Here is a 240,423-nt window from a genome sequence, read left to right as displayed (position 1 = left end):
TAAAAAATTGAATGAAGTGAGACTATCATTTCTAGAAAAACAACAGACTATATTTTTTGCTCATAATGAAACTTGTTTTTAAGACAAAATTAAAATTTTGGAAAACTTTTATACACCACTTTGATTTAGTGGCTTCCTAATACTTTTAGGATGAGATAGTGGTGATGTTAACAAATGCAGTTTTTTGGGGACCATATAAGGAAATGTGACAACATTTAGAGGTTTGGAAAACTCAGTGAACTAATACTTTTTTAAAATATATTGTATTGATTATGCTATTACAGCTGTCCCATTACCCCCCTCCATCCTCCTCCACCCTGCACACCCTCTCCCACCCATATTCCCCCCTCTAGTTCATGTCCATGTGTCATAAGTTCTTTAGCTTCTACATTTCCCATACTATTCTTGCCCTTCCCATCTATTTTCTACTTACCATCTATGCTACTTATTCTCTGTACCTTTCCCCCTCTTTCCTCCTCCCACTCACCAGTTGCTAACCCTCCATGTGATCTCCATTTCTGTGGTTCTCTCCCTTTTCTAGTTGTTTGCTTAGTTTCTTTTTGTTTTTGTTTTAGGTATGGTTGTTAATAATTGTGAGTTTGCTGTCATTTTACTGTTCATGGTTTTTATCTTCTTTTTCTTAGATAAGTCTCTTTAACATTTCATATAATAAGGGCTTGGTAATGATGAACTCCTTTAACTTGACCTTATCTGAGAAGCACTTTATCTGCCCTTCCATTCTAAATGAAAGCTTTGCTGGATAGAGCAATCTGAGATGTAGGTCCTTGTCTTTCATGACGTGGAATACTTCTTTCCAGCCACTTGTTGCTTGTAAGGTCTCTTTTGAGAAATCAGCTGACAGTCTGATGGGAATTCCTTTGTAGATTACTGTCTCCTTATCTCTTGCTGCTTCTAGAAATCTCTCCTTCATTTTTACCTTGGCTAATGTAATTATGATGTGCCTTGGTGTGTTCCTCCTTGGGTCCAATTTCTTTGGGACTCTCTGAGCTTCCTGGACTTCCTGGAAGTCTATTTCCTTTGCCAGATTGGGGAAGTTCTCCTTTACTATTTGTTCAAATAACTTTTCCACTGGTTGCTCTTCCTCTTCTCCTTCTGGTACCCCTATAATTTGGATGATGGAACATTTCAAGATGTCCTGAAGGTTCCTAAGCCTCTCCTCAGTTTTTTGAATTCTTGTTTTTTCATTCTTTTTTGACCGTATATTGTTTTCTGCCTTCTGGTCCACTCCATTGATGTGAGACCCAGCTTCCATTCCATCACTATTGATTCCCTGTGCATTTTCTTTAATTTCTCTTAGTGTAGCCTTCATTTTTTCATCTAATTTGTGACCAAAAGCAACCAATTCTGTGAGCATCCTGATCACCAGTGCTTTGAACTATGCATCTGATAGGTTGTCTATCTCTTGGCTGCTTAAAAGTATTGCTTGTGGAGCTTTCAATGTGTTTGAGTCATCTTTTGTTTTGGGGGGGTGTGGTCTGGTCACACCTGTCACATGGTGAGGGGTGGAGGCTCAGGTGTTCACCAGGGTGGGACACCCCAGTCACTGGCTTGTGATGCTGTATGTGAGGGCAGGGTCCGAGAGGGAACAATGGTATTTGCTCCACTTTCTGTGGGACCTCAGTCCCTTCCACTGCTTCCCCCGAGCACACTGGGCCCCTCTGGTGCCAATTCCCATGTGGATGGGCTTGAGCACCCCGTGGGACTTTCCAACGACCTCCCCTGTGAGGCTGGGAGTCTCTCCCTATGCCTCAATCCCCACAGTTGTTTTCAATCAGTGCCCCAAGGCTCTATTTCCCAGCGCTGGGATCCTGGGTTGCGTGCAGTGCCTTGCTTTACAATTGCTGCCTCACTGGGTCTGCAGGTTGCCCCTTTTGGCCTGGGTCTGCCAGCTGCTACTTGCACATCCAAGGTCCGCCCTCTTTGGTCTTGCGCACCTTGGATGCCTTATACACTTGGTCCCAATGCTCTTTGCTCTTCACGCCGTGACCCACGCATGGCTGCCTGACTCCTCCCCTCCTACCAATCTGGATGAATGTGTCTATTTTAACTTCTTGGATGTCCGATTTCCATACAGTTCAATTTTCTGTTAGTTCTGGTTGTTATTCTGTTTCTAAGTTGTTGTTGTCCCTATCTTGGTTGTGCGAGGAGGCACAGTGTGTCCACCTATGCCTTTATCTTGGCTGGAAGTCCTAATACTTTTTTAAATGAACAGTATTACAAAATCATGTGTAGGTAAAAAATTCATTCAAAGTTCAAGAGTTCAGTGGAGTTTAACGTAATAGAGTTCAAAAAGTATATTGATATAGTATCTAATTTCACATGGCAATGACCATTTAAGAAACTACCACTTGCCAAATTTGAGTATAGTATCAAAGCAGAATATCCACAATTATTTGAAAACACTAACAAAAATGCAACTGTGCATATATCTGTGGGATTATTGTGCTTTATATATTTCAACCAGAACAGCATACCACACCAGATTGAATGCAAAAACAAGATGAGAGTTTGGTTTTCCTATAAGCCAAAATTTAAATTTATTTGCAAAAATATAAAACCGTGCCACTCTTCTCACAATTTTCTGGCTTTGCAAAATTGTTATTTTTAAAATGTGTTAATATGTAATGTATTTATGAGTATTTTAAAATAAATACATATAATCAAATGTTCCAATTTTAATTTTAAATTGGGAAAATATTGGTAGATATAACCCACAGAAATCAAAGTTCTTTGAGTGTGCTTATTTGTTTTTAAGAATGTAAAGAGATCCTGAGCCCCAAAACTTGGAGAACCGCTTGGAGATCCTAAGCAGAAATTCTCACTTCTGCAAATTCCCTGTGAACCAGGAGATGGTACAGCAGAGTCTGCCACGATCTGTCATAACAAAAGCAAAAGAATGCTCTTCATATTAGGATGAGAAAACTCTTACCACTAAGTGTGATATCATCAAAGAAATGTGCTAGGTACACATGCAAGCTATTGACCTTAAATGGACAAGCCAGATACTACTCCAGAAAAATGGGTTTCTTTGGGAATAAGAAAGAATGCCAAAATGGGACAGGCTCCTTTCCTACTCTGGGACAAGCAGTTTATGGTCTTCTGGCAGGGAAAGACTTACCCCTTGCCTCTTGAAACTTCATTCCCAGAGCTTCCCTAGAGTTAAGGGATAGGATTCCCTAATGGTGAATTATACCCATAGGAACCTTCTTTTATAGACCAAAGTTGGGGCCCAGAAAAAGTGTTGTAAACAAAGAGTCCATTGGAGGAAACAGAGAGTCCAAAGAGTAATGGCTTTTCATTGGCTGAGTTGTAAACAGTCTTTCATTGGCAGAGTGGTAGCCTGGCAAGAACATCCTCTTCCCATTCCTGGAGTAGTGGAGTAGACAACTTCCTGTTGTTGATGGAAAGCACCTCTCTTCATTCTTGTTTTTTAATCTTAATAAAGCCCACAAAAACAATTAGGAAAATAACAACTGGGTCATTATGACAGACTATAATAACAACATTTGCAACCCCTAAATGGGACAAAGAATATAGAGATAATGTTTCAGCTCTTTCTTCCTGAATCCTCATCCTCCCTTTCCCTCCTGGGAATATGTCTCTTTCTTGCTCCATTTGGCACAAACCAGCCAAGAAATCCCCAGCCCTGGCTCCATTGTGCACATGATGGGAAAGCTCCCAGTCAGTTGGTGTCTGGAAATTGGGGCACGTTCAAAATTGTAAACCTATACTCTTATGGCTGCTGGGCCGCACGCTGAGGGAGGCCTCTCTTGATCTCCTTGCCTATGCCAATCAGCCTCCTCCGAATTCTTAGGGCACAGTTCACTTCCTTCACCACCTTTTGCTCATCCGATTTGCTTGTGTGCTTAGTGAATGGGAAGCCTGGCCTTGCTTTGTGCCTTAAGTTCTGTGAAGTCAAGGTTGACATCTTTTCTTCATCCTAACTCTTTTCCAGCTGGACCTAGAACAATGAAGTTCTGAAATGGGGGGATGGAGCTCTGACTAGGTAGCAAGCTCCCATCCCTGCCTGTCTGGAGACAACTGAATGCCATGATCCCAAAGCTGACACTCCAAGTGCACAGCAGACAGCTGCCACAAATGTAATGCTAACCCAACTGGATATCAGCTGACGCCAGCTCAGCAGAATCACTCCTAGGCTGCTTTTCTACTCCGGGACAAGCAGTTTATGGTCTCTTGGCTGGTAAAGACCCACCCCATTTGCCTCCTGAAACTTCATTCCCAGAGCTTCCCTAGACTTTAATGGATAGGATTCCCTGCTTTGCAGGAAAACCTTTCACTCAGGGCTTAATCTTGATTTCTAATAGTGTCTACCTTTTATTTACTAATTTCAAATTCCTTTAAATGACTTAAAAGGCGCTGCATAACCCTACCACTACTCCTTCTTCAATCTCAATTCTAAAAATTCCCCCCAGTGCCCAGGATTTTCTCCAGCATAATACAATACTTCTTTCAGTTCCTGGAGCCAACATACTCTTTCTCTTTCATGAGTCCCCACAAGCCATTTCTTCAGCCCCTAAAACTTGTACCATCCTCCCTATTTACCCTCAGGTTTTGTGGTTAAACATCATGTCTTCTGGGATGCCTTCCCAGACATTGGACACCTGGTCTAGGTCCAGCTTCCCTGCTGGGTACTCCGCAACATCTTGTTCTTGCCTTTGACACTGATGAGCACAGATCTGAAAAACAACTACTGTGAGACATGCTTGAAAAGTCACCTAAAGGCACCCATACCCATTCATAACTCTCATGTCTGCCTCTGCTCCAGGAGGTGAAAAAGTCCAGGGACCTGCTTTTGACTAGAGGCAGGGTGGGGAGTGGGGGGAGGGAGGGTGTTTGTTTTTGCAGCTAATGGCAGTCAGTGACCCAGTTGTGGCAAATGAGAGAGACATAAGGAAAAAATTGCTGGGCCACTTCTGAGAAAGCCCCTGCCTTCCTAGTAAAACAGATGGGCATGGCTTGCTCTTCCAGCATCCTCCAACCCCCTGCCCTGGCTGGAGATGTGATTCCTGAGGCTGCAGAGACATCTCTCAACCATGAGGTGGCGTGTTAACATGACATTAAGTCCTTCAACTGCTCTGACTGCCTCTTCTATTTCTGCTTATGTGAAATAATTGCCTCCATCACTTATGTTAGTTAGCTATCTGTTGCTTGCAATAGAGAGCATTCCATGCTGATACATGACCTCACACCTCTTGGAACAAGCAGGTGATGATCCTCAAAGGATGGGTATTCTAATACGTGAGCCGCACAATTCTGATTGGGTGAAGGCGATTTCTCTTCAGTCACCTTCCACATCTTAGTTCAGAACAGCTCCTACAGGACCCCTCACAGGTGATATGCATGTGGATAATAAAGACTTATTATAGATTCAGGGAGGCTAAATTCGATATTTGCATTCAACAAAGAGTGCCCTGAGTGTCCTGCATGGTCCTCTTGCCATTTTACCCCAAAAGATCCAAGAGTTGACTGTGCTAAGCAGAGGTGGCCCCCAAGAGTGTGTGCTGCTGTTTATAGTGTCACAACCTTCATGTGATGAACCAGAGTGACATTCTGAGTGGTTAAAAATTGGGGAATAATCCTTTTAATCCTCTTATAATTGCTACTGAATCATAAATTAATCGAACTAAGGGCCACTTAGTAATAGTGGCATTTTTTTTTCAGGTCAGTCAGTTGACTAGCACTGGCACTACATGCATCATATAGATGTTTGACAGAGTCATTGTTTCTCTAGGGACAGCTGTATACCTGCTCCACCCTTCCCCAGGGATTAAGCGCCTTGGGCTTTCTGCTTCTTGTGCCAAAGCAACAATTGTAGATAATGAATAGCCCCAATTACTTTTCCATTAACTGCTGGAATTTGGCAGTTGCCCCAGAAATACTCAGGAAGTTCATTCAAAATTTAAAACCACAGATAACACATGAAGGCAGCTCTAGCTTTGCCCAGCTCAGCCCTATGTATATGTTAATTCCTACCAATTAAGTCCAGTACTAAGAACTAACAAATAGGTACAATGGAGTGATAATATAAAGGTTCCTACTCTGAGTGCAAGAGTCTATGCACAGTCTTCACTGTCTTGATTCCTTCTTCATCACTACAGTGCAGGGTGAGTGGGCTTAGTAAGGTTTCTCAGCTTTACATGTCTTATCTCTAACTGATCACTCTTTAATAAGATCTCATGAGTCCTAGATTTAATATGTTTTTCTAGACCTCTCAAAAATTCTACAGAAATTCAATTAAAACAATTGTTGAGCAACATGGAGTAAATACAGGTTCTATTTGTGAGGGAGAAGGCAGTGGCTTAGGAATTTCATTTGCAGTCTCCTACTCCTGAGAACCAGAGATTTTCTCAAATTGAAGCTCTTGGATTGAGCTTCTGCTCAGTCTCTAACTTCCATAGGCATGTGCTTTCAGATGCTGGCCACATTATTGAGCTACCACTATTAAAATGTTGAAAATTGCCCTGGCTGGTGTAGCTCAGTGGATTGAGTGCAGGTTGCAAACCAAAGCATCGCACGTTCGACTCCCAGTCAGGGCACATGCAGAGCCAGGGTCCCCAGCAACCACACATTGATGTTTCTCTCTCTCACTTTTTCTCCCTCCCTTCCCTCTCTAGAAATAAATAAATAAAATCTTTTTTAAAATGTTGAAAATTGTTCTAGTTGGTGCCAGCAAGCACTGATCAAATAACTCGCCAGCTGGAAGAGCTATTGTAGCATTATCTCCTTGCTGATCCATCCTAGTTAGCCTTTCAGAAATTTCAGTCTAATCACACTCTAGCAGTTAAGCCACTGAGACCCAGCACTTCCAATTTCTTTAAGGAGAGGTGTTGAGGTTCTTCCTGTAAAATGAACATTGGTCTCTTAAGAACAATCTGTATAACCACTGAATTTCAAACCTCCTGTTTTCCCAGCCACCTCAGTCAGAGCCCCAGGAGCCACAGAGAATGGACACCAGACTAATCAACCTGTCTAAACCTACTATGTCAGCTCCAGGAGAAAACTTGGCTCTTGGGCACCTGGGTCATTTCCCCACTTGCTCCTAATGACCTCAGCCTTCTAAGGCATGGTATGTCCCCCGCTCCACATAGACAAGTAAAGGTGGATCCCTACTCAGCAGAGTCCTGAGAACTTTGTGCAGTTGGCTCTCCTTGGGGGCAAGGACACTTACTTCCTGAAGGCTTATAGATCTGCTGTCACATTACTGGGGGGGAATTAACTACTAATGCATAAAACTGCTAATGCATAAAACATGTGCTTCATATCTAGAGATAAATACAATATAGAGATTACTAAACACCAATTTTCTTCTTAGGAACACTTAGATTTTGGAGCAGCCTAATAAAGAATTCACATTGCAGAGATAAAGGAGTAGTATACCAAAATTAGGGTGGAAATAAACATCAAAAGTTTTGTTAAGGGGTATAAGAAAAAACCATTGGTGAAATGGATGTCTTAACAACATGTGGCTAGTTATTGATTCTATGGTCCTCATGAAGCTTTGAATGAAAAGTCAGATAACCCAGCAGCCAAATGCTGTTGGCAGTGCTCGAGAATCCCTCAACTTCCAGAAGTCTTGGTGGAATGGCCTAACCACCAGGGTAGAAGAACACATTTCTTCTAAAGAGTGACTCTGTCATGCAAGGTATCTCTAGAGCACACTGTGAGGCACTGCCCATAGCCCTTTTCGGGACTTCTTTTTTTTAAATATATTTTATTGATTATGCTATTACAGTTGTCCCACTTTCCCCCTTCACTCCCCTCTACCCTGTACACCCTCTCCCACCCATATTCCCCCCTTTAGTTCATGTCCATGTGTCATAAGTTCTTTAGCTTCTACATTTCCCATACTATTCTTACCCTCCCACTGTCTATTTTCTATCTACCATCTATGCTACTTATTCTCTGTACCTTTTCTCCCTCTCTCCTTCTCCCACTCCCCAGTTGCTACCCTCCATGTGATCTCCATTTCTGTGGTTCTCTCCCTTTTCTAGTTGTTTGCTTAGTTTCTTTTTGTTTTTGTTTTAGGTATGGTTGTTAATAATTGTGAGTTTGCTGTCATTTTACTGTTCATGGTTTTTATCTTTTTCTTAGATAAGTCTCTTTAACATTTCATATAATAAGGGCTTGGTAATGATGAACTCCTTTAACTTGACCTTATCTGAGAAGCACTTTATCTGTCCTTCCATTCTAAATGAAAGCTTTGCTGGATAGAGCAATCTGAGATGTAGGTCCTTGTCTTTCATGACTTGGAATACTTCTTTCCAGCCACTTGTTGCTTGTAAGGTCTCTTTTGAGAAATCAGCTGACAGTCTGATGGGAATTCCTCTGTAGATTACTGTCTCCTTATCTCTTGCTGCTTCTAGAAGTCTCTCCTTCATTTTTACCTTGACTAATGTAATTATGATGTGCCTTGGTGTGTTCCTCCTTGGGTCCCACTTCTTTGGGACTCTCTGAGCTTCCTGGACTTCCTGGAAGTCTATTTCCTTTGCCAGATTGGGGAAGTTCTCCTTTACTATTTGTTCAAATAACTTTTCCACTTGTTGCTCTTCCTCTTCTCCTTCTGGTACCCCTATAATTTGTTTAAAGATATCCTGGAGGTTCCTAAGCTTCTCTTCATTTTTTTTGAATTCTTATTTCTCTATCTTTTCTGTTTGCTCCTTTCTTCCTTCCAGCTCCCTCTATTGTTTTAAGTCCCAGTTTCCTTCCCATCACTATTGGTTCCCTGTGCATTTTCCTTCATTTCTCTTACCGTAGCCTTCATTTTTTTTCATCTAATTTGTGACCAAAATCAACCAATTCTGTGAGCATCCTGATCACCAGTTCTTTGAACTGTACATCTGATAGGTTGGCTATCTCTTGGTCACTTAAAAGTATTGGCTGTGGGGCTTTGATGTGTACTTCAATTTGAGCCATTTGGTTGAGGGTGGGGGGGGGGGGTCTGGTTGCACCTGCTATGTAGTAAGGAGTGGAGCCTTAGGTATTCTCCAGGGCAGGGCAACCCAGTCTCTTGGATATGACGTTGTATGTGGGGGCAGCATCTGAGAGGGAACAATGGTGCTTGCTCTGCTCTGTGTCAGATTTTAGTCCCTTCTGCCACTTCCCCCAAGCTAACTGGGCTTTCTGGTGCTGATTCCCTTGTGGGTGGTCTTGTGTATGTTCTAGGACCCCGTGGGTCCCTCCAACACACTCTCCTGTGAGTCTGGGAGTCTCTCCCAACACCTCAACTTCCACAGCTGTTTTCAATCAGTGTTCTGAGGTTCTATTTCCTGGTGCTGGGACCCTGGGTTTCACGGTCTGTCTCACTGCTCAATTTCACCTGCTTTATCTGCCAGCAAATGTAGCCTGGACAGCCAGGCACCTTGCTCGCAGTGCTTCGCTTCACAGTCACTGCCTTGCTGGGTCTGCCAGCTGCCTGTGTGCTCCAGATGCCTTACACACCCTGGATGCCTTATGTACCCGGTCCCACTGCTCTTTATGCTGACCCCTCACCCCCTGGCTGCCCAACTCTGCTCCTCCTACCAGTCTGGATGAATGTGTATATTTTAACTCCTTGGTTTTCCAACTTCCATACAGTTCAGTTTTCTGTCAGATCTAGTAGTTATCTTGTTTCTAAATTGTTGCTGACCTTATTTTGGCTGTGCATGGAGGCACAGTGTGTCTTCCTATGCCTCCATCTTGGCCAGAAATCTCAGGACTTCTTTTTCCAGGTATTGGAGTGGAGCCAGCAGAGCCCTGCCTGGCCAGCCTTCCTTTAGAACAGCTTCAATGGAAGAGCACCACCTTGCCCACCATCACACCTTCTTCCACAAGGGCAGTCCTCATTCAATAACTGGGAGGTGTTAGTGCATAAATTCATGGCTCCCTCCTCTCAGCTTGGGATGCTGAAGAGCCCATACCCGCTCTGGAGAAACTATGTGACTGCCTCTTAGCCCAACCTATTATCTCTCTGCTCAATCCTGCTTTCATTGGCTCCAAGAACATCCCCTCATGAACACCCAGCATGAAAATCTCCATATCGAACTCTGCTTCCCAGGGAAACTAACCTGCTGAAGTTGAGTCAGTAGTGGACTCTTGGCACTGGTCCACCTAAATGATGGTTAGGACCCCTCCTTAAGAGACAGAGACAAATGGGTTCTGGTACAAAGTAGCAGAGGATTTGTTAAAACTTTTCTTTATGGGAATATCTTTAATTACAAATAAAAATTTTATTCAAGTTTTCTATTTCTTCTTGAGTCAATTTTGGTAATTTTTTTCTATAGGAATCTGTCCATTTTACTTAAGTTCTGAAATATATTAGCATAGAGTTGTTCACAGTATTTTACTTTCCTTTGAAGGTCTTCAGGCTCTGTGGTTATATGCCCTTGTTCACACCCAGTACTGGTGATTTATGTCTACTCTCTCTTCTTAATCCATCTACCTTGCAGTTTATTGATCTTATAGAGTTTTAAAAATTAAAATGCTTTTTGGTTTCAAACGCTTTTTGACTTTTCCCCCAGTTGTTGGTTTTCTGTTTTTGATTTATATTCTTCTCCTTATTTCTTTTTATTTCTAGTTTAAGATGGGAGGTTAGATCACAATGTTAGATCTTTCTTTTTTCTAATATAAACATTTTAAAGCAACAGTTTTTCCTCCAAGCACTGCTTTAGTTGCACACTAACATTTTTGATGTATTGAGTTTTCATTTTCATTCAGTTATAATTATCTTATAATTTCCTTTATGATTTCTTTTTGGACCCATGCGTTATTTAGAGGCATGTTGTTTAATTTCTAAATATTAGGGATCTTTCAGATATCTTTCTCTTACTGATTTTTAATTTCACTTCACTGTGATGTGAGTCTGTACTCTATTTGATATTAATCCTTTTAAATTTCCTAAGGCTTGCTTTATGTCTTGTCTTGGTGACACTTCCATCCATACTTGAAAATAATGTAAATTTTGGAAGTTTGGGGGTTAAGTTAGTTGAGAGAAATGATGTCTAATTTTATGTGTCAATTTAGCTGGGCCATGGTGCCCAGGTATTTGATCAAACATTATTCTGGATGTGTTCTGTGATGTGATTTTTCAATGAGATTAACATTTAAAATGATGGACTTCAAAGCAAATTACCCTCCATAATGTGGATGGGACTCATCCAATCAGTTGAAGGCCTAAATAGAACAAAGACTAACCTCCCCAAGCAAGAAGGAATTCTGTGAACAGAGTGCCCTTGGACTTGAGCTGCAACTTCTCCCTGAGTCCTCAGCAGATCACCCCACCCTTCAGAGTTTAGATGTTCCAGCCTTCCACATTCCTCCATCTCTCTCTCTCAGTTCTGTTTCTCTGGAGAACCCTGATTAATACAAGAGTAGTGTTCAGTTCTTCTATGAACTTGATAATTTTTTGTTGACTTGTTTTGTCAATCACTAAGACAGTTGATATCTTCAACTACCATATAGATAGTCTATTTCTTTCAGTGATGTCATTTTGCTGTACTAATTTTCAAGCTCTATGAAACCCATTTAGAATTATTATGTTCACTTGATCATTTTCCAGTTTTTTAAAGATTTTATTTATTTATTTCTATAGAGAGGGGAAGGGAGAGATAAAGAGAGGGAGAAAATCATCAATGTGTGGTTGCCTCTCATGCACCCCCCACTGGGGACGTGGCTAGCAACCCAGGCAAATGCCCTGACTGGGAATCAAACCAGCAACCCTGTGGTTTGCAGGCCAGCACTCAATCCACTGAGCCACACCAACCAGGGCCATTTTCTATTTTTAATATAGCCATTCCAGTATTTTTCATTAGTCTTTGCCTAGTATTTCATTTCTTATCCTTTTACCTTTATATTATATGTATCTTTATAGTTAAGTTAGGTTTCTTGTAGCCAAAATATATTTGGTCTTCCTATTTTATCCAGTCTGACAATCTATGCCTTTTAGTGGAGTGTTTAGACCACTTATTTTAAATTCTAATCATTAATAGAATTTGTTTTAAGTTTGTCATCTTACTATTTGCTTTCTATATCATATCTATATTTTGTTCTTCCTTTCCTGCCTTGTTTCAGGTAGAGTAAGCTTTAGGATTTTTAAAAGAAAACCTCCAGTATTGGCTTATTAGCTATTTACTTCTTTGTTTTATTGTTTTAGCAGTTCCTCTAAGGTTTAATATGCATCCCTAACTAATCACAGTCTACCTTCACATAATATTATATCACTTCAGTTATAATGTGAAACTCACAACAGCGTGCTTCCCTCTTCTCTTTCTCTTGTGCCATTGTTGTCATGCTTTCTACAATGTTCTCAACTGAACAGTGCATTACATTATTGTTATTTTCTATTGCACTTTAAAGAAAATTTATTTTTTAATCTTTTTTTAAAGATTTTATTTATTTATTTTTTAGAGATAGAAGGGAGGGAGCTAGAGAGAGAGAGAGAAACATCAATGTGCGGTTGCTGGGGGTCATGGCCTGCAACCCAGGCATGTGCCCTGACTGGGAATCGAATGTGCGACACCGGTTCGCAGCCTGCGCTCAATCCACTGAGCTACACCAGCCAGGGTAAGAAAATTTATTTTTTATTGATTTCAGCAAGAAGCAGACAGACAGACAGACAGACATCATTTGTTGCTCCACTTATTTCTGATTCATTTTGTTTGATTCCTCTATATGCTCTGACAGGGGACTGAACCCACAACCTTGGCATATGGGGATGGCTTTCTAACCAATTGAGCCACCCGACCAGGGCTTAAAGAAATTTTTTAAAATAACAAGAATCTTTTACATGTAGCCATTTATTTACCATTTCCAATCATCTTTATTCCTTTGTATATGTCCAAGTTTCTATCTGATATCATTTTCCCTTTGCTTAATATACTTCCTTTAACATTTTTGATAGTGCAGGGCCACAGGAAACAAGTTCTTTCTTCTTTTGTTTGCCTGGAAAAGTCTATTTTGTCTTCATGTTTCATCAATATTTTTGCTAGATAAAGAATATCTAGCAAAGGGTAAAGGAAGGCAAATATATGGTGACAGAAGATGATTCGACTTTGAGTGGTAGACACACAGCACAATATACAGATCATGTATCATAGAAATCTACACTTGAAATAAATATAATCTTATTAACCAATTGCACCCCAATAAATTTAATTAAAAGCAATAAAATAAAAACCACAGTTACTAATGTTGACAACCCTGAATCCCTCTAAGAAATAAGCACCTGCAAAAAACAACAAGAATAGCTTGATGCTTACATTTTTCTTTCTCAAAAGTTTAAAGGTGGTTCAGTTGTCTTTGAAATAACTGAAAGTGGAAGTCTGTGAAAGCAGAAAACAGTTGTATTTACTATCACAACCCTTGCCGCAGCCCCAGCTGAAACCTTGACTACAGCATTGTGAGAGCCTCCAAGCCAGAGGTGCTGGCTAAACAGCACCTACACTCACGACCACACAGAAACTGTGAGCTAACAGACATGAGATATACACCCCACTAAGTTTTGGGGGTAATTTGTTATGCAACAACAGATATCTAATTCAGAGTATATCCTAAAAACTTCCACAGGTCAAAAATTAGTTACATGCAAAGCACCAAGAAAGAAGAATTGAACATCTCAATAGTGGCTTCAAATTGTGAGGGTAGAATTTCAATATACAATTTGGATCGGCCAAATTAGTAATCGAATATCCTGGTAAAATAGATTATCAGACATATAGAAAGTGAAAAAAATATATGTACCCCCTTCTCAGGAAGTTCCTGAAAGATGTGTTCCACCAAAACAAGAGATTAAACCAGGCAAGAGAAAGTCATGGAACTCAAGAAAAAGTGGATCCAAACTAGGGGAGAGGCAGAGAATTCCAAGAATAAAAGTAAAGACAAACCTCAAGATGGTAGCGACCATCCACTTTGGAACAGGAGAGTCACAGATGTATATGCTAGGATAGGAGATAAATGCCCAAATACATAGCTTAAAAATTTGAAAACGATTGCCTCTGGATAACAAAACTAGATGACAAAGGGAGATGATGGTGGTCAGAGTGGCTCATATCTCACTAACCTTCAGGGAAATTCTCACACCCACCATTTTCCCAGAGGTAATTTGTATAGTGGATCACATAATCGATGTGCCCATGGGAAGATCTTGCTTCATGCAGAACAGGCCTAAGAGTTCAAACACTGTTAGTAGGTTTCCATCTCTCTTCTACCAGATCTTTACTCTGCTTTATTCTGCATTCACTTCTTTCTTGGGTAAGCACTCTGCTAAAGGTACTGTTTCTTCATTGCTCTAGAAAATTCCTGCAACTGAAAAGCACTGAGCCAATCATCATGACCAAGAAAAATAGAATCAAACAATTAGCTAGCCTAGAAACCCTAAAAAATGAAAAGCACTCCCTTAACTACTGGAACTTGTGGAGAAGTAAATATCCAAAACGACAAAAATGTGCTCACACTCTAAGTGGGCCAGACTGGCCTGCTGAATTTAAACTTATGGCCAAATATAGTTACCCATGACATTGATAGTTTATTGATTGGGGAATATAAACATGGAAGACAGGGTGCAGGTTAATTACACAAGAAACAAACCAAAGAGTAGTGTGAGTTAAAAGCACTGCAAACATGTAATTGAACAAGGGACAATACAACCTAAAATCCAAAGCCATTCAAAATGGAGACATAGTAATTTAACATCTTCAAGTATGTTTCCTTGACCCTGCTTCTTCTCACCCTAGCTGTTGTTATTCAAAGTTGGAGTCATGATTCTACTTCACCTGGATCAACACTATTAGTGTTAACACTATTCCTTTGGCTAAAAAAAATGACACAAGTTACAGGATGTCTACTATCTTCTATGGGGTCATCTGGGACAAATTATTGTGGTAGCCACCACCCCCTTCCTTGGGTTGGGCAGAATGTGAGACCAATATGGACCCAAGTTATTAATAACATCTAGCAGATAATTGCACATTGTTTGTAGTTGAGAGCTGGGTCATATGGAATTACTGTCAGTTGTGGTAGGGACCAAGCTGTTTTTTTTTCCGTAACTGGTAACTTAATGGTTTTTAAAATGATGTCAATGATAATTGAGATATATAAACCCAAAATCAGCCTCCAGTTGTTTTGATTCATGAACATAAAAATTATATAGTAGTGATCTAATAAATACAAAAGCCTAAATCAAATGTTTCTGTGAGTAACAGAACATAGAAGCGTTCATGGGTGTCCTGAGTTGAGGATCCAGGGAATCTTTAGATGAAGATTCTACTTGTCCCTCCCAGAAGCACCTGCAGCTACCACATGGACATGTACCCCTTCCCACACACTTCATTGTTTCACAGAAGACCTTTGTACAAACACATGAATAATTCTGAGAAATGTTCTGAGTTACTCAAGTAATGGGTTTCTGAAGTTGCTAAATTTAATTCCTTGTAGTTGTTCCACCAAAAGGTGATTAAAAGAGCAAGCAAAACTTGAAGATTCTAACACCAGGAAGTTAAGTCACTGACCAGTGTGTGTGTGCTCCTCTAACCCTTATTTCTGGATATAGATTACAAGTAAATGATAGTCCTTAAGTTTGAGACCATGATCTTTATTTCTATAAAAATTTGGCATGGTTAGCAAAATTTGTTGCAACTAGGAGCCTGAATTCAGCAAAAGAGTCTGCAGAATGAGTCACAAGACATTTGTAAACCTCTTTTCTTCCCTTCCTCACTTGTCCTCTGCTGTCCAGAATTACCATATTTGGACTCTAGTACCAAACCTTGTTGAGTTCAGCATCTTCTAGTCTTAGGTAGGAATCATATATTAAATCTTTTCTTCTAGCCTCTGTTTCTCTCTCCTCTCTCTCTCTCTCTCTCTTACACACACACACCCTCCTTATATTTTTCCTGTAACAGTCAATAAAATAATTTTTCCTCCCCAGGCTAGATTAGTGTAGCATGGGCACCACTGTGTTTAAATGTTACAAGGCATTTCCAGCTTTCCTCAGTTGGTACTGCATCATTACAGTGAATGGTCTGTAAAGTCTGCTATACATACACTTGAGATGGACAAAAAATTTTAATTTCCCTTTTGTGATCCTGGGACCATGATATTCTAAAACATCTCATGGATAACCAGGGAAATCACCATGCCAACCAGATTGGTTCATGGTAAGCGTGAAAAGATGAGCTGACAAGTTGCCAAGAAAGGGGCTAAAACCTCATGGAAGAGAAGCACTCTAGAAGATTATCTCTCAATTTCCTGCCTAGCAGTGACCCATTGAGACTGTACCCATCTCCCCATCTCAACAAGAGCTAAAGAGCTTCTAATACTTGTGTTCCTTCTCCTCCAGAGTCACCTAAGATCACCTTATGTGGAGTTTCAACAAATTTCCTGATGTTTCATTTCTAAAGATGCAGGCCAGGGATGCCAAAAACTTCATTGTAAAATGTTTCTTACTCTCACATAAGATAAAGCCTTACAGCATCAGCACTGAAATCCTCAAGCTGCTAAGGAGCTACGACCTAAAAATAATTAAAATATCTTTTGTCTATTAAAGGTAAAAAGAACATTTGAGTATTTTAGAATAGACAAAAATGAAGTATCTCCTCATATAAGTCTAAACTTCAGAAGGCCAGTTGAGAAAGGAACTTTTTATATTTCAAATTTTACAAGTGTTAGTCTAATAAGAGGCTTTGAGAGGACATATTATATAATTTATATAGATATATGAAAAGATCTTACAGATATATTTTAGAAGTCTATTAAGAGGCATTGAGTAAGGCAATTTTTTAATCAATGAAAAGAGAATTGCCATGGCCAGTGTGGCTCAGTTGGTTGGAGTGTTGTCCCATAGATGGAAGGGTTGCAGGTTTGATTTCTGGTCAGGGCACATACCCAGGTTGCAGGTTTGGTCCCTGGCAGGGACACGTACAAGAAGGCAATCTATTGGTGTTTCTCTCACCTCTCTCTCTCTCTCTCTCTCTCTCTCTCTCTCTCTCTGTCTCGCTCTCTCACTCTCCCTCTTCATCTATCTTTAAAAAGCAATAAAAAAATGTCCTCAGGTCAGGGTTATATATATATATATATTATATATATACATATACATATATATAATATATATATGTATATAATATAATATATATATTTTTTAAAAGAGAATTGTTTACATTTTTATATATATATATATATACTCTATGATTCATCTATTTATCTACCTACAAATGTATTCATCCAACCATCTAAACACATACACACACACATGCAAATGTATAAGTAATTCTTTATTTTTTTTTTTACAGATTAAAAAAATGGCCTTAGTTCCAAAAAGCACTTGGGGTATTGTGTCAAAAATGACCTGCTTGGAAGTTTCTATGGTTTCTGTTGCTTCTATCACATATACAACTTTGTATTTACTCCTTTGGTGAATGTATATATGTACAGTTGACCCTTGAACAACCTGAGTCCACTTACATGTAGCTTTTTTTCAACAAATACCTATACTATTTTTCAACCTGAAGTTGGCAGTCTGCAGATGCAGAGGGATGACTGTATGCATTGATCTGGGTGATTTTATACAAAGGACTTGAGCATCCACAGATTTTGCTCTCCACACAGGAGCTCTGGAACCAATCCGGTGCAGATACCCAGGGATGACTAAGTTAAAAGTTACCTGCAGATTTTTAACTGTACAGGAATGGGTGTCTCTAACCCCCATGCAGTTCAAGGGTCAACTGCATTTGTATTATTAAGCTAAATTAAGCTAAAATTACAAGAATGGGTTTTAAGCAAATTTATCTATTTTTATAAACATAGTCTTGAGGTCAAAAATAAATATAACTTATTCAAAGTCTTCTGAAAAAGTGGGATTCTACCCTATAATTAAAAATTAGGATAAAAATAACTATTATGTACAAAGTGACATCGAAATTTTGACCTGAGTAGAAGACTCACACAAAAATCTTTAAAGCTTTAACTGAATGACCATAAAAATGCATCTCTTGGATCACTGAATCCAGAAAGTATTATCGTCCAGTGGCCCCAGCGCTGCACTCTGAAATTCATCATGACGTGTTCACTGAAGCTATGCTTCCCAGAGCTGCTACCAATCAGTGAGTGTATACAGCATGAACACTAAAGCCAGCAATTCCTAGGAAGCATGAGGCCCTTCTAATGCACAACTTTGACTTGAGGCCTCTCACCAGCCATACGGAACCTTTTTAGATTTATACTGCAGGCTGACTCTTCCACCCAGCCTTCCTTCCTTCCCCTCTGTCCTTCACAAGCGTGAGGCCTGTGTATCTCAGTCTGACATCTTTCCAGCTGTCCCCAGCTCCTTCCTCATTTCCCCTCAGAGATGTCTTCTCTAGTAAAGCTCTTGCACTTCTAATCGTGTCTTGCAACCTGCTTTTCAGCAGCAGATACTACATACCTCCTTAAAGTCTTCCAGGAGAAAAATTAATGATTTTGGCACTGAATTGTGATAAAACCAACTTAGAGAATCATTTTGGATTTATACATTCTAATCTTTGGTATAATGTAATATTAACTTGGTAGAAAAATGTTATATAGTATAATAAGAAACTAAAAAGAGAATAAATTTTAAAGGCTTTAATATTATAATTTACTAAATTAAATTTTAATGGAATACTTGAACCTATGTAAGTTCTAATACTACCAGCAATTGAATGGAAGATGGAATTCGGTTGCCCAGGCATACCTTGTGCATATGAGTCTTATGCATATGATACTTCATTTGATCATTAAATATGGATTGGATGATGGCTATGAAACTTCCACACAGAACTTGGGAAATTCATTTGCTTGATTTCCCTTTACATTCCCCAGCCCCAGCTCTTAAGATAGACTAACCAATGTGTTTTCTACCATCCTCCAGGGTTTGAATATCACTAAAGCAAAAAACTCTTCTGGGCTGAAAGCCATTATCTTCTAAGAAAATGCCCAGTTGCCCAGTTATTTATGCTGATAACCTCCCAGAAGTAAAAACAAGTTAAATTAATCATATGTAATATAACAAAGCCTCAAAGAATGAGCTATTATGAATGAATTCACAAGAAAATAGTTGAACTACATATCCTTAGTGACATTCAGTATAAAGATAAAAATAATTGCAAGAAATCTTCAACATTATTTAATAATTTTGTCAGATAAAAGAAGTCATATTAATTTTGTTTGGAATCAAGATTTTAAGTATAGGAGAAAGGAGGGGTAAATTATAAAACTGAACTGTTTGAACTAGGAAATGTAATGTTAGATGTGAATCAGAAATGTCAACATGAACCTGTCCTTTTGAAAAGGAAAAAAAGTATATGTTTTCCAATGCTGTCAGCTAAAATGAGCTAGGGACAAGGGCTTCAATAATGAACCTAATGTGTAAACTTCTCTATTATGATTTCTAATGCCATTTTCCCAGGACACCCTGAAGAAATGGCTGATTCCATGTCTCTGTTAGGGTTATGGGCCGGGGGGCAACTCACTATACCTGGAGACAGGGAATCAAATTAATGGGACTATGTCAAAAAGAACACAAGTGTTGTAAAAAACAATAATTATTGCACTTGGTTAAGCCAGATTGAATCTATGGAAAGCCATGAGTCCATAATGGTACACAGGAGAAAAATAGCCATGAAGTTGAGTAAAGATGGTGAATTGAATAGACTATATTACTTTTGAATCCTTTTTCAAATATGTTGTTTTGATTCACTCTATCAGTAGAAAGGTAAAATTCAGTAAACATTAAATACATAATTAAAAAGCATTTTCTGGCTCTGGCCAGTGTGACTCAGTGCATTGAGTGCCAGCCTTCAAGGCAAAGGGTCACTGGTTTGAGTTCCACTCAGGGCACATGCCTGGATTGTGGACCTGGTCCCCAGTAGGGGGCACATGAGAGGCAACCACACATTGATGTTTCTCTGCCTCTCTCCCTCCCTTCCCATCTAAACATAAATAAATGAAATCTTGAAAAAAAAAGGCATTTTCTGGCTTAAGGGAGGATTCCAGTAGAATGATTCCATAAATTGTGAACATAAGTTGGACAAAGTTGTTCAAGAAAGCTAATTTCAATCAGATACAATTTCAAATTTCCATGGGCATTTTATGGTCTTAAAAAATGAATAATTGCAAGATACCATTTAGCCTACAGGTCTTTAAAAGCAGTTTCAAAGGCATTTCCCTGTCAAAATCCTGTCAAGTTAAAAGGTAGAGAAATTAGAAGTTAAATGTTACTGAAGTAAACACATAGATATTTATGTATCTTAAGAGTCAAAATACAAAATTCAAGTGATCCAAGATAACAGCAACCAACCTCCATGAATGGACAAAAGAATTACAAAAGCAACTTTCAAAAATGCAATATAATATTATTAACTATAATTTTCACTCTGTACATTATATTTCCATGACTTATTTATTTTATAAGTTTTTACCTTTTGACCCCTTTCCCCAATTCTGCCCACTCTGCCCTCCAGCCCCTGCCTCTGATAACCATCAATCTGTTCTCTGTATCTATAAGCTTGGTTTTGTTTGGTTCTTAGATTTCATGTATAACTAAGATCATATGGTATTCATCCTTGTCTTTCTACTTATTTCACTTAGCATAATGCCCTCAAGTTCCATACATGTTGTTGCAAATGGCAAGATTTCATTCTTTTTCATAGCCAGATAATATTCTACTGCTATATGTACCACTTCTTCTTTCATAATTTGTTGCTCATCTAAATAATATTCACTTCCATACTTAATTTTTAAATCTTTTTCTTGAAGAGGGTCCCCCAATTTGTAGAACTTTGGGCCCCAAAATACTTGGCTCACGCCCTAACCATATTATGTTACAAAAGCTAAAGTAGCTGTAATGACATGGAAACAAGTACATTATCTATTGCAAAGTATAAAATTCAAATTTCAAAATAATATCTACATATAATTTTAAGTAAAAAAAATGTTTTGCAAGTCTTTGTATCTAGTAAAGTACTTGTATTCATTTTTACCTTAGTCTTTCAGTTCTAAAAAAAAGCAAATGTGAACTTTCGACCTTAGTTCATGCTTGTAAATAGTAATAAAACACTTCAAAGACTCCAATTCTCTTACTTCCTCACATTTTAACATTCTGAAATTGGGTTGTAACCTGAGACCACGGGGGAAACACTGTCCCCCGGTGACGCAGTGGTCACTGAGTGCGCATGCGCTGACGTAGGGTAGCGCTTCGAGGTAGTAAGGATATCGATTTTAAAGGCATTTTTAAAATGTCTTCCAAGAGGTTACGTGATGGTTCTGAACTGAAAGGAAGGGAAAATAAAAATCTGTATGCAGAAGCAAGGAAACAAAGCAGCCTGGCACACATTTGACATTAGGCAGCACAACACCTTGGGGCTGAGAGTCCCCTCCACTTGCTTGTCAGTAACCCCGAAACTGCTAGCCCAAGGCTCGCGCCACCGTGCTCCGGTTCCCCACGAGACGAGACGCGTTCAGACTCCAGGGCCAGAAAGGCCTCGGGAGCCGTGCGTCGTGCAGGGGAGGCAACGAGTCGCCAGTCCGATGCCACAACAGAAGCCGCTCAACTCCAGTGATCTGGGGATTCTCGGGCAGGGAAAGCCCCTCTTGAACAAGGCTGGCGAGGGGCGGCGCTCTGGCCCCCAGCGCTGCCCTGGATCCCTGGCGCGGGGCCTGGCGAGGAGCGCTGACGCCCTTTACGTAGTCGCTAACCCTCGGCGTGCACCCAGAGATTCCCTCCCACAATGACTGCCCCTGAATCTCTGATTGAAATAAAATTCCGTTAGTTATTAATTCTGATATCTATTGCCACATCTTGTGGCAAATATGCTGCTGTTTGCCTGAAACTGAAGCATCTCTCAGTAAGAGCAGAAAGAGAATGCAAAGACTAAGAACCAGAGCCCTTTGCCCCTCAGTAGGTGCTCACAGCACAGTCTTCTCTCCTTTGTTTCGTTTGCAGTTCTTGAGTAGACTACCTATTCTGTTATCAGCAAATTTTAGTCCTTGTCATTCTTTGGGGGTGACAAGCTTATTGTATTTGACCAGATTAGTGTTAACCCTACACATGTTTAGTATTTAATATGCTTTTATATCTCTAACCTCAAGTAAAATTAAAGTGCACGAAGAAAATACTCAAACTTCAAATTGGTGTAGCTTATAATAAAGTGCGTTGCCTCAGCCCTGATAGAGTACACTTTAAACCCATACTCTCTAACAACTCTTATTGGTATAAATCCATGTACATTTTTATGAGTTTTATATATAATAATTAACATGTAGGTATTACTCCTCAGGCCCTGATCTAAGTATATGGAACTCTGTTAATCCTGACAACAATACTGAGGTAGGCATATTTTCCTTACCTAGCAGATGAGGAAACTGAGGAACAGTAAGAAACTCAGGCCTTCTGGGCCCAAAAGCTGTTTCAAAAATGCACATTCAGTTAAATACTCTTGTGCAGATTGGTAGTTGACAGTTCTAATGAACTTGGGATTTGTAACTGTACAGAGTACCATATTTTCATTAGTACCTTATATTTTATGTAAATGATAAAATTAAACTTTGAAAAATGAATTATTTATGCTATTATCTTAAAAACAGATTGTATGGTAATAATCACATCATTTTGCTTTATGTTTAATATCAAGGAGGTTAAGGCACTCTATTGCTCTTATTTGGCTAATATTCACAGCACTCCTAATATCACAGTACAGTTTCAGAGCCCTAAATTACAATCTCAACTATGTGATGATTAATGAATAAATTTTGCAATATGTACTTATCACAAAATATAATTTTATTTCTTTCATATTTTACTCTATTCACTGTCATCCTTTTATATTTTTGGTTTGCTACAATTCACATAAGTGCATTTCTACTAAAATATTTAATAGTTTACTGTTTTTTATTTTTCCTATTATTATTCTGGACAGGGCTCCCCAAATTTTATTCCAATAGAAAAGTTTACCTTAATAATGATCATTCTAATTTCTTAAGTGAAAAGATTAAGGCTTAAACAGGATAAATATTACACGAAACACCACATACTGAGTCAGACAGCTAATATAGAATAGAAAGCCGATCCTAGGGCTCAACAGACTTCAAAAGGGCTTGTGTTTATTAATATCTTTTCACAACCAATATATTTCAGAAGCATAGATATATCATCATAAAAATGTGGTTACATGTCACCTATATGCTCCAAGTACAATAATTCAAAATAAAATCTACCATTTGATTTTTTTAAAATGTAGATCCCAATATTATCCTGTGTTTTTAATGAACAAGGTAATATTATTGGTCTTTTTTCCAAAGATGTGGAATGAAAATTAATTTTTATTATAAAATTTAGAAAGGGAAAACCCATGGTTGGACAGCAAGAACCTGAATGTAACTTCAGCATCGGGTTTTCCATATTATATACAGGCACTAGTGAATCTGTATCAATTTTATTTCTTCAGACTTTTTCCTTTCAGAGGATTCTCTCATATTTGTTATCATTTGAAGCCGTGATTGTCGATCTGAATCATTTTTGTTCTTCTTTCCTCCCCCAAAAGCTGTTTCAAAACTTCTGCAACTCATTTGCTATGGAGTTGAATGATTCTGTTTGGATCGATTACTTTAAGGATACATTTTTTTATCCATATATGAAGGTTGCACCTAATTATCCCTGTAATCAGATAAAAACATCAGTTTTTCATATTTCAAGCCTTTATGCCAATAACTCCTGGAAGTGATTTATGCAGCTGGAGAATAACATGGACAGTCATCATAGCCTGCAATGTGTGAAATAATTTCATTGCACTGTTGTTGTCTTTTTAGTCTGATAACTGATAATGTTCAGCAAATGATACTTGGAGGAAAAACACTCTTTCTAATATAATTAAGAAATAGTGTAAAAGAGGGGTGTATCCAGGGGCAGCTCAGTGCTGTTTATCTGAGAGCTTGTTGTAAGAATTCACTTCAAATGTTGAAGAGAAATGCTTTCATCTGAAACATATTGCTGTGCTCCCTTCAGATTGTCTTCTCCCATCTGATAGAAACCCTTGCTGAGTAACAGCACAGATGCGGCTCATCTGGGGAAAATGAAGGAAGAGAAAAATGGTGGGGTGGAGCAAAGGAGCAGGCAGGCAGTCATGCTCCCAAACTCATGGGGTTTTTTTCGTTTTGTTTTGGGTTTTTTTTCCTTTTCACTTACCTAAGCCACTCTGGATCCACTTTGAAGAGGCCATGCCCTCACCTCTCCCGAGGTGCAGTTACCTACCGGGTGAATTTTCTCCCTCTGTGGACTCGAGGCCCTGCAGTAGCCCCTTGGTGCTCCCAGGTAGGTCAGGGAGGCTCTTTCCTGGGGCCACTCCTCCCAGGGCCCCACGACTGCCACCTCGGCTAGCCTGGTGCTCCATTGACTGGGAACAGGTGTGCTTGCTACAGAGGTTGGGAGCTGGGGGCTTCGGCTCAGTGTACAAGGCAACTTACCATGGTGTGCTGGTGGCCATAAAGCAAGTGAACAGGTGCACCAAGAACCGACTGGCATCCCAGCGCAGTTTCTGGGCTGAGCTCAACATAGCAAGGCTTCGCCATGACAACATCGTGGGAGTTGTGGCTGCCAGCACCCACACGCCTGTGAGCTTTAATAGTTTAGGCACCATAATCATGGAGTTTGGTGGCAATGTCACTTTACACCAAGTCATATACGGTGCTACCAGCTGCCCTGAAGAAGAGGAGAAAGTGGAGCCTCACTGCTGTGCTGGACAGCAATTAAATTTGCCCAAGTGTCTGAAGTATGCCCTGGATGTTGTGAATGGACTGAATTTCCTTCACTCACAAAGCATTGTGCACTTGGACCTGAAGCCGGCTAACATTCTGATCAGTGAACAGGATGTCTGCAAAATTGCTGACTTTGGTTGTTCTGAGAAGCTGGAAGATCTCCTGTGCTTCCAGACTCCTTCTTACCACCTAGGCGGCACATACACCCACCAAGCCCCAGAGCTCCTGAAAGGAGAGAACATAACGCCCAAAGCTGATATATATTCTTTTGCAATCACTGTCTGGCAAATGGTTACCAAGGAGCTGCCTTACTTGGGGGAGCATCACTATGTGCTCTATGCTGTAGTGGCCTATAATCTTCGACCATCTCTGTCAGCTGCTGTCTTCACTGACTCCATCCTTGGGAAAAGACTTGAGAAGATTATCCAGTGCTGCTGGAGGGCCAGTGCTTCACAGAGGCCAAGTGCAGAACTTCTTCTAGATGAAATTAACTCTTTGAAAACTGAATTTGGCTGACTCTAACTAAGCCTGTATCAAGATAAGCTTTTGTCTTTTATTTCTATTTATTTTTAAAGAAGTGAAAACATAAAAAAATTATTTGTCGGACATATTTTTAGAAAATAAAGTTGCTAAAAACTTCTGTAGTCTCAATGCTTTTTCTAAGAGCTACAAATCTAATAGTCATCTTGGTGTTAGCAACTAAACTTATTCCTTTATAGAGTTATATGCTCTGCTTTCTCAGCTAGTGGACTGATTTTAACACTTCCATAGCATTGTATTTATTCAAATTTGTTATTGACAAAACCAATTTGTCCAAAACAAAACTGAATTGTAAAATGCCAAAATTTTCCATAAATTCTCCATTACCACCACCTAAATTTAAACTATTAATAGCTTGCTTCTTCCCATACCAAATACTAAGTAAAAACTGTTTTTGAAAAAGATTAAAATTTTCCTGCCCCCCATTTCTTATTTGTGATAACTTTCATACATAAAATCCATAAGCTGAAGTAAATTTATTTTTAAAGGAATAATATCTTAAATGATTTTTGTGCTGTTTTGAACTTATGCATGCCATGAGTAGAAAATTTTTGTTTTAATACTTCTAAACTGCCTCTTTTGCCTATAATTTGGGCTCAGAAGTAGATGACAAAACAAAGAAAGATTGTGTGATGCGAGAAAAAATGGTAACCTTGAGGAATAGTATAACTTAACACATAGATGAAGGAGAGCAGACAAGCAGAACAGATTGTCCATACGGGTACATAAGACGTAAAAGAATGAGGTGGCTAGATCTTGTCATGAGGACAATGTTGACGTTCACTTAGCAACAGCAGTTTCTGTGAGTGGTGGAGGACAAGGCCATTACAGTCAACAGAGTATGGCAAGGGCTTGATGTAGAAGTTGTACTTGGACTATTAAGGATGAAGAAAGAAGCCAGAACCATAAAAGGGGTAAGATACTCAAAAAATGTTTGTAAATTTTTTATTCATTTTAGGATGAAGGAAGTGAGTTAATTTGTGAATGCAATAAGAGGAGACAAAAATTACTGATAAAGTTTAAAAGCGTGTGGAAGAAATGAATAATAGGTGAGGAAAGAGATTTTAGCCTTGGAGAGAGAGAGCATCCCTCTAAGACATGAGCAAAGGAGTGTGGGACAAGTGTCATTATACGTAAGTTTTTAAGTAGGAAAAGTTCATGTCTGTGAACTTTTATTTTTTTATTAAGGATGTTTGAGGATAGGTCATCTACAGAGTGAAATAATGGTTTAGAACTGTTCTTGAGGGAAGCAAAAGAAAACTGTCCATAACTATGTAAAATATTGGTACAGTGTTGCCAGCTCTGTCCAAGTAGCTTGGGGAACAAACCACCCGTATACTGATAAATAATTCCTTCCTCTTTTTACTGTAGTAACAGTAGTCCATGTTAGCAAGTTTAAGATGTAGTAGATAAAAAAAATTACAATGGAGTAGTTTGTTCCACCAAGTGTGTTAATGAGCTTCTAACCATGCTGAATACTTCATTAACACTGTCAGTGAGCTACATGGGGGTCCCCTATTAAAGCATTATGGTCCAGAATTCACTTTCAGAATGAACACAGCCACGGCTTAGATTGAAATTTCTTCCCTTACCCTGGAAACTGTAGAGTGACAAAGAGAACAAAGAGGGAGGGACCTTGTGAAGTCCATAATCCGTGGCAGTAAGAGACAGAAAATGTACAAACTCCAAAATGTATGCAGTGGTGCCTAGTGACCGGTTAGAGAATGCAGAAAGTGCAGAAAGAAGTAGGGGAGATAGCTCAGGTGAGTGCCAAGGGACCTATCAAGGGCAGATCCCAGAAAGACTTGGCAAAAATAGATACCCCGAAAAACAGGCGCCCACTGTGAAGTGCAAATGTTGAGGAAGAAACTTCTAGGAACACGGCTGAAATCAAGCTGAGCCGAGCCCACAAGGGTTGGCTGCAAAAGAAGCAACAGAATGTGAACAGGATCTAGTCACCACAGAGCAGGGAAAGGAGCAGCAAAATATCCCTCCTGAACGTGCGAGGGTCCCCCTGGGGGTGGGATCAGGTAATGCAAGACAGTCCACAGAAGCCTCCTGAGCCCCGTTTCCAGGAGAGAGGTGGACGAGAAACTGAGAGGAAGGAAACAAATATGGCCTTTAGGATCACAGAGAAAGGAAGTCTGAGTTGTAGGATGACAGCCCTGATGCGAAGTAGAATACTCCCGTGTATTACTTTGTCTATCAGAGCTGAGAGTCGTAGGAAATTATTTAAACTTAACAAATCAAGCCAGAGGTAAAAGCATATTTAGCAGTTCAAAGATAAATATTAATACTATTAACTTAAATTGGGGCAGAGGATTTGAGAGAGAAAGGAATCCAAGTTGTCAACGTTATTGTTTGTAGAAGTAAGCTAATAGATATAGTGTCCAGGATTAATGAAATTATATACATGTAAATAATAAAGCAAAACTACAACAAATACTCAAAATCAGAACCACTAAAAACAAAAAGGCAAAGGACTAAGTACAAAATGAAAAACAATAAAACTATAAGCAAAATAATAAAAAGGTCACATTTAAGAACAAATATATCTGTCGTATCAATAAAAGTGAATGGCTTCACTTACCTATTCAAAGAAAGTATCTGTAGGATATACTCCTTTTTTAAAAGCAGGGACAAAGTTATACCAGGTAAAAGCAAAACAAAAGTAGGAATCACAATTTTATCATAAGATAAAACAAAATTGAAGGCAAGGAGGGATACTTAATAGTGTGAAAGAATATAATTCACAATAACAAAATAAAAGTTAGGAATAACTGTGAACCAAATACCACAGCAGCAATTTTCACAGACCAGAAACAACAAGCACTATAAGCACAAATAGAAACACTATTTGTAGGATACTTATTTACTTCTCTCCAGAATGGGTTAGATAGGCACAAAATGAGGTTGAGGTACAAGACTTTGGCTTAATTAGTAGAATGTATCTGAGCATTACATAGACATTCAGGACCCTAAAAAATAAACATAACTTCTTTTAAGAACTTATAGAAAATTAATCTACACATTGAAGAAAGCCTAAAATCAGGAGAGAAATACAAAATTGAAATTTTAACAAAATTAAGGAAGATACCACTTTTCCCTAGAAAATTTAAAACTGTTAAGCAACTATGTGTCAAAAAGAAAATGCTAATTATCAAAACTGCAGGAAATCTAGAGAGCAATGAAAGTGAAAACACTTATATTAGAACCCAGGGGATAATAATAGAATCAAAGAAAATTCATGGTCTCAAGTAGTAATATGACTGAAAAAGAGTAAATAAAAGCAAGTGAATTAACACAGAGGCCCCACCAAGATCAAGACTAGATACCCTGCTCATGTATAAAAGGTCCTGGCACACTCAATGTGCATCCTGTGACAAATTTCCACATGAATTTCCAAGCCCAGCAGACCTATGACGGGACAGACACAGACAATCATCGACCCCTCCCTCAGTGTTAAATGCTGCAGCTATAGAGCCGGGTGTGTCTCTTTTCTGTGTGGTCTGATGAAGCTTCTGGGCCACTCCTCAGAATGTTTTTAAATGCATAAAATAAAATACTCAGGATTACAGAAGAAACAAAAAAAGTAACTTAAGCATATGAATCAATGCTAGGAAAAGAAACAAAAAATACACTTGGAAAGATTATTAGAAAATGGGAATTAAAGCATACTTAATGAGTTTAAAAAAGGTAGAACAAGTAAATAAATAAACAAATGATTATGTAAATAGCTAGGCTAAAAATCAACAAAAGAGATAAATCTCCAGTTGACTTAAGAGAAATAAAAGCACATATACACAAAATTAGAAATAAAGGGAGAATAATGATATAACAGGAATTTTTTACTTTTAAGAGAAAACTTTGCATATCTCTATAGAAATAAATTTGAATACCTAGAAAAATATATAGCATTCTAGAAAACTATAATTTACCCAAACTGACCTCAATGAAGATAGCAAATCTAAACAGACAAATTTTTATGGAAGAAAGAGAGGGTTGTCCAACCCCTCCCCTCCACACTAGCTTATACCAAATGTTAGAGACCAGGAAATCTGGATGCTCTTTAAATTAGAAGGAAAACTTCCAAATTACTTTTAAGAATAACTTTTCCCGAAGCCTAATAAAGAAAGATTACTTTAGAAAAGAAACTACAGGCCAATCTTATTTATGTTTATCAGTGTAAAGATTCTAAATAACATTAGTAAACAGAATCCAACAGCTAATTCAAAATTTTAATTTTCTAATCATGTGGGTTTATTCTAATAGACAAGGATGGTTCAATATTAGGAAATCTATTAATTTAATTCACCATAATAATTAGTCAAAAGAAAAAATAAAAAGGATATGTACTGAGAAGACATTTGACAAAATTGAACATTCATTCCCAGTTTTTAAAAAGACTAAAAGAGCTGAATCAATGAATACTTTCTTATCATTATTTTTTTAAACACATACATAACCAATGTTAATTGATTTGTTTTTATAAGTGTGTCATGGTTAAATGTTAACCTTAAGGGAAGCTAGGTTAAAGTTACATAAGAATTCTCTGCACTATCATTGCAAGTTTTCTATATTTCTAAAATTGTTTCAAAATAAAAAGTTAAAAAAATTATAAAACACACACAAACACATTTCAGCCCATCAGACATCATTGTAACAGAGAGTGACTGGAAGCATTTGCATTGAGTCAGGAATAATATAAGAATGCCCGTGCAGCCACTGCTATTTAACATTTCACTGGTCAATGAGTTCAAAGAGAAAAAAATTTGTGTTGCAAAGAGAGAGAAAATTAATATTCTTTGCAGATTCTTTTTTCAGGATATATAACTAAGAAAATAGATAATTAATTTCAAAAATAATGAGAAGATTGTATAAGATATCAAGATATAAAATTAACATGAAATCAATAAATTTCAAATATGTAAACAAAAACCAGTTAGAATTTATAAGAAAGAGGATTCCTTTTATAGTACCAATGATAAGGAGAATATATTCTCTCTGACAGGGCCACAGCCAGCATGGCTGGTAACACAATAGCCAGAACATGGGGCACTTGACCAGTGTGGGAAGGATATTAGCTGTATACATGAGGGTTGAACAAATAAATATATTGAGGATAATAAGAGCCAAAGTTTCATAAATATTGGAGGAGGCTATAAATACAGAAAGGAAAGGAGTCTAGAATAAACCCTATAGTGTTAAAATGAAACAAGAGGTATCAGTGTGAAGTCAGTTTTTAATAGAGATAGATGGATAGAGAGAGAGAGGAGACAGAAAAGTGTGTGTGTGTGTGTGTGCATGTACATGTATTTCCTAGGTCTGTCCTGGGGTTTAAAATAATGACATTCTGGAGCAGAGTTCGCACCAGATTTGTTTCTGAATTCTGACTTTTTAATTTCTGAATTTTTAATTATCCACAACATCAGGAAACCAGAGCTTCTTGGAGAAAGGCTGATTCCAGAGCAGGGAAAGCACAAAATGAAAACCCAGAACATCTTATGCCCCAAATAAGGAAGTACTCCAAGAGTGAGGGGGCAATGACAGAAGGACAGGGGAACTAACTTGCTGGATCTCCCATCAGCCAAACCTCACACTATTTGAGTATTAAAATATTTAACAATAGCAAATAAAATAGGAACAAATAGTCATAGTGAATGAGAAAGAAATCTATAGTTATACAAATAATTAAATAAATAAGGGAGAAAGGAAAGCTCTATCCTCACAATAGAATGCCAACTAATACAAATTGCTAATAAGTACAAAATATGTATTTAATTATTCCTTATAGTGCAGAAGTCTTGATGACATTATCTTACAAGTGATGTAGCTAGATACAAGCTATTGTAAGTTAACATCACCAGTAATGGGACAAATTGACATCATTTGCCTCCTGAAAAAATTCACTGAGAAAAACATAGCACCATTTCTGTGGAATCTATAAAGATACTTAATCTGACTCAAATAATGATGAAACAACCTACAAACCCCAATTGGCCTGTGTACTTCAAGCTATCAAGGTCATGAAAGACAAGGAAAGATTGAAGAACTATACCTTATAGAATGACATGACAACCCAGTGCAACACATAATCCTGAATTAGATCATAGGTCTATAAGAGACATCACTAGGACAACTGGCAACATTTGAGCAAGATCTCTGGATTAGATGACAGTATTATATAAATTTCTTGCTTTTAATAGTTATACTGCAGTGTTATTGGAGTGTGTGTTTGTTTTTAGGGAATATTCACTGAAAGGCTAAAATGATAATGAGTCCATGTCTGTAACTTACTTTCAACTGGTTAAGAAAAAAAATAATTATAAGTATATGTAGAGAGAATGATAAGGTAAATTTAACAACTTTAACAACTGATCAATTTAACAATTGGGGAATCTTTCTTACTAATAAAGAGAAGTTGAGACATCTTTCTATCATCCCCATAACTTTTCTGTAAGTTTGAAATTATTTCAAAATAAAAATATTAAAATAAAAGGAAAATAGGCATAAGTTTAATAAAATGTACAAAATCTTTATTGGGAAAATTTTGTAACATTCTTAAAAATTATATAAGAAGACTCAAATAAAAAGACACCATATAGATGACCATTTTCCTAAATTACCTTATAGATTAAAAACAACTCCAATTAAATATATATTAATTACTATCTTCACTGCTCAGAAAAATCCTCATCATTATTGCTAAAATTTGAGTATTATATACCAGGAACTGTGAAATGTTTTGTATGGCTGTCAAATTAAGTCCTCAAAATTACTCTAATATATTTACTATTAGTATTTCCTTTTTAAATATGAGACAGGCACAGAGAGATTAAGAATTTGCCGAGAGTCACATAACAAAGTGATAGGTCTAGAACCCACGTCCTTAACCATTCCACTCTACCACCTGTGATAATGGTGATGGAAGGGAATGTCCTACTCTTAGCTTCATTATTTCAAATGTTTAAACAATATTTCATCTAGTTCATAAAAATCAATTAAAAAATTACTATTGAAGGCAATAGTATAATTAAGGATGACTTAAAAAAGGAAGCAGAAAAGGTATCTGAGAAATATAATGTGATGCCCTATGCAGATAAGTCTGATCATAAAATAATTCTTGTCCATGTGTTCACACATTCAGCAAGTACATATTTCATCACGTAATATCTTCTCAGTGCCATGAGGGATACAGTGGGAGAAAGCAACAGCACAGACATAGATCCAACACTTGATATTATATTCTAGTTGAAGAAGCCATGCAATACAAAAATTTAAGAATTTTGTGAATACTGGTTTCATTATTAGTATATTAAATACATTTCCAAAATTAAAATTGCCTGACAGTCTTGGAAAATGTTGGAGCTTCCAATGAATAATGAAGGACAAAACACACTCATGTATCTGTTCTTCCTAATCTCTATATATGACAGATGAATTTTTTAAAGCATTAATTCACAAGAACAAAGAGGAGAGAGAAAATTGTAGGAACAAAATTTTGAAAGCTGAGAAATTCAGTATGCCTTAGAATGCTTAAGCCAGGAGTAGGGGAACCTGAGATGCAACCTGAGTTTTACCACAGAATGCTCAACAGTTTTAGCATTGACTATTTAAGTTCACAGAATCTGACAACCAAGCTAATACCCTCTAGGCAGGGAAATATAAACACTCCAAGAAAATAAACCTCAAGATATTGATAATGGAAGTTCCCCAGTAAAACAACCAGAATAACCTACAGTGGAGCTTTCTTTCTTAAGGGTCCATTCACATGTGCAGAGTTACCAATTAGCTTTTTATTGCCCTACTATTAAGTAGGAGCATACAACCCAATTTATTCCCAAAGAAAGTCTTTAATATGAAGAGAAAGATCACAAACAATCTTAACTATCCTCAGAGACATATAAAAGGAGCTATTGGCTACATGAAAATAAAGAAGGTTCTTTTATTTTTAAAAAACTAGAAGAGAGTAAAGAGCTTTTGGAAGTTAAAACTCTAATAATATACCTGAGAAATTCATTAGAAAAATGATAGTCATAAATAAGTAGGAGAAAAGTAATTTAAAGAAAGCAAGACAACTGGAGGATCAGCCTGAGAAGTCTAATATCAAATAATAAAAGTTCCAGAAAGAGAAGATATGGAAAACAGGAGAAAATTATCGACAAACAATTTAGGAAACAAAACTTTCCAGACTGTAAAGATGTCGTGTTCACTGCCCAGAGAACAAATAAAAACAAATGAAAGAAGGCACATTACCAAGAATTTTTAGAATATTAGGGGCAATAAGAGAAACGCAAAAGCTTCCAAAATTAAAAAACTAAATAAACAAACAAACAAAAAAGATCACATACAAACGATAAGAATCCTAAAAGGCAATAGACACTATTATTTCCAAAATTCTGAGGGAAAGTCAGTTCCAACTTAGAATTCTATACTCAGCCAAACTATCAGTTGAATGTACACACTGACTAAAGACCTCTCAAGACAGGCAAGGTCTCAAAAATTTATCCCTATGCACTCTATCTCAGGAAACTATTTGAGGGGGTATTTCACCAAAGCAAGTGTAAGAAACGATGGTATCCAGGAAATAGACACAACTCAACAGAGAAGCAAAGGGAATCTCCAAGGATGATGGTGACTGAAGATACAAGCTATCAATTATGGAGGTCTAAGGACTCAAAGAAGACAAAACTAAAGAATACTTGTGTTTTGATGGATTGAAATAATATTTCACAATTTGAGGAGAATATGGGATTAATTTAATGATGAGTACAGAAAAAAAAAACAAACAAAGGAAATGAAACAAAAATGTACTAACTTTAGGAGACCCAAAAAGTTGAGCAGCACAAAAAAAGCACACAGTGTATAACAAATGGTTGGGTTCAAAAGAGCCTCATATAGATAGCTCAAACAAGGTGACACTGCGTGCCGATCCAACCAAAGGCACAACAGAACCATGATGGAAGGATGAACGAAAAGGAATTGTGACTGTAGGTGCTGGGGATCTAAGTGAAATAAAAGTAAATCCCAGTCTTCCAAAGAGAAAAGTTGATAGATAACATCTTAAACTAAAAGAATCAAGAAGCATCCACATAAGTACATTATTTAGTGGTACAGGCTTAGATACCAAAACTAACGGCAAGAGGGAGCTGCAAGTGGTTGCAAGATTATAAGGGTTGCTTTGGTGTCCTTGAGGCTCTTTGGGGCAATAATTCCAGTGCAACTATTTGAGTCTTTAACTGCTGTTCATATATAATTTATGCAAATTAAAACTAAATTTAAAAAATAAAAAGATGAACATGAGTGTGTGGATGGGTCTCAGGAGAAGGTGGATGATAGGGGCATATTTTAATGGACTTTTTCTATGAAATGAATTTTAAGAAATAATGTCAAAGTGATTAAACTAAATGTTATTTTTTATTACTTTGATACATATGAATCAAATCACTACATGAAATCCATACTTTCTTTAAAATGGAGCAGTAAAATAGTACAGCTTCCCTCAAGAGAGAAAAAGCCTTAAAAAAGGAAACAAGCCACCCATTCAGCTAGGGAGAGTAGAAGCAGCCGGAGAAGGACTGAGCTAAAGCTGGACGACTTCCTGAACACAGCTGAATGGGGCATCAGATTACAAAGAGGGAAAACCTAAAGGTCTGTGGAATAATAGAGTGCAGCCAGAAGGAATTTAAAGGGAAAGGAGAAAAAAAATTGACAGAATGAATAGTAGCAGCCAATGCCAGAAGCAAGTCCCCTTACAGAGGAATCAAGTCACAAAATTTCCCTGACTTCAGAACTGGAAGTAGATTTTCCCCCTTTAAGGAATGGTGAATCATGTTAGAACACATTGTGCAGTTAGTCTGACCAAACATTTGTCAAACATTGAGTAATATTTAAGTCCTTAAGAAATTTAGATTCTGCCACAATATGAAGAATACAGGACATCTGAAGATGTCCTGCTGTCCATCTTTTGGCCATTCAGTTACTCATTAGAATTTCCACAAAGGTGTTAGGAAAGAAAAAGATGGAGAGACATTCAATAGTTTATTTTTCTATTTTATAACAGTTCCGCTATCCAGATGTGAAGACTACTTTTAGATATAATTTATTTCTCCCTACCCTCTCCATTTACAGATTCCTCCTTAAGCAATAAAAAATCAGTTTTAAAGAGTTGTGGTTTTTTGACTCTTTAATGAGGGTCCCAGAGTTAGACCTGTAGTGGGAACTCACAACTTCAGGTATCAGTGAAGGTGGTGGGAGTGCCTGACTGGGATTTTATTTAAACCAAGCCTCAAAGACTTCATCACTAGAGGATCACTAACAAGTTGGGCTGATAGTTGACCCCCAGCCACAATCCCTCTGCCTCTCTTAATCAAAAAGACTTTTTTTCAAAGCAACCAGGAAATAATGGCTTCTCCTTAACTGAGAAGGAGTTGTTCCAATGAAAAAGAAATGTATCCTGAAGTGAACGTCAGGCCAAGTAGCCTAGGCTACCTTAGCGACTGAAGGAGAAATCTTTTCAGGTGCCTTCCAGGAAAAATCACCACTGGGGTGGGTGGAGGGTTGTAGAAACGACTGAAATCAGAACAACTGAAATGAAAGAGGTGCAAGGGGGCTAACATCTTCATTAGCCTTTCCCCTGATTCTGCAAATGTGTTAAGAGGTCTCCAGTTGGCAACAGGGGCAGCAGCCACTGGGGAGATGTCACGACACTAGCAAGGGGACAGGCAGTTAGCGACTCTGGGCAGAGGGAAGGAGGAGAGAACCCATCTCCCCTCACTGCAGCATGGGGTGCTGTCCCCTGAAGAAAGAAAGGCTGTGTTCAGTGATTCTTCTGTCTGGGAAAGTTAAGGAAACCAGAGTGAGTATGTCCTTCTTCCTGTTTTTCAGAAACATTTAGCCTACCACCAACAGTTCTACTGAAACTATATGTTTTTTAATATAAATACCTTACATACCACATACCAAAATCATTTCCAGATGGATTAAAGAGTGCCTGTAAAACTGGAAGAAAATTGATTTGAAAGGTTAATACAAATTAGGAGGAAGAAGGAATTTCTAAGCTTTTATAAAAGCAGTGAAAAAACTATAAAGAAGAGTGCCATATTTTATTATATAAAAAGTATTAATTTCTGGATATTAAAATTAAATAAATAAAATACAGACAATGGGCTGAGAAGAATTAGTTCAAACTGTGACCAAAAACAGGTTGATTTTTTTCTACAAAGAGCACATACAAATAAAAATGAAAAATCATCATACCTTAATAGAGAAATGGGCAAAAATCTTGACAAGTCAATTCATGATAAGGAAAATGCACATAGGAAACAAATTAGAAAATAAGGAAATGTCACCTCATGAGTACGTGAAGAACTACAAATTAAAAATAGGGGGTCTTAAAACTACACACATGCACAAGATTCTCAGTGCTAATGAAGCTGTGGCAAAATAGACCTTCCAGATATTGCTGGTGACAGAACAGATTACTGCAACTTTTTGGAAAGCAATTGCTGTTTGGCAATGTATATTAAGAACCTCAAAATAATTATATTCACTGACTCGGTATTTATGTTTCTGGAAATCTAATCCTAGGAAACACTACAAAATAAACATTTTATTAACAGAATGTTCACTAAGAGCCATTTATTCTGGAGAAAAATTTGAAACACTTCAAAAATTTGAAATGTTCAAAAACGGTTATCTTTTGGCTAGACTGAAAATTTTATTCAACAGACATCCTTGGTTTAAAAAAAAAAAAGGGAAAGGGTGGGGTTCAACATTTCATCACACACAACAGGGGGCAAATCCCTATCCAAAGACTCAGAGCACCTTCTGAGGCATCACTGCTAGATCCAAAGACAGAAAGGAGCTGAGGTTTAAAACTTTTTTAGGTCAACAATTTGTTCTTAAAACACACAGAGAAAAACACTGAAAACAAAGTTTTGTTTGTCTGGAACTGGTTTTCTGGGGGAGGGAGGGGCAGAGACTGTGGATGTCTCTTTTCTTTATTTTCTAAAACATCTTAGTTTCTAATTTCTAAAAATTCTTTATAATATAAATCACTTCCATTTCTATACATTAACAATGAACAATTTGAAAAGGAAATTAACAAAACAATTCCATTTACAATAGCATCAAAAAGAATAAAATACTGCCCTGATTGGTGTGGCTCAGTGGGTTGGGCATTGTCCTGCAAACCAAAAGGTCACCAGTTCAATTTCCAGTCAGGGCACATCCAGTCCTGCCTGGGTTTCAGGCCAGGTCCCCAGCTGGGGACATGTGCAAGAGGCAACCAACCAGTGTTTCTTTCCTTCTCTTTCTCCCTCCTTCCCCCTTTTTCTAGAAAAAGAAATAAAATCCTTTTTTATAAAAAGAGAATATAATACTTAAGAATACATCTAACCAAGGAGGTGAGAAACTTGTACTGAAAAGTACCAAAAATGCCAACAGAAATTAAAGAAGGCACAAAAAAATGGAAAGACATCTCATGGTCACAGATTGGAAAACTTTAATATTGTTAAGAATATTCAAACTACCCAAGGTGATCTAAAATTCAACCAAATCCCAATGGCAATTTTTCCAAAATAGAAAAATTCATTCTAAAATTCATATAGAATTTCAAGGGACCCTGAGTAGCCAAAACAATTTTGAAAAAGAAAAACAATGTTCAAGGCCTCATACTTTCTGATTCAAAATCTATTACAAAGTCACTGTAATCAAACAGTGTGGTACTGGTATAAAGACAGACAAATAGACCAACTGAACAGAATAGAGATCCCAGAAATAAACACTCACATGTATGGTCAAATGATTTTCAACAAGCATGCCAAAACCACTCAATGGGGAAAGGACAGTGTCTTCAACAAACAGTTCTGGGAAAACGAAATATCCACATGCAAGAAAATAAAGTTAGATCCTTATCTTATATGATATGCAAAAATTAACTCAAAATGGATTAAAGACCTAAACATAAGATCTGAAGCTATAAAAACCCTAGAAGAAAAAATAAGAGAGAAGCTTCATGATACTGGACTTGGCAATGACTTCTTGGATATGACACTAAAGGCACAGCCAACAAAAGCAAAAATGGACAATGGCACTCAAATTTAAAAATATGTACATATCAAAGGAAGCAAAGGAAGCAAGGCAATTTGAGGGTGGATAGGAAAGCATCCTCAGGGAACAGGAGAAAATATTTGCAAGTCATACATCTGATAATGGGTTAATATCCAGAATATATAGAAAACTCCTACACCTCAATGACTAAAGATAAATAATCTGATTAGAAAATGAGCACAGAACTTTAACATACTTTTCCCACGAAGAAGATATATTAACAGCCAACAAGCATATAAAAAAGATGCTTAATATCACTGATCATTAGAGAACTGCAAATTAAATACGAAACAAGGCATCACCTACCATCCCCATTAGGATGAATACCATAAAAACATAAGTGTTGATGAGAATGTGGAGAAATTGGAACATTTTTACGCTGTTGATAAGATTGTAAAATGGTGTAGCCTTTATGGAGAATAGTATAGAGGGTCCTTAAAATTCCATTCCATCACTCACTTTAGTGAAACAATTTTATGAGCAAATAAAGTTAACTGTCCTTGGATAGGTATGAAATGCCCAACTGAAAAATGGTCTTTGACCTTGTAACACATATTAGTAGCTCAATAAAATGTCTGACCTCAATTCAAGTGCAACATATAAAGCCTTTCTATGTCATGCTGTTTAACATAATATGACTTGACACCTCTCAGATATAGTACTGCTACTAATGATCAAGACAAAAGTGAACCTATGCATATGACATCAATAGTAAAGATAAATGGCATAGTGGCTAAGAGTACGGAGTCTAGAGTTAGACTGCCTGGGTTCAAACACTGCCTTTTCCTATGACCTTGAGCTGTTTATCTAACTTCAGCTTCCTCATATTGAAAGCATGAACGACAGTACTTACCTCCCAGGGTTGATGTTCAAATCAAACAAATCAACACTAGGCAAAACCACACGGCTTTGGGTGCTCCCTTTGCCACACAGCTTAAGAAGTTGGAAAGCAAGATGTAGCAGCAATGCAGAGTTCTCTCTTAGCAGTTTGGAAGAATGCAGAAGAGACACTGAGGAAAGGACAGGGGTAAAAGGACTCTTGCTGGTGGGCCTTGAGAAGGTGCCACGCAGGTTTTGGATTGAGAACTGGAGATCGCAGTGGTGACACAGCTGATGGTGCTAGGAACCATGGGAGGCCTGCCAGCTGAGGACAGATTACTGGAAAGAGCCCAGGGCTACCTCAGCCATGGACTTCTGTTTCTTTTCCTGAAATACAGGCATATACCTATGACCTCATTACCTGAGTGATTGGTTGCAATATAGACCTCACTTAAGGAGCCCTTCTTCATCATTGCCCCCTGAGACTCAATGGTTTGGCTGAACTAAGTGTTTGGGTTGGTGAAGGGTTGGGGCGATCTGTGGGCTTAGCTTTAGAACCGATCTTCCCTTTTCTGTCCCAATGGCTTGGCAGAAAGGGCCCAGAAATCTGAAAGGGGGGAAATCCTAAAATATTCCCCTCAGCCCAAGCTAAGTATAGTAGGCCAAAAGGGTTTTGGATAGGCATAGCATGCCTTGCACACCTTCCTCCAGACAAGCTATTCTTTACCTAAGTCCCTGCCTTCATCATTTAGTAGTTATGATTTAATTGTGTCTTCTAACTTTCTTTCCAAATCTGTTACCTGCAGAATATGACAAGGATGCCAACTGTCCAGTAATGCCTTTGGACATCAAGCCTGCAACTTCCCAGCAATAGCCAACTGACCTGGATTCTGTAAGGTCCTTCTCCTTATGGGAAGGATGCCCTCTATGCTGCCCTGCATTCTTTCAGATAACCCCTGACCCAAGGGTATGTAGGATGACATCCATGTCCAGCCAGAAGTAGCTACAAAAAGATGAGACCTTTGCCCATTATCCTTCATGTGATTATAAAGGGGCTGTGTATCTGAAAGAGAAGATTTGTAACAGGGTGCAGCCAGGGGGCCCCCCCAAAGAGGGATTTGTAATGGGGTCCAGAATTCAGGGTGTCCAGGAAATATTAAAAATATAAGATATCCTCACCCCCACAAGTCTGAACTCGGAGATGGGACACATGGAGCAGACCATTGAGTTATTTTGCACATCAACAGTTTTGCAAATAACCCCTAGAACAGTCATTTCACATATCTATAATTTTGACTGGTTTCACATATATGTTAAGTGGCTGTGGCTGTGCTTTGAGCCAGGGAGATAGGAGTGACTTCCACCCAAGTTATAAGTGGGAAGCAACTCTCCCTGGTTATATTGCCTGCTTGAGAGCTTGCAGATGATTCACTTCACACCACAGGCTGCACCTGCCTAGACTTACTATGGCCCAGAAAAGCTGGAAAAATATGGGAATGCTAGCAGGTGCAACCAACTGTGGGAGGAGTCAGAAATGGGGATGCAGAAGAAGATTGGCACTGGGATTTAAATCCAGGCATGGCAGCCAAGCAAAGGGGGAACCACACAGCTTTGGGTGCTCCCTTTGGGAGATGGGAGTTGGAAAAGCTTAGGAAGTTGGAAAGAAAGATGTAGCAGTGATGCAGAGCTGTCTATTAGTTGTTTGGAAAAATGCAAAAGAGTTGCCGCAGGAAGGAAAGGGGTGAAAGGACTCTTGCTGGTAGGCCATGAGAAGGTGCCACATGGTTTTGGATGAAGACCTGGAGATTGCAGTGGTGACACAGCTGATGGTTCTGGGAACCGCAGGAGGCCTGCCAGTGGATCAGGAATTACTGGGGCTACCTGAGCCATGGACTTCTATTTTTTTCCCTGAGATATGGCACCCCAGAATGGGCAAAGGGCAGGGCAGGGGGGAGGAGGACGGACTGTGTGTGTTTGTGGGTATTTTAAGGGACTTTGGGATTTTGGTGAAGACATTAAGTCATAACTCTAAGTCTGTATAACTTTTGAATAAATAGTTCCTTTCCCTTTCACCAAACAAACAAAAACCAACACTATACAGATAATGTACTTCCAATAATGCTGGCTACTGTCATATGCCTAGTACTGTTCTAAGTCCTCACATGTAACCCTAGTAAACTACAAGGAATTGCCTTCACATCTCACTCTTTTACCAATGTTACATGGGTAATCACAAGAAAAAGTTTTAAACTGTCTGGTTTTTCTTAATTTCAGACTTCAACATTTTAACATTAATGTATTTAGATAAAAAATTCAACAAATAAAAGTGTCTACACAGACTTATCCACATTTATTTGACATTTTATCTTTATAATTTTATTCATAAATGTGCACATGTGCACCCTAAATTAGTTTTTCACTGCTGCTAATTTCCTTTTGGAATTAGCACAATGACACTGTCATTGCGGCAAAACACCAGTAGGTGGCTGTCCACAGAAAGACACAAATAACTGCAGTAAAAGTCTTTACAAGACAATTTTAAAAGAACTACAAAAACGAATAAAGGAAGCTTATGGCTAGAGATAGTTAAAACATAAAGTTTGTAATGGTCTTAAAAATATTTTTAAATTTTAAAAAGAAACAAATGTTTTACTCTATTTTTCACAGTACAATTTTCATTATACTGCTGGAAGAAGTATCTATTTGGGTATAACCGTCCCACAGGGCAATTTACTTGACGCCAAAGTATTTAAAATATGCCTCTTCTTTGATTAAGCTTCCAGAGAATAGTATATCTAGCATGGGATCTAAGGCATTAAAAATGAGCTAAAAGATTCATCTACAGCAGTGGTTCACATGGTGGGGGCTGCGGGGGGGGGGGTGAATTTTAGAGACCTGTTTGATTGTCACAACTGGAGGGGAGAGGTTGCTACAGGCATCTAGAGGGTGAAGGCCAGAAATGCCATTAACATGCTACAATGCACAGGATAGCCCCCTGCAAAACAGGAATCAGCTTGCCCAAAATGTCAGTTGTGCTGAGACACAGAAACCCTGGTCTAGAAGCATGTGCTTCATGGTACTGTTTGCAAGAGTGAAAAATGGAAAAACACCTTTAATGTCTAAAAATAGAGGACTAATTATATACATATGAAAGACCCATTCATACAATGCAGCCATTAAAGGGGATGTTGCAGAAGTATATTTATTGTAACAACCTATTTTGTGAATAAAGCAGCTTACCAAACTGTGTATAGAATATAAGCTATTTATTTATTCATTTTTAAACCTCACCTGAAGATATGTTTATTGATCTTTAGAGAGAGTGGAAGAATGAGAGAGAGAGAAACATTGATTCATTGCCTCCTGTAAACACCCCCACCAGAGCTCAAACCCGCAACCCAGGCATGTGCCCTGACCTGACCAGGAATCAAACCCGCAACCCTGTGGTGTGCAGGATGAAGCTCCAACTAACTGATCCACCTAGCCAGGGCTATAATCCCACTTTTTAGAGAGATATACGCACATCTGAAGATGTAAACAGTAGCTTTTCTCTGAACGGTGGCTTTATATTTTCTTCTTTTGTCCTTACTGTTAAATTCTACATTTTCTTCAATGAATATCTTCTAATATTAAAATATTACAAATTAAATTAAAATTTGGGGACTGTAGCAACAGTTAACTTTCAAGAGATAAATAAACAAAATGTTTAAAACTGAACTGTATCAACTTAAAAATAGTGAAGTTTTTCATTATATTTGTCTCATATTATCTTAACCAGCTATTTCCTTAGTTCCAGTCACATCAACAATTTTTCCCATGCATGCCTGACCACATTATGCCTTTTGTGTATACTGAAATTCTTTTTCTATGGTTAAGGAAGTTAATTTGTTCACCATTTCCTCAAGTACTAGAAGGGGAATGCAAGCCTAAAAATAGATGTACCAGACCTGTTACTGAAACAAATTGCCAATGTACTTCTCAAGCACTCCATCACTGAATTTCTGATTGTCCTTCAAGTATAGTAAAACGTGGATGCTGCTGTAAACTGTCTGAAAATGCACAGCCATTTTTGGTACTAATACAATGGTGGTTGGTCACATCCCAGGGAGATTAGAAAATTGCACTTTTGTTTGTTGATAACAACACTGCTAAATTAAAGCCCCAAATCATGAAGTCTCATTTCAGTTACAGCTAGTAAAGCAAGAATGCAGGGTTTTAGATTTTCTGTTGTAAATTCTACTAATATAGCATTTATAGCCATTGGATGACCTTCTTTTCATAATTTTTTTAATCTTCACCCAAGGATATATTTATTGATTTTAGAGAGAGGAAGGAAGAGACAGGGAGTGGGGAGAGGGAGAGAGAGAAAGAAACACTGGTTAGTTGCCTCCTGTATGCAAGGGATAGAATCTGAAACCTAGGTAAGTGCCCTGACAAGGGATCAAAACTGTAACTGTTTGGTGTACAGTGTGATGCTCCAGCCAACTGAACCAGGGCAACTGATGACATTTTAAAATAACTCGATTGGACAATACCTAAATATTCACATATAAATGAATTGTTAAAGGGCAGCAAGATCAAGTATATATTCTTTGCAAGGCAAAAACCAGTTGCCACCAAGTAAGTCAATACTATTATTTGATAAGAGTTTCAAATATAATTTCCTTCCAAGGAACTGAGGAGAGAGATTCAAGAAAGAGCCTTAATTAGAGGGGTCAGAAATCTGTCATTCACCAATTCCTTGTGTCTGAGCAATAGCTCTTCTGCACTCAGAGGTTCATATGTAATAAAATGAGGTTATTTACTCTTCCTTCTGCCCTGTATTTTGTTCTATTTAACCAGCCCTCTGTGTTTAGGTATATGTGTCGCCAGCTACACTCTCTCCCATGGCAGACTACCTAGGTCAGTTGACTACTCTTGGTTTTTCCACTGTTGTCCCATATTTGGTTATGGATAGACACACAGTATTGGGAAAATCTTGAAGGGTCCTATTCAACATTACTTTATTGGAAGAGAGAAGAGATCATATGTTTTAGAATTATATAGATAGTCTGGGTGTCCATGCTGGGCTCCGAGGTGTATAACATGCCCCAAGATATAATCCCTGAGGCCTGACATTTTGCCCTCACTTTCTGTGGAGAGGAGAATCCAGGATTAAGTGCTTTCTAGAAACAGATACAAGGGCTTCTAAAAGTCTGGGAAGCCAGAGCTGAATATCACGAAAGGATATTTTAGACTATGAAAAATAACTACCTATTAATTTTAAAAAATAGCATGCCCAGGTTATCAGAATCATTTTTCCTAAAACCAACGTGAATTAAACTCAGAAAAATGACCCACTTGCTCAAAGAACGAGTGACTCGGTTTGCATAGGAAGTAAATTTTGCACTGTAAAAACCACAGGAATCATTTTGACTCTAAAGAAGCCGAAGGTAAGCTCACTAGACAGAGGAGCTTCTCAGATTTTAGGCCAGGTCGCATTCTCCCAGTCGTCTTTGCTAGATGGCCAGCCGAGGAGCCTGGAAACTGCGCTTGCCGGACCCCTATTTAAAGGGTTCTGACTCCGCCAGACCGACAGGAGGCGCCGGAACCCGAGCCTTTCCCCGCCAACTCCCGGGGACCGCCAGCCTCGGCTCGCGCAGCCGCATTTAGATCCTCCAGAGCCAATGAAGCAATTCCTCTTCCGGGGCATCAGGGAGAGACACTGGGGACCCGGATGCAGACGCAAGCGCAGCTATATAAGAGCCACGCTGGCCACGCGCCTTTCTTTTTGAGGAAGTCACAGTTGCATTTGCACCTCGGTGCTTTTCAGCCCACTCCTGTTCCTGGCTCACCGCTGTTCGCTCTCGTTGAGGAACAAGTCGGTCAGGAAGCCGCGTCGCAGCCATGGTGAGGCGGAGCGCGGCGCCGCGTTTGTGTGGCGGTGGCGGGAATTGGTCCCGAGTCTCGCTGTCTTCTGGGGATGGATGCTGGGATGGGGGAGGCGGTGAGTAAGAGCCTCACTTGTCTGGGAGCTCCTGAAATGGCGGAAGAACCTGGGAAGGTTTTGGTAATGCGTGTCTGCAGAGTAGACTGACGTTTCTAAAATGCAGGTGTTTTTCTTACTTATGCAATAGGCATTTAAAGATACCGGAAAGACACCCGTGGAACCAGAGGTGGCGATTCACCGAATTAGAATTACTCTAACCAGCCGGAACGTAAAGTCTTTGGAGAAGGGTCAGTACCGTAGTTTCAGGAGGTGAGAAAGTTGGGCCGAAAGAGCGACGAGTCTGTACAAGATTGACTCACGGAGAAGTGCCAAGTTGCTTGCCCTGGAAAGAACGATCCACGTTTGGTGGTTTTTTTTTTTTAACTATCATTTATATTGTAGTTGGCGATGAGGAGATTACTACTTGTTGAATTACTGTGATAGTTTTTATACGCTATTCTGAGCCAGCAGTTAAAATTTATTAAGTTGACTTCGGTTGTTTTGAATGAACTAAAAGATAATTTTGTTTCTTTGTAGTGTGTGCTGATTTGATCAGAGGCGCAAAGGAAAAGAATCTCAAAGTGAAAGGACCAGTTCGAATGCCTACCAAGGTAAAGTAAATCTGCGCGGCAGGAAGTAGTAGCTGTAAGGGTTGTTGTATAAGTCTGAATGTTTACTTTTTATAAGAGGCTTGGCTGCTGTAAGTTTTATGTGCTGGTACTAACAATACAAACCCAAATAAAGATTGTTGGTAGACATTGGTCCATATTAAGTAAGCAAGTTTTAAGACTCAAAGGTTGAAGCTTTTTTGCTGCTGCTGCTTTAGTGTGGTATGTGTTCTACAGCCATGAGCTGCAAGGGTGGCTGAGTGAAAATAGACTTGCTGTTACAAATTGTTAGTGTCTGCAGACTTATGTGAAGCATAATGATGCCCTGGGAAATTTTCAGATGGAGTGTTTAAGAATAATAGTTATCCAGATGTCCTAGAGATGATCATAAAACCATAACTGCTTGGTTTCCTCTGTCTTTTGTTGCAGACACTGAGAATCACTACAAGAAAAACTCCCTGCGGGGAGGGTTCTAAGACTTGGGATCGATTTCAGATGAGGATCCACAAGCGACTCATTGACTTGCACAGCCCTTCTGAGATTGTTAAGCAGATTACTTCCATCAGTATTGAGCCAGGAGTTGAGGTTGAAGTCACCATTGCAGATGCCTAAGTCATTCTTTTTAATAAATTGACTATCAGTTGTTAAACTTTGTTGACTTTTATTTGTGATACTGGCAGATTTTAGGACTGTAGAGTTGTACTGTGGATTTATTCTACTTTCCAAGTAGACTGTCAGAATTAGATGGGTGTGCTATGGTGGTCTACCCTGTTTTCATTTTCATTATTTTTCCTAGAGTCAGCTAAACCAGTTTACACTTGGAATCATGGACAGTTGAATTTTGTTTATATGAACTTTGGGACTGAAAAATATAATAAAAGTCAAACCTCTGTTGGCATAATAATAGGTGGCATTGTTTAGCTATTAGACTCTACATGCTTTATTTTCTTGAAATCCTGTTATCATTGTGTAGATCCAGAAACTGGCTTCAGTACTTAACTTGGCCAATGTCCTAGAGCTTGATAGTAGCGTAGCAGAGATTTAAATGAGTTTGTAGGACAAGAAGCGATTTCTTGCTGTTCTGTTAAAAGTATTTAAAATCTTGTTAGAATTTATAATAGGGTATCTTTCTAAATATATTTTCCGTTTTCTGTATTTCTTTTTATTGGAGAAAATCTTGAGAAATATTTCTGATAATGTATATAAATGGTTTTACAAATACTCCCTTGAGAAAATGCTCTCACATTTGCTACTCTGAATTAGATTTGAAATCTGTGTCTTTTCTAGAGAGGAAGGGAGAAAGAAACATTAGCGGTTATACCCATACATGTCCTGATTGGGGATGGAACCCCCAATCTCGGTATGTGCCCTGACCAGGAATCAAACCTGCAGCCTGTGGGTGTATGGGAGGATGTTCCATCCAACTAAGCCACCTGGCCAGGGCCTAAAAATTTTTTAGATGCATATTTGAATTACATAATAAATTTTTTAAGGGTAGCCAGTTACAATAGCATTGTACCAAATACTTGAATTAGCTTGGGAAATAGTAATAACTAAAGATTTCATTGGTATGGTTCAGTAAACAGGGCTTTAAACATAGCAGGTCAAGAATTACACAATATTAGATATCTGAGGCCAGCAGTGATCATTATTTCATAAGGAGGTTGGGGGTTTTTGGTTTAATTCCAGAAGAGGTGAAGGAATTCTTAATCAAAAGGCAGTGAGACTACTAATGTGTCTAGCCCAATTTTGAGCATAAAGATTCCAAAGTAAGCACCTGGTAAAGTGTGGCCCCCAGACAAGTACCTACAGGCTTATTTTAAAGAACAAAGTTAATGGCAACAGAAGTCTTTGGAATTCGGTCAGTTTTCCTGAAAATTTGTGGAAAAACCAAATAAATGCTGTGAAAACATTAAAGCCAGTTACCACTAAAGAATAGGTTACTGTGAAAATGCTTTAGTAAATCAAGATACTGAACAGCTTTACTGCTTTCATACAGTTCTGATTTTTAACTGATAATTGCTGAAGTGACTGCATCAGTGATTGCAAATTTTTCTACTCATAGTTGGGGTTGTATTTCAAGGCAATGCTTAGCCTGTAATATAGCACTTAAAATGTTGGGAGCAGCTATTTTCAATTTTTTTTTCAATTTCATTTTTAGAGAGGGAAGGGAGGGAGAAAGAAACATCAATGTGCAGTTGCTGGGTGCTGTGGCCTGCAACCCAGGCATGTGCCCTGACTGGGAATCGAACCTGCAACACTTTTGTTCACAGCCCACACTCAATCCACTGAGCTATGCCAGCTAGGGCTCAATTTCTTAAATGTGAGTAATACATACTTGGAAATAAAAGCCCTGCAGGACTTTTTAATATTGTTAGCTATGAACTAAAGACAGGTTCAACAGAGTTGTAATGCTAGCAATGATTCTGCGTGTTGGGCCAGCTTGTCTGGATTAGGGAGGTACAGGAAGGTTGGAATAGAAGGCCTCTATCCTTAACCTTACTCCTTTTGGACTCAGTACTGCTGTTTTAGAAATGAGCAAAGCATAAGGAAACACTGCCACGGCTGTGCTTGGCTGGATCAGATTTCTTCACTTGACATCACTGTGAATGCAGGCTGTGCAGATGTGAACTGGCAAGGGCATGTAGAAGTAGTTCTTGGCCATGCAGTCAGATCTGTACCAAACTTAGTTATTTGCACATGTGGGGTTGATAAGATATTTAACTTCCCTGAGCCTTAGTTCTCATGCAAGATGGTACTTATGTATTTCAAGGGCATATAAAACTTCATTTGTGTCTGGGACTCGAGGTGTACAGTGTTTTATAAAGAGTACAGTAGTGTAAAGTAACCATAGGCCTTCACATCTCACCACTCCCTGACTCAACCCAGAGCAACTTGTAATCCTGTAAGCTTTATGAATATACCATTTGTATCTGTCACTCTGTATTTTTACTGTCCCTTTTCTGTTTTGAAACAAATAGCTAGCCATTGTTTTACAATTGCCTACAATGTACAGTGCAGTAACATGTTCTACAGGCTTGTAGCCTAGGAGCAACAGGCTATATTGTTTAGGTTAGGTGTGTAGTAGGTACACTGTAAGTGCACTGTGCTGTTTGTACTAAGACAAAATCTCCTAATGACCCATTTCTCAAGGTATCCCTGTCCTTAAGTGTAGCGTGACTTCCTTTTTCAGGTTTTGTGTCCTTAGATCCAAGTACATGTCTTGTAAGCATCATATAATTGGAATTTTTTTTTAATCAGTTCAATCTATGTCTTCATTGGGGAGTTTAATTCATTTACAGCCACAACTACAATGAACAATAGCTACAAATCCATGCCACCATAACGTTTTAAAAAATTTTTTAAACATACAATTTAACATCTTTTTAGGTGTATTTAGTTCAGTACTGTGCACACTGTTGGGAAGCAGATCTCCAGAAACTTAATCGTGCAAAACAAACATCTATTAATGGGCCCTGACAGGTGTGGCTCAGTGGATTGAGTGCCATACTGTGAACCAAAGGGTCGCTGGTTCAATTTCCAGTTAGGACACATGCCTCAGTTGCCCGCCAGGTCCCCAGTAGCGGGGCTCAAGAGGCAACCACACATTAATGTTTCTCTCCCTCTCTTCCCCCTCTCTAAAAATAAATACAATTAAAAAATGTATTAATAGACATTTAAGTTCCATTGTCTTGGCAATTGTGAATAGTGCTACTATGAACATAAGTCTGCAAACCTCTTCAAGAGCCAAAAGCCTATTTTCTGTTCTTTGGGATAAGTTTCCAGAAGTGGGATTGCTAGATCATACTGTCCACCTTCACTTCCTACTTAGGCTGGCCTCCCTGCTTTCACTTTTGCCTCCATGCTGAGCTCATTATCTTTTTTCATGGGTGCTAAAATCTTAAATATTTAAATCAGATCATGCCATTTTTTCCTTTTACACGTATTTAATAAAGGCTTCCTATTTTCTGCTTAGGGTGTATAGAACAAGAAAGTCACTCCCTTACGACAATAACAAAAGCTGAGCAAATCTCAAGTTTATGATTTTTTTGTGAGCTCCTCAGGGAGCTGAGGTCTTAAAGTGGCCAACTAGCCTAAAATCTCAGGAGAGGCAGGCGCCTTCTGAGAGGACACAAGTGTTTACTAAGTTGGGGCAGCTGCTAAGGAGAATCAAAGGTTTCTCGTCCTTTGTTGTTGGGAACCGCCCTACCTGGTTTCAGAAGCTGTAACCCCCCATGGCTAAGGCTGAGTGGGAGACCTTGGGAATATAAACCACTAAAGAGACAAAGCTTATTTCCCTGGCAGGGGCTCTGTCTCTGCTCATTTTACTTCACCCTGCCTGGCCCCCAATGCTTGATCAGTTAGCCAATGATGCGTAAGAGTCCCCAAACGGAGGAATGACCTAAGACAAGCATGATGTTGGGGGCCCCAGGGAAGGACTTGGGGGTGCTATAGAAAAAGGGCAATGGACCCTCACTCCTCAGCTTTGACATAGCCTGGGTCCTCATTGTCTGCAAGAAGTCTCCTAATCTCTTGGCTGCCTTACTTCTGCCTGACTTAAACCTGAAACAATGCTGGAGGTGGGTGCCCCTGGGCAGGAATGGGCGGGTTGTGATGAAGCCTAAGAAAATGCATAAAATCCTGTAAAACCTACTTTGCTAATACCCTCCATTTAAATGATAAGGGTCCAAGCAGGAAGTGAGTTTCTTTTCCCAAGTTTTATGGCACCTTAACTCTCTGACCCTGACTCAGAATAAACTCAAAGTTCTTTGGACGTTATCTACTGTTTAATCATTTCTGCCTGACAGTGGTTGATGAGCTTTATTCCTGTGCAAATTGAACCTAATAAAAGTTTGTCAAGGCAAGGGTGAGCAGGGCGCTCTCCTCCTGAGAGGGTGGCCAAGGCACTCCAAGGCTTTTTCTCCTCTTGAGAGAGAAGCTGTGCTGACCCTTTTCCTCCACAGGACTCGGTAGTCTGTGTGAGTTTGTCTCATGTCTCATCCACAACACCTTGGAACCCAAGAGCTGGGATCTGCTTCACTTTGTGATTTTTAAGCTTCAGAGACAACAAGTAATGTTGCACTCTGAAAAATAGTTCTATGGGCAACTAAAGTTGAATCCTTTAATTTCTAAAGCTTTTTATCCTTTCTCAATGGAACTCTTCCAAGATGTGCTATCCTTACCCCTGCTTTATTAAATAGAGTATACACCACTTACTAGGACTTTATAGGATAGAGGATCTCTTTTGAACCTCAACTGTTACACTGTGCTAGAAGACCATCATGTTCTCATGTGTCATGGCTCCATAAGAGGACCTTAAATTAATTTAAAGAGATGCTGCTCTAGCTAGTCATTTTCTTCCTCTGGGAAAGCCCTAAAGGATGTCTTCCTATGTAAAGCTCCTATATAATGCCCAGTAGAAGAGCTACTCTTTGTAAAGAACAAGGCAGAAGCCCAATTATCCTAGCCTGAGATAAAAGGTACCAGACCAAGAAGTAGTGGACTGGAGAGGAATCCACATAGGTCTCTGCTAGGTCTTGTACACATGTGGTTGTTTTGGGAATTAGGATGGGAAAAGTTCTATTGCTACAAGAAGTTTTCAGAAGGTAGAATCTACTATGCAGAGTGAGGCAAAAGTGGGTTTGCAATTATAAGTGCTCAAAACAGTTTACTCTTGTACTATTTATTAATTATTGTATTATTTTCCATAAGAACAACAGTAAACCTACTTTTGTCCCTCCTTGTATTTGCAAACAGTTTGAACGGGAGGAAGGAGGGTAAACAGAGCGATGTGCTTTTCGAGCATTGGATAGCTGACGGACGTTTCTAGAGAACACTAGAGGAGGTTTAGAGGGGTGCTTTGACACAGTTGAAGTGGCTGTGTGACATTCTCATGGAGGTACTGGGTAGATGGCTGGATAAAATGGATATAGAACCCTGCCAGTGTGGCTCAGTAGGTTGGGCGTCATCCCGTAAAGCAAAGAGTCGCTGGTTCAATTCCTGCTTAGGGCACATGCCTGGGTCCTGGGCCAGATCCCCAGTTGGTGTGCCTTTTAGTTCTCCCGGAACACCAGTCCCTAACCACTGCTCCTACACCATATTAGTGTCAGCTATGCAAACATGCACACTTCTCAGTAAGAAGTAGGGTCTTAAGCAGGATTCAGAGAGGAGTGGCCCTTCCAGTAATTTATTTTCATCAACTACTGACATGTACTTCTGAGGGGGAAATGAGAACTCCATGAATTTCATTCAATTCCAAGGAGACAGTGCCAGAGGAAAATTATTTGTAAATATAGCACAGAATTTGTTGCTAAGTTTGTCAACTGCATAGTCTTGCACAAACACCTGAATCACAGTGAAAAGAGAAGCTGCTATAAGAAGCAGAAGAAAAATCTCTGTGAGATATTAAGAACAAAGGGAAGTCTTGTCTTCTAAACCAGATAACAATTAGGAGTGAGGCATGTATTCCTTCATACAGCTACCTTAGTGGCAAGTGGGTCCTCTCCATGTTGGAGCCTCTGATGGCAACAGCAGAGATCTCATGTTAAGTATTTTTACTCTGTTTTTTACAGAAGAGTATTACCAAGTGATGACCCATGAAATCCATGAATGAAGGGGAAGATGTGCTACAAAGATTCTGATAAATACATTTTGACAGAATGAAAGTCAAAATATTTGTTGATAATTTATATACATATAATATTACATATACACAAATGTATATGCATATATAATACACACATACATATATGATGTAATAAAGAACATATTATACATGTTATCTATATAAACATCTGCACAATGTGGATTTGAAAGGACACCAGACTTGGTACGGGAAGATGTAAGTTCCTATTCCTATTCTTTTCTATTTGTCCTTGAGCAAGTTATCTGACCTCTCTGGGATTTAGATACCTGCTGTGTAAAGGTTTAGACTAAATGATCTCAGAACTCCCTTTCAGCTTTGAAATTCCTAAATTCTATGATTACATTGAAGAGAAATAGTTTTTCCATGATTCTAAATGGATGTGGTGCTAACTTCCCCCTATGGCTAGAAAACATAATTAGTAGAAATGATGTTTTACTCCATAATTACAAGAGAGCTTCCTTTTGTTTTAATTCTGACTACAGATCTCAGAATATTGGCATACATAGCTTTGGAGAAGTATTAGGATTTTTTATTTTAAAATGGTTAGAGCACAGAGTTTAGTAACAATAAAACAAGTTTTTTGTTGGAAAGGAGTTCTAGTGAATAACAGATAATAACTTATTTTTAAATACATGTACACAGTATTGAAAAATCCAAGGAGATGCACAAAACTATAGAGGTAATTTTTAAAAATCAGAGTGAAGAGAAAAGAAGAGTTAGTTTAAACTAACCTCCTAGCTTTTATTGCACTTAATGATATGAATGTGATTATTAGTAGCTGCTGCCCATACATTCCAATTTGCCTGGGAAAGTCCTGGTTTGTATCTGTTTCCTGCATGTAAATAACGAGAGCTCTTCCTTTTACACTCAGAAATGCCCTGGTTTAGATGCTAAATAATTAGGTCACCCTACTGTCAGTAGATTTCTTTTTGCTTTGATTAATTACTAAAGTCACTTCAAAGATACTCTTCATGTGGTTCTCAAATGTTTTATCTCTTCAGATGGGCCTATGAAAATCAGTGGTGGCCAGAAAGTAGATATTCCTCTTTCCTTTTCATTTCCCAGCTGAAACATTAAGAGGCAATGGTGACCCAAATTGCTGATGTCATAGTGGGTTCTGCTCTGACATGTCAAGAGGTTGGAAGTTATTATTCTTGTGACAAGAGAAGGCTGGAAGGACTGAAAATCAAAAACTTTTCTTGTACCTATCAGAGAACTGTGGTCACAGGACAATCTGCCCCCATTCCCCACCCCAAATCTAGAGAACTGGTCACAACCAGAAAGATACCAGGAGCAGAAGCTGCTATGTCGAGCTTTTTGGAATACTGAACCAATAAGTTTGACAAATTGGCCATGGCCAGCTAGCTCACTTGGTTACAGTGTCATCCCAATACACCAAGATTGTGGGTTCGATCCCCAGTCAGGGCAACACAAGAAGCAATCAGTGAATGCATAAGTTGAACAACAAAGTAATGTTTCTCTCTGTCTCTGTCTCTGTCTCTCTTCCTCTCTCTCTGAAATCAATTAAAAATATATATAAACATTAAAAAGTAATTATTTTGACAAATTGCTGGAGGCTGCTTGCGGACTAGCATTAGAGTGAAAAACTGGAGGCTACAGTCAGGGTGTAGGTATACACCCTGTAGGTATACAAATCTGTGAAAGTATGGGCAAGGAGATGCACAAAACTATACTTTCACAGATTTTCCTCAGGGGACCCCACCAGGTTCTCAGAAGGATTCCAAAAACTCCCTGAGTGAAATGTCAGGGGTAGAGAAAGAATAGCCTGTGAAACACTCTGAGACTTGTAACAAAAGCCTGATGTCCAAGGAAAAGGACTGAGGAGGCAATTCTGAAACATTGTCCCATCTGAGGAAGAGAACTCTGCTCCACTTCAGCCAGCTTCAGCCTTGCAGTCTCACCTAAGTAAAATTAAGTAAGTAAACTTATAGTCAACAGGGGAGGGGATTTTGAGGGAAAATTTTGAGATGCTGAAGCCAGGAAAAGAGTGGGAGCAATAAGGAGGGAAAGCTATACCAGGAGAGAAGAGACAAAAACACTTTATACATATATTTGAGAGAGAGAGAGAGAAACAGCAGTTTGTTGTTCTGCTTATTTATGCATTCTTTGGTTGATCCTTGTATGTGCCCTGACCAGGGATGGAACCTGCAACCTTGGCATATCAGGACGACTCTCTAACCAACTGAGCTACACAGCCAGGGTGTGGGACAGAAACATTCCCGACCCAGGTCCTGAGATGAGACAACTGAAATACTGAGACTTGATTAGAAAATTACAGAATTCCCTCTTCCCCATGACCTACTATTACATCAACACTAATAATAAAGGTGGATTAGAGCTGAGAGACTTTCAAGATACAGCAGTTCAGAGAAGCCTCAAAATCAAGGGAGGAGGAAAAGATAAACCTGGTGTTTCAATGCTGGAATTTGAAGCCTGTGATACTTACAACTGCAACAAACACTAAACACAGTGCAACTCCAAGCCAGAGTAACACAAATCCTTACCAAAATTACCTATTTACCTCAGTTTGTATTACCTGATAAAACATACTCAGATTTCAAATAAAATTTCAAAGTATGCCAAAGGCAATAAAAACACAGACATTGGAGGCAAAGCCACCATCAGAACTAGAGTCACATGACACTAATAATGAAATTATCAGAAAGGTAATTAGAAATACCTATGATGAAAATGGGAAAGGGTCTCATGGAAAAAGTAGATAGCATTCATGAACATGGATAATGTAAACAAAGAGATGGAAACTCTAAAAAAGAATCAAAAGCAACTATTAGAAGTCAACATAGTAAGAAAGAATGTCTTTGATGGGCTCATCCAGGAACTAGACACAGCAGAGGAAATACGGTAATCTGTGAGTTTGCTGATAGGTCAATAGAAATTTCTCATATTAAAATTTAAAGAGAAGAAAAACAGAACATCTAAGAACTAGGGAGCATTATAAAAGTTGTAACAGGTACATGATTGGAATTCCAGAAAGAAAATGTAGAGAGAATGGAGAAGAAATGTTTGCAGTAATATCTGGTAATTTTTCAAAATTATTGACAGACACTAAACTATGAATCCAAGAATCTTAGAGAACGTCATGTAAGCTAAGTACCTAAAAATCTACAGCTAGGGCTGGTTTGAACTGTAGGAAAGTCAAGATGAGAAAGCTGAAAGAATCCAAAGGTGGGATGTGGCCAGTTGGGGGGACAACTTGCCTATAGAGCAGGGGTGTCAAACTCATTTTCACTGGGGACCACATCAGCCTCACATTTGCCTTCAAAGGGCCGAATGTAATTTTAGGACTATATAAATGTAACTACTTAACTAGGGGCAAGGAGCTTGGTGCTGCCACTGGGTAGAAACAAGGTGCCAGGCTGAATAAAACAAGGTGGAGGGCAGGATTTGGCCCTCGGGCCTTGTGTTTGCCACCTCTGCTATAGAGGAACAAGGATAAGAATTACAGCAACCATGTCCTTGGAAAGCATACAAGGAAGAAGAGTGGAATAATATCTTTTTGGTGTTGAAAGAAAAACTGCATCCAACAAAATTATCCTTCAGAAATTAAGGAGAAATACAGACTTTTCCAGATAAAAAAAAATTGAGGGAACTTCATTGCCAACAGTCCATATGCTGGAAGATTAGAAAAAACTCTTCAGGCAGAAAGAAAGTGATATGGTCAGAAACTCAGATCTACCTAAAGAAAGATTTAGGAGAAGGAATAAATGAAGGTAAATCAATTCTTTTCTGTCTTATTTTTAACTGATCTAAAAGATAACTGTTTAAGACTCATAGATATAGAGATCAGACCGACAGTTGCCAGAGGGGAGGGGGCCTGGGGGGCTGGGTGAAAGAGGTGAAGGGATTAAGAAGTACAAATCGGTAGTCACAAAACAGTCACAAGGATGTAAAGTACAGCGTAGGGAATGTAGCCAGTAATGTTGTAATAACTGTGCATGGTGCCGTGTGGGCACTAACTGTACTGGGGGCCTGATGGGGAATGTATTTACTTTCACATTGAAACAGCTTCACCATGTACATGAGCAATGATTCAGATAGAGAACCAAAATAGAGTTCAGGGCTCTTTTTTCCTGTGATGCACTGAAACACTGACTTAAGTCAGGGATGGGAACCAGGTTAAGCAGGTGCCAAAGAAGAAATATTCTCTTTATGTGGAAGCCAAATATAGAGGAAAGTTTTATGTCTTAGACCTCAGGGGTGCCCCAGTCCTCCCCACAAACAACCATCCCTTTTCTATTAGGGTGAGATGGAAGAGGCTAAACATTTTACATAGTGAACTATAGGAAATGACATCATTTAGTCTATGTACGTGGACACTAACCTTTGCAATTAATTATACTTCCCATTAAAAATTAGCATTAACAAATGTCTTGACTTCCTACTCCTTTCCTCCTCGTGTACAAATGCCTTTAACTTTTTCAGACATCTCTTGTCTTAGCCAGCTTACCATGACTGTCTTTGTGATTCTGGAAGTGACTGGTTAGGCTAATCTTGGACACCCTTTTTTTCTACAATTACCCAGAAAAAAGTTCAACCTTCCACAAGTTGGACCTAAACATTCTTTCATTCATTGGTGAATGCCATTGAATTGGTTTGGCCAACACATAGTAGTGCATCTGAGCATGCCTGGTAAACTGTTAGCTTTTCCATTCTCTTTAAGAAGGGTAAGCTCTTCTACTTTTACTTTTATAAAAAGACTCCTTTTCATTTCCATGCCAGCTCCTCCTTTCTCAAAAACAGGGGAAATGTTTATAATTTTGTGTGTGTGTGTTTTTTTTATTGACAACATGGTACTTAACACAGTACCTGACATAGCTTAGATGAGAAATATTGATTTCTATCCCTTTCCTTAGGGGATATTAAAACAAAGACAAAAAACAAAATTCTTGCTTTTGCATTTTCTCTATTGACACCCTCTTGGAAGAAGGTACACCTGGAAGAATTTGAGCAATCTTATTTTATCAAGGGCCCTTCTTTTTCCTTCTCTCTAGGCCTTCATGTAGTCCCCCCGGTTGCATCCATCTCAGCCCAAGGGGGATTTACCCTTTTTTGAGGACCAGCCAGAGGCTGTGACTTTGGGGCCTGTCATTGGTTGAGCCTGGCTTCTGGCCTGCCTGCCAAGGTGCTCTCCTTCAGATGACATCACCCTTCTCTTCAGCTCTCAAAGGCCCCTCATGGATTTAATCTTAAGGAAAAAATTTCCTCCCACTTTCTTCACACAGGAAGTCTTTTAAAAAATACTTTTTGAAGAGAATTTAAGTTGATACAGGATTAGGGGAAAATCAAACATGTAAACCCAACCTGTGTGCGCTGGGATTTTATTCCAATCCCCACCACACACACACTCCACTCTAAAACCTTATCATCGTTTTCAGCACCTCTTTCTACCACTGAGAGACACCTGCATCCAGACGGAGTTTCCTGCGCCCGCACCACTCTCCCCTTTCTCTCCCTGTAGCTGGCTGGGAAGGAAGATCTTGAAAGGCAGAGTGAAGAGTTGTCCAAGTTACACTCTGATAGTCCTGGAAAGTCTTCTAGCTCCTCCTTTCTAACGAATATGCAAGACACCCACCCCTCTCTACCCTCTGGTGCACAGTAAAGGTCCAATACTGACTTGGCAAGACAGCTGTCAACAGGACTGGAGAGCTTTTGCAGCCACACAGGTGGAGTTGCCAGGACCCTGATGACTACTGAGGGCAGCCGACCCTCCTCTGAAAACAAAGCAAAAAATCTTTGTGCCATGTTATTTTATTTATGTGACATTTTTACTATGATGACAGAAGGTAGATCAGCAGTTTTCTGGGGGCAGGACTGGGTGCAGAGGTGCAAAGGGCCAGGAGGGAGCATTTTAGTATGATGACAATGTAGTACATTTGATCGTGGTGGTGGTTAGGTGACAGGATAGACATGCCAAAACTCATCAAATTGTACATTTGAAATTACACCTCAACAATTAGCTGCTGTATAAATAAGTAGTGTAAAACACTGTCTCTTAAAACAGGTCAGAGAGTCAAGGGTGCCAACTGAATCAGCTCCCTCTATTCCTTTCCGCACACACCTACCCAGGCTGTCCTTCATATAAATCCGGGGTCAGGAGGTCCTGGACACTGACGGAAGAGAAAGAGTCCTGTTGGGAACCACCCTGCCTGGTATCAGAAGCTGTAACCCCTGCCAAGGCTACGGCTGAGGGAATGACCTTGGACTGTAAGCCAGCAAGGAGACAAAAACTTATCTCCCTGGCAGGAGCACAGCTTCTGCTCCTTTTACTTCACCCTGCCTGGCCCCCAATGCTTGGTTGGTTAGCCAATGACCGGTAAGATTTCCCAAGGGTGGAATGACCTAAGACAGGCACGATCACGTGGGAGGCCCCCAAGGAAGGACTTTGGGGGCTACAGCAGAAGGGGGTGATGGACCCTCGCCCCTCGGCTTTGACACAGCCTGAGCCCTCATTTTCTGCGAGAAAATCTCCTAATCTCTTGGCTGCCTTACTTCCTTTGCTCCACCTAAGCCTGAAACAATGACAGGGTGGTGCCACCCTGTGCTGGAAAGGGTGGGTTCCCTGGGTGATCAGGCCTAAGAAAGAATATGTAAAGTCCTGTGAAACCTGCTTTGTTTAGAATGCTCCCAGTTGAATGATAAGGGTCCAAGGAAGAAGTAAGTTTGTTCCTCAAAGTTTTACAGCTCTTTGACCCTGACTCAAAATAGGCCTTCAGACTTCCTTGTTATCTATTGTTTGGTCCTTACTTCCTAGCAATGAGTAATGAGCTTTACCTGAATTCTTATGCAAACAAAACCAATAAAAAGCCTCTCCAGCCGGGTAACAGGGCGCGCTCCCCACTAGAGAGAGTGGCCATTCCATTCCTACTTCCCCACAGGACCTGGTTGTTTCTGTGTATGTTTTTCTCTTGTGTTGATGAGCCATCTGCAGCGTTCCACGGTCACTGCCGGTCGGTGATCGCGTCAGAGTCCCACTGAGGGGGACTGGTTGCTTTACTTATTTTCTCACTCTTTCTTCCCTTGAAGCTCCATGGGTATTGTGGAGTGTGAGAGCAGTAAATTGTAATAATGAAATAAATCTGGGATCGAGTTCTGCTCTCTCCTCCTTCTACCTGGGCCTGCTTGAGAACCAAGGGAAATTGTACCAAACCACCCTGATTCGGTTTCCCCATGGCCTTCTGAACCCAGGTACTATATAGCAAGCCTTCTCTTTGCTGTTTTCCTGGGAATAGGGGGCATGGCACCCTGCCCTGGCACTGCCTGGCCCCTTGCAGGGAGTGGTGGCAACAGACCAGCCCTCAGGACCCACTTTGCCCTCTCCACCCACCCTGCCTGTGTCTTTGAGAATGCCTCTTCAGTTCTTCAGAAGGTCCCAGAGCTTACTTACAGCACAATATATCTTTGTTTGGCTTTATTAATCCCAGGGGCTCGGGAATGGTATGAAATTTATTACAGCAAATTTAACTGCAACTTTGAAGAGATTCCTGAGGGAGATTTTTTTTCTTTTTACATGAAAATTTAATAAAATAGCCCTTGGTCATTAATCTGCTTGGGTGGTTGGTAGGGAATGTGTTCACACCTGCAGTGGCGCATACTCCAGCCCTCATTCAAAATTATAAATCTTTGTGACCTCAACTTACCTACCAATGGCACTGAAAATCATTATATTGTTTTAAATCTACTCAACCCTAGGGGGTATCTTTATAATTAGTTATGCATGAAGTTTTGCGAAGTCGATGGACAGTTCCTGAAGTTACTATAGAACAATCACGAACATGCTGAGGACTTGTATTAAAATGGAAAGCCTACTTCACTTAACAAACAAGGAAATGCTTTCATTGTCTATAATTTTCACTTATTTTTAAATCAACTTATAACCACGGTGAAAGGGCATCCTTCAAAGAAAATTCCACTAAATCCACCATCCCTTTGGTATTGAAAGTGAGGAGGAGGTGTCTCTGCTGAAACCGCACACTCAGGAGAATGCGAAGAGAGAGCAGGACCCCACAAGGGTTTCTATTTGTTGACTCAGGATTTGGACACTAGAGAATTCTGTTTTAGAGAATAAAAAGCCCAAAGGAGAGGCCAGTGGTAGCTGCCATTGAGAAGAAAGCCTCCTTGGGACCCTCTGCAAAAGGCAGCTGGCCTGGGTCCCAGGTGGTCCAAGGTGCAGGAGAGGAGAAAAGTGCCCCCTGTGTTAGGCCTGAGGGCTCTTATTTGCCTGGTGGGAGAGGGGGAAATCATATTGTTACAGTCTACAGGGGGTTCCTCCGCACCTATCTGGGTTCGTTTTGCCCACCACCTGAGGAAAGATGTCTCTTAATACCAGAGATCAGTGAAAAGGAAAGGAATTTATTGTTCATTTGAAATAATATAAACTAAAGTTTCCCGCAAATGCACACAGTCCTCCCAGCACCCTCCATGTGGCAAATGACAGTACTTCCAAAGCCTTGTGGTCCTGACTGTCACCTAAGCCTCATGGTCCCAACCAAGACACCAAAGCTGCATGGTCCTAAACAGACGTGTGGTCCCCCCAAAAGAGACCCCCAATGGCTTCTGTGCCTCTGTTAAAATCCCAGTGCTAATCTTCCTCGGCAGCCCCATTTCTGGCTCCTCTCACAATTGGCCACAGCTGCCCGCATTCTGGGCAGATGTGGAGCCAATTATCTCCAAGCTCTTCGGGACCCTATTTCAAATCCCTATTTGGGGCTCCCCTCTTGGCTGCACCCTGTTACAATATTTCACTTGGTGGGAACCCACCTGGAATATGCCTGTTGAATGTTTTTTTTTTTAAGGATTTTATTTATTTTTTAGAGAGAGGGAAAGGGAGAGGGGAAGGGAGGAAGAAAGGGAGAGGGGAAGGGAGGAAGAAAGGGAGAGAAACTTTGATGTGTGAGAGAAACATCCATCAGTTGCCTCTCTCACACCCCCAGCTGGGGACTAGTCTGGCAACCCAAGCCTGTGCCCTGACTGGGAATTGAACTGCCAGCCTTTCAGTTCTCAGGCTTGCACTCTGTCCACTGAGCCAAACCATCCAGGACTGCAATATGCCTACTGAATGTGCAGCATTTACTTGTAAGTATTCTTAATGTCATTTTCTGAGACATGAAAATAAAATCATTTTTGAGTGGCTGTTCCGTGTCAGATACTATATCAAACATCTTCACACATAGTAGCTCATTCACTCCCGATTATAGCCTTGTGGGGGAATGGCAGTACCCTCAGTTTGGTTTAATGAAATCCAGTAACAACAGCTGTCACTTCTGCTGTCCACAAATGGTAGTGTAGAGTCCCACAGAGCTTATAGGTCACTGCCCGAGGGCCAGCTCCCATGCCTCATCCTGACGGGCACTCTCTCCTGGCTCTTGGCTGGCTCTCCTCTGCTGTCTAGGAGATGAATTTTATCCTCCTCACCCAAGAATCCACCATTCCTCATTCTGGCACAGCCCAAGGCCATTTCTTCCCAACACCACTAAGACTCCCTCCCTCTTCTCTCGAGTCCTGCCTGTGGCTTGGTTTTCCCCTTTTGTTAGGGGCTGGTGGTGGAGGCAGCTCCTCCCCATTGGGCTTTGTCCCAGGTACACCTGCCGCTTTGCACACCTTGGAGGCACTTTCCCATTCTTTCAAAATACCAATCCCCTTGATGCTAAGAGATTTTAAGATGGTTGGAAACCCTTAAATCTGTGAAAACTACCATAGTACAGAACATTTATGATACAGACTAAAAAAGAAATGTTCCACATCACAAGCTTTTATTAGACTGTTAACATTAGCTCCAATCTTTTCTTTTAAAAAAATATTTTCTTTTTTTTTTAGAGAGAGAGGGGAGGGAGAAAGAGAGGGAGAGAAACATTGGTGTGTGAGAGAATCCACCAGTTACCTCTCACATGTCCCGAACCAGGGACTGGCCCACAACCCAAGCATGTGCCCTGACTGGAAACCGAACCAGTCACCTTTTAGTTCATAGGCCAGCACTCAATCCACTGAGCCACACCAGCCAGAGCCTGATCTTTTCTTTATAATGTTCTAGAATTTGAGAAGAAAAATATTAAACCCTCAGGATCACAAAACCTGTATAGCCATAAAATACAAATCTGCCTGTCTTTGGTCATCGTTAAACTCCAGCCCTTGTAAGGTCTTCTTTTCTTCTAAGGTCTGGGATGCCGCACAGCATCTTCTGACACAGCCAGTGTTGTCTCTGTTGAACATTTGCTCCACGTGCATTCCTTGGCCTGCTTCCCCTCAGAAAGGTAAGGAATGCAGCTGAAGGGTGATGGCGGTTCTGATAAGTTACACAAGAGGCAAACATTCTGGAAGGACTTAAAATAATCATGCACCAGCATAAGTTGGCAGGAGAAAGACCCTTGTCCCCAGGACTTCTCAGGCCTCTGCCCAACTGCTCTTCTGGGGTCGCCTGTTTCTCGTGCACATTGTCCGCAGTCATGGCCCCATTCCTTACCCTGCCCAGAGCTTCACTGTCAGACGTGTGTGAATTGCTGCTTCTTGTTTCCATTTAGATTCCCAGTGCAGACCAGAGCCATTGTCAAATAAGACTGTTGACTCCACCCCAAACTCTTACTGTCTGCTTCAGGGTCATCACTTCCATAGAGAGCTTGGCTTTCTGTTCATTTCTCCCATCAGGAAAAGTACTTAGCTTTCTCTTTCTGCACCAAGGGAAAGCCAGTTAGCTTTGTTTGTTTCATCATGGAAGTGTTGCCATTGATGGGAAGAGGCCTGAAGAACAGCAAATCATGGCTGACCTGGGACTGCTGGACTGTGCAGAGGCATCTGGCTTGCACCACTTTGCAGTCCTGAGTCCAGGAGACAGCTGCCCAGAGCAGAAGTTGCACTGAGAGCGGGGAGGGAGGTATATGCTTCCAGGTAAAAAGGGGAGACAGCTCCCAGTCATCACCATGTTTGTCTGTCAGAATCAATGTCCAAATTCCTGTACTGTAGTGTATTACCGCATAGTTCTCTTAGACTAAACTTTTCAGAAAAAACATTCTACAACTCTTTGCTATGTATTTTACATTTCAGAACATTTTTCTGTGGTCTCCTGTCACTGGTGTTTTGCTTTGTTTTATTTAGTACCTAGACAGTTTTTAATATTTTGGGGGCAAAGACATCAACTAATAAAATGGGGCAAATTGTCAGCAGACACATCATACCTCAGATATCATCATTTACATTGGACAATAAGTTGCTGGGTTTCAGGAAAACTTTTAAACCTCAAACCTAAGAGAAGTTTTTATGTGAAAAAAATGACACACAAAAACTAAGATCAATTATAACCTGCAAAAAATGTTATTGGAGCCTTTAAATTCTCTACCCACCAAATCTCAGTGAAATCTGAAAAACAAAAATCTATCTAACCTGGAAGATGACTTGTTAATACAAGGCATGCCTCTTAACCAAGGCATGATAGAAATAATTGCTTCAAGGACCTTTCTTAATATGTTTGTGTGGTCAGAAGAGGGCAAAGGGTCATTCAAATGACAGTGTGGTGGATATATTGTAAGATTCCCTGTAGATGCCTGAAACCATGGATAGTATGAACCCCACAGGTGCTATGTTTTTCCTTATGCATACATAGATATGATTAGGTACAGTTTATAAATCAGGCACTGTAAGAGATTAACAATAATAACTAATAATAATATAGAACACATATAACAATATGGTGTACATAAAATGGTTATGTGGATGTCCTCTCTCCCTGGCTCCCCAGTAGTTTTTATATTTTTCAGTCCAAATGTAGTCCTGAATCTGTGTAACCATCCCTCATGTGCGGTAAATGGATTGATTCATGTCACTTAGTGTAGGGAACTCTTTGCTGAAGTCTTTGTTAGAGGCTCAATGATTTCTGGCCCAACATGGTGTCATCAGTCAGAACACGGTTTCTGTTCACGTCTCCTACCCACAAACTTAGTGCCTTTTCCATTTTAACTAAGCACTTCACACACACCATAAACAAAACTTTTGCAGTTTGAGATGCGACAGCAGAAGTAGCATGAATTTCTTTTCCCTTCTTCACCAATAGAAAATTCATTCTGACGGTAGATCTTAGCAACTCAGCACACAGTTTTTTCTTTATTAAGTTGAGAACTTTCACCCTTCTATTCTACTTAAAGGAAGCAGTTTGCAACTTCTCTTTTGCAAAGCCAAAATGCTGGCATCACTGCTCTTGCACTTTGGGGCCATTATTAAGTAAAATAAGGAAGACTTGCACACAGGCACTGCCATAGCTGGACAGTCAATCTGATAGCTGAGTTGGGTGCTGAGTGGCTGTCAGACAGAGAGCATTTGTAGAGCGGAGACACTGGACAAAGGGCTAAGTCACAACCAGGCCTGGACTTAGCAAGATGACACGGAATTTCAACCTGCTACCTTAGGACTGTAAGCAATTTAAAATGTATGAATTGTTTATTTTTGGAATTTTTCATGTATTTTCAGACTTTTCATGTATTTTCAGTTGACTGTGGATAACTGAAACCAAAAAGCAAAACCACAGAAAAGCAGGGGCTACTATAATAACTAAAGTGGGATTTCCCCCCACCTATTCTACATGCCAATTACAGAAGAAATTTGGAAGGAAAAGTAACTTTTTGCCATTTATATTGTAGGCAAACTACTACTTTGGTTATTTGCAATTGGAAGCTCCAGTTATTTCAGCTGTGTTTCATTTTATGGCATATTTTGAAGTCATGCTGGTTCAAAAACAATAAATATATTGAATAATCATTTGATTTTTTTCACTTGAGTCATGTTAGACCTAAATTGAACTCATACTTTCCTCTTTTACTGTTTGTTCTTAATAAAGGTGTAAGTTTTTAAATAACAATGTGATGTTAAAATAAGTATAAACTTATTAAGCAAGGGAATTTTATATGTGTTGGGTTAAAATTAAATAACTCAACATTAACTTATAGCTTTATAGTTTCTGGAACTGACACTTGGAATTGAGATCTGCTGGGGTTTTTTATTTTTTGAGATCTGTTTTATAAGGTGTTTTTTTGTAACTTTAAAAAAGTGAATATATTATTACACTTTTGTATGGGGTTGGCCAAGACATTTTTGTGTTTTTTTCCATAAAATAAAAGACGCATTTTTTTATTTTCACCAATAACTTTATTGATGTGGCTATTTTGATTATGTTGGCTATTTCCCACATGGTATAAATATTGATTGTTCTCAATTAATATCTTGATTTGATAGCTATCAACTTCAATTGGTCTCCCCAACCATGGAGCATCGTCCAGTGACAGATCTCCAGCATGAAACTTCACAAACCACTTTTGACATGTTTGGCCAGTCACAGCACTTGCTCCATACACAGAGCAAATCTTTGTGTGCATGTGTGTTTCAGTGGCATTTCTGCACCCTTCTTGAAATAATAAAGCATAATATGCCAAAAATGTAACTTATTTTCTTCCATCTTAAATATTAAAATGGCTACACAAAAATTCACCATTTCAATAAGTTTTCTTTTTAATGTACGCTGATATGACAGCTGTCACAATACAATCTAACAAAATTGTTTAGAATGAAGTTAACTAAGTGCTACTAGAGTCATCTTACAGAAAAAAACAAAATGAATTTTTTGGCCATCTCAATGAGTGTGTGTTTTTGATAAAATATCTTTTGTGCACATTAGTTTTGGACTGAATTTTTCAACATAAAGTAGGTATTTTATAAACAAAGATTCTAGGCTGAAGTTGTGAATGAAACCAAGTTACTTCCACTTGATTAAGTAATTTGAGATTATGAGTACTTTCTTGGGATTGAGGGAGATATTTTTCCATTTCATTGTCTTTTTGTTGTTGTTTTTTCAGTTTTGAAATAGATTTTAGGGTAAAAGTATAGAGGGTAAAAGAGAGGGAACCAAAACCACCATTGGTTCATTTATGTGAGAGAACACTAGATGGCGCTGTTCCCTGAGGGATTTGAGCAGAATTGACTATCAAGTGTCTTTTTGTCTTTTGCTAAGGAGTTTTAGATTTACATAAAAATTTCAAAGATAGTACAGCAAGTTCCCATTTTCCCTGCATCCAGTTTCCCCTGTTATTAACATCCCACATTAGCGCAGTACATTCATCACAACTAATGAATTGATATTGTTGTCATTATTAATTAAAGTTCACACTTCCCTAGCTTTCACCTAATGTCCATTTGCTGGTCCAGGTGATCCCATCCAGATTACCACTTCACATTTACCCGTATGTCTCCTTAGGTTGCTCTTGGCTGTGGCAGTTTCTCAGACTGTCTTTGCTTTTGATGAACTTGGTGGTGTTGAGGGTTACTGGTTGGTATATTGGAAGATACCCCTCCATTGGAAAGTATATAGATATTTTTCTAATGAGCAGACTGGGGTTATGGCTTCTGGGGAGGAAGACCGCAGAGGTAAAGTGCCATTTCATCGTGTCACATCAAGGGTACCCACTATCGATACGATGAATCACTGTTGATGTTGATTTGATCACCTGGCTGAGATAGCGCTTGCTAGGTTTCTCCCCTCTTTCTCCACTGGCCTTTACGGAAGAAAGCCACTCTGCACAGTGGACACTTCAGGAGTGGGGTGTCACGCTTCACTTCTCTGAAGGCGAGGTATCTATATAAATTATTTGAAATTCCTCTGCATGGGAAAATGTTCCCCTTGCCTCCGTTTATTTATGAGTTAAACTATTTATACCAGTGTGGATTCACAAATATTTATTTCATAATCTGAGTTATAATCCAATATTATTTTACTTATTTTGTTACTCAAATTGTTCCAGCTTTGACCTTTGGGAACACTTTCAGTTGGCTCCTGGGTTACTTTGACATAGCCCCATCATTGTGGTGATTTTTTAAAGAAACTTGTTCACTTTATAATTGATTTTGTTCAGTCTACAACTAGAATTTAGCTCCATTATTCTGTAAGCATTATTCTTTTCCATTATTAAAGTAATATGTAGTAATAAAATTGAAAGGTAGGTGAAAGCAAAAAGAAAAAAAAGCCCAATTCAATTTTTGTTAAAATTTGAGTGTGTTCACCTGCAGTGTTTTCTTTTTTCTTTCTTTATTTTTATTTCTGTCATACTTTTTGACATTAAAAAAATAGTTCTAAAAATTTACCATCTTCTTCTGGCAAGATGGAGGAATAGGTGGACGCACCTTACCTCCTCGCACAACCAAGAATAGAACAACAATAATTTACAGATATAATATCACTCAGAACTGTCAGAGGATTTATCTGAATGGAAGTCGGACAGCCAAGAAGTTGAAGTAGACCCGTACATCCAGACTGGTAGGGGACAACGAGCCGGGTGGGCACGGGGCTGGTGCGGGTCGGCGGCGCACGGAGGTCAGGGGAAATTTGGCGCAAAATCGATGCGACAGCCATCTGGGGTGCAAGAACACAGTGGTGATCCCTGAGTACGCAAGCAGCAGCTGGAGGAATCAGTGGGGCAGCGATTGTGGACCAGGGCAGAGCTCGCAGCTCAGGAGCCCAGGGAAGTGTCTGAGCCCAGGAGAACGGAACTGTCACCATTGTTCCCTCCCATCCCCGCTCCCGCCCCTGCCCCCACATATAACGTCACAATCTAGTGACTGGGGTGCCCAGCCCCCATGAACACCTAAGGCTCTGCCCCCAACCGTAACATAAGCAACCAGACTGGGAAAAAAAAAATAATAGGAGAGACAGGGAAAGACAGAAGACATGTTTCCAGCAGAACAGATCAGTCCCCCAGGACTCATCCTTTTGAGTGACCAAGAAATAGCCAATCTATCAGATGCACAGTTCAAAACACTGGTGATCAGAAAGCTCACGGAATTGGTTGACTTTGGGCGCAATTTAGATGAAAGGATGTAGGTTACCATAAAAGAGATGCAGGAAGATACTCGGAGGAGAGCCAATAGTGAGAGGAAGGAATCTGAGTCTCAAAACAATACAGTGGACCAGAAGGAAGATAGAATCAACCAAGCAGGAAAGCATGATGAAATAAGAATTCAAAAAATCGAAGAAAAGCTTAAGAGCATCAAGGACACCTTTAAACGTTCCAACATCCAAATTATAGGGGTACCAGAAGGGGAGGAGCAACAAGTGGAAAAGTTATTTGAACAAATAATAAAGGAGAACTTCCCCAAACTGGCAAAGGGAACAGTCTTCCAAGAAATCCAAGAAGCTCAGAGAGCCCCAAAGAAGTTAGACCCAAGAAGAAACACAGCAAGGCACATCATAATTACATTAGCCAAGGTAAAAACAAAGGAGAGAATCCTAGAAGCAGCAAGAGATAAGGGGACAGTAACCTACAAAGGAGTTCCCATCAGACTGTCAGCTGATTTCTCCAAAGAGACCTTACAGGCAAGAAGGGGCTGGAAAGAAATATTCCAAGTCATGAAAGACAAGGACCTACATTCCAGATTGCTCTACCCAGCAAAGCTCTCATTTAGAATGGAAGGGAAGATAAAGTGCTTTTCAGATAAGGTCAAGTTAAAGGAGTTCATCATCACCAAGCCCTTATTTTATGAAATGCTAAAGGGACTTATCTAAGAAAAGAAGATAAAGAAACGACATGTATAATAAAAGGACTGCAAACTCACAATTATTAACAACCACACCTAAAGCAAAACCAAAAGAAACTAAGTAAACAACTAGAACAGGAACAGAACCACAGAAATGGAGGGCACATGGAGGGGTAGCAGCAGGGGAGTGGGAGGAGGAGAGAGGGGGAAAAGGTATAGAGAATAAGTAGAATAGAATGTAGGTTGAAAATAGATAGGGGGAGGACAAGAATAGTATGGGAAATGTAGAAGCTAAAGAACTCACAAGTATGACACATGGAGATGAACTAAAGGGGGGGAATGTGGGTGGGAGAGGGGGTACAGGGTGGAGGGGAGTGAAGGGGGAAATGGGACAACTGTAATAGCATAATCAATAAAATATATTTTAAAAAAATAGTTCTAATTATTCTTTGTAAATAACTTTATATTCTGATTGTTTCTATTTAACAATACATCATGGATATTTTCCCACTTTATTACATATATATCACTTAAAATGTTCTACATAGTTCAATTATCCTTTCTTTTATAACTGAATAAAATTGGCTCATAAATATCTTTATGAGCATAATTCTGGACACATATCAGATCTTTAATAGATAGTTACTGTATAACTTAGCTATTTAGAGAGTTCCAATATTTTTGAATTATAAATAATGATGAAATGAGTACATTGGACCCTACAAATTATTTAAGAATTTTACATTATTTCACATATTTAATATTTCTAGAAGTTGATTAGGTCTGATAGTAGCATCAATATATATTTTAAAGATTTTATTTATGTATTTTTAGAGAGAGGGCAAGGGAGAGAGAAAAAGGGAGAGAAGCATCAATGTGTGGTTGCCTTTCCTATGCCCCCAGCAGGGGACCTGGCCTGCACCCCAGGCATGTGCCCTGGCTGGGAATCGAACCAGCGAGTCACTCAATTCACTGAGCCACACCAGCCAGACATAGCATCAGTATTTTGAAAGGTTTTGAGTCATAATGAGATTTTACAAAACTGGGCAAATTGTATGAGGCCAACCCAAGGAAAGAAAGGGAAAGATTGTCCAGACCATGCAAATACGCCAGGTGTCCCTGGTTGAGAATCTAAACAAAGTGAGCTGATTAATGAGAAATAAGGTTTTTCATAGAAATGATTTCTAACACAGAGCCTGGAGGTTGCCCCTTCTTGGCATGTCTTCTTCCTGCTATGCTGAGAAGTGGGAAAGTTATGCAGCCAGTTTTATTCAGTTTAGTTCAAGGAAGAAGAAGAAGAGGAGAATCCATATTCTGGGCTCCCATACATGAGTAGAACAGTGAGAATTACATTTTCTTCCCAAGATCTCTGCTTCATTACACTACTATTCTGTCCAAATAAATGTTCATTAAAAAGTTCACACACATGCCTGAAAACACCCAAAGTTAGACTCCTGCATTTGATAGGAGATAGTACAATAAAAGAATGAAAAGAGATTTCTTTCTGTCATTTAAAAAAGTTTAAAAAATAATTTATCTCTCCAAGTACAGAGAGTCTGGTTTTATATTACTTAGTATAATAACATGGGAGTTTCATGTGGGGCTTTACCTTCAGATGCTAAAGCTTGTATGCATCGCTGAATGCTGGTTTGGGGAAGCGTGTCTGGGGAAGGGGACCATCAGCCCCAGACCCTCAGCATGGAGCCTGAGGAGTTTTTGCTTCTCCCTCTGCTTCAGGCTTGGCATCTCCCAGAGAGAAGTCCCTAACTTTTTAGTCCACGGATCTCACCCCAGAAGTTTGCATATGTGTGAGTTTATCCCTTAAAGCAATTCTTTGTTACATTATTGACTTATAAGGATAAAAGTATGTATTCTATGTAAGTCTTGTAATACAAAGATTAATCTGATTTTTAAGTATTTCATACTCTCTTTTTCTTTAGTTTCTACCACAGACTCAACAGCTGTTTGGAAAATAGTTTGTGTTGTTTTTTATTTTATGCTGTTGACAGATGAGAAGCTGCTATTCAGAAAGCTAAATAATACCAAAAATTACTGTGGGATGTGTGTGCAGGGTGGGGTGATGTTTGCATTGGAAAGTGCTCTGTCTCCTGAAATAATTTTGTGTTAAAAAATGAGAAAGTTCAGCATACTTACATATCCCTTGGAATAGTGCTGTACTGGAGGATGATCGCTACTGATAATAATTGCTGTATGTGTATCCATGTGTGCCTGAAAACACATATGCTCATCGTGTTTTTCCATTGTAAGAATCACAGATCACCCTGCTATCACCAGGGCAGAGCTCCACCCAGGTTCAGTTCTTCCCCTGGCACCCGCTGGTAGCCTTAGGGAGATGATGGCAGCCCCCTGGGTCAGGTCCAGTGAGGTACTTGCTCAGGGTGCCTGCTGAGTATGGGAAGAATGCTGCTCCTGACAACTGATGTTCTTCCCTTCCAGTCCCCTCCCTTTCCCTCTGGTCTCTTCTTCTTTTCTCTGGGTTTTGGTCCTTATTTTAAGCCCCAACCCAGCAGCCAATTGGAGGCCATGCCTTGCACACACCTCTATGCACTGTATTCCCATCTCAGTAAACTTGGCTTCACCACACAATTTGTGTGGAGGCAATGATTTGAATGACAGTCTTTTCCACTTATTGTGACCAACATAGTCCTTTGTAGGCTGGGATGTACCTTTAAATCATTTTCTTGGTTGAAACTCAGTAGCCTTGGCCACCCAACAAAGTAGGTCTGGAGCAGACCTACGCCAAGAGGTTCCATGGCCTCCAGCTGGGCTGGCAGGAGCAGAGCCCAGCCAGGGCCAGACCCAGGATGTTGGATGTAGCTGCAGAAGGGGCCGAGGTGGGCTGGCTTCGATGTTTGTTCCAGGAAAACAGGGATGTCATTTCTGTGTTCTACACAGTTGGTGCAGTTTGATGTCTTCTGGTTGCCACTTGTGTTAATAATCTTTATTTTCTGAGAGAGTATTATGGCTGAATTGCATCCTCCACAAATTCATATGTTGAAGTTCTACCCCCCAGAAACTCAGAATGTGATTCAGGGTCTTTACAAAGGTAATTAAGTTAAAATGAGATCATTAGGGTGGGGTCTAATGTGATATGACTGGTGTCGTTATAAGAAGAGGAAATATGGACACAAATGAGGAGGGAAAACCTTGTGAAGACACAGGGAGAAGGCAGCCATCTACAAACCAAGGAGAGGCCTCAGAAGGATCCAACTCTGCCAGCACCTTGATCTCAGACTAAGACCGGAAGAGTCCAAGTTCGTGCTGCCTGTCACCTACCAGGACAGGGACTGAATCTTTATGGGCGCTTTATTCAGATGGCCGGTAATCTGAGAAGACGGCAGGTTATACACCTTCACAGACTCTCTTAAATTCCATTTTAAACCCACTCTTTTTATAAGGAGAAGAAAAGTATAGGTAAGGGGTTTGGAATTCAGGGAAAAAGTTGATCAGATAAAAGGTGCAGCATTCTCTCAGGTGTGCCCCAGGGTGCCTGGACTACATGGCCCAGATACCATCTTGAATTGCTTGCAGACCTCCTGAGTCACAAAGGTCTCCTGGAGTCAGGGTGGGTCATACCTTCAGTTTCTGGAACAATAGCTTTTTACATGCATTGATTACTAGGCTTATGAGCTATTACCTGAAACTTAAATTTTCTAACTCTTGAGCTCCCCAACAAAACTTTTAGCCTCCACAATAATGAGAAATAAAATTCTGTTGTTTAAGACACCAGACTCTGTTTGCATTCTTCTTTCCCCCACCCCACCTTCTGGGTGCTGGGGATGAGATACCAGCTGGGTGGGATTGTTACAGGGTGCAGCCAAGAGGGGGGACCCCAAATGGGCATTTGAAATGGGGTCCAGAACTTAAGGTGTCCGGGAGATTTTAAGATGTTTTCACCCCCACCTCCAAGGTGTGGGTTGGGGAAAGGGACAAATGGAGCAGGGCCTTTGAGAGCTGTTTTGCATAGCAACAGCCTTGTAGCTAACCTCTGGTGTGGTCATATAACATATCTATAGCCTTTGGCTGGTCGCTTAGATATGTTAAATAGCTGTGGCCATGCTCTGAGCCAGGGGAATGGAAGTAACTACCCCACCAAGACATAACTGGGGGGCAGGTCCCCCGAGTTACAGCGCCTGCGTGGGAGCTTGGAGAAGATTGGCTCCATGACATGGGGCCACACCTGCCCAAACTCATGATGGCAGCCCAGTAAAGTTGGAAGGGTATGAGTTCTGGCATGTGCAGCCGAGTGTGGGAGGAGTAAGAAATGGGGCTGCAGAGAAAGACTGGCTCAGGGATTTGAACCCAGATGCAGCAGCCATTGAGGGGGAGAGAACCACACAGCTTTAGCAGAGTGAAGACTCCTGCAGCCCTGCAAGAGAGAATCACCATGCGGCTTTAGCAGAGAACCACCACTCAGCTTTGGCAGAGTGGCAACCCCGCCCCCCACCCCCGCACCTTGCAGCCATTGTGCAGGAGGAGAACCACGTGGCCTTGACAGAGTGGAGACTCCCGCAACCCTGAGAGAGAGAACCATGTGGCTTTGGCAGAGTGGGGACTCCTGTGGCCCTGGGAGAGAGGACCACGTGCTTTTGCCAGAATGGGGACCCCTGCAGCTTTAGAAGGGGGAACCACCACCTGGTTTTAGCAGAGATCCCAGCGACTCAGCTGAGGGTGCTGGGAACCCAGGGAGGTCTCCCAGTCGAGATGGAGTACTAACTGGGAATAACCAGAGGACTGCCTGAGCCATGGACTTCTATTTCCTTTCCTGAGATACAGTACTCTGGACTGGGCAAAGGAGGAAGGAAGGAAGGACTATGTCTCTTTGTGGGTGTTTTAAGGGACTTTGGGATTTTGGTGAAGACATTAGGTCACTACTTTAAGTCTGTATAGCATTAAATAAACGTTTCCTTTCCTTTTCACGAATCTCTGGCATTGAGAGACGTCTTTCCTCTGGCAGTGGACATGACGGACCTGGGGCTTCTTTTTCAATAAAAGTATATCGTCCCAGGCCCCCCTTGTTTGTTCTGTAACAGGATTGCTGCCCTTGAGGAGAGATTGTGGCAAAACCCTTCCCTGCTCTGCCTTATTTTTATCCGCTTTCACATCTTGTTACCTCGACGCTGTGTCTTTATGAACATCGGGGGCCTTGCCCACTGTGGAAGAATAGTCCCTCCCAGGGTTGGCCAATGGCTGGAGATTGTAAATGACTCCCCTGTAAATGCACCTTTCATATGTTCATGTGCAAATCAACCTTCTAGAGCCCCCCAACCCCACCCCAATCTGCTCTCACACTCAGGGCCACTGTTCCCACTCCCCAATCACCCCTGGGGCCAGGTACCAGACAACAAGAATCACCCCACTCCCCAGAGCCTGGTGACATTATTCACACTGGCTATTCCCGAGTCTGCTCAGCTGGACTTGACTCCCTTCAGAAGCCACAGTGGAGGCTCTCAGCCACATTTTTCCAGTGTTCTCTCTGTCTAACAGGCCACAACACTTCCCCAAGTGGCCCTGCCTGGCGTGGAGTGCTCTGTCTACACAAACTGTAACAAACTGTCTTTTCAGTGGCAGTGCCCTCATCTGTTGGCCCCACTGTATTCGAGAAATAATGAAATCTACATTTTAAAACATTGCTACCCAGCCTCACCCTCCTCCATGACACACCATCTTTCTGCCTCAGCAGCAACTCTCCTTTGTCATTTTTGCTGGCCCAGCTCTCTTCTTCCTGATGGCAGATAATCCCTATAATTCTGTTTTCCACTATTTTCTCTTTTATCAGTCACTCCTATAATTTCACCCATCTGCTGCATTAATTGACTGTGAATGGTGTAACAAAGTACCAACACGTGGGTGGTTCAAACAACAGTTTATTGTTTCACAGTTCTGGAGGCTAGAAGCCCAAGATCAAGGTGTTGGTGGGGTTGGTTGCTTCTGGGAGCTGTGAGGGAATGAAGCTCCAGGCCTCCCTCTGTGGCTTGGAGGTGGCCGACTTCTTTCTGGGTCTCCTCACATAATCTTCCCTCTATGTGTGTTCTATCTCCTTTCATGCTATTCCTTTTGTTAGGGCACCAGTTATGCTGTATTAAGGGCATGATGTTGTCTTAGTGTAACTGTATCTGCAACAACAATCCTGTTTACAAAGAAGATCACATTCTGAGATACTGGGAGTTAGGACTTCAACATACCATTTTGGGAGGACATAATTCAACCCATAACTACCAACTCCAAAGTCTGATTCCTTAGTTGAGTTTCTCAGGGTTATCATTTGAGTGCTTAAGTAAAAAACCACTGATAGGGGAGGTTGTTTAAAAAACAAACACACAAGCAGATTTTGGTACCCCAGCCCAAACCTAGAGACACCCAGTCTCTGGCTGTCAGGCAAGACCCTCTGCGTATCTGCAGCTGCAGTGTCTCCCACAGCAGGCGCGGGTGTGGTCTGGGGCTTCTCTCCCCTCTGCTGCGACTACCGTCATGGCCTCCTGTTGGGTTTCCTGTCCTCATTCTGCTTGCTGATTGGACTTCATAATGTGCTTTTCTGATATTGCATTTAATTTGACATCTTTTAAATGTTTATTTTATTTTTTTTAAATATTTTATTTATTTATTTTTAGAGAGGGAAGGGAGGGAGAGAGAGAGAGAGAGAGAGAGAGAGAGAAACATCAGTGTGCGGTTGCTGGGGGTCATGGCCTGCAACCCAGGCATGTACCCTGGCTGGGAATCGAACCTGCGACACTTTGGTTCGCAGCCCACGCTCAATCCACTGAGCTACGCCAGCCAGGTAAATGTTTATTTTTTTTAACTTTTTATTTATTTATTTTGAGAGAGAGAGAGAGAGAGAGAGAGAAAGAGAGAAACATCAATGTATGGTTTCTCATGTGCTCCCTCCTGCAGACCTGGCTCACAACCCAGGCACGTGTCCTGAACCAGCAACCCTTTGTTTTACAGGGTGGCACTCAATCCACTGAACCACACCAGCCAGGGCTAGTTTAACATCTTGATCAACAAAGATCTTTTTTTTTAAAATCCTCCCCTGAGGATATATATATATTATTTTTTAAGATTTTATTTATTTATTTTTAGAAAGGGAAGGGAGGGAGATAGAGAGAGAGAGAGAAACATCAATGTGCAGTTGCTGGGGGTCATGGCCTGCAACCCAGGCACGTACCCTGACTGAGAATCGAACCTACAACACTTTGGCTCACAGCCCATGCTCAATCCACTGAGCTACGCCAGCCAGGGCGATATATATTTTTTAATTGGAGAGAGGTGGGGGGTGGGGAAACACCGACGTGAGACAGAAACATCCATCTGTTGCTCCCATATGTGCCCAACAGGGGATCAAACCTGCAATCTAGATATGTGCCCTGACTGGGAATCAAACCTTCGACATTTCTGGTGTATAGAATGATGCTCTCACCAACTGAATTACCCGGTCAGGGTGGTGAACACCTTGATTTTATGTCTTTATTTCATAAACACACTGACTTAATTGTTTATGTGGCTTATAACAGAACATTACTGCATTTATTCCTCATAACAACCCTGTAAGGCAAGTGCTGTTCTCACCCTCAGTTTGCAGATGAGCATGTAAGCAGGGCCTGAGCTGGAAGCCAGGCATAGGTGCTCCCCTGACCATGAGGGGTGGGGATGCTCTGTGCTGTGCTCCTTTGGGTGAGACTTTCTCACATGTGAGCTGCCACCAGCATGGTCTGGTAAAGTCCACACTTCTCACCAGGATTCACATTTTCTTCAGGGGCTGGCCTGCTCCTGGTTCACTGGGTTCCCCTGCTCAGAGCTCCTGAAGGTCTAATGGATCTCAAAGGGTGGTCCAGGGCCAGGAAGGTCAGCCACCATTCCCTGGCCCCTCCCCAGACCTTCACCCCAGAACCAGACACTCTGGGGGTGTCCGGGGGGGGCAGTGTTCTGTTATAAGAAGCCTTCCAGGTGATTCTGGTACACACTCAAGTTTGAGAAGTGCACCCTAATTCCAATAGTCTGGCAGGCTCTGTCCTCTGGCTTCTCTGCCCATGATTCCTGTGGCGCTGCGTCCTTTCTCTGAACCTCCTCCCTGCAGTCTCCTTTTCACTGCCAGCGCCCTTTCCTCTTCCAAAGCCAGTCCCTAATGCTGCTTATTGATGAAGACTGTTCTTGTCATTAGCTCTGTGATCTGCCCTCAGAATGATCTTCACACTCTGTACCTATTTTTCCCTTATAACACTGTCCTTGCTTTACCTGTATAATCACTGTACTTGTCCCTGAAAGCAGGCAATTTGAGACTAAATGCCCATGTCACTCACACGTCCAGATCACAGTTTCTGTATTCAGGGAGACATTCAATGAACCACGGTATTGAATGACTACTATTAACCCACGGATCACCTTGTTTAAGGTTAAGTACATTAACATTAACATTAACAAAAAGGAGATTGAAAGTGATGACCTACTTTGAAAAAAAATGCCTTATAAAGAAGGATTCAAAATATAATTCTTTGACAGAGCAAATGTTTTAAAGTAACTTCATTTATCTTTCCCATCAAAACATGTGCTGCGTCTCCCACAAATTGCCCAAAGACTTTCTCTCTGACACGACATGCTCCCGATTCTCTCACGTACACCCCATCGCCCACATCAAAGTGACTTTCCCACGGTAGTAAAGGTTTGAGAATCTGCCATCAAGCATTCAGCATTGAATGTAATGCTCCCACATGGTCTGACTTTCATGTTATGAAAGAGCATCTTTTTGTGTGTGGCCTTTTTTGAGCTCTGAATGTAGACAATGTCTGCACCCTCAGCTATTGTAGCCTCCACAGCACACGGGCACCTCTTGCAGTCACCTGAAATCACTATTTTCCTCAGCTTGTATCAGAGCTCCCTGAGGTGCATGTGATCACAGATTATATTAATGACTGATCACATTGTTTTAAAGAGACACATAATTATTTTGCCTCTTGGAACATGTCTGCATAATATGGGGTTACTGTCGTCCATTTGAATCAGATTCACCACTGACACTAAAAGGTCTTGCACATTCTTCAAGGTATCTGGCCACAGGTCCCTCCCCTCACCCACAATTCCAAAGCCCAGAAACCTCTGAAAACCATTTTAGAACTCATTTGGTGGCAAAATCTGATCTGAAGCTATTTATAGGCTATGTTTATCTCACTTAGTATGAATGAGTTCCAGCATTTCTCTGCAGCAATGTTTAATCTGACTAAAAGTTTTTCCTCCAGTGTTCACTGAGGTTTTACCACCAAATATTTGGTATATTCATTGTATTAACCTTCTAAGTTAAACACACACACATGCACACAGAAGTGAAATCAAGACCTCATCTGATCCCAAGGGTAGCAAGATTGAGGTCCAAGCCTGGTGTAAGTGTAATAAAAGGGATTTTGATCCAAGCCTAGAATAAGTGTAATAAAAAAATTCACATTGTTTTGTTGCTCTGTGGCATGCATCTACTTTTAGTGCTGGAAATAAAGCCATCTTTGATAATAGAAGTTCCGTGTTGACATTGCACATCGGTCAATCCAGGTTATTTCTGATAACTTTTCAAGGACCTACAGATGGTCGCCAAGACTGCCCCTATTGTTTCCATATTTAAAGGATGTACCCAAGATTACAAGTGACTGCCTTGGGAATTCCAAGACATTTTTGATACTCACTTCTACCTGAATGAAGTGTTCAGATTCCTAAGAGCACAAAAAATCAACTTGGAAAGATTTCCCCCATAGAGCTTTCAGATGAGAACTTTCTGGGCTAAAATTGTGTTAGTTGAATACATCTTCATATTAGGAAATGGAGCATAAATGTTATCAAAACATTGTATTCAAATGTGCATTCTGTATAAATTGTTTTTTTTTCAAGTGTGGTGAGTTGAATTCTTGCATGACTTTTTTTTTCTAAAAATAAAATTACTTAGAAGAAATTTCCCCTCACATGTTTGTGGATTCCAGTGGAGCATTTTATAAGTAATTCTTTTGCCCACTTAGAATACCTAATGAAGTCAGGGAGATTCCACTACAAAGGTATTTCATTTGCTTTGTTTTAGAAGGAAATAATATGAAACAAATCTATTCCTTCTGTGGCTTAAATGCACCTGATTTTTTAGCTGTGAAATAGTGATAGAACCTGTCATACCTTCAAGGGTTGATATGTGAGTTAGAGGTAATTTTATAAAATGCCAAACCACAAAAGGGAGCACTGAGGAAGTGATGGGTGTGTATCTCTGTGTATTTCTAATCACCATTTCCATCAGGAAGAATGGTAAGGCTCATCTTCACTTAGTCTGAAAACTTCAGGTATTCACAATGTAGGAGAGGAGACAGAGAACCAAAGTTTCCATTCCACCAGGCAGAAGTAGAAAATGGTGTTACTAAGGGGAGAGATGGCTGGTGTGAATGTAAAAACTACACTGGCTGTGGGACTTGGCAGTATAATCATAAGGGCTGGGGAGATGAGCTATAGGATGAACATTTGTTTTAACTCAGCTGCTGGTGTTTCAGAACTAGTGCTGTTAGCAGCTACTGTCCCAGATATAGTTTGTTTGAGTGAAGGGAAAGATAAAAAGCCATCACCACAGGCAAAACTGGAAATGAGTTTGTATTTACATCTCAGTGCCCTTGACCTATCCTGCTGTGTAAGTAAATAAACATGGTCCCTCCTTCTGTTAACCTCTTGTGCACTCTTGGGACAGGGGATAAGGCTTCTGGGGTACAGAACCTCCCCTAAAAGAAGCGGACAGTGTGCTTCTCTAGTGGGATTCTGGCAGAATCTGGGGAGGCCTGCTTAGTTGGCACTAAGGGTCCTTTTCTAGTAAAGACACCAGTGTTAAGCCTCTAAATTTTACTTGAGGTTCAGTAAGAAAAGAAAAGGACAAAACATTTTTCCCTCTTTCTCCTCTATTCCTCCCTTGGAAAACCAACCCACCTGAGGAAAGAGAAGGTTGGTCTTCTTTTGAGAAGATAAGTTTGCAAAAGGAGTCAAAGCAGAGGAGTGGCTCTCAAGCCTGAGAACACAATATAGTCACTGCGGAAGCTTTTCACATATAGGAACATACGTCTCTCTCTGCAGAACAGCAGAGTCAGGATCTTGGGGAGCTGGCATTCTCTCAGTTCTCAACAATGGTCTGAGTTGTGATGATGTGAACCATGCTGCATACCACTGGAGACCCTAAGATTATACAAAAACTACTCAGCCCCTCATTTTGCCCATCAGCCATGAGGAGGGTGGAATCCCACTGCCAAAGGAGGGGACTGTGGGTGCTGTCCACCCAATGCTCCGTGGCCCCAGCTGCTGGAGACCACATACTTGACTGGGAGGGGAAGTTGAATGGAAAATGGCAAAAGGAAATAGAATCGAGAAAAGAAAAACCAAACGAAGATATATTTAGTAATTTTCTAGACTTCTTTTTGTTTCAGGAATTCTTTACATCTTCTCTGCACATGTTGCATCATGTATGAATCGGAAAGAAATTTGAACAAGTGGAGGCACATAGAAAACTTACCACTGCCAATCAAGTGACTAGCTGTGAAGACATTGTGATAATAATCTATCTTTGTGAGCATGGCACTTGTGAATCAAGACTTTTAGAATATTTCAGAAGGGATGGTAAAAGATCACACAGGAAAAAGACAAAATTTAGGGAAGAGTAGAATATTTTATCCCTCCCCCTAGGCACCCAATGCCTATCCAACACTGGGCTTGTAGTGTGCCTGCTCAGCCTGCTTGAAAACAAATCCCATTTGGCCCTGTAAAGGGGTGTTCAGGCGTCTAGACCATTGACTCAGTTCTCCAATCTGGAAATGCTTGAAGGATGGAGGCAGAACTTGTACAAGTCTTTTAAACCATGTAACCATATGGAATCACCTTTCATCCCCCGCCTCCCTGCCCCGCCAACTGGTACTCAGTTTTATGTTGACAATAGTTGAAATGCTAAACACAAGTAAAAAGTTTGAAATGTTATTGGGCCAGGTGTATTAAAATAAAATCAAAAAATAGAAATATTAGGTATATACATGACAGCATAAGTGAAATAAACACGTGGTAAAGCATTTTTCCATTCAGATCTTACAGAAGTAGGAAACATTTAGTAAACAAAATCGCTTGTATCTCTTGCTACAGTGGCTCTTCAGAGCCTCCTCAGTTGCTTATTTTCCTTTCCATCCTGTATAAATAGACTCACACACTTCTTAGGCCATTTAGAAAAGACTGCTGAATCACAAAATAGCCCCCAAAATATGGCATTTTACTTTGAGTACAACTAAAATTAATATTTGATGATTAAAATAATGTTCAAATCATTTGAAGCAATAAAGAAAATGTTTATATTTTATAAGGCTCTACATAGATTAGAATCTTATTCTTTTCCCAGCTACATTGTCAAGGAAAGTCGGTATATAGGAAATTGTGGAGTTGAAAAGCCAGACTGTTTAAAAATTAAGGTATTCTGTCATTCTTAAGGTAGAGCAGTTTCTGAGGCTCTTCTCCCTTTCCTGAGAGGTCTGTGCAAGTCCGGGCAGTCAGTGAGGTCCACGTCACTTAACACAGCAGCTCTGCATCGCTCACAAATGACACATTTACAGGAAAGAGACCACAAAAGTATAGTTGCTTCCTCCCTGGGGGTGCTGGGCAGTCTCCACAGAAGGAAATGTTTAACAGATAGATTTCAGGTGGAGGGACAATCACTGAAATCTGGGAAAGACATTTTCAAGCTTCTGACTTCACCTGCAAAATCTAACAGGTTAGATTAGTATTTTTTAAACAAATAAGCCAAAGCACAGAGAAAATATGAAGAAGGGCCATGATGAGTATCTGGTTATTTTACTTTTATAAATGAGTTTAGGCCTACTATTGGAGATTTACTGAAATGGCCTCTGAACCTTTGAATCACACATCCAGTTGTAAACAAGAGGCCGGAATGGGTGTATTTTGGGTAGAACAGGTGTTTTTTCCTCAGAAGGCTGTATTCAGATGTTGGTATAGCCAAGCAAGACGGCCAGCTGGAAGAAGGCTGAGGGGCAGAGTTGTGGGCATCCTTTGGTGAGAAGATTCTCTTCCACGTACAGAGTGTTTCTTACTGAGAAATTTAGCCTCATTTCAGGAAGCAGGGATGATAGATGATCTTAACACACAAAAACTAGCGCAACCAGTAGTTGTTATTGTTTCTTCTTTAATGAGGCAGCTGTCCCTGGGAAGGGCTATGGGTCTTGCTGCAATCTAAGGCTGCTGCTGATACTGGCCTTCTGTGGCAGTGTAGAAATCATCCAGGACGCTCTGCAGGTAATCAAACGTTGGCCTCTCTTCTGCCTTTTCTTTCCAGCACATCTTCATGATTTCATAGAGCTCCTCTGGGCAGTTCTCCATGCGAGGCATCCTGTAGCCCTGAGACAGTGCGGTCATCACATCGGCATTAGTTCTCCCTAAAGCAAAAAAGAAAAAAAAATGCCCTAGTTAGCAACCTGACTGAGGGGTAAGCAATGCACTGGTTTTGCTGCCCACATCCTGCATCCATTAGTAGATAATGGATGAAGGATAAAGGGTGAATGCTGAAATAATTTTAGGAGTGTATAAATGTAATTACTCCTTAATTGTTAAGGAGTTGAAATTGTATTTGGCCCTTTGGAGGCAACCTCGAGGCTGATACGGTCCCTGGTGAAAATGAGTTTGACACCCCTGCTCTAGAGGCTGCTATGGGCTGAATCATGGCCCCAGCAAATTCATATATTGAGGTTCTGGCCCCAGTACTTCAGAATGTGGCTGTATTTAGAAGTAAGTCCTTTAAAGGGGTCATCAAATGAAAATGAGGCCTTTAGGGTGGGCCCAACCCAACCTGACTGGTGTTCTTACAAGAAGAGAACAGGACACAGAGTGACCCGGGACGCGTGTGCACAGAGGAAAGGCCGTGTGAGGACACAGTGAGATGTCCACCTCCGAGCCAAGGAGAAGCCTCGGGGGAAAGCAGCCCTGCCCACACCTTGATCCCAGACCTCTGGCCTCCAAACCTGTGAGCACATCATTTCTGTCATTTGAGCCACTCAGTCTGTGGCATTTTGTTATGGACACCCTAAGAAACTGATATGAAGGCTGAGAACATTTCTATAAGCAACTAAATAATATAAATTTCAGTACAAAAGGGATCAAGACAGCATTTAGTTTGCCAAAGGGAAGTAGGCAAATGTGGTGAGCAGAAGACAAAGCAAGTTCTTTCACGACAAAAGGATGTTGGATGTGACTGACCTTGTGAATGGACTACTGAAGCCCAGCCCCAACCCTCAATCTCAATTTCTTTTGTAGTATTTTTTTTAGCTTCTATCTGTAATACATCATCAAAATCATACGTGCATACATGATCTTATACTAATATTTTTAAAAATCAGCTCTTGGTTATAAATTTACTTAAAGAAGTCAGGATTCTTGAATCAACTAAGCCAACTGATTATGTCCCAATTATTAAATTGTCTGTCCTCAGCACAGGCAAGAGTCAAAGCTCACACTGACTCTAGGATGTGTGTGTCCTCAATACCCCGTGAGGGAATGAGGTGCTGTTGTCCCTACAGAGCGCTGTGAGAGGACTGCCCATGGAGGATGGCTTTAATATGGTCAAATGTCTCACAGTAGTTCAGATGCTGAACTTCCAATCTTTGTTACTGAATTAGTTTTAAGAAAAAAGAAGATGATTTTAATAACATTTTCCTCCATTATTGAAATGGGGCAGAGAAAAGAGCTAATGTAGCGGTTTTAGCAGCACTCACTCACATCTGCACGTTTTGCCTATTCTGTGCATACCTTACTCTGCAGAGATAGGAATTTATCCAGAGAGGAGCTGTATTCCATCCAGAATATTTTCAAGCAAAATATGTGCACTGTTTGCCCTGGCCAGGTAGCTCAGTTGGTTAAAGCATTGTCCCAATATGCCAAGGTTACAGGTTCAATCCCCAGTCAGGGCACATACAAGAATCAACAAATAAATACATAAATAAGTGGAACAATGCTTCTCCCTCTCTCTCCCAACCCCCCCCCCCTCAAACCAATAAATAGACAACTAAAAAAAAGAATATGTACACTATCTGGCATATGTGGAACGCCATTGAAAACAATTTCCTTTCCATAGCTATCTTCTTTCCATAGCCATAGATTTACCACTAGTGGTCACTAGAAAGACTCTAAAAGAAAGCTAGAAAGCTTAGGAAAAATGTCTTTTACCAGCTTTGGAAAAGAACCTTCTTTTGAATTTACTCTCTAAGCAGTGTTTTTCAGTTTATGGGTCACCGCTCATCTAGGATTAACAAATTCATTTTTTAGGGAGCTACCAGTATTTAAAAAAATTAACAATAAAAAAAAGTCAGAAGGCACTATACATGTAAAAGTTAATGTGGCTTATGAAAATTTTGTTTTATATATGGAGGTTTCTGTATATTTCTTAACATGGGTTATGATCGGTGACCTCTGAACTCTGTGCTTAACTATCCTTTCTTCTTCTGAGGACACAGTGACTGAAAGGCTCTGCCTGGATTTAAACCTCTGAAAGAAGACATGATTGTTTCTGCGTGGAAAGCACCCTTGGTTTTAAAATGGAAAGATCTGAGCAAACTTTCTAATTGTTAAGATCTCTTGAAAGTTATTAGAAAGTTATTTAGATGGTGAATTATTTTTTCTCATGTCAATTTCTGAAATACCATCTTCAAATATTTGTGTAACTCGAATGTTCTAACTCGAAGACTTCATTTGATTCTCATTGCTTGGAGCCATGGGGCTCATTTGCATCACTTTATTTATTTGGGGTTGGGATCTCCATAAAATTTGTGGCTTTGGCATTGCCTTGACTCTCGAAACTAGCCAAGTTCACTTAAATAACTTTCAGAAGAAACCTCTGTGTTTATTTCTGCATGGGGGCTGGGTGTGGGTCTGAGATTCTGGTGGGGGGACTAATATGCAGGATGATAGAAACGGCAGCTGGACCTGTGAACTTGGTTAGGAATATCTTTCACTTCCTTCTTGGAGAACCTCCAATGGCATAAAAGGTCAGAATGTGCCCATGGGAGATAAACCTTTCTAGGGCCCCTTAACCCCAGTGCAGACTTTTCTTCCTTGTTCTCGTATGCTCCTAATGATGAAGAACTCTCGAGATGCAGAAAAAGGCCAGGCTCGTTCCATTCTGCCTGGGGAATTTAATTTGATAAGAAAAACAAAAGGAAGAAAATCTAGAGTCTATCTTTTAATGTAAAAATAAACCAATGGACAAAATAAGACTATTAAATAAGTCTTAGATTAAAGTCTAAGATTAAAGCTGGTATTTGCTAATTTGTCTGTTGTTAGGTCAAAAGCAGCAAACACCCATTGGCTGGTGATCTTAAATACAAGCACGTTCACAGTCCATCCTTCATTCTTTCAACAAGCATCTATTGAGTACTTACTATGGGTATTAGCACTAAGCTCTGAGAGATACAAGAATGACGATGACAGAGACTTGTCCTCAAGTGACACACAGCCTGGTGGGGGGGATGCCCCCAGGACAGAGAGTGGGTGAGAGGGAGTGGGAAGTAACCTCTGGAGTGGGTAGGAGTTAGCAAAGACTAAAGGTTGGTGAAGGAACACAGGAAGGAGGAAAATGAAGCACAGCAGAGATTAGAAACGAACAAGGTGTTTGTGACAGGAGATGAGAGCCCAGAAGCTCCAGGAACTATGACAATCATAAAGACAAAGGGCCCTCAATGAGTGTGAGAGGAAGGAAGTACCAGCAACCACGGGACCACAGTCTCCTACCCAACAATACTTCCAAAGGGGCAAATTAGTTTTTTTCTGAGCATCCTGTGGCCAGTGTGAGCATTTGCTGCAGGGTGAGTTTCCTGGTCCCGAGTCACCAGGGACACTGAGATGTTGCACATAGCTGGTAAGAAATAGCCAGGAAAGACATGATGCTTCATAAAACTTCATCATTTTCAAATCTCCTTTCTCTTTATAAAAGCAAAGCAAAACAAAACCCAAACCACAAAGATCCCCTCTCATTTTTTAAGAAAATTCAAATGTAAATACTATTATAGTTTTGCTTTTAAGATAGTGAAGTAAAGGTCTTTGCCTCATCTTCTTATTTTCCTCCTTAATTCACCCCCTCCAAAAACAGAACAAGAAACAGAAACTTTAAGTCTGTCCTTGATGAAGATGGGAGACACTTGTCAACCAGAAGCAGCAGAAGTCCGAGCCAAGAGGAGGAAAGTGAAACTACAGCACCTGCAAGAAAGGGACGGGCAAGATGTGTCCTCACACCGATTGCCCCTGGGAGGCTCCACATAATTACCACATGTGCAGAGGCGAGGTGGGTGGCTGCAGACGGGACTGTACCTATAAAGCCCACCTAGCAGGTGTGCCAGGGTAATGGCGGAGAAACTGAAGGCACGCCAAGCCCAGTGGAGGTGGGGGTAAAGTGTGGGATGGAAGACCCAGAGTGAGGAGAAATGCTGAACATAAAAATGTGAGACACATTTCACACCTCACAACTTGGATGACCCCTGAGGACATTGTGTTTAGTGAAGTCAACCAGACACAGGAGGACATGTACAGTATGGTTCCACTGAACAGGAGGTACCTAAAGTAGTCAAATTCATAGAGACAGAAAGTAAAATACAGGTTGCCAGGGGCTGAAGGGTTGGGGAAATGGAGAGTTAGTGTTAACACAGGGATGTCAAATCATTTTCACTGGTGACCACATCAGCCTTGCGGTTGCCTTCAAAGGACCGAAATAATTTTAGGGCTGTATAAATGTAACTTCTCCTTAACTGTTAAAGGAGTTAAAATTGTATTGGGCCCTTTGAAGGCAACCGCAAGGCTGATGTGGCCACCGGCAAAAATGAGTTTGACACCCCTGGTTAATGGGTACAGTCACAGTTTGGGAAGATGAAATAGTCCTGGAAATGGTGGTGATGGCTGCACAACATTGTGAATGTACTTAATTTAATGCCACTGAACTGTACACTTAAAAGTGGTTAAGACGGCAAATTTTATTCTATGTATATTTTACCATAAAAAAAGGACACAACTGCCCGCTCCCCAGTAAGCCTCCAGGATGTGGACATCCTGGTTCATATCCTGCAGGCAGGTCCTGGAAGATTTTCTTCTGATGGAGCTCAATGGTCCCAGAGAACAGTCCTGCAGCCTGTGAGGGTCCTGATAAGTAAGGCTGGTGGTCCAGAGACCCTTGTCCTCTTGAGATTATCTCACCAAAAGAAGGGGAAAAGGTAGGGAAGGAAAGAATGACAGGGACAGAAAGAGCAGACATGAGACTCAGAGAATCACTCCAGGAAGTCTACCATCTTGCTAGCAGGTGATTCAGAAATAGAATAAAAAGTGGAAAGGGAGATGCAATCAGTGGAAATTTCCCAGAATTTATGGCTATAAGTTTCCAAATAGAAAGGACAAAACAAGGACCCAGCATAACACAAAAATGACAAAGTACCACACCAAAGTATAGAAATTTCAGGGATTATAAGAGATCCTGGGTTCTTCCACAGCAGAAATGAGATCCTAGACTGAGGACAGAGTCAGAGGCCACCAACCACTTCAGAACGTGGATTCAGGGGAAGAATTTGTTTAAAGTTCTAGGTCAAGAGGTTTTGAGTTATAGCATTCATAACATAAGAAAATTAGATAATTGTACTTACTTAGCTACTTAATTTTATTTAGGTCATGAGCCTCTCAAGAAAAATCCCTATTTGGGAATGTATTCTATCTTCTAAGTAGGAATTAGAAGCAGAATAATAACATCAACACCTCAAATTTTTATGAGGACAAACTCCAGAACAGTACAGCAGCAACTGTGGTAAATGACCTTAGCTCATTCATTCAGTGCTCACTCACCAAGGAGAACAAAAAAATGCTTGAAGAAAACAATTCCTTGTGGCTTTGAGTTTGTGGGGGCTAAAACCTTCAAAACACAAAAATTTTTTGAAATGGACTGATAGTAATTGGACACAAAGGATTTTTGAGATTTGCCCAAAATATAATTAATAGGTACAAAGTCTTTTTTTAATTGCAAACTCCCAATTTATGTGAGAAACCGATGCTTTCTTTTTAAAAAATTTAATTGTTTTATTGTTCAAGTACAGTTGTCTGCATTTACCCCCACCTCCCTCCCCTGATTCCATCCCCCTTTGGTTTTGTCCATGAGTCCCTTATAGTTGTTCCTGAAAACCCTTTCCCCCTTCCCCCCAATTATCTTCTCCCACCTCCCTTCTGGTTACTGTCAGATTGTTCTTAATTTCAATATCTTTGGTTATATTTTGCCTGCTTGTTTGACTAGGTTCCACTTAAAGGTGAGATCATATGGTATTTATCTTTCACCGCCCAGCTTACTTCACTTAGCATTATGCTCTCCAGTTTCATCCATGCTGTTGCAAAGGGTAGGAGCTCCTTTCTTTCTGCTGCATAGAATTCCATTGTGTAAATGTACCATAGTTTTTTTGATCCATTGATTTGCTGATGGGCACCTAGGTTGCTTCCAGCACTTGGCTATTGTCAATTGTGCTGCTATAAACATTGAGGTGCATAGGTTCTTATGAATTGGTGTTTCAGGATTCTCAGGATATAATCCCAGCAGTGGAATTGCTGGGTCAAAAGGCAGTTCCATTTTTAGTTTTCTGAGGAAATTCCACACTGTCTTCCACAGTGGCTGCACCAGTCTGCATTCCCACCAATAGTGCACTAGGGTTCCCTCATCCTCTCCAACACTTGTTGTTTGTTGATTTGTTTATGATGGCCATTCTCAACTGTGTGAAGGTATCTCATTGTGGTTTTAATTTGCATCTCTCTAATGTCTAGTGATGCTGAGCATCTTTTCATATGTCTCTGGGACCTCTGTATGTCCTCCTTGGAGAAGTGTTTGTTCAGGTCTTCTGCCCATTTTTAATTGGGTTGTTTGTCTTCCTGGAGTGGAGTCATGTGAGTTCTTTATATATTTTGGAGATCAAACCCTTGTCGGAGGTATCATTGGCAAATATGTTTTCACATATAGTTGGTTCTCTTTTCATTGTAGTGCAGTTTTCTTTAGTTGTGCAGAAGCTTTTTATTTTGATGAGGTCCCATTTGTTTATTCTTTCCTTTATGTCCCTTGCTCTAGGGGACATATCAGTGAAAATATTGCTGTGTGAAATATCTGAGATTTTCCTGCCTATGTTTTCCTCTAGGACTTTTATGGTGTCACAACTTTTATTTAAGTCTTTTATCCACCTTGAATTTATTTTTGTGTATGGTGTAAGTTGGTGACCTAGTTTCATTTTTTTGCATGTAGCTCTCCAAGTCTCCCAATAACATTTGTTGAAGAGGCTATTTTTACTCCATTTTATGCTGCTGCCCCTTTGGTATAGAGCCTTTTTCTAAAAAATATGTTAGAGAAAAGTCTTTTTCCTGCATTATATTCCAATGTGCACAGAAATTCATGGTATTAGCTATGCCTGCTCAAACTATCTATCTCAGTGAATAGGATGCAAATAGGAAATGACACACCTACACTACACTCACTCCTACACATTTAGTATTTGACTACTAGAAGTTTAATCAGTAACTTTATTGACAGAATTATATCATTTATTCTCTCTCATATTTCCAAAATGCTGTTCTATTATGGCTGGGGAATAGCAATAAAAGACACACCTTTCACCATAAGCCTCTTTCTATCTTTTGAACTCAGAACCATGTGACCATATTTGTATTTAATAAGTAAAATTAGGGAAAAAATTTACTTAAGAAATAATACTGCAATATTTAGAACTATGAACAGCAAATATCAGTAGGAGCCTGTGAGGAGCATCTGCAAGCGGAAGCCCAGAAGTGTTTTACACTGATTCTTTGTGTGCATATATTACTTAGGCAAGTATTAAAATATTTAACAAAAACATAACTGCAAAATATTGGAAACTTCAAAAATTTTTGAAGAAAATTAATAAACCTATTATCTCACTGCCCAAAGATAGTAATATTTTGATGTATTACAGCCTTTTTAGTTTTTATTTTCCTCTAAAAATATGTTTATATGTAGCTTTCTTACTTCTTTTTCTCCCCTCCTTTATTTTATCCCCTTTTATTTTTCAAAGTCAGACATATCTTTTAAACCATTTTTAAACAGTTAATATATTCAACACTTTTCCAGGTAAAGAAAATATTCTCAAGCAGTTTTTTAACAGTGATGGAAATGGCATGTTCTGGCAATGTTTACCAATTTTCTGCTATCTGTGAGTCGAATCCTTTGAGATTTAAGTTCACTGGATTGTTCGATCTGTTCACATTTCCTGATGGTAGAGCCTCTGTTAACATGCAAGTGTTGTGATTGGCAACATCTTTGGTCCAGAACTCCGGAAGGCATCACATTCCAGTCCTTACAAAGCACGAGCTAACTGGGGAAGAGACTAGTCAGTGCTTTCTGGTTGGTCCTGTTGTATTTGTGTGTGTGTGTGTGTGTGTGTGAGATTCTCACCATTTTTCTACTGATTCTTTTATATTTTTTATGATTTTTCACCACAAATATTTTCAAATCCAGGCATGGAGCACAGTAGGCAAGAATGTGAGGTCTTGGGAGGCACACAGGCCTGGGGTTAGAGGCTGCTCTGCCAGGAGCTAGTGACACAGTCCTGAGCAAGAGTCTCCTCCGAGCCTCAGGGCCCCATCTGCATGTCATCGTGGAGCATGTCACACAACATCATTTTATGAGTTGATATGTCATTTGACCAGGTATCATATTATATATATGATCTGAACATACAATCTTTCTCCATAGATACATATAGATATAAATTATTGGTACACAGATATAATGTCAGACATCAGGGTGGATCAAGAAATATTTTCCCTACTTTACAGTAGGTGTTGTTCATTCATTTCAGTGTCTAGGGCAGAGTGGCAGTAAGAACATAAAATGTTGGCACAAAGGAGATCTCAAGGGACAGTCAGCTCCACTGTGCAGGAACGGCCTACATGTTCTCCCTCCCAGCTGGGGCCACTCCCAATTTCTGTGTCTCATTCCTACACAACAGTGAGGGTAATCAAAAGCAGGAAGGCTGCGTCACCACTTCGTCCAAAGACTTCCATGGCTTCTGTCTCATGTGAAATAAAATGTGAAGCTCTCCCGTGGCTTCTGAGGCCTTTCTATCCACTCCATCCCCAACTCCATGGCCCCTCTACCGCTCTCACCTCCAACTTCCTATCCACAGCATGGAGACAATTAAATGTTCTCGGACTGTCATTAGTTCATTAATTCATTCAACCTCCGAGGCCCAAACATCATGGCTCCTGCTCCTGTTGGGGATCCCATGCACTGGCTGTTTCCCCTGTGGGACACTCAGCCCGGGACAGCCCCACCGCTCCCTCACTCACGTCACATCACGTCAGGACTTCCTTGCGGGATCACTGTGTAAAACCAGTAGCTCTCACCTCACTCACTAAGGATAGGGATGGGGATGGTGGGGGGGATGGGGATGGGATGGGGGGCGGGGGTGGGGTGCGCTAATCCCTAGACCATTTCACACACTCTCTATAGAGCACTTCATCCACAGACTATTTGATTATCACTAGTCTCTCCCTACCAAAATATTAGCTCTGAAGAGCAGAATAACAGCACGTGGAGAGTGACTGGCACCCTCTGTTTTTTTTTTTTTTTTCTAATGAGGTAATGAGGTAACCATTAAGAATTTAATTTAAATTCACCTTATCAATCAACTGTGTTAAAAGCCAAACGTTAAAAGAATGTGAAGGGTTTGGGAGAAATCCCTCTCTTGTAATTTCCACTCCAGATACCAGGGCAGGGAGGGCTGGTGGAATCTGGCTCCAGGGCCTCAGCTGTCAGGATTCTGGAGACACTGAGTGCTGTCCTCACTTCTAGTCAAAGCTCTGAAGGACTTTTCACAGATAAAGAGGTGGTTTCTTCTTGAACAGGCAGGGACTCCAAAATACTTTATACAAACCTCTGTTTCAGAATGAACCAAAAAGCATTGAAAATCCCCATTTCTATGTCTGTGCTCTCCATCAGGTGCTCAGTTTAGCAGGAGCACCTATGTCTAATCCTCTAATCCATCCTCATATTCACACACCCACGATGGTGCCAGGCACAGTCTAGGCATGAAGTTAGTGGTGGAATGAATTAGTGAAGAAAAAGAATATGCTCTCAATCAAGTGAGAGGGCAGAGAAGAGGCTAAGAATATGTTACAACACTCTCCACTAAAGATAGTCAAAATTGAATTCTAGCACAAAAGGGTTATTTCTGTTTTAGAAATGAGCTTATTACTTTTTTTTAACGTGTTTGACTTTTTTCTCACATGCACCACTTGCATGGAAATAGGTAGTAAATAAAGGGTACCTGGGTAGGGAATTTTCCCATAGGTGACGATTTCATACAGGAGAATTCCAAAGGACCACACATCAGACTTAATAGTGAAACATCCAAAGTTGATTGCTTCTGGCGCTGTCCACTTGATGGGGAATTTAGCACCTAGCAGAGAAGACACAGGAGTCTTACTTGTGCCTCTGAGTTGACAGAAAAATGTCATGGCCCTGTGATCCTCTTTTGAGAAAATTATGATTATTTATTTTGAATAGGCAACACATAGTACAAAGCAGAGATGATACAAAATGTTATACTTAAAATGCTTGCCTGCCTCCCTGTTTCCCTTTTGGGCATTTCCCTGTTAAGTCAAGTTTCTCGTGTCATCTCCCGGAGATACCCTAACCGGCCCACCTTAAATGTAAATGTACATGACGTGGGCTGTAAGGCATTTATTCTTAGCTTGTCCATTTGTCCCTCAACACCAGCGCCCAAGCATGTAGAGGGTGGGCAGCAAACACAAGGCCCCCAGGCCAAATCCGGCCCTCTACCTTGTTTTATCCAGCCTGGCACCTTGTTTCTACCCTACAGCAGCTCTGAGCTCTCGCTTAACTGTTAAGGAGTAGTTACATTTATACAGTCCTAAAATTACATTCGGCCCTTTGAAGGCAACTGCAAGGCTGATGTGGTCCCTGGCGAAAAGGAGTTTGACACCCCTGATGTATAGGGTGGGGCAAAGGTAAGTTTCCAGTTGTGAGTATGCAAAGCACAGTTATTCTTGTATTATTATTTCTTAATTCTTATATTATTTTCCATACGAACTGTAACCCTACTTTTGCCACACCCTGTATTTATCTTTAGTGTTCACATTTTCTCTCATTAACCCACACTATGTTTATGTGGAATATCAGTATCTCTTGATCAGCCCCACCAAAAGGAACATCAGATGGTACTGAACACTTGAATGTTCCCTACTTTCATCCGAAGGAGCCAACCAGACATTATTACACTTTAGGAATCGGGTAGGATGATGATCTGCCTATAGTGAGACAGTGGTGATACTAGGTTTCTCATTAGGAGCTGGGGAGGGTAAGGGACACATAGCCCTTAGGTCATGGGAGAAGCAAACCTGGCCCAAGGAACTCCAGGATCCCCTTGAGGAAAGTAGGGACTCAGGCACAGGCTGTCACTCCTACATGCTGGAAAAGCTAGGTGTTTCCACCAACAACTTAAAAATTTTTTTAACAGATTTGCCTTTATTATGTCTTTGCTTCAGAATTTTTTGTGGTGTCAGCCAAAATCAGAAATCAGAATAAGAACAAAAAGGACAGAAGAAAGCTTCACAGAGCAGCTATTGTGTGCAGCACACTCACTGTGGCATATTCCAGCATGAAACTCCCTGCCCTTTAGGCAGCAGTGGAGGAGGGTGGGAGGGGCTGTAGGTAGGGTTTGACTCAGATTTTGCTGATTCCTGCTTGATGTGACCCCTAGCAAATCATGCACTGTTTTTGTGCTTCTTGGCACCTCCATCTATAAAATGAGGAAAGAACGGAACCTCCCCAGGTTGCTGTCAGGGTTAAGTGGTTTTTCCTGTGTGCTTGGCACAGTGTAAATACCAATGGAGGTACATTACATTACTGTTTACTTTTAGACCACGAGCTCTCTGCACTAAGCCACCTGTCTCATTCATGAGAACAGTTATTTTTGTGATACTCAAGGCTTGTTGAATTCAACAAAACCAATGGAATACATTCCAGCTCATGTATTACGAAGCTAGATCTCCTGGGTTTGGATCCTGGTTCTACCACTTACTGTGGGACCTTGGAAGCTGCTGAACCTCTGTTTCCTCACCAGTGAGGTAGGAATCATCATCATTATCATCATTGTACAGGGTTAAAGATAAATGAGATAATGTATGAAAAGCACGTAGAATAGGGCCTGCCACGCTGCAAATGCTCACTACATTTTTGCTATTTTTTTAACTGCTTTTCCTCAAACTGTTCTCCTGCACCTACCTTTTTGTTGAGGGTAATTAAGATCACGGATAAGTAATAACCCATCTGAGAGAACGTAGGATTGAAGCAGGAGGAGAACCACTTTAAGTATGATGGAGACAATAAATGCTACACAAATCAAAGTGATATTTCAATGTGTTTGTCACTTCTGTAAGTCCTATGGGCACCTTCCGGAAATAACGCACATGTAGTTAAAAGGAAAATAATCCTTGTTTAATAATTCTTAGGAATGTCAAGAAAATGCTCAGCTCTTTAAAGCACTGCAAAAGTATTCACTCATCTTTCGTGAGGGAGACCTTCAGAATCTTCAGATTGTAAGCGTCATGCATGAGTCGGGAGCAGGAAAGGCCCCTGCAGCCCAGACGTGCCTCAATGTGGAGCAATGTGCCACCAACCAGATTTATGCCTCTCTGTGCATTTTTTAAAAAAAATGTTATGTATTGATTTTAGAGAGAGAAGGAGGGAGACAGGGCCTGGGGGGCAGCGGGGACAGAGAGAGAAACATCGATTTGTTGTTCCTCTTAGTTATGTATTCATTGGTTGTTTCTTGTATGTGCCCTGACTGGGGATCAACCCAAAACCTTGGTGTATGGGGACCAACTGAGCTACCCAGCCAGGGCCTCTCTGTGCATTCTTGATTCACATTTATAATATGAAATGTGGGAAAGTAAAGGAGTGTATTTTTGTAGCACTATATTTACTTCTATGTGTATAATAATTTCTGTTTTATTTTGTAATTAAAAGGCCAGAATATAGAATATGAAATTATTATTACAAATATTTTCTCTATACAGTAAAAAAGTATACTTAATTATTTGGGTGAGAAGCTTTAACATAAAATATAAACAAAGAATCTTGACTTTACCAAACTCTTTGTGTTTTGCTTTACTTACTTAAAATACAAATGATAGTATTTGTAAATGTTATAAAAGTATCATGTGGAATTAATGAAGAGATTAATTTTTTGAACAAATATTAGAGTAGAACCACAAACAGCAACTACGGCACATTTAGAATATTTTACCAAGCCCTGGCTGGCATAGCTCAGTGGATTGAGCTTGGGCTGTGAACCAAAGTGTCGCAGGTTCCATTCCCAGTCAGGGTACATGTCTGGGTTGCAGGCCATGACTCCCAGCAACCGCACATTGATGTTTCTCTCTCTCTCTTTCTCCCTCCCTTCCCTCTCTAAAAAATAAATAAATAAAAATAAAATCTTAAAAAAATATCTCTTTAAAAAAAGAATATTTTAGCAAATGAGTTATTTTTTAAAAATGACTATTGTTATTGCTTTGTTGAAAAAAGACAAAAATAAAATTAAATCACAACAAAACACTTAATGATCACCAGGGGAACACACCTTCCCTTGCTGTGTACTCGTTGTCTTCAATCACTCGAGCAAGGCCAAAATCTGCGATTTTGCACATGAGTGACTCAGAGACCAGGACATTAGCTGCTCGCAGGTCTCGGTGAATGTAGTTCTTCCTCTCGATGTACGCCATTCCCTCTGCGATCTGAAAATAGAAAATTGTTGCTTTCAGTTCAGGGTAGGCTATGCAGAGGGCCATCAAGGAAAATCCAAAAACCTGATGAGTTCCTAAAATCCTTTCATGTATGTTATTCTGATCATTCAAGTTTTAAAAACAGTGGGTAAATGACAATTGCCATTTTGAATCTTTTCTAAACTAACTGCCCCCAAATCTGAAATGATGGTAATCACGACTCAACATGATCTTTTAAATAGCTACATCTCAACATTTTCTAATGTGTGGAGAATCTTTTTAAGGCCCTACTAAATTCTTATAGGTAGGAATACAGATGTCATTATCCCAGTTTTCCAAATGAGAAAACAGCTGGAGAAAGTAATGCGCTAATACAAAGAAGTTACTAGGGTATCAAGAACAGGACATCCTTGGTCGGCAGCATCCTCCCAGTCCAGTTAATCAACAGCCCTGGGTTCTCCCAGCTCTCCCTGAACAGCCCCTCCAGGATGACAAGAAAGATTCACTCTGACAGCAAAGCATGATGGCAGGAAAGAATTCAAGATTTAAACAAAACAATAAAATAGGGGAGGTGAAACTACTATTCATTACTTACTAGAAAATTGGGATTTTAAGGAAAACAGTATCTGAATATTAAGATAAGTATCTAAAAGGAAGGAAGAGGCAAAGGTAGGAGGGAGGGAGGGAGGGAGGGAGGGGTCAGCTCAAGTAGCTGTGTCTGGTGAGCAGTTACAGGGAAGCTGTGACCAGGATTATGTCACAGGAATGAATGTATTTTGCTAAATTCTACCCTGAATTCCAGGTGGCCCAGCATGGAGGGCCTGACTATCCCCACTTACCTGCAAACATCCCTCCTTATGACCCAATTCGAACCCCAGGTTCAGCCAGGCCATGTTGCTTAGCAAAGGTTTAGCTCCTAATGACTGGGTCCACTTCTCTTTGACCTCTTCCTGGAACACCTTTCCCCACTCTCCACTAATCCCTCAGCTCACCTTCTGCTCAGAGGGCCTTCTTTTAATTCCTTCTGGGTACTATAATTTCTCTTCACTCTACGCCTGCCCACAGTGGTCAGTTAGCACAAAAACCATTTGCACCTACTGGTCACAGTCTTGTCGTTGTTCTAATGCTGTTTAATGTGCTTATAGTTGTCATGTTTTCTGAACAGTGAACACCTCCAGGACAGAAGCCATGCCCTCTGTTTTTTCTGTTCTCACTGGTATCTATTAGAACCTTCAACCTTCTCACCAAACACATTCTCAAGCAAAGAAAGTTCTTTGGAAAGTGAGCTGGGTTTTTAATGCTACCAGAATACCATGTTGTTGGCACCCGGCTGCAGGAATTTGACAGAGTATATTTTTTTGTGGCCACAAGATCACTTGTATAATAATTTGTGTGCACTGGGTTAGTCTCAAAGTCCTGTCAGCCCAGAAGTTTGAGTCTGACCAACACCAAGGAATACTGTACTGAACAGAGAAAATCACAAATCAGAAAGAACAAAAGAGGTCTAACCTTTTTCTTTAGTAGAAATGACAATGTAATAATGTTCAGTTCTATAACCAAGAACAATGCGGGCAGCACTTCAGCAGCGCGTAAAGTGAAGGAGACCAGGCTAAGTGACGCCTGCAGGGTGAACTCGGAGGCTAGACATGGCCTGCACAGCTCAGGCAGCCCCCGCTTCCATAATAGTGTGGGCTCCTGCATCCCTCAAAGGTAACACTTTAATCCGTTGTACAAGTCCAACCAGGTCTAAACTCCTTGACTCAGCTGTGACTTGGCCCCTGTTGTGCCCTCCTGCCTCCTCACAGTGACCGTGTCCTCTCCTGTACCCCAGCTTCCACACCTGCCTCTCCTTGGCACATATGCACCCTGCCCCTTTTGCCTGGACAATTCACTCTGTAGGTCTCAGCTGAGAGGTCACTTCCTTTAAAAAGCCTGGCCTGACTCACTTCATTTGATGTGTGTGGTCCCAGTGCTCCCTGCTCCTCACCTGTTTACCTGTCTATGATCATGGCAGGAATGGAACCCCTTAGGTGTACAAGTATAAGGTATGCACATTTCTGTTCTTGGACACTTAGGTAACATTTCAATAATTATATACAACCTGGGCCAGGAACCCGAATGAGCCAAAGTTGGCTGTAGTCCCAATATCAGCCTGAGACTGCAGTTGATGGTAGGAGTCAGGAACCTGTGCCGAACACACTCCTCTAAGGATGCTGACTGACCCACGCAGATGTGTGCTAGTGGCCCTGAAAGAGTCCCTAAGACATGGTACCAAGGACCCACATCTCTCTCATTCTTGGTGATGGGTTTGAATGATCAGCTTGTTAAGAAATGCATTCTGGAAACTTGTGGTAAGGTTTCAATCATGCCTACCCCAGCTCTGCATTTACACAAATCCGAATGCATTTTAAAAAGTGGTTCTCTAAAACAGCAGACTTGCAACAAGCCCAGTTTATTTTGGCTTTATTTTCCACATCAGAGTGCTTTAGGGAGCTCATATTCCAAACAATAATAACAGTACTCACCAAGATCAAGATTCAAAACACTATCATTCACCAAATTGAACAAATAATAGTTGTGGGAACAAAATAAAACCTTTCAGATGTGACTTGCTTTTGAGGTTATAAAAGACTAGAGCTCTTCTTATATAAAAATTATTCTTGCCCTGGTCAATATATATTATTCTTTCTTGGTTTCTTTTCTTTTTTTTAACTTAATCCTTTTTTTTTTTGGTTGTATTTATTTTGGTTAAAGTGTATCTGGTTCTATTTGGTAATAGCAGGAAGAAATCAGAGATCACTCTGGCTAATGGAATGCAAGACCAATGTTCCCCCCTTAGAATGAATACCTTCTTCCCCCAGGCCACTTAGTCTTAACAGTTGTCAGCACTGCAGACAGAGCTGTCCCACATAGGCCTCACACCAAGGCTCAGTATCCGTAAGGACCCTGGAGAGGGAAGTGCTCGCCTCCCACTTCTTACTGTTCCATAGCTCAGAAAGGCTGAGTCATGAGGTAGTTATATGGAGTTGCTCAGGTCTAGTGAGGAAAGAATCTGAGGTTCAGGATACTGTTTTGTGCTCACAGATATTTTACTATGAGGATAATGATAGACAGGCAGATGATTTATAGGCAAGGAAACAGATAGGCATTAATAACCACTATGTCTCCCACTACTAATTGAGTACTTATTAAGTACCAGCCACTATATTACTTTTTTTTTTACATGCAATGCATGTTTTATCTAAATACCAAATATACCAGGTTAAGTTTTATTTCTATTGTACAGATGCAATGAGGCTTGGAACCTGCTGAAAGCCACAGGGTGAAGGAGAGAGCCAGAGGGACATCAGGTACACCTGACCTTGATGTCCACACTCTCACTGCCACATTCCGGAACAGCACATCAGCAAGGAGCTCATTATTGGATGACTAACTAGGGGCTCCAGGAACTCTAATTTTTCAATGAAGAGAACACTGTTTTACTGAGAAGACAGAAAAATCCTTTTGAAGGCTCCTCCCAGAATTCATTGTTAAGCCCAAATTTCGCCCCGCAGAGAACTCCCCCGAGGCAGAGGTCAGGGTGTCCACCTCAGGAGGCACCTGCAAGCATGGCTGTGTTCTCTCTCTAGAACAGTGTGTCTCAACCTTTTAAAATTAGTGTCCCCGAAGGAGAAACATTTAAGTTTTAATTAAAGTTAATTTATTCATAATAGGAGAGACTAAATACAAAGAAATAAGATTTTGTCAAGTAGGTTTGAGCTTTGGAGAACCACAAACTACTATAATATCCTTTGAGATTTCTTCAGCTCCCAGGGACCAATTTTCACTCCCTGGAGACAATCTTGCCCACATTTTGAGTGCTTGGTCTACACGATGCTAAATCAAACTAAGAAGATTTAAAGCCAGTTTTGCCTCAAAAAGAGGGAAATGAGATGGATGATGAAATATGCTTGGCCTGGATGAGGTTAACACTCTTGTCAGAATGAAAACAAGTAGGCTAAGATACTGTTTCACCCAAGGAGCCCCACGTGTTCTTAAAAAAGCAGTAACTTCCATTCCCTTTGGGAATCTAAGGTGCTAAACGTAAATTACTATTCCAGAGTCATACCACAGGTTAGTTCAATGGTTTGGAAGTGATTTTAACTTTCCCTTTATACATGCAATGGTAAAAAAAAAGTTTTAGCCCTTATGCCGGTAGTAACTTTGGCTGCCTACCTGGGGAGCTTTTAAAAAATATCATGTCCTCACCCTAAACCAATAAACCCAAACTTGTAGGAGAGGGGCCTCCTCAGATGATTCTCACATACAGCCCAAGTGGATACCTGCTCTGGGCCCTTGCAACACTAAGTGTGGTCCTCAGACCAGAAGCAGCCTTGACACCATCTGGGAGTTTGTGGAGGTACAGCGTTTTGAACGCTAACCCTGACTTATTCCATCAGAATCTGACTTTCAACAAGGTCTCTGAGTGATCTGTATGCACATTAGAGTTTGAGAAGCACTACACTAGATCATATACTTTAAAACTTCAGCTATTTCGGATTTAAAGTTCTAGAGAGATTGAAACAAAACCTTGATCTCAACACGTGCCTGTAAACCACCTCACCAGAGGACTCCTATTCTCCGAATGCCTGGGAAAGGAAGTCCCAGTGCAACTTAGCTTAAGAGAAGGAGCAAAATGTGCTCAGCCGCAGTGAGAGCTGAGGCCAGGAGACGGCGGGGACACGTGAGCACCAGGCAACGTATGGGGCCAGATGACAGAGGTGCCGGGAACGCCTTAACATTTTGGCCAAAGTCCAAGTCCATCAGCAGCTCAGAATATGTGTCTCTTGGGCTTCTGTCTTTCCTGTAACTTAGTGAGAGTGACTCCTCTGGTCCCACAGCTTGGAAGCAAGGGGACCTCGGTGCCTCTCCCTCTCATGGGTGTCCAACCTTTGGGTGTCTCTGGGCCACACTGGAAGAGGAAGAGTTGTCTTGGGCTACATACACATCTAATACATTGCAACACGTAATCACACACACACAAAAATATCTCATAATGTTTTAAGTAAATTTATGATTTTGTGTTGGGCTGTATTCACAGCCATCCTTGGCCACATGCGGCCCACGGACCAAAGGTTGGACACCCCTGCCATGGCCTTGGGGTTGGGCCAATACTTAGAGGGCTTGGGAGACTGATTTAACCTTCAGGTTTTAAATCACCTGAGGGGATTTTCTTCATCTTGGGTCATGTCAGCATCACGATGCCAGGCCTGGTGATGTACGGACATGAGAAAACCTCGACTTTCTTTCTAAACCACCTGCTGACGCTAAAGAAGTAGGTAAAAATGTGTCATCTTCAGGTGCTAGTGTCTTTAACTTTGCATTAGAGGGTTTGTGTGTGAAGCTACTGGAAATTTGAAGTAAAAGGCACCTCATTACCTAAAATGAGAATAATCATATAAGGAGATAAGGGGAGCTATGTTTTCATACTCCTGGTGAAAAGTGAACTGATTTAGGTTAGATACGCTTTTCATTTCTTGTGCTCCTCAGCCCAAACAGCAAGGCGAACATATATTTCTTAGTTCCTCTTTTTGTACCTTCGGTGGAAATACATGATGACAACATTTTCCCTTTGATGTTCCTCCGCGTGTGTGTGTATGTTGCTGACCTGGCAGGACAGAGAGATACCACTAGGTAAGGCATCCCAGCCTGAGCCAGTGACCCAGAAGGGTTCTGGTGAAATTCCAGGTATCTAGTACCCAAAGAAAGCTCCAGGCACAGAGAAGATATGAAAAAATGATCTTTCTGGAGTTAAAGGGCTCTCTAATCTTATCAGGGATAAACAGACTCCCAGTCTCACTCCACGCAAGTCTTGCAGAGAGGTCTTTCAAAGGTGCTGGGAGAAGAAACAGAGCTGTCCTCCAGGTGTCAGTAATCAGTTCTCCATGTCAGAGAACCAACGGGGCTAGAAACACACGTGCAACCAGAGGGAAGTACAGTATTACCGAATGTCTGACCCCACATGGGTAGGCCTGCCTCTCCCACTGCTGGTGTGAAATAGGAAGTGTCAACCCTCCCCTCAGATGTACCCTCTAGGGCTCACAGCCAACTAGAAAAAGGCACCACTTCCTACAGAGGAAGGTGACCCAGCCACCTTGGCTGGAAGGTGAACTGATCGGGGACGGATTTTAGTCCCTCATCAGAATCTCAGGGGGCCATTATGGACACACAGTACATGGTATTGTCACCAGTGTGTGTCTCTTTTTCAGTATATGCATGATTTTATACACATACAATACATACAAACCTGTGGAAAGTTTTCAGAACTCCAACATTTTGTAAAGCATTACTGCATCTGCTACCTCTGCTCATCACTTCTCACACACACACACACACACGCTTACAACAGGGACAGGGTGTGTACAGAACACAGAATCTAGAGTCCCATTTACTTTGCAAATATTTTTTGGTGGGGGGCACGAGGTCAAAAACATTAAGTCAAACCAAAGTTTTTAGAAGCATTTGAGTTGAGAATGTCATTTAAATTCCCTCCCCAACATCAATGTTTAAGTAGAAAGTCTGTGTTCCTACTCCCAAAATCAGTGGTAAATGTTGGGAGGAGCCTCACCAGACTGTCTTCACACGCCTCCGCCTGGATTGCTAGGAGGAAGGCAGCACAGGTCCCTCCTAGTCAATGAACTATAGCTTCGCGCCTACACTTTTATTGAGAAGTGAGTTACCAGTGACAACCTGGGGGCAGCTCCCAGTACAGTTATGCCTTGGGCAGGAAATACCTAATTATAGCCCTTGGATATATATAAGATAGACTTATTTTATATGGAATACAACTCTAGAGAAAAAAGTCCTCATTAGGTTTTAAATATCTAGGCAGAGTTCAAATAATACCACTTATAAATGACTTGTGTTGCTAGTGAAGACTGCAGAGGTCACCCATCGGCTCCCATTCTTCTCAGAAGCCCAAACCCAAGCCTGTCGACCCCAGCACCCGTGCAGTGCCTGCAGCTTCCAGAAGGCTCCCTTCCATCCGGACACTCAGGCTCTGAGCCACCAGTAGCCTTCCACCCCAGGCACATGCGCTTGGGAAGGTGTACTCAGCACACTGAGGGCTGGTTTCACTGAGGAACTTGAGTGAATGCCTTGCACAAATAAAATGTTTGTGCAGATGGCCTTGCTGTGACAATGTTGCTTTAAGTGTTCTTGTGTTCATCCTAATGGCTATCACTTTCCTGAGACACTGACAAGGGACAGGTTATCTTGCTTAGTGAGTTACTTTTTCTTTTCATGAGAAGAAACTCATACTTGAGTCAGATGATGGAGGGACTAAAGGAATGAAAGGAACCTAACAGAGGGGACTCAGTGTGATCTCTCAAGCACAGCTAAAATCCGCCCCAGGAAATTCCAGCCTAAATGAGAAACTAGAACTGAAAACTCAACCTGTCTAGAATTGGCTGGCTGGAAAACATTTGTCATCTAGACAAGCAGTGAGAGAAATCAAACGAGAAACCCGCCAAAAGGCAGGAAAGAATAAAAATGTGTTTCTTGTTCATTTACCTATCCTATGAGGCATTGTTCATCTCCTTCTCTAGATGTGTATTTCCTTCTTATAATTGGGAAAACCAGAATTCAAATAATTAATTACTTTTAAAAGCTCCAGGAAGCCTATGAAAGAATAATAATAGTGATATTAATAAATTGGAACTGAATAAATGAGTTGCAATTAGGTGAAACCTAGAGTCTCTCTGAAGGGTCCCTCATCACAGGGAGTCCCTGGGCTCAGTCCCAAACGGACCAAAAAGGCCACTGAGTGACAACAGAAAAATAGAATGTGAAGAAAACAGGGAGTTTTAAAAGAAAGTTCAAGAAAGAACATGTCTCCTCTGTACTCCAAATATTTGTTTTATAGCCTGACAGTTTTTATATTAGCACTTTCCTATCTATTTACTACTCATTTATATTCACACTTCCTCCCTATACTCTAATCCATCATTTGGATGAAGGAAAGAATGCGAGAGCTCATTCCAAGGTATGTTTTGGGGTCCAAATTTCTTAAGTAATTTTTTTTAGCTTCCCTGGGTTATTATAATATTCTTTGTCATTCCTCTTTTCCAAGCAAAACAGCTAAGAAATAATGAAGTTTACTACTTTGATGATGATGGTAATGACGAGAGCTTCCATGTATTGGCTGCTTGCTCTCCCCAGGCACCTTGCTAGGCATTTATAATGCTTAAAACAAACCTATGAAGTAACCAGTAGAAAGATTGTGTTGGCCAAAGAGTATGTTTAGTTTTTTTTGCATACAATGGCTCTAGTAGCACTTAGCTGTTTTTAACTTCATTCAAAACAATTTTGTTAGATTGTATTATGACAGCTGTCATATCAGCGTGTATTAAAAAAAAGCTTATCAAAACTGGTGAATTTTTGTGCAGCCATTTTAATACTGAAGATGGAAAAAATATGCAATGTTTTCAGCATATTATGTTTCATTATTTCAAGAAAGGTAAAAGAGCAACTGAAATGCAAAATAAGATTTGCGTAGTGTATGGAGAAGATGCTGTGACTGACTGATCTTGTCAAAAGTGGTTTGCGAAGTTCCTTGATATTACTGACAATTTGGCCAAATAATTCTTTGCTGTGGGGCTGTCTTATGCACTGAAAGATATTTAGCAGCACTCCTGGCTTCTACCCACCAGAAGTCAATAGCAGAAGATAGCCAAAATACTGAAAATATCCAAATCAATAAAGTTATTGGTAAAAATTTTAAAAATGTGTTTTATTTTATGAAAAACAAAAACAAAAACAAAACCTAACTAAATGGGCTTTTTGGCCAACCCAATAGTAAAGATGAGAAAGGTGCATTTTGGAAAACTTAAAATTTTTCCTAGACAGACTTGGATTTAAATCCAAGTGATGGTCCCACCACTTATGCCTTTAATCATTCATCCATACTGGCTTCTTCCTTTAAAAAGAGAAACAAACAGTGGTATGTTCACAAGTTGATGTCAGGGAAAAGAGGAGTAGGAAAACTAGGTAATATAAAAAGTGGCCAAGTTAAAGTCTGCTGTCTGTCATGACTTCATAGCTCAAAGATGAGGGCAGAATTCAGCATATACACACTTAGGGCTGGTGAGGTTTCTGTGAGTGGTCACAATTTAACCAACAGCATGCAAGGACCCCACAGTGCCTCATGGGGACATGATTTCCACACAGACAGCTTCACTGAATAGTCATATTTCAGTCAGTAAATTTCCATGCATCAGATTCACCTTCTTTAGCAGAAAAGGAAGAAAAATTTATCAACTAATTCCCATAGACTTTCTCTCACAAAACTTATTGGACCACTTCACACCCATTATTAATGGCTATTATAAAAACAAACAAAAAACTGAAAATAACAAGTGTTGGTGAGGATATGGAGGCACATTGTAGAAACCCTGTGCACTGTTGGTGGAGATGTAAAGTGTTGTAGCTGCTATGGAAAACAGGGTATCCCATACAAAATTAAGCATAGATTTCATATGGCCCATCATTTCCACTTCTTAATATAAACCCCCCAAAATTGAAAGCAAGTACTTACATAATATCTAACAGACATTTGTACACACCTCTTCATAGAAACATTATTCATAATAGCCAAAAGGTGGAAACAACCCAATCATTGATGGATGATTAGATAAACAAAATGTGCTATATACATGCAATGGAATATTATTTATCCATAAAAAGAAATGAAATTTTGGCACAAGCTGCAACATGCATATATTGAGGACATATACTAAGTAAAATAAGCAAGTCAAAAAAAGATAAATACTGTATAATCCCACTCAAATGAGGTACTTAGAGTAGTTAAAATTATAGAGACAGAAAGTAGAATAGTAGTTGCTAAGGGGTAGTGGGAGGGAGATTGGGGAGTTGATTAATGGGTACAGAGTTTCAGTTTGCAAGATGAAGAGTTCTGGAGATGGATGGTGGTGATGATTGCATAAAAACATGAATGTCCTGAATGCCACTGAACTGTACACTGAAAAATGGTAAATTTTATGTTATGTATATTTTATCACTATTAAAAAATACAACTTCCCTGGAAGCTTCCAACTGTAGGAAAGCAGGAGCAGTACCCAGCAAAGGCTCCATGCTGTAGGAAGAGTGGCCGGCACTCATCTCCCACACCCATGTGATGCTCATCTCCTATACCACCCGCTGGTGGGGGCACACTGGATGGGACTGCCGAAAACACACCTGAGCAGGACCAGGCCAAACTGAGGAGTGGTCACTTCCCATATCACTTCCTCCCTGGCAGGCTGCTCATCAATCCAACCTCAAATAAACCTGGCCATGATGTGCATGCATAACTAGGGATTAGCAGGAAGTAGAAAGATTACCAATGATGCTTCAGAAAATAGTTGGACAGTTGTGACTATAAGTCAGAGACTTTAGAATGAGTCAACATGGGGTTACATAAAATGGTGGAAAGTTTCTTTTCAAAATCTGAAGTTAAAAAAAAAAAAGATGAGCTTTTGCCCTGGCTGGTGTAGCTCAGTGGATTGAGCGCGGGCTGCGAACCAAAGTGTCCCAGGTTCGATTCCCAGCCAGGGTACATTCCTGGGTTGCAGGCCATATCCCCCAGCAACCGCACATTGATGTTTCTCTCTCTCTCTCTCTCTCCCCCTCCCTTCTCTCCCTAAAAATAAATAAATAAAAATCTTAAAAAAAATACAATCAAAATCTGAAGTTTTCCACTCTATAAAATGGATATGATAATAGTATCAACCTGGTAATATGCTGATTAGATTGAAAAGGAGAATACAAGTGTGTTCAATGCAAGACAGATATTTTACTGTTATTAATGTTAATTATTCTACTATTAGTAAGACCAAAATTCTGACTTGATTCAATAATGGTGAAATAATAAAGAGTAGAACTGATCTTTTAGAGCCAAAGACAGTTGGTGGGAAGCTGCCCACAGGCACACAAGTGCAGCCCAGGCATGCTGTCTCCCTTTTGCTGGGTGGCTGCCATCAACCCTGGGAGAAGCTGAGTTCCACACTCTGCTTCCGCTTGAGGGGCTAGGCTTCCTTGCACCCACTGCCTCAGGGTGAAAAGGGATGGTCTGTCAATGATCCACTCTTTTCCCATTCATGAAAGAGACTTTCCACTTCTGTAAACCCAGGATGGGGCAGGAAATAAATGACACTGTGGGATTAGAAATCTCCTTTTCTTACTATCCCTTCTTCTACCCCAATTTCACTGATATTACTATGATCTAGATGATCTACACCTTGATCTGTGGCTAATGAGCCATGCTCATCACTTTGAAAAGAAAAGAAGAAAGCAAAAAATTCTCAACTTATCTCTTTTATAGAGGAAATAAGAGAAAAGCCAATTGCTCTTATTTCCATGCTTTTGTGGGAGGGCAGGAGGTATGAGTGCCTCTGAGGTGGAATGTGAACTGACCCAATACACCCCAAACACCTCAAATTGAGAAATAATTCACTCTACACAAATGTCGAATTTTGTTCAGTGAAAACAAGCTGCAAATGTTATTCATACTCTGATCTTGTTATCTGGTGACTGGGGTGGGGTGACACGGGTAGATCTGCAGTAAGAAAATTAGGTGAAATAAGTAAAGGTTCACCCACAGACGTGTTTTGAATTTTTATTTATATTAGTGAAAAACTGGAGGCTCTCCAAATGTTTATCTACAAGGGAATGTTAAGGAAATCATAATACAGTCATAGAAATAGAATATTATAGTGCAATAGGTACATACATGTTTATGGAGAGTTTTTAATAAAATGAAAAACTGTAATAGCTTGACACATGTGAAACAGCACATATAATGCAAACCTAGTGTGTAATGAAAAGAATAATTAAAAAGGATGGATGGGATGAACTAATAGGAAAAAAATGGGCAAAAGGTTTAAAGAAAGAGTTCTCAGAAAAATAAACTGCAAACAATGAGTAAATACAGGATAAGATGTATAATCTCATCTCTATTGAAAAAACACAAGTTAACAGCAATAAAATACTCAATTTTACCTATCAGCCTGGTTTAGAGAGTGTTAGTAAGACCCAGTTTGGGCAAGGGGAAGCAAAAGGTACTCTCAGTTTTAGAAATAACTCAAAATATAAACTGTATACATACTTTTGGTAAAGTAGATCTACAACCTTGAATTCATCCTTCAATCATACTTGCCACAAGTACATAAATATATATGTCACCAAACACTGTTTGCTACAGTAAAAACAAAACAAAAAACACAAAAGCAACATCAATTCAATATATGAATAGTTAAATAAATCATAGAACATCTATATAAGAGAATACTAAGCAGCTAATAGAATGAAAAGGAAAACATGGTACTCACCTATTCCTACAACCACACCAAAATTACAACTAAATTATAGAACCATCATGATTCAGAACTTCCAGAAACTAGGCTGATGAAAGTCCTACAACTATGGAATTAAAGAAGAAAGCACATTGAGACTAGCAGGTGAGGCAAAGACATGGAACAGGCTGGTCCCACACCCATGTGTGGTGTAGAAAAATCGAGAGGGATATCTCAGCTTCAGAGGACACCCACTGAGGAGCATGGGACTCCAACCTCGCATAAGGACACCCTGACCAGAGTTCCAGTGCCAAAAACAGAAGTTCCCATAACTTCTGGCTATAAAAAGCAGCTGGGATTAAGACTGAGGAAGATGGAAACTTCTGGAGTCCCAGGCAGTTCCTCTTAAATGGCACACACATGAATTTACTTGCATTTACTTCCTCTGAGCTTCAGCACTGGGACAAAAGCTTGAGATGTACCAAAGACAAAAAGGAGGAACTGAATTATCTGGCATCAGGGTGAGGGCTGGAGGGGCAGCTTTCTCCCAGACTGAAGTGCTGGAAGAGGCCTTGGTTCCTTTGCTGAGCCCATCCTCCACAAAGCCAGCATGCGGGCACTGTATCTGAGACACTATCAACCTGGTTCACACTGTGTGCCCCACCCTGGTGATTCTCTGAGGCCACTTACCACCCAACTTTTGCACCAACTCAAGATGCTTCCAATGGATTTTCCACATGAATAGCTTGTCTTGGCTCATGCTTCATATTTTCCTAAATTTTCTCAAACAAGCAGCACCTGACCTCATTGAGCCCCATACCTGTCTTCTCACTAAGTGTCCCCAAGTCTAGCACAAACAGTGGCAGGCCTTAGTTCACAACTTGGCCTTGCCTGGGCACCTCTGAACACAAGTAGCAGCCATCTATAGATCACTTTGCAGCTTATACCAGGTATCCCCATGCAGGGCACAGGTGGTGGCTGACCTTAGCTTTCACCTCCCAGGTGGCCCCAGAGCCAGCACGCCCAGTGGACAGCTTCAAGCCACCTCAAAGCACCACCACTCAACTATTTCCACAAGTGAAACACTCAAGGGGCAGACCCAGTGGGCACCAGAGCCCTGCTCAAGGTAGTCCTGCTCTGTGGAGTGGGTCACTGCACAGCTGATCCTCCAAGGTGGTTGGAGGTCAGTGGTAAGTGGTCATACCCAGTCCTTGCATCTGAATGACCTGGGTAAAGCCCTCTCATTGATGTGTCAACAGAAATCAAGGCTCAACTATAAGAGGAAGTGATAGGGGAACTTAGAAGTTAAAGATTTTAGCTTCAGTCATAGTTGATAGGTTTAATTGATTAATGCATGTGGAAAGTTGTTATTCCAGGAACCGGATTGCATGGCATACATGACTCCAAGAGGTCAACAAGCAACTCAACCTTTGTTCTCCATGGGGTATGCAAGTGATGGAGATGGTATCTCAGCCACGGTGTTCCAAGGAGGGAAGTCTCTGACTCAGATAAAGAATTACTGATCAGCAGATAAAGCAATACTAGAAAAATTGCCACCAGACTGCAACTGTTATCTGATTAACTTTTTTCCAAACCCCTTACATGCCCTTTCCTTCTCCCTATAAAAAAGGTCAGCTTGAGATGAGATGTTAAGATATATTTTGAGGGTACATACCCCAACACCTTCTCAGATCACCAGAATCTGAATAAAGCACTCATAAAGATTCATACTGTCTCTACTTACTGGTTTGGGTAGTGACAAGGAGCATAAATGCTAACTTTTGCAGTTTCAGAAGGTGTACAGCCCACATGGGGGTACACCTCAAGTACTCAGCTTAGGTGATAAGGGAGGCTGTGCCACTGTAACCTACAGGACACCTATTACATTAGGACACACTACCAAGACAGAGAGTCATATCAGCCCTACCTAATATATAGAAACAAACACAGGGAGGCTGTCAAAGTGAGGAGACAAAGAAAGATGGCCCAAATGAAAGAACAGATCAAAACTCCAGAAAAAGAGTTAAATGAAATGAAGATAAGCAACCTATCAGATGCAGAGCTCAGAATACTGGTTATAAGGATGCTGAAAGAACTTAGTGAGGACCTCAACAGCTTAAAAAAGATCCAGTTGGAAACAAAGGATAGAACTAATGTTCTAAATAAAGAACAATTCACAGGGAACCAAAAGTAGAGTGGATGAAGCTGAGAATCAAATCAATGATTTGGAACATAAGGAATCAAAAAACCTTCAATCAGAACAGCAAGAAGAAAAAAGAATCCGAGAAAAACCGAGGATAGTTTAAGCAAACTCTGGGACAAGTTTAAGCATACCAACATTCACATAATGGCATGGGGGGTGCTGGAAGGAGAAGAGAGAAAGCAAGGAATTGAAAACTTATTTGAAAAAAATAATAACAGAAAACTTCTCTAATTTGGTGAAGGAAGTAGACATTGAACTCTACGAAGCACGGAGAGTGCCAAACAAGATGAACCCCAAAAGGCCCATCCAAGACACATCACAATTAAAATGTCAAGGTTAAAGGCCAAAAGAGAATCTTAAAAGCAGCAGGAGAAAAGCAGTTAGTTACCTACAAGGGAGCTCCCATAAGACTGTCAGCTGATTTCTCTATAGAATCTTTGCAGGCCAGAAGAAAGTGGCAGGAAATATTCAAAGTGATGAAAAGCAAGGACCTACATCCAAGATTATTCTACCCAGCAAAGCTCTCATTTAGAATTGTAGGAGAGATGAAGAACTTCCCAGACAAGAAAACACTAAAGGAGTTCATCAACAAACCAGTATTATATATAATGTTAAAGGGTCTTCTTTAAGAAGAAGTACAAGACCAAAAATATGAAAAATAAAAAGGCAATAAATACATATTTACCAACAATTGAACATAGAGAAAAAAATAAATGAACAAGCAGAACATAAACAGAACTGTAGATACAGAGAACATTTTGATGGTTGCCAAATGGGAGGGGGACTGAAAAGATGGGCAAAAAAGGTGAAGGGATTAAGACATACAAATTGGTTATTACAGAATAGTCATGGGGAGGTAGCGTACAGCATAGGAAATACAGTCAATAATAGTCTAGTAATTATGTATGGTGTCAGATGGGTATAAGATTTATTGGGATGAACGCTTATTAAGTTATATAATGTCTAACCAGTGGGGTTACATCTGAAACTAATAAATTAATGTACATCAACTATAATTGGAAATAAAAAATAAAACAATGAGAAGGATCATTCTGTACTGATATGAAAACATAATCAAGACATATTAAGCTATAAAGTTGAAACATGATATATATTATAAATCTGTGATGGGGGAGGCCATAATCTATGCTGATGTTTGGAAGAATCCATTAGAATTGTTCAGATTGGGACCAAGTCACAGCATAAAGTTTTAGTTTTTAAGTTATGATATAGTGTGACTTTTTAAAAATATCCACTATCAATGCTAATGCTTTCAAATAACATTAGAGAGAGAAGATGGTGGTCAAATAAGTGGGAGCTGAGTCCACTTGCTCTTGCCCCAAACTCGGATACCTGGCTGACCTTCTGAAAAATAAACTGAACATTCAATGGAATCCTGGAGGATATGAAGTTTGGAAGCCAAGGAGTACAGAAAATGCTTCACAATGGGTGGTGAGGAGATTTTATAGGCTGAAGGGGAAATACCCTGTGTGTGGTGCCTGTAGCTGGGAGAGCTTGGTCAGAGGTCATAGCTTTGTGGCTCCCTCCCCTCCCAGGGCAGACAGCCCCCAGACCTGGGCTGAGAGTGACTTGGATACAGAAAGTTGGGGAGATCCTGGCTATACACACACACAGAGCAGAACACCTACAGCTTGCAGGGGCAGATGCCAACTGGGAGGGTGTCAGAGAGAGAGAGAGAGAGGGAATCTATTTGCACCTGGTTGGGCAGAGGGGGCAGGCTGCTGTCAGACATTACTGTGAGAGACTTTTGGCTTTTTGGAGAGGTGGTGTGTGAGGAAAGCCAGAAAATGACTCCGTGCTGTGGTGGGAGTGCCCAGAGAGACTTTTTAAAAGGGAAGCTGAGGAATGCTGGGCAGGGACCCTGCGCACAGCTGCCCTGCTAGCAGGAGGAAAGGATTATGGGCATGGTTTGCTCCCAGTGAGTGCAGCTGGGCAGAGAGATCAGAAAAGTGCACAGTGAGGGGATTTCTCAGCCCCAGCCTGGCACAGATGGCAGGCCAGAGGCTGTGCAGAATGGAGAGCTTGGGACTGTGTCTGCTTTGAGGGTAGCGGGCTTGGTACTGTATGGGTGGGTGTGGAGCACCTGAGATTATTTACAGCCAGACAGAGCCCTCTTCCCTGGCTCAGGAAGGGAAGGATGCACCCAGCACCCCTCACACCCCCCCAGGATCACAAGCACCACCAATGGGGAAGCTGTGCAAAAGAGGCAGGACAGGACAGGCTCAAGAACCCCCTGCAGGGAGCATATCTGCAAAAGAAAGACAGAAGAGAAATGCCTAAAAGGCCTATTTTGAAGTTCTCTTAGGAAGACAAAATATACTGGTTCCTAGGGTCCTACTCCACTGAGGCCAACAAAACAGGGAGACCAGAAATCGGTGCAGCAAGGGGGAATGAGGGCCCCATCCAGCCTCAGTTCACACACAGAGCTGCCATCAGCACTAAGGAGGAAATAGCTGACCCTCTTACACAGATTGGCTCCTCCCTTGAAACAAACAGCTAGTTCATCAGAAACTATACATTATTGGAAATAAGCTGGGGCAGACCAAGATGGGTGGTACACGGGGAACGGGAACACACCCACAATTTTCCCAAAGGACTGAATAGTGCCTCTTAGGGGAGACCCAGGAGTCCCACCCTCCTGATAGCAACAGAAACCTCCTTCAGAGGTGGGTGAAGGTGGTACATGCAGTGCTGCCAGAAGCTGGACGACCCACCCCCAGGACCTCCAGCTGCTAAGAAGCCAGAGGAGGATCAAGAAAGAGAAGACAGAAGGCAAACACCAAACTCTGCTGAGACAAATTCCACCTCTCTTCAGAATTTGCATTATTTTTACTTTTTTTTCACATAGCCTTTTAATGCCTATTCCTTTGCTTCAATTGTATTCCAACTAATTCAGTATCCTTTGTCTTTTATTTTTTTCATTTAGATTTCTATAATATTTTTTATTTTATATTTTATTTATTTTATAGCTCTTATTTATTTATTTTTTAGAGAGAGGGGAAGAGAAGGAGAGAAACAGGGAGGGAGAGAGAATTGGCTGCCTCTCACTCATTCCCAACTGGGGACCTGGCCTGTAGCCCAGCATATGCTCTGACAGGGAATTGAACTGGCAAGCTTTCAATTTGCAGGCCAGTACAATCCATTGAGCCACACCAGCCATAGCGTATTTTATTTTTATTTCAAATCTCACATTGTACCGTTCCTTTGTCTTACTCCATTTTGCCTTCTTTTCCTTTCTAATTTTCATTGTAAATGTTATTTTCCCCCATGCTATGCCTTGTTCCTATTCCTTACTCTTACTATTTCTCCTTCCTCTATCTCAAAATTATTCTTCCTTCCTTTAGTCAGCTCACATTCTCTTCCCCCTTCTTGTATTATTCTTATTCTCTTTCCATCTTTATAAATTGTAGCTTGTTTGGCATGGATATTATGGTTATTGCTATTCAATTGTATTCCTATTTGTTCACTACTTTTTTTTATTTCAAATCTCATAGGTTACACTCCCCCTATCTTACCGCATTTTGCATTTACTCCTGCCCTTGTTTATTTGAGCTTGGAATTGTATTTTTTTTCCCCTTTCTTAACCTGGATTCTATTCCTTACTCTTACTATTTCTCCTCCCTGTATCTTCTCAAAATCATTTTTCTTTACTGTAGACATCTCATATTCTCTTTTCTCTTTCATATAATATTCTCTTTCCATCTTTATTAATCTTTGCTCAGTGGTCATTGTTATTGACCCTGTATTGTTTTTTTCTGCAATTTTGTTCCCTTTGTTTCACTATTTTAAAATTTTATTTCAAACCTCATCATCCTCTTCCCTTTTCTTATTCCATTTGCCATCACCCTTCCCAGTATTACTTACATTTTGCATTTTATTTTCTCCTGTTCTTTGCTTTGTTTCTATTCCCTACTCTTATTATTTCTCCTCCCCTTTCCTGCTCAAAATCATCTCTCTCCTTTGGTCATTTCATATTCCTTTTTTCCTATCTTATAATATTCTTAATCTGTCTCCATCTTTATTAATCTTTGCTGAATTGCTGTGGATATGGCTGATGTGATGGGGGCTATTTTTGCTGGCATGGATTTGGTTTTCTGGGTAGTACTGTTTGTTAACCAGCACCTGTACAACAGCATGCAAGACATGGTGGGGGTTGTGACTCCCACTCAGCCAGCTGGAGGGGAGAACCCACCAACAAATGAGCCATCAGTAATCAAAGCTCAAGTACAACATGAGAGCCTACATAAACTGAATAAAGGGCAACCCTACATCGGGAGATCAAAGAGACAGCACCACTAAGTCCCAAAGAACTCCTGCTACAGAAGTCCACCCCATGAAGACAGGCAGGCAAAGCAGAGCAACCTGAGATGCAGAAACAAAAAAAGAGAGTCACCTAAAAAAACAAGGAAATATCCCCAATCAAAAGGAAAATCCTCAGAAAAAGAGCTACATGAAATTGAGGCAATCTATCAGACATACAATTCAAAATAATGGTTATAAGGATGCTCAAGGAACTCAGTGAGTACTACAAGGAACTTTATGGGAGTTATAGTGAACTTACTGGGAACTAAGAGCATGAAAAGGGACATAGAAACTATGAACAAGAATCAGGGAGAAATTAAGAATACAAAATCTGAAATGAAAAATATACTAGAAGGAATTTACAGCAGGCTAGATGAAGCATAGGACCAGATCAGTGAGCTAGAAGGTAGAAAAAAATACCCAGTCAGAGGAACAAAATCAAAAAAGATTAAAAAAGAATGAGAATAATTTAAGGGAGCTTCAGGACAACATGAAACATAACAATATTCCCATCACAGAAATATCAGAAGAAGAAAATCAACAAGGGGTAGAAATACTATTTGAAAAATTAATGACAGAAAATTTCCCTTTCATGGTGAGAGAAAAATAACACAAGTTCAGAAAGCACAGAGGGTCCCAATCAAGATGAATCCAAAGAGGCCTATTACAAGATACATCATAACTAAAATGGCAAATTTTAAAGACAAAGAGAGAATCTTAAAGGCAGCAAGGGGAAAACAGTTAGTAACATACAAGGGAGCTACAAAAGACTATCAGCTGATTTCTCAACAGAAACACTACAAGCCAGAAGGAAATGGCATAAAATATTCGAGGTAATGAAAAGTGAGGACTTGCAACCAAGACTACTATACCCAGCAAGGCTCTTGTTTAAAATGGAAGGCAAAATAAAAAGCTTCCTAGACAAATGAAGGCTAAGAGTACATCTCCACCAAGCCAGCATGGCAAGAGATGCTAAAGAAAGTTTTATAAAAAGGAGAAGGGAGAGAGAGGGAGGAGAGAAGAAGAGAGAGAGGAAAGAGAGAGAGGGGGGGGAGAGAGAGAGGGAAAGAGAGAGAGAGGGAGAGAGAGGGACAAACACAGGCACAAGAAAAAAATGGCAAAGAATAAATACCTATAAATAATAACCTTAAACATAAATGGATTACATGTTCCAATCAAAAGACATAGGGTAGCTGATGGATAAGAAAACATGCTGTCTACAAGAGACATACCTCAGAACAAAAGATCTACAGAGTTTGAAAGTGAAGGGATGGAAAAAAAATACTCCAAACAAATGGACACGAAAAGAAAGCGGGGGTAAAAATACTTGTATCAGACAAAATAGATTTCAAAAATAAAAAGGGACACAGAAGGGGTCACTACATAATACTTAAGGGGATAGTCCAACAGGGAGATATAACCCTTATAAACATATATGTACCCAACATAGGAACACCTAAATATATAAGAAAAATCTTAGAGGACTTCAAGAAAATTATAAACAACAACACAGCCATCATAGGGGATTTTAGCACCTCACTGTCAACCATGGATAGATCTTCCAAAGAATCGACAAGAATACTGTGGCACTGAATGACACCCTAGATCAAATGGACTTAATTGATATATGTTGGGAGCCACCCTGCCTGGTTTCAGGTGCTGTAACCCCCCCATGGCTAAGACTGAGTAAGTGACCTTAGGACCATAAGCCACTAAGGAGACAAAGCTTATCTCCCTGGCAGGAGCGCCGCTTCTGCTCCTTTTTCCATATCTGGCCCCCAGTGCTTGATCAGTTAGCCAATGACGGGTAAGATTCCCTAAGGGGGGAACGACCTAAGACAGGCATGATCACGTGGAGGCCCCAGGGAAGGACTTGGGGGGCTATGGAGAAAGGGGGTGATGGACCCTCACCCCTCGGCTTTGACAAAGCCTGAGTCCTCATTCTGCCTGTGAGAAGTCTCCTAATTTCTTGGCTATCTTGCCTCCTCTGCATGACTTAAGCCTGAAACAATGACAGAGGGAGGTGCAGCCCTGTGCTGGAAATGGCAGGTTTCCCCAAGTGATCAGGCCTGAGAAAGAATACATACACTCCTGTGAAACTTGCTTCACTAAGAATTCTCTCAATTAAATGATAAAGGTCCGAGTAGGAAATGAGTATGTTTCCCAAAGTTTTGTAGCCCTTTAGCTAACAGACCCTGACTCAGAATAAGCCCTCGTAGTTCTTTGTGTGCTATCTGTTGTTTGATCCTTATTGCCTGACAATGATTAATGAACTTTACCTTTATTCCTATGCAAATTAAAAGCCAATAAAAACCAGTGAAGGCAAGGATCGGCACTCTCCCCTCTTGAGAGAGTTACCGGGCCGCTCTGAGGCACCCTCCCCTTGAGAGGGTAGCCGTGCTGTCCCTTTTCCTCCACAGGAGTCAGTAGTCCATGTGAATGTCTCATTTCATCCATAATGACATGGACACTGTGGGCCGGTGTCCACGACAGATATATACAGAACCTTCCACCCCAAAGAAGCAAAATAGATTCTTTTCAAGTGCACATGGAATATTCAAAGATAAACCAAGTGATAAGACACAAAACAAGACTCAATAAATTAAAAATAAACTGAAATCCTATCAAGCATGTGCTCAGATCACTTTGGATTGAAACTAGAAACCAACCTCAAAGAAAAAACTCAAAAACATTAAAATGTGTAGAGACTAAATAACATGTTATTAAATAATGAATGGATCAACAATGAGACCCAGGAAGAAATAAAAAATATCTGGAAACAATGTAAATGAATGTACAACAACTCAAAACATATGGAACACAGTGAAGGCAGTACTGAGAGGGAAGTTCATAGCAATACAGGCCTACCTAAAGAAGACAGAAAAATCTCAAATAAACAACCTAATCTTACATCTAAAAGAACTAGAGGTACAACAACAAACAAAGCCTGGAGTGAGTAGAAGGAAGGAAATAATCAAGATCAGAGCAGAATTAAATAACACAGAGACTAAAAGAACAATTAAAAGGATTGATAAATTCAAGAGCTGGTTCTTTGAAAAGATAAATGAAATTGACAAACCTTTAGCCAGACTCATCAGGAAAAAAAGAGAGGACCCAAATACATAAAATCAGAAATGAAAGAGAAATTACAACTGATAGAAATAACAAGGGGTTATAAGAAATTACTATGAACCAACTATATGCCAAGAAACTGGAAATCTGGGGTAACTGGAAAAATTTCTAGAATCATATAATCTTCCAAAACTGAATCAAGAAGAAGCAGAAAGCCTGAAAAGACCAATAACTAGTGAAATTGAAACAGTAATCAAAATCTCCTGGCACACAAAAGCCCTGGACTGGATGGCTTCACAGGTGAATTTCACCAAACATTTAAGGAAGAATTAACTCCTATCCTTCTCAAACTATTCCAAAAAATTCAAGAAGAGGGAAGACTCCCAAACTCTTTTTATGAGGCCAGTATCATCCTAATTCTAAAACCAGGCAAAGACACAAAAAGGAAAGAAAACTAAAGGCCAACATCTCTCATGAACACAGATGCTAAAATCCTCAACAAAATCTTGGCAATCTGGATTCAGAAATACATTAAAAAGATTATATACCATGATCAAGTGGGATTCATCCCAGGACACAAGGATAGCACAATATTCACAAATCAATAAATATAATACACCACATAAACAAAAAGAAGGACAAAAATCACATGATTATATCAATAGATGCTGAAAAAGCATTTGATAAAATCCAGCACCCCTTTATGATAAAAACACTCAGCAAAGTGGGACTAGAGGGAGAATACCTCAACATAATAAAAGCCATATACAAGAAACCCATAGCCAGTATCATACTCAATAGGCAAAAACTAAAAGCTGTCCCCTTAAGATCAGGAATAAAACAAGGTTGTCTACTTTCACCACTCTTATTCAACATAGTATTGGAAGTTCTAGCCACAGAAATCAGACAAGAAAAAGAAATAAAAGGCATCCAAATTGGAAAGGAGGAAGTAAAACTGTCATTATTTGTGACCACATGATAGTGTACATAGAAAACCCTATAGTCTCCACCAAAACACTACTTGATCTAATAATTGAATTTGGCAAAACAGTGAGATACAAAGTCAATATTCAGAAATTGATGGCACTTTTGTACACTAACAATGAAATATCAGAAAGATAAACTAGGAAGACAATCCCATTTACTATAGCAACAAGAAAAATAAAATACCTAGGAATAAATTTAACCAAGGAGGTAAAAGACCTGTACTCTGAAAACTATGGAACACAGAAGAGAGTAATTAAGGAAGATACAAATAAATGGAAGCATATACTTTTTTCATGGAGTGGAAGAATTAACATCATTAAAATATCCATACCACCCAAAGCAATCTATAAATGGAATGTAATCCCTATCAAAACCAATGGCATATTTCACAGATTTAGAACAAATATCTCAAAATTATACAGAGCCAAAAAGACCAAGAATAGACTCAGCAGTCTTGAGAAAGAAGAACAAAGTAGGAGGGATCACAATACTCAATAACAAACTATACTACAAAGCCACTGTAATCAAAAACAGTCTGGTATTGGTATAAGAATAGATATATAGATCAATGGAACATAATAGAGAACCCAAAATTAAACCCAAGTCTCCATGGTCAATTAATATTTGACAAAAGGGGCACGAGCGTAAAATGGAGTAAAGATAGACTGGTTATTTAAAAAAATGATGTTGGGAGAACTGGACTGGTACATGCAAAGAAATGAAACTAGATCACCAACTCACACCATACACTAGAATAAACTCAAAATGTATTAAAAGACTTAAATGTAACTCATGACACCATAAAAGTCCTGGAGGAAAATAGCAACATTTTTGCCAATATATCAACTAGGACAAGGGGAAAAAGGAAAAAATAAACAAACGGGACTACATCAAATAAAAAGCTTTTGCACGGCTGAAGAAATCATCATCAAAACAGAAAGGTTAACTAACCTCATGGAAGAACATATTTGCCCATGATACATCAGATAAAGGTTTGACCTCTAAAATATATAAAGAACTCATGATAACACCAGGAAGACAAACAATCCAATTAAACATGGGCAAAGGGCCTGAAAAGACACTTCTCTAAGGAGGATACACACATGGTCCATATATATATGAAAAGATGCTCAATATCACTAGCCATTAGAGAGATGCAAATTAAAACCACAATGAGATATCACCTCACACCTGTCAGAACGGCTATCATCAATAAATCAACAAGTAAGAAATGCTGGCGAGGATGTAGAGAAAAGGGAACCCTAATGTACTGTTGATGGGAATGCAGACTAGTATAGTCTCTGTGGGAAACACTATCGAATATCCTCAAAAACCTAAAAATGGAACTGCCTTTTGACCCAGCGATTTCCCTGCTGGGAATATACCTCAAGACTTCCAAATCACCACTTGAAAAGAATTTATGCATCCCTATGTTCATGGCAGCGCTATGTACAATACCCAAGTGCTGGAGACAACCTGAGTGCCCATCAGTCAATGAGTGGATTAAAAAACTGTGGAACATTTACACAATGGAATACTGTGCAGCAGAAAGAAAGAAGGAACCATTTACTGCCTTTTGTGACAGCATGAATGGGACTGGAGAATATTATGCTACATGAATTAAGCCAGTCAGTAAAAGACAAATACCATATGATTTTACCTATAAGGAGAATCTAATGAACAAAATAGAACCACAGGTATGGAAACATGAAACAAACTGAAAGTAACCAGAGGGGAGGGGGAGGGGGATAAAGAAGAAGGGACTAGACAAAGAATGTATGAATGACACGCACACACGGGAATTGACTATGGGAGTGGGGGAGGGGATGGGAGGAGGAGAGCAAAGGGGGGAAAGTTGAGACAACTGTAATAGAACAATAAAATATGATTAAAAATATGGAAAATCATTAGAAAAAATAAAATAAAAACAAATATAGCATAAGAACAGAAAAAAATGTTTGTAAAAGTTGCCTTTGGAATCATAGGCTATGAGTGCTATTTGTCAATAATTCTTTAATAAACACCCACTGATTTCTAGTAAGAAAAAAGAAACACTATTTAAAAAAGTAAAATCTGACACAAATTTACATTTTCCCAGAGTATGAATACTTGTTTTTTGAACATGACTTCAAACTTTGAAAGACTTCTAGGATTATTATATTGTAACATGTAAGTATATATTCACATTTACAGAATCATATCAATACATATGTATGTCACAGTAAGTTAAAAGAAAACAGCTGGGGGTGTTAAGTTAGGGTTCTGGTCATTTATAGTTTCACTAGGATGCTACACTCGGAGGACACTCACACTTTGAAAGACAGAAAGTCAATGTACTTCTGAGGCAGGGTCTTCCATTAGTCTATGAAGACTGTCATTCATTCGTCCATCCATTGACACAGTTTGCCTGCCTGCTAGGCACCCAGCTCTGTTAGGTACAGCAGGCAAGCAAACATAGCTCTGCCCTGTGCAGTTCACTTTCTAATGGGTGAGACAGAAAACAAACACCAGCAAACAGATATATACATCAGAGAGCTAAGATGTGAAGAAAATATATATCAGGCATATGCACTGTATTTCATTAGGTGGAAAGGATTCCTTCATGAGACCCGATCTCTCAAAACAATTCCTGACTTACTTATCCTGGGACAAACTTTAAAGGAAGCCTGTAATGAGATCAGATAAATTCCAAATATACCCGAAACTGACTTGCTGTAATCTTTATTTATATTTCAACCCCTTTTGAAATGAGTTTTCAAAATCACCCATATTTGTGAATGGAGCTTGTGAAGGTTGCTGTCTGTGGCTGCTCGTGCATTTTCCTTTTCCTAAGGATATGGAGGCAGAGGAGGGGGTGGGGGATGCTGGAAATGGCTGAATCAAGAAACAGGCACCATCATGACACCATTTGCTCACCAAGTAGGACTCTTCTGTGCCTAATGATTTGGGGAATGACTACTGGCCTTTACCCATGTGCAGCAGTAGGAAAGTGCAATAGCTCCCTGGCCATGACAGCTTTAGGATGAGGAATGGCAGCCTTTCTTTTGAAGATGTATGACCTGGGAAGATGGTCACTCACTCGGTTCAGCACATTCTCAATGGCAGTGCTTCCCAGACTCATCCAAGTTCTCAGAACACCTGTAGCCTGGGCCCTACTCCTTAATTACTAATATCCAGGAGAGGAAGTCACAAATCTGGACTTTGAGCAAGCCAAGGTGGATCTTATGAAACCCTGCAACACAGATTTTTATGCAAATAAGAGAATAAAAACTTTATGAAAAGATGAAACTTTGAAAGACAAGTATGATGAGACTAACAGTGCAGGTGAATGGCCGCTACAGGGTTTTCAGGTTGTACTGAGAGAGGTCAAGGGTATCTGCAGGACTGAGATGGGGAGAGGGTGTTGATCTGGCTTATGTTTAAAAAGCAGCACTCTGTGCTGTGTCACAAGTGGGCTCTGGAGGAAGGAAGAGCTGAGGCACAAGGCAAGTTAGGCAGCTACTAGTTAATTCATCCTGAGAGGGAGAATTCACCTCAGTTCAGAGTGATAGTGGAGGACTTAGGAATGTGAATCTATTTTCAAAGTAGAATCAACCAGATTTGCTGAAGGATTGGATATGTAATATAAAAGAGAGAGAGTCAATTCTACTTCTTTCTTTTTTTCCTACTTCTTCAGACAATAGGGTAAGCTTTGTGTAGAAAAATAAACACAGAGTAAGGGGAAGAAGAAATGTATCGGGAAAATAGTCATGGTTAAATACATCTGAATAGTGACTCAGAAGACATTAAAAAACACGTGTTTTTTAAATTACTCATTCAGAGCTGTATGAAGCAGAGAATAAAGAATTTGATGTTTTAAAGATTATAGGTAGGTCCCACTGTGTCATTCAACAAACATTTATTGAGTACCTACTATATACTAGGCACTGTGTTTTACTAGGCGTTTGTGCTGATAGTCCAAAGGTACACAAGAACTCACCAAAACATTCAAACAGCAATAGTACAATGAAAGAAATAGAAGGTCATCACAGGGAAGCACAGAGTGAGCGGGGTGTGGATAGAATTATTTTGGGGGGAATGGTCAGGGGAGACATCCTTGAGCAGGAGGTGGGGCGAGGCCTGGAGCAAGGGGTTAGTTGCCAGGAGTGGGCTGGGGAGAGACACTAAGATAGGAAAGAGCCCCATGGGCTCCAGATCTAAAGGCCGGATGCTAGGGAGTTGTGCCCACTGGCATCAGGGGTTTTTACGAGTGTGATGGAATCTGCTGAAGGTGTCCAGCTGTGATGCAAAATAATCCAATTTGTGAGGGACCTCCTGCAGCTACATTCACAGACTCAGAGAATAGAATGGTGGTTGCCAGGAGCTGGGGGAGAAGGGTAGGGGGAGCTAGCTTCAATTTGGGAAGCTGAAGAAGTTTGGGTGGTGATGGTTGTCTAAAAATATGAATGTACAATACTTACTGCTACTGATCTGCACAGTGAAAAATGGTAAATTCTATGCCATGTATATTTGACCATAATAAAAAAATGCAAAAATAAATGTATCCAATTGGCTCTTTCAACTCTGTGGAGCATAGAATGAGAAAGCCCAACAGGAAAGAGAGAGGTAAGAGCAGTGTTGCTTGCTAGGTGAAATACAAACAGAACACTTCTATTAAAAAATTAGTAGCGGCATACCCAAAATTCAAATATAACTGGGTGCCCTGAATTTCTACTTGCCCAATTCAGCAACACCAGGTAAGAGGCAACTGCAATTGTCCAGGTGGGGGATGATGAGCAGGAGGCAGATTTATTTTGGAAGGAGGAAAGCAATGATTGCTTACAAGCTGTGGGGCAGAGGGTGAAAACATGAGAGAACCAAGGGTGCCCCTGGAGAAGGAGTGCTGGGGGAAGTGATTGTCCAGGGAGATCTGGCTGGGAAGAGCCTGTGGACCCACTGACTGGGGACCTGGGCCTCTGGAGCAGACAGCTGCCCCTGCCCCAGTGGTTCTTGCAGCCACGTGTGGCAGGGGCTCTGGGGAGCTGGAGGTTGGTGCCAGCACCTCCCAGGAAGGGGTCTGGGTGTGAGGAAGGGGTGAGGCCGAGTGGTGGCACCTGTGGCAGGAACTCCTCTGGGGCCTTCTACTGACCCCGCAGTCCCTTCAATCGGTGGGTTACTTGGTCCCGCAGGCACGACCTGAGGATGGCTGTGGAGGCGGAGATGAAGTGCCTTAGATCAGGCACCAGGGAGGCCAGAAAGGCAATTTCCCAGCTGGGAACTCTGACTCAGGTCTCTGCTCTGCTGGTAGGGGCCGTGAACCTACTGTAACAACAACCGGGAAAATGCATTCCACATGTCCAACTGCCCTCAGATAGACTGAAGACAACAAACTGCTATTAAGTTGAGGACAGAGGCTACTTTGGTGACTGAATTTAAAAGTTATTATACTGTATTTTATGAAACCCCAATGAGCAATGCAGCATAAATGTGTTAAAGTATGTGTTCCAAGTATGGGGGATACAAACTGTTTCTACAGAAGACCACAAAGCCATATTATAAAAAAGATATTTAGAAGTCACTCTTTAAGTAACTCTATTTCATCTTTTTCCTTCATAGAAACAATCATTATGAACCTGCTTTTAAAAATGACTATACATTCCATTTAAGTAATGACAGAAACAAGTTGTTTCAAGAGTGTGGCTAGAAGTGGCTGGGAATGGCTGGGAGGACAGGAAGGAGAAAGAAGGAAGAAGAGGTTGGAGAAGAGCCACCAGGCTTAGAAAGCAGCTGTGGAGACAAAGAAAAGGATTCAGGAATTGGGAGCCGGACAGGAGACCAGGGACAGGGAAGGGGAACATGCTGAATTTGGGTCCCACCTAAACCACTACAGTGCGAACAGGTCAGCTGAGTTCTCCAACACCCTCCTTGTCGCAAAATCTAATGGCAGTTTGTCTGAACAGGTCCTGCCTCTTCCTTCAAGCACTGCCTCCCAGGACCATGCTCCAGTGTCTCCAGCCTAGCTTTTGCTCTTGTTTCTCTCTGCCTGCTCCCCAGGGCACTGCCGCCTTCTCACAGTTTCTGGTATCTCATCAAACCAAACCCCCACTAAAGTGACTGTCCACAGAGCCTTCCTCCCAGAATTCTCTTCAGCTCACATCCCTCCTTCAAGTCCAGACCCCTATATTAAAACATCTGACCACCTAAAACATCTTGACCTGGGCGTTCACGATGCCTCACACCAGCACAATAAAACTGATTCCATCCCTCAACATCCCCCTCCCAAACCCCATGCTCGTGACGCCAATCACTCCCTTATTCAATCCAAACACCTAGTGAGCGTCTTTCTTCACTTTCTGTTTCTACACACTTACCATGGGGAGTGCTAACCTCCCTTGGCTTTATCCTCTCCCCTCAGGACCCCTGGAGTCACTTTCCTCCCTCCTTGTCCTGTTTGTACACTGTGGCCAGGGCAATCTTTACGGCACAGACCTCATCAGATCACATTCTTGCTTAGCTGTTCAATCGCTCCCCATTATTCTCAGGAAAAAGGAGCAAACTCCAGGCCAGCAACCTGCCACCATTCACAGCTTCAGCCACACACCTTCTTCATGGGCAACACTGGAAAGCAACTTGGTTGAGAGATTTAATTCTCTCCAGACCAAGGTGCTCCTGAGCTTTGGGATGTGGTGTGAGGTGCAAGGACTGACCTGCGTACTGAGAAATCTAACTTTAAATTGAAAAATCTGAGAATGAATCATGTCTGTTTCAGGGTGTATCCTTTAAAGATGAACTCTGGACTGGAACACAGGCCCTCTTGTTCCTTTTCCATCCCACCTTTCCTAGTCTCAAGTTTTGAAAACAAAACAACAAAGAAAAACCCGGCAACAAAACAGAAATCGTAGGAGCGGAAAAGCAGAGCCCTGCGGTTCTCCAACAGCCTTGGTGTGTGTGTGTGGGTGCGGTGGGGAGGTGCAAATAACTGTCACAGTAAATACAGACAGCACCCAGTGACTGCTCAAAGATAAAACAAAATTCTAAGAGTAAAACTGTAAGTCCTGTAAGACTATTTGCTGAGTATAACCACTTTTTGCTTTTCTCAATTACATTTTTTTCTGTTATACAAAACAGTGAACTCTTTGTCCTACACAGCTTAAGTTCACAATACTTCCAGTTTCCTTAATGTCCACATCTGCCTCTTTGTGCCTCCATTCCTATTCTTTCTATGGACCCCCATTTGCACCCCACCTTGTAACCGTCTTCTGTGTCCTTATGCACCAAATTCCTTCAAAGATTTCTCCCTACTCCTCCTGGGTAGGAGCCTCCAACTCCTTCCTGGGTTTGCAGGGCTAACCCTGGTTCTTAAGGTCTCCTCCTCCAGGAAGCCTACCCTCTTGCTGCTATCCCACCCTGGTAGGTTCCATCTTGCTCCACATGCTCTGAAAAGAGCCTGAAATATCCATCCCGGACAGCCCTTGCTTGTTACTTATTGACCTCCTGTACCTGCCACATGCTCCTTGAGGCAGCCCTGTGTTTGCTCGTCCCATCCCTGGCTCATGCCTGGCTGTGCTTAGTACATATTTGTGGATGAAAAAGAGAGAGGCATGCCTAGAGGGTGAGAGGAACACAGTGAAAGCAAGCCAGGCACTTAAGAGAAAGACACTGGACTTTATACTCTGCTGCTCCTTTTCAAGTGCTTTCATTTCTGTTTTTAAATTGTGAGGGCTGGTCAAGATCTCTGCCTGATTCTAAAGGACTTCAATTCAATTTTAGCCTTTAAGGATTCCATGATGACTACCTCAAGAGGGAATTATTTAGTGATTTACAGTAGTGCTGACCAGAGGTGGCCACCCTGGACAAAATACTATCCAGGTAAGAGGCAGTAGTAGCACTGACCTAAAGTGTCACCACCTCCTCTTTATATTAGCTTAAGGCTTCTTATTGCTGCCAGAGAGTTTCCCAGTCAATGTTGAAACAAGAATAACTTCTTTCTTATTTGCTATTTTAAACAATCAGTCATGGTTCCTCTGCTTAAATATGCTAAACACTCCCCACCAATACCTAATCCCCCAAAAAACTGAGTTCCTGTTTTATACTATTTTTAAATGACAGTTTCCTATTTTTTTCAACTTTTGTATATGGAAACTGCATGTGATCTAGTATTGCAATTCTGATAGTAACTCTAGTTTCATATATCCGTTTTGCAAGTTTTCATGACCAAAGTTAAAGCCTCAGATATAAAACTTACTACTTGAAAAATATAGAGCTCTTCCTGACACCTGGGTACTGCATTCATGTGATACATTTTATATTCCCTTAGTTAAAAGAATGTCAAAGTTTTATTTCAATGTCATCTGAACACACTCAAAATCATTGATTATAACTTTTGGGAGATGATCCACAAAGATTCTGAGTAGAAGGGGAGTTTCCTTGTCACCTCAGAGCCGAGGCTGTGGGAGACCTAACCTGTCCCCTCGTTTCTCAGACGAGGATACAAGGCCCATGAACTGCTTTTCCCTGGCAAAGCAGGTGTTCAGACTCTCAACCCAGTACTTTCTCCACTATTAACATCATCAGATACTTCATACAAAATGACAGGGATATTTCTCACTCTGTAGAAAGAGAAAATCACTACATCTACATTTCAGATTGAGAATGGCTCCCCAGCTATGAGTCTTTAAAGATGTACACTGGGGGCCATCACATCTTGATGGCCGTATGGCCCCTTCAGCCAGGCTAGTGTCTGGCTCAGATGGAATTAATTATCTCTTCAGTGCTGGCCATCTGTCTGGAGGTGGCTCTCATGCTTGAAAGAAATGGGAACACGGGGCCTCAATATAGAGTCAGGCATGAGAACCCCACTTAAAGAGGTGAGATTAACCATGAAGTGGGGAGGGGGTCTAGCCTGGCTTTCCTGGATGAAATGCAAACCAAGTCTGTCACCTGAGGCTTCCACTGGCCACTGAATATGATTTAGCCTCTCAATGTCATTCTTCCTCCAGTTTCCGTAAATTAACTGTGGTGACACTATCAACCGGGGTTAATATTAATAAGAGTTTTGAAAATAAAGTTGTTGTCTTATTATTCGGGGGTGGAGTGGAGGACAGCCTCAAGCTGCAAATGAAAATGTAACTTATCTTTTAGCTTCTTTACAAAGAGACAAAGTGAGGAGATACACATCTGATGGTATTGCCAAATACTCAAGAAACTTCCTCAGAGTATCCACCCTTCCAGACATTTCAGACCTGATTTACCACACGCAGAGTGAAGGGTCCCAACCTGGAATTATATTACCAGGAATTTCTAATCTTCATGCTGTTTTCTCAGTTAGTAGATACTATAATGAGGAAGTACTCAAAAAGCTCTGACATCAACGGCCTTCCTACTCCCTAAAGTTGAGAATTATATGGAGGTGGACTGAGGTTTCCCTACCTTCCTTGTCATTTCATCAATTTCTAACTTAAATGTGGCTTAACATTTAATACTAGAGGACAAACTATATCTTGAGTATAATTACTATGCAATATGTCTTGGCAATAGAGACTTTTTCTTGGGAATAAGCCTGAAGATACTGTTAATTCTGATAAGCAAAATTCATAAAGGGAGAAAACTACATGTCAGCATAGCGCCAGATGCAAAATGACCATGAGAGCAACTCTGATCATGGAATGACTGTGGGGTGCAGAAGAAGGAACCCATTAGCTGAAGTCAGAAGACCCAGGATCAAGTCCAGCTATTCTACCCACCAGCTCTATAACCTTGGACAAATCCCCGGTCATGTTCTCATTTGTAAAATGTATTAAATAACAACACAAGTACTTTCAAGGTGGTGGGATTCAAATTAGACACTGGAAGTAGAAGCGTTTTATCAACTAGAAGGAGTTCAAGAAATCTTTCCTGCTGCCATGACTGTGACAACCTTGGTTTTTCAGTTTTTACTGCAGTTTTACTCATATATAACAGTCCATTTAATTTTTGGTAAATTTTGCACTTCAGGGATGTTGCCACTAAAGAGCAAGAAAAGTTTTGATTCACTTGGCCTGAATTACAAGATAATTTATCTGACCTTCATATTGTAACTGTGAATTTCTCACTTCATTTTCCTCTCAGTTTTACAAGTTTACAATTTTGTTTCAGTTTCTGCTGAAGGAAATTCCCAGAGTTCAACCTCTTCTCTTTCCAAGTTCATTTCTTCTCATGCCAGGCAAAAGCTCAAAGGGAATTACGTACAAAGTCTCTCTGCTCTGAAAATATCAAACTTCCTTTGCAAAGGGATAACTTTCCTAGTTCAGCACAAAAAGCTCAAAATTTTTCATTTAATACAAGAAGAAAAGCAATGGGTAAAGCTGCCTTAGTTGGAAAGGTGAGTGGGCTGATGGGTTGGGATTACACTTGGGCCCTTAAGTGTCTTTTAGAACTCAGCCTGAGACAGGAAGTGATGGTGAGGCTATCTTATGCACTCACCCCACTTCCTGTTTCAATTGGCATTCAGGGAGAACAGTGAGGGGAAAGTAGAGCATGGGGAAGTAGGTCATTGGGAGAGGGAAGAAGAGGCCAGATGACAGACTGTGGCAAAAGCCCCAATGCTGCGCCTTACCCCTGTTCCCTTATTCTTCTAGTGCTGGCGCTGGGGTTATGTAAACTGGTTTGTTTCTATTCTCCATCTTCCACTGTGAAAAACTGATGAATTGAACTATATCCTTTGTGAACACTGCATTTCCCAACTCTTTGATGCAACTGATGTGATTGACAATGCTAATGGAACAAAGTATAAACACATTATTAGCCTACTAATAGTTTAGAGTTCAAATGCCAACTGGATTTATCTAATACTACTTCTGCTTTATTTCCACTCTAAACAGTTAAGTGGAGAAAGAGTATAGGAAAGGCTATATTATTCAGTATCTGGGCACCATGTATTTTTTTTATCACTTTGGGCCGGCTTTATTAATATTTACTACTATGGAAAAGTGACAGTCTTAACTAGTGGAACATAATGGAGAGAAGTAGAAACAATTCAGTAATGACAGTCTTTGTATGGGGAAATCCTTTTAGAGAGGTACATGAAGAAGGAGGAGGGGTATTGTGCAGTCATAAAGGGAATTGACAATACGTATCATAGCAGGACTGGTCACTGTGTGTGGTTAACAGAAAGCAGAGGTGTGAGGCATGTGCTTTCGAGGGCCCCTTGTGTTATCAGTGCTCCAACAAAAAAAGCCACAAGCTAATGAAGCAGGTGATAATTAAGGGTGAGGCATCAGGTGGTCCCATGAGCTCCACCTTGAGGGGAAGGCTGGGTGAGGTTTGCACCATGAATAAAGATGAAATCAAACGGAGATGGTATTTTGTTGTAAAGAAAATGCATTTAGGACTTCTGGCCAAGATGGAGGCATAGATGGATGCACCGTACCTCCACGGACAACCAGAATAGGGACAACAACAATTTAGAAATGGAATAACATCCAGAAATGACAGAAAATTGATCTGAATGGAAGTTGGACAACCAAGAAGCTGAATTAGACTCGTGCATCCAGACCAGTAGGAGGGGTGGAGACGAGCAGCCAGGCGTGGGTCTCGGAGAGCAGAGAGCAGAGAGAGTTGGGCCCGTAAGGCATCCGGGGCACGCAAGACCGCAGTGGGTGGACCCTGAGTGCACAGGAGGCAGCTGGCAGACCCCAGTCCAGGGGTGGCAACCAGCAACTGGCAGACCCAGTGAGGTGGCGATTGTAAAGCAAGGCAGTGCGTGCAACCCAGGATCACAGTGCTGGGAAATAGAGCCTCGGGACACTGACTGAGGTCACCTGTGGGAGTTGAGGCGCATGGAGAGACACCCAGCCTCTCAGGGGAGGTCGTTGGAGGATCCCACGGCATGCACAAGCCCACCTACATGGGAATTGGCACCAGAGGGGTCCAGTTTGCTTGGGAGAAGCAGCAGAGGGGACTGAGGTCCCACAAAGAAAAGAGCAACCACCATTGTTCCCTCTCAACCCCGCCCCCACATACAACATCACAACCCAGTGACTGGGGTGCCCTGCCCTGGTGAACACCTAAGGCTCCTCACCTTAATGTAACAGGTGCGACCAGACCAAAAAAAAAAGAGAGAGAGAGAGAGAGATGGCTCAAACAGAAGAACAAATCAAAGCCCCAGAACCCATCATTTTAAGCTACTGAGAGATAGCCAACCTATCAGATGCACAGTTCAAAACACTGGTAACATCAAAGCCCCAGAACCCATCATTTTAATCGACCGAGAGATAGCCAACCTATCAGATGCACAGTTCAAAACATCAGGATGCTCACAGAATTGGTTGATTTTGGTTGCAAATTAGATGAACAAATGCAGGCTACGATAAGAGAAATGAAGGAAAATGCATAGGGAACCAATAGTGATGGGAAGGAAACTGGGACTCAAAACAATAGAGTGGACCAGAAGGAAGAAAGAAACAACCCAACAGGAAAGAATGGAGAAATAAGAATTCAAAAAAATGAGGAGAAGCTTAGAAACCTCCAGGGCATCTTTAAACGTTCCAACATCCGAATTATAGGGATACCAGAAGAAGAAGAAGAAGAAGAAGAGCAACAGATTGAAAACTTATTTGAACAAATAATAAAGGAGAACTTCCCCATTCTGGCAAAGGAAATACACTTCCAGGAAGTCCAGGAAGCTCAGAGAGTCCCAAAGAAGTTGGACCCAAGAAGGAACACACCCAGGCACATCATAATTACATTAGCCAAGGTGAAAATGAAGGAGAGAATCCTAGAGGCAGCAAGAGATAAGGTGACAGTCACCTACAAAGGAGTTCCCATCAGACTGTCAGCCAGTTTCTCAAAAGAGACCTTACAGGCAACAGGGGCTGGAAAGAAGCATTCCAAATCATCCAAGGTTGCTCTATCCAGCAAAGTTTTCATTTAGAATGGAAGGGCAGATAAAGTGCTTCTCAGATAAGGTCAAGTTGAAGGAATTCATGATCACCAAGCCCTTATTTTATGAAATGTTAAAGAGACTTATCTAAGAAAAGAAGATTAAAAAAACATGTATAGTAAAATGATAACAAACTCACAATTATTAACAACCACATCTAAAACAAAACCAAAAGAAACTAAGCAAACAACTAGAACAGGAACAGAACCACAGAAAGGGAGATCACATGGAGGGTTAGCAACAGGGGAGTGGGAGGAGGACAGAGGGGGAAAAGGTACAGAGAATAAGTAGCATAAATGGTAGGTAGAAAATAGACAGGAGGAAGGCAAGAATAGTTTGGGAACTGTAGAAGCTAAAGAACTTATGACACATGGACATGAACTAGAAGCGGGGAATGTGGGTGGGAGAGAGTGTACAGGGTGGAGGGGAGTGAAGGGGGGAAATGGGACAACTGTAATAGCATAATCAATAAAATATATTTAAAAAAAAGAAAGAAAGAAAAAGAAAATGCATTTAGTGCTGAACCCCCCTGCTTAGGAGCTTCCTGGATGCTGCTGACTGCTGACTCTCCTACTGACACCTAACTTTCCATGCACCTAAACTAGGTGTTCCACCAATTCTAACCAGTCATCACTACTGGGAAACCCCGAGGCAGATAAAAACAGGAGCTCATCTAGCATGAGCAGGACTCTGTACACTGACTCAGATGGAGACCAGCGGTAGTGGCCTTGACTGCTCCTGGCCCCTCCTGAAACCTACAACTTGAAAGTCACAGTCAATGCCTGTCTTTGTGATAATTTACTTTGCAAGTTACAAAGTCTTAGAAATCAATTTCCCCTCACCCCAGTTCTTTTCTAAATTAGAAAAAGTTACCTTTTGTAGTATCAGTAGTCATTTACAAAGTTAAAGAATAGATATAGAAGCCTTTAGTTAAAACCTGAACTATGTCAAGATGTGTTTTGAGATAAGCTATGCAAAATCTAATACAAAATACCCATGTGACAAAATAAAGTCCTTTTCCAGTATACTACACACCCCAATTTGCATGACCTCTACCCTACAGAACTGTAGGCACGGATCAGACCCCTGGGCACACTGGACAGTCTATGGCCACTCAGGCCTCCAGGACACGTGTCCCACTTTTCTATATTCTTGTCAGCCTCTTTCCCTTCCTGAGGAGCAGGTCTGACAGACTTTGCTACACTCCTCAAGTCTCTCATCCAATAGGGGATGCCCAAGTCACCACCCCAGGCAGAGGGCCTCCACTGTGTCAAGGGTGACAAGTTAACCAGACTTCTGCTTTCCCTGTATCTACACAGGATCGAGAGCCGTACCCATCCAAGTTGTGTTTCCTCTTACTGCAGAGCAATGGTTTTCACACTGTGGTCCGGGGACCCCTGGTTCCCTGGAGCCTCTGAGGGCCAGCTTAGAGTGAGAGGAGGTTAAGAAGTCAGGGCTGCTGGACCCTTTCCTTCCTCCAGTTCCACCATAGCAATTTTGCTTCTTTTCATATTAGATACTGGAGTTCCAGATGACATTTGAATTTCCTATGGAATCTACTAAACTCAAGTTCTGGGTGATGAGATAAGGGCTGACTGTGTGGAATGACTTCATCATACATCTTTACTGGAATGAGGGGAACTGTCAGCCCCAAGGTGTCCTCAGCTTCCACCAACAGGCTCTGAAGTGCTTATGTCCAGCTCATTTGATTAGACCCTCGACATCTCCCTAAAGCAAGCACTCCCATTCCCATTTAGTAGATGAATAAACTAACCGAAAGAGGGAAAGCACTTTCTGAAAGTGGCATGGCTACTCAGTCGCACAGCCACGACACACACTCCAGTCTTAAGATGTGGAACTCCAGCTCTGCCCACAACACTCTATTGCAGGGTATGTGTTAATCCCACCTTACTCGAATGTACTCATTCTTTCCTTTGATCTCATCTCCCAAGAAGGCTATATCAATTCCCCAACTAAAACAGGGTCTGAGAGAAAAAAATGGGAATAAGAAAAACAAAGATCATAAAGATCTTTCCTGCCCTTTCCTACAACTTCTAGAAATCTCCATGATACTTTGGGTTTTATGGTACTTGGCCTTCTGGTGGCCAATACTGAGAAACAAGCAAATTACTGAACATGACTGATGAGTACAATGAAACTATTAAAAGTCAGTGGCTGGCATCATTCAAATGTACATTTCCTTGTTATTACCAAGAACATTGCTAGGTTTCTGGGTAACTTCCCTATGCTCTTAAGTACACTTCAGAAAACGTGATTCCAGTATGAACAAATTTGCAACCTCTCGGCTAGCTCCAGAAATATTGTAAATGAATGTATCTCAGGATCCTAAAGGCATGTCCAACGAGAAGAACTGAAAGTGGATGAAGTAGAAAAGGGATATTGTTCCTCTGTTCTCAGGAACATTGAGGACAGAAAAGTACCAGTACCTCAGATTAGCAATTTAAATAACATATATGCATCATTTAGAAGGTTCTGAGCTTACACTGCATGAAATCGCTTCCCCTAAAGGCAGCACAAAGTGACCAATTCAGCTGCACTGTTTCTATAACTTATTCAGAAATAAATATAGTATAAGGAGACTCATTGGTATTAAGGAAGGTGACATGGAAAGTCAAAAGAACACATGAATACGCATTCTGTGTAAAACACCAGGCTGACTCCAAGGGGGTGTGCACATAACCACTTCTGGGAAACAGTCAACCACAGAGCCTTGTCCCGGAACAACACTTTCCCCTTGAATTTGAACCAGGAATGATCTTTGCAAATTTACAGATAGACTGGCTTTTTCATACTTCACCTGAGCAGAAAAGTCAATTAGCTTTGGAAGCAGTACTTTGCCCCCTTCATCGCTCTTCAGGAAATCCAGCAAACTGCCTGTTGATAGAGGAAGAACGAATCAGTGTATTTCAAACACAAAAGAAAACAAAACCAAATAAAAATCAAATGATCATTACCATTGGGGGAAACCCCACAAAATGACTGCTTTTCAATTTCATGTTGTTATAGTGCCTTTTCCTGAGCTTTATTGAACCCCGTCCCCTCTAACCTGTTACCTTTGACCTGATTTGAAATGCACATATGCTCCAGGTAAGAAAGGGTGACGGTGTCTGAGAGCAAGGCATTTCAGAGCACTTTGTACCTGCCACCAAGATACACTCACTGTAGCCCTCGGATGCTCAGAGCTTCTCTGAGACAGAAACAGCAAGCCCTCGCAGCAGGCTTTCCCTTTGCAGCTACCCCTCCAGGCTGGCTCCTACCAGTGTCCAGCAAAAGCACAGAACTTGGCACATGCCAAAGGTACACAGTGAGTAACTGATGAACAAGCTGTGCTTGGAAAAAAGTTAGACCTACCTAAAAGGCCATGTGCCCACAGAAACACTCTCCTGCTTCTTATGGCTTCATCTCTAAAGCAAGACCTGCCTTTTCCCCTAGAACTTAAACTGGCAACCTGAGGGCAAGCTACTTACCCTGTAAAGTGGGCATGTCCTAGTAGCTTCAGCAGAGTCCTTGCGAGGACAGATTAAAGCATGGGCCATGGTACTTGGAAGATACTGAGTGCTCAGTAAGCGTTCTGCTACCTCATCACAACATAGAACAGTGGTACTTAGCCCTCAGGTTGCTGAAAGGATTAAGTGAGATTGCCCAGGAAAGGCACTGAGAGAAGTGCTACGTAGTAAGTGCTCAATAAATGTTAGGCATTATTATCAGGAGAAACTCATATTTGCATTTATGACTAATAACACTGCAACTTAGTTCATTTAACTCATATTTACTGAACTCTTGCAAAGTATATAATCCTGAGACTGGTTTCTGCAATGTAGCAAGCTGAGCCAAAGAGACTATCTTCTTTTCTTTCTTTTTTTTTTTTTTTTAAGAATGTCCTTTTGGGGAAGGGCTCTGAGTCACTAATATTTTGAAGTATTAACATTTTTTAAGAAAATGTAATATTCAACTTTCTAACCTAGTCAGCTCTAATAACACACTGTGATCATTATGCATGAGACAATGGTTAATTCTGGATTACTGTACATGTTTCTTTTCTTTCTTCATTTCTGCTGATTTTTGAAGATCACTTGGCAGTTCATTAGTGTTTATACTGAATTGGAAGAAAGAGGATGGAGATTCAAACCCTTTTGTCTGACAGTGAGAGCCACAGGGGAAAATGTGATTTCTTGAACCTCTTTTTCATTCTCTATGATTACATAGGAATTCAATCTTGACAAGTTTTTAAAATGTTCACATTTTAAAGTGACACCCTGAACATTTAGACAAGGCTAAAAAGGAAAGCAAACTATTTTTAGGATTGTGAGAACTCATATTTTAAACATACAATAATAGAAATACTCTTATTTAATATAAGTATTTATTTATCTGATAAATATTTATTGGAGGCCTAGTAGGTATTGGGTCCTGTTTTTGGGACTCATCTAAATATGGAGATGAAGGCAGTGAAAATAGGAAGACTATCTATTAATGTTATCTATTAACTTTATAACATGGATTGTTTATGAGGGTATGGTTTATGAAAATCCTTTGTTTTCCCATATTTTCTGATTTCTTTTGTTGGTGCGCATGTTGCTTTACAGTTAAAATTATCTGAGTATTCTCTGAACATTTAGACACTTTCCTTTTTGAGGGTTAAGTCCCCTGACAGCCCCAGGCTGCGGGCGCCTCACCTTTGGCCATGTACTCTGTGATGATGTAGATGGGCTCCTCTCTGGTGACCACGGCATACAGCCTCACCAGCTTGTCGTGCTGAAGGGTCTTCATGAGGTTCGCCTCCTCCAGGAAGGCCTGCACAGACATGGTACCTGGTTTCAGGGTTTTTACAGCCACTTTCGTGCTGTTGTGATAGTAACCTAGGAAGACAAAGGGAGGGCATGCTCTATCAAACTGAAAATCCAAAGTCTTCATGCAGAATTAGAAGAAAACTTAGTTACAGATAGAAAAAACTTACATATTACTCTAGATAGTGTTAACATTAGTGCAGGCTGAGTGAAGGGTACATGGGAATTAATCTGTAACATCTTTACAAAATTATCTAAAATTATTTCAGTCAAAAAGTTTTTATAAAGCAATAGTTTTTTAAAATTCTAAGTGTACTCCATCATGGGGACTAAGACTTTCCTCTAATTAATAAAACGTTCTTTATCCAAGATTTTTTTTAAAACCACACCACAGCTCTCTATTTTTATACACGTGCATGTACACACACATGCACACACGCACACAGAAAACAGTCTAGAAGAAAATACACCAAATACTGGCCATCCAATGGTGCAATCATGGGTGACTTTAATTTTATTTACCCTACTTTAACTATTTAACCAATATTCTATGCTGGGTATGTCTTACTCAGAAAAAAAGCTTTGCACTAAAAAATTATTTATATACACTAACTTAAAAGTACAATGTATTACAGTCAAGCATTTCCCAAAGTTTTCAGAGAGAACTGGACTTTGGGGATTCTCCGAGAACCAAGGGCTCTGTGCTCAATGTCTGGGAACCACAGCCTGCCACACCCCTTCCCACACCTGGAAGTCGCAGCAGATGCATTGTGATCCCTTCAGTGAAGAAATCTGTCTGCCTCGGCTAACCTCAGCATTTCCCACACTTTCTTGAACACAGAACACTTTTTCATGTACCTTTTCACACTCCATGGAACACATTTCTGGAAATACTGGCTCCTTAATACAATTCCCCCAAGGTATCATTTTTCTGTCTTTTAAAAAAAATTATTTTATTGTTGTTCAATTACAGTTGTCTGCATTTATCCCCCACTCTCCCCCACCCCAGCCATCCTCACCTTCCTCCCCTGCTTCCACTCCCTCTTGGTTTTGTCCATGTGTCCTTCATAGTTGTTCCTGAAAACCCTTCTCCCCTTTCCCCCATTATGCCCTCCCACCTCCCCTCTGGTTACTGTCAGATCTTTCTTAATTTCAGTGTCTCCGGTGTCACTTTTCTGGGACCTGTCTCAGGTATGTGCTTAATTCTGAGCATGATTTCCCTCTGGAAAAGCCTTTTCTGTTTCCACATTTCTCTCAGAAATGCGAACAAAAACCACCACCAACAACCACCACCACAAAATGGTGAGGAGGCAGTGGCAGCTGGTTACCAATAGGAATCTCCCTGTAGGTTACCACTCTCTGGTGTGTTAGTTTTAGAGCCTGCCCTAAGACAAGCACAACTCTAAGATTGGTGATGTATAGTGTCTAGTCCCCTTTTTGAGGTCATGTAATTATCTGTATATGTACAGCAAAGAGAGATGGCCGGAGTCAAACGCTCAGTGAAAAATCAACAATGATAATCAGTGGTTACATTTGGGGTGGCTTTTACTTTCTTTCTTTTCTTTTTTTTAAATATTTTGATTAAATGTGTAAATGAATACAGTAGTTCCCTCTCACCCATGCTTTGCCTTCTGCAGTTTTGGTTACCCACAGTCAACCATGGTCCAAAAAAGTTAAATAGAAAATTCCAGAAATAAACAACTCATAACCCCTAAAGTATGCATTGTTCTAGTAGCCTGATGAAGTCTTGCACCATCCCCCTCGATTCCCTTGTTCAGTGTATCCACACTGTAGATGCTTCCTGCCATCTTGGTTATCAGATGGACTGTTCCAACATGGCAGTGCTTGTGTTCAAATAACCCTTATTTTACTTAGTAGCCCAAAAACACAGGAGTAGTGATGCTAGCAATTCAGACATGCCAAAGATGTGATGCAAAGCCCTTCCTTTGATTGAAAAGGTGTGATGTATAGGAAAAAACGGTATATGCAGATTTTGGTATTATCTTAGGTTTCTGGCATCCACTGAGGGTCTTGGAATGTATCCCGTCTGGATAAGGGAGACTTACTGTGTGTGTCCCCTCCTTTATTTTTTACAAAAGAAATAACTTTTTATAAGAAAAGAAATTATGTTTCTATTTCCACACCTTCAAGTTGGCAAGAACAAGTATTACATTACAGCTGTAAACCCTAGTTAAATAATTTTTCTTCTGATCTCCCTGTTAAGACTTTTCCTTTTATATTCCACTTTGACTCATATTTACTAGGAGTTTGCAATGCTCTACAGAAAAATAAAGAATGCAGTATATAAAATAAAATAAATGTAAGAACACACAAATGAGACTGTAATAGAAAGCTCACAAAATACTGTCCTATGTTATTTTTGAAAGCCACAACCTACACAAAGCAGTGAAGTCATGAAAATATACATTGATTTTCCTCTTAAATGAATAATTACAAATACATTGAGGCAGGACAGTAAGTAGCTAGGAAAATTCCTTGGCAAGTAGAGTGGGGAAACTGAGAAAGATAGCAGAAGAAGTTGGATGAGCAATTTACAGCCAACATAGAAGGTCATCTCTGTATAGATAACATCTAGGCCTCAGATGTATTTTGGCTCCAGGCCTGCAAAAGCAGCATAACCAGCTGAGTGAAGCCAGGGCCAGCTGCAATGACAAATGACCCCCTGCCCTGGCACTGACCAATCAATGGAGACCATGACCCTAAAAGGGCACACCTAGAAAAGCTGATGTACATTCTATCAATTGATATCACTCCTAAGACCTCCCCTAAACTCACAGCTTTTAAAAACCCTCAAAACAAAGGGCCCAGCATGGCTGTGCCTTTCCTTTCCTTCTCTTCTTCCCCCATGGGCATGTATTTTCTAAACTCTAAGGGTCCCCATGAGACTTGCACCCAGGGGAGCAGGCTAAGCCCCTGAACCTGTCTCCAAGCCCCTTTTCTCTGACTTTTCAGTGAGCTAGATAAGCCCTGCCTCATCTCCTGTTGCTGTTTCTATCCTAAGAACTATCCTAGTTCCTTGTCTCACTGCCCTCAACTTTACCAAACACACTGTCAAAATCACCTTTACTCTGTTGTGAAATCTTTCCTGCATGAAGCTAAGGACTGGCCCTAGGCAGACCTGCTCTGGGCTGGTCCCCTTTCTCGTAGCAATATGACCTTTCCTATGGCTCTTAAGAGTAAATTTAAAGTAAAGTTCACCAACGAAAGTCCTTTAACATTACATTTAAACCAAGGATATTCCATTATAGAACTGTTTAAAAGTTTATAAATTGGTCCTTGTACATGAATATATCTGTGGTAAAGCATAGCGCAAAAATAATTCTCTTTGATACATGTAACTGACAAAGGACTGGAAAGGACTAGTGTCCAGAATATATAAATAATTCCTACAAATCACAAAGAAAAATGAAAAGATAGGCAAAGGCTTGGATGAGCATTTCAAAAATAAAAAACCCAAATGACTAATAAATATGTGAAAGGAACTCAATCTTATCACTAATCACAAAAATTCAAATAAAGCCATTGGGAGAAACCACAATACAACTGGGCAACAATTTGGAGTGCTGGTGAGCACATAGAGAAACTGGGGCAGCTCCCCTAGGCCCCTTTTTGTGCTCCTTTTGAGCATCACTGAAATTCAGCTGTAAAATTTCTGCCTTTAACAATATCCCCCAGGGGCTCGTGAAGAATGCTGACAGAGCAGCCTCCAAGTGGACTTATCTGGAGCAAGCCCCAGCCCCTCCTGCCACACCCGGGTGGTCCTCGGGAGGCTCTGATACTTTGCTGTTGAGTCTAAACTGGGACAAGTGCTTGGGAAACTCAGTTGGCAGTACTTAACCGACTGGAAGATGCAGACTCCTGTGAACCAGGAAATCCACTCCTGGTCACCCCAAAGAAACTCATGCCTTCATGCAGCAGTCCGGAAATGTTCACAGCAGCATTGCTCACAGTAGCCAAAACCTGAGAATACCTCCATTCCATCAGTAAATAGTAAGCTCAAGGGACAAACAGCCATACGTCTTGAACATAAATTCAAAACAATACTATACAGTAATGAGGATGAATGAATTGTAGCCACACCCCAAAACATGAATGAATCTCACAAACATAATGTTAAAAGAGGCAAGATACAATAAAAGAGTGCATTTTGTATAATTCATTTACATAAAATTCAAAAACAGGCACAACTAACCTTGGTTGTTTGGGGATGCAGAGACTAAAATGGCAGAACTCTAAAGAAAAGCCAGGTCACTGTCACAAAGGTCAGAAGAGCAGCTGCCTGTAGGGCGCAGGCGTGGCTGCGACTGCAAAGGCTAAGCGGGGACTTCTGGGTGCCAGGAAGTTTCCCCTGTGGGATCTCAGTGGTCAGCACACAGGGTTTCATTTTGTAATTATCTGTGATACTAAAAAGTTGTGTAGTGTGCACTTTTCTGCCTGCTTGTTACATTACACAACAATAAAAGTGAAAGAAACAAAATTCCTCTCCTTCAGTCATCATAAAAGCAATGGAATTCATTCAGATTTTATGCAACACAAAATTATGGGTAAAGAATAAAGAAAAATGCTTTCCACGGGTAGGAGGGAAGGTTATCAGGAAATACTGCAGCTGCTAAAGATATTTAAGATGCTGATGAGGAGTTTGACGCCAACAGTGAATAAAACAGCTGTGTCAAACAGCCCCAGAACGGCGGTGCTGCCACTTAACATTAGTTAGTGTGTGACATTTAGACTGTAGGGGGGTTTTCAGCGTGATTTGTATTCAGTATGCAGGTTCAGTTCACCTAGTCGTGGAGCTTTGGGTTGGCATTAAAGATGAAAAATGTCTTAAAAAGTCTTTTGAAAGCAATAAAGATTTTCTTATGGAGTCCCTCTTTGTCACTGTTAAAGAACACTGGTGTGACAATCGGAGAAAGCTCACGTTGTGCGAGAGTGACTAACGCACTGAAGAGAAACTTGGGAGGGTGGTTTTTAAAAAGATGTGGGCAGTTGACTTGGGAAGTTAGCTGGTGATTAATATCAATGCAGTTGGCTCACATGAAAATGTATCAAGCAAAATTCAGTTCACAGCAAGTTTACTTTCAGACCAAAACAAGTTTACTTTCAGACCAAAACAACTTTACTTTCCAAAGTCTTTTCATAGACCAAAGGTAACAGGAAACATCACCCCTATCTTCACTGCTCAGTCAGTTCCCTCAGAATCCAACAACCCACTGAGAAAAACGTCACCAGGCCAGATGTCAAGAGGATCACACCAGCAAGCGGAAACAGCTTGAGGGAGAAACTCCTCATTCTTTTATCCCCAATCCCTCCTCCCTTGCACCCTACAGAGCAGGTCACTTCCTAATATTTGTTCAATGATTTTCAGACCAAAAATATTCAGTCCATAATACGTGACTGGTAGTTTATGAACCATTCTTTTTGCTTTGCAAAAGTATCAGCTTGGTTAATGGTGATAAAAAATTTAATTTGTTCTTTTTCTGTGAATGAGAAAAACTAACCTGCTACCCTTGAGAAATACAAAGTAAATTCTGGCAGCTCTAAATTGCACAGACCTTGCTACTGCACCAGCCCTTGGACAGCATGAGACCCGCAAACACACATGCGAGAGGGGGCATCTTTTAACCTCTGTTTTACAGCAGAACATCACCAATCACTATTCTTTTGGTTTTATTTCCAGCATTCCTCTGCTAAATGCATTCAACATATTAACATTCTTTCAATAGCTAAGGAGGAGATTCCTGACTGACAGCTAAATTCACAGGCCCATATCTACAGAAGACCCCAGTTCAAAATTTTCTATTTTTTCCTGTTGTCTTCTTTCTCTCTTTCTTTTCCTCCCTCCTCTTCCCGCCCCCTCCCCTCCCCCCTTTTCTTTTCTTTATTTAATACAAGACTAGAAGGAGTAAAGCACAATTAAAAGGCAAACAACTACCAACATCAATATCCTGGCAGCAATAGTGTACTACAATTTTGCGAAATGTTACTATTCGGAGATAGTAGATAAAAGTTATATGGGATCTCTTTGTATTACTTCTTTTATATATATGATAGGTTTCTGAAATACAACTTATATACCATACCATTTACCCATTTAAAGTATACAATTCATTGGGTTTTGTATTTTCAGAGTTGTGGAACCGACACCATAATCAATGATTGAAAAATTTTCAAGCCCTGGCTGGCCTAGCTCAGTGGATTGAGCGCGGGCTGGGAACCAAAGTGTCCCAGGTTCGATTCCCAGCCAGGGTACATGACTGGGTTACAGGCCATAACCCCCAGCAACTGCACATTGATGTCTCTGTCTCTCTCTCTCTCTCCCTTCCTCTCTAAAAATAAATAAATAAAATCTTAAAAAAAAAGGAAAAAGAAAAATTTTCATCATCCTCCTAAAGAAACCAGTACTCATTAACAGTAGCTGTCCCTGTGCTCCCATCTCCCACCTGAGGCAGCCACTCACCTTCTTGGTCTCTACAGATTTGCCTATGCCGACATTTCATACAAATGAAATAATAAAACGTGTGGTCTTTTGTGTCTGACTTCTTTCACTTTAACACAGTGTTTTCCTTGTTCACCCACTTTGTAGCATGTGTCAATATTTTATTTCTTTTTATTGCCAAATAATATTCCGTTGTATGGTTACACCACACTTTGTTTATCAGTTCACCAATTGATGCATGTTTGGGTTATTTACACTCTTCAACTGTTATGAATAATGCCGCTATGAACATTTGCATAAACGTGTTTTTGTGAAGACATTTTTATTTGTTACTTCTTACAACTGCAAATGAATCTATAATTACCTCAAAATAAAAGCTTAATTTAAAAAACCAAGAAACAACTTGTGTTGAGTGGGAAAATCCTGGGTAATTTCTTCCCTCTATTTCATAGCCTCTGGTCTAATGTCATCATACTCTCTTTATAATAAAATTGAATATATAATGATAATAAGGATTCTTTGAATGAAATTGACTGGACTAAGTGCTCACCTGTACCACCTCATTTGATCCTACACTGTTCCTACAAGCCCGGTTCTTTTATAACCCTGTTTCAGATGAGCCTCTGCTGCCACTCTCTTTTAAAACATTGTTACCAAATTAAACAAATAACCCAATTGAAAATAGGCAAAGGGCTTGACTAGACATTTCTCCCAAGAAAATATACAAATGGATAACAAACATATGAAAAGATGTTCAACATCACTAATCATTAGTAAATGCAAATCAAACCACAAGAGACATTACTTCAAACCAATTAGGTTGGCCACTACAAAACAGAAACAAAAACAAAAGGAAAAAAAAACAGCAGAAAACACCAAGTGCTAGCAATGATGTGGAGAAACTGAAACCCTCATGCATTGTTGGTAGGAATGTAAACTGGTGCAGCCACTGAGGAAAACAATATGGAGGTTCCTCAAAAAATTTAAACAGAATTGGCAAATGATCTAGCAATTCCACTTGTATGTATATGAGAGGTCTGTCCAGAAGGTAGCCAGCCATGTAATATGAAAAATAAAGATATTTATTGAAGAAGATGCAAGATATAAGAAACACTATATATAAGATAATGCTGCCTCAGTCCCCATCAAAGTAGGCGCCTTTGGACCTCACACAGTTCTCCCAATCACCATCAGCTGCCCCATCGTATTTTCCTGAATCTCATCAATGGTCTGAAATCTCTCCCCTTTCAAAGGTGATTTTAATATTGGGAAAAGCCAGAATTGCAGGGCACCAAGTCTGGGCTGTAAGGGGGATGGGTCACCTGGGTGATTTGATGTTTCACCACAAAACTCTGCAGGAGAATGTCATGCATGAACAGGCCTGTTGTCGTGATAAAGCTGCCAATCACCAGTTGCCCATAGCTGTAGCCTTCTGAATCATCCAAATAGTTTCCCCAGAGGAATGTTCCAGCTTAACCCAAAACTGATGCAGACTCATTGCTCTACTCCCTCAATCATTTTGAGTGCCATGGCTGCACAGTACACATGCTCACTCAATGGCATCTACCACCCCCACTTGACTAGTACAGTGAAGTTGTCATTGTTCACGCATGTGCATTCCAGTCCACTCTTCTTGGCTGCCAGAGTACATAGATGTTGCACAAACCCTTTTTGTTAGCAATGGCTGGACTTTTTGGACAGACCTCGTACATCCAAAAGAATTAAAAGCAGGCTCTCAAATATAAATAAAGATATTTGTGCACTCATGTTCACAGCAGTATTATTCACAACTGCCACAAAGTGAAGCAACCCAAGTGTCCATTGATGGATGAAAAGATAAAATATGTTGTATATACTCAATGGAATACTACTAAGCCCTAACAGGGATAGAAATTCTGACACATGCTACAACATGGATGAAAATGGAAGACATTACACTAAATAAAATAAGCCAGTCTCACACACAAAAAAGACAACCACTGTATGAGTCCACTTATGTAAGGTACCTAGAGTAGTCACGCTTATAGAGACAAAAAGTAGAATAGTGGTTGATAAGGGCTGGGAAGAGTTGTTTTTTAAAAAATACAGAGTCTCAGTTTTTCAAGATGAAGAGCCCTGGAAGTTGGTTATACAATGTGAATGTCCATGACAGAAGTGAACTGTGCACTGAATTATGTTATGTGTATTTACCACAAGAAAACATTATTAACAAATCTATTCAAATAATAAATTTTCACAAGATATTTACCCACTTTTGAATAGTTTAAATAAGAAGTACCACTCTGGAGAAAACAATAGCATATTTTCCAATGCCCTATTCTTTTCTTTTCTAAACCTCAATTTCTCCCAGGCACCAACTAGGTACATGCTAAAGAAAAGTCCTATACAACTAGTGTGACTATTTAGCATGTGGCCCAGTGGAAGCCTATGAACTGGAAAAGGTGAGAAATGGGCAGGAGGATTTTGTGTATCTAGAATTTGAAGCAAAGAGGATTTCTCAATCCCAGACAGGACCAATGTGTTGGAGCTCAAGGTGACAATTTCAGCTCAGGCTTGAGCCACTCATGACAGAACTAGCACCATGCTGTGATCCGGTGTATTCAGGCATATGCCCCCCACTGCCACCTTGCACTTGACTTACTGCCAGCTCATACTCTTCTCACTGTCTTTAGAATGGACGTGTTGGGCTGGCAAATGGCACTGCGAGCACCACCAGCATACAGCTGATAAAGAGGTTACTCACTAGGAATCCATCAAGAAAATTTTAAGAAAATATAGGAGGACTATCATAATCTCTTTCTCTCAAAGTGATAACTCCAAGACCAGCAGATCCTATCTCTCATCTCTTGGGAAAAATAGCATTCAATCCAACATCTTTATCATGGCTTCACAGCTGAACACTAGGAGGCTGGAGCAAAACTCCAAACCATCACTTCATATGCAGGGCTGCTACTGTAGGGTGGATGAGTACACCCCAGTTAAACTCCTCCTACTTTTCCCTTCATGACAAATATGCAATTCTTTTGCTAATAAATATCCATGGGAAGGTTTAGCTGGATTATTTATAGTTTGCATTAATAATTAAAATTGGAGAAAATCCATTGCCATATAGCTTCCAAAGGCTATAGTCAAACAAGGTAAAATGAAAGTAATAATAAAAATAGAGTACACAGAGCCAGACTCCATAGCAAACCCTTCAGCTATATGATCTCATTCTTCTTTTCAATGAGAGATGAGAGAGTTGTTTGCTCATTTCACTGATGAGGAAACTGAGGCTAGGGAGGTCAAATTAACTTGTAGATAGCATGCTTAGTAAACAAGTGAGTCTGGTCTCTGGGATGCTGGAGCAGCTAGCTGGTTTCTCCATTGCCTTGAATGACTTGGACAAATTGCTTGACTGTCTCAGTGTCCTCATTCATCCAATGTTGACAATAATTTATATCTGACAGTGTTATTGTGATGAGTACATGAGATAATTGATGAAAATATTCCTAGAAATGGGTCTGTGGACACCATATAGCTGGGACATTCTTTTCTTTCCTGTGTTCTTCCCTCTCCACATCTTCTTGTCTCCTCCCCACTCAAAGGTAAATGCAGAGAGGAAAGCACAGTCAGATGGACTCAGAGGCCTGGAGGACAATTAAATGTAATCATGAACATGTATTTTCCTGCCAATAAAGAGACAAGGCTGGAAAGTGGAGGCTGGGAAGAGAAGGCAGAGTCCCTGGTTACCAGAGGGGCCAGTGGGGTTGGAAGAGACACGGTCTGGGGAGTGTGAGAGGAGGACAGGGGCACGTGCAGCTTTTTAGAGAAGTCATGACTTTCCAGAGGGAAGAGAATTCAAAATGAGAAGATAATGCTGAAACTATTTCAGGGAAGTTCTTTTGCAGTGCAGAATATTTACATAAGCTTAATCTCCCCATAGCCTTATTAATTAATTATAAGAGGGAATGAGAAAATAGCATTTACAATGCAGAAGTCTAGTGGGCATCCTTCAAATTAAGGAGATGAAGGGTTAAGCAAAAAGAGAAAGAGAGAGAGAGAGAAAGAGAGAGAGAGAGAGAAGACTTATAGACACAGACAGCAATGTGGTGACTGCCAGAGGGAAAGATGGGGGAGGGGAGGTAGAGGAGGGTATAGGGGGATAAATGGTGATGTACACCTGAGATCTACATAATTTTATTAACCAATGTCATCCAATAAATTCAACAAAAAAAGAAAAACAACCCCCCTCGAAATCAGCCATAATGGGACCGACTAATATGCCAGGTGCACCAAGGACACAGCATCTCTTAGAACTATTCATGCAAAGGTACAACCTGAGTCACAAAATGAGTGACCTGTGTTCTACAAAATGTCAGTGTCATGAAATATAAAAATGAGCTAAGGGACTGGATGTTCCGGATTAAAGGATACTGAAGACATGCCAAGTAAATGCAAATACATGATCTTAGCTACAAGGACATTATTGGAACGATTAGGGAAATTCGAATACAGACTCTGTATTAGACAATAGGATGATTCAGTGTTGAATTCCCTGAGTGTGATCGCTGTATACTGTAAGGTAATGGCTCTGTTCTTAGGAGACACATGCTTAAGTATTTAGGGGACAAGCATCAACATGTCTGCAACTTACTCTCAAGCGATTCAACAACAATAAAATATGTATGTGTATGTATGTGTATATGTATAAAAAGATAAAGCAAATGTATTAAAATATTAACCGGTGAATCTAGGTGAAGGGCATAGACTATTTATTATACTATTCCTGACCTTATGCTGTGAACTTGAAAAAAATTATTAAGAAATAAACACAAATACCTAGGGAAAAAAGAGAAGGTAGCACTTTTAAAAAAATAAGCAGATAACAGCTTGTTGGTTCCTTAAAAAGCTAAATGTAGAATTTCCATTTAACAATTTCCATTTCCATATACATTCCTAAAGAATGTACACATGCAGGAGAAAGGAAAACATTTGTGGACACAGCAATGTGTGCATGAATGTTCATAGCAGCATTCTTCATAACAGCCAAAAGGTGGAAAATCCCAAATGTCCACCAACAGATAAATGAACTGTGATATATCCATACAATGGAATATTATTCAGCCTTACATCAGAATGAAATTCTGAGCCATGGTACAACATGGATGAACCTTGAGGACATAATACTAAGTGAAATAAACCAGTTACAAAAGGATAAATACTATATGATTCTACCTATGTGAGCTGCTCAGAGTAGTCAAATTTATGGAGACAGAAAGTAAAATGGTGGTTGCAGGAGCTGGTGGGAGGGAGAAACAGGGAATGACTGCTCAGTGGCTACCGTGTGGACTTTGAGGGTTATGAGAACATTCTGGAGCTTGATCGAGGTGATGGTTGCACAACAATGTGAATGTAGAAAATGTCTCTGAATTATTTACTTTAACATAATTGATTTTATGTTGCATGAATTTTACCTCAATGAAAAAGAACAGAGCAGATGGAGGAAGGAGGATAATATTATGACTTCAGCAACAGAGTGGAAGAGATCACACCTAGAGTGAGTGCTCACGCCCACGAATCTGCTTATTGGAATGGAAATAGAGTGCCACTGGTACTGAAATATGCCAACCAAATGAATGTGAGGTGCATAATTCTCATTTACCTGAATTCTGTAAACATGTTCACAAATACTTACAGTGCAGTAGGGATTAACTATACGCTGGGTCATTATCTGCTATATTTGAAAGCACCTTGACTAAAGCAGCGCCAATAGGAGAAAGTAGGCAAAGCTGGGATTTCAAGGGCCAAGATTTTAGAGGAAAAACCTCTTCCTCGTAGACCCCAAGATGGGGAAGTGAAATGCCCACGTGGCATTTCAGCAGACGGGATGAGTCTAGTTTCAGATCAACAGGGGCTAGACAGTTTTTTTTTAAAATATTTTATTTATTTATTTTTAGAGAGGGGAAGAGAAAGAGAAAGAGAGAGAGAAACACTGATGCTCGAGAGAAACATCAATCAGCCGCCTCTTGCACATGCCCCACCAGGGACCTGGCCCACAATCCAGACATGTGCCCTGACCCAGTATCGAACCAGCAATACTTGGCCTTGCAGACGACGCCCAACCAACTAAGCCACCACCAGTAAGGATGGGGCTGGGCAGTTTTTAAAAGTTCTCCACTCCTTCTCTTTAGAAATCATGTTTGCTGTCACACACATGAAGCTGGGACAGAAAAGAGTGATGGTATAAGACTTGTAGGACCTCACACATTATCTTTTCCAGATGTAACTGCATTTTCAATTAGAACCATGAAGAATACATAATGCTTTAAAAAGAGAGGGCTATTTTTTTATCACAAAAGAAATTCATACGCACTGTAAAAACTTTAGAAAAGGTAGATGGGCAAAAGAATCCCCTGTAAAAAGCCACTACCAGGATTTTGCCAGCCTGAGAAGGCTATACTTAACTGTAAGGAATGACTCATTAATGATGGCACTTTGGCTATCTTTAAAAACTTTCTTGGTGAGAAATTACAATAAATGTGGGGCTTCCTTAAGCCCACTAGAAAGGATGGCCCCAAACCAAGTGTACCTTCCCCTGAGATAGAAGCAAATTTTCAGTAGTTAAAACATGAAGTGATGCTCCTGGCACAGTTTAGTGATTGGCTAAGAAAAATGACAGAAATCAGCTCAAACCCTTGTTTCTCCTGCCATTGCCTCCAGAGTGATCTCCAGCTCCAGGACCACACACTTACCCATCCAGACTTCCCCAAACTGCCCAGCACCAAGCCTCTTCACCAACTTGATGGACTCTCGTGGGATCTCCCAGGCGTCTTTATCCCACGGCTTTTGTGGTTTGGGACTAATACAAGCCTTCTCCAATCTTCTGCACAAGCCATCTGACTGCTCTAATTTGAAAGAGAAAATGAATGTTAAAAAACAATCATACTTTGTATTTCACCAGTATCTATGGGGAAGCTTCAACTATTGGTCTTATAGTTTCCAACTTGCCACAGTCATGGCCCTAAAATGCTTATAGGGGTATCTTTTTTATAATCATGACTTTTGAAATTTTTAAATGAAAGACAATTTAAAACATATTTGATTTTATTTGTTAGCACTGTTAATGTATTAAAATAATAACAACATAACAAACAGATAAACAAAGGCTGACATATTGTCACATTTAATAAAATGCAATTTCAAATTGCTGAGCCCAAGTAGTGAGTGCATCATGGCCAAATGGCAGGGACTTGGTCCTGTCCCCCTCACCCCAGAACATGGCAAGCACTCACCACACAGGCCAGAGGAGCAAGTAAGTGATGAGATAACAGAGAGGGAGGGTGGATTCCACAAAAGTGGGGGTGCCTCGCTCCCTCCATCTTTTGGGACCTAAGCAAGGCTATAATGTGTGTTCCCCTTGAGCAGGTTGTAGAAATAACCCATAACAATAGCTAGCTGCCCGCTACAACCAACTTCCATTACACAGAGAATGAACCTAAAGGTTGGTCATGGGTTCAGCCTAACAGGACTGGAGAGTGGCATTGGTGACACAGGACCAAGAACCTGCTGCTGCTCAATATTTTGGTGTTGCTGCTATTTGAGTCCTTTTACCAAGAGTATGCATTACTGTTATGCATGCAAACATCTGCCAAGTCTGAATTTGTCTTCCAGGTAGTTAAAGACATGTTGTAAAAATATGTATTATATAAAATAGTATTCATTTTTCTCTTCATAATTCTGAAATATCAATTGTTAAACATCAGGGATTAGGTGAAAAGGGCTGGAATGATTATTCACAAGGATCAAATCTAACTTTGAACGTTTATTTAATTATAGATGAATTTGTAATCAATTATAGAACATGGCTCTCCAACTTTATCCAAAAGAAATGTAATGTATAAAAAAATTTCAATATAAAAATGTGTTTGATACCATATATTTACCATAATAAACATATTTGTCTCATCTGACCTTCAGTCTTTACTTACTTTGGTAATGCTTAATCATGTCACTGATACAAGGAAAGGTGATTCTTGGAGAGATGTAATAACCCCCATTGTCCAGACTTCTAATTTTGTAGTGCTTAATAATATCACCGTGCACAGGGTCATAATCTCTGACAGAAAGAGAGTAGCTTCCTGCAAGGGAAAAAGTACAAGTCAAGATTATACCTGTATTTTATAAATAAGATCTGCATTATACAATACTGTAGATCCCCTTTGCCATAAAATATGCAAAATATAAATTAAGTATGTCTATAGTACATTATTTGAAAAGTCCTATAAAAAGTCTATGCAATAAATAAAGCTAGCATTTTGTTTGCTCTGAAGTTTACCAACATGCCTTCTTTGTGATAGTTTTTGAAATTATTTCACTGAATTAAAAAGTTGTTTTCATTTACTTTCTCTTAAAATTTCAAGATTTACTCTAAACAATAATGTGAAAGATTCAGCAAACATAAGGTATGGTGAGATATGGTCATAATTATGCCTGTTTCCTGTTATTTGAGTAGCAAAACTAATAATTTGAGTTCAGTATTTGTTATCAAACCATAAAATTTCACTACCAGAACATAATATATTCTTTTTAAAAAAGAATTCTAGAAAAGTTTTTAACATTGATTTTCTAAATAGTGTTTTATAAGAAGCCGTATGCCACCTCTTACCTTTTAATGTTTCACTTTCTCTGATAAGGAAAGCCCCAGGGCTGTTCCCTGGCGCCAGAAGCTGCCTTTCTGCATCTTTCCTGGTTATATCCTTGAAAAACCACCTGAGAAGACATTTTTAACAGTTCATGGGTGTTATGTTCCAGGGAAATAAAAAGAATAAACAAGAAACCCAATACAGCAAACAAAACCATCAAAGATGACAATATGTAAAGACTCACTCTTCTGTTTCCAAGGTGTTGACTTTGGCTACATAGTTGCTGGGGATGAAGCCTTCTCTCTTTGTTGAAAGGGATTTGGCTTTCCACCATTCTCCGTGCCTGGAATAGAAACACACATCAAAAATGTGTCCAACTACTTGAGAACCACAACAGCAAATGTCTCCACATGTTTGTTTTGGGAGGTGAGGGTGGGTGAGGAAGATTCCTGGAACCTCAAAATCCAGTGAGAAAATTCACTCCTCTTGCTGTAATAAAACTATGTTTAGAGACTGAAGCAAAGAGAAACAGCTCCCCAGCTCAATTGTGGGTCACTGTGCTCAGCCCTGCACAAACTAAAGTTGGTGAAAGTGGTTCCCGTCCTGCAAAAGGAAACACTCATAATTTCACCTGGGACATCCAAGAAACGGTGTAGGGTCCTTACAGCAATGGGAGCCAAGGGAACAGTTAACCATATCTCCTATGTCATAAACTCCTTCGTCCAAACATCTAGTTTCCAAAAATGGACACCACAGAAAAGAGGAATAGAAAATCATACAAAAATTTTGAGCAGGCAGGCCTCATCACCTGCTCTTGCCCTCAGCATGGAGCCAGGGAAGAGGATGGGGCAGAAAGGATGGGTCCCTATGAGCCTCAATTAAGTTTCCTTCAAATTCTGACATGCAGACAGACCCTCGTCAGCAAGACATGGTGGACTACCACTGACACTAACCTGTACCTGCTATATGCCTATGCTATACTTATCCATATGAACATACACACATAATCCTCACATCAACCCATGACAGAGGCACTGCTGTTCCTATTTTATAAGGGAAGAAACTAATGTATAGAGTTGAAGTGACTTGTGAAGGTCACAGAGCAGTAAATGGCAGGGTCAGGATTAGGCCCAAGTTCATGCTTAACCAGTAAGCAATAATAGCCTGTAACCACTTAATACTTTGTAGTTAATAAAGGGTCTCTCTCTTCTAACCTTGGTTGGCAGTCCAGGGGGACAATGTGTGCCGATGAGAAGAAAAAGCAGCTAGAATTAAGATACTTGGAGTTCCTTATTCTCAGTATTGTTCTGAAGCCTAGACAGTAATGGTCTGACTAGGGTCACAGGCCTGTGAGTCAGCACAGATAGGATTAAGCAAATGATGATGTCCAAGTGTCTTCACAGAGTACCATCTGCTGAGTAGAGCTTCTTCAAGATGACCACTGCTTCAGCACAGTGCCCTTACAAATCAAACCATAAGTTATGGGTCCAAGTTGGACCCATAAATCCAGTCTGAATTTGAGTAACATAACTAAATAAAAATGACATTATAGTAACATGCACATTCCACAGACATCCAAACTTCTTAAGATGGCACAGATGGATAAGAAAGAGACCAGTCTCCGTCTTCAAAGGGAAACCTCTGGAGAGTGCGCACAGGCAAACTTCAGAGGAAAACTCCTCCGGCCCTGCTCTTCCACTCCCAGCCCCACCACAGCCAGAACCTGGGAGGCCTCGTGCCCAAAGAGGAGGTCTGGCTCTTGACGTGCTACTGGAAGCAAAATGAGGGCACAGTGTGTAGAATTCGGTGGCCTGGGTACAGGGGCAGCAGACGCAGCGTGCCTCAGTACACTTACTCCTCCAAGACTTTCATCTTCTCTCCTTTCCTGAAAGACAAGTCGTCTGGGTGGATGCCATCATAGGGGTACAAGGCTACCACAATGTCTCCTTGTTCCTCTGGATCTAAAAAGAACACAAATGAGGAACTTTAAAAACCCACCGGCAGAAACGTTTCGACAAATCCTCATTGGACAGCTGGGATAACGGCGTGTGTTTTCTTCCTAGTGGGCCTCAGGGTCTACATGGTCTACAGTGACTAACATGCTGTACACACTGTGTGCAGTGTTTTCTGTCTCAAATTACAACTGTAATTCATTACAACTCTGTATTTAAGAAATGATACACCCATGTTCCTTGCAGCATTATCATAATAGCTAAAAGAAGGAAACAACCAAGTGTCCAGTGATAGATGAATGGATTAAAAAAAGCAAAAATTAAAAAAAAGTGATCTCTACATACAACAGAGTAATATTCAGCCATGTAGAAGGAAATCCTGACACCTGCTACAACAAGAATGAGCCTTGAGGGTATCATGCTAAGTGAAACAAGCCAATCACAAAAGGACAGATACTCTATGATTCCACTTGTGTGAGATTCCTAGAGTATCCAACACTCAGGGACAGAGAGGAGAATGGTGGGTGCCAGTGGCGGGAGGCAGAGGGGTGGAGTGAGTGTTTCATGGGAACTGTTTCAGCATGGGAAGATGAAAACATTCTGGAGATGGAGGGTGGAGATGGTTGTGCCACACTGTGAATGTGCTCAATGCCACTGTCTCATACACTTAAAAAGAGTTAAAATGATCAATTTTATGTTATGTGTATTTTTCCATAATAAAAAAAAACTACCCAGGAAAATGACTTTAAAGATTCTCTAACAGTAAAGAAAAAAGAAACCAACACATTGCTAGGAAAACATACCTTTAGTTTGAAACCTCTGTCCTGGTAAAAGCTGAGATTCTGTAACCTAGGAGAGAATATTGGTTAGAATTTTTTTTTATGTTTGGCTTTTCTTAGTCACATTCATATTGTATGTTATATTGTTTTTCTAACAATAGCAAATGAGGTTTAAATTTGCTAACTTATTAAACCGGAAAGAAGAGAAATACAGAGAAAAAATTCTGCAGAGCTCTGTCCCAATCTACACAGCTCTTCCTTCTGAAAACAGTCATCTGCCTATGGTGGCAGGAAATGAACAGGGCTCTGGGCAGGGCCACTAGATGCTTGCCCAATCACCATCCTCCCTCTTGTTCAGTGGCAGAATCCTAATATTATTTGGGAGGCAATTTGCCAAGCTAAATGACTATGCTTCCACATTCTCTAGCATTCTATGCAGATGGAGAGAGGCAGTGTATCTTTAAACAGAATGGTTGTGTGGGGCCTTGCTGGAGTCTCAGCAGCCAGGGAAACTGGCACACGTGATGGCAGAGCAAAGGTGGAAGTGGCCCGGGGCCCTGGGGACCGTGTGGAATAGCCATCCAAGCCCTGGGGACTGTGATCTCCATGTTTCCCAGACTTGTCGTCAGGGCTCAGCCAAGTTCTGAGAATAAGTCCTAACCAATTCAGGCTTCCTGTGGCTGCCCCTGATGCTATCATGGGGACAGATGGCAATCCCTGTTATTTTAGTTGGAGGTGAATTATCAGGAAAAGTCTGCTGGCACTAAAGGCCACTTCAATGACCTTTTAAATCAAATTCCTCTTTCTCTCAGTGACCATGAGGAAGATGTTCAAGGCCCCTTAGACACTTTTAAGGAAGCTACTGTCAGAGACCTGTACCCACAAATCATGTCAGCTTTCTCTCTGACTCAGTGAAATGGGACCAAAACAATTTGTACTGAAATTTAAATTTCTGATGAAAGTTAGTCCATAAAAATCTCCAATTATGGTGGGGCAATTTTCTGTTGTTAGAAAATCATGGGTCCATACTATCATTCAATACTTATTTCAATAGTTTTTAATATCAATTTTTAATCATTTAAATTTGCATGTATGATCATAAATTAGTATGTATGGTCAATTTTAAATATCTCAGAGGAAATAATTAGAAGATGAAAGTAAATTAAATTATTTTGAAAGCAGCAGTCTGATTTTCAAGTATCAAAGAGTCCTTAATTTGCAGATGTTTTAATACACTTTTTTTTCTAAGACTAAAACACATGTATGCAACTCATCTACTACCCTTCTTTTTCTTTAAAGAGTCTTCTCCTTAGATCACTATTGCCTTTAGGGTGAATTGCCTCACCCTGTCATCAGAGCTGCTGTGTGATCAGCCAGGGTGTACACTGTGGCCACATTGGGCTGGAGCTGAAAGTGTCATCTGTGGCCACAGAACGAGGTCCAGCTAACCCGTGTGGGAAACAAGGGCGTCTGCGACCGCACAAGGCACAGACTGAAGTACGGGAATTGAAAGATGTCAAACATGTTTACTAAGTCTGCTTCTAACTTAATTTTGACCTCATTTACTTTTAATAAGGAGAAGATGGTATATACGAAAAATAGTGCAAACTTATACACCATTTTTTCTCACTGTTCAGAAAATATCTTCAGTTATCATTACAGAAAAAAAAACTGCTTGGGTTTTGCAGCATGTAAAAGCTGGTGAAAATGATAGATCCTTTTTACATTTGTGACTCCAATTCTTTATATCATTTTATTTCCTAGTAATCACATTTGTAGAATATGTAGTTCTACATCTATACTTATTGATGAAATGCTTTTAAATTTGGGGGTGGGCAAAAGTAGGTTTACAGTTGTTCACATAGAAAAATACATAGTACAAGAATAAATAATAATACAAGAATAAACTTTTCACGTAGTGACAATGGTAAACCTACTTCTAACCACCTCTCTACATTATACATATTTATCACTAAATTATTAAAGGCATTAATAATCTTATACATTTTGAGTTTCTATATAAAATTACAGTGTTAGTATATCTCTCCAGAAACATTATGTACAATATATTCACTCTTCATCTCCACTTCTTGTGTTTATTGTTGACACCACTGCAGATGTCCTGCATCACCCCCCATGCCCACCTCAACTGGCCCCAAGCCCCTTCCCTCTGGCTGCCACCGCACTACTGTCTGTGCCCACGGGCTCTGCATTCGTGTGCTTTGGCTAATTTCTTCAACTTTTTTATCCAGTCCTCCCCCAACCCTCCCCTCTGAGATCTATCAATCTGTTTCGGGTATCCATGCCTCTGGTTCTATTTTGTTCATCTGTTTATTTTTTTAAGGAGGTCAACAGTGATTTAGTAATTTCTACCATGACATGTGACTTAGACATTCATTATACCTGTAGGACAATGGAGAATAGAGAGGGAGAGGGCTGGCTGAGAGACTTGATAAAAATAATGCACTTCTAGAATGCAAAGGCATTTAAAAACATGTCAGATAAGAGAAACTATAAAAACACTTAATAAAGGCATTTGTGCTAACTTGGAATAAGCTGCTTTCAGCTTAAATGCTGAGGAACTCCATCCCATAAAAACCAGGCTATGGGATGTTATACATGTGTTATATATATTGTCATACATAAGGAGAGAATGATGGAAAGGATATAAAATCTGAGATAAAGTGCATTTAAGGTTGTTATTATCCAAAGCTTTGTTCTTCTTTTCCATAAAATGTGATGTTAGATCTTCCTTTGCTAGCATTCCGAAATTCATCAAATAGCACACCACTCACACAATATTGCTGGTACAGATATTTGTCCAAGGTTAATGGGCAGAATTAGCTTTGATATTTTTTAAAAAATATTTTAATTATAGTAAGACATGACAACTTTGGGGTCTGTGTTCTTATCAGTTAATTGAGGAATTACAAGATGGCATAAAGGACATAGTAGCATCTGTTTTAGCTTCTGACTTGAATGTAGCATTTCCAGGCCATGGCACTAACCTAGCGACTATCCTAGGTCACACAAGCTCAGATAGAAATGTGTATCTTTACATATAAAAAGTGGGTATTTGCACCAGTGATATGAAAGATGATTCTCTCTACCCATAGGGTGACCGAAGGCTGCTTTGTTGTACAAGTGACCTGTGTTATCTCTCCAATGTTTACAGGCTCTTTAAAGGATTAAGTTACAAAGCATATCAAAAATTGAGGCCCAAGTTATTGATGTGACTTTTTTTCATGCACATGTTACAGATTTGGTGTTTAAATTATGCAGCTATGCTTTGATCCTGCTGTGGGAATTCTCCCTGAGACTATCTACTTACTGGCCTTGGCTGTTTATTGGACGTTGGATCTCTCACATAAATAGTTCGGTCAGTATTACGTACTGGTTGCGTCTTCAAATCTATTCCATCGTCATTCAGATTGTCTTTCCTTTTTGATTTTATACATCCCATATTTCCTGTTGGAATACAAAGCAATGACATTGTTTTACCATTCTAGAATTGGCTTCAAGCCACCCAAATCCCTCCATTGATGAACAATATAAACAATATGCTTTTATTCTTTATCATAGATAGTTTAACAAACTCAAGTATGGATATTGTTCACAAACCAGTTTGTTTGTCTATTCATTTTTTCATTCATTTGTTCAACAGCTATCATTGTGCATCCATTTTACATCAGCAAGACATAAGCCCTCTCTGAAGATGCTCATATTCTGTGGCAAACGTGTCCATTAAATTTACCGTACAGAGGTGAGTCAATGACAGAGGATGCACCAGATCTAGGAAAGGACATAAAACTTGAGAAAGAGGAAAAGGTGGTGGTCAGGGGAGGCATCCTGAAGGAAATGCTCTGTGAGTCACAACGGAAGTGATGTCAGCCAGGTGGCAAAGTCAGTAAAGGGATTCTGGGAAGAAGGAACTTCACCAAGCAAAGTGTTGACCCTGGGCTAACCTGGCCCCTTCACAGGGAACTACTTCAACCTCAAGCCTTGCCTTCAGGGCAATAGTTCTATAATGTGAAACTCCTCGCCAAAAGGCAGGTAGGGAAGACCAGGAGTTGGGCTGGAGAGGAGAGGCACGCACAAGTTGGGTGCAAGCTGAGGAGTTTGTTTTCTTCCCCATCCCCCAAGATGAATGTCACAGTGTGCAAGGTGAAGTGAGGGGGTTCAGGGCTTCAAAGGCAAGCATGAGTAGGAACTAGACTGCACAGAACCCAGCCCCAACTGATTGTGGCTTGGAGAAATGGTGGGGGCCTTCACCAAGACTGGAAATAAAAGATGAGACACAGGTATGGGAGAAAAGATGTGTGTAGGAACATCTAAATGATCAGTGGGCTTCCCAGTAAAATGTGTGAGTATGGAAACCAGGAGAGATGGCAGAGCTCCGGGCAGAAATGAGGGCATCAGTGAGCCATGACTGCGCATAAGACTCCAGAGGAAGAATCGTGGCTGGAAGGGACTTGTGCTTGACCAGTGCAGAGGGGCATAACCATGCTTCTAAATGCTCAAGCCTTTTATTTGTTTATTCAGTTGCTGCTAGGAGTGTAGAGCACCACACAGAGCACTCTGGGGACTAAAAAAGATGATTTTTTATTTTTTATTTATTTTTTTTAAGATTTTATTTATTTATTTTTAGAGAGGGAAGAGAGGAAGATAGAGAGAGAGAGAGAGAAACATCAATGTGCGGTTGCTGGAGGTTATGGCCTGCAACCCAGGCATGTACCCTGTCTGGCAATCGAACCTGGGACACTTTGGTTCCCAGCCCGTGCTCAATCCACTGAGCTACACCAGCCAGGGCAAAAAAAGATGATTTTTTAAAATTGAAATCAGACATGAATCTCCCTGTACAGTATAGCCTCATTGTCAAATCTGTATGTTGAAAATAAAACAAAATCTATTATGAGCTTCATTGAATGCCCTATAGGGCAGTGGTGTCCAAACCAAAAGGAACACTAGAATCACCTAGATCCAACACATCAGATTCCCTGGACACATTCCAAGATATCCTCTGCGGGCTCAGTGTGGGCAGGGTCTCCCACTTGGCCTATGTAATTCTGCTGGGGATTATGCCAAGAGAAGGGAGAGGTGAATTAGAGTTTGGGGAACGCGGAGAGGTGTGAGATAGGAAATGCCTCCTGAGGGAGGAACTCTTCTAAAAAAATCTCAAGAGCACCACTCTGAACTGTCACCCCCTTGCACTATCACTGCCGCTCCTCTGTGCATTTGGTCCTACAAGCTTCCACTGGGACCTTCATCTTGTTTATCACTTCATCAGTGAGGTGGAAGCCTCTGAAGGTCACGCCTCTTTCTGAAACTAGTGAGCTGTGGTTCCCAAAATAAAGGGGAAGCAAGTACCACTTTGATTGAAAACAGCACATACTTTTCATATGCGAAAGTTTTTGAAATGAAGATGGGTTTTAAAGTTGATTTAGAAATAAGCGAGATGGCTTTTAGAGTTGATCTGTAAATAATCAGGTGAATTCTTTTTTCACTAATCCCATCTTCCTTCCTCGGCCCAAATAAAAGCAGTGTTTAAGTCATCAGCCATGAAAAGGGTGCAGTGTAAACGAGAGAACATGGTGCATAATGAGAAAGGCCTCCCAGTGTGGACCCTTAGGCACACAGTGAGCTGCAGCGGGAGGAGCCTTGGCAGACAGGCTGGGCCACAGGGACACAAGAAGCCCATGAAGAGGGGCTGCCCCACGGTTTCCCCCAGGGGCCTCATGGCCCTTGCCCTCTCCCTCTCTAGTTCTCTTTTTTCCCCAGATCTCTACACAAATGTTACCCCTCACCCCCGGACAGATCCTCAGTAACTGCCTGATTGAAAATATCACCACCCTGCTCACACCTCATGATTTACACTCTTATCTTTCTTATTACGACCTATATCCCATTACCTATTGGTTTATTTCTGGTTAGCTCCCCAAAGGAATGAAAGCTAATGGGGCCGGTCCCAGCTGGTTTCTTCGCTGCAGGATTCCCAGCACAGCACAGGGCCAGGCAGAGCGAGTGCTCTGAGAATAGTTATTCAAAGAGTGGATCTGGCAGCTCTGGGTCCTGCACTTGGGGCTTCTTCCTGCACGCCCATCTGGACCTCTCTTGCTAAAGGTGGGCAAGGGAAAGGAAAGGAGGTGAACCCCAGCCCTGTGCCAGTTGTGTTAGAAGATACAGAGAACTAACTTCTAGTTTATAGGAAATATAGGTTAGAGGAACAAAATGAAAAAATCCTTAATGTATGCTACAGGCAACTGGCCTGGATACTTCAAAATATACAGGGGAAGAGAGGGGAAATTATTCAATATTATGAGAGACTAAAAAGGCAATATGTGAACCTTGTATTCAAGGATTCTTGTATTCACAAGGATTTATTATCCTGGATGGGGAGGGGCAGAGGGGATAACACATGCTGGGACAATTGCGGACATCTGAAAATGTTTTAATGTGATACTAGAGATCTGTGTGTTTACACCCGTGACAACAGCATTGTGGTTATACTGAGACTGTCCATCTCTCAGGAGACGCACGCCAGGTGTGTGCGCGTGAAGGCTCAGGGTGTCTGCCACTACCAACACGTGGGTCACACTGAAAGAAAGAGGGGGGAAAGGAAGAGGAGGGGTCAAATGTGACAAAAATAATAAAGAATTAGTGAATTTAGATGAGGATATTCTTTCATTTTTTGTCTGTAGATTTCAAATTTTCAAAATAAAAAGTTGGAGGGGAATATTATTAACAACTTTACGCAGAAAACTTTTTCAAAACGTTAGACACCCCGGTAGCAGGGGTGTGTGTCAGGAGAAGAGACTGGAAAAGTACCTTGTAGGGTGCTGTTTATATGTCATGCCAAGCTTCATGGACTTTATTTACAGCCAAAGAAAGGTTTTTAACTGGGGAAAGGACATGAGGAGATCTCTATTTCAGAGAGCAAACTATGTAGACAGAAAGAGGTGGAAGACCTGGAGTGGGGACCTCCATGACAAAGGCCTCCGGGTGGGGGACTGGTTCAGACAAAGAGATGATGGGATTCCCAGGGCGGTGGCCCGGGAAAGGAAGGCGAAGAATGAACATAAAAAGCAGTGGACGGGAGACAGGGTGGTGGTAGTTCACAGACTACCATTTACTTATGCTTAGTACACATTTTCTCCTCCCCCCATCACCATGGGCAACTGAAAACCAAATGTACATTTTGTAGATGAAAACAATAACAATTCTACTCCACAGGGAGCATTGTAGTTGTTCTAGCTGGGGGGCCTCTGGGGACCGCCCACCAGGTCTTACAATTCCTTATGCCATGGCAGATAACAGAAGAGTACAAAATACAATGTAGCCCCAACAGATACAGAGGCAGTGATTACTTGTTTGCAAGTGATGAGAGCTACTAATACACCTTAGTGTTTTTTAATTTTCTGAGTGTGTCATTTAATCCTCAAAGAAATCATATCAGGCAGGTATTATTAACACCACTTTACAGAGAAGTAAAGTGAGTTTTAAAGAGATTGAAAGACTGGCCCAAAGTCACAATGCTACTGAAGGGTGGCACTGGGACTCACTCATAGCTTCAGCCAAAAGTCAAAGCCTAAAGTCTATTCTCTACTTTTTTTCCCTTGTATGAAGGCTCTTTTGAAACTTTTGTTTTACCTACTTATTAATGAAGCTAAATGAAGAAACTATAGCCTCTTCTTTGTCTAAATGAATTGAAATGCTTTTGCAAAAAAGACAATGATGAATTTAACAAAATGAAAACAGAACCCCCAGCCAAGGAAGAGAGGAGAATGCAACTATGGTAGCACGGTGGATACCACATCTGCTGGGGCTATTTTCTTGGTGGGAAGGGCCAGAGGGCAGCGTGAGTCCGCTGACTTTCACAGCGCTTCATGAGGGCAGAGGAAGCAGATGGGAAAGTGAGGCCCTACAGAAGAATTCTAAGGTTTCTTACAAAGGACTTTCCATAAAGTGCTGTGGATGATGAAGATGGCAATGCCTTCATTTTTTAGAAAACAGTAAACAAAGGCACATTTTATACTTGGAAAATTTAGCTTAATAATAATAAAAGCTGAAGGTCTGTCATGCGAATATGACTCTGGGATATTCATCACACAAGCTCAACTAGATAGGAGGTCTGAAGAGACACAGACAGCTGGGCAACCTTGGATCACAAAGGGACATCCACAGTCACATCCAGAATCTGGGAGGCAGGTGACTTTTTCCAAAAATTTAATTGGAGCAAGTATCCATTAGGGTTGGCTCAGCCTCATTTAAAGGCCTTAGAATATGAAAACCTTAAAAAAAGAAAACAGCCCCCAAACAGACTCTGAGGTAAAAGATTAATTATGATTCTTGGCTTGTCATCCTGCTGTCTCTGGTAAGATCTAACACACCTCCTCCACAAAGAAACAACTTGCCTACTTAGAATTCCACTTGTGGGGACTTTTTCTCTCCAGCTTTATTAGGATATAATTGACATATAACATTGAGTAAGTTTAAGGTATAGAATGTGATGACTTAATATCATATATATTGTGAACTGCAGGGGTTCAGAATGAGTCACCTCAAGATGTGCCTCTGTGGTACATGCACTGTTTTGAGCTAAAGCCGACTGAGATACTGAATGCTTAAGAGAAACTTCTATCCCCCATTAACTATGCAGAAGACTTTAAATTAGGGGCGGTCCTGCCCATGATACGAGATTATCAGAGATAACATTTTCGATCAGTTTATACAGCAGGGCAAACTACTAATTACTGAACATTTGCTCTTCTCATAGTCCTACAATGGCCTCTCTCCCCTCGGAAGCCCCAGGACACCTTACCTCCTCCTTAGCTCAGGAGGCCGTATACACCTCATTTTTGCTTTCTGTCCCTGAACCTCTCATGTTTGCGGGGTTCCCATACATACATATGCAATTAAATTTGATTATATGCTCTTGTTAACCTGTGCTGTATAGATTTAATTATCAGACTAGCAGAAAAAAGAGTGAAGGGTAGAGGGAAGGTTCTTCCTCTTCCCCAGAACTGAGTATCACAAAAAGTCATCTGCCACTTCACACAGTTATCAGATTTTAGTTTGCTTGTTTTTAAGGTGAGAACTTTTAGAGGACTTGTTCTTTAGATACACTTGTGCAAGAGCTCGAGGACATGCACACCAGTGCTGTTTACGCTGTGGACAGGGACAGTCTAGATGTTCTCCGATAGGGGAGCGCTTATTAAAGTAGGTCAAACCAACACAGTGTGCGAGTGGGGAGGGTTAAGGAGAGAGATTTCTATAATTCAGACATCTTGACCATCAACTATTATTGATTGAAAACATTTTGTATATCAATCAACTTATAAAATCAATTAATATACACACACAGATATATATGAGTACATATATATATATACATGCATACAGTATATACGATATATATTCTACTCTTAATGTGCACAGGAAAAAATCTGAAACAATATCCACCACCATGCTGGTTAGGTTCTTGAGTCTAATTGTGAGGTATAAAATCCTACATACAAGTTTCTCTTAAAAATTTGTACAGAAGACAGTACAATTTGTGAAATATTTTGGAGAAAAGACTGTGGAGTTGGATTGCTAAACTCAAATCTCAGATCCATCAATTATTGTTAACTGTGTGATCTTAGGCAAGCTGCCTAACCTCTCTGTGCCTCGATTTCTGTCTGCAAAAAGAAAATGACTATCTAGATCATTATGCAGTTATGAGGGTTAAAGAGTTATAGTAGTTAACACTTATAAAGTGCTCAGAAGTAGACTTAAAACAGCACACAGCAAGGGCTACAGACATGTTTGTTGAACTCACAAATGAGGTCCAAATGCAAGTTTTCCTCCAGCATGGGAAGAGACACAGTTCCATGATGAGATGCACAAGGACAACCCCTGTCTCACCACAAAGAGTAAATAGAAGCAGGTCTCTCAGCTTAGCCTCAGGCTGGCACTTGGGCCACCTGTAGCATCTAAATGAACATGTTTCAGGTTCGATTCCCAGTCAGGGTACATGCCTGAGTTCCAGGCCACGGCCCCCAGCAACCGCACACTGTTGTTTCTCTCTCTCTCTTTCTCCCTCCCTTCCCTCTCTAAAAATAAATAAATAAAATCTTTAAAAAAATAAATGAACATGTTCTCACTCTCTCCCCTCCTTTCTTTTGGATAAGGTCCTCTGTATGCCACGCCCCTCTGCTGTGCATTTTTGTTTTGCATGACGATCGGAATGTAAATACAAAAATCACTCTGTAACTAAAGAGGTGAAAACTGCACAATGAAAGAGGTTCCTGAGTTTGGGTATAACATTCATTTGGGTTAATACTTTGTTTTTCATCATAGATTTTATAAGTTTAAAGGGTATTCCATCATATATCTTTTATTTCAACTTGAATGGTATACAAATTCACCTCCTTGTCTGCTACATAAAGGTTTTAAAATCATTAATTTCTTATATTATCAGAGCTTAGAGAAATAAAACAAATAGGAAATTAGATGCCACCTCCAACTATGAAATCTGAACCCACTTTTTTAACAACTATGTCACGGAATCCTGGATCTTAAAATTGGAGAACAAAATTACTAGCATAACACCCTTCAGAACCTAAATTTATTTGCCTTTACAAAGTGCTACAAAAGAAACCCTCTCTTGGTACCATGTTTTGTTTTTATTATGACTTACACATTTTCTGCCTTTATTCTAGCAGTTATCAAAAAGAAACTAAAAACATTTTTTTTTACTTCACCACAACTTTCCAAACTGAATGCTTTAATTTGAGTTGAGTTTTCCCAGCAACAAATGAATTTTTCATCCAAAGGCAATTCATTGGTGGTTCTGAAGTCTTCCTCCTGTTACTCACTTCATGCCTGACCTTGCAATACCAGTGGTCACTGAGGAGTAACCAGCAAAGCTTGAGGGTGAGAGACAAAGGCAGTGAAGAGAGAGAGGAGAGAGAGGAGCATGTAATTGCCTACTTTGTACCTGGCACAGGCGAGGAAAACAAAGCTCAGGGATAAACCTGTGCCAGGTCGTCAAAGGTCTTAGGTGAACTTGGTCCACCGGTTTCAAAGAGGCATTCTTTACTCACCCAAGGCCTTGCTGCCTCTCTGTGGAGTGTTATTGCGAAAAGAGTTTTTTTGATTTATGGAGCTTCAGAAGATAAGAGAAAGGGAAAGGAAGCCCCAAGGACTGAGAGATGGGTGGTAATGATCCCAAACAAATCATCTGAGCTTCAAAAGTAGGAAGGTTTAAAGGGGATCCAGACATTTCTGAGAGTCCTGATGTGGTCCATTTGCTCTTGGGGTAGGCGTCAGTGTGATACTCCCAGAAATTGGCAGTGCACAGTCATATCTCAGCAGGCATACCAAGGAAATGTAGAGAGTCTGTGCCTTCTTCCTTCAAAGGGCACAAAAGAAACTCTGAACCTATCTAGATACCATCTTGGAAAGGTGCAGAAGAAGGAACATGCAGGAGTTATCTTAAGGACTTATGTGGAGTCACAGAGAAAAAGAGGCTCTTTATTCTCAAACCCAGCAGGCAAATATAAGGCTGTTTTCCCACCTATGCTTTGTAAAGAGCTGAAGAGAGAATATGCTAGAGAAAGTGATGACTTTCTTTCTCTTTCTCTTCTTTCCTCTCTCCCTTCCTTTCTTTCCACAGCTGAATAGCAGCATGTAAATTCTGCAAGCCTGCTTCATGCAAGATGCAGTGGGTTCTGTAATTAGACAGTGGTGATGGTTTTCTAGCCTTGTGAATATACTACAAAACACTGAATTGTACACTTCAAAAGGGTAAATTTAGGGTATATAAATTATATCAATAAAAAATTAATTTTGAAAATGCTGCCTACCCAAAAGGAGAGATGTAGGGCAGTACAGTAGTTTTCTTTTTAATTAACTTTTTTATGCCTTTGCAATCAAAATTGGATACATCTTAATCTACCTAATGTTTACTGATATCTTTATCTGGATTGAAAACATTTCTTTATTATATGCTATAACATAGACAAAACCACAGGAAAAACCAGGGATTATATAATTAACTATAATGTGAATGTGTAGAATAAAAATGGAAAGGTAACTTGATATTGAGATACTCAGTGCACAGTGGTGCACAGAGATGGCAAATTAACTGCATTTACAGAAACTTTAATAAATATGTATAGTTTTAACCCTTGCATTTATTAGAAAGAGTCCAGAAAAGAAGCATGAGACAGTTAAAGAGGTATACACAGGTTTCAAACATCTGGCTGCTGCTCGGAAGAGCATGTAACAAAAGGTGCAGCAAGTTAGGCATCAGGAAGCCTGGCTGATGGCTCCAGCTTGACACTCCTATAATTAAGGACAAAACCACTCTCTTTTTCTGGACTCTAATTTCCTCACCATAAAATGAAATCCTTGGGCTTAGCACAAGAGTGTAAATGATACAATCTAACTTGAGAATACACATTAAAGTCCTTTAAAATGGATGCACTTCTTAACCCAACATTACCACTTCTGGTAATAAATTATTTCTAAGGAAATAACAGAACAGTAGCACAAATACAGTCTGTATAAGACTGTATTTATTGTTCTGGCCGGTATGGCTCAGTGGGCTGAGTGCGTGCCTACAAAGCAAAGGGTCACAGGTTTGATTCCCAATCAGTGCACATGTCTGGGTTGCAGGCCAGTTCCTCAGGAGGGGTGAATGAGGGGCAACCACACATTGATGTTTCTCTTCCTTTCTCCCTCCCTTCCCCTCTGTCTAAAAAAATGTATTTATTGTGGGGCTGTTCGTAATAACATATAATCAGAAATATACTTATTTGCCTGATTGGTGTGGCTCAGTGGATCAAGTGCTGGCCTGTTAACCAAAGGGTCGCAGGTTCGATTGCCAGTCAGGGCACATACCTGGGCTGTGGGCCAGGTCCTCAGTTGGGAGCGTACAAGAGGCAACTACACATTGATGTTTCTCTCCCTTTCCTTTCTCCCTCCCTACCTCTCTATAAAAATAAGTAAATAAAATCTTAAAAAAAGAGAAATATACTTATTTGCCAAATAATAGGTCACTGGTTAAACAAATGTAGACCAGCTCTCAAAATTCATTTCACTTAAAGCCAGTTCTCCAAAGATTTTCAATTTATTGTACAAGATGATCAATTTACCAAAATTTGTACATTTTAACTGTGAGGTTTATATAATCTATATTAAGTGGGAAAATTTACAACAGTTTGAATTAGAGTGGTTTTAATAGCTTATGGATATAAACAATTCTTATCAAATGCAATTGTTTTAAAAGCTTTTGAAGATTTCTATGATGCTTTTAAAGGAATGTTCTATTTTAAAAAAACTAAGGATTGTTGAATCTTTTTAAGACTAGAATAACCTTAGTAAATAGCAATTCAGTAGCTTAATTATGAAAAATAATTATTAGATAATTGAAGAAATTCAATCATTTATTATTTAATAAGGAATTATCACCATTTTTATGTGTGATAATATATTAAATTTATTTTGAAACCATGAGTGTTTATCTTTTAGCATTTCAAATTAAAATATATGTGATATAATATAAAAACAGCAATTAGTAGCTTAAGTGTAATATGAGGTATGGCTGTTTCTGATATTTCCTAGTTCATTTCTTAATTTACCCATCCTTATATTTTTAGTGTTTTAAAGTAATTTCTAAAAATTCTTCAACCTTGGTGACATGCTCTTGTTATGTTTGAGGCTCAAGACTTCTGTTTCTTTCTAGAAATTCCTCTACATGTTTCCACTTCCCTTCAACACCTCAGATAATTCTATCCTTTTGTGTCAAATGGTTCTGTAAACTGTTATCAAATTAGCACTTCCTAATTTTTTCTTACAGTCCAGAGTTTTAGCATGTCATATGTATTGGGAATGTTTTGGTCATTTCCAATTTCTTATTCTTCTAAATTTAAACTTAAATTAAAATTTTACTTTTTTAATTGCAGAGCTCTCAATGCTGATATGCCATTGGAATAACTAGCAGAACACATTACAAAATACATAATATTTTTTAAAAATAGAAGTAATATTAAAATGGTTAAAAGAAACAAGTCTTCTGGTACATTGGATAACTTGATAAATTTATTAAATGGGCCTCCAGGCTTTTAGCAAATTCACCTATAACATGATACCTCAACACAAAGAATACTATATAGTCATTAAAATATTATTTATATATATTTATTGACATAAAAAGATATTTACAATATATTTAAATGGAATAAAAGTTATAAAAAACAACATATAGCACAGGGGAAAATATAAATGTGTACAATAAAAGTCTCGGGAGAAATAACCTAAAATAATCATAATGTTCATCTATAAATGATGGGATTTCTGGTATTTCTGGTTTTGCCTTTCCAAATTTTAAAAATTTTCTATCATATATTTATGTATCAGAGTTTGAGGACCTTAGGTCATGTGTTCAGTTACTCTTACTCTAAAATTTTAAGACATTTTCCATTTTGTATAAATTATATATACCATATTTTGCCACATATAATGTGCATCTTTTTGCCCACATTTTTTTGAGAAAATAAGGATGCACATCACATGTAGGTAGTACTAATTCCAAATCTATATAAATGTTTTTAATTATTTTATTTATGTTTATATGTTAAAAGCATAACTCTAGAAAGCAATAACTGTATCTGCAATGCAAAATAATATCCTGGAAAACAACAACCAGTTTTGTTTCTAAATATAAATAAATAAAAGGTTGAATTAAACAATTGAAATGAAAGATTTTTCCTGAAAGTTTGGGCCAAAAACATGGGTGTGCATTATACATGGCAAAATGCGGTATACACAAGTACTGTGCAATGTATTTCTATTCTATATATGTGTAATATATACACAAGTATATATATGTGTATGTGTATAGATGTATAAACTTATGCAAAAATGGAAATAATTTTTAAATTTTTAAAACAGAATAGAGAGAATCTGAATGCATGGCCTAAGTTCCTTCAACTCTGATAATCTGTGCAAGTCAGGAACTTGGAGAAGGTGAAGGTGGAGCCATAGTCTTTCCTAAGAATTTAAAGGACATGAAATGGAAGTTGACAAATCTGGAGAGTTTTAATACTAGACACAAGGAAAAATGCTTGACGTCTAAGAGATGCATTGTGCTCTACACGAACAGCAAGAGCTCAGCCTGGTCTCAGGAGGTGACAACCTCTCAAGCCCCCAAGTGAACACAAGAGGCACGTCCAACTGACACCTACAAGCCCCCTTCTTTTTGCACCCTAGTAGAGTTGGAAGGTCTAAGGGAAGGAAGTTTGAGGTACACAAAGCAGGTAGAAGAAACGGGCTGTGCAAAGAAAGGGTCCATACTCTGATGAGGCTAGAGCAGAAAAGAGCTGGTAATGGCTAGAGTGAAGTGAGAAAGGGCTTGAATAGCAAAAAAGAAGGCCGGGGTCCTGCACTTCTTATGACAGTTGCCAACTGAAGGCGAACCCACCACAGATATGGGTGATACTCCCCTGGATCAAGTGCAGTGAGAAGCCTCTCCTACATGGCTGAGCCTATTTGCATAACTCTTAGTTGAGCAATTTCACACAGAGGAAGACAACTGGGGATTGCAGAAGCAGTGGGGTTTTTTTATGGTTTTGTTTCTCTTAACAATAAAAGGGAACACTATGAAAACAAGATGAGCTCACGGAAACTTATGTGTCACAGGGTAATGTGTCACTTAAAGGACCAGAGAGGAAGTCTAATAGTTGAGTCTAATTATGTATGCACAATCAACTTTAAGCCTCACATTTTTATGATCGACCTTCTAGCCACCTATTTTGAGAAATGTATATAATTACGTATTGATATCTCACTTTCAGAGTTAAGTCAGCTTTACATAAATGCACAGAACATAATAGAAATTATTTGAAATCAGGAAAAAGTGAAATTAAGCCAAGACAACTAAAAGAAGCAGACTATTGCATCAGACCATAAGTTTCTGCCCAGTTGTTAGAGATGGAGTGCAAATCTACAAAAGTCTAGGTCATCTAGAGGCCAAGCAAAGAGGAAACCTGCCCACAGATAGAAATAAATCTGCTTCTTGACAACAGGGGTTCTCAATCTCAGCACTATAACACCTTGAGCCAAAAAATTATCATGTGGGGCTGTCCCATGCATGGTGGGGCAGCTAGCAGCATCCTTGGCCTCTGCCCACCACCCACCAGAGGTAGTAATACCCTTCTCCTCCTCCTCATCTCCAGTTGTGATAATCAAATATCTGTTTCCAGACATTGTGACTTGTCCCCTGTTGAAAGTTGCATGACAGAAAACCTGACATTTTAATTATAAAACTGACCTTAACTATTGATAGTTTCCATTACAAATTGGGGCCAAACAATATGCTTTGTTAGCCCCCAGTGAAGGATAGATTTAATATCCCGTTATGAAATTTAAGAGGTAAAAGCAGAGATTTTGTCCAACAGATGTATGCCACTTTGCCAGTACACACACAGACCTGGTTTCTGTTGGAATACACCCAGGAACTTTTTGCAAAAATATCATGGCCCTGACTCTATGCTTAGATATAAATTAGTCTCATGAGAAAAAGCTGGAAAAAACAGTAAGAATGATTTCTTCTACCTATTCTCCCTTAGTAGGAAACCAAGGCTAAAAGAAGTCAAACCAAGATTAGTTACTAATAGGTTTTATTTTTAGTGAGGGTAACATCAGCAACAACAACTCCTCAATTAAAGGTACACTGTGAACAAGAGAGAGAGAGCCCAGATGTAGACCCACAATAGTACAGCCAACTGGGTTTTGACAAAAAAGTACAGGCAATGAAATGGAGAAAGGACAGTCATTTCAACAAGTAGTGCTGGAAAAACTGGACATCCCCCCCAAATTAATCTAGATCCATATCTCATATTTTTAATGAAAATTAACTCAAAATGCATAACAGAACTAAATGTGAAATTCAAAACTATAAAACTTCTAGAACATAGCTTAGGAGAAAATTTAAATGACTTTTTAGATACACACCAAAAGGATGATTTGTGAAAGAAAAATTGGTAAGTTGGATTTCATTAAAATTAAAAATGTTTGCTCTGTGAAAGATACTGTTAAGAAAACAAAAAGACAAACCAGAAACTGGGAGAAAATTTTTGCAAAACACAAATAAAGAACTGGCATCTAATATAAACAAAGAACTCTGAAAAATCAGTAACAAATAACCTAATTTAAAATGAGCAAAGGACCTGAACAGACACCTGACCAGAATATATACAGATGAGAGATAAGCATATGAAGAAATACTCCACATCATGTGTCATCAGGGAATTGCAAATTAAAACAATAAGATATAACTCCACATGCCTACTAGAATGACAAAAATCCAAAACACTAACAGCACCAAATGCTGGTAACGATGTGAAGCAACAGAAACTCTCATTCACCGCTGGGGGAATGTAAAATGGTACAGCTGTTTTGGAAGACAGCTTGGCAGTCTTTTACAAAAATAAACACACCCTTAACACATTCAGTAATCGTACTCCTTGATATTTATCCAAATGAATTAAAAACTCAGGTTCATACAAAAATTTGTATATGTATATTTCTAGCAGCTTTATTCATAATTCCTAAAACTTGGAAGCAATCACAATGTTTTTCAGTAGGTGAATGGATAAAGAAACTGGTACATCCAGACAATGGAATACTATTCAGCACTAAAAAGAAATGTGTTATCAAACTACAAAAAAAGACATGAAGGAAACTTAAATGCACATTGGCAAGTAAAAGTAGCCCACTTGAAAAGGGTGCATACAGTACGATTTCAACTATGTGGCATTCTGGAAAAAGCAAAGCTACGGAGACAACAAGGAGATCTGTGGTTGCCAGGAATTCAAGAGCAGGGAGGGAGGCAGGGATGAATAGTTGGAGCGCAGGGGATTTTTAGGGAAGCGAGCTATTCTATATAACACTGTAACGATGGATACATCACTATGCATGTGTCAAAACTCACAGAATGTGCAACACAAAGAGTGAGCCCTAGTGAAGTCTTTGAACTTTAGTTAATAATAATGTATGAATATTGGCTCATCAATTGTAACAGATGTACCCACTAATAACGCAAGATAAAATAATTAGGGGAAACTGGGGTGGGGGCGGTTAATGCCATATGGGAAACTCTCTGTACTTTCCACTCGACTTTTCTGTAAATCTAACACTGCTCTAAAGGAATAAAGTCTATTAATTCTTTTAAAAGTATACTGTGACAGAAAAGGCACTGGTCCACATTGTAAGTTAGTATTTCAAAAAATAGATGTATTTTGGGAAGCAGGAAGGAATAGTTTCTCTTCAGATTGGACAAATCTTTTGCCTTTTACTAAAACAGATCCTCAATTTTGAAATGACTATTGCCTTAAAATATCATTTCTGCTAAGAAAAGTGGTGCACACCCACACAATGTGTTCCTTCTTAACACCCAATATTCTTTACAGTTATCAAGGGTGAGCTGTGCCTGCTCTGCCTTAAAAATTCTGACATAAAACACAATAGAATTTCATTACATCTTCTTAGCTCAATCTCCAAACATACATAATTTTAGGATAATAACTGGTAAGAGCAGAACAATCTATTAATGTTTAATAATATAATCATTATTCCTAAGAATATGCCTGTAGCCATTTACAATAAATGCAAGGTACAATTAAATTAGGTTTATAAAAATAGTAAGGCAAAGTACATTTGATAATGTAGCCCTGAGGTTACACATAGATATCTGCATAGTGAACAGGATTTTATTACCATTTAGTAATCCCGCAGAACAAAAAGTTCCATAAATCAATTAAATAAAAAATAATATGGTAGCAGGCATATAAACTATATGCTACCATTCAAGAAACCACTGTAGAGCTGTTAAAATTGAGGATAAGAGAGTGGCTGGGCTCTGGCCAGATGGCTCAGTTAGTTGGAGCATCATCTTGTACACCGGAAGGTTGCAGGTCCCACTCAGAGCACATACCTAGGTTGTGGGTTCAATCCTGGGCACACACAGGAGGTAACGGATTAATGTTTCTCACATCAGTGTCTCTCTCTCCCTCCCTTCCTCTCTCACTAACACACACACACACACACACACACACACACACACACACACACAGGGTTCAGCTGAAGTAACACCTGCTTGAGTGTGGATGGTAGGGCAATAACACAGGTGTAATAATTTATAGTTTTAATTTGAACATTCCACCTAAAATGTCCTACGGCGTGCTTGAGTGTAATATTGATATGTTACAGAATTACGTGCTTATGATTTTGTAATAAAAGAGTTTGTATTTAAAAGGGGCGTTCTCTGTGTCAGACCATGTGTGTACATGTGTGTGCAGCTCCTCAGGTGAGGATTACAGGAAAGAATGGGTGGACCTAGTGAGTAAAACTGTCTGCGCAGCTAGGAAGGTGGGGTAGGAGTCTGCTGCTTTATGTTAAAGCTTTTTAGTTGGTTTTAAAATTATGTGCAAGTATCACCTTAAAAGTAGTAAGAATTAATATTTTCAGGTTGGCTAAAGGAATTATGTAACTAAATAAAAATGTTTACAATGTGATTTTTTAAAAAGCAGGATAAAGGCTTTATATACATTATTATTACATTTATAGAAAAAGTTTGGAAAGGAATATTAAAATCAAATTAAATCAAAATTAAAATAAAGCACTTGTATGGGAGTCAGCTTTTATTTTTCTCTTCTATTTCCAAATATCTACAATAAGTTACAATGTTTTACTTTTACAAAAAATATAGTTGTGTCCTGGCTGGGTAGCTTGGCTGGCTGGCGTGTTGTCCCAACATGCCAAGGTTTTGGGTTTGATCCCTGGCAGGCACATACAGGAGTCAACCAACAGATGGATGGAATAGCAAGTTGATATCTTTCCCTCTCTTTCCCGACCCTGTTCTCTCTCTCTCAAATCAATTTTTTAAAAATAATTATATAATGGTAAAATTAAAAACCAAACACAATGAGCCACTTATACCAGTCACCCCACCCAGAGTGACCTTGTCGATGCTCCTATTAACTGGGAGACAGGCTGCACTTCGCTGGTTTTGTGCTGCTGAGATGCCTTGGTGTTAGAGCCTGCTGCAGTTTCCTCAGACACGAATGGTACTCATCCCCATGAGTGGTTTCTCAGGTCACAACAGCACTCATCTCTGTGTGCGGGAGAGGACTTTAAATACATTCAAGGGAGATGGAGGCATAGAAATCCCGTCTTTCTCAGCCTGGCACCCACATGAGTTTATGGTAAAAAGTGTGATAGTTAAAAGCCAGGCAGTGATTCTAACCTGAAAGACCACAGGTCACAGGGCCAAGATTTTAAGCATTAAAGACATGAATACAATGAGAACTGGAAATCATTCTTTGGACTAATACTGAAGACAAAGCAGCAATTTAAAACAAGTGAGTGTAAGATAGAAGAAGTGGCCTAGAGAGCATCGCTTTAAACTTACTCTAGGAGTTTAAAAGCAAAAATGGGGAAACTGAAGCCCACAGCTGGGTCCCAAGTTACTTTCTTAAAATGGCCAAGAGGTGCCATAAGATTGAGAAGAAAAAGGAGATGGTAGAGACCAAGACTGTATCATGGTTCCCAATGTGTGTGCCAAGGCACCCCATGGCACCACAGCAAATTCAGAGGTACCTGGAATATTTCCAAATTTCAAGGGAAACACAATGACATCTATCAGACATCATGACAACTAATATCTCAAGATTTTAATATTAAATCATGTTGTATTCCTTTCAGCAACCTCATGCCTGTATGAAACCAGGTTTTCAATAGTTGTTGTAATGAAAAGCAAGTATCGGGTGAAGATAAATATGGAATAGACAGTAAGGGTGCTGGTGTCCAAACATGAATCCAAGAATTGAGAAGTTGGGTGGCACTGGTATACACATCACATTAGTGCATCATATTACTAATAGTAATTTAAAAATAACACAAAAACTTGGCATTGAACATTCTTGCACATGTGGCTCTCGATGTCTTGACCAAGGCTTTCCCCAGCAGTGACAACGTGGGCCTTCAGCACTCTCAAAGGGTCCAAATTGTCTTCCAGGGAAGAGAGGGCAGATACATATTCCTGCCCTTGCTAACAGGGACCCACTGCTTCGCCTCTCAGCAATACTTGGTATTAGCAGACTGTAAAAGTGTTGCAGGTCTGACGAAGTCCTCAATAGGAGAACAGACCAAGAACTGCAGCACAACACAGGTTCATCCACTTCCACCTGCTTCAACAGAGGTAGAATCCCATGCGAAGCGGAAAAGCATGACTTGGGAGAATATGTGAGGGTCATGACACAGTGCAGGGCAGAGCAGCTCTGAGCTCAGGATGCAAACTTCTGTGAAGCGCACAGATCCACAGGGTGGGGGACACCAGCCCAGGACACTGGCTTCTTGGGGGTGGGGGACAGGGAAGAAAAGGCCTGGGGTCCCATCTGGAATGTTTTGCCTCTTTGAAAAAAATCTGAAGAATGTAAGAAAATCACTAGAGGTTCACGGGTTTTGGTGGAGGGCCTGTGGATGCTTATTTTCATAAGTTCAAAATGTTTCATAATTTATTAAGTGTTTTTAAAGAATAACAAAAATACATTTTTTTACTTTCAATGTATGTGTATTATTTTTTTAAATGGTAGTAGGTTGTTATAACAAATACGTGTTATGTGTTTTGGACCTAACTACCTAATGAATGGAACTCTGGTGTTTCCTCTGCTCTAGCATCGCCATTGAAAATTACTGAGATACTCAGGGTACTGTGAATCAAAAATGTTTGGGTGCTTGTAAGCATGCAATTTTAAAAAGTGAGCAGCAACAGACAGCAGGTGAGGACAGAGCAGATGTGTCCTGTCAGCTTGGGCAGTGAGGCAGAAAGACGGCAGAGCAGAGGTGGGGTCACTGGTCAGGTGCACCCAGGGAGGAGAGACGAGGTCGGCTGGCCCTGGGAACCCGCTACCTGTACGTTTCACTTTGCCTGCAGTGCCGGAAGGAGAAACCACTGGTTCTGGATAAGTATTGATACTATAGAGGATGCCCCCAATTTGTGTCAGAAAAACTGAAATTACTTAAGCAACACGCCAGATATTCTGTTGAATTTCTATTTTTCTTAGTGAAAGTTTCTCATTTTTCTCATCATCCTAGTCAACCCAGGCTCAAAAACCTCTGTCATCTTTGTGACCCCTACATCACATTTCATTCTTTAGAATCAGCGCCCCATCATACCCTGACAGTTGGATAATTTTTGGTTTCTAGGCTTAGGAAGAGGCATGGACCAGATACACAGTGTATTTTTTATGGGTTTTCCCCACTAAATAAGTCTTCTTTCTTTATACTAAATCACATACTTTATACTAAATCACATACTTTATACTATAGCACATAAATTATGTGCTACTAATTACTAAAAGATTCACTTTACATATAATTATTCTGAATTGTTGCAATCGCCTCCTAGCTCATCCCTATGGCATCAGCCTTTCTCCTACTCTTTGCTTAACTTTGTGAATTATATTTTCCTCATGTCACATTATATTCATATTCAAAATTCTTTAAAGACTGCCTTCTGCTATTTACCTGATTAAATGAGGTAATACATACCTCTACCAAGAACCAAGCTCTGGAACTGTGATGTTGCCTCATTCAGTCCCCCGCTGCTCACTTCTCTATGTACATTTCTCCAGAGCATTATTACAAGAATTTAGATTAAATACATTACAAGATATATTTTATCATCTACCTGCCTCTCCTCCCCTGCATGTGAACTCCACGGGAGCAGAGACTGTTGTCAGTTCTGTACATTGTCGTAGTGCTGGCACAGAGAACACGTTGGGCACTTACAAATGCTCTGTAAGTATTCGTTTGTTGAATAAAAAGAACCCAGTAGAAAAAGTGCTCAACAAATGCTAGATATTATTATCACTATTATACCATCACCTGTAATACTGCTGCCAATACCACTACTGTTGCCAATATAATAAAATCTGAAATATTCAACTTGCCACTCACAGCCCCTTGTCACAGCCTGGCCCCAGTCTACCTCACCATCTTATCTACGTTACTCCAATGGATGACTGCTGTCGCGGACAGATACTTGTATTTACTGACATGGCTGCATCATCCTGCCTTCACATCTTGGCTCTTACCCACTGAGGCAAATCCTCCCTATCCTCCATAACCTAACTCACACCCAAACTTGTCTGGCCCCCCAGAGCCTGCAGCCTTCTCTTTCTCTGGTTTCTTCTCTCTGCAATCAATTTGGAATTTAGCCACAGCCCTAGGGCACCACTCACAATTTCACTGTTTTATGTCATTTATAATTTAAAAAAAAAAAGATTTTGTTTATTTTTAAAGAAAGGGGAAGGGAGGGAGAAAAACACCAATGTGTTATTGCCTCTCACATGCCCCCTACTGGGGAACTGGCCCACAACCCAGGCATGTGCCCTGACTAGGAATTGAACTGGCGACCCTTTGGTTCACAGGCTGGCGCTTGATCCGCTGAACCACAGCAGCCAGGGCTCATTATATAATTCTTAAATTGTCTGTCTGGTAATGTGTATATGGTTCTCTCCTCAACAGACAGAAAACTCATGGAGGGCAGGCACCCTCAATTCCACCTCTTTGCAAGACCACTATGCTTCTGCACAAAAACATACATAGAACCATCATCGAGTTACCAAGTCAGCAATAAAACACTATTTGTTGAATTAAAGTTGAACTCGGAAATCCCATGGACTATGCAGCCAGAAGCAATTCTGTTTAGAACCCATTGTTTTATTAGCCACAATCTATTTGGTTTGTAATAGATGATCAGTAAATATCATTTCCCCAAACTGTTTTACTTTCAGGCATATCTAGACCAAGACAACAATCAAAATGTCCCCATTAATTGAGAATCTGTGATCATTCAAAGAATCTGCACTAAAAACCTCTACTTTATAAAAATAATTTTCCCGAAATGAAGTAGCAAAGGGTTTCAGGATGAGGAAATTTGAGTGTAATCTGGTCCTTCTATTTATTAATAGACATTTAAACATCAGCAAGTTAATGAATTAAATTTCATTTCACTCATCTGTTGAATGTAGATAATACTCCTCCTTTAAGGGTTATTGTGCGGATTAAACGAAACAGCAGGTGTCAAACATTTCACTCACAACAAGTGAACAATGATACTTCCTGTTTTCTCTCTCTGTCCCCCAAAACAAGGAGAGTTAGAGTATAGTGACATTATCGTACTTATGTGAAGAAAAGCTCATGTGACCTTTTGCACAAATAAAAGTGTTAAATAAAAATTGCTAAGAGTTGTTATGAGTATGGATTCCATTAATAACTAAAGCATCGCAGATAATTTCTGATGAGTTCCCCTATTTGCCCCTCAATTCTAGGCATCTTGTTGCTTTACTGAAAGTTAAGTGGTCCAGATATCAAACTTTTGCCCAGCTCACACTGGGCCCCCCTTCAATAATCTGCTAAACCTTTCATATTTGGCAGGAAAATCAGTTCTCTATTTATAGGTATTTCTTTTTTCAGTTGGCTTTGACTTTTTCTCTGGTGGTGTTACCAAGCAAGTAAAAAATGAAGAGTTCTATTTGTCAGCCTCACGGCATTTTAGATGGAAGAACTAAGGAGACAAAGGAGCAAAGAGTCAGGACACAACACAGTCACCCAGGTCCTTCCTCTTCCCAGGTGTACACAGAATGGTAAAGCTGCCTCTAACCAGCTGCTTTGCCTTCAGAGCCATGTCCTGAGCCTCACACCTCAGCCCGTGAGTATTCATTCTTGTCCAAACTAGCCCATTCGCTCTCCCCGTTCCCACTTCTCCCCTTGGATGCTTCCCCAGCCAGCCTCACGCTGACAGGAAAGGGGCTCAGGGCAGGCAGATTAGGGTTTTCAAGCAGCCCCAGGAGGAGGAAGTTACTTGTTCCCACAGGCCTGGTTTTTCTTTTTGTGGGTGTGTTTTCTCTTTCTGAAACCAGGAAGCTAAATTTGCCTAATGGTTAAACCCAAAAGGATTACAGATTCTTTTTTCAAGAATCTGCAGAGGCCTGCCATCCATCCCTCTGTGTTAAAAGCAATTCATTTCCAAATCACCCTGACAGAGGGAGGCTTTCTCATCTCCTCAGTGGAGCTGAGGTTATTCTATTCCATTATTTGTACAAAATGTACTTTATTAACAGATTGTTCAAATCTATGTTTCCCATTCTTCTCACCAAAACTCTAAAAGTGCAAACACTAAATTATATCTTAATTTCCTAAAAAGACAAAAATCAAAATATCATTTTCCCCTCCTCTAATCTTCTACTCTCTTAACTAAACTACTTTTAGGTTTAGAATCTCACACACTTACATTCTTCTCCTTTCCATTAACTAGCCTTGAATATTCTGCTATTCTTGCAAAAACTGAGATCCTCTTTCTTGCCTATCATTTTTGCTAAATCTGTGTTCTTCCGTGGTAAATATCCCAAAACTCAACAGTCCTTTCTGTCAGGCATCAATGTCTTACTAATGTCATCTGTTACCATTCAAGTCACCTCCCCTGATTTTAACTTCCAGACTTGTGGAGATTCCTCACCACAGCCCCTGTGTAGCCCCGAGAGGGAATCTGTGAGTGTCACCCAGAATCTCGGCACACTCAGCCCAGTGGTGGTGTTTGTCAGAAAGCTGTGGGCATGGGCTGAGTTTGAATCCCAAGCTACTGTTTGACCTTGGAAGTCATTTTGTCCCTCAGCCTCAGTTGATTCATTTGGAAACTGAGGATATTGCTATCTATACCACTGTGATGATTAACTGAGATGATACACCCACGGCACAGAGCAAGCACTCAGGCTGGGAAGGGTTATCTACACACAAATGCCTTATTATTCCTTAATAATCCTTTCTAGATTTGTCATTCTTAATTCTTCTAAACATTTTCGGCCACACTAGTTATAGATGTACATTCTGTATTTGTTCTAGCAATCTATAGCCATGATTCTTAACCTTGGCCGTATATCAGAGCAACCTGGGGGCTTTTAAGAAAGATGCATGTACCGTGGTTCTACCATAAACCAGGTACGTCAGAATCTCTGGGGGTTAGGTCCGGCATCAGTGTTTTTAAATCTCTACAGGTAAACAAGTACCCATAAGGCTTTAAGGTGGTGGTAAAAGCAGGGTAACAGGGGAGGGAAGTGAAGGAAACAGCCGTGTATACACACATCTGGATCAGAGACAGGCTGGCAAGTGGGCTGAGCTCAGCCAGCATTGGTGACAGATCTGCATGCTGCTGCTGTCCCCAGACCACCCGGGTTCCTTCCCACTGCCGTTTTGCTCACTCAGCTCTTCATTCAATTCTGGGCAATTATGTGCAATACCTCAGCTTCCTTTCAATAATGCGCTTAAGCTAGCCAGAGGAGGTTTCCATGGAAACCAAAGGGCTTCTACTAATACAACAGGTTATTTAGCTTAAGTTAGTCTTATTTATATAGTCATATTTCACAAACATGGAACTGTATTCAAATCAGGAAATTTGGAGGAATTTATCACAGCTCTACCACTGAATATCCCAAACACATTCCTTAGCTTTTTGGTGCCTACGTCTTCTGGTCACTTGTAAAGCAAATGGGTCAAACAAAATATCCATGTCTTCCAGCTCAAACTCTACACATCTGTGAATCTGTGATCTTTTCCACTTGTTGAACACATAGCAGAGCCTGGTGGTGTCTTTCTATACCTGTAAGACATGACCCTGTGCTCAAGAAGCTGAGTACACCATGTCTTCGTGTTAATGGAGGATAATTACCCAGTATGCACATAGGCAGGAAACTCTTCTTTCCTTCTTTCTTGAATTTATACCACTAGCTTGTTAGCACCAGCTGCTCCTTCCTCATCCCCTCAACTTCAAGTTTGACAGAATATTACTAGGGTCTCAGTATATAAAAAGTTTTAAAGAGTAGTTTCAAAAATCATGAGTCTCCCTGACCTCGGTCATACTCCAAATAAACAGAAACCTGATTTTTAATTTTTCCATCTGATGCAACACACACACACACACACACACACACACACACACACACAGCCTAAAGCAACATTTATTCTGCACAGTCTAAAGAGCAGTGTTAGCTCTCCCTCATTTCTAGAACAGAGCCAGCTGGAGGTCAGTTTGTGTTCTTCTCTCAGGGGTGGGGGCACTGTGACATTCAGTACATGATGAGGGATTTATATCTTCCTTAACATCTGGTGCTCAGGAATCATCGCCAAAGACAGGATACCCATCTAGAACAATTGTTCTAGTGCAACAGTCTACAACTGGAGGCCTGCAGATGTAAATATGTATCTCCATTGCTCTGTGATCTACATTTTGCACACACCCTTCCAGAATGGTATCATGTTTGGAAATCAGACCTAAATCTTTCGAAGTCACACAAAGGATTCTGACAAAGTCCAGAAGTAGAAGGTGTAGCCTTAGAAGCACTATTTTTAAGTGAGTAAATAGGACTGTTTATCTGTGTACAATGGGAAACACCCCCATAAATTCCAATTTACTGACATTAAAAGCACATTAATGTTGAACACATCCAATATTTGTTTCCGATATTCTGCTTCTCTCCTCAAATAACAAAATAAGTGTTTTTTTAAAAATCAATACTTCTTTAGCCAATGACTGACTCAAATTTTTTTCTGAAGCCTTAGTTAACAAATGGGACTATCACAAGAAATAATTTACCATGACATAGAATTACCAAATTTACTTGCTCAAAGTCCTGCATTTTCCTGAACCCGAGATACACCAATTTTATACCATTATTGTATGCACTGTTAAAAAAAAAAAGAAAAAGAATGGCTATGCTTCAAAATATTATGATAGCATTAACTGTGATTTCAGAGGTATTAAAATAGAAAAATATGCATGTCTCAGTATACTAAGTACATGCTTATTGAATATCCATTCCTTTATTTTAGAAATCATAATATCTGGTCTGTTTTTAAGTATTTTTTTTGTTTTTGACAGTGCTACTTCATATTCTTTTTAAAAAGGGAGAATTTAATTATTATTAAAGTAAGCTTAAATGGACATGAGTGAGAAGCATCATCATCTCTAATCCACGCTGACCTTGCTTTCCAATTCAAACATTGCCCTGATAGTAATGGATGCAAAGTAACATCTCTTTAGCACTGACTGTGTACCTGGTGCTGTGTCAAGCGCTTTACAGAGACTGTTTCATTTAATCCTTACAACAGTCCTTCAGATACTATTATCATCCCCATTTAACAGAGAAGAAAGTCGAGGCTTAGAGAGGTAAAGTGACTTCTCCAAGGAGACAGAGGCAGTAAACAATGGAGCCAGAGTTGGATGCATGCCCTTGGGTAAGCACTGTTTGCTGTTTGGGGCTATTAAGGAGGACAGGGAGACAAGAGTCCACGCCATAACCTGCTCAGTGAAAGTGAGGACCACTGTCCACTGTCACCTTCTCTGGAATGGTTCCACACTGTGAGTCGTGTGAGACTGTGACCTGGCCATCACATGCTGACAGAGGGTTTCTTAGCGGGTGGGGTGAGCTCTTGGATCAGAGGAACAGGACCACAGGGATGAGACTGGAAGGAGATTGTGGAGCAAGGGGTAATTACAGAACACACACAGAAACAATTCTGGGTTTCAGAAAACTCTCCAGGGATTCTTATGCCTGTGAAAATTCCAGAACCACTGATTAATTAGTCTGAGCTCCTTATTTTACAGACCAGACAGTGATGCCCGAGGTTCAGCAACACGGACATGACAAAGTGACAAAGCCAAATCCCAGTCTTCAGGATCTCAGTCCAGAACCTCAAGCACTCCAGTGTTTTCTTCTGTTTTTTACAGATGTATCGCTTTTCAAAAGATTCAAACTTAATAAAAATATATTTAGATGAACTATAGTTCACATAATTAAACCTAGATATCAGGCCTGAGAATATCCACAACAGTAGTACGTAAGTTCACAGAAAATCAGGCACAGTAAGAGCTGCAATGTGGGGGGCGGGCAGTGCACAGTTCTAGACCGCTGGGGAGACTGGCAGCTGCAACACAGTGTGCTGGAGAGATTGCAGTCAGAAGACACACTTTCAAAGCGAAGAACAGATAGCAGATAAGGCTTTAAGACACAGTGTGGCCTTAGTCATTAACCCATGCTTAAGATGATAAGCATTATAAAATGTAACTTTTTCATCTAATTAACAAGCCCATTTGTACTGTTCCAGTCTAACTGGACATTATTAAATTATCCTAAATCAAAGCAGATGAAACCTTAGGCCAGTTTTCAATTTAGCTGGCCCTGAATCCCACTTGAAACCAATCCATTAGCATTGTTCACCTTTTCTGCACTTGAAACTTGGCTCCACTGTGACAAACAAAATGAAGAGGGGTGGGGAGTTAAAAGAATGGCAACTTCCTTGATCTTTCTTATTTTGCCAAGTAGGTAAATTTACTGAATTTTGTTTCATATAGTATTTCCTCATATGTGGAAGGGGAGAGTGAAGCTGGTGGTGGGAAGGAGGAACAGAACACGCAACCACCATGGTGGCTGTTGTCTGGATTTCCACCAGAATACGGGGCCTCTGAGGAAGGTCCCAGAGCTCGGGCTGGTCCCTGAGTGCACAGACGCAGCCTGAAGGGCTGTGGTCTCACCTGGGCCCTGGTCATGGCAGCTAATCGGGCCTTATCCACCCACACAATCATACCTGAGCTCCAGAGGAATGGAATGCTTCTCACACCAGCAAAAGAGGACATTCTCTTTCTCCTTCACTCTCACTTTAAGGGAGCATTTGCACCCTGAAGTATTGGATTGTCTCAGCATACTTCATGTTACATACATAACATGCTTTTAGGGAGCAGCAAGTTGAGGGGAATGGGGGGACATTCAGTTCCCCCCAGTTCCTCTCGGAATTTGTGCTTGAGTAATCGCAATCCTGTTCATCCCAGGGACTAACTTTGGGACCCTTATACCTCACCAGAGGTGTACTGAAATCTCTCCGACCTGGCCGGCTTCTCTCTTGCCTTCCCACCTTCCCATTACCATTCTCTCTCCCTCTCTCTCTCCCTCTCTCTCTCTCTCTCTCTCACACACACACACACACACATGCGCGCGCGCACGCAAACACCCCCTACACCACCACCACCCGCTCTCCACCCTGCATACTGCTGTTCTAGTTATCTTTCCAAAAACAACTACATTTATCCCCCCCTTCTTGCTTCCTCATTCCTCACAGGATAGAGTGTGGCAAGCAACTCCCTTCACAATAACCTACTTTCCTGGAATTAGAAGTCACTCACCTCATCCCAACCCATCCTACAGACCAGCCCCATGGAAACCCAATATCTCAGACCTTTTATAACACCTCCATGTGCTTCCTCCCTGGAATACCCCTTCCATTAAACAGCCTCCTTTTTGTTTCAAATGACCCATTTCAAACACCATATCCTATGTGAAAAATTGTCCTGAAGCTCCAGGCAGACCCGCATACCCCTCCATGCGCACCCCTCCATCCGAGCTCCTCAGGCACAGCACTGTTTACACCTTGGTTCACTCCTGTCATCAGTGCCCAGGGCACTGCCATGCCCACTGGAAGACACTCAACAGACTTCCCTGAATTATTTAACTAATAAAATAATTTACATGCAATGCTTTTTCCTCCAGCCTTTCAAAGGGCACCTTGCTCATACTTTCAATCTAGTTATAATTCAACAATTACACCTTTAATGCTTTCACTCAAGCCAGTGTTTTACCATTCTGCTAGTTCACAAGAATGACCAGGGTATTTGTTAAAAATACAGATTATTGGGAATTGCAGGAGGCAGAACCCAAATTCAAATCAATATGGTGGTTGTGAGCATTTGTAATAAAAAATATAGGTGATTCTGACACTGATTTGACTTAGAAAACACACTGTCCCCTACTAAAATGTGAGTACCTTTCAAAAGAGAGCAATTGAGTAAACTTTATTAACTGTTTATACCTTAATGTGAATTTTTGGTAAAATCCTTTACCAAAAGATTTTTAATAAGAGGGGTGGAGAAAAAGAAAAATAGTCATGGAAAGCATCAAGTTTTGATTTTTGTAAAACATTCTCTGGCTATGAGGTTATATTTTACATCCAAACTCTGTAATCAAAACACTATCTAACAAAGTGGCTTCAGCAGGCTGATCTCCCACTAACTATATTAGCAATACATATGTGACTTACAAGTTTTTATGTGTAGCATCATTAATTCTTCTAATGGTTAAATGCTGATAATACCAGATTTAGATCTAATTACAGAATTTCATTTCTATATAAGAATAAAGTCAAGATGAATAAACTTTTTACACAAAGACTTATGTGCATTTATATATACACACACACTCAAGAGCATAATGAAAAACTTGTGTTTCATTATGCCCTTATGTGTCCTTAAAGGTACATTGCAAAAGAGGCACACAGAAGTCTGTTACACAATGAAACGAAACTATGTTCTTTAGTCCAGTTTCCAGGAAGTACATTTATTTGTCCCACCATTTCTCTCAACAGCAGTCTGGCTGGGGTTTAAATGTTCATTTAGGAAGTAGCTTGTCCCAGTCGCACTGTCTTCTCCGTTCTGTCTGAGCAGAGAAACACTAGATGGGAGTGGGGGTGGAGGAGAAGGCTGGAAGGAATGGGAACGGATGGTGAACGAACTATGATTTCTAGCTCACTCAGAACCCAATGTCCATATCTCCATGTTACATGTACCATACCCTTAAATAAGGCTTGTCCACCTCAACACCCTGGACCCATTCCTCCTATTCCTCCTATCTCCTCCATTTAGGCTAACCTAAAGGTACCCTCAGGTTCCTTGGTTCCTCTTTTTCTCACTCCCCAAATCTACTTCATCAACAAGATCTTTCAGCTGACATGTACAACCCATCCCCAGTCTGACCCCTCCTGAGCTCCACCATCACAACTTGCTGCGCGGGTGCCCCAACTGCCACATAAAATGCAGGACACCCAGTGACAATAGAGTTTCATATAAACAGCACATCGCTTTTTAGTATAAGTACGTTCTCAATAGTGCATGAGGCATACTTATACTAAGAAAATGCATCCTCAATTTTTATATGCTGATTATGGCAACCTTATCTGCCCCCATGATCCCTATACCGCCGAATCTCCATTTACTGATTAAAGCCCTCCCACAGCTTTCTTCAGAACTTAGAATAAAATTTAAGTTCCTAACCAAGGCCTTCAGGGTCTTTGGTTGGAGAAGGTTGGAGTGAGCCCTGTGCTAGACTTCCCCAGCCCCTCTTACCCTCTGGCTGCAGCACAGGGACCTTCTTTCTTCTCTGCAGACACCCAAGCTCACTGCTACCTCAAGACCATTGTAGTTGCTGTCCCTGTGCCTAGATCCTCTCCCTGTCTTTGTCTTCCACATCGTTCAGATCACAGCTAAGAGACCCCACCACCCCCGTCCCAACCTGGCCAAAGGACAACATCCCCCATCACTCACACACCCTCTACCCCCATTACTCAGTCTTATTTTCCACAGGGCCCTTCATCCAAGGGCCACCTTCATACCATGAAGGTATTTAGTACTCCACTGTCTTTTTTCCCCACTGGCAGGGTATGCACTCACTGTCTCTAGAGCACCTAGAACCACACTCGGCACTTACTAGACCCTCAATGTCTATTTGCTTATGAATGAATGAATGAGTTTCCCATCTGTAAAATATGTCCTTAAATTCTAAGCTGTCTTCACCTTTACATGTGCAACTTTTACAAAAATATGTTGACATCCTTAAACAAGGAACATCCTTTCCTGCACCCAGTTCAGAATTTTTACCAATAAGCAACAAATTCACATCTCCACCTGTGGCATGGTGGTACTGCCTGCCCTGCTAAGTTCAGTGAGCAGCAGCAGTATCTTAATCAGTACAGGGGGAGAGTTGGTGCAGTTACTTGAGCATTTCATTGTATTTTAAACTTGTGATTTTAAACACCCAGCAGAAAGCCAAAACACCAAGATGTTGATATAAATGATATGAAAAGCGAGATGCCATGAGCCGAATTCAACTGAACAAAATGAAAATCACATGGGAAGTTGAAAGCAGGGACTCTTTAGCTGTAAGCAAAACACTTCTTAAAAAAAATATAAGCTGTTAGCCTTATTTTAAGAAAATGCACAAAATTAGAGACCAAGGATGAAACACTGAGCATATATTGAAAACTCTGTCTGAACAAGAATGTACAACTTGTTTAGCTGTCTGGAAATGGAAGGCCTTATCACACATAACTATTTTTGGCTTTTAGGCTTAGGAGAGGAGGAAGGGGCTGCCCTTGGAATGTCTGTGGACCAGCTGAAAAGTAACATGGTCATGTCCACAAACAGCAACATGTAATAATCCCTCCTGCTGTTTCAGCATCCTCCTGACTTGGAGTTGTGGGGTTTCTGAAGAAGAAAAGTGTGAAGTTTTAGTTTCAACTCTTCCGAGCTGCTAGGAGAATGAAATATTTGCAGTGGTCATCCAGGTCCTTTGGTGGTGTTTAGATAGACAACTTGAAGGCAAGACAGGAAACCACAGGGCACAGGAGGGAGGGAGCTGCCTAAGTCACAGTGTGGGTGGTGGGAATCTAGACGCTGACTCCAGCAAGGAGGAAGAAAAGAGACAAAGCACACGTTAAATAGAAGCAAATGGTTCTAGGAAGTCATGCTAAACATTTCCTATTTCAGGGTTCTCACGTAGTTTCTTTAACCATTTTACAGATACAGTTCTGAAAATATAGACACATTTTTTTAAGAAAACCTTGGAAATGTACCAAGCCAAGTTCTGACACGGGGGCCACTTGGTGTTCAGCTCACATGAAAGCCTTCCATGGATGCCCAGGAAACAAGATGAGCAATGTAGTCTCTGCCCTCAGGAGGTCAGGGCCCAGTGGGAGGACCAGGCAAATCAGTGCACACGCTGCTGAGACGTCACAGGTGCTCCAACAGAGGTGTATTTGGCACGCTTTGGGGCCAGGGAGAGAAGCTGACATCCCTGAATGTCAGGGTTGACTTCATGAATATACAAGGTTAACACCTCAGTCACAGTTTCACTGGACATTAAATATGACCTTATTGTTTAGTTTGGTTTTCTTATTGAGGTAGAATTTATATGCAGTGTTCTGGGGATGAATGGTAGTGATGGCTGCAGAACAACATGAGTGTATTGGGCTGGCCAAAAAGTCCATTTGCCATAAAATAAAAGACACATTTTTCTTTTTCACCAATAACTTTACTGATTTGGGTATGTTTAGTATGTTGGCTACCTCACTCGTGGTATAACATTGACTGTTCTCAATTAATGTCTGGATTTGATCCCTATCAACTGGTCTACCTGACCGTGGAGCAACATCCAGTGAGAAAACTCCAGCACAAAACTTCACAAACCACTTTTGACACGTCCAATCAGTCACAGGACCTTCTCTATATACTACACAAATCTTTTTTTGTGTTTAAGTGGCATTTTTACCTTTCTCAAAATAAGAAAGTGTAATATGCTGAAAACATTGCTTATTTTCTTTCATCTTCAATATTAAAATGGCTACATAAAAACTCAACAATTTTGTTAATTTTTAAAAAAATACATGCTGATAATGAGAACCAACAACATTGTTTTGAGTAAAGTTAAAAACAACTAAACACTACTAGAGCCACCTTATTAAAAAATACAAACAAACTTTTTGGCCAACTCAATACTTAATGCCACAGTACACTTAAAAATGGTCAAGATGGGAAGTGTCATGTTATGTATCTTTTACCACAATTTAGAAGAAACAAGAAAAATAAATTTTGATTAACCACCACAAAAATGTATATATAGTGAAATACACAGCTCTTAAATGCCATGTGAGGTCAATTTTAATATGTGATGTCTGTCTGGAAAAAGTCCAGCTGTTGTTAATATAATGAAAACGGTTTATGCAACATTGGTGTAACCTGGCAGCCAAGGAGAACGGACTGGAATGCACATGTGTGAACAATGATGACTTCACTGTACTAGTCAGTGGGAGTGACAGACATCATTGAGTGAGCCTTTGTACTTGTGGCCATCACATTCAAAATGACTGAGAGAGTAGAGCAACATATCTGCATCAAATTTTGCATTAAGCTTGAACATTCCTCCATGGAAACTATTTGGATGATTCAGAACACTGAAGCTATGGGCAACCAGTGATTGAAAGCTGCATGATGACAACGCGTCCGCTCATGCATCACATCTCATGCAAAATTTTTTGGTGGAACATCAAATCACCCAAGTGACTCAGTCACCCTGCAACCCAGATTTCGTGCCCTGTGATTTAGAGCTTTTCCCAAAACTAAAATCACCTTTGAAAGGGAAGAGATTTCAGACCATTAATGAGATTCAGGAAAATATGACAGGGCAGCTGATGCTGACTGGGAGAACTGTGTGAGGTCTAAAGGTCCCTACTTTGAAGGGGACTGAGGTGTCATTGTCCTATGTACAATGTCTCTTGTATCTTGTATCTCCTTCAATAAATGTCTCTATTTTTCATATTATGTGCCTGGATACTTTCTGGACAGACCTCTTATGTCTACACCCACATTCCCACCTTCCAAAACAAGATACAGAATGTTCCTATCACCTCATCAATCTCTTTGCATCCCTTTCTAATTTACTTCCTCCCTGTGATCACTGTTCTTGAACTTCATACAGATGAAATCATATGGTATGTATTTCTACTGTCTGAGTTATTTCGCTTAATATAGTGTTTTGGGGTTCAACCATTGTTGCATGTATGAATATCCTTTTTTTTTTTGTCTGTGCGGTCTCCCATTTGATGAATACAGCACCCATATTTCTTAAATTACTCTTCTGATAATGAATATTTGAGACATTTCTAGGGTTTTTAAAAACTATAATATGAAAAAAGCTGCTATATACAACATTGTACACATCTTTCTGTGGATATATCCTTCCTTCCTTCCTTCCCTCCCATAAATACCTAGGAGTGGAATGCTTGGTTGTGAGGTAGATGGATGCTGAAATTTTATCAGGAACTGCTAAAGGGTTTCCTGAAGTAGCTCTCTCCCCATATCCTCACCAGCATGTTAGTATTGTCGTTATTTTTAATGGAGGGTGATGGCTCACTGAACCACCATGAATGATGTGGAAAGAGGAAAATACCCCCTGGACAGGGTTACTGGTTTCTTCAGGGCTGTTCCTTCTCCCATAAATAGGAGGGGTTACTTCTGAGTCAGCTGGAGTTTGAATAGGGGTTCAGTTAATTTCTTTCCTTTTTTTTAAAGCACCCTCACATATTCTTTCACAATGAATCCTGATAAGGGATCCTAACAAATGGTGAAAGAGTAGCTCTGGTCATTTGCCCAGAATTCACTGGCCAGACCTCACCATCCTAGCCCTCTGATGAAACAGATGCCCTATTCCTGAGCATATCAGTCAGCCTGTTGTATGTAAAAAGAGACAAATAACCTACTGAATGATGAGTTATGATGGAACTATGCTATTTCATTGTTTCTTACTGCAAACTCCTTCCTCTCCCATGGGTCATACTACAGAAGTCAAGACGAATGGGCAACCCTAGGTATTACTGGAGCGTGTCCAGGTCTGCTTGCACATGAGGGACACTCCAGATTTGAATGTGGAGTCCCAGAGCTCAAGAAGCTGTGTACCCTCACGTGGTTCACAACACAGCCAAAACAATGCTGTTCTGGTGAGTGAGGCTGCTCAACAGATGGCGTGCCCCTCTTCTATTCCAAATGTTTCTTAAGTGCATGGGGGAGATTGAGAAGAGCAAGCACTCTAATTGCAGGAAACTATCCACCCTCCAAATTGGTACCCATGTGGTCATCTTTCTTCAAGGGGGATGGGTACCTTGAGGTAACTTTTCTACCGAGATAGCTATTTTGAGCATGTCAGCTTAATTCATTGATATGAACAGGACCATCCTCAGTCTGACAGTTTTCTTAATACTAGTCCAAAGATTCTGCATTAGTTAGGTCTACTGAAATGGTTCTGAATTTTGGTACTCAAGCAGAATCTCAAGGAGAGCTCTAAAAAGTACTGGTACCTGGGTCCCCCCATTTCCATTTAATTGGTTGGGGTGCAGCTTGGGTGTGGGTGAAGTTTAAATGCTCCTCACTGATTCTAATGAGCAGCCAGGGTTGAGAACCACTAGAAAATCCTTGCACTACAACTCCACCCAGTTTTGAAAAAGAAAGTCAAAGTCCAATAAAATTGAGAAGCTTATGAAGTACTGAACACCACATCAACGTTTAAATCATAGCAATGGAAATGCTTCAGGCTCCCTGCTGGTTAACTACCACAGTAATTATCCCATACGGCATTGCAATTCTATGCCCTAATTCAAGAGTGGGGATTGGAATTATCCACTGCTGACCTAACCCCTTATCTGAACTCAAAACAGGAAAAAGTACTCAGGAAAAAAATAATAAAAAAAGAAAGAAAAACTATGATTAATAAATAGAACCTGTAATTGCAAATGCATTTGCTGGTGTGCAGCAAAGTTGACTTTCATATCATATTTTTGCTTCTGTGTACTTTAATTTTGTTCTACAACTTGATAGAAAAAGCTGGAAATTATTTATTCCTGAATTTGGTTACATTATAGGCATAAAGAAAACAGTCACATTTACAAAGTATTAGCTTTGGGGTGTATTTTATGAAAAGCATAATTCACTCACACCTCAGATTTATCAATTATAACACTATTATTTTCCTTTATTTTAAGAATCACTCTACCTTATTGTTTGCAACCACATCTCAGGGAACAAATACTTTTATGATTATTAAAGCAGTGGTACTTCATGTTTAAAACCTCAAGACCCACAAAAAGGATAAAACACTTGAAATTCTAGATAGATAAACAATAGTCAGACTAATCATAAAAAGAAAACAAATGGGAGAGTCTCAATGAACCCCTATGTATTCAGATTAGAATTTCTATAAACACAGATATTATAAAGTACTCACAATGAAGAACAACTTCCTAGGAAAAATTTATCCTCTGATCTTAAAGGTAAAACTTGGAAAAGCAGAAAATGTCCAACCTGTTTATTTCATGAAACTTGGGTGGTCAAAAACATTAGAAGTGATTCAGTTCATTATTCTTCCCTTGTTGAGGTTGAGCTCATCTTCTTCAACTTCACTCCGAAAGTCTTGCACACAGAAGTCTTCACAATTTTCATTGTTCCCCACTAGGCCCATTTTGTTCTTGAAGACTTTAAATAAATACACCAAAAAAGGGCTATGTGCATGTGTGTGTGTGTGTGTGTGTGTGTGTGTGTATATACACACTAAGTCCTCACTCATTGTTGTTAATAGGTCTTGGAAACTGCAGCTTTAAGCAGGATGACACATAATGAAAGCAGTTTTACCTAGGTTAATTGATAAAAACAAGAGTTAAGTTCCTACAGCCTATTTCTGGTCACAAAAACATCTCAAATTTCTAAATAAAGACCCCAAACACTTCTAATGTTAAACATTAAAATGAACATCAGCTATACATACATTTAAGAAAGATGAATTAAAAACAAGTAAGATATGATTTCCCAACCCACTGATTCCAAGTCAGGGTTACAGTGGCTGCAACCAATCCCGGCAGCTCAGGGTGCAAGGTGGGTCCCACCCTGGACAGGAGGCACTTCCATCACAGGACCACTGACATCCTGTCAGATGGGGACAATGGAGACACATAGATTACCTCACTGGCACATCTTTGGGATGTGGCAGGAAAACAGGATACCTGCAGAAAACCCACACAGATGTGGGAGAATATGCAGACTCACACACACAGTGGCCCTGGCCCAGAATCAATTTTTTAAAAATTAGTGTTATACTGAAAAGACGTTACTAAAGGACCTACCATATGAGACATTTTTATTATATTTTATTTTTATTTATTCATGTTATTTTGTTAATCCTTACCCAAGGATATGTTTACTGATTTTAGAGAGAAAGGAAGGGGGAGAGAAACAGAGAGAGAGATATCGATGTGAAAGAGATATATTGATGGGTTGCCTCCCCTGTACAACCTGACTGGGGATTGAACCTGCAGCCTAGGTATGTGTCCTGGCCAGGAATGGAACCTGCAACCTTTTGGTGTATGGGGTGTCACTCCAACCAACTGAGCAACCCAGCAAGGACAGAGACTTTTTTTTTTTACTGATGATACATCACTGACAGGGTTGGCTTTCTAACTGCCAGCTTCTTTCCCATGCCTGTCCAGTGTGCCTGTCCAGTATGAAGAATCCATTACTACACTGGGCTAGCACGTTAACCCAAATCACAGCCCAAATGCCCTCTGTGGCTTAGGTTCTTCTCATCCATTTATCTTTGGTTGAGCAAGAAGTGCAACTTACTCAGCACAAGCTATCCAGCTAGGGGCTCTCTCCTTGCTGCGTCCAGCTCAGCCTTGGAAAGACCTCAAGTGGTCAGTCTAGGTTGGAGCAGTGGTTCTGTGGCCTGAAGGCTCTTATGAGACTGGCAACAGGCCCAAACTATCAGCCAATTTAAGTGTTTATTTAAGTGTGTCCCCCATGTTCCTTCTGAGCTGACTTGACAAATATTGATACAAGGCTCCCTAGCTCTACCCTCAGCCCCACAGAAAGCAACAATGACATCCCACCTCTGCCTGAAGCCCAGCCTTCATCTGCCACATTTGGGGACTCAGTCCAGGGAAATCACCAGAAGTGGACTCAGGACACGAGGTTTCCCAGAAAAGGACCCTTCATGAGCCCAAGAGTGAGCACAAGATTGACACTGAGATTAAACAGCTCCTTTTATGTTAAAGTCAATGTCAAAACACTTCCATTTACAATGACTTTGTCAAGGTCAGAAAAAAATGGAGTTATGCTTCAAGAGTCACCTGACACTCTAGTAATGAAAGGAAGGTGATCCTAACACATTTTCCTTTTTAAAGGAAAAGTCGAAATCTTTTCTTTTCACTTCTTTTTAGAAAGTTATCATTCAGAAATGGGAATAGCCATTTATTCACCATTCAGGAGACAAGCAATCATGGAGTGCCCAGGGACTGGGCAAGGCTCCAACCAAGCTGACACCACTTTCCAAGGATCAGACTGGTTTGCCTCAGGCATCTAGATGCAGGGCTGTGAACGCCACAAGGAGAAGCAAAGTTGGCTGCGTGACTCCATCAGTCATCTGTTCTTTACAATCTTAACAACTTTTCAAAGTCCCAGATATTGTAGCTGCATTTTAAGGTAAAGAGACAAGAGAATATATGATATCAAACAGTTATTATTTAATGGGAAGACATCAGCTAGACACGTGTTTAGCACAAGAGAAATGTGAGGTACACACTAAAGAAAAAGCTTAATCCTATCATGATTCAGTTTTAGCTATACAACAACGTATTTACTTTAGTTTGCCAGAAGAGAAAAACTATTCTTTCCCAGTGAATGGTGACAACAATAACTGATATATACTGCGTTACCAGCTGAAGTGAATGCAGATAAATTCAACTGGCTTAATGATCATTCTTTAAACTTTTGATTGAATGTTTAAATTTGCAGTGCAATTTCAATGAAATTTTTTTCTCCTTCACCTCTTCGAGTTGTGATCATAGTAAAAATAACATCAAATTATCAGAATCAGGGGCTCTGCCACAGTCTGACTACTATAACTGGTTTTGTCCCCCTGGGCTTTTCAGGTGTCCCTTTAGACAGAGTGACCGCATGTTAGTTTCACATAGCTGTAGCGGTGGGCTGGAGAGCCAGACTTCCTGGGTTCAAGTTCCAGCTCCACCTCACAGGGCAGCATGGCACTGGGCAAGTTAATTAACCTTTCTTTATCTGCAAAACAAGGATGATAATTGTACCAATTTCATAAGGTTATTGTGAGGATTAAATGAATAAAAACTTAGCAAGTGTTTAGAATAATGAATGACATACATGTATGCTCAAGCAATGTTTGTTGCATCATATTTGTTATTAGTCTCTCAGGAGTGATCATTATTTTCCTGTGTTTACATTTAAGTTAATGTATAAAGTCAAGTTGGTAAACTAAAATCAAGGACCTTGCCTTCCATATATTATAATCATGATTTTTTAAAAATAACCTTTGAAGTTAAATAAAACATATCAGCTTGGGAGTCAAGCTGGCTCAGATTCCATTTACTTAGTAGCTAATAGAGCAAATTATTTACTATCTGAGCTCTGGTTTCCTTTATCAATAACAAAAATATCAATAACACACCTTGTACAAAAGTGGTCACCTAACAGAGGACGCACAATAAATGATTGTTATTTTTATTGTATTCTCTGTGAAGGGCTATATTGGAGTGATAAGAGTGAATATATTAGAGATATAAGAGTGAAACAAGTAACTGTGGTGCCATCATTCTAAATTCTTCCAGTTAAGAAAGAAATTAGCTTTCACTTCTGTGCCAAAACTAATTATTCCCTGCTCCTTTTTCTTGTTGGTCTTCATACATCAGTCGTTAGTCTAAAAAAATGATTTCAGATTGGATCCTGTGGTTCATCATTAACTGGTCTTCTGTAAGACTGTCTGGACTTGAAGCCCTAAGAGCCAGGAAGTTTATTTAGCTCCCTACAGAAACAAGGCAAGGCACAGAAAACTTCGGTCATCCTTGTATGGGTTTCTCCTTTGTCTGTGGTCACCCAAACATTCTCTCCCTTTTAGCAACACACTCTGCTTCTAAGCCTTAACAAGAATTTCAAAACGTAGGGCTAGATCAAGTCCAAGTGTGCATCTAAGGTCAGACTACCATAGCCTTTGCTAAATCTTTTCAGTAATTTCCATATAGTTGCACAGAGTAAACTCCCTAAAGACTACGATAGCCAAAAGATTATTCCTTTAGCAAAAAGAAAAGCAAATATTAAATACTTGTTAAGCTTCTATTATGTTTTAAGTATGTCTATGTAAATAATCACAGCTAAACCTCAAAAAGACTTGTTATTCACTGTCATGTAACAGATGCCACAGGGAGACTATGAGAAGTAATGGGACTTGCCCAAGATTATATCTCCAAGAGTGGGAATGCATACCTCCAAATGTGGAACCAGGCCACGTGACCGGGTCCTCTGTCTATTGTCCCTACATGACATTGCCTCTCACAAAGAAGAGATTTACTAAGCAGCACTGGCTCAAATGATCATATTTCACTTGGTGCCTGGGAGAGCCCATGTGAAGCTATAATCATATCCATTTTCTAGGTGGGGGAGCTGGGACTCACACAGAACACTCCCCAAAGTAGGCCCAGGAGTCAAGGGCACTGCCGTCACCCCGGGCAGCAGAATGCCACAGGACAAAATGCCCACTGTTTACCCTCAGAGTAAAAGTCAGCTTTCTAGGATTCCCTCTCAAATAACTTCATTCCAGTGTAACTGACTCTGCCCTTTACCTCTAGGAGGTCCTTAGGAAGAGGACCTTTATTTTCTTTTTTTAAGTATAAGGTCTAAAAGAAAAAGAAAACACTTTGAGTATCCTTCTTGAGAAACAACAGCACCTTCCAACAATATTAAGCTTTATAGAAACTGCATTATAAACTACCCCTCATCTGCAAAGTTCAATCAACAAAATTGGAAACAGTTCAGCCTGGGGTACAGCAAAAGCCATGCACAAAGTATCATTAAAAACAGTTGCTTGGAATCTATAGACCTAAAGTAGACTAGTAGCTGCCTAGGGCAAGAGGATGTGGGGCTGGGAGAGATGGGGAGTGACTGTGGTGCAGGGTTTCTTTGGTGGGGATGAGAATGTTCTCGAATTGATTGTAGCAATGGTTGCACAGTTCTGTGAATGTACTAAAAACCAGTAGATTTTATACTTTAAATGAGTGAATTACATGGTATGTGAATTATATCTCGATAAAGCCATATTTTTAAAAAGATCACATAAAGTATGATTTTATTTATATTATATTCCAGAAAAGGCAAAACTAGAGGGACAGCTCTGTGGTTGCCAGAGGGTAGGGAGTTTTTTTGGGGGGAGGGGTGATAGAATTCTTCTGCATCCTTATTGTGATGGTGGTTAAATAAATCTACATATATATTTAAAATTAGAGAACTCTATAGTAAAATTTTAAGTTGATAAAAAAACAAAAAAACCAGTTTTTTCTTAAAACCAAATCTGTCATCTAAATTTTTGTTACTCTGTTCCTATGGAAAAATTATTTACTAATCTTAAACAGTTATTTTGGTGTTCCAGAGTACTATATCCATATACTAAGAGAATTTTGAAGCATTTTGAGGGTAATTATGAAATAGCATGTTTTCTATTAAACTAAGGGAGAAACCAAGGGGAGATGGCAAATACAAGAGCAAGACAGAGGTGACTACCGATCAGGCTGCGTTAGGACTCACGGTGCACTCAAGCCCCCAGCAAACACCTCAGATGAAGTTAGAGGTCTGCTCAGCATCTGGAAAGCTAGTTCCTGATCTGAAGGTGCTTTTAATTTAGTAGGACTTCAAACAACATGTAATTTATTATTGGGGAGGGGAGAATACCCTTCAAGATGTAATGGAGAAAACTTTACTTTCCTGAATCTACAATCTGAATTTTCATTTATATGACATAATAAGTGTCACATGAATCAACACTCTACTGTACTAACGTTAGCTCCTCCTTGTTAGGGAAAATAGGCCAAGATTGCTGTAAGGTCAATCGGAGGATACGCGTGGATGCAGAGCTGCAGAAAGCCAGCTCTCTAGTCAGTGCCTGGTTCTCCAGCCTGCTCATCAAATAGCAATGATTTCACTGAGGGGGTGCGGACATTTACATGAAGTTGAGGGAGCCTGGAGGCACACCTCTACCAGATTAGGCAAGGTTCTCATTGACTGTTTCTTTATCTACAAAACTAGTTTTCATAAAAAAAAAAAACAAAACCTGCTTTACATCTCATGCTTAAGGACTGCCTACTAATAAAAGAAAATGTTTTCCCCTTGCTTTTTGCAACATTCTAAAAACAATAAATTTGCATCAGATATGTACGCCAAGGTTCAGTGTTACCTAGGACTCGGGTGAGGTATGAGTGAATCCGTTCAAAACAGTCCAGGGGGCACCACCATTGCAGGAGTGGGTGGGGACCCTCCAATACCAAGAAAAGGCTAGGGGTGCTACAGTTGCATCCAAAACAACAGTCCAAAGTGTGTCATGAGTTTCTCTAAGAGCTCTCGGGAATTTTACCTCACTTAATCCTTGCAACAACCCATTGAGATGTGAGACAAGCACGTTATTATTACAACCTATGGATTAGGAAAATGAGGCCTGGATCTTAAGGAACCTCATCTAGCCCCCTCCCCACTCCTCCATGGCTGGTACGTGACAGAGCAGGGCTCAGAGCCACATCCCTGACTCTTTATTAGTAACTCTGGAGTTCCACTGTGCCACAGACACCCCAAAGTTCAGCCCAGAGCCACGCATCTCTCACAAGCTACTCTAATTGTTACTAACGCACACCCTGCGTTCTTCAGCAGGATAAATAAGGAATCCAGCTATGTTGCTTCCTACGTTGTTTCCCATCTTTTCTTTCTTATTCTCAACTGAGAAATGCACATCTTTGAAAATTACTCTGCTGTGGTCAGTGTCCTTGGTCTAATCCTCTCCTCTCTTCATTCCTAGGATTCACTCCTTGTTCAAATCTTCTGTAGCATCCAGTGGCTGCCAACAGGTAAGCAGTGAAAATGTAGAAATGCATCAGAAACTGTGGCCAGAGGAAAACTCAACTGGGGCTACAGGCTGCGGGCAGTCAAACTGCAGGCTCTACGTTAACTCCTGGTTATTCCTGACCTTCATCTGAATCACAACTGTGACCTTTTCACAGTAAGACAGCACCTGGTAGTCTGCTGCCTGTGTGTGTTCTTTATATTTCATATGAAACAGAAATTTCTACTCCTCACTTCAGTTTTTCAAATATTTTAACTTCTCGAGTATATATGGAACAATTGTGCTATTGAGAGCTAACGAATGTGACTGCAAGTCCTACTCATGCATATTCATGACCAGTGAGGATCCAAGAAATGTTTTCTGAATGACGAATAAATGAAGCATTACTTCATTGATTAATAAACTCCACAAGTCAAACCATGGCTCCCTCTCACCCCAACAAAAATACATGTCAAAACTACGTGGCAGAACAGTCAGTAATAAGGATGCTGTGTTCCTTCACATCCAAAAATGAGTCCTCCTTTACTGAGGAATATCATAACTGAATGCACAAAACCAGTCAGTACTTTCAAATGTCTGTGCACAGACCGGTTCTGTGTTCCAGAGCAGGATGTTTGATTACATGTGGGTCACTGGAAACCACTCCTATCACACCCGCATTTATGAATTTGCATTTATAAATATACTTAGCTATGCAGAGATGGGTAAAAAACAAGCTATACATGGCTAGTGCAATCTAATTTTATTAACTAATCATTGAATAAAACAGTATTTGCATAAGGCTCTAATCAAACTCACCTGTGAGAATTTGAGCAACCAAATACAGGGGTGTAAAACGGGACAACGACCTGCTCTCTGACTGCACTGTAGTAACTCAACACACAGGGAGATGCCTGTGCCAGCCAAACCCACAGCTTGAAATCCTGTGGGTCTGCCAAACCAAATGGCTTTGTGCCGCTTTTCAATCTCTTTCACTTTATTCTTAAAAAGCCAACACTGGGCACCAAACTAAAACTAGAAGCAGGATGGCGGAAACCGCTGAGGAGAGAGAGTATTGTTTGGGGGGACATTGCCCAGGGAGACGGTGGGAGTGAGCACCGCTCTGCTTTTTTTTTTAAATCCTCATCCCAGGACATGCGTATTGGTTTTTAGAGAGAGGGGAAGGGAGGGAGGGAGGAAGAGAGAGAGAAAAACATCAATCAGTTGCCTCATACACACCCCAACCTGCGACTGAGCCTGTAACCTAGGCATATGCCCTGACTAGGAATCAAACCTTCGAACTTTTGGGTTTACAGACGAAACTCCAACCAACTGAGCCACACTGGACAGGGCCACCACTCTGCTCTTTGATCTGAGGGTGGCTGCATGATGGTTTGCTTTGAGCTAGACGTGTCTGTTTTCCATACATTGCCATGTGAATGTTATACTTAAAAGAAAAAAAAAACACTCCGGTACTGGGAAAACTCTTTAAAAACTCTTCTTTAACGCCATCAAAATATTCTTTCCAATTCTATAATTTAGAATTGGTGAGTACATGGCTAGAAATAACAGAATTATGAAGTCAGAAAGCATCTTTTAGAGCCATTTAGTTCAACTGTTTCTAAAATGTCCTGTTAGAGATTCACTTAGTGCTTACAAACTTCTCAAGGTCTCAAGCAGGCAGCTTTGATTGTTAGAAAGCTCCTCCTTACTCTCTAATCCACAATTCTACCTTTAAAATTCTCAATTATCATACTCTTTATCATACACACAAACCATAGTCATTGCAATATTTTGTCAGCCATCCATGCACATGGCCCTGTATAAACGATTCAGAATTAAATACTCTGCTCCTTCCACCTTAAAAAACTGAACACCAGTCAGCTTGGTGGACAAATCCCCAGTCAGAATGAGGTAAATTTATCAAACTCAGTGAAACACCTTCTGGAGCACCCTCATGTATTTGTACATATTTCTGCTTATCAAGCAACAGTTTAAAAATCATTTTAAAAACTGTGAAAAAAAGCACATAAAATTTACATCTACACTATTTTAAGTGTGCAATTCAGTAGCAAAGAGCATATTCACATTCTTGTGTGACCATCACTACCCTCTACCTCCAGAACTCTTTTCATCTTGCAAAACTAAAATTTTATACCCATTAAACAATACTTCCACTTTCCCCTCCCCCCAGTCCTTGACAACCACCATTCTACTTTCTGTCCCTATGAATGTGACTACTCTGAGTAGGTCATTTAAGTGGAATCACACAGTATTTATCATTTTGTGACTGGCTTATTTCCCTTAACACTTTGTTCTGAAGGTTCATCTATGTTTTAGCGTAGATCAGAATTTCCTTCCTTTTTGAGGCTGAATATTCTTTCCTTGCATGGAAACACCACATATTATTTATCCATTCACCCATCGATAGATGCCTGAGTTGCTTATACTCCTTTGCTAAGGTAAATAACACTGCTATGAACATCAGTGTACAAATATCTCTTTGACACTCTGCTTTCAATTCTTTGGGGTGTACTCCCAGGAATGGAGCTGCTGGATCCCATGGTAATTCCATGTTTAGTTTTTTTGAGGAATGGCCATACCACTTTCCATAGCAGCTGCACCATTCTGCATTCCCAGTAGCATTGCACAAGGGTTCCAGTTTCTCCATATCCTCACCAACAGTTGTTATTTTCTGCTTTTTTAAAAATAGTAGCTATTCTAAGCAACTTTCTTTCGATAATAACAATAACAATGACTGCCACTAGCTAAGTGCACGACATGTCGCTAGCTCTGAACCCATTGCATCCTGGAACCCTCACAACCAACCTTTGAGGTTTACATATAGGACCCTAAGACACCTTGTTCCATTGCTAGGATGGGGCAGACCTGGAATTTGAACAGGAATACAATTAACTCCATTTCCTGTGACCTAACCACCTTACATACCATGTTCCTTCTTACCGGAAATGGTTTCTGTGCATTGATTCAGGTGCCCAGGGATCTCCAGAGCAAGATTATTGTCCCACCCACAAGCACAGCAAATTAGTTTGTCAGTCTTCTGTGAGTAGCCCAGAGAAATCAGAGTACAATGAACTCTTCTAGGGAAGGAAACTCACACTTAACAATGTTTATGTTTCTCCTCAAGTACTCACTACAATGCCTAACACACAATACTCAATAAATATCCATTTTAAAAGTAAATTATAGTTACAGAAGCCCAATTATCAGCATTAATGCCACACAGTAGTCTGTGTGACTAGAAGAAACACAGATTGGACAGCCACACACCATGTACATTACATATGAGTAATTAACACAGCTTACAGTATTTTCCCTCTAACTTCTTCACTCTTCACAAAGGTTTTTTGTGTCTTTTTCTTTTTTAAAAGATTTTATTTATTTTTAGACAGAGGGGAAGGGTGGGAGAAAGAGAGGAAGAGAAACATCCATGTGTGGTTGCCTCTCACGCACTCCCCCACCAGGGACCTGGCCCACAACCCAGGCATGTGCCCTGGCCAGGAATCAAACCAGCAACCCTTCAGTTTGGTTTAGTCAGGCACTCAATCCACTGAGCCACACCAGCCGGGGCTGGGGTTTTTGTTTCTTTATCCTTCATTTACCCCTAACTTTCCTTCTCTCCTTCTTCCCCAACTCCTTTCCTGTTATATCTTAGGATCATCTTTGGAACATGATTTTCCTTTACTGACTACTGTCCAAACCAAAGTATAGCCACCCATTAATGAAATAGTCACTGGTAAGAACAGGAGCCTTTGACCAGTCAGCGATAGATGGGGATGGAGAAGACCCCTGCCGAAACTTCAGGGGAGACAATAGGTTCTGAAATAATCTGTTAGGAAAAGAGGTGGAGTAATAGTGTTGGGTGGTCAGGCAGCCCTATACATACCAGAATAGCCACAGCGAGTGGTTAATCAATCCAAGGATGGCTGGTTGCCAATGTGTGAATCTGTGCCAGAGGGCAGAACTAGAACCAATAGGCAGAAACTATGGAAATAAAATATTGAAGCATGAGAGAAAATGCTTTCTAATACTCACGCTATCCAAAAATGAAATGAGCCACTTGGGGCAACAGGAACATCCCTGTCACAGCACTTCTCAAAATGTGACTTCATCTCCTGCATTAGAATCACCTGGGCCAGACACTAACATTTGAGACCCAGTGTTCAAGGGAAAGTGGCCTTCTGCTAAGGGCTATGTGTAAAACACACCACCAATATCTCTTCCTTCTGTAAGATTCTATGATGCTAATATTGGTAGAGAGGCGATGTCAAGAGCCCAGCAGTTGACACTGGACACCAGAGGGGAAAGTCATGTGTTCAGTTGGATTGTATAGTACTACCTTAGTCGAAGACTTACAGCTACAGCAACAATGTAATATTTGAGAGTCATTAGCCAAAAACAGTCAGAAATTTTTTTACTAGACTCAAAAAAATTATCTACTTGGAAAGGAATTTAAGAAAAATTACAATTAAATCCCCATTGAATGGTTATTTTATTTAAAACTTTAAAAATAACTGAAAACCAAAAAGCAAGTAGTCATGAAATTTAACCTGGTACAACATTTTTATATACATTTGGCATTCATTAAATTTGAAACAATTCAAACAGTCAATGTGATCCTGAGAGACAAAACCAACTCTTATGTTGTGTATTTGATCCCACTGATCACCATAAGTCGATACTGAAAATCCATTTGAAGCCAGGGACTGTGACCATTACTATACTTGTCTATCACCCTTTATATTAGGAAGCCTCTCATTATTTAAAGATGCGGCCCCTCCCTTTAGCCAAGGCCAGGGGAATCCTCACCCTTCTGTAATCCCCAGACTCTTTCACACTTTTGCATTTTCCCTTCTGTCTTCCAACTGGAGAATTCCTTCCCCCACTGCCAGACCCCGCTCCAGCATCTGGTCCTCACTAGGACCAGCAGCCCTTCCTTCTGCTGGCAGAGCACTTTGTACTCCAAGTCAGCACTGATCACACTCTGTGAAAACCAGGTTTATGTCCCTACACCCCCACTGTCAGCATCTTTGGATGCAGAGACTATCCTTCTGAGCCTTGTACCTCTAGAAATTGCTGGTACCTCGTAGGCAGATCAGAAGTCCAACTGAGCAAACCCCCGAGTTTCTAGTAAACACTCTGCTAGGTGGGATGGTTTATGATCAACTGCACCACTAGACTTGGAACTTTTCCCAGACTTCAATAGTATACAAACGTTTTATCATGCTTAGTCCAACTGACCCTTGAACAGTGTGAGGGTAGGACTGCTGACCTTTGCACAGTCAAAAATCAGTGTATAACTTTTGAATCCCCAAAAACTTAACTAGAGTCATCCCTCAGTATCTGCAGGGGATTGGTTCCAGGGCCCCCGGAAGTCACTCAAGTCCTTTACATAAAATTGCACAGAACAACGCACACAGTTGGCCCTCCCTATCCTTGGTTTCCTAACCACAGACCAAAAACACTGTTAATCAGGGACAAGCGGACCCACACAGTTCAAACTGTGTTGTTCAAGGGTCAGCTCTATGTTTCTTGATAGAAGGAATGAACAGAGTTCCTTCCCTCTGAAAGGGAAGCCCACAGTCTAGCAGTAAAAACAGCTCCCTTTTATCAGGTGCCTATTGTTCCAAAAACAATATTATGAGATTATATGTTAGCCTTGTATACAAACCTAAAGAGTGATTATTATTATCATCATTTTATAAACAAAGAGTGAGAATAAGTAACTTCCCTAAAGTCACAAGCACTGGATAGGAACTGAGACCTGTGTAAGTTGGAAGCTAATTTTCTCTTCACCACGTTTACTATCTCCTCTCAAATTTAAAATGAGCAATCATCACCAATTATTAACTTATTATTTTACTAATAAAATTAATAATGGATTTAGTAATAGTACTAATATTAATAATAGACATCAAATACAGTAGATATTAAATATGCTATATCTGATTATGCAAGTTAATTTCCTTCAGAATTGATTAATTAATGTTATAATTTTGACCAAATATCATCACTCCTAATTATGGTAATGCTTTTTTAAAAATTCCTCACCCAATGATAAGTTTTTATTAATTTTAGAGAGAGAAGAAGGAGTGGGGAGAGAGAAAAAACATCATATGAGAGAGAAATGTTGATTGGCTGCAACCAGGAAATGAATCCACCACCTAGGTATGTGCCCTGACCAGGGCACATGGATTGAACCCTTAAACTTTCAGTGTACATGACGACGCTCCAACCAACAGAGCCACCTGGCCAGGGCATGATGATACTTTTAATAAACTAATTTATACAGAAAAAGCACAATTCTAATACCAAACTGCTGCTTCACAACATATTCTCCTTTTAAATCAAGTAGAAAATACTAATCTTACAGAAACTTAGCCCTCAACTCCAAATGGCTTATTTCTTTAATAGTGTTGCCATCATCAAGAAGATGTAGATAATATTTGGGTAAGATCATCACCATCTAGGGCACTTATCAAGTACCTACTCACTAGTCACTGCAAAGCTTAAGCCTTCTGATGTCAAGTAAAACAGCAATAAATGTTACTTTCTAGCCCCAGGTTAATTTCTGTGAAATCCCCGTAGGTCCCTCAGTTAATCATCCACCTATTCAAAAGCAGAAAGTGATGCTCACTGTCTCTTCATTCTTTGGCAACATCATAAATATTAGATGATGAAAAAGTCTAAGCAAGAAGCTATGACGAAAAAAATGTCCACTTTCCACTAAAAGTCTCCAAAGATTCCCCTTTGTTTACACGACAGCATCCAACATTTAGTTCCAGACAAGGATCCTCCACACCTCCTGACCACCTCACCAGATGGAGTTCTCGGCCCCTGAATGATCCCTGTGCCAACTCGATCTGTTCCTTTCCAGCAAGGATCCTTCCCGGGTTCACACACCCCGTGTTGCCTTCAGGATTCCCATCACCTTCCTCAGATTTGTGCCTGAACGTCTGACACTGTGCCTGACTCACAGGGGTTACTCAAGAAAGGTCTGCCCTACTCATACTAAACACCAGATTCGGGTGCTTCTTTAAGAAAATATCTCTATTTACAACACTCCTGGCACATCATATCCTCCAGGGGCAGGTCTGCTTACAATTGTACCCACACAAACATCTTAATGGCCACTTGTGCCCCAAAGTTTCCTGATGGCTCTTACATTTTCTCTGCATATATGTTGGTTCCATGTCATTGCTCATTATAGCACTGCTCTAAAGTCATATAAGTGATGCTCTTAAAAAAAGTACATAAGAAAAAATCATCATTCATCCATCCCTCAGAAATAATAACTAATAAAACTTTAGTGTAAAAATTACTGACAAGCATAGCTTACACATTATGTATCCCACATATGAATATTTCATTTCAGAAATGGTATCATATATTACTTATCAGTTTGTGTTTGGCTTTTTAAAAATATCTTTCATATTAATAAGTACTTTCAAATATGATTTCAAAGATATCTACAAGTTACTCCATTGTGTAGGTGAATTTTAATTTGCATTTGTTTCATAAACCTTCCTCTTGGACTGGAGTTGTGGAATTGCTGGGCCTGCCTCTGTGTGTTTTAAATTCGGACTGATTTCACCAAGCCAGTTTCAGAAGGATCACTCTGGTCACACTCCCTGACCACCTAGGAGAAGGGGCTCTTCCACCTTTTTGCATACAGAAAATGTGCATTTGGGCACAAGGTCAAATATGTTTCATGATTTGGCTTGTGGTCAAAGAAGTCTGAAAGCCACTGTTCAATCCCCAAAATTTAACCAGAGGCTATAGATTATGTGATGTTAAAAACAGCACAGAACCATTGTAGTTAGGATTAAGAAAATTATTAGGTTGCCTAAACATTCAAGGATTTCAAAACATCTACTTAAGAGTTTCATAACGGTTTCCATGATGGAGAATTTCAAAATGTACATCTGTCTGTTGGTGAAAAATCAAGCGTGGCCACCAAGGGCTTTGCCAAATAAAACCCTACACCGATGAGTAGATTCATTTTTCTTCTCTCTCACCCCAGCCCCCTGCCCCTTTCTCAAGAGCAGACTGAAAATGAACAGAGCAGGAGGTGACAGAAAGACCCCTAAGGGAAAAGTGTTGGTGGTAAGGAAGGTGGGGCTGCAGGCAAATGACAGGAGCCCTAGAAGCAGAAGGAAGTATCACTTCCTCCAGCCTCCTCCCTCAGGCCTCCCTCGGGCCTCCGCTGCAGTTCTGCTCTGCGTGACATAGCTTCCCAGTGGAAAGCAGAAGTGGTCCTCCCTCTCCCCACATCTTCGGAAACAAGCTTCTCCATTCCCCTCACTTCCGTGGGGGTTAACATTTACAGGAAGAGAGGAGGCACCCAAAGGCCCAAACACCAAGAAGGCATCTTGCTAGTTGGAGGCAGAACGAAACCAGACCCATCCCTCCAATCTCACCGTGTACTCTCTCTCACCAGCGCCCAAAAGTAGGCCCCAAAACGTCATTGCAGCTCCCAACCGCATGCTGTACCAACAGAGGAAGGACAGTTGAGGAGGAGCTGCCAATTGGCAAAGAGCTTCCTATGGACAAGGAGTACAATCAATAAAGAGTAGTGAGAATGGGGAGGTGGGAGGTGGGAGCTGGGGAGGTGGGGGGACTGAGCCAAAAAGAAGAAAAGAGAAAGAAGTGTGGTGATGGGTGAAAGGAGGGAGAGGGAAGGAGTATAGGGTACTAAATAGGGATGGAAAAAAATAAAATTAATTTTTATAAAAAGAAAAGTAGTGAGAGTGATTTTAGAGGTTCACAGAAAGGTGGGAGTGCTGGCAGCCCAGCAATATTTGACTTTGTCTGAAGTATAAACTGTAAAAAAGGAAAAGACCCTACAGCTCCACAAAAGCAGAGCCTGTATACAGCATGAAGAAACACCCTCTCAAATGAAGTTTTTTTCGCATGCATCCTCATTTGTGTAGCTTTATGGAACATCATTTGTACAACTCAGCATTTTTCAAAATGAACCGAGTTGCACTGAGACTAATGGAAAACCTCTTCACTCAGAGGGTCCACTCCTGTCATGTCAATTCATGGTTTGAAGGTTTTGTAAAATGGGAAGGGGTTGGGGGGAGAGTTGAAGATGGGAGCTAGACAAAGGAGACTGGAAATTAACTGAGGATTATAAGCACATTTAAATAATCAACACTTAAGAGCTCTATACAAATGAAAACTCCATCCTGATTGTAAATGTAACTTTCAAGAAACAGCTTTGTGGCAAAGAAGGAAAGTTGACAGCTTATTCAGTACTGTGAGGAAAGTGAAGTTCTGAATAAGAAAAAACCAAGAGTGAAGAAAAAAGGCAACTACAGGCCTCTGAACTTCCTACAACATGGATGAGCCTTTTTTACCTATCACCCTAAGTAATTCTGTAAACTTGCCATTCTAAATTACAAGAGAGCCCTTCCAGCTAACTTAAGCCAAAGATATCTAATAGAAGGTCTCAGTCTTTCAACTGGCCTGTTCCAGAAATTCTAATTCCTCAATGGCAGATTTCCATACTACGTTCTACACTTGAGCTTCTCCCCCAAATGGAAACTACCCAAAATAAATTTTAGAAATGATGATAGAATGAACTCAACATTTCACAATTTAAGTAGCAGGAAGCTAGGTGGCTGTAAGTTGATATTTGTGACTGGAAAAAAAGAAAAGAAAAAAAAACAAAACCAGCTTCTTTTTTCATGCCCTTGTCTTCATTAGCAAGCTGAAAAGATGGAGGGAATGTCTATCCATTGTGGGAATATGGGCTTTGGACAGCACCTTGCTCAGAGGAGCTGCTCAGCAAATTGGGTGCGCATTTTAATGTGCATCCTGTGGGCCCTGTTCCCTTCTAGTTTCACCCTGGATGATGCTCTCACTGATACCACATAAGGAGGCTCATTGAGCAGAAACTGGAGGGAATTCCTTTGCAAAGTACTTCTATACTAACCAATAAGTACCTGCTATTGGCCCCAAGACAGTCACGGGAGCTGACCTGACAGTAGCCAGTACATGTGCCAACTTGGCGGTTATAAGAGACCACCCCCCTTCACCAAGCAGAAAGCAATGCAGCAAGGCACAGAAGCTCCTGTCCCCAGTTCAGCTCAAGAACCCTAGTTGGAGTGTCTGCTCATTTGTCCTGAGCAGTTAGTCACTTAGTTCAAATAATTACCAAGTGGTGGAAGAAAATTACTTGTGATATCCTATTTTAAAAATGCACATTAAATGATAAATTAATTTCTTTGTTTTTAAGTAATTGAATATATACTACAGATCCAAAGGCAGAAAATGGAGAGCAGCTCTAAAGTTAGAGACAGAAAATATGCCTACTTGCCCAGTGGTGCCACTTATCTGTGACCTTTAACGAGCCACCAAACGGTCTCTGCCTCCCCTGGGGGACCATGAGAGGTTCAGATGAAATCAGAGTTCAGGAAGGCTTCAGAGCCCTGGGTAAGCAAAAGGTGCTGGCACTATCAGTGCCAAGAAGTGCCCAAGACAGGTTTGACCTGTCACTGATCAATGCTCCTACTAATGATTGTGGTGACCTTTCAATACTAATACCACCTGTGTCTGAGGATCTCAGCAGTGTGCGTGAGCTGTAACAATGTTCCATGCTCTGGATGTGTGTACATTGTACTCTTTTTATACAGATTTAAAATCAGTGTTTTTATTTTTGGGTAATACAGTTTAATATTATGAAATGATAACTCCGTGTATTCACTTGAACCAACTGACATCTCAGATGTTTTGGTTATTTATTTCTGAATACAAATATAATGGAACTAAAAGGCTTTCAAAATCATTAATTTGCAAAACTGCTGGACTACTTTTCTGCTAAAGGAATGTCATGGGGGTCAGGGGGTAACCGATATCACAAATTCTCCACATACCTTTGCAACACCATACCTCTATAAGACAAAGTGGTTCTTTTTGAGTTGAGCAAACAACAGTTGCAGGCCACATCTTACAGGACAAATCAAGCCCCCTCTCCAGGTGATACAGCAGAATCACCAGTGCTGAGTGGAGCTTCCCACTTAGCGTACTAGCACTGGTATAACCTGATAGTCCAAAAAGTCCCTCAAAGCCCATTTTAGAAACCAGGACAGAGGGCCAGTAGGCTTCAAATGCCCGAGGAACCCCAGCCCTATTCATTCTGCCTTGCACAGGGCCATTCTTCCATTCCTTCTTCCATGTAATCCAACTGTGTGACAGGTTCCCACGCTAGTGTTCCAGGCAAGACAGATAAAGCTGTTGTCATGGAGCAAGCTTGTAGTTGTTAAGACTATACACATGGGGGCAAGCCATAATATCACTCTCTATAACTCTGGTTACTGTCATAAAGGAAATGCTGGCTGAATTAATGGCTCAAGTAACTTATACCAAACCACAGCTCTGGTAAATGGTGGCAGAGACACAAACTCAGGTTCCCTGACTGCTGTTTTCCCTTACATCAGGCCCTCCACCCTTCTCTCAAGAAGAGGGTTGCTCTACTCATCCAAAGAGGCCCAGCCACCAAAAGCTGCTTGTGATCAAATTACATTTCTTCAAGACTTCCTTATCCCTAAATGAAAACCAGGGACTACCCAAATCCCACCCTCTCCCAGCAAGCTTACCTTACTCACAAAGGGCTTTGGGTGCATAGTAAGTGCCTGTACTGTCAGTGCCCACACGGTTCCGCACTGCTTGAGTTGTTTCCAGTACAGACTGAACACCCTTGACCACCTGGCCAGCTGGCTGGGGGCAGCCAACAAATTAAGGGCAAGAGACAAAAATACCAAAAACAAAATATGCAGTATCTGACAGTGAATGAAGTAGTCCACAAGATTATAAAATGAAGATATAGTATCAGAGAGAAGAGTGTGCTTTAACATTATTGATATTCACAAGTACCTTACATTTACTAAATCATGTCCTTCATAGCTCTTGTACTTTGTAAAAACACTTTTTATATTGTCCCTACATAGAAATTTATAAACCGCCAAACAACTTTTGATGGAAAATTTAAGACCTTTATTTCACCAAAATATAATAACTATTTTCCAGTCAGGAAAAAACTCTACCTTCTCTATTGTATCTCATTTGTAACAATTTCTGGTTCTATTTAATTACTACTGTTGAATTATTGTGAAGAAAAGGATAAATTAATTTTAAAAATTTTTTAAAGATTTTATTTATTTATTTTTAGAGAGGGAGAAAGAGAGAGAGAAATAGCAATGTGCGGTTGCTGGGGGCCGTGGCCTGCAACCCAGGCATGTGCCCTGACTGGGAATCGAACCTGCAACACTTTGGTTCGCAGCCCGCGCTCAATCCACTGAGCTACACCAGCCTGGGCAGGATAAATTAATTTTTTAAAAAACGAAAAGTCAAACATCCTTATTGGCTAGCTCATAGGGTGGGCCAGACCTTGGGTCCTGCTTTTCGACACTAAAGCTCTGGTATATCAAGCAGATTTTCTAGTAAGGCCAGGTGGCTCAAACGGCCAGATTCGAAATCATCAAATTGTAAAGAGCCAGGGAGACATATTTTATAGTCATAATTATTTGCAGTAAATAAGCGCCATTCATGAAATGCCTAGGACGTGTTTGGGGATTTACGTGCAATAAATGGCTCGGGAGACGGGTATGTTCTCCCAAAGATGAGGAAACCCAAACAGGGAATTTCAGGCATAGGCCCAAGTTCACCCAGGGCTAGGAACTTCCAAGACCCGCCCTCATTCGGCTCAGGTTTCTGGGACGGTAAAGAAGTTGGGTGGGGTTTGGGGGTAAGACTACACACACTTGGAGACAGGATCGTAGAACCGCGGGAGCAAATCGGCTGTTAGAAGACTCACTACGAACGCACAGAACCCAAAAGCCGACACAGTCGGTCAAGATAACGCAGGAAAGCGGGAACTGAAGCTTACACCCTTCCCCCAAGACGAAGGAAAGACAACCCCTGAATTCTTAAAATAACTCTCGCTTCCTCTCAGAGGCGGAGGCACCGGACTGTTGCTCCTCTGGCCAGGAGGCGCCTGGCTCAGCAGGAGGGTGCGTAGCAGCCTCCGCCGCAGCCCCTCGACGTCACGTTCCTGTGGGGGCTCCCCAAGAAAACAGCCGCCCGCGGGCCTAGGAGAGGGCCTGAGCTGAGCCCCACTCCTGGGGGACCCAGGGCCCAGCGGGGAGCCCTGACTGTGCAACCTGAAGAGCCCCCGCCCGGGTGCCGGCCAGGATCCCCGCCGTGCGTCTGCTGCGCGTCGAGAAGGGCTTCCCCCCCAGAGCTCCAGGAGCCACCCAAGGGGCTGCTGCATCCGGCTCTCCGGTACGCGCCACAGGGCCCGGCGGAGCCCGAGCACCCGCCCCCGCCCCTCCCACCACGCCCCAGCGCGGCTCCCGGGAGAAGACACCTGCGGAGCTGCCCGCCCCAGCCTCCTCACCGCAGCAGCCCCCCACACCCTGAGCCGAGTCACCCACAGGCTGACGGCATCTGGGTGCTCTCACCGGCGGGCTGGGCGCCAGGGCGGCCAGGAAGCGGCTCGCGTCCCTAGCTCCCGCGGTCGGAGCCGGCCCTCGGCGCCGGCCCTCGGCGCCCGGTCCGGGGCAGACCTCACGTCCAGGGCGGACTCCAGCCCAAGGCAGAGCTGCGCCCCGCCGCGGGTCCACCTGGCGCCCCCGCCCACCCCCAGGGCTTCCCGCCTGGGACTCACCAGCTCGCGGTGAAAGTTGCGGATCGGCGGTGGCGGTGGCGGCGGCGCTCCACTGTGACTTGAGTTCAGAGCGGGGGACACGACGGGGCGGCCCAGGGGGGCCCGCGTTGAGAGGTGCTGCGGGCCGGGGACCGAGGATGCACGGCGAGGGGCTGCAGGCGACGGGCCCGGGGTGGCGCGGCCGCCCCGCTGGCCGCGCGGGCTGGAAGCTGCAGCGCGTCGGCCCGAAGGAGCCACGGCCGGGAGCGAGTGGTGGGCGGCCCGGCGCGGCTGGAGAGGAACTGGCTGTCGCTAGGCTTGGCCGAGAGGTCCCAGCTACTTCCTGGTGCTCGGATTTGCATACTGCGCCCGGGGGGCGGGGAAGTGACCGTTTGGCCCCTGCCCAAGGTTTGGATTTTTGGCGTGGCTGTCTCGCAAAGCTTTGAAGGCAAAGAAACCTGGTGGCTTAGCGTGCAGCTTGGGAGGGTGTATCCGCCTCGGGCCCAACATTCTGTAGAGACGACAGAGCATCTTCCAAGGAGACACTCTGAAAGTCCTTGTCATCAGCGAAACCTCTCCAGTCTCCTTTCCTTCTTTTCCAGACTACTCCCCAGGGTGTCAGAAAGTGGGATGCCCCTGGGAGCAAAGGGGGCGCACTCTGTTCCCCCAACATTTAGAGTTCTGTAGAGAGAGGGTGATATGTGCCGAGTTGAATCGCAGAGTCTAATTGAGTTCTTAATACAGAGTAAGATCCTTAAGAGTGTACACGGGGATGTGTGGCGTACTGATGGGAGGAAAGAGGCTGTGGAGTTAAATGGCCTGGCAATTCCTCAATTCCTCAAAACTAAGATTTCCTCCCAGGAAAATGGAGATAAAGACGCCTGCCCTGCGGGGTTGACGAGAGGATGAAATGCCGTCTTTAAAGGGCTCGCACTGTGCCTAACACACAGTAACGGTCGCTGCCCTTCTTTCATTTCTACCATCTCTGTATCCCACATGTAAACACTGTGTTTGGCACATGGCACGTGTGCCAAAAAATGACTGCCTCTTCAACGTCATGTTCCAAGTCAGTAAATGCCACTTACAAACCCAAGATGTAATATTAGTCTCAGTCCTGTGGATGTCTGCTTGTAAGCCAGATTCTGCTCATTGGGATCCCAGCATTGCACTGCACTGTAGAACTTACAAGGAAATGAACAACACCGTCTGGAAAAAATCAGTCTTTGTGTTAATCATGGCAAACACTTACATGGGGACTATTGAGTACCAGACTCAGGGCTAAGCACTTCAGATGGATTAACTTTTATTAAGAATGTCCTTAAGAGGCTGGCCCCACCTAAGAAGGCTACAGCCACAGTTCAGCAGCCAGGTCAGCCACCTTGTAACACAATCCATACATCAGCCATTTGTTACTGGTAAGAGGGTAGAAAGGTTTGCAAACTCCTGACTTAAATGCGGGCGAGGGGAAGCAGGATAGGTTATACCTATGATGTTCACTAGATGTAGTAATCAGTTTCCTGCTGAAGAGGAGGGATTGGGTTACCTGATAGAAGGTGCTGAATGCATGAGTGAAATCTGTCATGGATAGACATACGAAGTAATTCACAACCGGAGGGCCCATTCCTGAACTTTTCTTCACGATGACCTCTTCAATATATTGGCCATAAATTAAAATATTTGCTATTACCAATGACTCCCTGAGATCCTCTCCAAAGACAAGTGGTAGTAAAGAATGGGATGCAAAATGTTTGGTGTTAATTAATCAGTCTGGAATATCCTGTGTTTTATCTTTTGGTGAAATGTCTATTGGAATAAGAAACAAAAGTATCATCAGGCAGAACTGGGCTTGCACTCAGCTCCATCACTTCTAACTCCTCGCTCACAAGCATCCTAGTTCACCACTTTATTCCTCTAGAGCACATACAGTGGGCAACATTCATTTTAAACTACACTTTGGTCAGTTTTAGCACTGTCTGCCTTTGTTTCACATATTAACATTCAACTCCTGGTAGATAGTAAACCCCTTTTTAGAAGGCATTGCTCTCAAAAATTGTGTTAGGTGTTTTAAAACACTTCATTAATATCGATGGATTGATTCATTGATTGATGTATTGAGTTGTCTTGACAGTACTTCCTACTGAGAATTGAGCACAGAATGGAATGATTAGAGGCAGTCTGCAAATCAACGAAGACTCCTTCTCAGGGTAAGCAGGTTTTGCAGAAGGTAAGGAATGGGATTGAAGTTGACAGAAGGAGCAAGGAGTGGACATGGCATCAATTATTGTATAGTCCATCCACATTTTTTTCAGATTCTGTATTTGCAAATCCACTTACTCACTGAAATGGGTTTGTTACCCCCAAATCAATACTTACAGCACTTTTGCAGTCATTCATGGACGTGAGCACAGCAATAAAAATTTGAGTTTCTTCATGCTCACATTCCCAACTAAGGTTAAAAAAGCGATTATCTGCCTTTTTGTTTTAGCTCCTCTGCAATATAAACACTAAACACGTGGCCTTTGTGCGATCAGTTTAGTGCCATGATTTTGCGTTTTCATACTCTTTGTTGGTGATTTCACTGTTTCGCTGCCACCAAGTGTAGTGCTGAAGTGTTGTCCCCAGCACGAGAAGGCTGTGATGTGTCATGTGGAGGAAATATGTGTGTTAGAAGAGCTTGGTTCATGCATGAGTTACACTGCTCTTGGCTGTGAGTTCAGTGTTAGTGAGGCAACAATATGTATTAAATAAGGTGTATTTAAACATCTTCACACAAAAAACAAGGCTACCTATAAATCAATTGATGAAAGTACGGTGACCAGAGGCTCAGAGCAACCTAACCCTATATTCCCCCTTGGAACAATGGTTCAGTATTAGCTAATACATTGTTTGTGGCAACTTTATAAACTGTAACTACTGCACATAATGAGAATCAACTATGCATAAGAACATACCATCAACTATTGGTAGGAAAATGAAATGCCTGACCTCAAGGAAATTCTCCCTCATCGCAGACCTTCATCATCACATGTCTGACCCTGGCCCTCACAGATGAGATTGGTCACTCTCAGTGCACACTTTCACTACCCACCTTGCCATCTGATCTGCAACCCATCCCACTGCTACAGTGTGGACTGTCCCTTGTACCCCTTCTGTTCCTCTGGGAGCTTCCCCCCAGGGTTTCAGACACCTCAGCCCAACTCAGGGACTCTTAACAGATCTTCCGCACAAGCCTTCTGGTTGGCCTTGCTGGAAGGGGAAGAGTAGAGACTAAGATTATCTGACTCTTACAAATATAATTATAGACCTGATTTCTGAAACCTAAGTAGCAAATAATACGGAGAAGTGGCACTCAACCCTGTTGGCATGTGAGACTCCCCTGCCCAGGCCCTATCCAGATAATCAAATCCAAGTTGGGGGTGGGTGGGGGATGGGGTGAAACGTGATCATCGGAAGATTTAAAGCTTCCCAGGTTGTTCCAATGAGCAGCCAAGATTGAGAATCACTGTTAAAGAGCCAGAGACAATGCTCTGGCTGGTGTGGTTCAGTGGATTGAGGGCCGGTCTGTGAACCAAGAGGTCACTGGGTTCCATTCCCAGCAAGGTCACATGCCGGGGTTGCAGGCTAGATCCCCAGTTGGGGGCGCACGAGAGGCAACCACATATTGATGTTTCTCTCCCTTCCCCTCTCTCTAAAAATAAAGAAATAAAATCTTAAAAAACAACAGACATCCTAGGAGAGTATGGGTTATGTCTGCCAAACTAATATGTATCTACCTACTACCATCTTCCTAATAAAATATACTAGAAGGCCTCTCACCTGGCACATTTGGGACTGATGATTCAACAAAGTTGTTCAAAGTGGGGAAATCATGAAAATGATGTCAGTGTGCCTTAAACATTTTACTGGAACTTCACCTAAAATATATTCACTCACTGCTGATATCTTGTATGGTGCCAGGGTGTTTCCTCTGATCACAAGTCTCCTGCTAGCCATTCTGTGTTATCTTCCTTACCTAAATGATACCTGTGAAACCTCACCTCTGATTTCTCCTTATGCCCTGGTGGAAGCAGAGCACGGGCCTGTAAAGCTATCTCATCCACAATCTCTTACCTTCTGCAGCTGCCTCACCAACATCTAATTCAGGAGACTTATTTGCTTTTATGATTTACCTACGATAGTTTCCAAATATTTGATTTGGTTTACCTAGAAGCACTTTCTCTCATACTTTTAAGTCTCTATTAATTAAATTGCCTTACTGTAGTAGCACAAATTGACACAAAAACCACCGACGTTTGGAAGAGTATGCACACATTACAGAGATCGGAGAGGGTTTGCTTTGCTGGAAAGATGGAGACTGTTTTGTAGAAGGAAGCCAGAGTTGGTTCTTCCATAGTTTCTTTGGGAAGAGGTTGATTCCTGAGACTTTCCGTCACAACTACCACCTAGGAACTGGGCAGGTCATGTTATTTGAAAGCCTCCAGTCAATCCTCACGCCAACCAGGTTGTATTTTCTACACTGCATAGATACTAAGAAGGCCTCCCAAGTGGTAGGTGACTCACTAAAATTCACCTTGCTGAAGTGGCAAGCACTGGATTACAACCCCTTCTGTCTATCTGACTAACATCAAAGTCCAAGCTTATACCCTTAGTTTATAATGTCTTCCACAAAGTTGGGGCTTGTCAGCCTGACTAGCCCAGAAAAAGCACAGTGTGCCTGAGAGCAAACAGCTAAAACTAGGCTGAGTCCTTCTCAATTTTTTTACATCATAAAGGAACAACCAAGCTACCTAAACAAGAAATTGTTGAAACAGCCAAATGGTAAACTAATAACACCAATAACATAATTAAGATTAGAATCTTATCAAATTTACAGCAACATCTATTTTTCAGTCAGTGATACACAAGATTGTGCTATATGGTAACTAGACTAAAATGGTAAACTACGCATTTAAAAATGGTCTCGTGTGGTCAGATCGGAGGTTTCTGTGGTCTACTGAAACGTGCCCAGAAATTAGGAGGGAGAATTGTTTGTGACTTCATTTCTGTTTTTCCTCTGAGGGAGATGGCCCTGAGGCCAAATGCCTCTCCTTACCCACCTTCTGATTATTAGTGAAGTTGCCCAGCCCCTAAAATACAGCTGGTCTCAAGGACCCTAGTATGTGCCCTGTCCCCAGTTCTAACTCTACAGGTATTCAATCTGTTTTCTAGCTACTCTAATGGTATCTTGGACCTCATATATTTAGCTTTTCATTTTGACATAATTTCAGACTTAAAGAAAAGTTCCAAAAATAGCATAAAGATTCGCCAGATATTCTTCAGCCAGATTCTCCAACTGTTAGTGTTTAACCACATTTCTGTTCTATTTATCTGTATACTTGTTTGAGAGCAAGTTGCAGACATGACGCCCCTTTACCCCTAAATACTTCAGTGTATCATCCTAAAAACAGAGACATTCTTTTATTAGGAAATTGACATTGATGTAACACAATTTACAGAACAAATTCAAGTATTGGTAATTGTCCCAAGTATATACTTAATAGCAAAAGAAAATCCTGGTCATGCATTGCATTTATTTTAACATCTCCTTAGTCTCCCCTTCTTTTAGGACAGTTACTCAGCCTTTTCTTTGGTTCATAGTATTGACAGTTTTTTTTTTTAAAGTACGGACCAGTTATTTTGTAGGATTCCTTCAGTTGGGGTTTATGTGATATTTTCTCATAATTAGATTCAGGCTATGCATTTTTGGCAGGAATGTCTGGATGAGGGCAGAGGAGCAAGTGGTCATGTGGTGCCTGACATCGTGAAGGGAGGTGACCTCTGGGGGACATAAGTCAGTGCACTCTAGAGGCAGTTTTGCAAAAGAAACATATACCATACCCCACACTCCGCCCCACACAAACTTCGCCTGCAGCTCCGCAGTCCTGGGGTGCCTCCTGCAAGACATTGATCTTGACAGCTGCCTGTATAATGTCATTTCCTCTGGAAGACGCAGCTCCCCTAATCACCTCCAAGGGTGAGCAGAGGACATCCACCACTCTCAGTAACTGGGCTGGCGTCCTGCTCAAGTGTGCTGGGCTGGGGATGCAGATGAGTGTGGACCAGTGCATGCTCAACTGCAGGTTTTCCAGGATCTCCTGTTATGATTTTTACTCCTTTTTCTTTTAAGCTCCCCTTGTCACCTTCCAGAAAGTGAAGGCCACCTGGGGCAATTAGATACCATGGGAACCTAAGCATTTGGGAGGAGGGCTGGCCCAGTGGACTGGATTCTGGTACCAGAGCTGTGGGTGGTGGCCTCCAGACAGGCTCACCTTCTTCCTGTAGCTCAGGGCTCGGAAGGTCTGATCTCAGTAGAGGTTCTTACCCTTCTTGGAGACAGGGCTGTCCTCCCTCCATCCATTCTTCCTCCATCTCTCTCTACTGCACACACCAGCAGTCCACTGCTGCTCCCACAGTGGGCTCTGCCATCCCCCAGCCTGGAAACCAGCTGCCTTAACAACAGCCAACTGCCCAGGGACCCACCACCCAGGACCTCCATGATTAAGAGAGCTATATGTACATATGCATATGTAGGTAAAGTGGTAACAGTTAACAAAAATCAAACCTGTGTTGCCAGCAAAAAGGGGTGATTTTAGCGCAAATGATTATAGGTACCAGGGAGTTAATAGATAAAAAAGGAAACCAATAGAAACCCATTTGGGCTACAAAAAATAACAATTTTCTTTTTTTTTTTAATATTTTTTTTATTTATTTTTAGGGAGGGAAGGGAGGGAGTGGGAGAGAAAGGGAGAGAGAGAGAGAGAGATCAATGTGCGGTTGCTGGGGGTTATGGCCTGCAACCCAGGAATGTACCCTCGCTGGGAATCGAACCTGGGACACTTTGGTTCCCAGCCCGCGCTCAATCCACTGAGCTACGCCAGCCAGGGCTAACAATTTTCATAAAATATTGTATATGCATAATTACCACAGAGCAATTTCTCAAGATGATTATCAAATATTAATGGCTGTTACAAGAGAAAAGTATTTGTGGTCAAATTGGTTTGGAGACTTGGTGTTGAATCCAGGTTCGGAGGCTCCCTGTAGCATAGGAAGGTACTGAAGTGTGTGTGTGTGTGTGTGTGTGTGTGTGTGTGTGTGTGTGTGTGTGTGTTCTAACTCATGGACCCAGGTGTTGAGTGTGCTGAGAGATGCACTTGGGACCAGCTATCAAAGAGAAAACCCAGCTGTGATGTTAATGGAGACCTCCGGCTGCTGCAGGTGCTACCAGGTGTCTGAGGCTCCTGACCTGTGCTGTCACCATGGCCACTGTGGTAGACATAAGAGCAAAATATTTAAAATTGTGCGCATGAAAGTGATGCATATTAGATGTCTACACTGCTTATTACACAGCATGTAAACAGACCCAGCCTTCTTTCCAGAGCTTTATGTCAGTCTATGTTGATGGAGTTATCCATCGTAACCTTTCATGATGAACTGGTCTTGCTAATGCTATCTCCCCCTGCTCAGTCAGCCCATGTTTCCCTTCACTGAGTACCTTCTGTGGGTCAGAAGCAAGAAGGAGGTCTGAATCCAATTCCAAAAAGGCACTTTTGTAACAGCTGGGGGCTGAAGACATAGTCAGATGAGGATATTTATGTGAAATTGATAATGATTTTTATATTCTGGTAACATTCTTTATCTGCATTGACCAATATTGTATCATTTTATGTAGTATGTATGTATGTATGTCTATACATACATATGTACGAATTTAGTCTGATGGCCATTTTGGATGTTGTTCTTCAGTCTGTACTGCCTTTGCATACATTTAATCTCAAACACAACTTTTGTGTTTGCCTTGGCAGGAGGCATCAGCCGAATTCCTCCAGTTCTCTGTAGTGTCAGCCTGATAATGTGATTTTGTTATACAATGTCTTGCACATCCATGGCTGCCATTGCTATAAGATGAGAAGTATTTCCTAAGAATCTACTGATGATGTGTGAAGAGGTGTTGCTGTGCTTTAATAGGAGCCCTATCGGCTTGTCTTCATAGGCATGTCAGAACAACAAGCTAGTGATATTGTGCCCAGCCAAAAATGTTAGGAGAGACCTCTGCAGCTTCGCTGTAGTCATTTTCCATGGTTACCTCCACCTCCAGAAAAGTCCAGAGAATGTAGAGTATTCTTACAGCTCACTCATAAAGTCTCAACCACCCTCCAAAGGTAGAGTTTTTTTCTGAGAGAGGGGGTTATGATCTTCTCTGACTCTGGTGGTCTTTCTGTTGATCTGAATAGTTTATGTGTGTATGTTCATTGGAAGTTCTGTTTACTTTGATAAGTCATTGTTATGCTCTAGCCTAAAAATACAACTGTCCTATGCAATTTAATATTTGGTTCTTATTTAAAAGATTCCTCAGATATGACTGGAGGTAGGATTCACAACTGTAAGAGGAAAAACTCATGTTAATAAATTTGGAATTTAAAATGTATATTTATTTGCCTTACTGCCCAGTGGGAGAGTTTTGACTGAACGAATATGATTTGGAACCTGAATTGCTCCTTTACGTGACCCAAGGATATCAGAAGAGGCTCTTCAGAGATTAGTAGGTAAACTACACCCAATTTGATTCTGTTCACTTATCTGTAAAGTGAGTCACATTTAGCTCACACAAGTTCTGGAAAGGCAGTGGAGTGACCCAGTTTTTCTAATCTATGCAATAAAATAGTGATGGTGTGAAGTAGGGAAAGAGGTGGAAGGAGAAATAGAAACCTAACTAATATTTTGAGTATACAGGATATTAAGGACATTTTTATGTGTCTTTGGCCACACTGACAGGTAACTTTATGCCTTTGTTTTCTTGTGCCCCCTTTCCCTGCATCTTCGTGTGGCCAGTTCTTACCCATCCTTCAAGGACCAGTTCAAATGCCACCTCATCAAAAAGCCTTCTTTGGATACATTACATCTCTTGCTCCTTTGAAATCCTATGGAAAGTTTCCTCTAGTTCTTATTAATGATTGTCATTTTATACCTGTATTCTAATATTATTGTTTATCTACGTAGTAGAGCTCCTACACTGGATGGTGAACTCCTGAAGGGGGATCTAGGCCTGCTTCTTTTTTTTCCTTTTGGTTACTCTGAGCACTAAACAGTGCATATAAGCAGCAGGTACTGGGTCTGCCAAACGAGGAGTTAGAATGATATATAAGGCTACAGTACTGAAATCCAGAGAGGCAACGTTTTGCTTTGTTCCACGGGGATAATCTACTGTTAGTCATTGTTATGGGTTGAATTGTGTCCTCCCAAAATATACAGAAGTGCCAGTTTCCAGTGCCTGCAAATAAGACCCTATCTGGAAGCAGGATCTTTGTGGATGATCCAGTTAAGAGGTCATTCAGGGTTGGCCCCAATTCAATATGACTCTGTCCTTATTTTTTTTTTTTAAGGAAATTTGGACATAAATAGATTTGCTTGCACACAGGGAGAATGCCACATAAGGATGAAGGCAGAGATGAAAGTGATGCATCTACAATCCAAGGAACACCAAAGATTGCTAGGAAACAACCAAAAACTAGGAGAGAGGCAGGAGCAGATTCTTCCTCACAACCTCAGAAGGAAGCAGCTTTACCCACACTTCGATCTTGCACTTCTGTCCTTCAAAACAGAAAAATTTCTGTTGTTTAGGCCACCAATTTGTGGCACTTTATTACAGCAGCCCTAGCAACAATAAATATACTCTTACATTGTAATTATATCCGACTTCTTACTTTCTCTGGCCTTTGTGTTTTTTTGCAGGGTGGTTGAGGCCACACGGATGGATTTTAGGTGTTTGGAATGCTTTGGCTGGAAAGAAACAAGGAGGAAGATGGTAGCTATGATAATATTGTGTTAAAATAAATATAATATTAAAAATATAGAATGCACTATTTCATTTAATCTTATCCTTACAGGTGGTGAGAAGAGTAAATGTGAAGTTCCCACCCAGTGTTTCAACAATGGAAAAGGAAACTAACATTTATTGAGTGTTAAGCATATTTCAAAGTATATTATATATATTATGTCACTTAGCCCTGAAAACCACACTGACCTAGCTACTCTGACCCTCATTCTACAAGTGAGAAAAGTATGGCAAAGAGAAATTAAGAGACTTGCTCAAAGTCACATAACAAGTGAGTGGGGAGCTGGGTTTCAACTCTTATCTTCTGAGGCAGAACCAGGGTTCATCCCATTGGTCTCTGTGCCATTGTTTAATGATGAGTCACCTCATCTGTCCATCCTCTGCTTCAGGTGTAGATGATATATGGCTGTATATATCAGTGTTCCACTGGCAGGTGCAGGAGGATCCTGAGCTTCTTCAAGTTGAGGACAGTGTCTTACTCACCTTCATATTCCTGTGCCTAGTGCAGTGCCAGGCACATGAAAATGCTCAATGAATGTTTGTTAGATGAATTCATTTTTTAGTGCATTAAAAATAAATTTTATAAATAAAATAACTTTATGCTTATATGTATGAATTAAAATTAAGTTCTCTGGAATGTCAGCTGGCAACAAAAATAACCTTTCTTTGATGGAAAGAATATTACAAAGGAATGATAAGATCTTAGTTTCAGCCCACCATTATTAGCTATGAAACCTTAGTTTCCTCACTTTTAAGTTCAGAGGTTGGTCTGCATGGCATCTACAGTAATTTCCAGGTTTCAGATTCTATGCTTCTGACAGTAAGACTCACCCTGAGGACTCTCATTACCAGGTTAGGGCATTTTATCTGAGAAAATAATTTACTGTGACCTGGAACAATGAGCTGAGCAGAATACAGCAACAGTTTTGCTTAGGCCAATCAGAAGTAGCTTTTCACTTCAGTAAGGACAATCAGCCCAACTAGATGCTTCTGTTAAATGGAAAGAAAGAAAACCTTGCAGTGACTAAACCCAACATTAAACCTTCTTAAGCTCCTTTGCATGTAAATGTTTTGTGATCTGGACCTGAAGTTTAGAATACTGCTAAAGTACATGGCTGAATAAGGAACCTTCCCCTAGAGTGCAAATAGTCACAAAAGAGCATTTGCCAATTTTTTTCTTATTCCTCTGTCAATTACTCGTTTAACCCTAAGAGAAAGGTGTCCTGAAAAAATAGGCTCAGGAAATGATTGAGAACTAATGAAGCTATAGTAACCACATAGGTAGGCTAAAGAGAAATTGAAGAGGAAAAAAAAATCCAATTTTAGGACAATTTCTTAAATGAAGTTGAAAAGGCAATACTTGTGTATATGTATATGTATATGTATATGTATATGTATATGTATATGTATATGTATATGTATGGCCTGTGCTATGGCACTTGTGTAAATAAACTTGGAAACAGGAATAAGGAATGCCCTCTACACCCCAAGCCTCTATTGGAAGCAGCTACAGGATTTAGGCTGGATTTTCTCAGTCCAGGTTTTAAGTCCAAGATAGTCATTGGCAGAGGTCCCAAGATGTAGAGAAATTCAAACATGTGGTGAGCTTTCTGAAACCTGGATTTTGTTTCCAGCTTTTCCATAAATTTTTATATTTTGCACGCACTAATCAAAGGTTGTTTTCTAGCTAATTTGAATGATGTAGAATTGGTTAATAAACTAGCTATGGGGTTGATGATAAAATAGAAATGAGAACTGTAACAGTTACTGACCCTTTGCACACAGGATATACGGCATTGGCCACACAAAACTTCTTATACATCACCTACGTTTAACACATATTACATATATATAAAAAACAATGATCTATCATGGGAAGTACAGCCATTCCTCTAGACATCTATAAGATTTCTTGTCTATTCTTCATACATATTCTTCATACTGCCAAACCTTATAGACATCTATAAGACTTCTTGTCTATTCTTCATTCATAGACTGTCATCTATATTTGGTAGATGTACTATTTTCTTTCTCCAATAAAAATCCATCAAGTTTTGCTGCTATTTTTCACTTTAAGATCATAGTTAAGATTCAGAGAGTCAGGATCTTGCCTGACTCAGAAAGTACAGGCAAGAGCAGTCAGAGAGCCAGGCGAGAGTACAGGGAGTTCCATATGCTTACTTGTTTCATCTCCCCATGAGGAAATTGAGGGGCAGACAAGAGAAAGTCCTTGTCTGATATTAAACTAGTAAATTGTTGGCTCTAGGATGGAACACAGGTTTTTTGACTCCAGAACGTGTGTGCATTCTGCTCCCCCCTTCTCAACATTTGCTGCATGTTTATTATGTGCTAAGCAGGACACTTGTAGGCTGTTTTATTTGCTTCTCTCAACAATGATTTGCTGTTGGTATTGTTAGTCCATAAATTGCAGATGAAGAAAGTGAGGCTCAGAAAGGCTAAGTAACTTGCCCACTATCACTCAGCCAGTAAGTGGCAGGAAAGAATAACTACCTAAATCACACATTAACTTTGTGTAAATATATTGATATTTACAATTAAACATTTGATCAAGTTCAACTAATTACATGTGTATCTTCAAGTTATAACTTGAGTTCTGTTTTGACTTGAGTTGGAGTATAACTTCCTGGTAAGAACTACAGTGCTTAAGGAATTTGAGGACATTTGTGAAAACCAGATATAACTTAATTTGTTAACCTTTACTGAGGGTCATTGTCATCATTATTAGTTAAAGCAACCATGCATTATATTCTTTAAGTAAAACCTCCAAAATAAAATAATTTCTTGATTGTTCATCCTTTTTATTTATGTTCACTAAATTTTGTTATAATTTTGTGAATCCCCAACTGTTTCACCGGTGGCCCAATATGCTGCTGTCTGCTTGATCTGATGATTCTTCCACCATTCTATTGGAGTGAATATAAAATCATTTCAAAGTAGATATGGGAAACTGGCATGCAATAGCACGTCACCAAAGCAAAATTGTTTATCCTTTAGCCTTTCAGCAAGGTTCCTTATACCCCAGGAAAAGCAAAGATAATAGCCAAAACCAAGCACCTGGTAAAGTGAGCATGAGGGGAGAAGAAAATACAAATGAATAACCATCAGTAGAAAGGAGACATGTACCCTGAAATAGAAACCTATTTTGCAGGGATGTTATTAGATATAGTACTTCTCCAGCCATCTCTTTTTATACACAATTACAACTCTAATTATGGCATGTTTTAGTATTTGGTTAAAATATGATTGCCTCTGTATCTCATGGAGAACCCCCCCCCCCCAACAAAAAAAATTAGAAGCATTGAAAGTACTGCACAGCGACGACAGGATGTCCTGTTACATTATCTGGTAAGACAGACCCATGACTCACTACAAAGCTTGACATATCGGAAATGGTTTTATTGTACATGGTACTTTTCTCCTTATAAATATTAAGCACATAGATTTGAGGATAATGAGTTATATTTGTCCTGATATAAAGGTATCCTCTTACGATTCTTTTTGAAGTGAAAGGAATTTAATGTAGATGTGTAGATGATGTAGATGATGGTAACCTAGATTGTATAAGCAGCATCAAGTCAAGCCTGATATCTGAACTCTCAAAACTCTAGCAGTTCTCCCTTCTTAAGTGGTTGATAATAAATGGTATGAGGCAGATATCTTTTGATGGAATCTCTATGTTTTGTCATTGTTTTTGCAAAGCTAGGATATATTTGCTCAACTAAAAAAAAACACCTTTTTTGCCTTTGAGCCATACAAAATTGACATGTTGCAAAAAATTATGGGTAATTGAATAATAATAATGAAAAAAAGCATCGTCACATAAAAAGAGGTGGCAACTTTGTCATTGTGATGAAGAAAATTTCATGCTTTCAACTCCATAATCCTTTAAAAAGCAAAACAAAGACACAAAAATGTCTTCTTCCTTAAATTGCAATTATTAACACTATCTTATTTCTGTTGCCTAAAATGTCTCCTCTGCATAAAACTTCTTGACTACATTACCTCATGATCTTTCTCTTCTCAGTATACATTTATTGCCAAAGCACATTATTTAAAAATACATATTTAACAAAAAAAAAGAAAATTCCCCTCAGTACCATCTTTGGGATTATTAAATGATAAAATGGAGCCTAGTTTCTTCCACTTTTCATCCATATTCAGACATTGGTTGTGCATGTGTGTAGGGTATGTGCGTATGCAGGTATGTGTGTGGATATAGATTATTTATGGGTGTGTGCCTAAGAATGGACTTTGTATATGGGTAGGGGCATATGTTTGCATGGGGGTATGTATGTACACAGGTGTGTGTGCGCAGGGTGTATATGTCAAGGCATTTGTGTATGTAGAATGTGTATTTGTGCTCTGGAGAGTGTGTGGGTAAGGCTGTGTATGTAAGGGTGTGTTATGTGTAAGGATGTTTTTGAGTGTTTATGCACATGTGGCTATGCAGAGATTGTATGTGTTATAGGTGCATTTATACATTTGTGTAAGTGCAGATGTGTGTTTGTGTGTGTAAGGGTGCATGTGTGGACAGAGAGAGTAATGTCTGGGGGAAACGTTTTTGACAAGTGGTTCATCCATGAGAAGGAGTTAAAGAACTTTAGAAAATAGAGAAGATGGGGTGGATTGAAGACAGCTGCAATCTTGAATACCCACGTAAATGAATTACAGCTTCATTTAATAACCATTGGAGAGTCGGGGGCCATTGTTAATAGGAGAAGGGAAGAGAACAACATAAAGATACTCTAGGGGATTCCTGCATTAGGCTGGGCCTTACATTGGGGAGTTGGAATTTGATGGTGGGGGTTGGGAGATGTAAGGTGAAGGGAGGGTGGAAACTGATGATCAGTGTCTTAGTGGTTACATCAGGCAGGGACAAGGACTTGGTTATCCCTCAGCCAGAGCTCAAGATTGGGAAACTTATTGAACTCACTAAACTTTGTTCCTGGTTTTTAAAATGGGAAGAGCAAGACTTTGTAGGACTGGTTATAAGGGTTAAATGAGACACTACACATAAAGGATTGAGCTTGTGGGAAATTCTCAATACATAATATGAAAGGAGAAGGAGAAGAGATAGAAGAGGAAGAAGACATGTCAGGAAAATGCAAGGAATGCATGGTTTGGGTAGAGAAAAAGGAACTATTCTGTTTTTGACCTTTCAAACTCTTTTTACTGTATCTAAATCAGAGTCACAGTAAAGATGCCTCCAGACTGTATGGAGTAAAATGTGCAACATAACTCAGATTCAGGGAGCTGATGGAGGGAAAGAGAAGAATCCCCTGGGGAGAAGATACAGTGCATTTTTATTCATGTGGGAAGGTGCATGCTGGCCATTCTGGGTGAATATGTCCTCACTAAGCATTTCTTACAGTGATGGCAAGGAAGGGATAACTGATTCATTAAGATTCAGGAAGAATTGCAAATACATCTCCAAGATGAAGGGCTGGGCATGGAGCCTGAATGTCAGTCAGTGTGCAACATGAAATAAAAGTGTGACGATGAGTGTAACCTACCATATCAATATAAAGATATGGGATGGCTTGTCCAAAGGAAATGGGTTGCAGTTCCTCTAATTTTTAACTTACACTCTTACACCAATTACTTAATCTTTTACCCAACTATGTCTATGAATAGGAATAGTAAAACTTGCAGTTTATAAATTGAAAGTTAGATGAAAAACAGGATATTCACACAGTTTCAAAGTTTCTTCCCAAGGACAATTTTTTTTTATCAGAAAAACTAGACTTTGAAACAAGACTGTAGTAAGAGACAAAAAGGGTGTTAGTTATGTAATGTTAAAAGGGTTAATTCAGCCCTGGCTGGTGTGACTCAGTGGACTGAGTGCTGGCCTGTGAACCAAAGGGCTGCCGGCTTGATTTCCAGTCAGGGCACATGCCCGGGTTGCAGGCCAGATCCACAGTTAGGGACATACAAAAGCAATCAAACGTTGATGTTTCTTTCCCTCTCTTTCTTCCTCTCTGATCCTCTGTCTGCAAATAAATAAATAAAATTGAAAAAAAAAGATAATCCAATAAGATTTGTGAATATTTATACACCCAATATAGGAGAACTTGAATATATAAAGCAAATATTAGCAGACTTAAAGGGAGAGATAGACAGCAATACAATACCAGTGGGGGACTTTAACATCCAACTTACATCAACTTACATCAGTAGACAGGTCATGCAGACAGAAAACCACAAGTGAAACATTGACATTAAGTAAACGATGCATTAGACCAGATGGGCTTAGATATTTACAACACATTCTATCCAAAAGCAACAGAATGCACATTCTTCTCAAGTGTACATGGAATGTTTTCAAAGATAGATTATATGTTAGGCCACAAAACACATCAATTTAAGAGGACTGAATTCATATCAAACACCTTTTTGGACCACAATGGTATCAAACCAGAAATTAATTACACAGAGGAAACTGGAAAATTCACAAATGTGTGAAGATTAAACAACTTGACACTGAAAAACCAATGGGTCAAAGAAGAAATTGAAAGAAAAATGAACATGTACCTTGAGACAAAGAAAAACTGAAATGGAACAAAATTTAGGAGATACAGCAAAACATTTCTAAAAGGAAAGTTTGTGCAACAAATGCCTCTGTCAATAAACAAGAAAAATCTGAAAGAAACCACTGATTTTACACCTCTAGAAACTAGAGAAAAAAAAACAAAACAAAACAAGTGAAACCTGAAGTTAGTGCAAGGAAGGAAATAACAAAGTGTAGAGCAGGAATAAATGAAATAGAGACTAAAAAAGAACAATAGAAAAGATCAATGAAACTAAGAATTGGTTCTTTGAAAAAATACACAAAATGGACACACCTTTAGCTAGACTCACAAAGGAAAAAAGAGAGGGTTCAAATAAGTAAAATTAAAAGTGAGAGAAGAGAAGATACAATTGACTCCACAAAAATATAAAGGATCTGACACTAAAAATAAAAGCAAAAATAAGCAAGTGGGACTACATCAAATTAAAAAGCTTCTGCACAGCTAAGAAAACCATACAAAACAATTAAAAGGCAACCTACTGAATGGGAGAAAATATTGGTAAATTAGATATCTCATAAGGGGTTATTATCCAAAAATATATAAAGAAATCATACAACTCAATAGCAAAATCACCAAACAATCTGGTTAAAAAATGGGCAGAAGATCTGAACAGACATTTTTTTTTCAAAGGAGGCATAAAAATTGCCAACAGGTACATGATGTTCCACATTATTAATCATCAGGGAAATGCAAATTGAAACCACAATATCCCACACCTGTCAGAATGGCTATTCTCAAAAAACTAGGAATGGCAACTGCTGATGAGGATGTGGAGAAAAAGGAATGCTTGTGCACTTTTGGTGGGAATGGAATTGGTGCAGCCATTGTGGAAAACAGTATAAAGTTTCTTCCAAAAATTAAGTGAATAACTACCATGTGATCTAACAATTCCACTTTTGGACATTTATCCAAAGAAAATGGAAAGACTAACTTAAAAAGATATATGCAGTCCCCTGTTTATTGAAGTATTGTTTACAACAGCCAAGAAGACATGGAAACAACTTATGGTAAATGCCCATTGATGAATGAATGGATAAAGAACTGATGTAGTTATATAAAGAATACTATTCGGCCATAAATAGAATGAAATCTTGCCATTTTGACAACATGAGTGGACCTCAAGGGCATTAGGAAAAGTGAAATTAGACAGAGAGCACAAATACCATATGATCTCTCTTATTTGTGGAATCTAAAAATAAATAAATACATAAGACAAATTTATAGAGACAATATATTGGTGGTTGTGGAGGTGGGGGGTGGGAGAAATAAGTGAACTTTTAAAAAATTTAAATAAACTGAATTATGCCCTGGCTGGTGTGTGGCTCAGTGGACTGAGTGCCATCCTGCGAACCAAAGGGTTGCTGGTTCGATTCCCAGTCAGGGCACATGCCTGGGTTGCTGGGCCAGGTCCCCAGTAGGGGGCACACGAAAGGCTACCACACATTGATGTTTCCCTCCTTCCCTTCTCTAAAAGTAAATAAATAAAATCTTTTTAAAAGTCTTAAAAATAAATAAATAAACTGAATTAGTTAAAAAAGTTTTTCCCTAGAAATATTTGTAAAGGGAAGAAGAGTAACTAACTCCTCAGTGGAAATGCCTGGCAGATGCCAGCTTCATTAACTGACCAATGTAATGAGCTCAATTAATACTGACATGACCTGCTACAATACACTGAGACAGCAAAACCCCAAGTGTCAAAGCATCAGAAATACAGAAATGAAAGGCCTGGTTATCACAAATGGGACTACAGGTCAGCAACTTAGTATAAACTGGTTGAAGGAAAAAAGTCTTCGTATCATGTCTGCAACTGTTTTGTAAGTTTATTTGACAATTAAAAAACAATAAGAGAGGGAATAGGTGTGTCTACCTTTGCTATATTAAACTTCTGGAGGGCAAGGGGAATATCTTAGTCACTTTACCTTTCTCTCAGTGTCCAGAATATTCTAGCATTTAGCACGTGCTGAAGAAAAGAGCAAATGTACAGATGAGCGAAACACAAAGGTCCTGCTGCCTAACTTTGTGTGGTCATGATCTCTGATGCTTCCGATTTGTGTTCTGTCCTTTCCATTCATGCGCAGGGCAATCTGCTGTTACAGCTCGTGTCTTTCTCCTAGGTCAAAGTGTACCACTTTTTCAAGGTTCTCTAACAATATGAGAAGTCAAATGTAAAATCAAAGCACCTTAACTTTGTTACTCTCTCCTTCTTCTACTGCTTGACATCAACTTAGACCTTAAAAAATAGAAAATCAGTTATTCTTACAGGTGCTAATAGGATCTGGCAGACAGAAATTTTTAAATTAGGACTTTCTGGAAAACCCAGTCATTGTATTTATAGACTGAAGTTTCTGGCATGAATTACAGAATATTTGCTGTGTGGACAAGGGAGAGGAGGGCAAGGGATGTGATAGCTTTGAGGCCAAGAGCAGGGGGAAGGAACGGGAGTGTTTGGTGAAGGGTAAATCGTCTTTGCTTCCCACTGGCCTGCCCTCTGCCTGTTCTGAGGATGACCATGGACTGAGGAAGAAGGAGGAAGAGATAGCCCCAAGATGCTGAGCAGGGAAAGGAAAGGAAACACCTGACTGGGGCCGCATTCTGTGGTCTATTATTGTTTGAAGATGATGATGATCTGAGATACATAAGTCAGAGGCCAGCAGAGCTAATAAGGGACCATAGTGCCAACCCTAGAGATACCAGGGATGACAGAAACTGATGAATGAAGTGCCCTTATATGAGCTGAGGAGTGTAAAGGGATGATTTTGTCACTGTAGGTACATTCATGGACAATAGAACCATAAAGAGATAAGATATTCAGGATGTTAAAGAGTTTTGAGAAATGAGATTGAAGGTGACACCGAAGCTGAATTGCTCAATAGGTGGACTACACAGGTGCAATGGAACCAGCAAACAGGGATAAAGGACAGCAGGGAGGGAGGGAGGAAAGAAGAATGGGACGAATTACCCCAAATTTGATGATCCAAGAAATCTAGAATGAAACTATTTTGTTTCAGTATGCTTGTGTTTTTTTACTGTATGGCTTATTCATCTATTGTTTTTGTTTTATAGGACATGTGAAGTGTGAGCTAACTTTTCAGTCTTGAGGGACATATTGAAGACAAGGAGAGGTGACTGGCAGGGTCCTGACTGGCATGGACAGTGATGGAAGAGGTCAGATGCCTCACTGGTCTGACCTAAAGAGGCATGGTTTATGTTTACAAAGATAACTCTGGCCTTTTAAGCATTAAAAAAAAAACAAAACCAAAACAACAACAACAAAACTTCCACCTGGGATAAAACAAAGTTATTTCCTATAACTTTCACTGAAAAGTTTCGCTTTCTTCAACCCTTTGGAAAGTGAAACCGTTACTTGCTGTGTGTTGTAATCCTTGTCCCTGGAGTATGTCTGCTCCTGTACTATTAATAAGAGACATTATTTTTTACAACACTTTTTGGGAAAAGTTATAGCCTGCTGGTGACTGGAAACAGACAGCAAGGCAACATGTCTCAGTTCCCCAGTCACAGGGACAACGGAGACCTGGCAGAGACCCTGTGGACATCTGTCATTGCAGCAGTTCCTAGTGTCCCTTACAGTTAGCCTGGGGTTTGGGGTGACCTACGGCACATCCCATGGCCACACTCAAGTTCTGCCTAATTTGCTGTGCTCTCCATGTGTGACTTACTGAAGCCTCCCCCAGAACCTCAGCAGATGGTTTGCTCTGTGCTGTATATGGGAAATAACTGTGGGCCTCTTGAAGAAGAGATGCCCAATTAGCAGGAGCCATCTGTATTTGGGCGTAGCTGCCTATTTCCTCACACTTCTACAATCAGAAACTGCCCCAGACTGTGGGGCACAGTCAGTGCTTGGTATAAACCTAGTATCCTGTAGTCTTTTCCCATTACAATGCCACTTTCATAAATCTATAGCTGTTTTTACACCAGGCTCAAACACTTGAATGGAAAGTTAACATTTAATCTGATCTTCAGACGTTTTGGCATAGACAAGAGTGATCATGTGGAGGGCAGCTCTTTAGTGTCATGTAGGCAACTCCTTCCATCTTGTTATTTCTCTCCCTGTCTCTCATCACGTACCAGGATTTTATCTCCTAAAATGCAGGAAAAGTCTTATTCCACGGATAAGTCACAGTGAAATAGTTAATTTTTATAGGCACTGAAAGAATGCAAAGTTAATTTGCCTCCTTTATAGCAACCAAAGAAATGTAAATTGGGAAGAAATCTAAGCAAGAGTAGAGCAAGATGCCAGGTTCTTGGATTCAGTGTTGCTTTCCCTTGGCTCTGTGGTGTTGGGCAAGGCACAGCCTTATCCATAAAAGAGCAGGTGGCACCATATAACTTGTGATTCTTCTGTGTAGATACAGCCAGATGCTAGAATGTCTCAATAGGACTGGGTTCTTAACTGTTCAGCAATAAATATTTATCCTAAATATTGCATTACTGTGGAAAAGTTCTAAGACTGAGGTGGGGTATGATGGTATATGGAGATGGAATTCTTGTGATAGGGTCTGGGGATTACTGAATGGAGAAGACAGCCTGCAAAGGGCAAGCGACTCCTCCAGTGTGTAGACATGTCCCATCGGAAGGAGGCCAATTGCGACAGTTTGTTTGGTTAGCTATAGGTGAGGTGACTGTCTCAGACTGAAGAGCAGAGTTGAGTGAGAGGGTTGTGGAAGGTGGAGGACAAAATTAGAGAACTTTTGTTCTGGACAGTTGCAAGGAAGTAGGCCAGTCTCCAAAGAGAAGGCTTCTGCAAAGCAGGAGAGCAGGCTGTTTGTTGAATAGCAATGTCCAATGGCAATATGCCAGCCACAGTCATGGTTAATGTTCTAATAGCCATGTTAAAGAAGTAAAAAGAAGCAGGAGAAATTGACTCAAACCACATATTTAACTCCAAATATCCAAAATATTATCATTAAATGTGTCATTAACATAAAAATCATTAATATATTTTGCACTCATTTCGTTCTGTCTTTGAAATCAAGTGTGTGTTTCCCACTTAGAGCACACCTCAGTTTGGACCTGCCACATTTATAGTTGTCACAGCTATGGAGACTTGCAAAAAGCTGAGCGGGTAAGCCCTGGGACCCTGGGCACATCTTCTGGAAGCAGAGGTATATCATTAACACTAATGGAAACTTGTTTTTATGGACTGTGATTACAGTTATTCTCTAAATATTTCCTCCTTTAGTCCTCTTCTTTGTTTTGTAAATGCCAGTCTTCTGTGTTATGCGATGTAGAATGCTAGGACTTCATTTGTTTGGACCCCTCATGGGAGTACTTAGAACAATACAAAGAGAAGTGGTGCTGATGGAACCCCAGTGTTTTTCCTTGAGTCCACCTGCCTGCAGGCACTGGCCCAAAGAAATGCATGAGCAGGAGTTTGTGGTATAGAAAGAAAAATAGTTTAATATTAAATTGGCCAATCCAGAGATGGGGAGCAAATGCTAAAAACCCAACTCTTTGATAATGTAGGTCACAGATTATACATGGCAAGTCACAAGACACTATGGAATGGATGGTTGGAAGCTGATTGGTCAGAAGTGAGGCAAGGGTGATGAATCATTTCCACAGGTCTTGAGGACAGCTCTGAGGTCTATTCTGGTACCCCTCTGTCCAGTCTCATGGAAAAGTAACCAAGGACTTGTTCCACCTTAGGGCTCAGGAAATGAAACATAACTTAGGTCAAGATGTTATCTTTAGCCTGCCAGAGGTTTGAACTGTGTGACCATTGTCAGGTCTGGGCTACTATCTTTTGCTGCCTTGCTCAGGGGTTACTGTTTATCTGGGGAAAAAGCTAGATCTTATAAAGGTGGAAATAAATCAAGAAGAGAGAGAGAGAGAGAGAGAGAGAGAGATGATTTTTAGAGCTAGGATTTAAAGCTAAACTTAATCAAGTAATAAGGACCCTCTGTTTCAGTGACCTTGTACTGTGGACTATGGGTAATGAGGAAATCACAGAGAGATGTACAAGAAGCCTGCCCAAAGGGTCCCACTGTTTCTGTTCACCCTTCCAGTGTTCTTCCTTCCAGTATTTTCTTTGGGTGTGGTGAGGAGAGAAGTAGAAACAGTGCCCTTCTAAGGACTCAGATAAATGGGGCCTGGAAATAGATGAGGATAGATATTAGCATTCTTAGGAGATCCAAGATGACTGGGGAGTAGGTGGAAGCTACACTTACCTCCACCCATGACCTAACTTGAATTACAGCTAAATTATAGAACAATCACTCTGAATAACCAACTAAAGACTAGCTGAAGAGAAGCCTTATAAAGGACTTACAGAAGTAACCACATTGAGACTGATAGGAAGGGCAGTGACACAGAAAGGGCTGGCCTTCCTCCCTTGGTCAGCAGCTGAACTTCCAGAAGGATATTTCAGCTGTGGGGATCCCTTGAAAAGCCTGGGGTCTAAACCTCAAGCTGGGCTCCCCAGCACAAGGCACAAGAGGTGGGAAGAGGAGTCCACAGAACATCTGATTGTGAAAAGCAGTGAGATTTCTGTCCCTCAAAAAGAGATAAATCCACTAGAAACACAGGCATCCTCCTAAAGGGGTAACACACAAAATTTCATTCACAGACACTCACCCTGGCCCCTGGTGGAGGGAAGGCAGAGTGATCTGGAGTTGCATGAGCAGAGCCTGGGGTTTATTTTTCTGGGTGGAAAGCTGAAAGAATAGCTACCAGGATACATGTGCTGAGTCATTCTCTTATACTGCAAGGGGCCATCTTTCTTGGGTGTGGCATTTCCCTTCCTTAAGCATCAGCCTGGGGAAGAAGAAATAGCTCCAACCTCTGGACAACCTCTCACCCTACCATGCCAAGCTTTGCCCTGCTGAGGAGTACAGCTAGAGGTTCTTTCGGTGACTTATGCTAACAAGCAGCTGGCAGGCAAAAGCAGATGGAGGCATATCTTGGGATACCTTGGGAACTTTGCTGACATGCACCTAGGCCTGGTGCTGGTAAAAGCCAGTCTTGGTGTGCAACTTGGTTCTTCCCATGACCATCCAGGCTCAGCAGAGGCAGCCACAAACTGTGGATTAGTTGTATCTCCAAACAGGTTGCCAAGAGCCAGTCACAGGCAGTCTCTTACACTGGGCTGCATTAGAATCCTCCCAAGAAACCCAGAACCAATACCACGAGTGGCCAGCTTCAGACAACACCAGATCAAGATCCAATTAGCTTTACAAATGGCATCTCCAAAGGGAGATATTGGCAAGCACCATTTCTGCTGAGACAAATTCTATTTCATGTGGTCAGCACCTGCACAGCAGCTCTTATGCTGAGGGATGGGTTGATCCACACAGTTAGCCAGCTTGAGGGTTCACTGCAAGCAAGAATGAGTTAATAACAATCAAGATGGCCCACATAAACCACACAAGGACATTCTTGGAGCACACAGCTCAAGTGATGAAGAAGACTGTACCACTGGACCCCACAGGACACCCACTACATTAGGTCACCCAACAAAGATTGGGAGTCACAGCAAATCCATTTAATACATAGAAATAAACACAAAGAGGCAACCAAAATGGGGAGACAAAGAGACAGGCCTTAAATTAAAGAATAGAACTCTCCAGAAAAAGAGCTATATGAAAAGGAGGCAAGCAATTGATCAGATATAAAGTTCAAATGGTAATAAAGATGCTCAACAGCATGATACAGGACATAGAAACAATAAAAAAGGACCAGTCAGAAATGAATAATACAATATCTGAAATGAAAAATACATTAAAAGGAATAAATAGTATATTGGATGAAGACAAGAATCAAATCAATGATTTGGAATATAAAGAAGAAAAAACACCTAATCAGAGCAGCAAGAAGAAAAAAATATCCAAAACAATGAGGATAGTGTAAAAAGCCTTGGGACAAATTCAAGTATATCAATATTTGCATCATGGGGATGCTAGATGGAGAAGAGAGAGAGCAAAAAATTGAAAATCTATCTGAAGAAATAATGACAAAAACTTTCCCAACCTAGTGAGGGATAAAGAAATGCAAGTCAGGGATGCACAGAGTGTCTCAAACAAGAGGGATTTGAAGAGACCCACATCGAGACTAATCATAATTAAAATGTCAAAGGTTGAAGACAGAGGATCTTAAAAGCTGCAAAAGAAAGACAGTTACCTACAAAGGAGCTCCATGAGACTGTCAGCTCACGGAAACATTTCAGTCCAGAAAAGGTATTGATATGAAATACTCAAAGTGATGAAAAGCAAAGACCTACAACCAAACTACTTACCCAGTAAGAGTACAATTTAAAATGAAGAGAGAAATAAAGAGCTCCCCAGGCAGGAAAAAGCTAAAGGAGTTTGTTACCATCAACCCAGTATTACAAAAATTGTTATAGAGGCCTGGCTGGTGTAGCTCAGTGGATGGAGCACTGGCTGTGAACGAAAGGGTCGCTGGTTCTATTCCCTGTCAGGGCACATGCCTGGGCTGCGGGCCAGGTACCCACTGGGGGGCACATGAGAGGCTACCACACATTGATATTTAAAAAAATTAAAAAAATAAAATTGTTATAGAGACTGTTTCGAGAAGAAGGAGAAGAAGATGATGAAGATGAAGGACAACAACATGAAAAAAAACAGGAAAACATAGTTAAATTAATAAAATGACAATAAATACATGGGTATGTATTCATCAATAATCACTTTAAGTGTAAATGGCTTAAGTGCTCCAATCAAAAGACATAGGGTATCTGAATAGATAAGAAAACAAGACCCATATATATGCTGTCTACAAGAGTCCTATCTCAGAATAATAGATACACACAAATAAAAGTAAAAGGATGGAAAAAGATATTTCATGCAAATTGAAAAATTTAGGGTAGCAATACTTATATCTAACAAAAGAGGCTTTTAAAAACAAAGTCTATAGTAAAAGATAAAGGACACTACATAGTGATAAAAGGAATAATCCAACAAAAGGATATAACCCTTGTAAACATTTACGCACCCAACACAGAAGCACCTAAATATGTAAAACAAATCTTGATGAACATAAAGAGGGAGATTGACAGTAATACAGCCATAGCAAGGGATTTTAACACCCTATTGGCATCTATATATAGATCTTCCAGACAGAAAATCAACAAGGAAGCGGAGGACTTAACTGACATACTAGATCAGAGGCTTTAATTGATGTCTTCAGAGCATTTCACCCAAAATCAGCAGAATCTACATTCTTTTCAAGCATACATGGAATGTTTTCTAGGATAGTCCACTTGTTAGGACACAAAAGAAGTCTCAATAAATTTAAGAAGATTGAAATCATATCAAGCATTTTCTCTGACCATAATGGTATGAAACTAGAAATCAATCACAAAAAAACCCCTCTGAAAAACACACAAAGTTATTGAAGCTAAATAATGTGTTACTAAATAATAAATAGGTTAACAATGAAATCAAGGAAGAACCAAAAGACACCTTGAAACAAATGAAAACAAGAACACAGCACAAAATCTATGAGACACAGAAAAAGCAGTCCTAGGAGGTAAATTCATAATATTACAGGCCTATGTCAAGAAACAAGAAAAGGCTCAAATAAACAATCTAACTTCACACTTAAAGGAGTTTGAAAAAGAACAACAAACAAAGCCCAAAGTGAGCAGAAGGAAGAAAATAATAAAGATTAGAGCAGAAATAAAAAAAAATCTAAAAGAAGATACAAAAATCAATGCATCCAAGAGTTGGTTCTTTGAAAAGACAAGGAAATTGGGTTGCCGGCCAGGTCCCCAGTGAAGGGTGTGTGAGAGGCAACCACACATTGATGTTTCTCTCCCTCTCTTTTTCCCACCCTTCCCCTCTCTCTACAAATAAATAAATAAAATCTCTCAAAAAGAAAAGAAAAGCATAGATCAATAATTACAATAGAAGAACCCCCTTTGCAGGCTGTTGCAGGTAGGAGCAACCACTTTCCATGCCAGTTCACCAGCCATTTAGCAGGAGTGTATCCCAGGTGGCCTCTAAATTAAAACCCTCAGGATTATCACCGCCAGTAATAAAGGCAATAATTACACTCCAGTAATTAAAAATAGTATCATAGGTAATTTAACGTAACAAAAACAATGAGAAAAATATAATCCTGTTGGGAAAGAAAAATCATTTTTGTCTAAACTTCTTGACATACCAGACATTTGCAGAAATGTTTTAAACTGTGTAGACAGTCATTTAAAATGCTCCTTTGGAGTAGGCATTGGGATCAGAGTGCTGCTTAGAAAACCAGCCATTTAGAACTGTGGCGACTTGCTGAGAACTTCCAATGCAGCAAAGAGCCCTCAGTAGTTCAGGCGAAATTCCAGACCTGAGGTCATGAGTGTGCGCTGTGCACATGGTTCCTGCCCAGAAACAGTCACAGATGCAACACTGTCCTGCCCTTTGCCCAGAGAAGCTGCCCACGGAGTGTGGAGTTTTCTCTTCTCTGGATCCAGCAGAATTCAGTCCTGAGTTCACCTTCATAGGGCACAATAGAGCCTTGTTCAGTGAGTCACAATGGGGAACTTGGTGGCAAACCTCGACATCCTACTGGGGTTTCCCTTTGAAATAGTTTTGGGGTCTGAGACTGAAAACAGGCATCAGTGAGATCTCTGGGAGCAGGGGAATGCCACGCAAAAGGCCTTTAGAGACCTACACTTATCTTTGCTGGCCTCCATCCGCACCCTTGGATGCCACAGAGGCTTCTCCAGAGAAGAGCATCTGAGTGGCACTGGGAGCCACTATTTTCCCCTTTGTTGTTGCTCCAGCCTGGCCCTGGATTCCTCTGGACTCAGTCTGAGGACGTGAGATTACCAGCACAGACTGTGCAGTTACCCCTTCCTTAAAGCACATTTCTGTACATTTCAGAAATATGTTTATATAGAGTTTACTCAAACCATCATCCACTTCTCTATATGTAGAATATTCTGTATCTACTCATGCAGACCTCAAAGACAGATGCTGAATGGGAAAGAACAAGGTATTTTTTTTATAACCACTACCTACCTCCAGCCACACTTCACACAAACATCTCATTCAGAGGACAGCATTCACTCAGCATCCTTTCATCCGACCGCCTTTGTTGGAGATACTGTGTTAGGCACTGCCAACTATACCTGGAGGGAAGCCAGCTCTTCATGAAAATAAGGTCCTGACAAGTTATAGGGTTAAAGGTGCCATTAGTTTATACAAGTATACCTAGATAAGTGTGTAACATATTTTGGGGCAGTAACCAGCTTAGGGAAAAACAGGTAGGACATTAATTAAGAAAAAGAATGGAAGCTTTTAGCTAAAGATTGAAGAGCAGTTTTGTATATTTGTTTTTAAGAAACTTGCAAGGTACATGTTAGATCCTAGAGACTGAAGCTGGAAATCTAAATAATGGCTTAATGATAATCTAAATG

General features: G+C 40.5%; 3 protein-coding genes and 1 non-coding gene across 5 annotated transcripts; 3 read left to right on the top strand and 1 right to left on the bottom strand.

The window, feature by feature from the left end:
• The first annotated feature begins 24,234 nt into the window (after positions 1-24,234).
• On the top strand, positions 24,235-25,287 carry MOS (MOS proto-oncogene, serine/threonine kinase). Its single transcript, XM_045860710.1, has one exon. The coding sequence runs from the start codon at positions 24,235-24,237 to the stop codon at positions 25,285-25,287; it is 1,053 nt and encodes a 350-aa protein (XP_045716666.1).
• Positions 25,288-44,970: 19,683 nt separating this feature from the next.
• On the top strand, positions 44,971-46,468 carry RPS20 (ribosomal protein S20). Its single transcript, XM_045861184.1, has 4 exons — positions 44,971-45,132; positions 45,360-45,459; positions 45,749-45,822; positions 46,249-46,468. Exons 1-4 carry the CDS (start codon positions 45,130-45,132, stop codon positions 46,429-46,431), a joined length of 360 nt encoding a protein of 119 aa, XP_045717140.1. The 5' UTR covers positions 44,971-45,129; the 3' UTR covers positions 46,432-46,468.
• On the top strand, positions 45,615-45,681 carry LOC123833392. The gene has a single exon (XR_006788232.1). It is a non-coding gene; the product is annotated as a small nucleolar RNA U54 (small nucleolar RNA).
• A 34,507-nt stretch (positions 46,469-80,975) lies between the features above and the next one.
• LYN (LYN proto-oncogene, Src family tyrosine kinase) lies at positions 80,976-213,034 on the bottom strand. Of its 2 annotated transcripts, none has more exons than XM_045861066.1 (13): positions 212,595-213,034; positions 157,609-157,745; positions 154,302-154,347; positions 153,402-153,507; positions 151,791-151,889; positions 151,570-151,673; positions 150,893-151,042; positions 149,657-149,809; positions 136,355-136,537; positions 134,476-134,552; positions 95,704-95,857; positions 92,368-92,499; positions 80,976-82,449 (listed from the first exon to the last, which is right to left on the bottom strand). In XM_045861066.1, the coding sequence occupies exons 2-13, from the start codon at positions 157,738-157,740 to the stop codon at positions 82,247-82,249; spliced, it is 1,539 nt and encodes a 512-aa protein (XP_045717022.1). In that variant the 5' UTR covers positions 157,741-157,745; positions 212,595-213,034; the 3' UTR covers positions 80,976-82,246. The 2 variants fall into 2 exon arrangements, with proteins under 2 accessions (XP_045717022.1, XP_045717023.1); XM_045861067.1 differs by having other exon boundaries at positions 157,672-157,745.
• Between the last annotated feature and the right edge of the window lie 27,389 nt (positions 213,035-240,423).

Source organism: Phyllostomus hastatus, unplaced genomic scaffold (assembly GCF_019186645.2).
Source record: "Phyllostomus hastatus isolate PE091 unplaced genomic scaffold, TTU_PhHast_1.1 phas_scaffold_21, whole genome shotgun sequence".
NCBI lineage: Eukaryota > Metazoa > Chordata > Mammalia > Chiroptera > Phyllostomidae > Phyllostomus > Phyllostomus hastatus.
Note: the sequence above shows the minus strand (reverse complement) of the source record. Positions and strands in the feature narration are given on the sequence as shown.

Coding starts and splice junctions, on each gene's coding strand:
- MOS (XM_045860710.1), top strand. CDS start 24,235: ATGCCCTCACCTCTCCCGAGGTGCAGTTACCTACCGGGTGAATTTTCT.
- RPS20 (XM_045861184.1), top strand. Junction 45,460..45,748: donor CGTAAAGTCTTTGGAGAAGG/GTCAGTACCGTA, acceptor GTTTCTTTGTAG/TGTGTGCTGATTTGATCAGA. Junction 45,823..46,248: donor CAGTTCGAATGCCTACCAAG/GTAAAGTAAATC, acceptor CTTTTGTTGCAG/ACACTGAGAATCACTACAAG.
- LYN (XM_045861066.1), bottom strand. CDS start 157,740: ATGGGATGTATAAAATCAAAAAGGAAAGACAATCTGAATGACGATGGA. Junction 154,348..157,608: donor CCAATAAACAGCCAAGGCCA/GTAAGTAGATAG, acceptor ATTCTCTCCTAG/GTTACAGAATCTCAGCTTTT. Junction 82,450..92,367: donor TGGGAAAATTCCCTACCCAG/GTACCCTTTATT, acceptor TTTTTGCTTTAG/GGAGAACTAATGCCGATGTG.